The sequence below is a fragment of the Rattus norvegicus genome, chromosome 13, assembly GCF_021556685.1.
Source record: "Rattus norvegicus strain SHRSP/BbbUtx chromosome 13, alternate assembly SHRSP_T2T, whole genome shotgun sequence".
Classification (NCBI taxonomy): Eukaryota; Metazoa; Chordata; class Mammalia; order Rodentia; family Muridae; genus Rattus; species Rattus norvegicus.
The window spans coordinates 59,152,703-59,441,060 of NC_141546.1; the positions used below are offsets into that span (position 1 = coordinate 59,152,703).

The window sequence follows — 288,358 nt, forward strand, 5'->3', positions numbered from 1 at the left end:
TGCATGTTTGTATGCATGCAGGAACACTGCAATTTAACTTACATAGGAGAAAAAGTAATTATTTTTTCAAGGAAATACAGTGCCATACATTTAAACCCGTTGCCAATTACCTGTCTTTACATATCTCTAAGGGCTATGCCCTTAGAGTGTCTCCAGCTGTTTGTTTCTTTGCTTAGTTGCACAGACTTTACCTAGAGACAATGGCTCCTAAAGTCATTTTCAAGGAACTTTAAGACTCCACAAAGTGGATGTTTGATACTCCAGTATATGGGGATGTGGGAATGGTGAACCGTGAGCAGTGAGGATGTGTGTGGGGGGAACACCCTTATAGAGGCAAAGGGAAGCGGGAGAGAAGGCAGGTTGGGATGGGGGATTTGTGGTAGTTAACCTGGAAGAGGAAGATTATTTGACATGTATATGAATGGAATAATTAATAATAATAATAATAATAATAATAATAATAGAGTAAAAGCCAAAAAAAATTAAGGTTTGGCTCCTAGGTGGAATGCACATCATAGCAATGTAGTCTGTGGCTGTCCCTACCCAGATACCAAGATAGGTTATTGGGCTCCAGCTATCAGTACAAAACACCTCACTGTATATAGGTGTAGAACTTTCAAAACCTACTTTTAATAAGGGTTCTTAAATGCTTTAACCTCCCTTCTAGCCCAGCTGAGGTAGTAGAAAAGAAAGGTTATTAGGATTCAGGGGAAGTGGGCCTGTTTAGAAATAGTTCTTTGGAGCAAATCCAATCTGCATTCTCAAGATATCAGCAGTTCAGTTCAGTAGTGTCAGGATGGTGGATGCGAATCAGCAGTGGTGTCATGACCCAGGAGACACAGCCAGTCCTCCATGATAGTGAAGATGAAGAATTAAGACCAATGAAGTTTTGCAAAGCTGTGCAAGCCAACCTTCGCTCTCCATTGAGTCCTATTTATACTCCCTTCCAAATACCACATGTCCTCCCATGGGTCTTGCCTCAGCAAAATAACACTTGAGTTAATCTTAGCAAGCCTCCAAATGAGTCTTTATCAGGTGACATATTTGTACTGGGCCCGCCTGTACAAAGGTAGTAAACATTCCTCTGAGCTGGAAGTGAGGATGATAATGGAAAGATGGAAAGAAGACTCAGAGACAAGATTTAGAAATTGGGAGGGCTGTCCTGCACCTACTGCAGCAGCCCCTCACAGGTCTCTTATCCTTTACAGTGCGACGTGAAACAAAGTCACAAGCCAGCAGAGAAAATGGCTCACGTACATAAGATAGCTAGTCCCATTCGGAGGCCTCCTTGTTTCCTTCACCAAGATTAGTAGAATGTTCGCAATCGAGCCTTGAGCCTCAAGTATATCCCCTCAGCAGACCAGGAAATCTGCCGCAAGAACCTGACATGTTTGACTGCCTGACAGGAAGGCTATCACAGAAACAGGCAAAAAGGGCTCCTGACACATAGGCAGAGAAATCCAATTCACTCTGCCAGTTGCCCTGAGTTAGAGGAAGTGGCAGAAAGCTTCCAGGAGACCACCGGAAGTTTTATGCTTTTTCTATGAAGTCACAACAAACAATGACCAGTAAGGAATGACAAAGTATACTAGCATCATCCCGTGTCACCCACCATCTGTTGGGTAATATTTACATTTCTTGTTAACTTCACATGTTTACTACAGCAAAACATCCTTTCACCTGTGTCTGCTTCGGGAAAACACTCTTTTATGAGTCTGCTTTAGCAAAACATCCTTTCACCTGTGTGCCCCAGCAAACCATCTTTTAACATAACTGACTTTCCAGAGAAACAGAAGATTCCACTTCATCTGTTAATTGTGGAGGCTTTTCTGGATGTTCGGAGGAACCCACAAAGACAGGTATATAGTTGTGTGTACACAGGCCTGCCTGTAGTTGGAGAACTGAGTATCAGCTAACTCCATAAGGACTGGTTGCCTTCCATGAAATAAAACACATGAAAAGACAGTTCCTACTCTTTTCTTCCTTTCTCCCCCTTTACAGATAGACAATGTCAGAAAATAAGAGTGATGTTTTTAACAATTGTGGCCCTTAATCCAAGAAATGTTTCACCAAGCCCAGAGCCATTATGTATAAAGGTTACCACTGACCTGCTGCTTATTTACATATGTTAATAATTCCCAGGAAAAGAATTAGCCTGCACTCCTTTTGCAACTTACTTTTTGGTAGTTAATTCCTCTGATTGTGCTGAAATTTCCAATTTGTCACTGACTTCAGATAAAAGGCTCCAAGCAATGATATCATTCCAGTATGATGGTCTGGAAAAACAATTCTCCCATCAAATGAAGTTTGAGTGATCAGTCTCAAGTGGTCCTATTCTTAGCAGTTCCCAGATTTCTTCAACTTCTTTTTGATACCAATCTTCAAATGAAAATAAACTTAACAGTGTCCAGTCTTCTGGATCAACAGCACCTCTGCTATTAACCAATTGTTAGTGAGATGTTGGGCAACATAGGGAGGGGCTTCCACAGATTTTTCAAATTAAAATTATCACCTACTTCATGCAGAGTTGTTGCCGTTAATCTAGAAAAAGTTCCACCAAACTCAGAGCCATTGTGCATAATGTTGCATGTGACTCACTGTTTACTTAAATACAGGAATAAATCCCAGGAAAAGACATAGCCTGCATTCCCTTTGCAACTTACTTCTTGCTAACAAATTCCTCTGATTCCTCTGGAAGTCCCAATTTATAAAATATGACGTTAATTGTTACCAGAAACATTGAGTTTTCAAGATTCAAAGTGAAGTCCACATTTGATTGATGATTCTGATATTTAGATCATGTCAACCATATCAGATTCCTTTGATAGTAAATCTGTCTGCTACAGTAGCTCCCAAATGTTCAATGGTATGCTATAGAATATGCTATATGCTATAGAATACCTATTTCCCCCAAGCTAAGTCTAGACCAGCTAAATGTACAGCTGGGCCTACCCATCTATCCTGACAGATTCTGAATGCCGGGTCCATGTCACCGGAAAACAAAGTTTAAATAAATCATGCAGAGAGTAACCATATTTCAGACTTCACTTACAGAAATTTTACTTAATAAGTGATGGCAATAGTAAAGGTTATTGAAATTCTATAAATAAAATTTAGTAAGAAATAGTTAACATCGAATTGCTTGGGAAAAAAGTTGTAAAAATAGATTTTGCTCTCAGAAAAGGTTATTGCATATTGGCATAATTAAAATTCTTCTTGGATGTTTCTCCCTGTTGAGTTTAACTTTATAAGCATCCTAGTTTGAAAATGTCTTGGAAAGAATCAGTTTGATATTTTATTCTCTGAACCCTCTTTTCCTCAGAGTGTTTGGGGTCTCTGCCATGATTTTAGCAATGCTAAGTACTAGATTAAAAGACGAGAATTTTGTGAAGTCAGGAAAGTTGTTGGCTTGATTTTAAATTAGTCAGTGTAGAATTGTTTCACTATTAAATTTCATCTCACTTTTTTTCTTTAAAGCTTACTTGAAAGCTAATAACTGTGTATCCATATGATTTAATACTATGCACAGTCCATGTAACTACTATACAATGAATTGGTCTGGCAAGTTAATATGTACATTATCTCCTATACTTACCTATTGTGCTAGGAACATTCAAAATCTAGTCTTTTAGCAATTTGAAGCATAAACTATAATTGCTAATTGTATTTGTTTTAAATTTCTCATCTTTTTATTAATGTGACCTCACACCTCAGATAATTAATTCATAAGAAGATATTCTGTCTCAGGGTTTCAAAGGTTTTAACCCATAACTCTTGGCTCTGTAGCATTTATGGATATCACAGTACAAAACATAATGGAAAGGGTGTGGCCCAAAAATTTCTTAGCACATGGCAGCTGGAAGCAAAGAATTAAGATTTCATGATCTTAGTATCCTCTTCAAGAGGCCAACTCCAAAGCCTTACAAGAACACCCTATTACCTGAATTCCTTCTCAATACACTACATCACCCCAACATTACTACAGGCTTAGGACCAAAATTACAAACATTGACCTTTGTGAAGTGTTGTGATCCTTGCAGCACAGTGGGTTACCAGAAGTGACCATTCTTGTCTCACTGAGAGTTTGGAATTTTTGGCCATCCATTCACTATGCTTAAACCTAGATCCTGGTAACTACCATTAACCTTTCTACATCTGAATGTTTGAATATTTAGGTACTACACACAATTGCGTTGATGTGAGATTTATATTTATGAACCTACTTAATTCACCTACCAAATGCTAATATCCTTTTTAAAGGCTAAGTAGAATTTTATTTCATTTTTGGCAACAATGAAATTGTTTTTCAGATGTCGCGATTGTTCCCACACTTGTCTATTGTGAATAATATGGCAACAAAGATAAAAAGCAGCATGGTAGACCTTGTTTGAGGAATGTAGTAGTAAACTAAATTGAACAAAGATATAAATTTGATTGCAAAATCATTCAAATTATCTAGATAATGTATATATAATACATAATTATGCATATGTTTTATAAATATTTTATAAGTATTTATCAATAGTATACATTTTTACTGTTATTATATAGCATGTATATATATATTATATATGTGTATATATATTATATATGTGTATATATTTCTGTGAGTCCTTGTGTGTATATGTCCATGACTCAGATTTAAAGTGGAAATTTCTGGTTTCTTTAGAAACTCAGTTATGCCTGAGATGTTTTTCTGGAAGCTGTCTTGTGGGAGGATGTTTTGCTGAAGCAAGCACATGAGATGGCATATGATGTTTTGCTGGAAATATGCCTGAGAGGGCTGGTGATGTAATATAAATTTAACCACACAGACAGTGAGAGGAAGCTCTTGCATTGTTATGCCTTGGGATGCTTCGCTGGTCTTCAGTGGTCTTCATTTCATAGAATGATACGAACCAAAGAACTTCCTGTGGTAGTCTGATTGATTCTTGCTGCTTGTGCTGACCCCTGCCAATTCCAACAAATCCCCTGCAATCAGAGCCTTGTTTGATATTTGCTTTTAGCCTGGACTGCTGATATCCTGACAATGTAGATTAAAATTACCCCGAAGAACTGCTTCCCCACACCCCCAAATTTCTATTAACTTTTTTCCTCTGCTACCTCTGGTCAGTGAGCTAGAAAGAGGTTTGAAGCATTTAAGAATTCTAATTAAAGGAGGTTTTGAAAAATCTAAACCTACATAGAAGCACTAGTTTCTATTGCATAAAATAACATTTGTTAGCTACAGATTATAAATTATGTCATAACGATCAAATTAAACCCTATGACTTTCACTGTGAATCAATTTTTCTCACTATGAAACATCAGATTCACTTGGTATATTCTTGGAGTACAGGTAGGACTAAAATATTGGAAAACTAATTTGACGATCACTTAAGAAAAATGAAAATTCTACTTACTAGTCAACAATTCTCCAACTTAGTTAAACATGGTTTGAAGCCTGATAATGTGTCCATATGCTCATTGGTGAAACAAGAAATTTATAATAAACATGAGACATAAAAGATATAACTTTGGAGATCATATGAGTTTGGTTGGCAAAATGAAGCTACGTTTCTCAGGAAGGATCCTAGGAAGGATCCCTTTTTTTTAGAATCAGTTTTTTTAATTTTTTATTAGATATATTTCTTCACTTACATTTCAAATGTTATTCCCTTTCCCTGTTTTCTGATCATAAGCCCCCGTCCCCTCCCCATACATGTATTTCCCCCATACATCCCTCTTACTGCCCCCCCCATATTCTCCTTCCCTAGGGGTCCAACCTTGGCAGGACCAAGGGCTTCCCCTTCCACTGGTGCCCCTACTAGGATATTCATTGCTACCTATTAATTTGGAGCCCTGGGTCAGTCCATGTATAGTCTTTCGGTAGTTTAGTCCCTGGAAGCTCTGGTTGGTTGGCATGGTTGTTTTCTATGGGGTTGCAAGCTGAAGGATCCCTTTCAAAATGAGTTTTCCTTTTCCTCCCTGTAAGAAGCCCACATTTTATATTATGTTAGCTAATTATAAAATCAGCCATGAAATTTAAAAAGAAACTGTCAAAAATTCCTTAAGCTCCAAACTGGTTAATTCCAAAATTTGATGTACATTAAGAGACCCACATCTCCCGCAAGGAATAATACATTACAGGTAAGCTCTAGTATTGTGGCTTGCATAACCATCAGATATCTAATCCTTTCTTCTATGTGGTCCGGAGACCTATTTGTTTTCCCTGTATGACTTCTGCCATTTTGTCTGCTTGGTAATAGTTTTCCTCTTAGATGGAGATACTGTGATGGACCTGTGCACTTCCAGCCTATTCCTCTATGGAAGGTTATTGAGGTTTTTAACCAGATAGTCTTAGCCAATTAGGGCACAAAATTCCTTGCTGGCATATAGCTTATTTCTATAAAGCGAACCTTTGAAAATAAGCTCTTCAGTATAAAAATAACTGGAAATTTGTAGGCAAATATTTGGACCATTCTCCTACTACCGTCACATTTTGTTCTTTAATCAAAATTAATATGGAGGAGAAAGTACCATGGTTGTCATACTGAATATGCTTGGGGCATGGAAGGAAAATACTTTTTCTGCTTTTAACTCATTATATGAGTCTAAACAAGCTTTAAAAATCACCTGCCAATGGTCATTAAGCTAAACTACATTTAAAAGAATTGGCTGAGTGGGAATGTGGGTCGATGTGCCAGGCCTATTCTTTTTTGTAAATACCGTTTAGGATATTTACCAGTTATCTGCATTTAGGAGTGATTAGTTTTTTAAAGCTGCATTGGTTCTTGAAGCTTGCCAAATATTCCTCGTACCGCTTCATTTTGTAAAAAGCTACTTAGCATTCCACCCTTCCATTATGCACACAACGTGAATATGACAAGCGAATTAATGATAATAGATTTCTTAGCTGCACTGTGAGTCAGGAGGAGAAACCCCATCGCAAAGTGGGAAGGGAGTCACCTGGGCTACCTGAAAGCAAAAGGTAGCTGAGTTTTTACACAAAGGTATTTGTTGAATGTTAATGTATAGCTTACCAGAGTTTAGCCAGTTATCCTTCCACTCCCAGCACCACAGCCATCGGCGTTGTCACATAATTGTATGAGTTGACAAGCACACCCTCCTAACTCAGTGTAAACAGTTGATAAGATTGAGTTAATACTGAGATACAATCTGCTCCGATGACTCCACACCTGCCCAGGAATCAAAAAGTCACCAGGAGCGGAATGAAACAAGAAGTTTGCCCGGCCTCACCATGTGCCCGGCCTCACCATGTGCCCGGCCTCACCATGTGCCCGGCCTCACCATGTGCCCGGCCTCACCATGTGTCCGGCCTCACCATGTGTCCTTTTCTCCCTTGTCTCAGGCACCTCAGACAAATCTGATTTATTCGGGTTTACATCTGCATTCTTCAGCATTATTTACATTGGGAAAGTATAATTTGAATGTCACCATCTGTGAAGGAAGATTATTAAACAATAAAGGATTAAGAGATAAACAGCAAAGCCTCGAAGCAATTCACTGAGTCCAAAGTATAAATGCTGCCATTCTGAAAGCTTTGTTTAAGGGCTCCCACACTGTTGTGAGGTGCTGACTGATGCTCGAGAAATAGAGAGAGCAGGATAAAAATATGAAAAATGAATTGTTGTTAGATTACCAAGCATGGTTCATCATGCTTTTCGATTAATTTGGTTCTTTTTTAAACTTTCTGCCCTGCTGATTTGATTTCTTTTTATACTTTAATAGTGTAATTATTATAAATTCTATCTTTTATATGGGAAAATTTGTACCCTCGATAATACTTACAAAGAAGTTGTATCTCCATTTAACATTTATTCTCAGGGTAATGATTGTTCTCTGGCTAATACCTCCCTCCAAATATAATACACATTAAGGCCAGTAATTTTGTTTCATTTCCAATTTCCTTTTCAATGTTAATTTGTCTACCCAGTGATGAGTCTTTAGTTTCAGAGAAGCATTTATTAAAGAAAAAAAATAGCCTCTTTGCATTTAGATATGCATTAGGATATAAGGCAGCAGTTCTGTAGTATCTCGGTATCATCACTAACACATTGAAGAGAGCCAAGCGTTCCTGAGATACTTCAAGATAGGACAGAGTGGGGCATCTTTGAGGTTCAGAAAAGCTATTGACATCGTTTATGAGGAGAGTGTTCTTTGTTATGATCACAATTCCATCCTGATTATCTGAGGAAGCTCAGTAAAAGTAATTTTGTAATGGAAAATTGATTAAAAATCAAACTAAATGAGGAACAACAGCATTAAAAAGCAGCTTGGTAGATGATTACACTTCTGGGTAGAATATCCCTGACATTACTCAGAAAATTAAGTCAAATTTTAGCTAATGGGAATCAACTGATAACTCTAAAATGTCAAAATCACTTTTGAGTCTCCAACCCATAATGTTTACATGGCTTATTAGTCTTATAGGATGATACTGACATTATTAAGACCAGATGTCTCCCACTACTCGGTACTGAAACAGTCTTACTTTGGGTGTGAGAAAGAGCCACTAAGTGGATGCCAGACATAACAAAGAGAATGTTGCTGCAGAACCTCAGCAGTGATGTGTGACTATGCCAGCATGCTGCTCAAAGAAAACATTGATTAAGGAAATGCAGAAAATGGGACCTAGGGCTCTAGACGAAGTTGCCACGCAAATAAGGAGGTACAAATGGGAAGGATGCAAGAAACTAGTACACTAAATAATATTTAGACTTTCTATAATTTGAGCATGAAGGGTATGTCTAATGAAGGGAATGGTTAATATCTTGTAATGGCACAGAGAGTTTTTCAAATTTCATTTAATATTTCTTGAACACTTTAGATACATAGAAAACTAAAGTAATGCATTCCCGTTCTGCTAAAAGTATATAAAAATAAATACGTAATTTATAATTTTTTCTATTAATTTCAGGGAAGGGTTTACTAGGTCTTACGCATAAAAGGTAATCATTATATTGGCTTCTATTTCATGTCCTCTAAAATTTCATTTTCAATATATGAATTTCATATTAAATAAAAATGCCCTATACGTTACAAAGGAGCTAGTGTTTCAAATTTTGTTTCTTGTATCATCTATCCCAGGGAGGGAAGTAGAGAGTACTTGGGTATTATGCTTTAATGCATAATGTTCTAAAGATTAAAGAGGTCATGAATTTGAGAAAGAGGAAAACGGGGTAAATGGAAGGGTTTGAACAGAGTAAAGAAAGAAAGAAATGATGTCATTACATCCAAAATTTTTAAATGAAAGAAAAATACTAAATGAATACAACTTTAATAATTACACATAGTAAAAATTAGTATTATCTTTGCTTTCTATATTCCTAATTGTAGACTAGAGAAGTAGAATCCATCTCTTATTTTTCCAAATAAAACCCCATTAAAATATCTTAACTCTCTTAACAGTTTTATATTTTCATCTTCAATATTATTTTCAAAAAAATTATACTTACATATGTACAATGAGTATTTTCCTAAGATCTTGATGTATCTGATATCAAATGATAGATCATATAGAGGTTCTTGTTATGAAGGTATAAATAAGAATTCTACAAAAGTGTATGAATACATGAACGCCAGATTAACAAAGACGGAATCTATATAGTGCATGAGATGGAGCAGAATGTGCTCTGTATTCTGGGGAGCTAAGAAGCTCAGTACTGCAGTATATAAACGCGCATGTGTAAACTTTTAAATGAGCTCAGACAATGCAGCATCAAGCAATACAGTTGGCTTAAGGAAGAGTTTCAGTTGAATCATCCTGAACTTACTGCCATGAATAGAGTTTTGCTTTTTTTTTTTAAATGGGGCCAAGTTCATTAAAACCGTCTAGCAAGCAGATATCCATTAGTGTCCTATATACTAAACAAAATATAATCATTAATCATTATTTAAACTCAACTTGGAATGAGGTCTTAAAGGAGCATCTATCCGTTCTTACGGATGGTACATTTACATATTTGTAATAACTTCCGTGATAGACAAGCTGTTATCACATACCTACACATCTTAAATGGCTACTGTCCTAAAGACATTAAGTCATACACTGCTTTTATTTGATTAAACACTAAGGGAAAGCCACTTCTTCAATTAAAATCTGCTATGGAAATTCTGTTAGTAGAACAACAAAAATACAGATTTGATCTCTTTGAACTCCACATAGACTGAAATGCAAAACACTTGTCATTCCCCTACAACCCCACTGTGATTATTTGAGGCTTGTTTGTGTCCTATTCACTTGTTGCCTGTGGTTTTAAAATAATGACTGAGAAATTCAGTGGCAGAGTGAGTCTGATAATAATCATGCCTGGTCAATGAGCTGAATTGCAAAAAATATTTTATGTGTTGACAATAACCTAACAGTGCTCCTATGGGCACAACCGGAATTTAGTACACTCGTAGACAAAACACAGTCAGACATTTAATGTTGAGTCATGGAACGAAATGTATAAGATTACTAAAATGTAAATTGCCCAAATCATAATCGAATGTACTTCATATTATCTCAAATATTCTTAGAGTCATACTTTAGCCACAAATATTCAAAACATATTTTATAACCAGTCAATGATTACAGCACTGTTTAGAATCAGGCAAGTATTTTCTAATATACTTGTTAATCTGTGTAAATGCTTAAATGACAATGAAAATCTTGATATTTGTAGTTGGTGAGAAAATTAAATATTGTCATTAATTCAGGATTTTTTTCATAATGTGGTATTATGCAGCCTAGCTCTATCTGAATAAATTTTTTTTTGTGTCAGGCATTTGCTTAGTTTATGAAATTAAATTTATTTTGTCATTGTAATGTTTTTGAAGGCCCTAGGGACAATTTGAGCTACCATTCAGTCATCTATGCAATTTATGGGACTTTGTGTTACCTTTTTTCTTAATGTTTTATTTATTGTTTTATTTTATGTGCATTGGTACTTTGCCTGCATATATGTTCCTATTGGAGAGTTGAAAATACAATTTAAGTTCTATAATCCTAGAGTATTGAAAAGTAAAAATTACATGTTTAAGTTTGCAAGCTGCCTGGCTATATTTTCACTATTATGATTATGCAACTTAATAATAATCTCTTAATTTCACTATTGACATAAACTAAGACATAAAGGTGCTAAATTTCTCTTGAAAATTATTTGGTGAAAGTGAGCTGGGCACAACAACCTAAATTCTTTTTGTTAGCTCTTTTGTTCATGACTGTTTATCAAATAACTTTTCATTTAAACTTTTTGTGTGGGTTGTTTTATATTAATTAACAGTCATCACAATAAACAGTCATTTATTCATTTTTGACTTTTATGATGAAAAATGTTTGGAATTGAATGCAAAACAAAATAAAAAACAAAACAAAAAAAACCCCTCTTTGCTTTGGCATGTATCTTAGCCCAAAACAGCTGAACTAGATGTTTGTCAAACTTGGCAAGGACTAGAGTCTGACAGAGTCATCTCATGCCAGCCTCCATTTGAAATTAAATGTTCTGCCAAAGTTATATGCTACTGAAAACTGGGACTTCACATTAATCTTCCAATCCAATATATACCACCAATAAAAATTCTAATTTAAATAGGTACTATTGTGTTATTATAAAATGGGTATGCTATGTTTTTTAGTACTAGAATTCCCAAGGAAAGTGACACTTGTCAGTTGAGTCATTTGGAAAGGCATTGGTTCTCTCATTTATATTTTATGTTGCTTTATTACTCTCTTCCGAAGTATCGTTCTCTTCCCATGGATATTGTTTTGACCCCATTTCCACATTTAAATTTCATTTTATGAGCGTTTCTCTGTTCATCTGGTTTTTATGTAAATGTTCCAGAAATATCTCTGTATTTCACTTTTCTGAGTAACCCCATACATATACAATTTTATGTTCTTTTCAGTGTAGGTGAAGTTTAAAAAGAATGACGCAAACTTCAACTTTCCATACATCGTACATGGTATATTTCTAAATAATAAAAAGTTTGATCTGTCTATCTGTCTATCTGTCTACCTGTCTACCTGTCATCTCTCTCTCTCTCTCTCTTATCTCTCTCTCTATCTATCTCTCTATCTATCATCTATCTATCTACATACCATTTACCTAATGTATTGGCAGAAAATGCTATCAATAGAGTAGGTTGGTTTTGATTTAAAAACATTGGATATCTAGAATGTGAGGAGATAATTAAGCCATGGTTTCCTGATCCTATTCAGTGCTTCACAATTATGGCCCCTAGCTCATGTTGCCATGTATTTAGTGACATAAGTTGGAGTTTAGTCTTTGTCCCCTTTACTCAAGCCTTTTCACTAATGCAGATCATTAATCAATAATTTTGTCTCTTTTTCAGGCAACCCAGTCCATTCTTCTCTCCTAAATAATTCTGAATTCTTTTTGTTATTGTTTTGTTTTTCAATTTCTACATTTTAAAAATCACAACCTCCATTTGAATAGCCTTTCTCTTCTGAATAACATGTGAATGTCTTTCAAGACTGAGCAGAAGTATTTATGCCAAATATGACATATTTTCTGTCTTTTCCTGGACTTGGTAAAACTTTTAGCCCAAGCATCTGCCATGCCCAGCCTATGGCCCATTTATCCATCCAAGGACAGCCATGAATATAGCCCAACACAAAAGGATAAATTTATTCAAAATATTATGATTCTTTTTTGCTAGTGTTTCATAACTCAGGTGTGAGACATGACATCTGTGCCTCATGACAATGTGCTGTAATATGGTAGATTGAACATGCCTGACTGTTACATTTGCAGCACCTGCTGTAATAGTACAAATCTAGTTTACCCAGGGTGGAAATCTAGCTCAAATCTAGCTACATATATGATGGTTGTTTAGTGTGAGTTTGATGAATGAATAAATGTACAATTATATCATTTCTTTTCCTGTTCTTTATGGTATAATGCTCTGACTATTGTTAACAGGTCTAAGTTCCAAAACTTCATATGACCTTCTGTAAACTTGAAGGAATGGATGCTATTATAGTCAATAATTATGTCAGAAGAGATGTTACTTTATACTTTATAAACTAGTAAGGTTAATTCTAGAGACTGAATTAGACATCTCTAGAGACTGAAAAGCATCTTAGGTAACTGCAAAAGTATCTGCGTCCTGATGAGGACTTCTACTTAGGTCCTAACATGATATACAAGAGAAAGAAGAGACAGAAACATTAAGGAAGCAGAAGAAGCCACATTCACATTCTCATGGCTGCTTTCCCCCTTTACCATTTAGTCCACTCTGGTCCTCCACCCTAGTGACATAATTTCCCTGTAGTAGATTCACTTTTAGTGGTTTTGCCATATCTGAAGAGCAGCATAGCGAAGAACAAAGGCACAAATCCCGTACACCCATCCAAGGAAGATGCATTAATTAAACATAAATCCAACCAAGCAACACTGTTTTAAGAACTTTGCATACATCATTGCACTTTACAAGTGTGTCCCATAATGCATGTGTAATTAGTAATGCTTAGTATTGGAGCAAATATAGTGTTTTTGAAATCCTCTGAAACTCTTCGGCTCTATAAGCAAAAAAATCCACAAGTGATAAGCTAAGGCTGCAAGGCTGTGCCCATAATAGTAGCATGTAGTTATTTTATCCTAAAATCTTCCTGTATTGTGTTCCTATAACTAAAATTATGTCAGTTGACGTAATTTAGATGAGACAAAATATTAAAAAAGCTACCACCATTAAACCTTCCTACTGAGGATGTAGAGCAGTGAGTAGAATATCTGCCTAACAACAGGAAGATCTGAGCATCCTCTCATCAGCACCTAAAACCTTGTCTGATAGGACCGGATACTTCCAGAGGCTGAGGCAGTTAAAAAGAATGAGAAAGATATGATGTGTCATTCTCATTTCCTCTTGCTTTGAAAATTCAAGGCATGACCAGGATATAGCAGACACTGTTTAAAAGAAAAAGAGAGAAAGGAAGAAACAGACATCTCTCTCTCTCTCTCTCTCTCTCTCTCTCTCTCTCTCTCTCACACACACACACACACACACACACACATTCTGACACACTCACAAAGAAAGAGAGAGAGAAAGAAACAGAGAGAGGCTACTTTAAACTTTTACAATAACACATATAATTTTTTTTTGCGTCTTATGATTAACTTTTAAGGCCATGAGACCAGATAGTGTTTAGATGAATTATTTATTCAGCCATCCTTTCCCTTCATTAATTAGCCTTTTTGCTTCCCTTAAATTTTCTTTGTAGATACAGACACAATTGTGTTAAGCCCTTTCTCCTCTCCTCCACTCACTATTTCTTTAAAGTTAAGCTATTAAAACTCTGAGAGAAAGGAAGCTGTTGAAAGCATGAAGTTGGAATCCGCTGCAGTTTAACTTTCTATTTTTATCTTTTCTGAGTTTCAGCAGCTCTTCCTTCCTCTCTTGATGGTTTGAAAGATTGCTTTTTAAGCTAGCTATATCACCACAGTGTATAATAAAACATGTTTGCAGCACTTTTATGACAACAGAATCTCTTCGTGTTTTTCTGGCATTAACAGCCGAGCCCATTACAAGGAAACCCTAGGAGACAAGGTAAAGATGACAAAGGTGATAAACACCTACTTGGGGAATGGAGAAGACACAGCCAATTCCTTTCATTTATAGTGACTGAGGCAGTCCTGGGGACTAAACTGGCTAGAAAAAATAATCTGGTCTCTGGGTTGAAGTGCAAGTAGGACACTTTTTTCTTCATCATGAAAATTTGTACACAGTGTCCATGAAGATTCTTACAGTCTATTGATGGACTGTTCTGACATTATGTTGCCAAATTAATTATCATAACTCAGAAATACATTTTTATAGTAAATTTCTGCTATAAACTCAAGTTAGACTTGCCACATAGGTCAAATAAAAATACATGATACCGTACTAAATTTAATTTCAGATTTAAAAAAAATTATAAGTGTATATGTTTATGTTTATTAGAATAGCTTGTGCCCTGTGCACTATTTATACTAAAAAAAATTTTGTTTAATTTTAAATTTAACTGATGAGACCTTTATGCAAGATTTCTATCAGTGTGTTTATGTAGAATTGATTCCAGTTTTTATGAATATGAACAATGCAGAAGAAGATAGTAATGTAACCCATCTATATGCTCAAATTTCAATTTTATATCTTGATATAATGTTGTAGATGTTTGGCATATTACCTGTAAATTTTGTTCATAAACTGAAAATAAATTAATAGATTTTTTTATGTAGTTCCCTATGAATTATCTATTTAGAGTTCCCAACAGATTATGTAAAGCGACTTTCTATTTACATTAGTTACATAAAATTCAGCATATCCAGGGAACAAGCCCTACTTAAGAAGCTGGTTTTTTTAAGGAGGATACCATCAACAATACCCATAAGGCAACTGAAAGTATATTAAGTCTACTATGATTTACCACTTAAATTTGAAAACCAATTTACTTTGAAATTTTGAATAAATCCAATAACTAGTATGTCATTATTGTAGAATTCAAAACTAATAAATATATTTTGACAATTTTAAGAACTGTTATTTTTAAAGATACTTTACCTTTTATCCAGCCATTAAAAAACTACAAAATAAAGCCAGACCACACAGTAATAGTAATGATGTCTAAAATATTACTTTTGACACTTTTCAGAAATAGTCTCTAACTTGCTTTTTCTAAATTGATTGCGTCTTATCTATACGAACTTTGTATCATTTGTTTCTACTTTTCTGTAACCACTTATTGGATAGTTTGTGAACATAAACCAAAATGGATCGCATTCACAATTAAAGAATGTTCTAGCAATAGTTGTATGCAAAGTTTGTACCATAGCAACCAACCTAAACTAAAAGAGCATCACTCTGGAATCTTTTTATATTAAGCAAGAACTGGAGGTATAGTCTGTGATACTGAAGAGAAGATATTAAATGCTGAGAAATAATATTGGGCAACAGATAACACAATATATAATGTTCATGCATTATATATTGGCCTGCCCAGGCACCTTGAGATGGCACATTCAGTTCACTTGTATCTTTATCAAGTTTTGAACCATAGATCACATGGCCGTGGGGCTCCATAATAAAGGATAAAAGATAGTTCTTGTTGGCTCCAATATTCATACCTTCTTAGAAGCGTCTCTGTCTTTGAAGAACCTGGCTTCTTTACTTTATTTTCCAAATAATCTTGTTGACGAGTGATGATATTACCTTTATAGATTGATCCATCCACCCCAACAGTTGCGTGCTCTTTGACTCATGGAAGTAACCAATGTCCTGAATCAGTCCTGTGCTCATTTTTTAATAGAATGAACAGTACTCTTACTGTTGAAATATTTGGAGAAGAACTCAATGAAAAAAATGATCTTGAGACACCTTGTACATTCTGAATCGTCATTCTGTATTTTTCCTGTAAATTTCTATGTTAAAAAATGCTCTGACAACATTAAATCACTAACAACTTGTTCCACTTTTTTCAGACTGATAAAAAGGAATAATAGTTTAATTCTGATTTAATTGCATTGACTTGTTAACAGATTCTTTTAATTCTATTACTAATTCTTCTCTTTCATTTAGTTTGGACTTAATTATAGTAGAAGTTTTTAAGGGCATTAAAGTATGGATTGTGGGCTAGGGGTCTGGCTTAGTGTTTAATGCACTTGTCACACAAATATGAGGACCACAATTATGATTCTCAAAAAACTACATAAATATTGGATGGGCATGGAGGCCTGCCTGTAATTTCAGCCCTGAAATTACATGGGATAATTGGGCTAGCAAAAGTAGCCATCGTAGTGAACACTGAGTTTAACAAAATCTGCCCCCTTGAAGAAGGTGGAAGAGCTATAGAGGATGATTGCTGACATCATCCTCATAACTGAGCATGCACATACATTATTGTAAGGCAAGCATACCCATCCAAATGTGTGAGTGCACATACACACACATACACATAGAGGTGGAGGAGACAATGTTGGGTAAACCAAATTAGGGAATGAGGTGATGTAAGATGCAGCCAATTGGCTTTTCTAAGAGGTGGAAAATTAAAAAGGACATAAATGATTGTTTCAGGCAATGATCCTGGTAAGATCTCCTCAGATTTTCATTCTGTCTGGATGGTTCCATATGCGTTCTATAGCTGACTGATCCTGAAAAATAAAACTTTGAATCCACCCCTTGCTTCTTCCTATACATACCTCACTTAAATAACGCTAAAGTGTTATTTGAGACTCTTTTTGCACTTACATTTTTAGCTTGTTAATTTTTTAGAGTCTGATGCTTTTGTTTTTAATGATTAATTCAAGATGTATTTACTAAAATCACTATGGCAAGGATTGCTTCCCTTGATAATTCAAATAAATTAATACATTTGAAAAACATTGTATTAGGAAAATTCTTTTATTTCAACTAGAAACAGGCTACCTAAAGCACAGGTCAGTGTGACCGAGGAAATAAAGGACAAATACAATACTACAGAAAAAGTAATTTATTAAGCATGCACTGGCCATAGAGTGTCTAAGGCAAGAAAAAGACAGATGAACCTCGGAGAATTTAGCAAAAGGAAGTAATTTATTGATAAAGTAGACAAATGAGACTAAATGGCCAAATGTGTTGGCTCCATTTCTCAGAGTAATAATATATCAAGTATCAGAATATATACCACATTGCTGCTTGGCACAAACATATGATTGACATCTAATAATTTTGTCATGTAGAGTGTAGCATGCATATCAGTGGTATCTTTTAGGCAAGACAGCAGTTACAACTAAAATGATTGCAGTCATGCCAGGTTGGAAATATACACCTGCCTATAGATAAACAGAATGAATATTGTGATGAGAAATCTTTACATTCGATGCAATTCCCAGCAAAAATTCAACAAAATTATTCACAGAAATAGAAACATAATCTTAACTTCATATGGAAATGCACACACATGTACACACACACACACATGCACACATACACACACAGAATAGCTGAAACAGTATTATAAAAATAGATGAATTCCTGGAGGTATCACGTTCCCAGATTTCAAACTGTACTACAGAGCTATAGGGATAAAAATAGCATGGCATATTTTCTGGTGTGAAGGAAGAGATGATAAACCGTGGAATCAAACCGAAGGCTCAGTCATAATTGTAGACACAGACACCTGCCTTTTAATAAAGAAGAAAAAATACATATGAAGGTAGGACATCTTCAACAAAAGACACTGGTCACACTGGGTGGCTGTATAATAGAAGAATGGAGATAGATCCATATCTACCACCCTGCACAGAACTCACTGCAAATGGATCAAGGACTTCAACATAAGATCAGATACCATTTATCTACAATGGAAAATATTAAAAGACACTTCTGAAGAATGGTGCAAACAGTAGGCTGATCACTCTTATAGTTATTATATACATTTTTATCAGTAGGTATACTTATTATTGGAAGTTATTTAAGAACAAATTACTGACCTTTACTAAAGAAACTATAAATGGAGCCTTTGCAAATCACCATTCTATGTCAACCTCTATGTGATTAATATTTTGAGATTTTACTTATTTTCTGGAGTCTGGCATAATTCAATTAACATACAATGTTTATAACCAACTACACAGATTCAAATGGCAATATAATTCTTTATTAGTTAAATAGTACTCTACTACACGTACTCATCATATTTTCTGTCCATTTCTTAGCTGATGACATGTTGCTTCCATTTCTTCTTGGCTTTTCTGAACAGTGCTGCAATGCACATGACTCTGCAGATACTCTTTGGTACACTAGATTCATGTCTTAGGCAGGCTTTCTTTTCCTGCACAAACATCAGGACCAAGAAGCAAGTTGGGGAGGAAAGGGTTTATTCAGTTTATTTCAGCTGTTCATCACCAAAGGAAGTCAGGACTGGAGCTCAGGTTTGGAAGCAGGAGCTGATGGGGAGGCCATGGAGAGATTTTTACTGACTGGCTTGCTTTCCCTGACTTGCTCAGTTCTCTCTCTTATAGAACCCAAGACTCCCAGCCCAGCGATAGTACAGCCCCCTAATGGGCTGGATCCCCACCCCCCACCCTCACCCCCCACCCCCCATCCCCGCACCCCCGCACCCCGGAACGCCTTGATCACCAGTTGGGAAAATGACTTACAGCTGGGTCTCATAGAAGCATTTCCTCAACTGAGGCTCCTTTCTCTGTGATAACTTCAGCTTGCATCAAATTGACACAAAGTCAGCCAGTAAAATGCATTGCCTGGATCTAGAATCCTCACCTGGCACTTCTTTTTTTTTTACATTTTTTTTTTATTAACTTGAGTATTTCTTATATACATTTCGAGTGTTATTCCCTTTCCCGGTATCCGGGCAAACATCCCCCTCCCCCCTCCCCTTCTTTATGGGTGTTCCCCTCCCAACCCTCCCCCCATTGCCGCCTTCCCCCCACCAGTCTAGTTCACTGGGGGTTCAGTCTTAGCAGGACCCAGGGCTTCCCCTTCCACTGGTGCTCTTACTAGGATATTCATTACTACCTATGAGGTCAGAGTCCAGTGTCAGTCCATGTATAGACTTTAGGTAGTGGCTTAGTTCCTGGAAGCTCTGGTTGCTTGACATTGTTGTACATATGGGGTCTCGAGCCCCTTCAAGCTCTTCCAGTTCTTTCTCTGATTCCTTCAACGGGGGTCCTATTCTCAGTTCAGTGGTTTGCTGCTGGCATTCGCCTCTGTATTTGCTGTATTCTGGCTGTGTCTCTCAGGAGCGATCTACATCCGGCTCCTGTCGGTCTGCACTTCTTTGCTTCATCCATTTTGTCTAATTGGGTAGCTGTATATGTATGGGCCACATGTGGGGCAGGCTCTGAATGGGTGTTCCTTCAGCATCTGTTTTAATCTTTGCCTCTCTCTTCCTTGCCAAGGGTATTCTGGTTCCCCTTTTAAAGAAGGAGTGAAGCATTCACATTTTGATCATCCGTCTTGAGTTTCATTTGTTCTAGGCATCTAGGGTAATTCAAGCATTTGGGCTAATAGCCACTTATCAATGAGTGCATACCATGTATGTCTTTCTGTGATTGGATTAGCTCACTCAGGATGATATTTTGCAGTTCCAACCATTTGCCTACAACTTTCATAAAGTCGTTGTTTTTGATAGCTGAGTAATATTCCATTGTGTAAATGTACCACATTTTCTGTATCCATTCCTCTGTTCAAGGGCATCTGGGTTCTTTCCAGCTTCTGGCTATTATAAATAAGGCTGCAATGAACATAGTGGAGCACGTGTCTTTTTTATATGTTGGGGCATCTTTTGGGTATATGCCCAAGAGAGGTACAGCTGGATCATCAGGCAGTTCAATGTCCAATTTTCTGAGGAACCTCCAGACTGATTTCCAGAATGGTTGTACCAGTATGCAATCCCACCAACAATGGAGGAGTGTTACTCTTTCTCCACATCCTCGCCAGCATCTGCTGTCACCTGAGTTTTTGATCTTAGCCATTCTCACTGGTGTGAGGTGAAATCTCAGGGTTGTTTTGATTTGCATTTCCCTTATGACTAAAGATGTTGAACATTTCTTTAGGTGTTTCTCAGCCATTCGGCATTCCTCAGCTGTGAATTCTTTGTTTAGCTCTGAACCCCATTTTTTAATAGGGTTATTTGTCTCCCTGCGGTCTAACTTCTTGAGTTCTTTGTATATTTTGGATATAAGGCCTCTATCTGTTGTAGGATTGGTAAAGATCTTTTCCCAATCTGTTGGTTGCCGTTTTGTCCTAACCACAGTGTCTTTTGCCTTACAGAAGCTTTGCAGTTTTATGAGATCCCATTTGTCGATTCTTGATCTTAGAGCGTAAGCCATTGGTGTTTTGTTCAGGAAATTTTTTTCAGTGCCCATGTGTTCCAGATGCTCCTAGTTTTTCTTCTATTAGTTTGAGTGTGTCTGGTTTGATGTGGAGGTCCTTGATCCACTTGGACTTAAGCTTTGTACAGGGTGATAAGCATGGATCGATCTGCATTCTTCTACATGTTGACCTCCAGTTGAACCAGCACCAATTGCTGAAAATGCTATCTTTTTTCCATTGGATGGTTTTGGCACCTTTGTCAAAAATCAAGTGCCCATAGCTGTGTGGGTTCATTTCTGGGTCTTCAATTCTATTCCATTGGTCTATCTGCCTGTCTCTGTACCAATACCATGCAGTTTTTATCACTATTGCTCTGTAATACTGCTTGAGTTCAGGGATAGTGATTCCCCCTGAAGTCCTTTTATTGTGGAGGATAGCTTTAGCTATCCTGGGTTTTTTGTTATTCCAGATGAATTTGCAAATTGTTCTGTCTAACTCTTTGAAGAATTGGATTGGTATTTTGATGGGGATTGCATTGAATCTGTAGATTGCTTTTGGTAAAATGGCCATTTTTACTATATTAATCCTGCCAATCCATGAGCATGGGAGATCTTTCCATCTTCTGAGGTCTTCTTCAATTTCCTTCTTCAGTGTCTTGAAGTTCTTATTGTACAGATCTTTTACTTGCTTTGTTAAAGTCACACCGAGGTACTTTATATTATTTGGGTCTATTATGAAGGGTGTCGTTTCCCTAATTTCTTTCTCGGCTTGTTTCTCTTTTGTATAGAGGTAGGCAACTGATTTATTTGAGTTAATTTTGTACCCAGCCACTTTGCTGAAGTTGTTTATCAGCTTTAGTAGTTCTCTGGTGGAACTTTTGGGATCACTTAAATATACTATCACATCAGCTGCAAATAGTGATATTTTGACTTCTTCTTTTCTGATCTGTATCCCCTTGACCTCCTTTTGTTGTCTGATTGCTCTGGCTAGAACTTCAAGAACTATATTGAATAAGTAGGAAGAGAGTGGGCAGCCTTGTCTAGTCCCTGATTTTAGTGGGATTGCTTCAAGTTTCTCCCCATTTAGTTTAATGTTAGCAACTGGTTTGCTGTATATGGCTTTTAATATGTTCAGATATGGGCCTTGAATTCCTATTCTTTCCATGACTTTTATTATGAAGGGGTGTTGAATTTTGTCAAATGCTTTCTCAGCGTCTAATGAAATGATCATGTGGTTTTGTTCTTTCAGTTTGGTTATATAATGGATCACGTTGATGGTTTTCCGTATATTAAAACAACCCTGCATGCCTGGGATGAAGCCTACTTGGTCATGGTGGATGATTGTTCTGATGTGCTCTTGGATTCAGTTTGCCAGAATTTTGTTGAGTATTTTTGCGTCGATATTCATAAGGGAAATTGGTGTGAAGTTCTCTTTCTTTGTTGTTTCTCTGTGTGGTTTAGGTATAAGAGTAATTGTGGCTTCATAGAAGGTATTCGGTAGTGATCCATGTGTTTCAATTTTGTGGAATAGTTTGGATAATATTGGTATGAGGTCTTCTATGAAGGTTTGATAGAATTCTGCACTAAACCCGTCTGGACCTGGGCTCTTTTTGGTTGGGAGACCTTTAATGACTGCTTCTATTTCCTTAGGAGTTATGGGGTTGTTTAACTGGTTTATCTGTTCCTGATATAACTTCGATACCTGGTATCTGTCTAGGAAATTGTCCATTTCCTGAAGATTTTCAAGTTTTGTTGAATATAGGTTTTTATAGTAAGATCTGATGATTTTTTGAATTTCCTCCGAATCTGTTGTTATGTCTCCCTTTTCATTTCTGATTTTGTTAATTTGGACGCACTCTCTGTGTCCTCTCATTAGTCTGGCTAAGGGTTTATCTATCTTGTTGATTTTCTCAAAGAACCAACTTTTGGTTCTGTTGATTCTTTCTATGGTCCTTTTTGTTTCTACTTGGTTTATTTCTGCTCTGAGTTTGATTATTTCCTGCCTTCTACTCCTCCTGGGTGTATTTGCTTCTTTTTGTTCTAGAGCTTTTAGGTGTGCTGTCAAGCTGCTGACATATGCTCTTTCCTGTTTCTTTCTGCAGGCACTCAGCGCTGTGAGTTTTCCTCTTAGCAAGCTTTCATTGTGTCCCATAAGTTTGGGTATGTTGTACCTTCATTTTCATTAAATTCTAAAAAGTTTTTAATTTCTTTCTTTATTTCTTCCTTGACCAGGTTATCATTGAGTAGAGCATTGTTCAATTTACAAGTATATGTGGGCATTCTTCCTTGATTGTTATTGAAGACCAGTTTTAGGCCGTGGTGGTCTGATAGCACGCATGGGATTATTTCTATCTTTCTGTACCTGTTGAGGCCCGTTTTTTGACCAATTATATGGTCAATTTTGGAGAAAGTACCATGAGGAGCTGAGAAGAAGGTATATACTTTTGCTTTAGGATAGAATGTTCTATAAATATCCATTAAGTCCATTTGGCTCATGACTTTTCTTAGTCTGTCTACATCTCTGTTTAATTTCTGTTTCCATGATCTGTCCGTTGATGAGAGTGGGGTGTTGAAATCTCCCACTATTATTGTGTGAGGTGCAATGTGTGTTTTGAGCTTTAGTAAGGTTTCTTTTACATATGTAGGTGCCCTTGTATTTGGGGCATAGATATTTAGGATTGAAAGTTCATCTTGGTGGATTTTTCCTTTGATGAATATGAAGTGTCCTTCCTTATCTTTTTTGATGACTTTTAGTTGAAAATTGATTTTATTTGATATTAGAATGGCTACTCCAGCTTGCTTCTTCTGACCATTTGCTTGGAATTTGTTTTCCAGCCTTTCACTCTGAGGTAATGTCTGTCTTTGTCTCTGAGGTGTGTTTCCTGTAGGCAGCAGAATGCAGGGTCCTCGTTGCGTATCCAGTTTTTTAATCTATGTCTTTTTATTGGGGAGTTGAGGCCATTGATGTTGAGAGATATTAAGGAATAGTGATTATTGCTTCCTGTTATATTCATATTTGGATGTGAGGTTATGTTTGTGTGCTTTCATTCTCTTTGTTTTGTTGCCAAGGCGATTAGTTTCTTGCTTCTTCTAGGGTATAGCTTGCCCCCTTATGTTGGGCTTTACCATTTATTATCCTTTGTAGTGCTGGATTTGTAGAAAGATATTGTGTAAATTTGGTTTTGTCATGGAATATCTTGGTTTCTCCATCTATGTTAATTGAGAGTTTTGCAGGATACAGTAACCTGGGCTGGCATTTGTGTTCTCTTAGGGTCTGTAGGACATCAGTCCAGGATCTTCTGGACTTCATAGTTTCTGGCGAGAAGTCTGGTGTGATTCTGATAGGTCTGCCTTTATATGTTACTTGACCTTTTTCCCTTACTGCTTTTAATATTCTTTCTTTTTTGTGCATTTGGTGTTTTGACTATTATGTGACAGGAGGTGTTTCTTTTCTGGTCCAATATTTGGAGTTCTGTAGGCTTCTTGTATGCCTATAGGTATCTCTTTTTTTAGGTTAGGGAAGTTTTCTTCTATGATTTTGTTGAAGATATTTACTGGTCCTTTGAGCTGGGAGTCTTCAGTCTCTTCTATACCTATTATCTTTAGGTTTGATCTTCTCATTGAGTCCTGGATTTCCTGTATGTTTTGGACCAGTAGCTTTTTCTGCTTTACATTATCTTTGACAGTTGAGTCAATGATTTCTATGGAATCTTCTGCTCCTGAGATTCTCTCTTCCATCTCTTGTATTCTGTTGGTGAAGCTTGTATCTACAGCTCCTTGTCTCTTCTTTTGGTTTTCTATATCCAGGGTTGTTTCCATGTGTTCTTTCTTGATTGCTTCTATTTCCATTTTTAATTCCTTCAACTGTTTGATTGTGTTTTCCTGGAATTCTTTCAGGGATTTTTGTGACTCCTCTCTATGGGCTTCTACTTGTTTATTTATGATTTCCTGGAATTCTTTCAGGAATTTTTGCAATTCCTCTCTGTAGGCTTCTACTTGTTTATTAATGTTTTCCTGTGTTTCTCTAAGGGAGTTCTTCACATCTTTCTTGAAGTCCTCCAGCACCATGATCAAATATGATTTTGAAACTAGATCTTGCTTTTCTGGTGTGTTTGGACATTCCATGTTTGTTTTGGTGGGAGAATTCGGCTCCGATGATGCCATGTAGTCTGGCACTTCTATTTTCTTCTTTTTCTTGTTGAACTAATTCACCCTGCTCTTGATCATGGCTATACTAATTTATATGCTTATCAGTGTAACACAGGGTTACCATTGGTCCATATTCTCCAAAGACACTTTATTCTTTGTCTTTTTTGACAGTAGCTTTTCTTACTGGGATGAGGTATTCTTTCATTGTGGGTTTTATTTAAATATTCTCAATGCTTTGAACACTCCTGAATCTTGTGATTGACAATTTAAATGTGTCTTATATTGGAGAATGATGTTTAGGGCAGTATCCCTTTTCACTGAAGTTATTTTTATTTTATATTATTTTATTTTTGTAGAGTTTTACAAGTTCTTCATATTTTGGAATAAACACCTTTTATATGATATATATTTTCAAATATTTTTTCATTGGTACAGTTGTCTTTTCAAGATATTGGCTAATTACTTTGCTATGGAGAATTTTCCTTTTTCTTGATGCACCCAGTGAATTCTTTCATTTTATTTCCTGACTTTTGGATTTTCCCCAAAAATCTTTAACACATTTCAAATATTTAAAAAAAAATTCATTTTTTTCCTTATACTTAAATTGCTTCACTGAATGCTTGCCTTTAGCTGGGAATTCAAGAGACTGTTTAGCAGTTCAGAATGTTTGTTGTTGGCCCTGAGCAGACCTTGGACATGTGCTCTGCACCTAGTCCCAGAACACCCAGAGGACTCCTTGGTACTTTAACACTTCCAGGATCACAGGTGCTCTAACACTCCCCGGATCACAGTTTGAACCTGTATCCAGAACAGAACTGGGTGGATGGCTCTGTGTCCACTCTTACAATACCTAGAGAGAGCCAGACTACCAGGTACTCAGAAATGCCCAGGATCACAGGATCACAGAGGAAGCTTGACTCCCAGGAGATAGGGCACAACCAGAAGCACTGGAGCTCTGACACTCAAGATCACATTTGAGATTACAACATCTTTCCCAACACCCAGCATACCTGTGACCTGAGGTTAAAACATCTTTCCCAATATCCAGCATACTTGGGACCCCGAGAGGAACCAGGAAACACAAATCCCTACCATCCAGAAGCAAGGGTTCCTTCCAACTTGAACCAGTGACTAGAGAAAACCCATGACTCTGGCTCCCCCCAATCCCCACTCTTGTAACACCCTGAGAAGGCTTCACTCTTAGGAGCTGTGACAGAACAGGATCTCAGGAGCTTGGTCACACCAGGATTTCAGGATTCCAGGGGCAGCTTAACTCCCAGGAGCTCTGACACACCTAGGATCTCAGGATCACAGGATCCCAAAATCACAGGATCACAGAGACAGGTGGACTCTGGGGAGTTCTGACACAACCAGGATCACAGGAGGGATAGGCTCTACTCAGAGACTGCAAGGGCAAGTAAAAACTAAAGATAACCAAAGGATGAGAGGCAAGCTAAAGAACATATGCAACAGAAACCAAGGCTACTTGACATCATCAGAACCTAGTTCTCCGACTACAGTAAGTCTTGGATAACCCATCACACCAGAAATGCAAGATTCAGATTTAACGTCACATGTAATGATCATGAAAGAAGACTTTAGGAAGGATATAAATAACTCCCTTAAGGAAATACAGGAGAGCACAGGTAAACAGGTACCAACTCTAAAGAAGAAACACAAAAATTCTTAAAGATTACAGGAAAACCCAACCAAACAGGTGGAGGAATTGAAGATAACCATCCAGGATTTTAAAATGCAAACAGAAACAATAAAGAAATCACAAAGGGAGCCAACCCTGGAGATAGAAAACCTAGGAAAGAGATCAGGAATCATACATGCAAGCATCATCAACAGAATACATGAGATTGAAGAGAGAATCTCGGGGGCAAAAGATACCATAGAAAACACTGACACAATAGCCAAAGGAATGCAAAAAGCAAAAATCTCCTAACTGAAAACATCCAGGAAATTCAGGACACAATGAGAAGAGCAAACCTAAGGATAATAGGTATAGAAGAGAGCAAAGATTCTCAACTTTGGAATAAACTTTGGAATAAACTTTGTCCAGTAAATATCTTCAAAAAAATTATAGAAGAAAACATTCCTAAAATAAAGAAAGAGATTCCCATGAAAATACAAAGGCACTGTAGAACTCCAAATAGACTCAACCAGAAAAGACATTCATTCCATCTCATCATAATCACAACAACAAACACACAAAACAAGAAAGAATATTAAAAAACACTAAGGGAAAGAAGACAAGTAACATATAAAAGCAGACTTACCAGAAGTATACCAGACTTCTCAACAGAGACTTATAAAAACCGGAAGCTCTTGGGATGATGTCATACAGATCCTAAGAGAACACAAATGCCAGCCCAGGCTACTATATCCACCAAAACCCTCAATTACCATAGACTGAGAAATGAAGATATTCCATGACAAAACCAAGTATATACAATATCTTTCCACAAATCCAGATTTACTAAAGGATAATAGATGGAAAACTCCAACACAAGGAGGGAAACTAGACCCTAAAGAAAGCAAGAAAGTAATCTTTTTTTCAACAAACACAAAAGAAGATAGCCACACAAACATAATTCCATCCCTAACAACAAAAATAACAGGAAGCAACAATCAATTTTCTTTAATATCTCTTAACATCAATGGGCTCAATTTCTCAATAAAAAGATATACACCAACTGCCTGGTTACATATGCTGACCCAGCATTTGCTGCATACAATAAATACACCTGAGTGATAAACACTTTTTCAGAGTAAAAGACTGGACAAAAATTTTCCAAGCAAATGGTATCAAGAAATAAGCTGGAATAGCCATTCTAATAAGGAATAAAATAGACTTTCAAACAAAAGTATCAAAAGTTAAGAAAGAATACTTCATATTCATCAAAGGAAAAATCTACCAAGATTATGCTCCAAAATTCAAGGAAACCCATATTCATAAAAGTAACTCTATGAAAGGGAGCACACAGTTCACCTCACAAAGTAATAGTGGGAGTCTTCAACACACTACTCTCATCAATGGACATATCATGGAAAGAGAAAGTAAACAGAAACTACCAAAATTATGAACCAAATAGATTTAACAACTGTCCATAGAACATTTAATCTAAAATAAAGGAATATACCTTCTTCTCAGCACCACATTGTACCTTCTTCAAAATTGACCATATAATTTGTCACAAAACAGACCTCAACAGATAAAAGAATATTGAAATAATCTCAATCATCCTGTCAACTCAACAAGAACAAAGGCTGGTATTCAATAAAAACAAAAACAACAGAAAGCCCACATAGCATTGGAAACTGAGCTATCAAGGATAACTTGGTCAAGGAAGAAACAAAGAAATTAAGTCGCCTTAGAATTTAATGAAAATGAAGGTACAACATGTCTAAACTTATGGGAACCAATGAAATCAGTGTTAAGAGGAAAACTCATAGCTCTGAGTGCTTCCAAAAAGAAACTGGAGAAAGCATACATTAGGAGCTTGACAGCACACCTAAAAGCTCTAGAACAAAAAGAAGCAAATACACCCAAGAGGAGTAGATGGCAGAAAATAATCAAGCTCAGGGCTGAAATCAACCAAGTAAAACAAAAAGAGTTATACAAAGAATCAACAAAACCAGGATCTGGTTCTTTGAGAAACAAGTTCAACAAGACAGATAAACCTAGCTAGACTAACTAGAGAGCACAGAGAAAGTATCCAAATTAACCAAATGACCAATAAAAAGGGAGACATAACAACAGAAACTGAAATAGTAAAAAAAAAATCAGATCTTATTTCAAAAGACTATTCTCAACAAAACTGGAAGAACTGGGTGAATTTTTTACACAGATACTAGGTACCAAAGTTAAATCAGGATCAAATAAAACATCTAAAAAGTCCTATAACACCTAAAGAAATAGAAGCAGTCATTAAAAGTCTCCCAACCAAAATTAACTCAGGACCACATGGGTGTAGTGTAGAATTCTATCAAACCTTCAAAGAAAGTAGCAATAATGTCTAAACTATTCCACAAAATAGAAACAGAAGGAACACTACCCCAATTCCTTCTATGAAACCACAATTAGGCTTATACCTAAACCACACAAAGACCCAACAAAGAAAGAGAACTTCAGACCAATTTCCCTTATGAATATCAATGGAAAAATACTCAATAAAATTCACCCAAACCAAGTCCAAGAACACATCAAAATGATCACCCATCATGATCAAGTAGGCTTCATCCCAGGGATGCATTAATGGTTCAATATGTGAAAATCCATCAATATAATCCACAACATTAACAAACTCAAAGAAAATAAAAAACACATGATCATCTCATTAGATGCTAAGAAAGCATTTGACAAAATTCAAAAACCCTTCAATGTAGAAGTCTTGACAAAAATCAGTAACTCAAGTTCCGTACCTAAACTTAGTAAAAGCAATCTACTGCAAATGAGTAGCCAACATCAAACTGAATGAACAGAAACTTGAAGCAATTCCACTAAAATCAGAGCCTAAACAAGACTGCCTGCTCTCTTCTTACCTATTCAATATAATACCAAAAGTCCTAGTCAGAGCAATTGAACAACAAATCAAAGAGATGCAAATTGGCAAGGAAGAAGTCAAAATACCATTTTCAGGTGATGTGATAGTATACTTAAGTGACCCCAAAAGTACCACCAGCGAACTACTAAGCCTGATAAATAACTTCAGCAAAGTGGCTGGATATATAATTAACTCAAACAAATTAGTTGCCTTCTTCTACTCAAAGGATAAACAGGCTAAGAGAGAAATTAGGGAAACAACATCCTTCACAATAGTCACAAATAATATAAAATACCATGGTGTGACTCCAACCAAGCAAGTGAAAGATTTGTACAACAAGAACTTCAAGCCTCTGAAGAAAAAAATTGAAGATCTCAGAAGAGGGAAAAAAAATCTTCCATGCTCATGGATTGGCAGGATTAATATAGTAAAAATGGCCATCTTGTTGAAAGCAATCTGCAGATTCAATGCAATCCCCATTAAAATTCCAACTCAATTCTTTGTAGAATTATAAAGAACAATTTGCATATTCATTTGGAAAAGCAAAAACCCCAGGATAACAAAAACCATTCTTAACAGTAAAAGAAGTTCTGGAGGGATCACCATCCCGGACCTCAAGCTTTATTACAGAGTAATCATGATAAAAACTGCATAGTACTGGTACAGAGACAGGGAGTTAGGTCAATAGAATAGAAATGAAGTCCCAGAAATGAACTCCTACAATGGTGGTCACTTGATCTGTGACAAAAGAGCTAAAGCCATCCAGTTGGAAAAAAGACAGCATTTTCAACATATGGTGCTGGTTCAACTGCTTAGCCTGAGGAAGAATGCAAAATCTATCCAATTTTATAGACTGTACAAAGCTCAAATCCAAGTGGATCAAATACCTCCACATAAAACCAGATACAGTGAAACTAATAGAAGAGAAAGTGGGTAAGAGTCTTAAATACCTGGGCACCAGGGGCTATTTCCTGAACAGAATGCTAAAGACTTTTGCTCTAAGACCAACAATTGAAAAATGGGACCTCGTAAAATTGCGAAGGTTCTGTAAGGCAAAGGATACTGTCAATAGGATCAAAGGGCAACCAACAGATTGGGAAAATATCTTTACCAATTGTACTGATGATAAAAGGCTAATATCCAAGATGTACAAAGAACTCAAGAAGTTAGACTCCAGGGAATCAACCCTTTTAAAAATGGGGTACAGAACTAAACAAAGAATCCTCAACTGAGGAATATCGAATGGCTGAGAAATACCTAAAGAAATGTTCAACATCCTTAGTCATCAGGGAAATTCAAATCAAAACTACTCTGAGATTCCACCTCAACACCAGTCAGAATGGCTAAGATCAAAAGCTCAGGTAACACCAGATGCTGGCGAGGATGTGGAGAAAGAGACCCTCCATTGTTGGTGGGATTGCAAACTGGTACAACCACTCTGGAAATCAGTCTGGTGCTTCCTCCGAAAATTGGACATTGTACTACCTTTGTACCCATCCTATACCACTTTTGGACATATACTCAAAAATACTTAATCACATAAAAAGGACACATGTTCCACTATGTTCATAACAGCCTTATTTATAACAGCCAAAATCTGTAAATAAAACCAAATGTTCTTCAAGTGAGGAATGGATACAGAAAATGTGAATTTACACAATTGAGTTCTACTCATCTATTGAAAAAAAATGACTTCATCAAATTCATAGGTAAGTGGAGGGAACTAGAAAATATCATCCTGAGTAGGGTTAACCATTAACAGAAAAACACACATGGTATACACTCACTGATAAATGGATATTAGCCCAAAAGCTAGGAATACCCAAGATTCAATTCACAGACCATATAACACTAAAGAAGAAGAAAGACCTAATTGTGGATACTTCAGTCCTTCTTAGAATGGGGAACTAAATACTCCCAGGAGGAAACATGGAAACAAAGGGTAGAGCAGAGACTGAAGGAAAGGCCCTCCAAAGACTTGCCGTACCTGGGATCCATCTCTTAAACATCCACCAAACCCAGACACTATTTTGGATGCTAAGAAGTGCTGACAGGAGGCTGATGTAGATGTCACCTGAGAGCTATGTCACAGCCTGACAAATATAGAAGTGAATGCCTGCAGCCAACCATTTGATTGAGAACAGGGTCTGTAGTGGAGGAATTATAGAAAAGACTGAAGGAGCTGAAGGGGTTTTCAACCCCATAGGAAGGATGGTAATATCAACCAACCAGACAACCCAGAGCTTTCAGGGACTAAACCGTAGAAGAAAGACTATACATGGAGGGACCCATGGCTCCAGCTGCCTATGTAGCAGAAGATGGCCTTGTTGGGCATTAGTGGGAGGAGAGGGCCAGTGTAGGGGAATGCCAGGGCTGGTATGATGGAGGGGAAGAGCGCTTAGGTGGGAGTGCCCTGATTAGAACAGGGGGAGAAGGGATGCGATAGGTTGTCAGCGGGAAAGCAGGAAAGGGGATAAAGTTTGAAATGTAAATAAAGAAATATCCAATAAAAAAGAATGTTTGTTGTTATTGGAAAGGACCAGAGTTTAATTCCCTGCATCCACATAAGTTGGCTCACATAGGTCTGTAACTTCAGAAACAGTGGAATGGAGACACATTTGGTCTCTTTAGGTATCCATGAGTGCATGAACATGAGCATGCACTTGTGCATGGGCATGCATACAGACACACACACACACACACACACACACACACACATGCACACACATGCACATACACACACTCATAAGTAAACCAATAGATAATATACAGCATTAAAAATATAGCAATGTAGATTAATCTAGTTTCAGCTTATATTGGTTTACTGGTGAGAAATGGGTTTCTAGTTTAATTCTTTATATCAACAAACAATATTACTATTTTTATTTGTTGGAGAAAATTCTTATAGAATTTCTTTAAAATCAATCTTTATTGATATGTGCACTTATTATATGGGTTTGTTCTATTGGTTGATGTAAGTCTTTTTATGCTAATAAAATGATGATTTACTAATAAAATTAGTGCACTTATTGTATGGGTTTGTTCTATTGGTTGATGTAAGTCTCTTTTTATGCTAATAAAATGATGATTTGCTAATAAAATGATGATGTAGTTACTTTGGACTTAGGTGTTTTAATGCCTCCTGCTCTTTTTAGGCTGCCTTCCACATATTTCCCAACATATTTTTATAGTAAGTTTAGGCCAGTTTTCCTAGTGCCATGAAGAATGTTGTAGGTTTTCGATGGGAACTGTCTCGAATCTGCAGATGCCCTTTGAAAGTATTGACATTTTGACAGTCTTATTCCTCTGTGAGCACCTTTGCACTTTTAAAATGTTGGAAACTATTTAATTTCTCTCATCAAGAAGAGTTTTTCTTGTAGAGATTCTTACATCATTGCTTAATTTTATTCCCATTTTATTTTTTAACTGGTGTAACTGGGATGTATATTCATCTGTAGTACTTCAGGCACATCTCCTTTCGCATGTGACATTGCTACTGATTTTGTGTGATGGACTTTGTTACACAGAACTTTACTAAATTTGTTTATTAGTTCTAATACTTTCAGTGTTTGTTTTCCATGTATAAAACAATGCCATATAGAAACAGTGGCAGTTTGACTTTCTTTCCAACATAGGATACATAGATATCTTTCTTTTGCCTGATTATTCAAGTAAAAGTATAAATATTAAGTTGAGAGGTAGTGAAAGTGAGTATAAAAATTAGAAATTTGCGTGAAGAAGATAAAGGCAATCTTGGAGTTGTATAGAAGAGTTTGTAGCAGAAGGACTTGGACATTTCATCTGTGTGAGAGCAGGCATACAGAAAACACATTTCCATCAATTTAGGAATTGATTAATATCAGAGTATAATAGTGATGCTAGTGGGAGAAGTGCGAAAATCGAATGGAAATTAACCAAGTCTTCTCTGTAGTTTCCTTATTATTCACAGTTTGAGTGGTATAAATTTCTGGTTTATAAAAAAATAAAGATTGAAAACAAGCAATAATGATAGTTGTAATCATTACAACAAATATGTATGCACATGTATTCTGACAGTCCAATTGCTAACTGCCCAGACTGGACTGTGCAGGCCCACATTATCAGTGCGAGAAGTGAGTGTAATGCTACTGCCTTAGCAAGGAAGTCTCTGTTTTCTGCCTTCATCTTCTGGAGGCGACTGCACCTCATAAGCCTGCTCCAGAGACCCTTGAGTCGACAGACATACGCAGATCTTGTCATGTAATTTTTTTATTAGATATTTTTTATTTACATTTCAAATGTTATCTCCCTTTCTGGTTTCCTGTCCGTAAACCCCCTGTCCCATCCTCTCTCCCCCTGCTTGTATGAGGGTGCTACTCCACCCACCTACTCACCCCTTACTGCCTCCCTGCCCTAGCCTTCCCCTACAGTGGTACATTGAGCCTTGGCAGGACCAAGGACTTCTCCTCCCACTGGTACTGAACAAGGCCGTCCTCTGCTACATATGAGGCTGGTGCCACATGTCTCTCCATGTATACACTTTGGATGGTAGTTTAGTCCCTGGGAGCTCTGGTTGGTTGGTATTGTTTTCTTTTCTTTTTTTTTTTTTTTGGTTCTTTTTTTTCGGAGCTGGGGACCGAACCCAGGGCCTTGTGCTTCCTAGGTAAGCGCTCTACCACTGAGCTAAATCCCCAGCCCCGGTATTGTTTTCTTCTGCGGTTGCAAAGTCCTTCAGCTCCTTCAATCCTTTCTCTAACTCCTCCACTGGGGACCCTGTTCCCAGTTCAATGGTTGACTGCAAGCATCCACCTCTGTATTTGTTATGCTCTGGCTGAGCCTCTCAGGAGACAGCTGTATTACTTTAAAACTGGCCTTCTAGGTATAATTGCTGGGTCGCAGATATTTCCTGCTTGGAAAAGCCCTTCCCAAATTTGTTGTTGTTGTTGTTGTTTGCTTGTTTTTCTGGTTTTTCATTGGATATTTCATTTATTTACATTTCAAGTGTTATCTTCTTTCCTGTTTTCCCCTCCATAAACCCCATATCACCTGTCCTAGACTTAATGGCTAGTCCAACCCTGCCTCTGCCACACATCCTCGGCCACATCATTTATTGGAGGCCACAGCCCCAGCTCCTCCAGAAACCTTACATGATTGATTGTTGCATTCTATTCGTTCTAAGGCATGGCAGAAAAAGCTTCTTTCTCCTTCATATCTTCTTTCTTTCTGGGACCCAGATATCCCGCCTGTACCTTCTTTCCCCTAGCAATTACCCTCCCCTCACTTCTTTACTGAAAAATCAAGAACCAATTGGGAAAAAGACTTTAATATCAGAACCTCCCATTTCAGTGTATTGTACTAAACTTAACTTGTCTAACATCATGTAGACAGCATCTGACAAGTCTGAGTTCAAAACATATTCTCTATATAAGGTCATGTTGCCTTCTGTAAAATAATTTTTATTATGTGCCCATTTTACTTAATCAAAATCTCATTATTATCATCTCATATTTTTTCAGTAGGAATTTCTTGAACATTTGTTTTCATATTAAGGAGAAAACAATAGTCAAAATTTGTGAAAATAGAACCATGGATTAAGAAATTGCCTCAAATCTATAAATCTGCAGAAATTATGTTTTTGCTAAAGTAATTATTCTCTAAGACAATTAGGGTTATACTTTACTGATTGATTACTGCTCTCAAGAAATCAACATGTTACAGAAAAATGACGTAAAGGAGTGTCACATACAGAAAACTCTGTATGCAAATTTGAATACATATAAACTCTTACTTTTAGGCACAAAATTAAGTAAAAATATAGGACAATCTTTGTCTAGATTTTTACCTCCATAAATTAAAACAATTTATATGATTGTTTACACACACACACACACACACACACACACACACACACACACACACGAATGAAATCTTTTTGCTTCTATCTGAATTGTTTCAGAATAAAGCAAAGTTTTCATGAGTACTAAAGGTTTAATTTGCTTTCAGAAATCTAGATGCGGATTCAAATACCATAACTTTTCTTGATATTCTTGAAACCATTTTTAGATTTATTTATTTTATTTTATGTGTATGACTACTGCATGCACGTGTTTGTATACACATATGTATCTTGTATACCGGCCTGCTGACTATGGAAGTTAGAAGAGGGGACAAATCCTGTAGATCTGGAGTTGTAAATGGTGAGTTACCTAGTGGAGACTGCAAATCGAACTTATAGTGTCTAAAAGAGTACCAAGTACTCTTAACCTTAAAGCTACATCTTCAGCCCTACCACCATATTTTTATAATCCCAGTCTAGATTCCAGAGTTCAGCCTATGTACTTATATTTTTAAATATTGCTCATGAATTGTTTCTGTAGCACTAGATTGGCAGATTTAAACAAATGGGCTCAGAATCATTTATGTCTGAAGCATGTTCTTGGCAAACAAAGGTAAATCAATACTTTGATAGAGTATTTTTGTTAAAATGTATTTTCTTAGTAAAATCTTGACTATTTGCTTTCCTTTGGGGAACATGATCAGGCACTGGGGGTGGGCACAGGAGTGAAACCCGGAAGGCCAGCAGAATAAGTGGAAATATGCAACCTTGGGAGGTGGGAGGACCCTGTAGAATGCACCAGTGGAAATGAGAGACTCTCAGAACTGAAAGGGAGAGACCTTAGATTAAATGCCCAATGGTGGGGAGAGGGTACTTGTAGAATTCACCTCCAGCAGAAAGACAGAGTATCAAGTATAGGGATGGGGTTGCCATTCCACAGTCAAAAACTCTGACCCAGAATAGTTCCTGTCTGGAGGAACAGCAAGAACAAAAGTGGAGAAGAGCTTGAGGGAAAGGATCTTTAGTGACTGACCCAAATTGGGATCCAGATCAAAGGGAGGCTCTAAGGCATGAAACTATTACTGATGCTATGGTGTGTTACAGAGAGAAACATAGCATGGTTTTCCTCTGAGAAGCCCAAGAGGTACTGAGACAGATGCAGATATTTACACCCAACCAATAGACTGACATCAGGGACACCTGTGGATGAACTAGGGAAGGTCTGGAAGAAGGTGAGGAGGCGGTTGACCCCATAGGAAGACCAGCAGTTTCAACTAACCCGGACTCCTGAGGTCTCTCAGACATTGAAGCACCAACCAGGCAGCATACACCAGCTGATATGAGGGCCCTGACATGTGTACAGCAGAGAACTGCCTGATGTGGCTTCAGTGAGACAAGATGCATCTAAACACTGAAGAGACTCAAGGCCCCATGGAATAGCGAATCCTGGTGTGGGGTGTGGAGGATGGGGAAGGGTAGTGGGGTAGAGACATCCTCTTGGAGACAGGAGGTAGAAGAAGAGGGATCAGGAACTGTCAGCCGGAAGACTGGGCAGGGGATAAAGACAGGATTGTAAAAATAAATTAAAGATAAATATTTTAAAATGTTTATGATAAGCAAAAAATTAACATCAAATAAAGTTTTCAAAATTGACTTTAACCTAATATTTTCATCAAATGCGTGTATTTAAACTTCTTGAAGGTTGAAAAAAATGTGTCACAATGAAAGTAATGGCAAAATGTGCCAGAACTGAAACCAATCCCATAAAGGGATCATCTATGGACAGAGTTATTTAAGGTCTGTTTTTATTCAGTATTAACTAATCTTTTGAATAGCTTCAAATGAGAGTAGTGAAAGTATTAAGACAGTACAATGCTAAAAATGTGTTAATTTTCTTGTGCAATTAGCAGAACTCTTTGTCATATTTTCAGAGCAGAGATAATCCCTCCCATAACTGCTTAAACCCATGTCAAAATGTCAACAGAAGCAAGAAATATTTTCTGTAATCGAAGTCTTATATAAATGTTAAACAGGAGCATTAAGCTTGCTAAGAATATGCTACCAGCTCACTCCTGAGAGATTTTGATTAGAGGAAAACTTAAATTACCAAAGTTATTTTATCCCCAACTTAATTTATACAAACTCTTGGGGAAGTGAGCAGACACCCTGCCAGTGGTCAACAATATGGAGGTCAGTGAAAGCCTAGAACAGAAACACGACAGACCTGTTTTCAGTTCTTGGTTGCCTGTAAGTTGAGTGAGCGCCTCCCATACTTTGGGTGGAGTCATGGGGTTTGCAAATATGTCCTACTATTTTATAAATTGCTTTTTTGTTTTCCTATTGTTTCCTTGCCTGTGCTTTTCAGTTCGATGTAGGACCATTTTTTCATTTGTGATCCTGTAGTTGTGTTTTATTGAGAGGCATTGAAAGGGTAGTACCTAGTGCAGTTCAAACTTCCTAAAACATATGAAGACATCCCCATGACATCTCCCAATAACAGGAGAGATACAATCCCAACTGCCCAGTTCTTGTCACCAAAGAAAGCTTCTTGTACTGGAACTGGCCTACTTCCAGCTGAGTTGTTGGGTAAATGGGCCTCACTGAAACACTCAAACAATGCAGGCTGTTGCCAAAGTGATAGATTGCTCCCCACAACCTGAGAGCAAGACTCCTTTGCTGAAGATAACATCAGAGCAAACACTCACACAGCTGTTTCGTGGAGAGATATAGCTGGCATCTCCGAAGATTCTTCCCCACTGTGTTCAGGAATCTTTAGTACAAGATGGTACTTTGAAGCCTATCCTCCCCCCCGCACCCCCCAAAAAAACAGAATGGAAAAGAAAAGAAACACAAACCCAGTCACAAACCCTTTGGCCCACAGTCTATCTTTCCTACACAATATGCTATGGCAAAGGTGGCTTAAAACTTGTTGGAGTAGCTAAACAATGTCTGATTTGAAATGAGACCCACTCCACAAGATGAAAACCACACCTAACACTGCTTGAGTGACCCAGAACCAGAGAGTAGAGAGAGAATTAGGATCAAGCCAAACATTTCTGTTTTTTTTTCTTTTTTAAAATAATGATAAAATGACTCGATTCTTTTTAAAAACAGTAATAATAAAATGACTTCTAATGATATTATTCTATACTTACAAATCAATGCCTTATTCAGTCATTATCAGAGAAGCCTCCTCCTGTAGCAGATGGGAACAAATACCCCCAGCCAGACATTACACAAAGAGAAAGCTCAAAACTTACAGCTCTAAATAGGATTTCTCCATCAATTCCCTCCACTCGGTGCTCAAGGAACCCTGCAGAAGTGAATGCAGAAAATGTCTTAGAGTCAGATGTGATGCAGCACACCAAGAACATAAGGCCTTCTAAATTAATGGAGCAAAGCTCATATGACCTCAGAGACTAAAGCAGCAAACACAGGAACTACAGGACTCTGCACCAGGTCCTCAGCATTACATTATAGCTTTCAGTTTAGTGTTTATTATAGTACATCTGTGTGTTTGGTTAAAGAATTATAAACAAATTGAAAGTGTTAATGATGGCTACGAGGAGTACTGGATTACACTTACAGTAATTGAAGAGAAGATAAGTGTTCTCTCATCACATACAGGCAACTAAGGTAATAGTTTTGTAATTTGATTAGAGTAACCATTTCCAGATGTATATCTTTATAATGTAATCACATTCTACACTGGAGAATATATATTCATTTTGTCCATTAACTGTGCCTCAATGAACCTGGGAGAAAGAGTTCTTGCATGGAGCTGGAAATCTCTGCACAGATTTGTGGACCCCTTTGTATAAACCATTTGATCTTTGTCTTAGCTTCTTTATTGTTAAAATTATGAGAACATTGACCTTATCTTCTGCAGCTTTTGAGAGGAATCGGTAATAATTCACAGCGAAGTTCTCAAAACTGTGGAGTGCTTAAATCATAGGAAGAGATGAATACACACACACACACACACATTACTATATTGCTGTGTGTATACATTTTTGTGTGTATAAGAATGTCATATATTGTGCTGAATATGTGATATGTTTAATGATAAATATGATTGTGATATGTATATACATATATACATAAAGTACATATATATGATGTTTATACTTACAATATGTCCATTGAAGAGTAAAAAGAATTACTGAAAAAATGTCCGTATTTTAGGATGCTTTTATCTCTGGAAAAACAAAAAGCTCAAATTGCTGAGAGAATGAAGCTTTACTATTACACGTAAGAGCCTGTTTGAGGTGAGAGGCTTTGTCCATTCAGTGACTCAGTGATGTCATTCAGATAGGGCTCCATGTTTCCCTTCTGTATGAGCTTTTTCATGTTCTCATTCAGAACAAAAAGAGGACAAAACTGAGAACAAAGAAACCACCCACTCCCTCTCATCACTTTTATCATTACATAACTATTCGTGGATGTTTCTCATGTTTTTCTTTCTTTCCTTCATTCATTTTGTGTCCACTTGATCATATGTTATTCAATCACTGAAAAAATTACAAAACGTAATGAGTTAATCTTTTTCTTTTCCTCAAGTCAAGTAGATAACTAAATCTTCAGAAGTTAAAATGGTGAGATCTAGAAAAGTTACGGTCAGCTAGAAGAAGCATTGGCCCAGGCTAAGTAGCTAGTAATTTCAACTCAATTGTGTTGGTTTTATATTCTCCATGGTTAATTAAAATCCAATAAAATGGCATTAAAACTCCCTTTTCCTGCTACGTCTTGTGAGATTACACAAAATAATACAAAGATTGAAGATTGGGCATTTCATTGTCTAAATACGTGTTCTATCCTATTTTATTATTCCAGGTCCTGGCTGAGTTTTTAAAAATATCCCCGTTCACTTTTGACCACAGCATGATGGTTTGGGGGAATGGTCCAAATTAACTTCTCTATGCTTACCGTGCTGCCATTCAGACCAAGTCATGTTACCATTCTAAGTAATGTGATATATATATATATGCAAGTAAATTTTCACCTCTCTATGAACTCTAATAATGACAGTTGTCTGTAATCTGATTGATCCTGTGTCTGTTTATCACTGAGTGAAAATTTTTGTTCTCATTTTCATACCTTGCTTCTACATTGCATCTTCAGACTTTCACTCCGTTGATCTGTTTTCACCTCCTCATAGGCTTTCATCTTCCTTTGCTTTTCTTACATTCACTATTTCTGCTAGCCCTTACTTTTCTCTAACAGTTACCATTATAGACAAAAACAGAAAATTAGTTCCCTCTGTTTTCTCAACTAACAATCATTTCAAGATAATGTTAAGTGGATAGTGGCTTACAGAAACTAAATATCTAACATGTCCATGTGAGACTGACATTTTCTTACTATGTTACCTCCTGACACTCTTTTCATACATATAATGCATATAATTTGTTAGGCTCCAGGTTGTAATAGGATGACGAAGCATTGAGATAAGGATAAAAGAAAATAAAACTAAGAAGTAATAGCCTAATGACTCATGCTGTAGTCATTTTATGATATGCAAGGCATGTGAAATATAAAATTCTTGCCAAAGAATGATTTGCCATTTCATCTCATGTCCTCAAATCAGGGTCGCCATGCATTTCCATCTTTTCAGAAACCAGGTCATAGATTAAATCTCTTTTCTTTAAGTGCCATTCCTATTGCACCTTTTTCTTCTGCTTTTGCATATGTGAGTATACATATATGTTTGAACAATTTATAGATAGTACTGCTCTTAAAGTGACGTGGACATATGAACGTTTTGGATACAGTATTGTCTCATCGAGTTGTTTTCACATATTTGGTAAGGCAGTATACATAGTCAATATATTTATTTTGTTTCTTAAAAACTTGTGTCTGGTTTATTTCTTCAATATTTTTCTTGCTCCAATCAAGATGTCTATTTATATTTAGTTTTTCTATGTAATCATATACTGATGACCAGAATTTGTTTTGAATTGAATTGTGGAGGCTATCTATCTATTTATTATGTATCTATTGTCTTAAAATATCATGATCTTGATTTCCTTCAACATACATTTATCTTTAGTTCTTGTCATTCCTTTAAAATTACATTTCAAAGAAATTTCACTTTAGCCATCTTTTTAATCTGCCTCCTTGGGAATACCCTGCAACCCATGGATTTTATCCATCATAAAACTATTTTTGACACTATAAAAAAATTATAGCTTCCAGAAGGGATCAATGAGATGCAATAAAATTAAGTTTTTCTGAAATTTTTCTTAAAAAACAGACATGGTCTTCAGTAAAAGACAAATAATGTCTATATTATGACTCCATCTTACTCCATTTCTCATGATACCAAGGAAACAAACAAATTAACAAGGCTGATTAAAGCACAGACAAATAAGGGACCATTGGATAATAGTAATGTATTAATAAAATATTTCAAAATGACAATAAATTAATCCTCTAGCCATTAAAATTGTAGCATTGAATGTAGCTGCCTTATGTCTGGATCTGTATAAAAAAAAACAGAAACAAAGCAAACAAACAAACAAAAAAAACCCAAGTGAACTTTATAATGGACTTTCTCCTTACCTCCTCATAAATAGTCATTTAGTTTTTCATATGTTTACTTTTTAAGATATTCCTTTTCTGGTAAGTGATTTAAAGTACATGTGGGGGTCACTAATATATTTCAGAATTACAAAGTTACTTTAGTGGCTACCAACATCCAAATTTGCAATTGAGAAGATCTCAAATAGACATGGTAGATATTTTGCTTCTGTAAGTCATTATACACTTAACAATATATTAAAATGAATGTCATTAGTTGAGGAAAGGGAGTGAACTAATTTCCAGAAATCCCTCTTTTCATGCATTTTAAGAATAAAGGCAGCAAACACAAACTCTGCATGAGGCTGAAGGTTGAAAAGAAGCTGAAATTCTTGCTTTGGGAAAATTCTCACTTTGATAAAGTGACAGAAAGATGCCTTGGGCCTCAACTTGTCCTTAGTCTGTTCCGTGCTGTCCCTGATGACAGCATGAGCTTGGTCCTCTGTGGGCACTGCATTTGGCAGTTTATGGACAGCTGATACACAGAGACAACAGCTTTATAAGGGTCAGTTTCTCTGGACAAGTCTACCAGCTGTTCTGTCAGTCTCACTTGGGCAGTCAAGCATCCTCAGATTAATAGATTCCCAGCAAGCCTACCTTTATTATTATTTTTTTTTTACTTTTTAGCAGGGTGTTAGTGCACAGCTGTAGCTAGCATAGAACTCACTTGGCCTCAAATTGTCAGAGACTGCCAGATCTCTGCCTCCTGAACGTTGGCATTCGAGGCATGGCATCACACCCACTGTGATTTGGTGTTGATTCTACCTGCTCAAACCTTTACTGTTCGAATTGCTCCTTTATCAGTGAACACTCAGTTTCTACAGTAATTTCCTTTATCAGTGATATTTTTAGAGACTCAATAGTACTGATTTTTCTCTTTCTTAATCATAGAATGTCTTATAATGTGGTAGTTTATGTCCATATAACTTCTCCCACTTCCTATAGCCCTTATAACTTTTTCCTCCTAGTTTTATTTGTTTTTAAACCTACTGAGTCCTTTTAGTGCTATACCTTTGTGTAAGGCTATCTACTGGAACATGAATAGCTTTTCAGAAACCACATTCCTGAAGGAAACTGATCCTACCTTTTCTAGCAGACCACAACTGCCAATAGCCCCTCAGCTAATGATTAAAATTATTAACTTCTCTGTCCACCATGCTGTGATTTTATTTGTCTGGCTTGATCTTTTACAGTTCTTGAGTCTGACATCACAGCCACTGTGAGTTCATGTGTGCAATAGTCCTGCCACCCAGTCACCTCTAGAAAACACTCTTTCACTACAGACATCCAGGGCAAAAAATTTTAATCTCTTTTTCTTCATAACTAACTCTCCTATAATTATTCCTGATTGTTGGTGGAAGAGGCTGTGGTGTCCCATTTATATCTGAGAAGTTCAATGTCTCTTAACCTTTATACAATAGTCAGTTTGTCTCTTTACTAATCCTTGTCTACTATTTAAAAAAAAGCATACTGATGATTGCTGAGAGAAGCATTAATCTAGGGTGCAGCTATAAGACATTACTGAGCAGATTATCACTGTGTCCATTAACAGTATTAGGCTCTCCCCTACGACTACTGATTTAGCCAAACTCCTAGTTTTGGCCTGATTAATGCTATTCAGCCTGAATTACATCTATAGCAGTTCTGGGCACATTTTCAAAGAACAAACTTTCTCAATCATGCTGATTGTCTCTCCATTCATGATAAGCAGAGTATGAATACAACCTACATATCCATTAGCTGATTGATAATACAAACATTTCACATAAACACAATGAAATATTATTTAGCTATAACACAAAATGAATTCAAAAAATTCATTTTGAATTTCTTGGATGGAGCTGGAAATAGTCACTCTGAATGAGGTAACCCTATCAGAAACACAAATGCTGCACACTTTCTTGGATAGCCTTGAAAATGTAGATAGTTTTAATTAAATTGGAATATCTATAGAAGTCAGAAATCTAGTATGGAGGCTGTAAACCGATTTTTCACAATCCATTTTTAATAAGGGTACTTAAATATTTTAACCTTTCTTCTAGTCCACTGTGCAATAGAGGAAGTAGAAAGGAAAGGTTAATAGGGCAAAGGAGGATGTGGACCTGTTTAGAAATAATTCTCTGTAGCAAATACAGTCTGTGTTGTCAGGATATCAGCAATTCAGTTCACATGAATCAGCAGTGGTAGCTTGATACACTTGTAATCCCCATTCATAAATCAGCAATGGCAGTTTGATCCAGAAGAAGCTGCAAGGCTCTTCCAATCAGCTCTAGTCTGCGAAAGTGGCACTAGGCTGCCAGAACACCAGAAATTCTTTGGTGATGTTTCTATCTATGATGTAATGACAAACAATGACCATCCAAGAGTGGCAAGGCAAACCAATGCCACAAACCACCTTCAGGAAGACCCAGTGATGGCCAGCAACTAGAGGTAAGATGAACCAATTCCACAAAGCATAGCCCAGTGTGTGTTGGCTTATATTTATACACTTTCCAAACATCACATGGTCTCTCAAGCATTGACTCTAGCAAATCGTCACATGCCCTATTCCAAAGGTAGCTTCCAGAAAATAATATATATATATATATACATATGTGTATATATTCACAATATCACAATATACACATATATATTTATATAATCACATATACAATGGAATATTATTCAGCTGTACACAAAAATAAAATCATGAGTATAGAAAAATTTTAATGCATGGCTGCTCTGACAAGGGATCATATCCAAAAATTGATCAGGTCTGTGTGATCTGGCTGGAGTGATACTCATGTAACCACTCTGGCTGGATTGATTAAATCTTTATTATATACCTTTAATCTCAAATCATGAAGGCAAAGTTAGTTTATAAAAGATGCAGCCGTGTTTGAAAGTAACATCTAATTGAGGGACACACAAAGTGACAAATCAGAGGAAGAGATTTGACAGAATGAGTTCGAGATAAGATATGCCCAACTGAGTGGAGACAATAGCGGCGGGGGGGGGGAGAGAACATTATTACATTATTACCAGGGTAGTTTTACAAGGACAGGTCACAGATTATGAATATAGAACATGCCAGAGAATAGAAAGAAACTCGAAGATTAGAACAAATTTCCAGAGTTAATTTGAGATCAAGCAGAGCAGTTCTGTGAGAAGCTGAGAGATGCTAATTTGAAATAATCAGCTTAAAGAGGAGTTTGAGTCAGAACAGTGGAGTTCAACCAGACAGCTGAAGTTCAGAAAGAACTAGAAAGTGTGAGTTTATTCATCAGTAAATCTCAGAGCCTGAAAATATTCTAAGTCTAAATGAGATTGTACTGAGGCTAGAAGGTTCAAGCACTAAGCCTAGGCTAGCAAAGGGAGGTAGTAAGCCTCCCAGATGACAATTACATCTTGCAAATAAATTTGCATTTAGATATGAATATTGATGATAAACAGATGGAACTAGAAAAGATTATACTGGATGAGGTACCCCAAATTCAAAAAGACAAAAGACTCATGATCTTTTTTATCTGAGGTTCCTAGCTCAAATCTTCAGATGTGAGCACATATTATGGAGCTAATGCAGAAATCAGAAAAATAAAAGTAAGAATTTCTGGGATAGAAGGATGTGGGAGGAACAGAGAGGAAATAACAAGGTATGAGTAATCTGACCAGAAAAATGGACAGGTTTTAGGCTCTATGTAGGGCAGTCAGGGATATAAATTCAGAAATAAAGGGAGGAAGATAAAATAAGAAGATGTATCTTAATAATCATAGAAAATCACTCTATTAGCATTTCTTCCCAAATAAAACTTTATAATATATGTATGTATAATATACACATATAATTTAAATGAAATTTCTCATCTGTGCTGATAATGTTTCTTCCAAAAGCCAAAGACCATCTAACAAAATCCCAATAGCAACCCCATGAGTCTGGGTTGTCCAAGAAACTTTGAAAGCATTGCATACTATTTCTACTGGAAAACATTGACTCCCAGAGGTGGGGAATAAAAGTTCCTATTACTGAAGACAGGTCAGAAATAGCTCCCAGACTCTTCTTTGCTATAACCGATCTGAATGTCTTATCCCTCGGGACTAGCTTTTATGGTATCAGGATGCTCATGCAATATTCCAAGACAGGGAAAGAAACATTAATCTTACTCATCTAATATGCCTATGAACCCCAATAATAGCTGTCATGCAAGATATCCTTGAAGGAATATATGTGGCATATGTGCCTTAGAGGTATCTAGCAACTCTCTAATTGGAATTAAGAGTCAATAACAAGAGAACAAAGATGCCTGGAACTGGAAAGGTAGACATCTACCTAGATCCAATGAAGCCATGAATCTTGGTATAGAATCTACAACCTTCACTTTCATAAAATACTATAATCACAAAATACATCCTAAATGTTTGTCTTTATGTCACAGGTAACTATAATCTTCACCTTTCATCAGGGTAACTTGACTTTGCAACAGGCAGCGGTCAATACCGAAAGTCACACAGTTAAAGGGCAGAGCTATGAAGCTCAGTCCCAATAGATACCTTTGAAATCAACCACCATACCTAAGGCTCCAGAAACACTACAGGGTAAAGGGTGGAACTATTTTAAGAGCAGAGAACTAGAGAGTTTTCTGGGAGACTGTGTCTCCTAGTAGTCTCATAAGCCACACCCATGAATCTTACCAACAGGACTGCCTACACGTGAGCTGAACAAAGTCAACAATAGGCATGATAAAATAGATGTGTGGAAGTCCATCTCAAACCTCCACAAAGAGTTATAGGAAACTAAGGAAAGGGGAGAGATGGAGAAATACATTTCTCCAGGAAAAAACATAATGTTTGCTTTGTACCAAATGGTTGGCACCCAAAACATATATAAAATGGCATTATTCACACTGAGAGATTATTATGCAGGTATACTTGGTATAATATGTGAAAATGAGAGCATGAATTAGAAGAATAGAAAGTGGTATATTGCAGGGTTAGAAGAGAAAAGAAATGAGGAAATGAATTATAGTATAATCTAGAAAAATTGAATCATTTTAAAACAATAGAAGTGACCAAAAGTTGATCTATTATTCCTAATGAGAAAGCAAATAATAAAAAAAGAGAAATTCAATTTAAATGGGTTACTTTATATCCTAATTAGCATTAATCACATTGCACAGAAAGAATTGAACCTGAAGGACACTGGCACTTGTCACTGTATGAATATAATGAAAAGTAAATTAAGACATCATTAACATTCTAAAACCAAGGTTTATAGTGTTTGTGTCAAAAAGGAATTTTAGGAAGGAATAAAAGTATTCATTTAAGTATGGCAGTTCTTCAGAAAATTGGAAATAGTTCTACCTGAGGACCCAGCTATACCACTACTGGGCATATACCCAAAAGATGCTCCAACATATAACAAGGACACATGCTCCACCATGTTTATAGCAGCCTTATTTATAATAGACAGAAACTGGAAACAGCACAGATGTTCCCCAAAAAAATAATGGATACAGAAAATGTGGTACATTTACACAATGGTGTGCTACAGGTGACAAGTGAGAGGTACAAAGGGTCAGGGAATCGAATAAAAATATGTCTCAGGGGAGATAAAGCACTTGGGCTAGCCACTGGATAATCCCAGATGCCAGGGAAACAAGAGGCTCCCAGAACCCTACAGGGATGATTTTAGCAGAGAAGGGGAGATAGAACCTGTAGAGGCCACCTCCAATAGATAGGCATGGCCCCTGGTCGTGCGATGGGTCTATAAACCCATCTCAACGTTTTTAACCCAGAAATGTTCCTATCCAAAGGAAGAACAGAGACAAAAAATAATGGAGCAAATACTGAGGGAACAGCCATGCCTGAACTGCCCCCCTTGGGCAGATACTAAATCTGACACTGTTGCCATTTGATGAATCCAATGGTAAGTGTTAGGAAATTAGTCTTCTAATTAGGAAGTTAGCATTTAGTCTTCTAATCCGTGGGCATTGTGCTGTCGTTTATTTGATAAATGCTGTAAATTTAACCTTTTCACAATTTTTCATTGATAGCCTTATTTTATGCAATCATTTTAAGCATCCCATCTTTAGGATTTTCATTTTTCATGCATGATTCTCTGACACCAAACATTCTCAAGTTCAAATACAGCCTGAGTCATACAATGAGACAGTCTTTCAAAAAACAAAGTGAAATAGATATATTTTATCATACTAGTAATTTATTTTATACCTTCTAAATTGACAGTTATTTGAAATTCATACATGAAATTTGAGCGTTTCTTAGATTTTCTGAACATCATTATTTTGTGATATACAAAATTTTAAGAATTCCATTTTTTTCTAATATTAGTGTATACTGAGGGTCAGTCCTAGTTAGTCTTCTTTCGTGTTAAGTTCTTCTCGAGGCAACAGAGGGGAAGAGTGTCAGCTGGCATGTATAAGACTTGGACTTGTGGTAAATCTCAATTCTAAGTTACTTTGCTTCTACAAGTGACCTGCCTGAATCCCTTTAAGGCCAGACACTGCAGGCTCTTACATTTAGCCCCTTATCATAAAACAGCAGGGTATTATGTAAAGGATTAATTGCTAGAGCCCTTTTGTTCAAATGCCTCTCACTTGTCAGGTTAGGGTAAGTTTGGAGCAGTAACTTCTATAGAAACGGGAGAATCATGCTCACAGAAGGAAACACTTTTACTCACATAAATTCACATACAGATTCATGCATACACATACATATTTCTGAAACCTCGATTGGAACCAGTTGGACCCAGGTTATATACATTCTCATAATTACATACTTACACACATCCATACTTATACATGCATTTGCAGCAAAAATTCAAGCACTAGTGAAGAAAGAACTCACTCATTCTGGATGAAAAATGAGCTCCAATCTTTATTGCATAAAGAAAGGAAAATCTTCTATACTTTTATTGCTAAATGAATTAAACCCAAGTCTGTAAGAAGAAAACTTTATTTAGTAGGTCTAACAGGGATGCCATCCAAACATGGTATAATAAGTTGCATTAAGAGTAGGCACCTCCCTTATATTAAGGTTGTAATAATAGAACTAATTGATTCTCTGGAATCTACTTCTTGAGTTCTTTGTATAGTTTGTATATTAGCCCTCTATTGGATGTAGGATTGGTAGTGATATTTTTCCAATCTGTTGGTTGCTGTTTTGTCCTTACAGAAGCTTTCCAATTTTATAAGGTCCCATTTGTCAATCCTTGTTTTTAGAGCATAAGCCATTGGTGTGGTTTGTTCAGGAAATTTTTCCCTGTGTCCATGTGTTCGACGCTCTTCCCCATATTTCTTCTATAAGTTTAATTGTGTCTGGTTTGATGTGGATGTCTTTAATCCACTTGGACTTAAGTTTTGTACAGGGTTATAAGAATGGATGGATTTCCATTCTTCTAGATGCTCACCTCCAATTGAACCAGCACCATTTATTGAAAATGCTATCTTTTTTCCATTGGATGGGTTTAGCACCTTTGTCAAAGATCAAGTGACCATAGGTGTGTGGATTAATTTCTGGGTCTTCATTTTTATTCCATCAATCTACCTTCCTTTCTCTGTGCCAAAACCATACAGTTTTTATTACTATTGCTTTGTAATACTGCTTGAGGTCAGGGATGGTGATTCCCCGAGAAGTTATTTTATTGTTGAGAATAGTTTTAGCTATACTGGGTTTTTTGCTTTTCCAAACGAATCTGCAAATTGCTCTTTCTAATTCTATGAAAAATTGAGTTGAAATTTTCATTTGGATTGCATTGTATCTGTAGATTGCTTTTGGCAAGATGGACATTTTTACGAAATTAATCCTGCCAATCAATGAGTGTGAAGATCTTTTCATCTTCTGAGATCTTCTATTTCTTTCCTCAGAAACTTGAAGTTCTTGTCATGCATATCTTTAATTTTTTGATTAGAGTCGCACAAAGGTATTTTATATTATTTGGGGCTATTGTGAAGGGTGTTGTATCCCTAATTGCTTTCTCAGCCTGTTTATCCTTTGAATAGAGGATGGTTACTAATTTGTTTGAGTTAATTTTACATCCAGCAGCAACCTCATTTAGTCCCTGACTTTAGTGGTATTGCTTCAAGTTTCTCTCTATGTAGTTTAATGTTGGCTATTGGCTTTCTGTATATTGATTTTACTATGTTTAGGTATGGACCTTGAATTCCTGATCTTTCCAAGCCTTTTATCATGAAGGGGTGTTGAATTCCAGAGAATCTAATAGTCCTATTAAATAAATGGGGTAGACAGCTAAACAAAAAATTCTTAAATGAGGAATATGGAATTGCTGAGAAGCACCTAAAGAAATGTCCACCATTCTTAGTCATCAGGGAAATGCAAATCAAAACACTCTGAGATATCACCTTACTCCAGTCAGAATGGGTAAGATCAAAACTCAGGTGACGACAGGAGATGCTAGGGAGGATGTGGAGAATTAGGAACAGTCCCTTATTGTTCATGGGATTGTAAGCTGGTACAACCACTCTGGAAATCAGTCTGGTGGTTCCTCAGAAAATTAGGCATAGTGCTACCTTAGCACACAGCTATACCATTCCTATGCATACACCCAAAAGATGCTCCAACATAACAATGACACATGCTCCACTATGTTCATAGCAGCCTTATTTATAATAGCCAGAAGCTGGAAAAAACCCAGATGTCCTTCAACAAAGTAATGGATACAGAAAATGTGGTAATTCTACACAATGGAGTACTATTGAGGTCTTAAAAACAATGACTACATGGAATTCTTAGGCAAATGGATAGAACTGGAAATATCATCTTGGGTAAGGTAACTTAATCCCAAAAGAGCACACATGGTATGCAGTTACAGATAAGTGGATATTAGCCCAAAAGCTTGGAATGCCTAAGAAAAAATTTACAGATCATTTGAAGCCCAGGAAAAAAGAAGACCAAAATGTGGATGCTTCATTACTCTTAGAAGGGAAAATAAAATACTCTTGGGAGGAAATAAAGACAAAGAGTGGAGCAGGGACTGAAGTAAAGGTCATCCAGAGCTGCCCTACCTGGGGATCCATTCCATATAGAGCTACCAATCCCAGTCACTATTAATAATGCCAAGAAATGCTTGCTGACAGGAGCCACCTAAGGGAGTCCCCTGATAGGCTCTGTCAGAGCCCTACTGATATGGATGAAGATGGTTGCTGTTAATCATTGGATTGAAGAAGGAGATCCCAATGGAGGAGTTAGAGAAAAGTTTGAAGGAGCTGAAGGGGTTTGCCACCCTTCTGGTTGCCGAAGCCACCAGAGTCCCCCATTGGATTAAACTACCAACCAATGAGTATACATGGAGGGACCCTTGACTCCAGGTACATAAATAACAAAGGATGTTATTGTCCAGCATCAATAGGAAAAGCACTTGGTTCTGTGAAGGCTCATTTCCCCAATATAGGGTAATGCCAGGGTGTTAAGGCAGGAGTGGGTGGGTAGGATTGGGAGTATACTCATAGAAACAGGGGGTGGAGGAGCAGGTATGTTTAGGGGGAAAGGGGATAAAATTTGAAATGTAAATATATAATATATACAAGAAAAACAAAATTAAAAATATAAATAAATAAATGTCAAAAAAAGAGAGACTGAAATAAGCAACTTAATAGTAAAAAAAGGGTCGCAAAAGTAGGCAAAGAGTCAAAGACAGCCTTTACTCATACTGATAATAGTCCAACAAGAAGAAAAAGCTGCACAACCACAACATATATAGAGAGAGCCTAGGTAAGACCCATGAAGGCTCTATGTTCAGTATCTATGAGCCACTTTGAGGTCAGTTAACTTGAATGTGTGAGTTTTCTTGTGGTGACCTTCACCCCTCTGAAGCCTAACATCCTTTCTCCCCTTCTTTAATAAGATTTCCTAAGCTCCACCCAACGTTTACCATGGGCCTCTTTATCTGTTTCCATCAGTTGCTGGATGAACCATTTCTTGTGATTACTTGGGTAGGCATTAATGTATAAGTATAGCAGAACATATAGGAATAAGAATCATTTGATTGATGGTTTGTTTGTTTGCTTTTGTGAGTGTGTGTGCTCTTTTTGTTTCCTTTGTTTGTTTGTTTGTTTGTTTTTGCCAGTTGTATTTGGTTCTATCCTAGATGACTTGACTATCCAGTATCTGGAACCTGATCTTCCAGGCAGTTCCAGAGGTACGTTTCTTCTCATGACATAGGTCTCAAGCTGGACTAGTCACTGCCCCCCCCCCCACCGTCTCCACCACTTTCTGTGCCACCTTTATCCCAGCGCAGGATGTTGGCAGAACAAATTGAAGGTTAAAGGTTTTCTGACTTGATTGCTAGCCCCATCCTTCCACAGGAAGTGTTACCTTATTACAGTAGATGGTACAGCCACTTTGAGAATCAATTTTTTTTCAGAAAACTGAGCATCTCTATACATAAAGATAAGGTATACTACTCCAGATCATATACCTGAAGGATATATGCTCCTTCCTACTATAAAGACACTTACTTGCTCAACTATATTTATAGCAACTTCATTAGTATTAGTATTAAGCAACATTTATGTTCTTCAGCTGAGAATTGATGTAGAAAATGTGGGACATTTATATAATAAAGTATTAATCAGCTGCTAAAAAATAATAGTATCATGAAAATTACAGGCAAATGGATGGCACTAGAAAAAAAATCATCCTCAGAACCAAAAAGACAAACATGATTTACATTCAATAATGAATGTGTATTGGTTACAAAGTGCAGGTTAATCATGCTACAATCATAGACCCAGAAAAGCTAAGTGACAAGGTGGGCTCAAGTATGTGTGGGGACTTGTGCATGACTCTCACTGGGAAGGGGAAATAGATGTTAGAGGTGGGTTGGAGGCAAGTAGGAATGGGACTAGAAGAGATGACATAGGAGGAGGAAGGAGGAATTATTTTAAATCAGGATATTTTCTCTTGAGTTGTAACATTTGTTGGAGACACAGATAAAGAAAAGGCCATGCAGATGAAAAATCAAGATTGTTTTCTGTAGAAGAACGCAGAACAGAGCATCTTCTGGAACTGGAGTCACTGCTGTTTGTGAGCAACCACATGGTGGCTACGAGCAGGCTGTGAGTTTTCTACGAGAACAAATGTTCTTACCTACTTTGCCCACCTCTTGCTCAGTCATATTCTGGACATCCTTTTCAAGTGTCTAACCAGAAAAATCTCCCTAAACTTCCTTACATGTACCTTCCCACCCTATCAAATATAGATCAGTTTATATGCCTAGTGTCCTGGCCTAGCTTTCTCATTTCAGCCTGCTCCACAATAAAGCTCTAGGATTCTTCAGTATCTGTCCTGACCACCATTAAACATACAGGTCCCTCCTATACCATATATAACCTCTCTATATATAGTCATATAATTATAAAAGCAGATTTGGATGAGGAAAAACTCTTATACACTAGTCCTATGCTTCTGCCCATTCCATTCCACTTAAGCCATTTCCAACTTGTAGGCCCAACTCCCTAGTAACTTCTCCCTTCTGCCCCAATCTGCTCTGCCCATATCATATACAACAAAACAAAACCAAAAAAAAAAAAAACCAAGTCCCTGTGCTCATATTTCATCAGAAACATACAATATAAAAATCAACCAGTGCTATAAACCTAGTAGCTTGTGGACATGTTTGCCAATGAGAATTAGGGTAATGAGCCCCAAAATGTAGAATTTATCATTTATCAAAAAACTTTATCAAAGAATTCCAGGGATTTAAAGAAAGATATAAAAAGAAAATCAGCTTAATGAAATTGAGGAGAAAGAATTTAGGGTAAATAATTGCCTGAATGATGTCCAAGAAAACATAAAGCTGATGGAAATGACTAAGGTAATGGACAACCTAAACCCAGTTGTTAGAAAGAAACAGTGAAGAAGACTCAAGGCGAAAGAAAGAGGGAATGTAAAAACACACAATATATTACTCAGCTATCAAAAACAATGACTTTATGAAATTCGTAGGCAAATAGTTGGAACTGGAAAATATCATCCTGAGTGAGGTAACCCAATCACAGAAAAACACACATGGTATGCACTCATTGATAAGTGGCTATTAGCCCAAATGCTTGAATTACCCTAGATGCCTAGAACAAATGAAACTCAAGACGGATGATCAAAATGTGAATGCTTCACTCCTTCTTTAAAAGGGGAACAAGAATACCCTTGGCAGGGAATAGGGAGGCAAAGATTAAAACAGACACAGAAGGAACACCCATTCAGAGCCTGCCCCACATGTGGCCCATGCATATACAGCCATCCAGTTAGACAAGATGGATGAAGCAAAGAAGTGCAGACTGACAGGAGCCGGATGTAGATCTCTCCAGAGAGACACAGCCAGAATACAGCAAACACAGAGGCGTATGTCAGCAGCAATCCACTGAATTGAGAATAGGACCCCCGTTGAAGGAATCAGAGAAAGAACTGGAAGAGCTTGAAGGGGCTCGAGACCCCATATGTACAACAATGCCAAGCAACCAGAGCTTCCAGGGACTAAGCCACTACCTAAAGACTATACATGGACTGACCCTGGACTCTGACCTCATAGGTAGCAATGAATATCGTAGTAAGAGCACCAGTGGAAGGGGAAGCCCTGGGTCTTGCTAAGACTGAACCCCAGTGAACTAGATTGTTGGGGGGAGGGCGGCACGGGGGGGAGGATGGGGAGGGGAACACCCATAAAGAAGGGGGGAGAGAGGGATGTTTGCCCGGAAACCGGGAAAGGGAATAACACTCGAAATGTATATAAGAAATACTCAAGTTAATAAAAAAAAAAACACACAATATCACACTTAGAAAAGAACATCTTTACACAAAGAAAGAATCAAACAGGAAATTGAAATCAAGACTCAAAAGCAAAGTAGATGAAAATAGAAAATATAAAAAACAAAAAAAAAAAAAAGAGAATACCAGAAAAGTGGGACACCATGAAAAAACCAAACCTTTGGACATGGTTGAGGGAGAAGACTCCTAAGTCAATATATTTATTTAATAAATTCATAGAAGAAAGTGTCTCTAGACCAAGTAAAGGCACCCACACAACTACAAGAAGAATCAAGGCCATCAAATAGTCAAGAAAATTCCCATGACCTATTTTAGTTAAAGTATGAAACATATGGAACAAAAAAGTATATTAAATATTGCAAGAGAAAAGAATTATATACAAAGGAAAGCCTACAGAATAACAGCAAAATTCTCAGTGGAAACTCTGAGAACCAGAAGAGCCTGGAGCAATGTATTCCAAGTCCTAAAAGATCCTGATACTCAGCTTAGACTACACAGTTGAAAGAAAAAGAAAAATTTTCCATTCCATAAACAGCTTAAAATACACATAAAGAAAGAGATGGGAAACAAAACCTAAATAAAATATAAGAAGCAAAAATTGGGCTAAAAGAGCAATTGCTATAGCCAAAAGACTGTGAAAAAGTGCTAAGACACACAGAGGACACAAACATCAAAAACAAGAGCAACACACACAGGCATGTGCACACACAGAAATGAAAAACAAACACCCACACATTTCAGTAATTTTAAATAGCAGTAGTTTCCATTCTCCATTGAAAAGACAGTGGCTGACTGTTCTGATAAAGAAACTAATCTATCTGTTGTCTTTAAGAGCCCCCTGGCACATATAGCACAGAGGTTTGCCTGCTCAGGCCTTAGTGGGAAAGATGTACTTAATCCTCTAGAGACATGAGACCCCTGGAAATGGGAAGGCCTGCTAAATAAAATAAATTTCTTTTTAAAAAGATGCATCTTAACATTAAAGGTAGGCATCACTTTAGAGTAAAAGGATAGATTAAAATCTTCCAATCAACTAGAACCATAAACCAAACAGGTTATTTATCCTAACAAATTACAAAATCGATTCAAGCTAAAAGTAATCAAAAAAGACAGACAAGAACTTTCCACTTAAATTAAGGGAACAGTTAACCAAGAACACATTATGATCTTAAATGTATAGGCACAAACTCAGGGACACCCAATTTCACAAAGAAAGAGAAACTGGATTTAGAATCACACATTATTCTATGAATAGTATGTGGTTTCAGTACCAAGTATTCCAATAGAACATTCACCAGGACAAGAAAAATAGACAAAACCAGACACAAACTTAGAAATATTAAAAGGAATTTTAATTGAGGAATCACCTTCCTCAGATTGGTCTATTGGCATGTCTGCAAGGCATTTTTTTTAATGATGATATATTAGGGTCAAGACCACTATGGGCCGTTCCCCATACTCCCTTGCAGGTTGGTCTGGGCTTTGTAAGCAAGTTATCTGTGCAAACCCTGGAAAGCAGTCCATTTATCAAGTTTCTCCATGGTACTTGCTACAGCTCCTGCCTTTAGATTCCTGCTTTAGCTTCTGTCCTTACTCTCTTCAGTATACAACTGAGCCCTAGAATTGTAAGATGAAATAAATCTTACCATATTTTTGGTTCATTTTGACTATTTATTTAACATTAACAGTAACAAAAAGAAACAGATTAATCACAGTGTCTATTTCCTTGCTGATTTTCCCCATATATTCAGGTTTACTACTTTTGTAACTTTTTTGTCTATGGTTTAACAGATTTCCTCAGTTTCCTTTTCTTGCATTTGTTTATGCCTATTATCTGTGAATTTGAGTTCTTTATTTGGCCCTTGATTTTTTTAAAAAAATAATTCATTTAGTGTCAGTGTAGGGGAGGGGGATTGCCTGTGTGTATGTTCATGTACTACAAACCTGTGGTGGCCTCAGTGGCTTGAAGTGGGAGTTATATTCCATGGAATTCAAGTTCTAGAAGGTTGCAAGCCACTCATGAGTGTGCTGGGAATAGAACTCTGGTCCTCTGTAAAAGCAGCAAGTGTTTTGCTCTCTGCACCAGCTCTATAGCTTTCTTGAAATTTTTATTTAATTTTTGTATTGATTCATTGTGAATTTTAACTATTTACCCCAGTCCACTCATTTTCCTCTCCCTATCTATATATGTGCCCTCCACCCTGGTAATCTCCACTCCTAAAATAAAATAAACAAAGAAACAACAGCAACAACAGAAACAACAAATCTCACCAGGGAAGTAGTGGTGTGTTGAGTTGTGTCGTATAGTATACCCTTCTTGTACATGTTCATTGCAAAGAGTCATTGGACTGGTTTGAGGTCTGTGGTTTCTACTACACTATCAACACTGAATCCTTACTAGGAGTCCTCTTGTATATCCTGTTGTTGACATATGTCATAAAAAAATCTGCAACTTTGGTTCTTTAGGACTTTCAGCCTTCGCATGTTCCAGCAGTTCACAGATGATGGTTTGGTCCAGTTCAAATCTCTGGATATGAGTGAGCCTAGTGGAAGGCTAAGTTTGGTCAAAATACCAGGTTTCCTGCTCCCACACTTAAAGGGCAAGCTGTCTGGCACTGGCCTGTCAAGGGGTGGGGACATCTCTTGCATTCTTATGTCCTAGAGGCCAGCTCTACAGAGCTATACAAAAGAGATGCTCCCTCTATGGAGGGCTTAAGCCAGCTAGGGGTGGAAGCTAGCGCTACAGCACCACCATGGTGAGAGTTGAGGGTAGTACTATGTACCTAGTCTTCAGAAATCAACACGTAGCTCAGCAGAAGACCAGACCAGGGATAAAATCATGGTTTGGTTGTGACATGGACTACAGTCATCAACAGAGATCCCTGTAGCTGTACACATCAATTCAGATATAGGTTCAGGTCTTCTTTGGAAGCAGCATGGGATGAGACATTACCATGACTTCAGGTGGCAGGTCAAGCTTCTCAGATCAGGCTGTTTCTCACCAGTCCCATTTTTTTTCCAGTGCACAAACCATTTTGCTTCTCTTTTGCTCCTGTCTCTCCACCACATACTTGATCATCAGATTGATGCCTGGGCCTCTGGGTATCTTCCACACTTGCTGCAAGATAGTGGGTAGATGGGAGCCTCTGGGTGTCCTCCAATATTTTTTAAGTAGTGTCTTAGGATTTTATAGCTGTGAACAGACACCATGACTACAGATTCAAAGGTTCAGTCCATTATCATCAAGGTGGGAACATGGCAGCATCCAGGCATGCATGGTGCAGGCAGAGCTGAGGGTTCTACATCTTCATCTGAAGGCTGCTATCAGAATATTGGCTTCCAGGCACCTATTACGAAGTTCTTAAAGCCCACACCCACAGTGACACACCTACTCCAACAAGACTACACCTACTTCAACAAGGTCACGCATTCTAATATTGCCCCTCCCTAGGCTGAGCATATGGGAACCATCACAAGTAATATTTTAAATCTTTTCTGGTACCTCTCTTATATAATCTTTATTATTTTATTGGACTTAGAAATTGCTAGTTTATGAAGTTTTTCTAGTGAATGTAACCTCATGATTATTTTAAATGTTTATTTCTTGTGTTTGGAATGTCTGTTTGGTATATGTGCTCTCTGACTTACAGGGTTCCCTACTTTTGGTTAATTTTGTTTTAGTGAATACATGTTATTGTTCCTTTCTGCATTAAATTTTGTTTGGGAGGAGCATTAATAACAGTATTAACTACAGTAAAAACCATGATGCTTTGACAAAGGATTCTGTGTTAGCTGCAGAAGGCACTGTGCTCATCACATGTGCCCTGCTCATCACATCCGCCCTATGGGTCATACAGGCAGGTCTGATTAGGTGATAAGCTTGACTATATCTGCAGTGGCAGACACTGCTATTCAGTGTCACCTGTCTCCTCCTTTGAGTTCTCTTGAAGGGTATTTCAAAGAGAATTACGACTCAGCAAGAATCCTTTGGAGATGACAACAAACTTCTTCTACATCAAGTGCTGCTCAAGCAGGCATGCTTTCAGTTGGCTACTCTCACATCTCTAGAGTCTTAAGATTTCTTTCCTTCTGAGTGCTTCCTAGTTCCAAGGTGCAGTGTGACTACTGGCTAATATTCTGAAGCAACACATCATCTACCACATACCATCCACTACATACTCTGCCACTTGATATATAACTATTCAATTACAGATTAACTTAAGTTAACATATTCTGGTATGTGCTATTTGTTGAAGTGAATGATATTCATTGTGTTACATAGACTGTTCCCATTGAGATATGCCTTACCTAATTATTCCTTGCTCAAACTCCCATTGACTGGTGGTTGTTTAAATGTTTCCTTGGTTTTTGTCTTTTTCAGAATGGTATGTGATAATATGCAGCATTTTAACTCTTTAATTTAGTGATATATAATTCACATCCTAAGTTGACTTTTAATTTTTAATATCTCACTTTTTCCCCACTGCATATTATTCCATTGTTCAGGTATACCACAGATTACTTATCCACTTATCTACTCACAAGAGCCCTTACTGTTCCCAAGCTTTAGCAACATAGAACTTTCCACTTATGAACATATTTTATATTTTCATAAATATTCAGCTCATTTAGATAAATGTTAAAAAGTACAAGTACTGAACAATGCTATGTTTTTTGGTAAAAACTTATAAAACTTATTTTCACAGAGACTATATTGTGTTTTATTTCTACCAGCAATTGATGATAATAATTGCTTTACCTTTCTCTTTATTAGTATTTGGTTGAACAGTGCATTATAAACATGGTAGCACTTATTAGCACAATTTATCTGTTGTTTTAATATGAAATGACCTAGTGGACACAGAATGTTAAAAATACTTTGATTTATGTTTTGGAGAAGCATACATTGTCTCCAGAGATACTAAGACTTCTGGTTATTTTTTGTAATTTTTTTAATAGTTTGGAAGGGATATATTTATTTTATAATTTTTTCTTTTTTTCATCTTTATTAACTTGGGTATTTCTTATTTACATTTCAATTGTTATTCCCTTTCCCTGTTTCTGGGCCAACATCCACCTAACCTCTCCACCTCCCCTTCTCTTTGGATGTTCCTCTCCCCATCCTCCCCCCATTACCGCCCTCCCCCCAACAATCTAGTTCACTGGGGGTTCACTCTTGGCAGGATCAAGGACTTCCCCTTCCACTGGTGCTCTTACTAGGCTATTCATTGCTACCTATGAGGTTGGAGCCCAGGGTCAGTCCATGTATAGTCTTTGGGTAGTGGCTTAGTCCTGGAAGCTCTGGTTGGTTGGCATTGTTGTTAATATGGGGTCTCAAGCCCCTTCAAGCTCTTTTAGTTCTTTCTCTGATTCCTTGAACAGGGGTCCCGTTCTCAGATCAGTGGTAAAATGACGTCATTCATCTATGTATTTGCAGTACTCTGGCTGTGTCTCTCAGGAGAGATCTACATCTGGTTCCTGTCAGCCTGCACTTATTTGTTTCATCCATCTTATTTATTTTGGTGGCTGTATATGTATGGTCCACATGTGGGGCAGGCTCTTAATGAGTGTTCCTTCAGTCTCTGTTCTAAACTTTGCCTCCCTATCCCCTGCCAAGGGTATTCTTGTTCCCCTTTTAAAGAAGGAGTGAAGCATCTGCATTTTGGTCATCCTTCTTGAGTTTCATGTGTTCTGTGTATCTAGGGTAATTTGAGCATTTGGACTAATATTTACTTACCAATGAGTGCATACCATGTGTGTTTTCCTGTGATTGGGTTTCCTCACTCAGGGTGATATTTTCCAGTTCCATCCATTTGCCTATGGATTTCATAAAGTCATTGTTTTTGATAGCTGAGTTGTATTCCATTGTGTAGATGTACCACATTTTCTGTATCCATATATAACATTTCTTATTTTTGTTGAGGCAATGGTTAATAGTTGGCTGTACTCCAATATTTGATGGTAAAGTCCTATTTCTGGGGACATCATATACTTGAGTCCTAACTCTTCCAGAAATCAAGCAGACACTCACTTTGAAACTTGTAACTTCTAGGTAAATTTCATGGAGCTAGAAGTTGCTTTTGACAGTTTTGAAGGAGTAACGTAATTGTTATTCTTATCTAGCTTTTAAATACTGCAAGATTCAATGATAACTGGACTGATAAAACCAATCACTATAAGGTTTAAGACTAAGAATTCACTCATGAGGTGAGTGTCTGGAAAAATCGATGGTCTTAGTATGCAGCTTTGTTGTTGTTGTTTAATTCTTTTTTATTGATTTATTGGATATTTCTTTATTTACATTTCAAATGTTATTCCCTTTCCCAGTTTCCTGTCCATAATCCCTGTACCACTCCCCCTCCCCTCTTCTATAACAGTGTTCCCCTTTCCCTTTCATTGTCCTCCCCTTACTGCCCCCACTGCCAACATTACCTTGCTCTGGGAGTCCAACCTTGGTATGACCAAGGGCTTCTTCTTCCATTGGTGCCCAAGAAGGCCATTGTCTGTTACATATGCAGGTGGTGCCATGGGTTAGTTCATGTATAGTCTTTGGGGAGTCGTTTAGTCACTGGGAGCTCTGGTTGGTTGACATTGTTGTTCTTATGGGGTTGCAAGACCCTTCAGCTCTTTCAATCCTTTCTCTAATTCCTCCAACAGGGGTCCCCATTCTCAGTTCAGTGGTTTGCTGCTAGCGTTCGCCTCAGTATTGACATGCTTTGGCTGGGTCTCTCAGGAGAGATCTATATCCAGTTCCAATCATCATATACTATATACTTCTTAGCTTCATCAATCTTTTCTACTTTTGGTGGATATATATATATATATATATATATATATATATATATATATATATATATATATATCATGTGGGGCAGGCTCTGAATGACCATTCCTTCAGTCTCTGCTCTAAACTTTGCCTCCATATCCCCTCCTATGGATATTTTTGTTCCCCCCTTTAAAAAGAAATGAAGAATCTTCTTAAAAGATCATCCTTCTTCTTGAGCTTCATGTGGTCTATGGATTACATCTTGGGTACTTGGAACTTTTGGGCTAATATTCACTTATCAATGACTGCATATTATGTGTGTTTTTCTGTGATTGGGTTACCTCATTCAGGATGATATTTTCTAGCTCAATCCATTTGCCTATGAATTTCATGAAGTCATTGTTTTTGATTGCCGAAAAGTACTCCATTGAGTAGATATACCACATTTTCTGTATTTATTTCCTCTGTTGAAGATCGTCTGGATTCTTTCCAGGTTCTGGATATTTATAAATAAGGCTGCTATGAATATAGTGGAGCATGTGTCTTTGTTTTATGTCAGAGCTTCTTTTGGGCATAGCACAGGAGGGGTATATCTGGATCCTTAGGTAGTGGGATGTCCTATTTTCTGAGGAACCTCCACACTGATTTCCAGAGTGTTTATACCACTTTTTAATCCCACCAAAAATGGAGGAGTATTCCTCTTTCTCCACATCCTTGCCAGCATCCTTCTTGTAATGAATTTTTTTTTATCTTAGCTATTCTGACTGGTGTGAGACAGAATCTCAGGCTTGTTTTGATTTCATTTCTCTGATGAGTAAGGATGTTAAACATTTCTTTAGGTGCTTCTCAGCCATTTAATTTTTCTCAGCTGAGAATTCTTTGTTTAGCTCTGTGCCCCATTTTTAATAGGGTTATTTGGCTCTTTAAAGTCTAACTTCTTGAGTTCTTTGTATATTTTGGATATTAATCTTTTGTCAGATGTAATATTGGTGAAGATCTTTTCCCAATCTGTTGGTTGCCGTTTTGCCCTAATGACAGTGTCCTTTTTCTTACAGAAGTTTTGCAGTTTTATGAGGTCCCATATGTTGATTCTTGATCTTAAAACATAAGCCATTGGTGTTTTGTTCAAGAAATTTTCCTTATTGTCCATGTTTTCAAGATTCTTCCCGACATTTCTTCTATTAGTTTGAGTGTATCTGGTTTTATGTGGAAGTTCTTGATCCACTTGGACTTTAGCTTTATATAGGGCAATAAGAATGGATCGATTTGCATTCTTCTACATGCTGATCTCCAGTTGAACCAGCACCATTTTTTGAAAATGCTATGTTTTTGCCATTGGATATCTTTAGCTTCTTTGTCAAGGATGAAGTGACCATAGGTGTGTGGGTTGGTTTCTGGATCTTCAATTCCACTGATCTTTCTGCCTGTCTCTGTACAAATACCACACATTTTTTATCACTATTGCCCTATAATACTGCTTGAGATTAGGGATGGTGATTCCCCCAGAAGTTATTTTATTGTTGAGTATAGTTTTGGCTCTCCTGGGTTTTTTGTTATTCCAAATGAATTTGCAAATTGCCTTTTCTATCTCTATAAAGAACTGAGTGGGAATTTTGATGGTGATTACATTGAATCTGTAGATTGCTTTTGGAAAAATGGTGATTTTTATTCCATTAATCCTGCCAATCCATGAACATGGGAGGCCTCTCCATCTTCTGAGATCTTCTTCAATTTCTTTCTTCAGAATCTTAAAGTTCTTGCAATACAGTTCTTTCACTTACTTGGTTAAAGTCACACTGATGTATTTTATATTATTTGGGAAAATTGTGATGGGTACCATTTCCCTATACCCAGCCACTTTGCTGAAATTGTTTATTAGGTTTAGTAGTTCCCTGAAGGAACTTTTGGTGTCACTTAAGTATACTATCATATCATCTGCAAATAGTGTATTTGCTTGTTTTTGTTCCAGGGCTTTTAGGTGTGCTGTCAAACTGCTGATGTATGCTCTCTTCTGTTTCTTTTTGTCGGCACTCAGAGCTATGAGTTTTCCTTTTAGCACTGCGTTCATCGTGTCCTATATGTTTGAGTATGTTGTACCTTCATTTTCATTAAATTCTAAAAAGGTTTGATTTCTTTCTTTATTTCTCCCTTGACCAAGTTAGCATTGAGTAGAGTGTTGTTCAAGTTCCATGTATATGTGGGCATTCTGTCATTATTGTTGATATTGAAGACCAGCCTTAGTCCGTGGTGATTTGATAGGATGTATGGGATTATTTCTATCTTCTGGATCTGTTGAGACAAGTTTTGTGACCAATTACATGGTCAATTTTGGAGAAGGTACCATGGGGTGCTAAGAAGAAGGTATATCCTTTGTTTTAGGATGGAATGCACTATAAATATCTGTTAAGTCCATTTGGTTTATAACTTCTGTTAGTTTCTCTATGTCTCTGTTAATTTCTGTTTCCACAATCTGTCCATTAATGACAATGGGGTGATAAAATTTCCTACTGTTATTGTGTGAGATGTAATGTGTGCTTTGAGCTTTAGTAATGTTTCTTTTATGTATGTAGGTGCCCTTGCATTTGGAGTATAGATATTTAGGACTGAGAGTTTATCTTGGTGGATTTATATATTGATGAATATGAAGTTTACTTCCTGATCTTTTTTGATGACTTTTGGCTGAAAGTTGATTGTATTCGATATTAGAATGGCTACTCCAGCTTGTTTCTTCGAATAATTTGCTTGGAAAGTTGTTTTCCCACCTTTTACTCAGAAGTAGTGTGTCTTTGTCTCTGAAATGTGTTTTGTGTATGCAGCAAAATGCTGGGTCCTCTTTATATTTATAGTCTGTTAGTCTATGGCTTTTTATTGGGTTATTGAGTCCATTGGTATTAAGAAATATTAATAATATTGATTTTTCCTTCCTGTTATTTTCATATTTTAAGGTGGAATTATGTTTGTGTGTCTCTCTTCTTTTGGTTTTCCTGCAAGGAGATTTCTCAGGATTGCTTACACTTCTAAGGGTGGAGCTCTCTCACCCACAGGATTTGGGTGCAGGGAGTTGTTTGACTGGCTCTGTTCAATTCCAGGCACAGACTGGAACTTCAGGTACTTGCTGCTGACTGTTCCTATATTTCTATGTCTAGAGGCACTATTCAATTTCCTCTTGGGCCAGGGATGTGGGTAAAGGTGGGCAGAAGAGGCATTCTGTCCTGCATTCTCAGGATGGTCCCCACTTCTGGATGTTCAGCTCTCTCCCCCATGGTTTTTGGGAGCAGGGAGCTGTGGGAATGGATCAATTCAGTTCCAGGGCACAGGGCCCCTGTCCCAGAAGCCTTCTGTTTTTGTGTGTCCTGAGTCCACCAGTCATGTCACTTGGCACAGAAATGTTGGTCTTACCTCTGCTCTCAAGTGTGTAGGCACTCCTGTTTGTTCAATTCTTTTAAGAGTGTGTTTTATAGGTCAGAGCGTTTTATTTACAATAAAATACATCATATTTTTTGTCACAGATTCAGCAGCTGGTATTATGTTAAGAAAACTTTAACGGGTCTATAGTTTTGCCTGTTGAAGTTAAGCTTCAAATGTATTCCTAGTTAGTATATAAAATGTATAATATTGTGACTAAAGTTATTTTAAAGTTTTTTTCAGGTTTTTCATTGCAAAGATGGGGACAAAATTTGTAAAATCAGAAGAAAATACATCAGGACAGAGGCTTTTAAAGTCATTAATTATTAATAGAACAGAGGCATGAGTCAATGGCAGCTGTGGAGTGGGTAAAAGGTTGTTGAATGTAAGGTATTTTAAATTTAGAGTCAATAGGCTTTTATGGAGAAAATATATGAGATCTGGATAATGAGAACAACCAATAAAATGAAGATTTCAGGCCTGAGAAACTACATGAATAATTACACCATTTAAAATTTAAAAAAAAGAGTACTTGGCAAAGAGTGTTAGGGGTGTTGTCACAGAAATAAAGACCAATGTTGATATATCATTGTTGCAATTCCTAGTTAAGAATCCAAATGGAAACACCAAGTGCCAAATGAGCTGTATGAATTTGGAGATTATGAAATATATCAGGAGGAACATATAAACATGGGAAATAAATGCCTATAGTTGACATTTATATCCCCAGCATTAAAAAAAAAATACCAAGAAGTAATCACAGAGAGAAAAGAAAATAATTTGGTAGGTGGATACATGCCAGCATTTATAGGTTAACTAGGGTTGGTGAATCTCTCAGTGTGTATCTAGAAACAGTTACATAGGAGAAATAAAGATGCTTTCAAGAAGAGAGTAAAAAGTGGTACATTGTATTTAAGACTCAGAAAAACAAAATGAGAATTAAGAATTAGATTTGGAGTATGAGCCATTGGAGTTCAGTTTAGGAAATTTCCTTATGTGCCAAAGAGTTCAAGGCTCTTTCTCACTTTCTCTTATATTAAATTAAGTGTATCTGGTTTTATGTTGAGGTTCTTGATCCACTTGGACTTGAGCTATGTGCAAGGTGACAAAAATGATCTATTTTCATTTTTCTACATACTGAGTGCTGGTTAGACAAGTTCCACTTATTGAAAGTGCTTTCTATTTTCCATTGTTTATTTTTGGACTCTTTGTCAAATATCAAGTGTGCATAAGTGTGTGTTTTATTTCTGGGTCTTCAATTCTATTCCATTGATCAATCTGTCTGTATAAGATCAAGAATTGATAAATAGAACCTCATGAAACTGGAAAGCTTCTGTAAGACAAAGGACATAGTCAATAAGACAAATTGACAACCTATAAATTGGAAAAAATCTTCACTAACCCCACATCTGATAGAGAGCTAATATCCAAAATATATAAAGAACTCAAGAAGCTAAGAACTGAAAATCCAAACAACCCAATCAAAAAATGGGATATAGAACTAAACTGAGTATTTACAACAGAGGAATATGAAATGACTGAGAAGCACCTAAAGAAATACTCAAAGTCCTTAATGATCAGCAAAATACAAATCAAAACGGCCTGGAGATTCCACATTATGCCAACCAGAATGGCTCAGATCAAAAATCTCAGGTGGCAACACATATTGGTGAGGATGTAGAGAAAGAGAAATGTTTCTTCATGCCTGATGGGATTCCAAACTGGTACAACCACTCTGGAAATCAATTTGGAGGTTCCTCAGAAAAATTGGAAATAGGTCTACCTAAAGATCCAACAATACCATTCTTGGGATTATACCTAGAAGATGCCGCACCATTCCACAGGGGCATGTGTTCCACAATGTTCATAGTAGCCTTATTTGTGATAGTCAGAAGCTGGAAAGAACACAGATGTCCCAGCACAGATAAATGTACACAGAAAATATGGTTCATTTCACAAGAGGCAGACACGCCTGGGAAACCAGAAGAGACTACACTGTGCACACATCTCTGACACCAGAGGAAAACACCAAACGCCATCTGGAACCCTGGTGCACGGAGGCTCCCGGAAACGGCGACGCAGATCTTCCTGGTTGCTGCCGCCACAGAGAGCTCGTGGGCAGCACCCCACGAGTGAACTTGAGCCTTGGGACCACAGGTAAGACCAACTTTACTGCTGCAAGTGACCTGACTGCTGAACTCAAGACACAGGCCCACAGGAACAGCTGAAGACCTGTAGAGAGGAAAAACTACATGCCCGAAAGCAGAACACTCTGTCCCCATAACTGGCTGAAAGAAAAGAGGAAAACAGGTCTAGAGCACTCCTGACACACAGGCTTATAAGACGGTCTAGCCACTGTCAGAAATAGCAGAACAAAGTAACACTAGAGATAATCTGATGGCGAGAGGCAAGCACAGGAACCCAAGCAACAGAAACCAAGACTACATGGCACCATCGGAGCCCAATTCTCCCATCAAAACAAACATGGAATATCCAAACACACCAGAAAACCAAGATCTAGTTTCAAAATCATATTTGATCATGATGCTAGAGGACTTCAAGAAAGACGTGAAGAACTCCCTTAGAGAACAAGTAGAAGCCTAAAGAGAGGAATCGCAAAAATCCCTGAAAGAATTCCAGGAAAACATAATTAAACAAGTAGAAGCCCATAGGGAGGAGTCACAAAAATCCCTGAAAGAATTCCAGGAAATCATATAAACAAGTAGAAGCCCATAGAGAGGAGTAACAAAAATCCCTGAAAGAATTCCAGGAAAACACAATCAAACAGTTGAAGGAATTAAAAATGGAAATAGAAGCAATCAAGAAAGAACACATGGAAACAACCCTAGATATAGGAAACCAAAAGAAGAGACAAGGAGCTGTAGATACAAGCTTCACCAACAGAATACAAGAGATGGAAGAGAGAATCTCAGGAGCAGAAGATTCCATAGAAATCATTGACTCAACTGTCAAAGATAATGTAAAGCGGAAAAAGCTACTGGTCCAAAACATACAGGAAATCCAGGACTCAATGAGAAGATCAAACCTAAGGATAATAGGTATAGAAGAGAGTGAAGACTCCCAGCTCAAAGGACCAGTAAATATCTTCAACAAAATCATAGAAGAAAACTTCCCTAACCTAAAAAAAGAGATACCCATATGCATACAAGAAGCCTACAGAACTCCAAATAGATTGGACCAGAAAAGAAACACCTCCCGTCACATAATTGTCAAAACACCAAACGCACAAAATAAAGAAAGAATATTAAAAACAGTAAGGGAAAAAGGTCAAGTAACATATAAAGGCAGACCTATCAGAATCACACCAGACTTTTCACCAGAAACTATGAAAGCCAGAAGATCCTGGACAGATGTCATACAGACCCTAAGAGAACACAAATGCCAGCCCAGGTTACTGTATCCTGCAAAACTCTTAATTAACATGGGGAAACCAAGATATTCCATGACAAAACCAAATTTACACAATATCTTTTTACAAATCCAGCACTACAAAGGATAATAAATGGTAAAGCCCAACATAAGGAGGCAAGCTATACCCTAGAAGAAGTAAGAAACTAATCGACTTGGCAACAAAACAAAGAGAAGAAAAGCACACAAACATAACCTCACATCCAAATATGAATATAACAGGAAGCAATAATCACTATTCCTTAACATCTCTCAACATCAATGGCCTCAACTCCCCAATAAAAAGACATAGATTAACAAACTGGATACACATTGTGTATGAGGACCCTGCATTCTGCTGCCTGCAGGAAACACAACTCAGAGACAAAGACAGACACTACCTCAGAGTGAAAGGCTGGAAAACAACTTTCCAAGCAAATGGTCAGAAGAAGCAAGCTGGAGTAGCCATTCTAATATCAAATAAAATCAATTTCCAACTAAAAGTCATCAAAAAAGATAAGGAAGGACACTTCATATTCATCAAAGGAAACATCCACCAAGATGAACTCTCAATCCTAAATATCTATGCCCCAAATACAAGGGCACCTACATACGTAAAAGAAACCTTACTAATGCTCAAAACACACATTGCACCTCACACACTAATAGTAGGAGACTTCAACACCCCAGTCTCATCAATGGACAGATCATGGAAACAGAAATTAAACAGAGATGTAGAGAGACTAAGAAAAGTCATGAGCCAAATGGACTTAATGGATATTTATAGAACATTCTATCCTAAAGCAAAAGTATATACCTTCTTCTCAGCTTCTCATGGTACTTTCTCCAAAATTGACCATATAATTGGTCAAAAAACGGGCCTCAACAGGTACAGAAAGATAGAAATAATCCCATGTGTGCTATCGGACCACCACCGCCCAAAACTGGTCTTCAATAACAATAAGGGAAGAATGCCCACATATACGTGGAAATTGAACAATGCTCTACTCAATGATAACCTGGTCAAGGAAGAAATAAAGAAAGAAATTAAAGACTTTTTAGAATTTAATGAAAATGAAGGTACAACATACTCAAAATTATGGGACACAATGAAAGCTGTGCTAAGAGGAAAACTCATAGCGCTGAGTGCCTGCAGAAAGAAACAGGAGAGAGCATATGTTAGCAGCTTGACAGCACACCTAAAATCTCTAGAACAAAAAGGAGCAAACACACCCAGGAGGAGTAGAAGGCAGGAAATAATCAAACTCAGAGCTGAAATCAACCAAGTAGAAACAGAAAGGACCATAGAAAGAATCAACAGAACCAAAAGTTGGTTCTTTGAGAAAATCAACAAGATAGATAAACCCTTAGCCAGACTAACGAGAGGACACAGAGAATGTATCCAAATTAACAAAATCAGCAATGAAAAGGGAGACATAACTACAGATTCAGAGGAAATTCAAAAAATCATCAGATCTTACTACAAAAGCCTATATTCAACAAAACTTGAAAATCTGCAGGAAATGGACAATTTCCTAGACAGATACCAGGTACCAAAGTTAAATCAGGAAAAGATAAACCAGTAAAACAACCCCATAACTCCTAAGGAAATAGAAGCAGTCATTAAAGGTCTCCCAACCAAAAAGAGCCCGGGTCCAGACGGGTTTAGTGCAAAATTCTATCAGACCTTCATAGAAGACCTCTTACCAATATTATCCAAATTATTCCACAAAATTGAAACAGATGGAGCACTACCGAATTCCTTCTATGAAGCCACAATTACTCTTATACCTAAACCACACAAAGAAACAACAAAGAAAGAGAACTTCAGATCAATTTCCCTTATGAATACCGACACAAAAATACTCAATAAAATTCTGGGAAACCGAATCCAAGAGCACATCAAAACAATCATCCACCATGATCAAGTAGGCTTCATCCCAGGCATGCAGGGATGGTTTCATATACGGAAAACCATCAACGTGATCCATTATATAAACAAACTGAAAGAACAAAACCACATGATCATTTCATTAGATGCTGAGAAAGCATTTGATAAAATTCAACACCCCTTCATGATAAAAGTCCTGGAAAGAATAGGAATTCAAGGCCCATACCTAAACATAGTAAAAGCCATATACAGCAAACCAGTTGCTAACATTAAACTAAATGGAGAGAAACTTGAAGCAATCCCACTAAAATCAGGGACTAGACAAGGCTGCCCACTCTCTCCCTACTTATTCAATATAGTTCTTGAAGTTCTAGCCAGAGCAATCAGACAGCAAAAGGAGGTCAAGGGGATACAGATCGGAAAAGAAGAAGTCAAAATATCACTATTTGCAGATGATATGATAGTATATTTAAGTGATCCCAAAAGTTCCACCAGAGAACTACTAAAGCTGATAAACAACTTCAGCAAAGTGGCTGGGTATAAAATTAACTCAAATAAATCAGTAGCCTTCCTCTACACAAAAGAGAAACAAGCCAAGAAAGAAATTAGGGAAAAGACACCCTTCATAATAGACCCAAATAATATAAAGTACCTCGGTGTGACTTTAACAAAGCAAGTAAAAGATTTGTACAGTAAGAACTTCAAGCCTCTGTAGAAAGAAATTGAAGAAGACCTCAGGAGATGGAAAGATCTCCCACGCTCATGGATTGGCAGGATTAATATAGTAAAAATGGCCATTTTACCAAAAGCGATCTACAGATTCAATGCAATCCCCATCAAAATACCAATCCAATTCTTCAAAGAGTTAGACAGAACAATTTGCAAATTCATCTGGAATAACAGAAAACCCAGGATAGCTAAAACTATCCTCAACAATAAAAGGACTTCAGGGGGAATCACTATCCCTGAACTCAAGCAGTATTACAGAGCAATAGTGATAAAAACTGCGTGGTATGGTTACAGAGACAGACAGATAGTCCAATGGAACAGAATTGAAGACCCAGAGATGAACCCACACACCTATGGGCACTTGATTGTTGACAAAGGAGCCAAAACCATCAAATGGAAAAAAGATAGCATTTTCAGTAAATGGTGCTGGTTCACCTGGAGGTCAACATGTAGAAGAATGCAGATCGATCCATGCTTATCACCCTGTACAAAGCTTAAGTCCAAGTGGATCAAGGACCTCCACATCAAACCAGATACACTCAAACTAATAGAAGAAAATCTAGGGAAGCATCTGGAACACATGGGCACTGGGAAAAATTTCCTGAACAAAACACCAATGGCTTATGCTCTAAGATCAAGAATCGACAAATGGGATCTCATAAAACTGCAAAGCTTCTGTAAGGCAAAGGACACTGTGGTTAGGACAAATCAGCAACCAACAGATTGGGAAAAGATCTTTACCAATCCTACCACAGATAGAGGCCTTATATCCAAAATATACAAAGAACCCAAGAAGTTAGACCGTAGGGAGACAAATAACCCTATTAAAAAATAGGGTTCAGAGCTAAACAAAGAATTCACAGCTGAGGAATGCCGAATGGCTGAGAAACACCTAAAGAAATGTTCAACATCTTTAGTCATAAGGGAAATGCAAATCAAAACAACCCTGAGATTTCACCTCACACCAGTGACAATGGCTAAGATAAAAAACTCAGGTAACAGCAGATGCTGGCAAGGATGTGGAGGAAGAGGAACACTCCTCCATTTTTGGTGGGATTGTAGACTGGTACAACCATTCTGGAAATCAGTCTGGAGGTTCCTCAGAAAATTGGACATTGAACTGCCTGATGATCCAGCTATACCTCTCTTGGGCATATACCCAAAAGATGCCCCAACATATAAAAAAGACACGTGCTCCACTATGTTCATCGCAGCCTTATTTATAATAGCCAGAAGCTGGAAAGAACCCAGATGCCCTTCAACAGAGGAATGGATACAGATAATGTGGTACATCTGCACAATGGAATATTAATCAGCTATCAAAAACAATGACTTTATGAAATTCGTAGGCAAATGGAACTGGAAAATATCATCCTGAGTGAGGTAACCCAATCACAGAAAAACACACATGGTATGCACTCATTGATAAGTGGCTATTAGCCCAAATGCTTGAATTACTCTAGATGCCTAGAACAAATGAAACTCAAGATAGATGATCAAAATGTGAATGGTTCACTCCTTCTTTAAAAGGGCAACAAGAATACCCTTGGCAGGAAATAGAGAGGCAAAGATTAAAACAGACACAGAAGGAACACCCATTCAGAGCCTGCCCCACATGTGGCCCATGCATATACAGTCATCCAATTAGACAAGATGGATGAAGCAAAGAAGTGCAGGCCGACAGGAGCTGGATGTAGATCTCTCCCGAGAGACACAGCCAGAATACAGCAAACACAGAGGCGTATGTCAGCAGCAAACCACTGAATTGAGAATAGGACCCCCGTTGATGGAATCAGAGAATGAACTGGAAGAGCTTGAAGGGGCTCGAGACCCCATATGTACAACAATGCAAAGCAACCAGAGCTTCCAGGGACTAAGCCACTACCTAAAGACTATGCATGGACTGACCCTGGACTCTGACCTCATAGGTAGCAATAAATATCCTAGTAAGAGCACCAGTGGAAGGGGAAGCCCTGGGTCCTGCTAAGACTGAACCCCCAGTGACCTAGATTGTTGGGGGGAGGGCGGCACGGGGGGAGGATGGGGAGGGGAACGCCCATAAAGAAGGGGAGGATGGAGGGGGATGTTTGCCCGGAAACCGGGAAAGGGAATAACACTCGAAATGTATATAAGAAATACTCAAGTTAATAAAAGAAAAAAATGAAATACTCAAGTAATTAAAAAAAATGAAGACATCCTGGGTTTTGCAGGCAAATGGAAGCAACTAGAAAATATCATCCTGAGACAGGTAACTCAGACCAAAATATAAATGCGTTATATGTTCTCACTAATAAGTATATATTAACCAAGAAAAAAAGTAGAGAATACCAAAGATATAGTTCACAGAACTCAAAAAAAATCTACAAGCTGAAGGGTCTAAGTGAGAACACCTCAGTCCTACTTGGGAGGGAGAAGAAAGTAACAAGAAGGGAGAAGGGAAAGATTGACCTGAGAGTGAAAGTGGACAAGGTTCTGGGGAGAGGAGAACATGATCTATTATTGGGTGGGGAAAAAGGACTGAAGCCCTGAAGGCCAGCAGAAAGAATGGAAACAGGTGACCTCATGAGGATGGAGGTTGGGAGGACGCTCCTGAATGTACCAGAGACCTGGGAAGTAAGAGACTCTGAGAACTCAATGGGGGGGGGGTTAGATGAAATGTCCTATAGTGGGGAGAGGGAACTTATTGAGCCCACCTCCAGCAGAAAGACAGAGCATCAAGTGAGGGTTACTATCCCACAGTCAAAACTGTGACCCATAATTCTTCCTTTCTGAAAGAAATGCAGGGATCAAAATGGAGAAGAGCCTGAAGAAAAGAAGGTCCTGTGACAGGCTCAAAATGGGATCCAGGGGGCTGGGGATTTAGCTCAGTGTTAGAGCGCTTACCTAGGAAGCGCAAGGCCCTGGGTTCGGTCCCCAGCTCCGAAAAAAAAAGAACCAAAAAAAAAATGGGATCCAGATTCAAGGGAGGTCCAAAGACCTGACACCACCATTACTAAGGCTATGGGTACTCACTGCCCCCCAAAAGATCCAAAAAAGCAGCTGAAAGAGTAAGATGCAGACACATGTTCCCAATCAATAAACACAAGCTGCCCACCCCTCTGGATAAAGGGAAAAGCTGGAGGAAGCTGAGGAGGAGGATGACCCTGTAGGAGGACCAGCAGCCTCAATTAACCTGGACCCCTTATATCTCTCAGACACTGAATCACCAACCAGGCAGAATACACTAGCTGATATGAGGTCACCAAGACATGTACAGCAGAGGACTCCTGGGTCTGGGTTCAATCAGAGAAGATGTACCTAACCCTCAAGAGACTGGAAGTATAGAGGTCTGGTGGGTGGGTGGGGTGGGGACATCCTCTGGGAGACAGAGAGGCAGGGAGGATGTGTGCGATAAAATCTGGAGTGTAAAAATAAACACTTTTATATCTCTATATATAAAAATAGAGAATTAGATGTGGGGGCATATTTGGTAGTAATTTTCATGAAACAAATATGGCAGAAGGGGACAAAAACCTGACTGGGATAGATTTAAAGACTTATGGTAGGCAAGCATTTTAAGACATTACCAAAACTCTAGAGAGTTCTGGATTGAGAAATGCTAGAGTTAGTCTTAGTTTAGGGAATAAGTATGCTTAATATTGCTATTGAAAATGCCAAGCAATGAGTTTCTGGGTGGGGAAGCACCCTCTCAGAGGCAAAGGCTAGGATGGATGGGGTGAAAAATTCTTGGAGGTGGGGACAAGGAAGAAGGACAACATTTAAAATGTAAATAAATAAAACAATTAATAATAATAATATAAAAATATTGTAGAAATACAAAAAGAATTCTGAATCAAACTAATGTATTTTGTTAATGTGAACCTGTTTGTATGTTAATAGCACATATGTTAAAATCACAAGCTACAGCCTTTATTTAATTCCTAATCCCATTATTCCAAAACTCACTTCACTCAAATCGTCAATGTGTGAATTTTGTTATCTATTCCATCAAAAAGCCATACTTAGCTTTTGTAGAAGATTGCAGAGAACATCGCCCGTTCCCATGTCTTCTTAATAATCTCTCATCCATGATGCTGAATGCTAATTTTTATTACATATCACTTTTTGGCTAAAAGGTATGGTGAAATGTTTATTGATATATCCCTAACACTTAAGACTCTAAATATTTTAATCCTGTCCTTAAATAATTATATGCGTGTCACCTGGTACTTTCCCTCAGTTATATAATCACATAGGACAAGGCTCATCAAAACATTATCAGTAGTGGCCTTCGTGTTACTCCACCATACAATGCAGTTTTGTGTAGAGCTCTGGACCAAAAAAAATATGGTGTAGTATTTTCATATTTATATTTTCATTCTCACTTTTATTCTGGCCTCCATACCTTCCTACTTTGACTAGAGGATACTAAGAATATTATGCTAATAGTTAAACAGAGAGACACCAGGGACACCTCAGGTAGACACCTTTAAACTCCAAGGATTTTATGAACCAGTTAGAACTCTGAAATGTTCAAACTCCAGGAAAAATGTATGTTCCTCTTTAACATGTTGTGCCAGCAAAGAGAGAGTGAACTCACTACCAAACACTGCAAATTGCTCAATGTGTATGTGTGTGGGGGGGGTCAAATCATCTTTGTTTAGTTCTACCTATGCCTATTTTCATGCATAATAATGGTAGATAATGAAAAAGTTTGTTGATTTAATATTTTAAGTAACCATGTAATCAGTTTCTCCCTTTAAAACAATTATGGAATTTCCAAGTGTTTATTTCATGAAATGTACTTATATCTTGTCCTCTAGTTAACTTCATTATTGTTATTAGGTTCTGTCTCACAAGCTTATAAATTTAACTACAGAAATAATATTCCTCCTTTTGCTTCTCTAAGTTGATGTATAAGTTCAATTTTACCATCAGTGACCTGCTCTGTAAGTGTGGTTACACAAAAGGTGTAATCGGATGTAATAGGAAACTCTTTGAGTTTAGTGAATCTGAAGAATTCTTAGGTGTGAAAATACCAATATTAAAGGGTTCACTTCCAAAATTAGCTTTTAGAAATTTATTATTTAAGTACTTGTACATTTTCAAACTTTAGTTTATGAATAATTTATTTTTGATTTACGTCTTAGTTTTTGAGGTTATAACTACAGTGTCTTCTTCTTTCCTTTCTTCCTTGAAAACCATCACATATAACACTCCTTGAGCTTTTCCAACTATATTGCCTCTTACCATTAACTCTTGCTATATACATATAAGTGTATACATATATATTACTAAATACCTGAGTACCAACTCCTCAGTCTGTATAATGTTATGGGGTTGAACACACTGATTGGTCAGCATGAATATTGTATTGATGGTAAAATAATCCCACTACTTTTGCTAAAGACAGTTATCAGTAAACAATGAGACATATTCTAAATGTAGTGCTAAAATTTGTTACATAATCTAGACATATTTTTACTAGTTGGTAAGTGATTTTGATACTATTTTAACTTTTAACTATATTTAATTGTTATAAAATGTTCTTCTAAACAAATACATATATACTTTAAAAGATATATTTAATTTTATTTGTACTACTCATAAGTAACAAAATAATTCAGTTACCAATATTATCTTAATTTTTAACACTGCATGTATCACCAATATTTTCCCAATATCAAAATTATCGGTGATTTGACAAGATATATAATATCACGAAAATCATAAAAATTCTTCTTTGAAAACTTTAGCTCTCGTTTATATTTATTAAATTCATTTAATGTGCTTAAGTGTGTTAACAGAAAACTTATTTAAAATATAGTCTTTAAATTAGTAGGTATCAAAATGCTTTGCAAATCTTAAGAATAGTATATTGCTGTTTGTAGGGCCAGAGCAATATGATTGACACTGTTTTAATTTTTCACTATACTATAATTGTTACTACATACATAGGCGCTACATTTTTGGACATATAATGTCATATTTATGTCATTCATCAGGAGCAATCCATCTGCCACTGCCAGTTCCTGCCAGTTCTCTATGGTTTGCTAACCAATTCTTGATTATTTCTACGGACCAGTTTATATCTCATATCCTGTTAATAGCTTTCATGATGAATATAGGTCACCATCACAGCTCTGTGTTCTAAAATCTATATTTACATGGATAAAACTTGACTGAGATTTCTTGTACTTCTAAGTATACTTTGAAACATTTTCATATCTTTTCTCTTTAAGTTCCTTCAAATGTTGAAAATACCCACTGGTTTTTCAAGGTGTATCCATGTGTATATGTTTGTGTCTATTAAACATATGAAAATATAAAGTATTTGCTTGTAAATATTTGTTGAAAGATCCTGAAGGCATTTTCCCTAACAAATTATTAATATACAATCTGGAGTTTCAACATTATCTATTTATCATTCTCTTGTATGCCTTATAAATTTGCAAAAGACAAAATATGAAAGATATACATTAGTTAGTGGTATAATGGTTGACATTGAACTAAGATAATTTATTTATGCTTAGGCAGGGTAAAAAGTAGAATCATTTTCTTACAGTATTTATAGCTTGGTTCTTCATGTGCCTTCAAAGAATGTGAGAATTTTGCATATGTCAGCAAGCATCACTGTAGTTGTGTAGAATAATTTCCCTGACTGTCCTTTGTTGTGTTAGTTCTATGAAGCTTTGAAAAATATTGGCAAATTGCTCTTGGAAGACATGGGACATAAAAAATGGCAAATATTCTGTTTCTAACTGTGAGATACGCAGGCACTAAAAAATTCCAGAAAAGCCTAAAACCTTTATTTTGTAATTAATAGTTTAAAGGTGTATATTAATATTTAATATTTCAAGTTTGACCATTATTCACCAACTTGTAACATATTCAGATAAACTTTATGCTGCTTTTACCCCTGAGGCAGGAAGAAACAGAACATCTATCTATCTATCTATCTATCTATCTATCTATCTATCTATCTATCTATCTATCATATATACATACACATACGCAAATACAGATATAGACATCATATATACAGACATATAAATGTACACAAATATACAACAAGTGGAAGCCACTTTTAGTAAATAAAATGCATGGTGTTGGTAGGCTTTAGTGTTGCCGTGAATGTACTTCCTGTTAAATCTTTACATAACTACATCATCACTTTTCTACTGTCTGTGACCAGGCACTGAGCACTTTCCTCTAGATTGGACCAAAAGAGAAATTCCTCCTGTCACATAATAGTTAAAACACCAAATACACAAAACAAAAAAAAAAAAAGAATATTAAAAGCAGTAAGGGAAAAAGGTCAAGTGACATAAAGACAGACCTATAAGAATTACACCAAACTTCTCACCAGAGACTATGAAAGCCAGAAGATCCTGGACAGATGTCATACAGACCCTAAGAGAACACAAATGCCTGCCCAGGTTACTGTATCCAGCAAAACTCTCAATTAACATAGATGGAGAAACCAAGATGCTCCATGACAAAACCAAATTTACACAATATCTTTCTACAAATCCAGCCCTACAAAGAAAAATAGATGGAAAACTCCAACACAAGGAGAGAAACTACACTGTACAGAAAGCAAGAATATAATTTCCTTGCAATAAAACCAAAAGAGAGACAAACATAATTCCACCTTTAACAACGAAAATAACAGGAATCAAAAGAGTCAAAAAGCCTCTCATTTTTGTTTGCTCATGGCTACAACCTGACTGCGGCAGGATTATCTCCAAAAGTATTAAATCCAATCACTTTGTTCCTTCAACATGTGCTTTTCACTGTTTCCTTGAGCCAAAAAAATATATTCAATATTTTTAATGACATTCAAATTAAGCTCTATGATTTAACTCTTAGTACTTGTCATGCAACTGTCTTCATGGTTTTCCCATTATTTAAGTAAAGGCCCATTTTAAACTATGGTATCTCCTAAGTGTTACGTATAGATTTATGTTCTGTGTTATTGTTTGGCCTTCACCAGCTGTAACTGTTTTTCCTCAGTACCAGATACATACAGAGCTCTGGTTCAATATGTACCTGAAAAAAGACATTTGTCATGTGGTTGTTTGTTTTCTGTTTGTTTGAGTTTTTTATTTTTTTAGCATGTTGGTGTTCTCAGCTTAATGGGATCAAATATCTATTACATTTGTCACGGAGTACATATAATGGCATTGTTAATAAAATGGTAAAATTTACCTATATACGCACATGTCTGTTAACCTGCTCTGTGCAACTGGTAATTTCAGGACTGCAGTTGTATTTTGTCTCTCTTCATCCCTTATATCTTAACATTCCTTGCTAAACCAATATACCTCATGCGTGACATGAAAGGAAAATACATTAATTTTTGTATTACTAAGAAACACATAACTTCCAGGGGCAAGCATGAAATTAAAATGAAAGTAAATCTAAGAATGCTCCATTTCTTAAGTTGTGATATTTATACGTGTTCATAAATAAAGAGACTAGAGCTTCAGTATTTCTAACAATTCTGGAAAGGGAAAGACACTTGGATGTGAAGAAAATATACTAGGTTTTCTTTTGTGTTCTCTCACTACAGAACTTATAGAGTGGGCCTTGAATACACACAGAAAGAGGTTATATACGCCCATGATATTTGTGCCACTATTAAATCAGAGGGCACAGCTTTCTAGGCTGCTTGGTATTGTAGCTCACAGCTGGGTAAGTCTGATGATTCTTTTCTCCTCTGGAAGCCTGCATAACAACTTCTAGTAATACTGTCAGGCTAGCCAGTAAGAATGCAGCTTCCTGGTGACTTGCGGCTTGGTTTCTTCATGATCTGTGACTCCAGCATGTGGTCTCTACAGCAATGGGGTAACATCAACTTCTGGAGGAAATCCAAAAGCATTAGCCATAGACCGTAATGTCTGGGACTCTGTGGGACAACATTGGTCAACAACTCTAAAAGAAGTAACCTATTTCTTTCACTGTTAACCTGTAGTGTCTAGCTGGGGTGCTGTTGCTCTGGCATTCACGAACTCCATTTTTACTCTTTGTGTATAAATGTATACATGGATTTTAAGAAGCATCTTCAGTACTAGTTTTCCATGTTACTTATTGAAAAGATTTTCAGTGTCACTATCACTCCTTATATTCCCTCCTCTAACTCTTCTTACAGGCTCTAATCGTAATTTAACCCTTCTTGTTCTACTATTCTGCTTTAACTAGTTATACCAATGATTTCATACAACACGTCCATGCATGCTTCTTGTCATACAAAAATCTGACTTCATGACATAGCCTCTTAAGAATATCAGTAGAGTTTCTGATAGCACTCTATGATATCAATCTTTCTGATAGAAAACTTATAAATCCTGAATATAAGAATAGGAAGTTAATTGCATGTGTGTTACAATGGCATCATATATTTCAAAGCACAGTTCATCTTCCTTTGAGCTGTGCCTAGTTCATGCTGGGCATCCATACCCTAGCCATTTTTACTTCTCATTTATATACTATTTCCTTATCAATTTTCTCAGGTATCTTTATTAGTTATGTGACTGTCTACCAGTCCTCTATTGTTAAGATGTAGTATTCTTCATGGAAGGGAGAAGATATTTTCTGACTCTTGGGATGAAAAATATGTTTAAAGGATAACACATGAAAAATGGGAATGGCATACATTCCTGAGACTCAGTATCAGAAAATAAAACTTTATGTGCAAAGAAACCTTGAAAGTTTTTTTCTTTAACTTAAGACACTTTGGTGCCAAAAATCTTAGTCCCATTAACCAAATTATTCAGAAGACGAATGCCATTGCTCTTCAACTAATTTTTGTTTTCTTTCTTCCTATTACTCATGCCTTCTTTAGAAATTTAGAAGTCACGATATTTTGTCTGTTTTGAGGTCTGCATCTCAAGTGAAAAGTATTAAATCCCTCATGTATGTGAGTCAGAATCCCACAGTCAGGAGGGGCCAAGGACAATTAATGTAGGAGGAGAAGAAAGAAGAATGGCACTGGTGACTTTCACATCCACTCTTGGCATGATGTTTAGAGCAGTTTTCTAGGGAAACATACTGAAGTATGCAAATTAATATCTTAGCTCTTAACATTAATACTTCTTAATTTTGAGATGACAAATGAACATTCTTGTTATCAAATACTGTGTAAACTTGTGCAGCATAGAAACAGTATTAGCTCTGAATTATACTGGACAAATGAATCCCAGATCTAGAACTGTCATATGTACCTTTCATCCATTAGGGAATATAGAGCATATTTCTAAAGTGTCATTAATAGTTGACTTAAGGATATAGACATTTCCATGGGCTTTGTTTCTAGCAACGGCAAGGGACATCACTCAGAATAACATGTCCTCTGCTGAGTGATCAGAGATGAATAATGCAGATGAATGCTTTGCCTCTGCTGACTGCAACTGCAGCTATCCATCTGGACAGGTGAAGAGAGTATATTACATTTGCAATATACCTTCAGCAACTAGTATTTTTATATCACGATATATTTAAAATATCTCTTAAATGTATATATAGCATTATATTTTAATATACTCATATAATTTTTATTTTAAATTTTGGTCGATTCTCCATTTTCATCTTTCATTAACAGGTATTCCCTTCTGCTTGTTTCTTTTGTCTTTCCTTAATGCTTCTTTATTTTCCTGCATCAGGAACGCCTTATGTCATGGCCTTTACTCCTATTACTTATCCCATTGTGCACATATTTAATACATATAGCTCATGATACACAAGTGAGAGGGAATACATGGCTACCTGCTATTTGTTTCCCATGGCTTGCCCAACCTACTTGCTTATTCCTTCTCTCTGTCTCTCTGTCTCTCTCTCTCTCTGTCTCTCTCTCTCTGCCTCTCTCTTTCTTCTTTCTTTTCCATTTTCTTCTTTCCTTTCATTTTTGTGATTTAAAATAGATTTTTTCACAATACTATTCCCTGGTTACCATTAACTTTCACCCCATTCCTCTCAGTACTCCCCAACTCCCCTCCCATCCAGATCCATTTCTGTTTTACTTATTAGAATCAAACACACTTTTAAGAGATATATAATATTTTGTATTGTAATGTGATAGATTAGACTATGGTATTATATAATAAATCAAAACTAACACACCAGAATAAGACAAAACAAATATGACCATCTTGGCAGGGCTGTCACCATCTACAGTGGACTGAGCCCTCCTCATTAATCACTAAATTGGAAAATACTCCATAGGCTGGCCCATAGGCTAATCTATTGGAGACAATTTCTTTATTGGTATCTCTCTTGAGCTACAGTGATCTCTCTCTCTCTCTCTCTCTCTCTCTCTCTCTCTCTCTCTCTCTCTCTCTCTCTGTGTGTGTGTGTGTGTGTGTGTGTGTGTAGGTATTACCTTTGAGTTTTCTTTTTTTTTTTTTTTATTAACTTGAGTATTTCTTATATACATTTCAAGTGTTATTCCATTTCCCGGTTTCCGGGCAAAATCCCCCTCCCCACTCCCCTTCCTTATGGGTGTTCCCCTCCCAACCCTCCCCCCATTGCCGCCCTCCCCCCATAGTCTAGTTCACTGGGGGTTCAGTCTTAGCAGGACCCAGGGCTTCCCCTTCCACTGGTGCTCTTACTAGGATATTCATTGCTACCTATGGGGTCAGAGTCCAGGGTCAGTCCATATATAGTCTTTAGGTAGTGGCTTAGTCCCTGGAAGCTCTGGTTGCTTGACATTGTTGTACTTTTGGGGTCTCGAGCCCCTTCAAGCTCTTCCAGTTCTTTCTCTGATTCCTTCAACGGGGGACCTATTCTCAGCTCAGTGGTTTGCTGCTGGCATTCGCCTCTGTATTTGCTGTATTCTGGCTGTGTCTCTCAGGAGCGATCTACATCCGGCTCCTGTCGGTCTGCACTTCTTTGCTTCATCCATCTTGTCCAATTGGGTGGCTGTATATGTATGGGCCACCTGTGGGGCAGGCTCTGAATGGGTGTTCCTTCAGTCTCTGTTTTAATCTTTGCCTCTCCCTTCCCAGCCAAGGGTATTCTTTTTCCTCATTTAAAGAAGGAGTGAAGCATTCACATTTTGATCATCCGTCTTGAGTTTCGTTTGTTCTAGGGATCTAGGGTAATTCAAGCATTTGGGCTAATAGCCACTTATCAATGAGTGCATACCATGTATGTCTTTCTGTGATTGGGTTAGCTCACTCAGGATGATATTTTCCAGTTCCAACCATTTGCCTACGAATTTCATAGACTCGTTGTTTTTGATAGCTGAGTAATATTCCATTGTGTAGATGTACCACATTTTCTGTATCCATTCCTCTGTTGAAGGGCATCTGGGTTCTTTCCAGGTTCTGGCTATTATAAATAAGGCTGCGATGAACATAGTGGAGCACGTGTCTCTTTTATATGTTGAGGCATCTTTTGGGTATATGCCCAAGAGAGGTATAGCTGGATCCTCAGGCAGTTCAATGTCCAATTTTCTGAGGAACCTCCAGACTGATTTCCAGAATGGTTGTACCAGTCTGCAATCCCACCAACAATGGAGGAGTGTTCCTCTTACTCCACATCCTCGCCAGCATCTGCTGTCACCTGAGTTTTTGATCTTAGCCATTCTCACTGGTGTGAGGTGAAATCTCAGGGTTGTTTTGATTTGCATTTCCCTTATGACTAAAGATGTTGAACATTTCTTTAGGTGTTTCTCAGCCATTCGGCATTCCTCAGCTGTGAATTCTTTGTTTAGCTCTGAACCCCATTTTTTAATAGGGTTATTTGTTTCCCTGTGGTCTAACTTCTTGAGTTCTTTGTATATTTTGGATATAAGGCCTCTATCTGTTGTAGGATTGGTAAAGATCTTTTCCCAATCTGTTGGTTGCCGTTTTGTCCTAACCACCGTGTCCTTTGCCTTACAGAAGCTTTGCAGTTTTATGAGATCCCATTTGTCGATTCTTGATCTTAGAGCATAAGCCATTGGTGTTTTGTTCAGGAAATTTTTTCCAGTGCCCATGTGTTCCAGATGCTTCCCTAGTTTTTCTTCTATTAGTTTGAGTGTGTCTGGTTTGATGTGGAGGTCCTTGATCCACTTGGACTTAAGCTTTGTACAGGGTGATAAGCATGGATCGATCTGCATTCTTCTACATGTTGCCCTCCAGTTGAACCAGCACCATTTGCTGAAAATGCTATCTTTTTTCCATTGGATGGTTTTGGCTCCTTTGTCAAAAATCAAGTGACCATAGGTGTGTGGGTTCATTTCTGGGTCTTCAATTCTATTCCATTGGTCTATCTGTCTGTGTCTGTACCAATACCATGCAGTTTTTATCACTATTGCTCTGTAATACTGCTTGAGTTCAGGGATAGTGATTCCCCCTGAAGTCCTTTTATTGTTGAGGATAGCTTTAGCTATCCTGGGTTTTTTGTTATTCCAGATGAATTTGCAAATTGTTCTGTCTAACTCTTTGAAGAATTGGATTGGTATTTTGATGGGGATTGCATTGAATCTGTAGATTGCTTTTGGTAAAATGGCCATTTTTACTATATTAATCCTGCCAATCCATGAGCATGGGAGATCTTTCCATCTTCTGAGGTCTTCTTCAATTTCTTTCCTCAGTGTCTTGAAGTTCTTATTGTACAGATCTTTTACTTGCTTGGTTAAAGTCACACCGAGGTACTTTATATTATTTGGGTCTATTATGAAGGGTGTCGTTTCCCTAATTTCTTTCTCGGCTTGTTTCTCTTTTGTATAGAGGAAGGCAACTGATTTATTTGAGTTAATTTTATACCCAGCCACTTGCTGAACTTGTTTATCAGCTTTAGTAGTTCTCTGGTGGAACTTTTGGGATCACTTAAATATACTATCATGTCATCTGCAAATAGTGATATTTTGACTTCTTCTTTTCCGATCTGTATCCCCTTGATCTCCTTTTGTTGTCTGATTGCTCTGGCTAGAACTTCAAGAACTATATTGAATAAGTAGGGAGAGAGTGGGCAGCCTTGTCTAGTCCCTGATTTTAGTGGGATTGCTTCGAGTTTCTCTCCATTTAGTTTACTGTTAGCAACTGGTTTGCTGTATATGGCTTTTACTATGTTTAGGTATGGGCCTTGAATTCCTATTCTTTCCAGGACTTTTATCATGAAGGGGTGTTGAATTTTGTCAAATGCTTTCTCAGCATCTAATGAAATGATCATGTGGTTTTGTTCTTTCAGTTTGTTTATATGATGGATCACGTTGATGGTTTTCCGTATATTAAACCATCCCTGCATGCCTGGGATGAAGCCTACTTGATCATGGTGGATGATTGTTTTGATGTGCTCTTGAATTCGGTTTGCCAGAATTTTATTGAGTATTTTTGCGTCGATATTCATAAGGGAAATTGGTCTGAAGTTCTCTTTCTTTGTTGTGTCTTTGTGTGGTTTAGGTATAAGAGTAATTGTGGCTTCGTAGAAGGAATTCGGTAGTGCTCCATCTGTTTCAATTTTGTGGAATAGTTTGGATAATATTGGTATGAGGTCTTCTATGAAGGTTTGATAGAATTCTGCACTAAACCCGTCTGGACCTGGGCTCTTTTTGGTTGGAAGACCTTTAATGACTGCTTCTATTTCCTTAGGAGTTATGGGGTTGTTTAACTGGTTTATCTGTTCCTGATTTAACTTCGATACCTGGTATCTGTCTAGGAAATTGTCCATTTCCTGAAGATTTTCAAATTTTGTTGAATATAGGTTTTTATAGTAAGATCTGATGATTTTTTGAATTTCCTCTGAATCTGTAGTTATGTCTCCCTTTTCATTTCTAATTTTGTTAACTTGGACGCACTCTCTGTGTCCTCTCGTTAGTCTGGCTAAGGGTTTATCTATCTTGTTGATTTTCTCAAAGAACCAACTTTTGGTTCTGTTGATTCTTTCTATGGTCCTTTTTGTTTCTACTTGGTTGATTTCAGCTCTGAGTTTGATTATTTCCTGCCTTCTACTCCTCCTGGGTGTATTTGCTTCTTTTTGTTCTAGAGCTTTTAGGTGTGCTGTCAAGCTGCTGACATATGCTCTTTCCTGTTTCTTTCTGCAGGCACTCAGCGCTATGAGTTTTCCTCTTAGCACAGCTTTCATTGTGTCCCATAAGTTTGGGTATGTTGTATCTTCATTTTCATTAAATTCTAAAAAGTTTTTAATTTCTTTGTTTATTTCTTCCTTGACCAGGTTATCATTGAGTAGAGCATTGTTCAATTTCCACGTATATGTGGGCATTCTTCCCTTATTGTTATTGAAGACCAGTTTTAGGCCGTGGTGGTCCGATAGCATGCATGGGATTATCTCTATCTTTCTGTACCTGTTGAGGCCCGTTTTTTGACCAATTATATGGTCAATTTTGGAGAAAGTACCATGAGGAGCTGAGAAGAAGGTATATCCTTTTGCTTTAGGATAGAATGTTCTATAAATATCCGTTAAGTCCATTTGGCTCATGACTTCTCTTAGTCTGTCGACATCACTGTTTAATTTCTGTTTCCATGATCTGTCCATTGATGAGAGTGGGGTGTTGAAGTCTCCCACTATTATTGTGTGAGGTGCAATGTGTGTTTTGAGCTTTAGTAAGGTTTCTTTTACGTATGTAGGTGCCCTTGTATTTGGGGCAAAATATTTAGGATTGAGAGTTCATCTTGGTGGATTTTTCCTTTGATGAATATGAAGTGTCCTTCCTTATCTTTTTTGATGACTTTTAGTTGGAAATTGATTTTATTTGATATTAGAATGGCTACTCCAGCTTGCTTCTTCTGACCATTTGCTTGGAAAGTTGTTTTCCAGCCTTTCACTCTGAGGTAGTGTCTGTCTTTGTGTCTGAGGTGTGTTTCCTGTAGGCAGCAGAATGCAGGGTCCTCATTGCGTATCCAGTTTGTTAATCTATGTCTTTTTATTGGGGAGTTGAGGCCATTGATATTGAGAGATATTAAGGAATAGTAATTATTGCTTCCCTTTATATTCATATTTGGATGTGAGGTTATGTTTGTGTGCTTTCATTCTCTTTGTTTTGTTGCCAAGACGATTAGTTTCTTGCTTCTTCTAGGGTATAGCTTGCCTCCTTATGTTGGGCTTTACCATTTATTATCCTTTGTAGTGCTGGATTTGTAGAAAGATATTGTGTAAATTTGGTTTTGTCATGGAATATCTTGGTTTCTCCATCAATGTTAATTGAGAGTTTTGCTGGATACAGTAACCTGGGCTGGCATTTGTGTTCTCTTAGGGTCTGTATGACATCAGTCCAGGATCTTCTGGCCTTCATAGTTTCTGGCGAGAAGTCTGGTGTGATTCTGATAGGTCTCCCTTTATATGTTACTTGACCTTTTTCCCTTACTGCTTTTAATATTCTTTCTTTATTTTGTGCGTTTGGTGTTTTGACAATTATGTGACGGGAGGTGTTTCTTTTCTGGTCCAATCTATTTGGAGTTCTGTAGGCTTCTTGTATGTCTATGGGTATCTCTTTTTTTAGGTTAGGGAAGTTTTCTTCTATGATTTTGTTGAAGATATTTACTGGTCCTTTGAGCTGGGAGTCTTCACTCTCTTCTATACCTATTATCCTTAGGTTTGATCTTCTCATTGAGTCCTGGATTACCTGTATGTTTTGGACCAGTAGCTTTTTCCGCTTTACATTATCTTTGACAGTTGAGTCAATGATTTCTATGGAATCTTCTGCTCCTGAGATTCTCTCTTCCATCTCTTGAATTCTGTTGGTGAGGCTTGTATCTACAGCTCCTTGTCTCTTCTTTTGGTTTTCTATATCCAGGGTTGTTTCCATGTGTTCTTTCTTGATTGCTTCTATTTCCATTTTTAATTCCTTCAACTGTTTGATTGTGTTTTCCTGGAATTCTTTCAGGGATTTTTGCAATTCCTCTCTGTAGGCTTTTACTTGTTTATTAATGTTTTCCTGTGCTTCCCTAAGTGTGTTCATGTCTTTCTTGAAGTCCTCCAGCATCATGATCAAATATGATTTTGTAACTAGATCTTGCTTTTCAGGTGTGTTTGGATATTCCATGTTTGTTTTGGTGGGAGAATTGGGCTCCGATGATGGCATGTAGTCTTGGTTTCTGTTGCTTGGGTTCCTGCGCTTGCCTCTCGCCATCAGATTATCTCTAGTGTTACTTTGTTCTGCTATTTCTGACAGTGGCTAGACTGTCCTATAAGCCTGTGTGTCAGGAGTGCTGTAGACCTGTTTTCCTCTCTTTCAGTCAGTTATGGGGACAGAGTGTTCTGCTTTCTGGCGTGTAGTTTTTCCTCTCTACAGGTCTTCAGCTGTTCCTGTGGGCCTGTGTCTTGAGTTCACCAGGCAGCTTTCTTGCAGCAGAAAATTTGGTCTTACCTGTGGTCCCGAGGCTCAGGTTCACTCGTGGGGTGCTGCCCACGGGCTCTCTGCAGCGGCAGCAACCAGGAAGACCTGTGCTGCCCCTTCCGAGAGCTTCAGTGCACCAGGGTTCCAGATGGTCTTTGGCTTTTTCCTCTGGCGTCCGAGATGTGTGTGCAGGGAGCAGTCACTTCTGGTTTCCCAGGCTTGTCTGCCTCTCTGAAGGTTTAGCTCTCCCTCCCACGGGATTTGGGTGCAGAGAACTGTTTATCCGGTCTGTTTCTTTCAGGTTCCGGCGGTGTCTCAGGCACAGGGGTCCTGCCGCTCCTGGGCCCTTCCCCACGGGAGCCCAGAGGCCTTATACAGTTTCCTCTTGGGCCAGGGATGTGGGCAGGGGTGAGCAGAGTTGGTGGTCTCTTCCGCTCTGCAGCCTCAGGAGTGCCCACCTGACCAGGCGGTTGGGTCTCTCTCTCACCGGGTCTGGGAGCAGAGAGCTGCTGCGGGCCGGGATCCGCGGGTGTGGGACTTCCTGTAAACACAGAACGTGCCCGGTCCTAGAGAAATTCTGCTTTCCTGTGTCCCAAGCTCACCAGGCAGCTTTCTTGCAGCAGAAAATTTGGTCTTACCTGTGGTCCCGAGGCTCAGGTTCGCTCGTGGGGTGCTCCCCACGGGCTCTCTGCAGCGGCAGCAACCAGGAAGACCTGTGCCGCCCCTTCCGGGAGCTTCAGTGCACCAGGGTTCCAGATGGTCTTTGGCTTTTTCCTCTGGCGTCCAAGATGTGTGTGCAGGGAGCAGTCACTTCTGGTTTCCCAGGCTTGTCTGCCTCTCTGAAGGTTTAGCTCTCCCTCCCACGGGATTTGGGGGCAGAGAACTGTTTATCCGGTCTGTTTCTTTCAGGTTCCGGCGGTGTCTCAGGGACAGGGGTCCTGCCGCTCCTGGGCCCTCCCCCACGGGAGCCCAGAGGCCTTATACAGTTTCCTCTTGGGCCAGGGATGTGGGCAGGGGTGAGCAGAGTTGGTGGTCTCTTCCGCTCTGCAGCCTCAGGAGTGCCCACCTGACCAGGCGGTTGGGTCTCTCTCTCACTGGGTCTGGGAGCAGAGAGCTGCTGCGGGCCGGGATCCGCGGGTGTGGGACTTCCGGTAAACACAGAACGTGCCCGGTCCTAGAGAAATTCTGCTTTCCTGTGTCCCAAGCTCACCAGGCAGCTTTCTTGCAGCAGAAAATTTGGTCTTACCTGTGGTCCCGAGGCTCAGGTTCGCTCGTGGGGTGCTCCCCATGGGCTCTCTGCAGCGGCAGCAACCAGGAACTACCTTTGAGTTTTCAAAGTTGACCCCACATTTTTCAGTTCAGATACTGTCTCTCATAAACACAAATACAAACATAAGCATAAGTATAAATATAAATAAATATATATAAAGGGAGGAGTGTATGTTTCTCTGTGTGTGTGTTATCTTTTTTTGATTTTTGTTACACAGTCTCTGTCTATCAAGATCTGTTTATTCTACAACTTACTAAGTATGTGTCCTTGGACAGCCTACTAAGTTATCTAATTCAACTGGTTCAGTTTCAAGAATTTTACCCGGAATATTAAGATTACAGGCATGTACCACACCTCACTCCAAATCATGTTTTCAACAAAATAGAAGAAAATAGGAAGGAAATTTTTGAATCTGATGAAATGTAGATGTTAGATACTATCACATATCTTATAGCCATTGTATCATTAAATAAGAGTTTCTTTCTGTCAGTGATAGAAGATCTATGCTATGGGTTTAATTTTAGAAGTTTCAATTCCATTTCCCAACAAGGCTGAAAAAAGAACTATTTTTTATTGTCACTTATAATTCTAATTTTAAGGCCTTAATTGTAGAACAGACAAAGGCCTCATGTGTGATTACATAGTAATTAAAAATAATTACTTAATTAACAATGAAACACAGTGTTTAATGACCATATCAGACAGTACCTGAAATATTAGCTATAGAAAAGATACTTACTCAACAAAAGCATGTGCATAGGGGGACTAATGTGCATACTTCCATTTTGCTTGGACAACTTTGCACTTGGGGATTGTTTCTTAATGCACTCTTATTGGGACAATGTCTAAACTTAAAAATCTGGGACCTACTTTTAAAAATTCAAAGATAATACTTCCCTCGTCTGACATGCACCTTTTTCATTAACTGTGGGGAGTGTATAGGGGTGATCCTACAAAAGTGGGATACAGAGATTGAAGTGACCACTTCCTGTAGCCAGGCAGGACTTCCAGTGGAGGGAGGGGAATATTAACCCACTCACAAAGCCTTCAACCCAAAATTTGCCTTGCCGACATGATGCTCAAGAATAACGATGGAGCAGAGACTGGGTGAACTCTGAACAAATACTGGCCCAACTTGAGCCAATGGAAGACAGCTAACCCCTGACACTATTAATGATATTCTGCTATGCTTACAGATAGGAACCTGGTATAACTGTCTCCGGAGAGACTTTATCCAGAAGCAGATGGAAACAGATGCAGAGACCTATGACCAAATATCAGGGTAGTCTTATGGAAGAGATGGGATAGAATTAAGTGAGCAGGAGGAGTCAAGTACACCACAAGTAGACCTAGAGAATCAACTAATCTGGGATAATGGGGGCTCACAGAGACTGAACCACCAACCAAAACGTATGCAGGGGCTGGACCTAGCTCCCCATATTTGTAGCACATGTGCAGCTTGAGCTTCATATTTTTCCCTTAGCAACTGAAGCAGAGGCTGGCTCTAACTCTGTGGCCTGCCATTGGATCCTGTTCCATCCTGGACCTCCTTGTTGGGCCTCAATGATAGGGAGGTGCTTAACTCCCCTAGGACTAGATATGCCATAGTGGATGTGGAGTGGTACCCAAGGAGAGTAATGCAGGGAGGAAGGATTTGCAAAAGTGGGACTCGGAGGAGAGGAGGGAATGGTGATGTAATTGGGATGTAATATGAATAAAAATTAAATTATGGAAAATATAAGAAGAGAGTACACATTAATGATTAAGTAAAATAAATAACTATGACTATAGCAATATGTGTCCAAATAGATTTTGTGTCCATTTAAACCCTCTACATTTTACTTAATGAAATATTAATTTTATTCAGGTAGTTATGTCTAGATGATTGATTTATCTAAAAGTCTATAAAAGGTGACAGAATTAATATTTAACCAAAACAAGTTCATGTCCCCTGGCTGTTAAATGGGATCCAAGAAAAATGTTAGTCTTAAGGCTAATGATTTCATGTCTGATTGATGTTCCTTTTGACGAAAGTAAAACAAAATGCCCCCTTGCTAAGCTCATATACTCTTCATGTTCTTCAAGATTAATAATGTACTCTGCATGTCAGTTAGAAAGAGTAATTCCATATAAAGTTAATTATAAAAGGAAATTGTTAAACAAGGCCTACACTTTAATTGCCTTTGTGGTTTTGTTTATTTCTTAGTTTTGATATGGAGAACTTAAATGTTAGATAATGATTGTGTGTTCCTCGCTCCCTGTACTCTGGTGAATGCAGCTAAAGAGATTTATGTTAATAACTTCCCTTGAAGATTAATTGCTTCAAGACAGATAGATAGTGCTTTCAAAAATCTCTTTTGTATTCTTATTTTCATTCAGGAGTGAAATATGCTCACATTAACTATTGGTACCTGCTTAAAGATGCAATTTATTGAAATAAAAATGAGCTGGGATGAGGTCACTTTCTTAAAACAAGTGTTATCCCCCCCACTCTTATATTATTTAGTTCACATGTCCATTTAAGACAGCATGAAACATTTGGGGAGGTAACATTTGAATGACAAAAGATATGGTTTTATTTTCAAACCCAGTGAGACATTGCAGGGGTCTCATGGTAGAGGTTGGGGAAGAGACTCTACTTAAAGACATAATGCATTACTCATTTGCTTCCCAGGACACCATTCACTTGACTATATTAAAATTACCTGGATTATAATTTCATATTGGACATTTATAATATTTATAGACAATATTAACTTGTAAACAGTTCCAGATCCAGAAATAAATCCTAAAATCATTTTCTAGAGAGAGATTTCCAATATCACTAGCATTTGGACATTGGTTAAAGCTCTGTCAAGATATGGATAATAGTGTAGTAACTAATTCTTGTACTAAAATCATTCCTCTTCTTTTTTCATATGTGAAGTCACTTATTTTATTTATTAGTTCGTGGTAAGATATATTCATGTGTATTAATAAATTTCCTTGACATAAAAGTGTATACTTAAATTCAGTATATTTTCATTTTTTATCAGTAAGACATGAAAGCACATTAGAATTTTAAAGTAGACTTTATAACTAGTTTAGCTAACAATAGTGGAACTTATATCAAACTCTTAATTAAGTAGTCTTTTAACAATCGTGATTCAATTTCTCTGAAATTTAGATATATAAAGTTTCTGAAATCTCAGTTATAATCAAAACTGTAAAACAACAAAATAAACACTGGTAAGTTTATTGGTGATTTGTAAGCCAAGGTGCTAACTACTGCAAATTAATATCAAGGTAGAAAGTTGGTTTACCCTCAATATTATTTATACAATAGGTCCCTAATATCATAAAGTATCATCAATGATTATTACTTTATAAACATGTATACATATCTTTTTATATATATTACATAATTCTATTTTCTATGTATCTCTATACCTACAGATCTGCTATATATCTATCCATATATATTATTATCTTTACATATCTAATCTATATATGTATATATACATATGTATGTGCATATATAGACCTATACATCTATACCATCTACATTTATATATCTATATCTGTATATCTCTATAACATACATACACACAGAGAGATAAATTCATGATATCATATTCTTGACAATGAGGCAAAGGGCTCATGATTTTTGTGGAAGACTTGTTCTCCCACTCTCCGAATTCTTTAGGTGCCTGAAGTTCCTTGTTTAGGATTAGGCACTGTGAGAATTATTCTTCCGCATTAACATGTGCATTAGTGTTGTCCCTGTTCAGATATAGCTTAGTCAATCATATTGTTGAGGTTTCATAAGTAATAACATTGAATGAAAAGAATCCATGATGTCATAAACTATTGAACTGTTTCTCCATATACATTTTATGATGACTTATTATTACCTTTTGGAAACAGCAGAAATACAGGTATATCAGAAAGATGAGAAAACATTCATAATGTAGAACTTCATACAAAAGGCCAATAGTGGTAGAATTTCAAAAACATAGTGAATGAATATTATCCTTCAGAAATATTTCTAGTAGAATTATGGCACAAAGGCAAACATTACAACACTATTAGTAACAAAGATTCATTACAGAAAAGTATGTGAGAAAAGAACAGGTGAAAATGAAGTTGTTTGTTTTGCAGATGAGGAAGTAATGCTATAATATGTATACTGTAATGTCATAACTATGGTTCAAACCTATTGTATCACTTAAAGTCTCACTAACCTCATCTCTCCACATCATTATTGTGAAGCATTATTTTTACATAATAAAGTAGAAAGAGTTTATCCAAAGTCTACAAATGTCAGACCATGTTTTTCCACCATTGAAAGCCAGTATTTTACTCCTTATTTTCTAAAATTAAAATCATTTTTCCTAGCATTGTCTGTTCCTGATTACGTTGTAAGTTTTGTGCTGTGGATTTGTCTTACTTACTCATTATAATCTATGTTAACATTAAAAACTATCCTAAGATATTCACCACCTTCATTCCTCAAACATCATCTGTTCCTTTCTAGAATATTGTGTCCCACAAGTTTCCCTGGCTGTTTTCTAATCATTCTGTTCAGATTATTAATCACTTTTATTAACTCTATTTGACCTATAATTAGGTCTTGATCTTCACTATTTTGACATTTTTACTCTTTTCCTTCAAAGTGTCCCATAATATTTTCTTGTTCATAACTTCATATATGATACAGTTTCAATATTTTATGAAAAATGTATCTAACTTTATCAGGACACAGAGCCAACATCAAGTGACTTCTTGGCATATAGTGTGTGTTTCCCATGTATTTCACAAATGAAAAAGAAATGACTATTAGTCATCAGTGCATCTTCATGACAGCCAAAAAATACAATTCAAAATAGAAAGGGTTTATTTTGGCTCATCGCCTGAAGGTGTTCCATATACCATAACTTTTTCCAGGCTGTTGCTGGGCTACATGGTAGACAGAAAAGTATGGGAGAAACAGATGGTAGAGAAATACGCTGATTTCAGCATGACATAGATAGAAAGAAAGGAAGAGGCTTAGGAGAAATATATTCCTTGAGCGAATGTTCTCCAATAACCTACTTCATCCAATTAGTCTGAACCTCCTTATGTGTATGACAACTCTCAATAGCTCATTATGCTATGTATTCATTGACATCCAAATACATTGATGAGATTAGGAAACTATGATCAGATAATCTTTAAAAGGCTTATGTCTTCAACATAAGCTTTCAGTGGGTATTTCATATCCAAACCAAAATAACTTGTCAGTAAATTGAAAGTTAGAAACACAGAAAAGAAATAGTGATGTTCAGTGACATCAGGAACCTTTGATGAATCTTTGTTTTCCTGCAGAAGTTGGGTTTTTAATACATTTGCAAAATTATAATTACAAGTCATTCTTTTGTCAGTAACTACCTGGAAATAAGTATAGTTTAACATTAATGTAGTGATATAAGGAGCTTTTGAAACTAACAAAAATTATTCATCTTGTAACAAATGAAGAATATGATAGTTATTTATTATTTTTAATTTGCCTAAAAAAGGTCAATGATTTGATGTTCTTGTAACAGAAATAGGGATATTAATGTGCGAGCCAAACTGGCTTAAACTCATGATCTTTGCAGCTTAGCCTGCCAATTACTGGCTATCACAGCAAGCACATTCTGATTTTTTTAATGTACTAATATTTTCAGCAACTTTAAACTTTTGAAAGCATTAATTTTAGCAATTTTTGTGAGAGTTTAAACTATTTTTTTTTAATTTCAAACCAGGCTGAAAGAGTAAAATAGGTGTGGGAGGAGGAATAGCTAACATAAAGGATTCTTGAAGACCATTTAGAAACCAAATATTTTATGACAGAGAGAGAGAGAGAGAGAGAGAGAGAGAGAGAGAGAGAGAGAGAGAGAGAGAGAGAGAATAGTTGATATTACTCTATTGGATGTGACGCTCCTCCCAGAAACTATAGTGCTGACCAGAAGAGGTGTGCATGGCCCATTCTCCCATGTGCTTTTTCCAGTGAGGGGCACAGTTTAGTTTTATACCTATAGAGTAGTGCATTTTTCAACCTTCATAAAAGAAGCTTCTTTTCAGAAGGATTTATTAGTACTCATAATTGGTCAAAGACTATGAGATGATGGAATGCTCAGCCCTAAATAGAGTACTTTTCATATCCCACTGTCAGGTTCAGGGTTATCATGAAAGCATGGATAAATATACTGTATTAAATAAAAGTAGTGGAGATCTTCCTGGAAATAGTGAGTATTGGATATGATATGACACACACGAAATCCCAGAAACACTGATTGCAACCACAATACGGACATACGACCATGCCAAGCAAATCCATCATGTTTGTAGAAGGGGCCTGAGTCACGCTATTTACTTGAGGACCTATTTGGAAACCAATAGAGGCAGAAAGAAGATATGTCAGTTGTCTTCAGATATGGTCCCTGATAGAATGCCCATGTTCCACTGTTTGACCTTAATACCCATGTCAAGCACAAAAAGTGGACTCACGGGAATAAAAAAATAAATAAAAATAAATAAATAAAGATAAACCCACATGACAGGCTGGAGAAAACCTAGTGTTCAAGAGAACTGGTTGGTCTTGCAGAGGACTTGAGTTAGGTTTTCTGCACCCATTGGTTGCTCACCACTGCTTAAACATCCAATGCTGAGGGATTGGATAACTTCTGACCTCTGTGGGTGCCACTTCCACATATGACTTTACTTGTCCAGACACGCAATATTCACATAAATAAAAATAAAGTATCGAAGCCCAAAGTATTCATGAAATGAAGAAGAAGAGGGAGAAGAGCATTGAACTCTGCATATGGAAGAACTTAGTGGGGAGGTAGTGGGACATTTCTGGTCAACATGCTTTTTCATATGAAATTCTTTTTTTTTTTAGATAGGTTTATTTATTAAGTATACAGCTTTCTGCCTGCATGTATGTTTGCAGGCCAGAAGAGGGCACTAGATCTCAATACAGATGGTTATGAGCCACCATGTGGTTCCTGGGAGTTGAACTCAAGACCCCGGGAAGAGCAACCAGTGCTCTTAGCCTCTGAGCCATCTCTCCAGCCCTGAAATTCTTAAACATCAAAACACTAAAAATATCATGCTTCATTTTGCACACAAAGACCTGTAGTTCCTAACATTTTTAATTGCCTAATTTTTTAAAAATTCCTCTAAGCCATCTAGGAGATAACGGCCAAGGATAGATGCTAATGAAAGAAAGTTGTAGTCTTCAACGGTGTACCCATGTAGGCAGCAGTGAGTCAATCCATGTGTCATATAAGGAAACTAAAACAGAAGAACATGAAAGTGAGATAAGGTGTTGGGAGGAGAAGATATGAGAGGATGACAATTGAAGGTGTAGAGAGTTGAGTATGGCCAGAATGCACTATGTACACCTATGAACTTGTACAATAAAGAAATAATGATTAAAACATGTATTTTTATATTTAAATGAGAATGTGAAAAGCATTTAAAATGCAAAATTGGTTTTAATCATTACTATATTTACTAACTCTACATGTACTTTTAATTTCCTGGAAAGTAATGTTTTTGATGTCTGCTGGTCTTTCACTTTATCTTCCTTCTACTTAAGATTATTGTACCTTATACTCAAAAGTAGGACTGATGTTAATAACTTTTCCCTCACTTTTTCTGTTTAGCTTGAGGTTATGAGTGAAGCAAAAGGCACTGCCAGAATACAGAAAGAGAATCTCTAAATGTGCTTACATGAGATGCATCTTATTTATCTTCATGTTTAATTCTTATGGTCGATGCAACATCTGGCCAGGTAATTCCTTTGTATTTCCTCCATTGTATTATGATAACTTGAAACATTTATAATTGCCTTGCATATTCAAACACAGTTAACTGTCAGGATAAGTTTACTGGACCACAGGTTCAGAGACAGGTTTGGATGAGAATAACCTAAGGGGCTTGTTTGGGTCACAAACTGAGGGAATCCACATGGAGGGTAGATGCTGACAGTTTTTTTTATCAACTTGCTGGAAGTCCAGGTTGTCCTTAAATAGTGAATTTGGAATCAACCTCACATCAAAAGTTGGAATAAATAACTGGTCATTATCAAACCCTCTTACTCAGATTTATTTTTAATCACATTCTATTTGGGGAAGTGTTTTCCTGTTTTTCCATGTGAGGACTCTTTCTTCACATTCATAGTTGGTATGAAGAAATGTGATTCAGGCTGACTTATCTGTATTCAGTTTATATCATCCTGAGACTCCATGAGCTTATGTATTAGTTCTTAGAGAGGCCTTTGTGTTTGTTTGTTTGCTTCTTTGTTTGTTTGATTGATTGTGCTTTTGTATTTCCTACAAAAATAATAGACATTTACAAGAACATGTGTGAGTGATTTCTTTGTAATCTATATCACTTATGAGTAATTTTCCTACTGTAACTGCTCAAGCATTCAATCCAATAGAAAATAGGACTTTTTCAGTTTCAAGTTATATTGGCTAATGTTTATTCTTTCAATATCAAATTTTATGCTAAATTTGATTGCGTGTGTGTGTGTGTGTATGTGTGTATGTATCTGTGCTGATGTATATAAGTATAAATATAGGTGTGTGTGTGTGTGTGTGTGTGTGTGTGTGTGTGTGTGTGTGTATGTGTGTCTTAGTTAGCTTTTCATTGTTGTGAAAAGACACCATGACCAAGGATACTGCTTTTCAGGACATTTAGCTAGGGCTTGCTTACTGGTTCACAGGTTCAGTCCTTTATTATCAAGGCAGGAAGCATGGCAGTGTCTATACAGGCAAGGTGCTGGAGAAGTCAAGCACTCTACAACTTGATCAGAAAAAGTCGATAGGAGAAGAATATATTCCAGCCAGTTAGATAGATGGTCTCTAAGCCCATCCCCAGAGGGATACATTTCCTCCAAACAAGATCAGACATCAATAACCTCCTTATAGTGCCATTCCGTGTGCCAAGCAAATTCAAACCACTACAGCTCATGTGTGAAAGTCTGTGTGAGTATGCACATATGTTAGAGTACATGTGAATGTGTGTGTGTGTGTGTGTGTGTGTGTGTGTGTATCGGTGTATTTTGTGTGCATTTGTTCATGAAATAGGTTCATATTGCTTTCTGTTTGTGGTCTTCCAGGCCTCTCCATTTGTTGGGTTACAGATATGCACCACCATGTTCAGCTTAGTAATGTTCGTTAGCAAGATAATTCTTTTTTTTTTTTCATCTTTATTAACTTGGGTATTTCTTACTTAGATTTCGATTGTTATTCCCTTTCCTGGTTTCCAGGCCAACACCCATCTGCCTCCCCTTCTACATCCCCATTCTCCCCCCATTACCGCCCTCACCCCAACAATCACGATCACTGAGGGTTCAGTCTTGGCAAAACCAAGGGCTTCCCCTTCCACTGGTGCTCTTACTAGGCTATTCATTGCTACCTGTTCCTTAAAAGGGGGTCCCGTTCTCAGTTCAGTGGTTTAATGATGGCATTCACCTATGTATTTGCTGTATTCCGGGTGTGTCTCTCAGGAGAGATATACATCCAGTTCTTGTCAGCCTGTGCTTCTTTGCTTCATCCATCTTATCTAGTTTGGTGGCTGTATATGTATGGGCCACATGTGGGGCAGGCTCTGAATTGGTGTTCCTTCTGCCTCTGTTCTAAACTTTGCCTCCCTATTCCCTGCCAAGGGTATTCTTGTTCCCCTTTTAAAGAAGGAGCGAATCATTCCCATTTTGGTCATCCTTCTTGAGTTTCATGTGTTCTGTGCATCTAGGGTAATTTGAGCATTTGGACTACTATCCACTTATCAATGAGTACATACCATGTGTGTTTTTCTGTGATTGGGTTACTTCACTCAAGATGATATTTTCTAGTTCCATCCATTTGCCTATGAATTTCATAAAGTCATTGTTTTTGATGGCTGAGTAATATTCCATTGTGTAGATGTACCCACAATTTCGGTATCCATTCCTCTGTTGGGGCTCAATCCACCCCACCACCCTTTGTCCTCAGTGACAAAGACAGATACTACCTGATAGTAAAAGGCTGGAAAACAACTTTCCAAGCAAATGGTCCCAAGAAACAAGCAAGAGTAGTCATTCTAATAGCGAATAAAATCGATTTTCAACCAAAAGTCATCAAAAATACATAGGCGAATGCCAGCATTAAACCACTGAACTGAGAACTGGACCCCCGCTGAAGGAATCTTAGAAAGGACTGAAAGAGATTGAAGGGGCTTGAGACCTCATATGAACAAAAATGCCAATCAAGCACAGCTTCCAGGGACTAAGCCACTACCCAAAGACTATACATGGACTGACCCTGGGCTCCAACCTCATAGGTAGCAATGAATAGCCTAGTCAGAGCACCAGTGGAAAGAGAAGTCCTTGATCCTGCCAAGACTGAACCCCCAGTGAACGTGCTTGTTGGGGGGAGGGTGGTAATAGGGGGAGGATGGGGAGAGGAACACCCATGTAGAAGGGGAGGCAGATGGGTGTTGGCCTGGAAAACCGGGAAAGGGAATAACAATCGAAATGCAAGTAAGAAATACCCAAGTTAATAAAGATGAAAAAAAAAAAAAAAAAAGAATGGCTACTCCAACTTGCTTCTTCAGACCATTTGCTTGGAAAGTTGTTTTCCAGACCTTCACTCTGAGTTAGTGTCTGACTTTGTCTCTGAGTTGTGTTTCCTGTAGGCAGCAGAATGCAGGGTCCTCATTGCATATCCAGTTTGTTAATGTGTATCTTTTTATTGGAGAATTGAATCCATTGATGTTGAGAGATACTAAGGAATAGTTTTTGTTGCTTCCTGTTATACTCATATAAGGGTATGAGATTATGTTTGTGTGCTTTTCTTCTCTTTGTTGCCAAGACGATTAGTTTCTTGCTTGTATCTATGGCTCTCTTCCTTTGGTTTTCTATATCCAGGGTTGTCTCCCTTTGTGCTTTCCTTATTGCTTCTATTTCCATTTTTAATTCCTTCACCCGTTTGATTGTGTTTTCCTGGAATTCTTTCAGGGATTTTTGTGATTCCTCTCTATAGGCTTCTACTTGTTTATTTTTGTTTTCTTGCATTTCTCTAAGGGAGTTCTTTATGCCTTTCTTGAAGTCCTCCATCATCATGATCAAATGTGATTTAAAATCAAGATTTTGCTTTTCTGGTGTGTTTGGATATTCAGTGTTTGCTTTGGTGGGAGAATTGAACTCCGATGATGCCATGTAGTCTTGGTTTCTGTTGCTTGGGTTCCTGTGCTTGCGTCTCATCATCAGGTTGTCTCTGGTGTTACCTTGTTCTGCTATTTCTGACAGTGGCTAGACAGTCCTATAGGCCTGTGTGTCAGGAGTGCTGTAGACCTGTTTTCCTCTTTTCTTTCAGTCAGTTATGGGAACAGTGTTCTGCTTTTAGGCACTTTGTGTAGTCTTTCCTGTCTACTGGTCTTCAGCTGTTCCTGTGGGACTGTGTCCTGAGTCCACCAGGCATGTCACTTGGAGCAGAAAAGTTGGTCTTACCTGTGGTCCCATGGCCGAAGTTGCTCCTGGGGGTTGCTTTTGAGCTCTCTGTGAGGGCAGCAACTAGAAAGGCTGGCCCCACCTTTTCCCGGGCCCTGGTGCACTGGGGTCCCAGATGACATTAGGTTTTTTCCTCTGGATTCAGATATTTGTGCAGAGAAATTCTGGCTTCCCAGGTGTGTCTGCCCCTCTGAAGGTTTAGCTCTCCCTCCCACAGGATTTGGGTGCAGGGAGCTATTGACCAAGTCCCTTCAGATCCTGGAGGTGTCTCTTAAGATAATTCTCATTCTGTAGTTCTCACATTCTGAGAGGATTTTTATTGTTTTTTTTTAAGTTTGCTTTTTTTCCTTTGTGAATATAAGACTGTGCCAGATGCTTTCTTCTTTAGCATAGTTGGTGTTCGTAGACATCATAAATACCTTTGTCTTTTAGAATGTGCTAAATTAAACTTATATCAGTACCGAAATAAGTCCTCTCAGAAATACTGTTTTGTTTATACCTTGTCATCTTAGTAGGGTAATTTCCTTATGGATGTTTTTGTGTTTTCTGGAGTGTCTTTTCTGTAGTCCTCAACTCTTCACATACTTGGCAATATTGTCGTTTGATTTTAGTCTTATATTTTTGGTTGTGAGCCTAGCCTTTAACATCTGAGCCATCTCTCCAGCCCTGGTTTTAGTCGTAAAGTAGTGATAGCCTCACATAATAAATTCATAGAAACTTCTGTATCTGATATTTTTAATAAGAGTACAAACAAAATTTGATAATAATTTTATAAAATGTGAAATGGAAGTCTCAATAAAATTAATTTTAGCATGGAAATTTTTGACTCTTAAAATTTTGACTTTAATTTCACTAGTGGTTATAAGATTTTTTGGGTTATTGCACTCGCTTTTGTTGGCATTTGTTGATTTTTGAATACATGATTAATTTCTTCTAACTTTTTGAATTTAAAGACAAGGTTTACTTATATTTTCTTTTAAAACATTCTAGTGTCTACAGTATCTAAGCAAGTTCAGTTCATGACATTAATCATGTTTTCTGTCTTTTAGTTTTATTGTTTTATCTTGCAAGAGGTTTAAAATTGTCATTATTTTTTCCAAGAGCCAGCTTTCAGTTTCACTGATTTTTCAATTTTATTGATGTTATCTCCTATTAATTCATACCTTTGATAACTTTCAATGCATATTTGGTTCTTGGTTAAATCCTTAGATAAAGAATTAGGTTATTGATGTGAACTTTTTTCTGGTATGAGCATCTTGTAATTATCTTCAAATTTAAAAAATGTGTGCCTATCAGGACTTATTTATATCAAATGTTGACAAACTTATTCTATAAAATAGCAAACCACTTTGTACTTAGGCAGTTTTTTTTTTTACATTTCAGTTTGAACCACTGCTGTGTAGTAACAACACTGCCTTTGTTGATAAATTATTAAATGGAAGCATCGTGTTACTTTAAATTTTACACAAATGACAAGAAAAGGATTGCTTGCAAATACCTAAAGGATGGATAGACTGAGATATAATCCTGTATCTGTCTCCATAACTAACTTTAATCATACTATCCCAATGCATGTTTTAAACAAAATACAAAATGCTGCATTTTGAAGGCATACTCCTTAAATAGGTGTTTATTTTTATAATTTTTATTTCAGTTGCTTTAGTTTTTGAGACTAAGTTCTATTACATAATCCAGAAAGCCTGTACTAGGCCAAATTCTTTCTTTAGCCTCCCAGTTGTGAGATTAAAGGCCTATACAATTAGATTGAGTTTTATTGTTCTGATTTAAGGGTAAAATGTAACATGAATTCAGATACTATTTTCATTGTAGTAAATCCTAAGAAACACTTATAACATTTCTGTCAGTTAATGTATTATATTGTGAATGAGAAAATAAAGAACCTAATTGCTATGTCGATAGGGACTGGCACTGAGAAAACCATTTCTATATTTCCAGTATCCAGTATTGGTTCAGTGATTATTGACTAAATAAATCAGCTAATATTCTATTCTTTGGAGGATAGTGACAGAAAAATATCAGGAATAAAATATGAGCACATGGCAGGAAACAGTGTTTATAGAGATGACAAGTTTGGTCTTGTGATGAAAGGCTAAAGTGTAAAAGTAACTTTTATTTTCCAAAGGTAATTGTAGTCTCAGGTAATTGTGTAATAAACTTACCCTTCCTAGGTATTTCTGAAGTCAGGCTGGCTTCAACTTAGCTGTTCTGGTTGGTCCAAACTCCTCTCTAAGCTGGCTGATTCCACCTGGCTTTTCTCAGCTTCTCAGTGAATTGCTCTGCTTGGCCTCATACGAACTTTGGTAATTTGTTTTACTTCTCTGGCTCCTTCTCATTCTCTGGTTTATTCTGACTTCATTTATGCCTAACTTATTCTATCTACAAGTCTCTAAAACTTTCCAATGAAACTACCACACAGAAACACCACCTCTCTTCCCTTCTTTCACAGTTTTTAAGTAGACTCTCTATGCTGTTCTCATGAGACTGTTATATTCTATCTCTCATTTTGTCAAATCTTTCCCTGATTAATCATTTTGTCTGCCTTTCAATTGGATTTCACTTTCAAAAATGGCTACTTCCTCCTTTAAACCAATCTTACTTACATTGTTTGGGATTAAAGGTATGTACTAAAGGTATGTCTATATTATAGCAAGAGAGATTAGAGATGTGTGTAATATTTGCATTCCAACTGATCACACAGACTTAGAAGGTCTTTCGACGTGATCCCTTGCCAAAATAACCATGAATCTAAATTAAAATCGACCTACACTGAAGATTCACAGTGCCTATGTAGAACCTGTTTTAAAATTTGAAGATAATTTTTGGAGAAAGTTGATATTACATTTGGTAAATAATACTGGCTAGAAAATGAACATTTATACCATTGAAATTAAAAAGCAGGATAAATCCAGGTTCATGTTCCACTAAAGTACAGCTTTTAAGCCTTTACCAAACTGATTAATTTGGGCTCCTGTAACTTCATAAAATTAGGAACAAGTGTTTAATTTGAAGTTGTTAGCTATCCTTCTTATTCCTGAGAACCACTCCTTTAATTTATCATGAACTGTAACTCTATTTTGTTGTAAGCAAGTATTTAAAACTTCACCTCTAAAAGAAATGCCCTCTATTTATTTATTAATTCTTTAATATATTTGTGTTATGTCTATTAGTAATATGGGTGTTTTAAAGAAAATATCCCCCCAGAGGTTCATATATTTGAATATGCTGTCCTCAATTGTCAGAACTCTTTGGAAAGGATTAGAAGGCAGGGCCTTGTTGAAAGAAATGTCAATAATCAGGGTGGATTTTGTGGTTTCAAAGACTATGGCATTCTCTTTCCCTCCCTCTCTGCCTCCTAATTTCTGATTAGGATATCAGCTCCTAGCCATTCCTATTGCCATACCTTTGGTGCATCATTATGGACTCCAATGATTTTCTAAAATCATGGCTAATTACTCTATAAATTTCTTAGATCATGGTTTTTTTCACAGAAGTAAAAATGTAGCTAAGATTGTAGCTGGAAAAAGAAAGTAGGGTATTACTATGAGAACCATGGCAATGTCCTCGTTTTTGTTTTGTTTTTATTTTTTGAGTGGGATGTAAAACACTTTGAGACTTTGGACTAGGAAAATCATTTAATAATGTATACAGGGATTAATGTGGCCTCCTACTTCTGAGAACAGAGTGGATTATAAAAGCAAATCTTAATAAGAGTCAGAAGAAAAACAATAAACTAGGCTAGAGATCATTGTTGTGATATCTTGTCTAAAGAATGTGGATTATTCCTGCTCTTTTCCTAAAATTTACCTGGGGCTATATAAAAAAATGTCAGGACTAATTTCTTTGGTAGAGGAGATTTTAATACAATCTAATATTGATTCTATTAACTTGGTATTAGTAATCACTCCTATGCAGTTCTAAAGGATAAAAAGCAATAAAAGCGAAAAGAAATTAAAAAAAAACAAATCTAACCATAGAGTTTGAGGAAATAAGAGCACCAGATAATATAATGTTGGAGCAAGGGTTTGCTTATGCTGAAAATTTTGAGAAGACTGAAGAGTGTTCTGATGTAAAATGGAATAAAAAAAAGTGTACCATGAATGCAGGACCCCAGCCTGCCAAAATTCCAACTTGTAAATAGGAAAGGCCATAAGAATGTCCTGCTCCTAAAAGAAAAAATAAAGTCTCTGTAGATGTGATTCAAGCTGCCAGGATCTCTGCAGAGTAGGCAGTCACTTCGCATTGCAGTCCATGTGGTATTGGCTTTAGAGTCATAGTGGATACAATAATAAACCAGAATGGAAATCTTTTACCATGATTAATGGGAGCTGTTGAAACAAGGCATGTGGCAGATAGTCCCTGAGTGGAGTCACAAGAAGCCATTATATGAAGTTGCAACCTGGAATGAAACGTCCTGGCAGCCAGTTGAATTTTGAGATAACAGAGCCATTAGACAATCAACCAAGGAGCACTGCAGATAAGAAGTTAAAACATCTGAAGAAACAAGCTGGAGTAGATATTTAATATCAAATAAAATTGACTTTCAAATAAAAGTAATCGAAACAGATAAGGAAGGACACTTCATATTCATCAAAGAAAAAATTCACCATGAACTCTCAATCCTGAATATCTGTGTTCCAAATGCAAGGGCATCTACATTCAAAAGAGGAAAAAAAAACCTTAATAAACTTAAAGCACACATTGTACATCACACAATAATAGTGGGAGATCTCAACACACTCACATCAATGGACAGATAATGCAAACAGAAACTAAACAGAGACACAGAGAACTAACAGAAGTTATGAGCCAAATGGATTTAACAGATATCTATAGAACATTTCATCCTAAAACAAGATACCTTCTTCTTAGGACTTTATGATACCTTCTCCAAAATTGAGCACATAATTGGTCACAAACAAAGCCTCAACAGATAGAGGAAGATTGAAACAAACCCATGCTTCCTATTAGAGTACCACGGAGTAAGGCTGGTATTAATAACAACAAAAACAACAGAAAGCCCACATACACATGGAAGCTGAATGATGCTCTACTCAATGGTAACATGACCAAGGAAGAAATAAGGCAAAAAATTAAAGATTTCTTAGAATGTAATGAAAATGAAGTCACAACATACCCAAACTTATGGGACACATAAGTTATGAAGAAAACTCATAGCTCTGAGTGTCTGCAAAAAGAAACCGGAGAGAGCATTAACTAACAGCTTGACAGCACGCTTAAAAGCACTAGGAAAAAAAAGAAGCAAATGCACCCAAGAGGAGTAGATAGCAGGAAATAATCAAACTCAAGACTGAAATCAATCAAGTAGAAACAAAAAGAAGTAAATAAAGAATGAAAAAAAAACAGAAAAAAAAAAACAAAACAAAACAAAATCCCAGGAGCTGGTTCTTTGAGAAAATCATAAGATCAATAAACCTTTAGCCAGACTAACCAGAGAACACAGAGTATCCAAATTAAAAAGAAATCAGAAATGAAGAGGGAATCATAACAACAGAATCTGAGAACACTTAAAATATCATCAGATCCTATTACAAAAGCCTATATTCAAGAAACCATGAAAATCTGGATGAACTGGACAGTTTTCTAGAAGATACCAGGTACCATGTTAAATCAGGATCAGATAAACCATCTAAACAGTGCCATAAACCCTGAAAAAATAGAAGCAGTTATTAAAAGTCTCCCTCTTCCCAAAAAAAGCTCAGGACCAGACGGGTTTAGTGAAGAATTATATCAGAACATCATACAAGAACTAATCTAATACTATCCAAACTATTCCACAAAATAGAAACAGAAGGAGCACTACCAAATTCCTTCTATGAAACCACAATTATGCTTATACCTAAACCACACAAAGACCCTACAAGGAAAGAGAACTTCAGAACAATTTCCCTTATAAATATCTATGCAAACATACTCAATAGAATTCTTGAAAACCAAATCCAAAAACACATCAAAATGATCCTCCATCATGATCAAGTAGGCTTCATCGCAGGGATGCAGGGATGGTTCAATATATGGAAATTCATCAACATAATCCACTATGTAAACAAAATCAAAGGGGGAAAAACATGATCATCTCATTAGATGCTGAGAAAACATTTGACAAAATTCAATACCCCTTCATGTTAAAAACCTTGGAAAGCTTAGGAATTCAAGGTCCATACTTAAATATAGTAAAAGCAATATACAACAAACCAGTAGCCAGCATCAAAATAAATGGAGAGAAACTTGAAGCAATCCCACCTAAATGAAGGACTAGACAAGTCTGCCCACTCTCTCCCTATTTATTCAATATAGTACTTGAAGTCCTAGCCAGAGCATCCAGACAACAAAAGGAGGTCAAAGGGATACAAATGGTTGAGGAAGAAGTCAAAATATCTCTACTTGCAAATAATACAATAATATATAGGTGACTCAAAAGTTCTACCATAGAATTTCGAAACCTGATAAATTCTGCCAAGTGGCTGGATATAAAACTAATTCAAAAATCAGTAGCTTTCCTCTACTCAAAGTATAAACTGGCTGAGAGAGAAATTAGGGAAATGACACCCTTCACACTGGTCACAAATAATATAAAATACCTCCTTCTAACTCTAACTAATTAAGTGAAAGATCTGTATGACAAGAACTTTATGGCTCTGAAGAAAGAAATTGAAGATCTCAGAAGATGGAAAGACCTCCCATGCTCATGGATTGGCAGGATTAGTATAGTAAAAATGGCCATTTTGCCAAAAGCAATCTACAGATTGAATGTAATCCCCATCAAAATTCCAACTCAATTAATCATAGAGTTAGAGCAATTTGCAAATTCATTTGGAATAAGAAAAACCCAGGATAGTAAAAACTCTCTTCAATAATAAAAGAACTACTGGGGGAAAATCACCATCCATCAATCAAGTAGAAACAAGTTATACTCAGTATAACCTCAAGTTATACTACAGAACAATAATGATAAAACCTGTATGGTTTCAGTACGGAGCCAGGCAGTTAGATCCATGAAATAGAATTGAAGACCCAAAGTGAACCCACACACCTATGGTCACTTGATCTTTGACAAAGGAGCAAAAACCATCCAATGGAAAAAAGATAGCATTTTCAACAAATGGTTCCAGTTCAACTGGAGGTCAGTGTGCAGAAAAATGAAAATAGATCCATTCTTATAGCCCTGTACAATGCTCAAGACCAAGTGGATCAAAGACCTCTACATAAAACCAGATACACTCAAACTAGTAGAAGAAAAAGTTTGGAAGAACCTTGAACACATGGGCACTGAGGAAATTTTCCTGAACAGAACACCAATGGCTTATGTTCAAAGATCAAGAATTGACAAATAGGACCTCATAAAACTGCAAAGCTTCTGTAAGGCAAAGGACACTGTCATTAGGATAAAATGGCAATCAACGCATAGCGAAAAGATCTTTATCAATTCCAGATTGAATTTATGCCTAATATCCAATATACACAAAGAACTTAAGAAGTTAGACTCCAGAGAATTAAATAACCCTATTAAAAATGGGTTATAGAGTTAAACAAAGAATTGTCAACTGAGGACTATCAAATGACTGAGAAGTACCTAAAGAAATGTTCAACATCCTTAGTCATAAGGGAAATGCAAATCAAAACCACCCTGAGATTCTACCTCACACCAGTCAGACTGGCTAAGATAAAAAAAAAAAAACTCAGATGACAAGAGATGCTTGGGAGGATGTGGAGAAAGAGTAACACCCCTTCATTGTTGGTGGAATTGCAAACTGATACAACCACTTTGGAAATCCCACAAACCAGTCTGGAGGTCCCACAAAAATTTGGACATAGTACTCCCTAAGGACTCAGCTATACCATTCCTGGGTATACCCAAGAAACACACCAACATATATCAAGGACATATACTCCACTCTGTTTATAGTTGCCTTATTTATAATAGTCGGAAGCTGGAAAGAACCAAGATGTCCCTCAACAGAGTCATGGATACAGAAAATGTGGAACATTTACAAAATGTAGTACTACTCAGCCATGAAAAACAATGATTTCATGAAGTTCATAGGCCAATGGATGTTACTAGAAAATATCATCCTGACTGAGGTAACCCAATCACAATAATTAATAATAATAATAATAATAATAATAATAATTTTAATTATAATAAAATAAAAACAAAACACATACGCACATGATATGCACTCACTGATAAGTGGATATTAGCTCAAAAGCTCAGATTACACACAATACAATCCACAGACCACTGATGCTCAAGAAGATAGATAAGTGCTGTGCAGATGCTTCAGTCCTTAGAATGGGGGAACAAAAAATATTCCTAGGAGGAAATACAGAGATAAAGTTTAGAGCAGAAACTGAAGGCATGGCCATTTAGAGACTGCGCCACCTGGGTATCCTACCTGTACACATATAGCCACCAATCCCAGACAATATTGCTGATGCCAAGAAGTGCATGGTGACTGGAACATGATATAGCTGTCTCCTGAGAGGCTTTGCCAAAGCATAACTAATACCGAGATGGATGCTGGCAGCCAACATTTGAACTGAGAACAGGATCCCCATTGCAGGAGTTAGAAAAAGGACTGAAGAAGTTGAAGGGGTTTGCAACCCCATAAGAACAACATTACTAACCAACCAAATCCACTATCCAAAGAGTGCACATGGACAGACCCATGGCTCCAGGTGCAGATTATGGCCTTGTTGGGCACCAATGGAAGGAGAAGCCTTTAGTCCTGCCCAGTCCCAGGGTAAAGGAATGGGTGGGTGGGGAGGCTGGAAGAGGTGGGTGGATGAAATGGGAAACACCTTCATAGAAGAAGGGGGAAGGGGGAATTGATAGGGGGTTTATTGATGGGTAAAGGGAAAATGGGATAACATTTGGAATGTAAATAAAAAATATCCATTAAAAACCCCCAAGAAGGAGAAATGTGTTTCAGGAAAGAAAGCTAAAGGAAGAAATCATCTAAGCAATCTGACAACAGAATTGGAGCTATAGGATTTGGAATTTTCCCTGAGGGTTCAGTCTTGATTTTGACCAATATTTCCTCCCTTTGACTTCATTCTTCTCTTTTAGAATGTTAATGCTAATTTTATGTTGTGAAGTATGTGATTTTGTCTTTGACTTTGAATTTACAGGGATTGCTTTAAGTATCAGAAGAGAATTTGAAGTTTGGACTTCAAACCAAATTTAAACCGTGAAATACTATGGCGAACTTTGGCATTTGACTTAATATATTTTGTATTATGATATGGCCATTATGCTATGAAATCCAGGGTATAGGATCTGGTGTTTGAATGAGAATAGCCTCTATGGGCTCATACATGTAAATATTTGATCCCTAGTTGATGGACTATTTGGAAAAGATTGGGAGGTATAACTTGGTTTGAGAAAGTGTGTCACTAGTGATATGCGTTGAGGTTTCAAAAGATTCTTCATTCTCCATATTCATTTGCTTCATGTTGGTGGAATGAGAAGTGAAGTCTCAGCTGGTTTTGTCGCCGTGCCTTAGCTCTGCTCTCATGGAGTCTAACCCTCTGTAATCATAAGCCAACTAAACCATTTCCTTTATAAGTCTCTTGGGTCATGGTGTTATGTCACTGCAATCAAAAAGTAACTAAGACAGTGCTGGAGAGCTGAAATTTCTCAGTGTTATTTAATTTACACACATAGTTTAATGTAGTAATTCTTAGGAAAGCAGAATGGCAAGTATAGCACTTTAGCTCTTGTTTTAACTCAAATGAAAATTAAAATGTTATCCTCTGAAAAGCAGTATTATAAACTGAGTATTTGGTAATTACTGGAGGCCAAATTTGCAAGCTAAAAGTGTATAAATATGCACTAATATCTCATGAAACAGAAAAGCTAAAGTGAAATTTTCAAATACTGCTTTGTAGTATGACGATATATGTGATAGTATTAAGCTTCTTAAAAAGAAACAAATAGGGGCTGGAGAGATGACTCAGTGGCTAAGAGCACTGAATGCATTTCCACAGATCCTGAGTTCAATTCCCAGCAACCACGTGGTGGCTCACAACCATCTGTAATGGGATCTGATGCCCTCTTCTGAGCTATTTGAAGACAGCTACATTGTACTCATATACATTAAATAAATAATACAAAATTTTGAAAAAGAAAAAATATTAATAGGTTCTAGGTCATTTTATTCATTTGTTTCATTTATTTCATTCAAATTTCATATAATCAAATGATATGAGAACATTTTAAAAATCATTAGTATCAGAAAATGAAATATATTTTTTTCAATTTTATTTAACCTAAGGAACACATGATATATCTTTCTTATTGGATCAAGACTATTTGATGACATTTAAAATTGTAGATATTAACAATTGAAACATCAAGCTGAGTTTTCAAATTTTCATGACTATTAATATAGCAGTAGATTGGCACTAAACATGAATGGCATTGTAGAATATTTATTTTGTTAAAAGAAATAGACAATTTATTTACTTGATGGAATGTAAAGATGAAATAAAAATACCTGGGGGGAATTTCTGTGTTTAAACTCAAATCATAAACAGAAATACACTAATGTATTTTTCTATTAAAAATGCTATTACAATTACATGGAGTTGTAGAAATTGTCTGCATGTATATATTAGATTATAGCAGAACACATATTTTCTGAAATGCTTCTTCCAATAACAAAGCATTTAAATGAAAGTCCAATTTTGGTTAGCTCAATTCAATCTTTATCAATAATATCAAATCTATGGGACAATATAAGAAATCCACCTAGTCAGTAGTTACGTTTTTTGCTAAATAATGCTGTCAATTTATTTCCATCAATTTAATGATCTGAATTAAATTTGACATCATTCTTTATATTTTCTCCTACATATTATAGCTGCCATTTAAAACAGGCTGATATAATCAATCAAAAATGAAAAGCCATTTTTTTTCAGCTCAGCTCTCTGCTTTTCTGCAGGCAGATGCATATATTCAGGTTGTAAATGGTGGGTGTACTTTCTCTGACAATATTGTTTTTTAGTATTTCAGCCAATAAAGAGATGATTAAAATCTACACTTCAGTGGAATGCTGTTTTATAGGTAGCCTTGAACAAGAGGACACAAGCTAAGCCCATTTAGTAACAGAAAGCAGAAATAAGGAGGCTGTTTTTATATCCATAGATTAGCCTGCCTTCAGGTCTGACCAGAGAAGTTTCTTTTTTCAGAGGGAAATGCAGGCTCACTGGTGCTCAGCATGCAATATTTTAATAGATGTTCCTGTGTAGGTAGCAATATAAAGGGGTGAATGGTGTTTCTCTTCCATCTCAGTTGAGATTACCTTCCAGAATTAATTCTCAAAGCCACCAGCATAGTGAGAGACGTGTTTAGCCCTTTATGCAAATTAACTGACCTGGAGAAAAACTATGAAGTATTATTTCTTCCTCTTTTAATCCTATAAAATCCTATATGTTTACCTTCTTCCCTTTTTAATATTCCTCATGCTCCTACTATGCCCACACTATTTTTTTTTATTAACTTGAGTATTTCTTATATACATTTCGAGTGTTATTCCCTTTCCCGGTATCCGGGCAAACATCCCCCTCCCCCCTCCTCTTCCTTATGGGTGTTCCCCTCCCGACCCTCCCCCCATTGCCGCCCTTCCCCCACCAGTCTAGTTCACTATTTTTTTAGAGAACAAAATGCTTCTTAGAGACTATTCACATCCAGTTTAAAAAAGAAATGCTGAAGAAAATATTGTCCTGATAAAATATTTAACAACAAAAACTACCTACAAATATCTAATATTTGTGAAGTCACAGTCTATAGGCTAGATTGGTGCTAATAATTTCAAATCCCACAAAAGGACTCCAACATATTTACAAAGGGTGTTCAAACAACACTTGGATTCCACACAGCCTCTAGCTGGCTCTCTGCTGCACATACCTGATTCCAGAGCTTCTTTGAAGTTGCTCTGTATAACCTTTGACATCTGTGGATCTGACATGGATGCCCCTGGAGGATCAACTATGCGACCCTCCTACCCAGCTACAAAGTAACAAAGTAAAAAACAGCATCAGTCTTCTCACTCGTTTTCTGTTTGAATTTCTATTCTTGCTTCTCACTTTGTCTGAACTGAAGGCTTGGGTTTTGATGACATCATCCTCAGTCATCCCAAGTTGTTCAGTGTCTTCCCTTCACTATACTCATATATTTTTAATTATATATTTTACATGTTTATTAACTATAAAAATGATTAAAATAAAGTAAAATAGTTAATATGAACCTGGCAAAGTTTATGAAACATTAATTTCACTTATTAGGAAGGGATTACTATATCAAATAATGTGGGTAATGGAGTTCAGTAATCACAGTGTATAACACAAAACTTTAGAAGGTGTATAATTTCATACTTCAATTCTTAGTCTATAAGATCTGCACTTGTTATATTTTTTTGTATTAGAAATTGTATTCCTTACATCATTTTTTCTTTTTTCAATAATGTAATTAGTTTTCAGCATATATAAGTAGAAGTTTAAATAGTGTGTTCTCCTCTTCAACCTTCAAAGCCAGCTTAGATTACATGAGACATCCTTAAAAATACAAATAAGGAAAAGAAGGAAGGAAAGAAAAAAATGAAGGATGAAAGAAAGAAGGAACGAATAAAGGAAAAAGGAAGGAAGGAGGGCCGGCAGACAGACATATTTGCTCCCATACAGTATTTCACTTCTTAATTTATCCATTTCTCTGCATTTTCATGTATACATATATGAAATATACAGTATCTTCTAAAGTGAGTGCACATTTAGATTCCTTGTATTTACTGAGCATATAATCTTTTTCAGTGGATAGTGCTTTTCCTTGGTAATAAAACTTTTACTTTTCAAAGGGCTAATTTTGAAATTATATTAGAGTTTTCATTTTCACCATTAAAAAATTAAATTTGCGTTATTTCTCCCTTTTGTTTCCTTTATTTCAATTCTAATCTAATAACCTATTTATTTACATTTTTCTTATATATGTTTTGTTTATGTGCATGAACGTATGGTATTTCTTTTTGTGTTTACCCAGTACAGCTGTTGAAAATCAGAGGACAATCTCTAACATTAGCTGTTTCCTTTCACACTATGTGAGACATGATCTCCATTGTTACTACATAGGAAATGGCCCCTTCTCTGGGAGCTTTTAGTCATTCTTGTGTCTTTGCGTTCTACTTCTCTCTATATATGGCCTTTGGAATTAGAGATACTCAGGTTACTATTCCTGGCTTTATATTGGTTCTAGGGGTTCAAACATACATCCTAATACTTGTGTAGCAATACTTTTAGGTACTGAGCCATTTCTTCAGCCCTCCCATCTTCTTTCTTTGAACTGGAAAGGTTCATATGTTTACATAGGTTGTGACTGGTGTTTTATAAACATTTAAATAACTCTACATTTAATGTGTCTTTAAATCTCTGTCTCATTTCTTCATTCTTGGAATTTTTGTTTTAAGTAAGAGGCATTATTACCTAATTTTTACAGTGTACGAATTCATATCATAAATTCTGGTAAAATGCTTCAAATTTTCTTTTTAGTATTTCCTTACCTTCTCACTGAACAATTCAATAAATTAAGATCTTTCTAATTCTACACAAAATTGAAGACCTTATCCCAACATCTCAAAATTGAAAATGTAAATGTCAAAAAATAAATTACAGCCCTTTATCACTGAGGATATACCAAATTTATGTGATTTCATACTTCATTCATTTTATTTCATTGATTTTTAGTATCAATGTTTCTTTTGCTTGTGTTATTTTGTCTCATTTTGTTTTCATAGTTGTCTTCAACTCTCTCTCTGCAACCCAAGCAGGTCTTATACTTGAGACCTGCTTGTTTTGCCTTCTGTGAGCAGCTGGGGGTCACACCAATCACACCAATCACACCCATCACATCTATCATACCCATTATACCCACCATACCTACTATGCCCATCATACTCATCCCATCCATTACACCTATCATATGCATTGCACCCATCATTCCTATCATACTTATACCCATCACACCCATCACACACATCACACTCATCATACCCATAGTACCCACAACACCCATCATTATCATGATACCCATAATACCCATCACACTCATCAAACCTATCACACACATCATAACTGTTAAACCCATCATGCTCAACATACCCATCATACCCATCACACCGATCACACCTATCACACCCACCACACCCATCATACCCAACATTCCTCAACATTGCATCTTCTCAGACAAACATTTTGAGGCATATTATTTGGAGCTGTCTTTAAATAGTGATGATAACATTCATTTTATTATTAATTCCATTTCAAACTACTTGAAGTGATCATACCTGTAGAAAACACCAATTAAACTGTATAAACTTACAATTCAGTAGCTTTAAAAAACAACTTTGAATATAAACTAGTAGGTACTGTTGGAAGGACCTAATACCTTAGAATTAACCTGGACCCCCAAGATCTATCAGACACTGGACCACCAACCAGGCAGCACACAGCAGCTGATAAGAGGCCCCAAACACAGATATAGCAGAGGACTACTGGGTCTGGTTCAGTCAGAGAAGACGCACCTAACCCTCAAGAGCCTGGAGAACCCAGGGAGTTTAGAGGTCTGGTGGGGTGAGCGGGTGGAGACATCCTCATAGAGATTTCAAAAAAGAAAATATTTTATGGAAATTTCATGCTAAATTTTTCTTTAGAGAAGAAATAAAATATTCATTTTGTCCTACATCATCTACTTGAATCACACATTTTCACTGCTGTGACATCTTCATTTGGTACTGTATCTAAATCTTTAGCAATTAATACTTTGTGTTATTTTGTTTTGTATGGGTTTCTTTTTAAGTTTTCCTATTTTTCCTTTCTTTTTAAAACATATAACAACCAAGTTGTTTTAATTTTTCAGTATTAGCTTTTTTGTTTAGACTAATTCATTTAAGAATCCCTCTTCAACATCTTCAAAGTAACTAGTTTTTTTCCAGCTAAGGTTAATCTATTTTTCATTCCATGCAATTAAGGGTTTTGTTTTTTTGTTTTTTTTGAACTTCAGCTATGTTACTTTTAAATTTTGTAAACTGTCTATAGTTCTTATTCAGAACATTCTTTTGCAAAGTCTGAGTCCATCCTACCTAAATATCAGTTGCACTTTTCAATTCATTTGGCAGGCTCTTGTATGCTGAAAGGTTTTTTTTTTTTTAATCCATTTTTTAGATTGCATCTTCTTTGTTAGCTAATAGTAACAATGATTAAGTGTAATGAAAGGTACAAATGTATGGTGGAAGGTAGAATCATGTTCTGCACATAGTTACCCAGTGAACTTGAGGTACTAACCTACATATCTTGTCCTTATAAAGTAGATGTGGGCTCACAACATATTTTACTATTCTCTTAGGAGAACATTAAACTATTTGTGTCAGTGAACGATCTCAAGTGAACTGTCATTTATATCTTTTGAGAGAGAGAAAATTCAGTGTTCTTCCATGGAGTTGCACAGAGACGATCAACCTTAGCAGGGTAGGTCTTATGTTAAGGTTCAGTTGACCGATATTTATGGATTCCGCACTTTTGTGTGTGTGCCTGTGTGTGTGTGTGTGTGTGTGTGTGTGTGTGTGCGCGTGCTCGTGCGCACGCGCGTTTTTACTTTGTTACATTTTGGTGGGGGTTTTGTTCTTTGATTTCTTCTTGCATGGTGTTTCATTTTCTTTGTTTTGGAAGGGGTTTGTATTTGTATTTTTTTTATTGTGCGTAATTTTTGAGAAAGCTTGACATTGGGTAAGTACGAAATATGAATTTCTGAAAGTACTTATGGAAGGGAAGAATAAAATTAAACTTAAAATTTGTTTAAAGAATATAAATAAATGAATAAATAAATCATTTACAAATTTTCGATATAAAAAGACTAGGTTAAATATTCCAAACAATTAAAATATTTCTATATGGAAGGATAAATATTTGTCTAGAAAAATTGACTTGTATTTCTATTTATCATTGTATCAAAACTTCATCAGAATGCAATTATTATTCATGATATAATTTAACAACATTCAAACCATTCATGGTCTCAAAGTGACAATACCATCTTCTATTATTAAATTATTGTAATCAGTGTTGTAACTTTTAATTGCTTACTCATGAATGCAGAAGATATTTGAAAAGCTACACTGCCACATGTACTTTATCATTTTAATTAATCGCATTGTCTTTTAAATTAAATCAACTCTTGCTATTTTTGATGCTTTAGCACCCATAAGAATCTAGAGTTTGTTAACATGACACAATATTTTCATCAGACATTACCAATTATGAATATGAAAAAGGAGAAAATCTTTCAGTGGAAGCTATAACATCTGTCTAAGAATGATAGTTTATTTTTATGCAGGTGTTTGCAAGATTACATACTTTATAATTTTAGTAACTTAATGTAGTGCTTGAAACGATGTGCATTATATTACAGAGATTTATTTGTAAACATTTTCATTATAAAAGGAAATCATTAAGATGTTTATTATAAAAATATGAATTTCTGTAATTCTCCATTTCCTGTTTACTATATTGCTGCTTAGATATTTCTGTGGATTTCTTTTCTTTTGATAGTGACAAGCTTTTCAATATTTCATGAGTTTTATAATTGTTATTTAGTGTTTAGTTTTTTACTGTCTGTTTAGTATCTTGATTTCTCTAATATTCTTGATCCAGAGTAGTCTAGATTTTTCTATATGTCTTGTTGAAAACATTGGATTTAGAGAGTTAAATTTTCTTCCCTCTTAGCTCAGTTTGACATTTTTCAACATCCTGAGTCTTAAACTCAAACTTCTGAATATATTCTTATATTGGAAAAGTGCATTCATACAATACTGGAATCCCTGTCATTCAGTAGATGGCTTTACGGGATCCATTTTTACAATAACGGAATATAGCTATGACAGAGGAATTAAAGAAAGGATTGATGCACCATAAATTGATTACAATTAATCCTGTTCCTTTATTCCCAAAAGAATAGCTTATTCACACATAACAAGCTCCTAATAACTGCGGACAATTGTTTTCAGTAAATTCTATACTTCATTTGTTATGTAGACTCCATGATGTTCTGAATAGTACAAAATAAAATTTTGCAGACATAGGCTTCTGGCAGCAATTTTGAAATGCTATTTATCTATCACCTCTGCCCTAACAATAGCATCATGCTGTTTCTTTTATATCCAAATCCAGTTTTACCAGAAAGAACATACATTTTTAAGTTCTCCTTCTCTTTTTCAACCTCTGTACTCCTGTAAGCCTTTGTACTACTGCCTGAACTCTAGCTGCTAAAGATTATTATTGTTTTCCTGGGTATCTTTTTCCCTATGGAATATTCAGAAGTCCTTTCTGGAGGAAGGTACAATCCCTCTGGCACACTGCTTATGGAAGTGGTTCTTCAGTCATTTTGAACTGAGTTGTCTCTTTAGGATTATTTTGTGGTAGCAGATGGTCTTCTGAAGGACAGCTTTCCCTGAGTTTGCCTTTTGTACTAGCATGCATGTCTATTATGACAAGCTTCTTTGAGAGTATTTTATCCTGAATCAGTGTCTACCATCCCCTAGCATATATATGCAATGTGTTTATTAAGATAAAGTTTCTACTCCTTATATTGTAATAATCATGCAATGATAAAACTAGGTGAAATTGGGGAAAAGGCTTGAATCCAAATGGTAGGTACTCCATGACAGTGTTAAGTGCTGTTAAGTGTATTCCAAACGTTGTTCAATCTGAAACAACATATGTCTCAACACAAACTTAATCTTCATTCTTTCATAGGGGAGTCTTCTGTATTAGCAGGCTTTAGTAATCAATGTACTAGAAGGTCTGCTTTGTCTCATGTGAAAAATATATAATATTTTAATGTGCAGTCATCCATATGACAGGTTAACTTCATTGTCCTCCCTCATGTGGAAGACACAATTCCTTGCCCACAAGACAAACAGTGATATGTATGTACACACACACACACACACACACACACACACACATATATATATTCTTCAATGTACCACTTACCTTTTAAACTTGCCGTTACTGTGCTCTACCCAGCTCCATTTTTTTCTTGCTTCACTGATGGAATAATAATGGATATGAATAATGATTCAAAGAGCTTCAATTTATAAACAGAAACATAGATAGCATAGTCTTGCATATTAATTCCCTTATTAGAAATAAGATATATAATTAATATGTATCTGAAATACAGAAATACTATTTGCTCAGTCTGTATAATGTTATTTATGTCAATCTTTCTGGAATGATCATAAGGTATTGCATTGCCTATTGATATGCTCTTCCACAGGGAAGACTTATTTCTTCTACTCACAGAGTTTCTTAGTTGCTTATCTTTCATTGTACACACCTGAGGCCTCTAGGGCTTTCTCTAGTCCACATCAGTACATCTATAGTGCTGCCCATTCAACTCATGTTTTATCTGCCTTGTTGGTGAGACTCTATGGATGCAACTTCTGATATTCTTTTTTTTTTAATTAACTTGAGTATTTCTTATTTACATTTCGAGTGTTATTCCCTTTCCCGGTTTCCGGACAAACATCCCCCTAATCCCTCCCCCTCCCCTTCTTTATGGGTGTTCCCCTCTCCATCCTCCCCCAATTGCCGCCCTCCCCCCAACAATCTAGTTCACTGGGGGTTCAGTCTTAGCAGGACCCAGGGCTTCCCCTTCCACTGATGCTCTTACTAGGATATTCTGATATTCTTAAGGCAAACAATCACACAAATTCCCTGATTTTCTACCTCTTAAAACCCTTCCCGTCCCCTGTTCAGCAGTGATCTTTGAGCCCTAATAGTGGAACAGAGATGTAGTCACTGGAACTGGGCTCCACAACATTGCAATTAGATTAACTATTAAAACCACCATTTTCTAAGTATCTGGTGTCTGATGTTACCATTGTTTATAACAGGTCGGTTTAATGTGTATGACAGAGCCATAAATTTTAAAAAGAATGAGTAATACACAGATATGTTTCCAGATACCATATTGCTACTTGTTTTAGATCTACGATTTGCTGCTCATCATGAGATTCTGATAAAAATATTCACAATTATATAAACAGACAAAATAGTTGTCTCTTCCATAATGACATTTACATTTGACATACACTTCTATATGATTTCAAAAGAAATAGAATACTACAAATATCCTTAATACAAAATCAGAATTTAATAATGAAGGTGTACTTAAGTCATACTTTAAAAATACTTGAAAATATGTAAAATAATATGGTATCTTTGCTTTTAATTTATTTTTTCTTGTTTGTCTTCTTAATTGGTCATTTTCTTTATTTGCCATTCAAATGTTGCCCCTCTTCCAGGTTTCCCTTCCACAAACCCCCTCACCCCACCCCCATTCCCTTTGTCTCTAAGAAGATTCTGCCCCACTCACCCACTCACTTCCAACTCCTTGATCTACCATCCCCTACCCTGGGGCATTAAGCCTCCACAGAACCAAAGCAACCCTCCCTCCCCCACGGATTCTAAATAAGGCAATTCTCTGTTACATATGTGGCTGGGTCCCTGTACCCATCCATGTATGGTCTTTGGTTGGTAGTTTAGTCCCTTCGAGCTCTGGGGTGTAACGGTTAGGTGATATTGTTCTTCTACCTGTGGAGGTTTCGATTTCCTTCAGCTCCTTTGGTCCTTCCTTTAACACTTCCTTTGGAGTTCTAATTCATTTCAATAGTAGGCTGTATCTACATTTGTATTAGTCAGATGCTGGCAGAACCTCTCAGGACACAGCTATGTCATGCTCCTGGCAGCAAGAACTTAGCGTCGGCAATTGTCTGGGTTTGGTGTATGCAGATGGTATAGATCCCTAGATGAGGCAGTCTCTGGATGGCCTTTCCTTCAGTTTCTGCTCCATTTTTTATCTCTGTTTCCTTTCGATAGGAACAATTTTGTGTTAAAAATTTTGAGATGGGTTGGGAGTGGTTTGATCCATCCCTCAAATTGAGGTCGTGCCTATCTAAAGGAAGTGGACTCTTCAGGTTCTATATCCCCTTTGTTGAGTATTTCAGCTAATGTAATCCCCGTTGGGTCCTGGTAATCTCTCGCTTCCCTGGCATCTGAGAATTTCTAGTAGCTCCACACACCCCCTTCACCCCCACACTGTTACATATTTTTACTCACTTTCCTGATACTCTCGACTTCTGTCTCTTCCCATATCTGATCCTCCTCTCCCTTTCTCTATCTCTCCTCTCTTCCTCGAGGTCCCTCCCTCCACCTACCAAGATTTTGTTCCCACTTCTAAGTAGGATTGAAGCATGCACACTCTGGTCTTCCTTTTTGTAAAGCTTCATATGCTCTATGAATTATACACTGGGTATTCTGAACTGTTTTGTTAATATTCAATTATTACTCAATACATAACATGTTTGTCTGTGTTAACTCACTTAGGATGATATTCTCTAGTTTCATCTATTTATGCCTACAAATTTCATGAAGTCGTTGTTTTTAATAGATGATTAGTACGCCATTGTGTAGATGTACCATATTTTCTGTATCCATTCTTTTCTTGAGGGACATCTTGGTTGTTTTGAGCTTCTGGCTATTATAAATAAGGTGGCTATGCACATAATGGAACACGGGGCATTGTTATATGTTTGAGCTTCAATTGGATATAGGCTTAATAGTGGTATAACTGGGTCTTCAGGTATAACTTTTGTCAGTTTTTTCAGGAATCACCAGATTTTTCTTCCAATGCATTTTTCATTGATCTACCTGTCTGTCTCTGGCAATACTGTGCAGTTTTTATCACTAGTGCTCAGTAGTAAAGTTTGAAGTCAGGGATGGTGATTCTACCAGAACTTCTTTTATTGTTGAGAATAATTTTTGCTGTCCTGAGTTTTTTTTTTTTTTGTTATTCCAGATTTGCTCATACCTCAGAATTTGAGATTTGCTCTTTCTATCTCTGTGAAGAGTTGATTTGGAATCTTGATGGGGACTGCACTGATTCTGTAGATTGCTTATGGTAAGTTGCCCATTTTTACTATGTAATCTTGCCAATCCATAAGCATGAGAGATCTTTCAATCTTCTGATGTTTTCTTCAATTTCTTTCTTCAGTGACTTGAAGTTCTTGACGTACATATCCTTCGCGTTCTTGGCTAGAATCACACTAAGATATTTTATAGTATTTGTGACTATTGTGAAGGATGTTGTTTCCCTAATTTCTTTCTCAGCCTCTTTGTCCTGTGTAGAGTGTTGATTCTATATCCAGCCACTTTGCTGAAGTTGTAAAAGTTCTCTGGTAGAATTTTTGAAATTGCTTTTGTATACTGTCTTATCATTTGCAAGTAGTGATTCATTGACTTCTTTCCAATTTGTACCCCTTGACCTCCTTTGGTTGTCTATTTGCTCTGGCTAGAATTTTGAGTACTGTATTCAATAAATAGTGAGAAAGTTGGCAGCCTTGTCTTGTCCCTGATTTTATGGGATTGCTTCAAATTTCTCTCTATTTAGTTTGATGTTGTCCATTGGCTTGCTGTATATTGCTTTTATTGTGTTTAGGTATGTGCCTTGAATTCCTCTTCCTTTCATGACTTTTAACATGAAGATGGTCATGTGTTTTTTTATTGAGTTTGTTTATATAGTGGATTACATTGATGAATTTCCAAATATTGAAACATCCCTGAAACTCTTAGATGAAGCCTATTGATCATGATGAATGCTTGTTTTGATGTATTCTTGGATTTGGTTTGTAAGAATTTAATTGGGTACTTTTGCATAGATATTCATGAGAGAAATTGGTCTGAAGTTTGTTATTTTTCGGGGGGTCTATGTGTGGTTTAGGTATCACTGTAACTGTGGCTTCATAGAACAAATTAGATAAACTTCCTTTTGTTACTGATTTGTGGAGTAGTTTGAAAAGTATTGGTATTAGGTCTTTGAGGGTCTGATAGAATTCTGCATGAAAAGCATTTGGCTCTGTGCTTTTTTTGATTAGGAGAATATAATGACGGCTTCTATTCCCTTAGGGGTTGTAAGACTGATTAGCTGGGACTGCTAATAGTTTATTTGATCCTGATTCAACTTTCTCCCCTGGTATCTGTCTAATCAATTATTCATTCCATATAGATCTTCCAGTTTTGTTGATTACAGTCTTTTGCAATAGTATCTGATGATTATATTTTAATTTCCTCAGTTTCTCTTCTTCTGTCTCTCTTTTCATTTTTGATTTTGACACTGTATTTGTGCCTTCTAGTGAACGTAACTAAGGGTTTATCTATCTTGTTGACTTTCTCAAAAACCCAGCTCCTGGTTTTGTTCATTTGTTGTATAGTTCTCTTTGTTTCTACTTGGTTGATTTCAGCCCTGAGTTTGATTATTTCCTGCAGTTTATTCCTCTTGAGTATATTTGCTCTTTTGTTTTTGTTTTTGTTCTAGAGCTTTCAGATGTGCTGTTAAGTTTCTAGTGTAGGATCTCTCCAATTTCATTAAGAAGGCACACCAGGCTATGAGTTTTCTTCTTAGCTCATTGTGTCCCTTAAGTTTGGGTGAGCTGTACTTTCATTTTCATTACGTTCTAAAAATCTTTAATTTCTTTATTTCTTCCCTGACCAAGTTGTCATTGAGTAGAGAGTTGTTCATATTCCATGAGCATGTGGGCTTTCTGTTGTTTTTGCTTTATTGAAGACCAGCCTTAATTTGTGGTGATCTGATAGAATTCATGGGACTAATTCATTCTCCTTGTATCTGTTGAGGCTCATTTTGTTTCTCATTACATGTTCAGTTTTGGAGAGAGTAAAATGAGGTGGTGAGAAGAAGGTATATTATTTTGTTTTATGGTGAAATATTCTGCACATATCTGTTAAAACCATTTTGTTCAAACTTCTCTTTAGTTTCAGTTTCTATGATGTGTTCATGGGTGGTAGCAGGGTGGTGAAGTCTCCCACTATGATTGTGTGAGTTTCAATGTGTTGTTTGAACTCTTGTCACATATCTTTGACAAATGTGGATGTCCTTGCATTTGGGGTATAGAAATTCAGAATTGAGACTTTCTCTTAGAAGATTTTTCCTTTGATGAATTTGATGTGTCCTTCCCTAGCAGCACTTTTAGATAACTTTTGGTTTAAAGTCTAATTTTTTTCTTTTTTGGGGGGGAATTGCTACTTGTTCATTTTTGGGACCATTTGCTGGTAAAACATTTTCCAGCTTTTTACCCTGAGGTAGTTTGTCTTTGCCACTGAGGAATATTTCCTTTATGTAGCAAAATACTGAGTTCTATTTATGTATCCCATCTGTTAGCGAATGTAAATTTATTGGGAAATTGAGTCCATTGCTGTTGAGATCTATTAAAGTTCAGTGACTGTTGCTTCCTGCTATTTTGTTGTTAGAGATAGAATTATGTTGGAGTGGTAATTTTCTTTTGGGTTTGTTGTGAGAAGATTAAGTTCTTTGTTCTTCTTGAGTGTAGTTTCCACCCTTGTGCTGCATTTTCCCTTTTATTATCCTCTGTAGAGCTGGTTTAATGGAAATATTTTTTAAATTTGGTTTTTGTCGTGCATTATCTTGGTTTCTCCATCTATGTTAATTCTGAGTTTGGTTGGGTATAGTAATCTGGGCTGGCATTTGTGTTCTTTTATTGGTCTGCATGACATCTACCCAGGATCTCCAGGCTTTTAGAGTTTATCTTGAGGAATTCTGATAGGTCTCCATTTTTATGTTACTTGACAGTTTTCTCTACCTCTTTTAATATTCTTTCTTTGTTCTCTGCATTTGGTGTTTTGATTATTATGTGATAGGAGGATTTTTTTCTCATTCAATGTATTCGGCATTCTGTAGATATCTTGTATGTTTATGGGCATCCCTTTTTTTTAGGTTATGGATGTTTTCTTCTCTGATTTTACTGAAGACATATACTGGCTCTTTGAATTGTCAGCTTTTGCTCTCTACTATACCTATTATTCTTAGATTTAGTCTTTTCATTGTGCCCTGAATTTCTTGGATGTTTTGGGTTAGGAGCTTTTTGCACTTAGTATATTCTTTGAATCTTCTGTCACTGTCTTCCAAGGTATCTTCTCAGACTGAGAGTCTCTTTTCTATCATTTGTATTCTTTTAGTGATGCTTTCATCTATGATTCCAGATCTCTTTCCTAATTTTACATCACCAGGTTTGTCTCCCTTTGTGATTTCTTTATTGTTTCTATTACCACTTTTAGATCTTGGATGGTTTTGTTCAATTCCTTCCCTTCTTTGATTGTGCTTTTCTATATTTCTTTAAGGGTTTCATTTGTTTTCTCTTTAAGGGCTTCTACATGTTTACTTGTCTTCTACTGTATTTCTTTAAAGGAGTTATTTATGTCCTCCTTAAGGCCTCTATCATCTTCATGTGATGAAATTTTAGATCAGTTTCTTGCTTTTCAGTTGTGTTAATGTATCCAGGGCTTGCTGTGTTGGGAGAACTGTGTTTTGCTATTATAAGTAGCATTGGTTGCCATTGCTTATGTTCTTGCATTTGCCTCCCATCATTAGGGTATCTCTGGTGTTAACTGCTTTACTGTCTCTGACTTGAGCCTGTTCTTCCTGTGAGCCTGATTATGTTGGACTTCCTTGGGTCAGGTTGTCTCTGGGTATGGGAGGGGCTCTGGATAGTCTGATCCATAAGCCTGGCTGTGTCAGAACTCCTGGGAGTTCGAGATCTTTCTGGGTGTGGGTAGGGTGTTGGTGGGGGCTACAGCATGGGATCTGTTCCTGGGCATAGATGTGAACTGGAAAACTACTTATTCTTAAAAATAACTATTTGTTCACTAATATTAATTTATTAAATGACATTTGGGGATATTACCTACTTCAATAAATTAGGTAATATTTGAAAATATGTCCACTTTGCTTTGACTTTGACACATACAAATAAATATAGTCCATACCAGTAAAAGAAAATGGAGGTGTCATGAAGCTGTGATATTTCAGAAGCAATTAACTTCCAGGAATGTTTGTTTTCATGAAAAAATGAAAAAAAATCATATTGTTTTAAAGGAAACACAGAACTCAAGTTCATGTCTCAACATTTATTTAATTGGAATAATATTCTTTTGCTAAATTCTTTTTTAAAAAAGATTTATTTATTTATTATATATAAGTACATTGTAGCTGTCTTCACACCCACCAGAAGAGGGCATCAGAACTCATTATAGATCGTTGTGAGCCACAACGACCACGTTGTGGTCGCTGGGATTTTGAATTCGGGACCTCTGGAAGAGCAGTCAGTGCCCTTAGCCGCTGAGCCATCTCTCCAGCCCCTTTTGTTAAATTCTAAAGTTTAGTTTTGCTGAATTGTTTACACCAGGAAGGGTAGAATAATTCAAAATGTCCATTTGCCCTCACAAATTAAAGGATGATGAAGTTAATAACTTGCAGAAAATTAAAAGGTATAATGCCCTAGCTACTCAGAATATCTTCAATAATATTCATACCGGTTAAAAATTTAGTAAAAATGACTTTATTTCCAAATAATAGATCTAATTATATGTCCTATTTTAATATGACCCTTCTTTTTCAATCATTTTACCTCTTCTATGCTTTCTCTATATCCAGTGTCAATTTTTGTCAACTTGAAAGCAATCTTTACTCATTCACTCAGATTACTGTACCTTGGGATTCTGACTTTAAAAGAAGATGAACTGAGAAGAGTATCAGTTTTGATCTCCTATCTATTTTGTTTGTTTCTGAAGATGAAGTTATTTAAGGCACAGAAGACTGGGACAACTTTCATAATCACACCTTGATTTTCAGCTTCAGTTTGTGTGAGAACTAGACTAAGTTCAATCCACCCCTCCACACCTAGTCACATTCTTGGTATGGGATGTTGTGGCCGGGAAAGTGGGAAAACCAATCTATCCACATGGAATTGAAAAATTTGGGTTTTTTTTTCTAAAATAAACTAGATTTTTCACTCTCTGAAACATTACTTACAAGAATTGAGATATATACGTAGTTGTTCAGCGTTCATGGTCACACTTTGATTTCTATAATGTATGTCACTCTACATGTCATTTAATAGTAAGTATATCTTAATAATAGTCTATAGCATGATTATTTGATATTACTCAGTAAAACTATCAAGTTTCTAAATACATTAAATAAGGAATGAGAAAATCCAAGCAACTTGTTTTTTAAAAATAGAGTGAATAAATTTTGTTTTATACAACTGTTAAGATAAAAAAATACCAAGATATAGAAAAATATAACATTTCTAACATTAGCTTAACAACATCCAAAAATATATGCATGAGTCAACCCACTTAGATAGTTTATAATGCAAGACAACAATGCATATTACATTTGTTCATATGGAAGTTATATGTAATAATTTCCACAGAGTGAAGAATAAATAAATGAGAATGCTCTAAAATATTTGCATAATTTTGAAACAGAATAACAATGAGTTTAAGCTAATTTTCAGTTTCAAAATTGTACCCATGTTTCACTGTCTCTGATGTTCTCTCATAGAATATTGAAATAGGCTTAAGATTAAAGAAAATTTAATTCAAAATAATTTCATAAACAGACATTAGAAAGTGATTCATCAGCCATATGTATTTTAGTATTTTCCCAAACATGCTTGGCAGAATAATCACAAAAGTAAGAAAAAACTAGCTGCAGTGCATTTACTGTTATTTGAAACACAGCACTGAAGATGAAGTTATTTACAGCACAGAAGACTGGGACAGCTTTCATAATGGCACCTTGATTTTTCTGACTTGGATATTTTATGCTGATGTGGTAGAATAGTGCACAGAAATAATTGAATAGGGAACCCTTTTTGGCTAAATATTTCATAGGGCTTTCAAACATCATAATGGGGAATGTACCATGGAAGGCTTGGCGTTATATCCCAACAAATTAAATTAGAGAAAGACAGGAAATTGGGTTATTCTAATTTTGGAGCGCTGAACCTTAATGACCTACTTTTGCCACGAAATCTGATACCATACAGGTTCTACAGGATCTTCTAATAGCACTACCAGCTGGAGAAGACACATTCAGAGCTGGACTGTTTCAGTTCTTAATCATTCCAACTCTTTTTTTTTAATTGGATTTTTATTTACATTTCAAACGTTGTCTCCATATCACCTCCTGTGGATATTTTTGTTCCCCCTTCTTTTTTTTTCTTTATTAACTTGAATATTTCTTATTTACATTTCGATTATTATTTCCTTTCCTGGTTTCCGGGCCAACATCGCACTCACCCCTCCCCCTTTTATAGGGGTGTTCCCCTCCCCATCCTTCCCCCACTACCGCCCCCCCCCCCCGACAAACACGTTCACTGGGGGTTCAGTCTTAGCAGGACTAAGGGCTTCCCCTTCCACTGGTGCTCTTACTAGGATATTCATTGCTACCTATGAGGTCAGAGTCCAGGGTCAGTCCATGTATAGTCTTTGTGTAGTGGCTTAGTCACTGGAAGCTCTGGTTGCTTGGCATTGTTGTTCATATGGGGTCTGGAACCCCTTCAAGCTCTTCCAGTTCTTTCTCTGATTCCTTCAACGGGGGTCCCATTCTCAGTTCAGTGTTTTGTTGCTGGCATTCGCCTCCGTATTTGCTGTATTCTGGCTGTGTCTCTCAGGAGAGATCTACATCCAGTTCCTGTCGGCCTGTACTTCTTTGCTTCATCCATCTTGTTTAATTGGGTGGCTGTATATGTATGGGCCACATGTGGGGCAGGCTCTGAATGGGTGTTCCTTCTGTGTCTGTTTTAATCTTTGCCTCCCTATTCCCTGCCAAGGGTATTCTTGTTCCCCCTTTAAAGAAGGAGTGAAGCATTCGCATTTTGATCATCTGTCTTGAGTTTCGTGTGTTCTCCGCATTTAGGATAATTCAAGCATTTGGGCTAATAGCCACTTATCAATAAGTGCATACCATGTGTGTTTTTCTGTGATTGGGTTTCCTCACACAGGATGATATTTTCCAGTTCCCTCCATTTGCCAATGAATTTCATAAAGTCATTGTTTTTGATAGCTGAGTAATATTCCATTGTGTAGATGTACCACATTTTCTGTATCCATTCCTCTGTTGAGGCCATCTGGGTTCTTTCCAGCTTTTGGCTATTATAAATAAGGCTGCTATGAACATAGTGGAGCACGTGTCTGTTTCACATCTAGAAGAACAGCAGATATAATCTAAAATTGTATTGTATTATTACAATTTTCTTTTATCAATACTAGATATTTAATAATCATTGCTCATCTATTTCACAAAGTCCTTTGATTACAGGTCAGTTATTTTGGTGCTTGGAAATAGGATTTGTTTTTGATATTGACAAAATGCAAAAGAGGACTGACCACAGGCTGCTTAACCCCCGTTGCTGCATATACAATGCAATCACTATATATAAGGTTCAGAAAATTTTATGTGAGAGAAAGTGGAAAGATTGTAAGAGTCAGAAGACCAGTATTCCTGCTACTAGATGGGCTCTTTTAGTCATACCAGGAAAGCTGTACCTTTGAAATCTCAATATTATTTTTGCCGAGTAGCACCCTAATAATGCCAAAACCAGTGGATATCAATGTGGATGGAGAAATTTTACTAATATGCAACCCTATATGAATAGCTGAGAGAGAATCAGGTTTTGCTGGACACAAGCTCCTGATGGGTTATTAAATACCAAGTGGTTAGCCATGAATACATGTATATGTAATATTTTATTTGTCTAAATAAAATTATGTCAGTTTTTCATAGTCTTTTTTGAAATTCTCCAAAATATAGATAAATTAAAAGAAAATTAAATCTCTTTTCAACCCAGAAATCTCCCTAAAATTATTAGAGAAACAAAATAGTTTTCACTTTATCATTGAATAAGTATTAAAAGGTTATGTGATTTATATCCCAGGTAATCCAATTAACTTATTTCTCTGTAAGAACAAAATTATTTTTAATAATGAACATATGACACCTATTCTGGTTTGCAAATGGTTACGGGTCTTTGGATAATGCACCCAATCAGCAGCAACTATGACACATAATCTCTGTTAGTGTTACTTTGTAGTGGGAGAGAATGACCATCTGTGTTTGCTAATTGATGTTACCCATGGGGGGAAAGAAAATGAACTTCTAATGTGGTTTTGGAAAGGAGGTGGGACGAAAGTGCTTAGCCTCCTTTTTAGATGCTATGCTAGTAGAGACCCTATGAGATGGGAGGCTATTTTAAGTTATTGTTATATTTTAAGGGAATGGTTATTCCAGTCCTTGCCATAGAATACAATTGTATCGAAAGGCTGACAAACATCTTACTTAACCTCAAAAAGTTATTGAAATTAGTGTGGAAATATATTGATATTAATTTTAAAAATAAATAGAACCTGTGCACATATTTCAAAGAGACATATAACCTATAATCTACACCCAAAAAAGAAAACCTCCCCTCACTTTCAATGGTTGCTTACTTACTTTATTGATTTGTATTTATGCTCAGAATTCCATTCTATGTGGATATGCTAAATACCATCTTATTTTTAGACTAAATTTATGCACTTTATACTGTTAACCTAACCAACTAACCAGCACAATATACCCCAACTGCCCCACTTTAAGGTTGCTTCTCTAAACTCTTTAAAATCAATAAGATTGTTAGAAAGGATACTTAAAGGAATGATAAGTGAATGCATTCTGCATTGTGTTCAAGGCCAGCACTAAACGATGGAACTCTACCACGTACTGTAAGCCACGTTTGGGGACATCATATGCCCCAGGGAGAACCTACTACTGCTATTTGCTAAATGGGCACAGCATTGACCCTTTGCATAAACTTTTCTTTATGCCCAAAAATTGGTACAGCTCTCATCCTTCATCAGAAAACCTTTTCATTGCAGCAGGCACTGACAAGTACAGCAGTTGGCCTCTAGTAAAAGTTCAGAGAGTGTAGAGTTCTCATTGTCAAAAATGAATTCGGTATCAGTCCTCCTCTCAATGTCTTGGGAAACATCCTTGAAGAGGGGTTATACCTCTTGTACGAGTTTGGAAATACTGTGACACGACACTGTTGTTTGTATATTTCAGAGCTACTGTGTTCATGAACACAATGGCTGTTACAACTCCCTGCCCCAAACCTGTATAAGGTCAAGTCATTAAAGATTCTAGCATTGTTCACAATAGAATACATGAACCCAAATGCCCTCTACATAGCTATTGGCAGTAATGGCTTTGGTGGTAGGGAATGTGTGTTTTCTTTTCAGGTGACCACAGGTAAGTGGTTTCTGTTAAACTGGATGTCTTTATACAAAAGAATATATAGACAGCTCTAATCATTTCTGTTTGCTGATTTGTGTGTGTGTGTGTGTGTGTGTGTGTGTGTGTGTGTTTGTTTGTTTGTTTGTCTGTTTTTTTTGAAACATGCTTTTTCTGTGTAGCCCTGGCTATCCTGAAACTAACTCTGTGGAGCTCAAGGTCAGACATTGGCCTTCTTCGGTATCCCGACTGCTGGGAAGAAGAGGATGAAGAACAGAAGTTTTGGAGTCTGGAGAGATAGATAACATAGCTTTTAAGGTAACTTGCTATTCTTGCAGAGGACGAGATGTCAATTCAAAGCACCCGCAGTGCAGTTCACAAGCACTTCTAATTTTGGTTTTATTTGATTTGCCACTCTCCTGTGGCTGCCATGAGCACCAGGCAGACATGTGGTGCACACACATATGTGTAGGTAGACACTCATATCCATAAAGTTTCGAATAACTAAATAAATCCTTAAGCAAAAAGCAAGTCAAAAATGGAAGGAGAGATTGGAAAGAATAGCAAAAGGTTGAGGTGGGAGGGAAATATGAAGAAAAAAATGACCAATTTAATCAAAATATTTGTATATAGATATGGAATCTCAATATGTACATAAGTAAAATAAAAGCTTAAAAAGGGAACAGTGTTCCTTGTCTCATCATAAATATATTAACAAATTTATCTCAATTTGTAGAATGTTGTAGCATCCTAGTTTTAATTCATAGAATATAATTGACTAACCCATCTATTTTTGTGTTCCTCAGTTATTAATTTTCATTGAATAATAGAAGAACTTTCCAACTTGCTTGGTTTTCTCCACTTATCATGTCCTACTGGATGATTTCCTTTTGATAGCAAAAGACATAGTCTTTTACTCCCTTGGCCCTAGAGCTGTCTATTTCTTCAAGGTGCCTCTTAGATTTTAACAGAGACCTGCTTAAAGAAGTCAATAACTGGGTACTAAATTTACTTAATGATGTTGACATATCACCATTCTCTGTCTTCTGGCAACACATCAAGAATTTTTTTGATATTTGGAGCATATATATTTCTATATACATCTATTTTGAAGCAAATTAATTCATACTATCATCTCTAGTTCCACTCCAGGAAAAGGTACCTTTTCATCTCCACCATTTCTGCATGTAAAACTTTGTTCTGATTGTGATTAATTATATCTTTTTATTCTGTATCAAGTCAATTATATGATAAGACTTTCTTCATTTAGCCAAATCTCCAATCAATACTACCACCAGCAACATGTTCTACTTCAGTTCCTTATCATGAAAAATCCTTATTCAGTCTGGATCACTGTCAACCATTGCTTGTCCTCAAAGTTATCTCAAGTTTAAAAACAAGTGCTAGGCTATTTCTTTCAATGGAATTTCTCACCCCACACAAGTTCGTGAGCCATATTTACTAATTGAAGTTCTTAACTTTCAAAGAAAGTAAAATTCAAATAGTAAGAAAAAGTTAGTACTTCCTTATACCTTTTACATCCAAGTACATTAAATGCACACACACACACACACACACACACACACACACACACATACACCTGTACTTTTTTTTTACTTAATTTAGTGTACTAAGAGTCTTCAAAAATTATCAAACAGAATTCTTTACTAGGAAGACTTATAACATGCTTGTTTATGTTCAGAAGTATGGTCTATTGCAGAGAAATGTTAGATGCTGCAGAAGCTCATTAAATACTCAGCACTCAGGGCTTATAGTGGGCGAGAGTCAGTGGAAATCTCTGTCTGGATCATATAACATTCCTGACACAGGGAAAACAGGAGTTCAGCCTAAAATCATCCTGTGTGTACAGACCACTTAGCAACAGTAAGCCGCCCATCATTTGGGAGTATAAAAGAGAGACTGTCATATCCAAATTCTGCTAATGGCTGACCTTTCACAGTAATTTTAAAGTAACCTTTGAACATGTTTTATATTTGTATTGAAATATTTAATTGATTTAAATATACCAAATTATTGGAACAACTGTTCTATCATTGTATTTCTACTCTTAATACTTGTTTATCATTAATAGATTATTTATAAAGTACCATTCTTTTTAAGCCCATCTTGAATTAGCTGTTCAGTTCCCCGTATTTTGGTGCTTATTATGAGTGTCAAAGTTTGAATTTGCAAGCAATTCTGTTGGTACTGAAAGGTGCTTATTTCTGACAATGCTTTCAGTAAACTGGTGCAATAGATGGTCTTTGAGAGTTTTTCCTTTAAATTTAGATAATGACTATAACAACAGTGGCATAATTCATATATTTAGTACTGATATTTGTTGCATATTAATGAAACTCTTATCTACTGTACTGGGCTAATTCTTGCCATATTTATAACTCAACTCCTTTCAGTACTGGTGACTTAAATATTCAGCTCAGATTATTTCTACTGTGTGACACCCTTCAAATGTAATCTGCTACAGAATAACATCTTCCTTTGTTTCTCTAATAGAGTGAGAATGATCTCTGTTGTTTTATAACTCACTTCAGCACTTTGAAAAATGGTGTATTAGTCATCGTTTTCTAAAGAAAAAAGAACATATGGAAAGGATATTTATTCATTCTATAAATATATGGAGATTTATTAGAATGACCTACAGGTTGTGGTACAGCCAGTACAATTGCTATGTAACCAAAGAAAATCCAGGAATGAAGTAGTTTTTCAGACCATGAGGCTGGATATCTCAGCTCGTCTTAAATATATGCAAGAATCTCAAAAGAGCAAGCTTCCTTTTTATGCATCTTATACTTAGGCTGTTAGCAAAAGAGTTAGTACAGAATAAAGGTGTACATACACACCTCAATAGATACAGATTAAAAATAGTTCTTTCCACTTCTTGTTATTTAATTAAGAAAAAAAATCATCTCAGGTGTACCTAGTCGGTGGGTTTTATTTATTCCACATGTAGTCAAGTTGACAAAGAAGAGCCATTACAGGTCTACTCCTCAGCATAACACGAAATCACATTGCCTCATGTCATGCTTAATTTCCAAATAAAAATAATACCCAGGTCATCATTAAGCCTAACATCATAAAACTATCCCTTAAACCATGGCAAAGATGTTATAAATTTGAGAATAGTTGGCAATGTCCCTTGACAGTCTGATGGTATCTCAAAACTTAAATATGATTAAACACTGATTTTCTTAATTGATGTAATATAAATGATAAAAATAAAGAAAAGAAAGCAAATATATTCATCAACACATTCTTAACAAACTATAACAGAAACACTCATATCAATTATAAAAGGCTTCCATTTTGCCTTTCCAACAATAATCACCCTTACTCCACTTATCAAGGAACCAATGTGAGAATTCTGCCAAGTTTTAAATACATCAATACCTAATGTACATTCTTGAACTGGGGAAATAATAAGATGAGTTTGGAGAAGCACTGGACTCATTGTGAGTCAGACTACAGATAAATTTTCATTAATCCCTGACCTCCATAAGCTTCTACTTTAACTGGAGGGCCCCAATATTTTTGGGATCCCCTGAAATCAGTGTCCATTCAGAACCAAGATTTATTAGACTTTGGAAAGTCTAAATGTTTCATCTCCTCTGGGTGTAGAATTACCCTTGAAAAATGATGAAAAATGATTTCCTCTGAGAAATGACTGGAAAAATGCGAATGGTGTAACTCTCAGCAATTTTATTAAGGTCCTTTGTCTGAGGAAGCTGGTCATCCCTTTGGTTAAACTTTTCTGCAAATTGGATCAAATCTGGTAACTGGTTCATGGGCTAAGATTCCCTCTTGCCGTAATCCAATGTAGCCTTTCTTTCATTTGTTTTAGAAGTTTTCAGCTTATACAGATCAATGATGTAATAGGCTTCTTGCCTATATCATATATGGAAACTTGGATTTGCCATTACCAAACATCCTTATGCCACCATGAAAATCACTTTTCCTGTTGTATCATAGGTTAGGCTTTGGGCATTGCTTTGTCTATGCTGTCCATTATAACTGATCACTTTGCCTTTGGCGATTCATTGCTACCATCTAATCCTGCTACTTTGGGGTCCTGTTGGAGGGCCCTGCTGCTGAAGGCTGCAGTCCGTCATGTCTGGAGAGCATTCTGAATCAGGTGCAAAATGGAGACTTCCATCTCCCAGCAGTGCTTCTTAGTCTCTGCATGACCTTTTTTGAAAGAATTCCCTGAGAAAGGATGCCTGGCTTATCTTAGGTATGAGCTTTAGCACAGATACCTGATAAATGCTTTTTCCCTGATGCCCATATGATAATTAGGTGCTGGCTCTCCCCTGGACTAAGGACTATGCTGCCTAATGCAAAAGAAGAATACTGTAAACACCTATCAGGCAGTCCCCTAGCTACTGACCTCTGCCTATATATTCCCCTCACCCTGGAAATACAATTGAGCTGCCTTTCTGAAGCTGGTCCTAAGTAGTATGCCATTCCACCGTACACATAGGCCATCTCAACCCTCTCTTCCACTCTGCACCTTTTGCCTCTGTTAGCTGGTTGCCAATGACACCCAGGGACAAGTGGAAAACCACAGGATCTAATTATTCCATTGCCTTTAATTCATTAAACTGAGCAACAACATCTCCAAATCTAACATACATTGCTTTGCTTGTGATGCCTGTTAAAATAACTAAGAATAGTTTGATTTTTGGCCTCTGCTATTTCTGGCCATTATGGAGTCAGCAGTAATGAACATGATTAGACAAGTATCTCTGTGATAGGATGGAAGAATCCTTTGGGAATATCCCTCAGAAGTGAACAGTTGGATCTTGTGCTGTAGAAGTCTCCAGCTTCCTGAGGAAGTGGATGTCTACATGATCCTCTGGAAGTGGATGTCTACAACTTGCACTCTTACTAGCGATGGATGAGCATTTATCCTTACGCCATCTTCTTACCAGCATGAAATGTCAATTGTTTTATTAATCTTGTTCATTCTGAGTGGTATAAAGATGAAGTTGCGAATTGTTTTGTTTTACATTTCTCTGATGATTAAGCATGTTGAAGTTTTCTTTAAGTGCTTCTTGGCCATTTGAATTTTCTCTATTGAGAATTCTCTTTATAGATCTATACTCCATTATTAATTAGGTTATTTGTATTCTTGATGTCCTGTTTCTTTTCAAATTATTTATGTACTTTAGATACTACCCTTCTATTAGATATGCAGTTGGAAAAGATCTTTTTTCTTTTTTTTTAGCCTGAAGCTTTATCTGAACAATGGTGCCTTTGTCATAAAGAAGCTTTCCACTTTTATGAATTCTCAGTTACTAATTTTTGTTCTGACTTCACATGCTATTGATTTTCTGTTCAGAGTCTTTTCTGGTGCCAGTGAGTTCAAAATATTTCTCATTTTCTCTTCTATTGGGTTCAGTGTATCCAGCCTTCTGTTGACATCATCATTCAATTTGGAAATAAAATGTTTAAGGGGTGTTAAGTATGGACATCTTTGGATTATCCCATATATGACCTGCCAGTTTAACCAACACCATTTGTTTAGAATGGCCTCTTCTTACCAGTGTGTATTGCTTGCTTCCATACATGTATTCAATTATTTCTGTGTCCTTGATTATATTTCATTTTCTTTGTTTCTTTTCTACTTTACAGCATTTCATTTTTCTATTTCTATTAATTAATTGATTTTTTTGTCCTGACTGCAGTTTTTCCTTCTTCCTTCCCTCCCAGTCTTTCTCCTCCTTCTCTCAATCGATTCCTACTCCATTTTTCTTCATAAAATGGGGAGTCTCTCATGGCTTATTTCTTTTTTATTGCTTCTAATTTCAGTAGAAATTTTGAGAGTTTCTCTCCAGTTAAGGTTATGTTGGCTATAAGATTGATCTGAATTGTTTTATTATATTGAAAAATGTCACTTTGCATGTATGCTATCTCCAAATCTTCCCTCATGAAGTAGTGTTCTTAATCTAATAAGAAGATCATATATTTTTCTTTCAGTCTTTATTTTAAAGTAGATTATACTTAACAATTTACATATGCTAAGTCATCACTGCATCTCCAGGTTGAAGCCTATTAACTCATGGTAGATTGATATATTTTTAGATTTGGTTTGCAAGTATTTTGTTGAGAATTTCTGCATCTATGCTCATAAAAAATTGGCCTGTAATTTTTTTGTTGTTGTTATGTCTTCTCATATAGTTTAGGTATCAGAATAACTAGTATTCTTTCTGTTCAATGCTTTTTGATGAGTATTGGTGCTAACTCTCCTTTGAATGTCTAATAGAACTCTGCAATATATAATCTGGGCCTGTGTTGCACCTTGCTACTAAGGACTATCATGTCCATTATGTTGGGACAGCTTTCCTGAGTTCAGGGCAAAATGGAGGACTCCCTTTTCTTAGTGGAGCTTTATCTTCCTTGCCTGTTCTAGGGAGCCCCATCCCACATTCTACCTGGGGAATATCATGGAATCCCCAGAGAAATTACAGGTTCAACTTCCTCCAATGCTTCTCCATTCAAATGAAATATTTCCAATACCTTCAGCCTCAGCCAATGACTCCAATGACGCTAAGAAGAACCCATTATGACTGTGCATGGTTCATATATACAGCTCTGGTTCACCCCAAGAAAAGTGTATACAAACAAGCCCACCCCGAATAAAGGTATACACACAAACTAAAATAATCTCAGAGTGTTGTTTCATTGGATATCCTAAGATAAGGTCTTTTCTCTCACCTTGCCCCAGCCTTGACTCCTACCCTGACCAATATCCTGCAGACCCCATCCATTCTGGATTCTACTTCATCTTTCCTGCCGTGTGGATATACCACACACTCTAAGGAAAGACATGGATCTCAGAAATCAGCTCTGTTTCATCCTCCCCCATTTGTTGAGCAGAAGCATCTGTACTCCACAAGGGAAGAAGCTAAAAATGGAACTACAACCCTGAGCTTGCTCTGTCTCTCTGTCTCCCTGTCTCTCTCTTGCTCTCTCTCTTTCTCTCTTTCCTTATTTACTTTGATTAGAGATTTTTAATTATTACTTCTACTTTACTAAGTGTTTAAAGTATTTTAAATTGAGTTATCAGACTCAATTTAACTTTGCTATATGGTGTGTGTTAAACACATTACTATTACTACCCACCCCCATTTCCCCTTTAATTTCTTTTCTTTAATTCTTTCAGTTTGGTGTCCTACAGGTTTTTAAATTTTTCCCTTATGATTTCTTGCTGTGTATACACATTATTCCCTCTTTTCAGAGCTAATTTTGTTAATTTGTATATTTTTATTTTTAAAATTAATTTGGATTTGGTTTTTCAATATAATTGATTTTTTTCAATGAACTATATCCTTCATTCATTATCATCATCATCATCGTTTTGTAGTCATCATTGCTGTCATCACTGTCCTTGTCGTCGTCATCATCATCATCATCATCATCATCATCATTACCATTTGTTTTTATTTTATTGATTTGAGTCATGACATTGGTTATTTCTTTATATCTATCTTTTTGGGTGTTTTTTTATTTTTGTTGTGGTTGTTGTTGTTCTGGAGCTTTCAGGCATGTTGCTAATTTATCAATATGAAATGTGTCTAATTTTTTTATGTAACCACTTAGTGCTGTAAACTTTCCTCTTACTACTGCATTCATTGTGTCCCATAAATTTGGGTATGTTTTGTTTCCATGTTTATTTGACTCTAGAAAATACTTAATTTCTTCATTTCTGTTTTATCCACTTTTCATTCAGTATAGAGTTGCTTGCTCAGTTTTCTTGAGTTTGAAAGAATTTTGTTTTCATATGCAGATTTAATCTGTGGTAGTCTAATAAGGTGCAGGGGGTTATTTGAATATGTTTTCCTTGAATGCTATGCATGAGTTACTTGAGACATGTAACTGGTCAGTCAATAATTGTTTGAACCCTCTACATTCTCCAGCATTTATTTTCAACTGTTTCCTCAAAATCATAGGATGCTGATTGTGAATTCTGTCAATGTAGTTTTTTTTAAGGTTTTTGGTTCCACACCTTTTATATAAACTGAGGACCTAATTCCACTGATGTATATTTTTCATATATTGAAATTAAACTGAAAATGCACCATTCTTGATGTATTTTTCTTCATCTACTTTAACAAGCCACAATTTAAAAAGAAAAGAACCTATGCCAGGCTTAGATGTTATTTTTTCATAATTGCAACGACACAAATGATATTTAAGAAGGAATTCACATATGTAGTGGCTTGAATGGAAATGCCCCTGCATTGGCTGAAGGATTTGAAGCCAGTTTGTGGTGCTCGTTGGCTTATGGGACTTTTAGGAGTCCGTTTCCTAGAGAAAGCACATCACCTGTGCTTTGAGAATTTATGTCATTGCTTTACTTCTAGTTTGCTGTTCCCATTGCAGGTCTGTAATTGGAGATGTGATGTCAGCTTTCTGCTCTGATTATCTACTGCAAAACCTACTTCACCATTGGGCAGTTTCTCTTTGAATTCATAAATTACGATGAATTCCTCTCTAAGCCAATTTTGACCATAGTATTTTTGTCATAGAAATGAACAGTAACAACAGAATGAGAGTAAACTCTCTATTCTGAGTCATTAAAATGCTAATGTATTTAACAACCATGATACAACAATTAATGAAAGTCAAGCATTGTATTCTCTCTATAAAAGTAATATGATAATTACAATCAACATGGGAAGTATTGCTAGATATGCTTCCGTGTAGGCAAATTCAGAGATTATGAATTAGAAATTCGAGGGGAACTTTGAAGAGTCCAACATCTCTCAATGTGGTAGAGAAGATCTAAGGAAAGGAACATAGGATCTGGAGTAAGGCCATTGATCCTCCACATTCTGCATGTTACTGTGGTCTGGAAATAAGTATATTTTTATTAACATATGTCAGATTTAGTATTGTGTTTAAAATGTGAAAATTAACATGGCTACTTCTAAAACTAAATCTTAAAAAGTTAGATGTTTATTTGGTGTTTAATTATCATTAAAGAGAAAAAAATCACAAGCAAAACAGACTAGCAGGTTTAATCCTGTAGTTGCTATTGAAATCCCTGTGAAATATCTTTGTCAAAAACCTTTGGAGCTTATATATAGAATGTGAAAGTTAAATGTTTTTGTTGTTTATTTTGTAGTGAACATTTAAAAATTCAATTTAACCACAATTATTTATTTGATAAGTCAGGTTAAAATTCAGTAAGAAAAGACATCCAAAGCCCTGGCAAAAATCAAACCAAGATGAAAACACTAAAACTGTATCTGAAGGAAGAGGAAAAGCCAGGTACAATGTGAAAACATCCGGATATGCTAATCATGTTTTTCTAGTCTGTGCAGCCACTTAACATATCCACAAATGGGAATAACAAGATTAGTAGCACCAAATCAAATTTTGATTGACTTTCAACATAGGAGCAAGCATACTCTAATTTTCACTGTAAATACAATTTGAACAATACAGCAGAGGTAACATAAATCCATTTCAATAGCATTGCTTCATGACGAACAATGCCATGTACTCTAATGACGTTTCTGGAGTGACATAATTATGTCTTAAATTTGTCAGTGATTATATATTTTCATACAAACTCGTAATACATAGAACATGGCCGCCATTAAGGGAAAAGCTGTCCTCAAAGGATAATTTTTTTTAATCCTGTTTATTGTTATATTTTTCTTTTTGTTTGTTATACATATTTTCATATATTTGTGTGCAGTTTTGCCTAGAATAAGTGTATTAAATGATTTTCACTAAATTTTGGAGCATTTCTTAGACATATAATATATATATATATATATACACATATAATATTAGATCAAAGTTAAGGTTGATTTATTACTTTCTTTCTTTTTATGAGTACTGTTTGAAACAGAGCTCTCTTAATTTAGGCAATCATACCTTAAGGAAGCTGATTAGATAATTAGGTAAAGTCATAAAGGTCTGAGAAGTAATTATGGTCTAAAGCATAGTTTTTTCTCAAAGAGCATTACGGTTTCCACAGGACAACTGAATACTGTCATACAAAGCAAAGAGGGTTAATAAAATGTGAATATACATTCAACATGTCATAAAGTGACCCTTGTGAGAATGGTTCAGTAATTAGGCTGTGGGAACGGAATGAATGGAGCGTTAGTTCTTTTCTTATTGGGAGCAAAGAGGTTGCCGATATTTTTAGCTACTCCAGTTCAAGCTTTATTATCAAATTGATGTATAAGAACATTAAAATTGTCATTAGATGATAAGCTTGAGTCTTGTGGTATATTTGCTATGTAATACTGTAAGAATGAATAGTTTAATTAGACATATCTCTGCTATTTTGATGTCAAATTTAAAGTATCATATGAACTAGGTAATAGAATGAGATATTTCCTTTAAAATATTCATTGAGAATCATAGTGTACCTGTGTACATTAAATTGCAAACTATGTTTTATCTCATTAAATCTTAAATTTAAAGTAGTTATTTGTAGATGGAAACATTTGATAATGTTTTCTATGATAATTGCCACAAAGAGAGTCAGAGCAATGGATACACATGCAGGCTTTCAGATACTCAGTAACAGACAGCTCTGTTAGTTCATTTTCTCAAATGATACTTTCTGTACTTACCTGGATATAGTGGTTCTCAGGGTTTTGTGTGATAAACAGACTTCTTTTCTGATGCCCTCTCTTATGCTTGTCATTGCCTTTTTTATTTAAGGAGAATTTTCATATCCCTATTATGTACCTAAATGAAATAGTAAGATTATAGTTCAGCTTAAAGTCACTAAAAATGAGAGTTCATCCTATCTACTTTTGAAGTAGAATACTCTCTGTTCCATTTTCAATACATTAATGACTCATAAATAAATTGAAAATATTGTTTCTATGAGAATTAAGAGGAAATATCTGATAATTTATATAGGACTTAGCAACAGAATAATTCATAAGTGATGGATTTATAGGGCATTTGCAAACAGTATAACATTTAATAGGTCATATCATTAGTCTAATATTCCAGAAGAATTTGTTTACTTGAATACAATGATTACAGAAGTGAATCTTTACTCTGTCTTATTGATATTTTCTTAGTATATGCCTCCTATAAGTTTTATTTATTTTGAGAGTTAGTACTGAAAGATTATTTTAAAGATTGGAGTTTACCTAATGTCATCTCATCTAAATTGAGTACAGGAGGGCAAAATTATTCAAAACTTATGTATATTTTTAGTGCAAAAATTAATTCTATTCATAGGATAGTATGAATTATTTAATATATATATTTCAACATTCAAAATGTGAATTTCTGAAAATATTTATCACATACTTACAATTGAAAAAGCTTTCATCTAGCATTTTTGAAATAGAAATTACATTATCATTTTTTATTGAAAATATTTTTATACAGCAATTTGACTCTGAGTTACTTTTTCCTAACCAACTCAAATGTTCCACACCTCTGCAGCTAGCAGAGTGCAAACTTACACTCTCATTAGAAAACAAACTGATAAAACAATCTGTGAACAAAGAAATTGAAGTAGATCTCAGAAGATGGAAAGATCTCACATGCACATGGATTGGCAGGATTAACATAGTGAAAATGGACATCTTATCAAAAGCAATCAATAGATTCAATGCAATCCCATCAAAATTCCAATTCGACTATTCAACAGAGAAACAAAGAGCAATTCTTAAATTTATCTGCAATATCAAATTCCAGGAGAGCCAAAACTATTCTCAACAAAAAAGGAACTGCTGGGAGGTATTACTATCCCTGACCTCAAGCTATACTATAGAGAAATGATTATAAAGTACATGGTATTGATAAATAGACAAACAGGTAGATCATGGAATAGAACTATGACCCAGAGTTAAACCCATATACTTATAGTCACTTGTTCTTTGCTAAAACCTTCTGGTGGAAAAAAGACAGCATCTTAATAAATGATGCTATTCTTAACTGGTGGTCTGTATGTAGGAGAGTACAAGTTGATCCTTTTTTATCACCTTGTACACTGCTCAAGTACAAGTGAGTCAAGGACTTCCCCATAAAACCAGATAAACTGAAACTAATAGAAGAGAAATTGGGAACAAACCTCAAACACATCAGCACAGGAGAAAAACTCCTGAACAAAACACCAATGGCTCAGGCTATAAAATCAACAATTGACAAATATGACCTCATAAAATTGAAAAGCTTCTGTAAGGCAAAGAACACCATCAATAGGACAAAATGGCAACCTACAGATTGGGAAATGATCTTTGCCAACTCTGCATTAAATATAGACCTAATATCCAAAATACACAAAGAATACAAGAAGTTAGACAACAGAGAATCAAATAATCCTATTAGAAATGGGGTAGAGAGCTAAATAGAAAATTTGCAACAGAAGAATTATGAATGGCCAAAAAAACACCTAAAGAAATGATCAACATCCTTAGTCAGCAAGGAAATAAAAATCAAAATGACTCTGAGATTCTACCTCACACCAATCAGAATGGCTAAGAACAAAATCTCAGATGGCAGCACGCATATGCTGGTGAGGATATAGAAAAAGAGGAACACTTCTCCATTGCAAACTGGTACAATCCCTCTGGAAAGCAATCTGTCAGTTCCTCAGAAAATTGCAAATCATTATAATTGAAGACCCAGCTCTACCATTATTGGGCATGTTCCCAAAAGAAACACCACCACACCACAAGAATACTTGCTTTACTATGTTCATAGCAGCCTTATTTGTAATAGCCAGAAACTGGAAACAACCAAGATGTCCTTCAACTGAAGAGTGGATACAGAGAACATGGTTCATTTACCTAATGGAATATAATTCAGATATTAAAAACAAGGAAATCATGAATTTTTCAAGCAAATTGCTTGATCTTGAAAATACCGTCCTTAGTGAGGTAACTAAGACCCAAAAGAACATGCATGGTATGTACTCACTGATAAGTAAATATAGCTCAGAAGTACAAAGTATCTAGGATACAACCTACAGATTGTCAAAAATATAACAAGCAGAAAGACCCAAGTGAGGAGGCTTGAATCCCATGTAGAAGAGGGAAGGAAATAATCACTGGAGGTAGAGGGAGGGAGGGACCTGAGTGGCAAAAGAGACAAAGAGAGAAGGAACTGTGTGGCAGAGAACACAAGGAGGAAAAAAGGAAGAGAATCAGATGTGGAGGGCAAGGACAGGAGAGAAGTCCAGAGGATCAAGAGAATGGAAGGAAATAAGCAGCCTTGGGGAGTGGGAGGTGGGGGAACCCTCTAGAAAGTGCCAGACACCTGGAAGGTGAGACATTCTCATGACTTATTGGGGGTGACCTATCTCTAATAGATAGATAGGTCAAAGGAACTTATCTCTAATAGATAGACAGACCCTTAATGGAGTGACAGGGCTACTAACCCACAGTCAAAATTTCTGACTCAGAATTTTTCCTGTCTTAAAGAACTTTAAGTACAAAAATGGAGAAGAGACTGAAGAAACAGTAGTTCAATGACTGGCTCAACTTGGAATCCATCTCAGAGGCATGGAGAGAACACCAAGGCCTGACACCATTATCCATGCTATGATGTGCTTACAGATGGGACCCTGGCATGGTTGTAAACTGAGTGGCCTAACAGTACCTGACTGAGACAGAAGCAGATACTTAACACCCAGTCAACCTTTGGACCGAAGTCAAGGACTGCTAGGGTTGAATTAGGGAAGGACTGAAGAAGCTGAAAGGGAGAGCGACCCTATAGGAAGGTCAACATTCTCAACTAACCCAGACCCTAGGGATCTCCCAAGACTGAGCCACGATACGAAGATACATGGGTTGGTCCAAAGCCCATTGCACAGATGTAGCAGAGGTCTGCTTGATCAGGCCTCATCCATAATCCAGAAGATACCTTCAATTGGTAAGTGCTTGCACTATCATTTGTTATAGCAGTCCTAATGTGTAACAATATCAGAGCACGGCTCTATTTGTTTCAACGTCAGTCTTGTTGCTTACTACTTATCTCCCTTGTCTCCCTGACTCTGCTAACCACTATATCTCAATTTTAAGAGTTTATTTAGTCCACGAAAAAAGTGAGGTCATGTGTTTTATGTCTTCCTGTGTTGGGCTTGTTTCACTTAACAAAAACCTGCAGGAATATCATTTAAACAAATAGTTAATTTTTTTTGAAAGTGGGATTGATTCAGATATTCAGAAAAAGTTTGTTAAACAGACCATAAATATGAGAGCACAGCCATTGATTTCTGTGTACCAGATCAGAAAGTGAAATTATATAATATGAATGGAATTTGCTTTATTTTAATAATTTTTACTTAAGCAGGTTATAACATATCGGATCTTATAAAGGGGGAATAAAGTAAAACTTTAAATAAGGTATATGTTGTTATATTTCAGTTTATTTTTAGTTCTCCAAAATACAATTTTCATTCTTATAAGAAATTGAATATATAAACCTAAAGAGTTTCTATTAATATTTTATGACTTAATAAGAATGGTGGACTAGATAATATTGTTTCATAGTGCTTATTAACTTTAAGTTTTGAAACAATAATATTTAGGGGATAGCATAATTCCTAAGAAAGAAAACTGATACAATCACATAAATCAAAGTGAATATTTCAAAGATTTATACTTAAACTGCAAGATAAATAGAAATAAATAAAAATTAGTTATGATAACAAAACTTACAGTTCAGCTTTCTTTTTTTTTTTTTTTTTTTTTTTTGAGCTGGGGACTGAACCCAGGGCCTTGCGCTTGCTAGGCAAGTGCTCTACCACTGAGCTAAATCCCCAACTCCACAGTTCAGCTTTCTATTCTTTGTGCACTCATCATATCGCATGGATATTTATGTAAACGTTTTGACTCTTTCATGTACAGGAGGAAATTTTTTAATAAAATGTATCAAATGTAAATACATAATATTAAATTTAAAAGGTAACATACAGCCTGTAATACAATACAGCATTTTCAGACATATGTTCTTACCTGAAGTTTCTGCAGCTAAACTCCGTACAAAAGAAACAGAATCAAACAAAACTTCAACTGCCATTTATGATGTAAGAATCACTATTTAATACACTCAGGGACTCAGCAAAATAGTTTTATGCACAGAACAGATGCAGTATTACCCCATGTGGGCTACTGGATCTATTTATAGAGAGGCCAAATGTCACAAGTAAGTTTTCTGAATGCATATTCATTGTGTCAGAATGACTGAGAATATTATGGAAAATATCTTGTCAGATTGCTTGTGAAATGTGAGCACACATGCATTTCAAATGGAAATATAGTCTTGGAAGATATCAGCAAAATTGGTGACTATATTGGAGACAGAAACATTAGCACATGAAATGAAACATCAGACCCATAACCAATACTTAACGTTTCATGACTTCAAAGCTTCTTGTTAGCTAGAATATTGCACATTTGATAGCTTTCTTTTAGTTATTTTAGACAGGAGAAGTAATTAAAAGAAGAAAAATTCAAATATTCATCCTAGACAATATTTCTAATTTAATTACTAGCTCTAAATTCATAGTGAAGTCAAAGTTGGGGAGGAAAAGCCTCCTAACTCCAGGTTGGAGCTTTGAGCAGGGATGGAAAATGTCAAATTGGAAAATATACCTATAATTATTGCTATAATTTAGAATCCATTTTATAAAATACGTAGGAAAAGATATGTTCTTAAGCAATAGATGGAAACAACTCTCGAAACTGCTGAAATGTAAGGCCTGTTAATAAATATACGACAAGTAAAGCGCTTACCTAGGAAGCGGAAGGCCCTGGGTTTGGTCCCCAGCTCCGAAAAAAAGAACCAAAAAAATAAATAAATAAATATAGGACAAATTAATGTTTTAGAAGTTCAAATAATACACTACTTCATAAGTACTATACAAATAAGTTTTGATAAACAGAAAAAAAAATGAAGACGTCCTAGCTGAGGAGGAAGAGAGGAATCATAACTTCTCATGAGACACTTATACTGTGGCAACAGCAATTATGTTGTATTTAAAGTTTAAATAGAATAAATATAATTAGTTTTGACCCTGTCTTGTGAACTATTTTAATGAAAGCACAACAGGGGTAGGTACTGTAGACTTCATAGATACTAGGATTTTGAACCATAATATAAACTTGGGACTCTGGCTACAGAATCAGCTCTTTTTAATGATTCAATATTTCACTTAATTTTAGTTGTGTACATGTTTGTTCATGTGTGTGTGCTTGTGTGTATGTATGTATGCATGTATGTATGTGTTTGTAGGTGTCTCTACAAGTTATAGGTGCCTTTAATGGGCAGAAGAGGGCATCAGAAGAGGGCATGAAATCCTCTAGAGCTAGAGTTTTAAGGCCGGTCATTTAGAGGATAAGGGTACTTGGAACTGAACTTTGGTCCTCTGTGAGATCATTATAAATATATGCTCTTCAGTCCCTTCAGTCTGTTCCTAATCACTATAATATACTGTTTTAAAAACAACAGACAATCAGAGCAGTATGATAAGTAGTAGCAATACATGTATTCATGAATTAGCAAGCTAGTAAATGAATGCATATTAATTCAGTTATGTGTTGCAAGCTGACAATAGACTGCTGCCCACTGCATCCCTTGAACTAGGCAAAAAAAGTGATTCTCTAGTTGTTCTATGGATGTTCATATCACATTTTTTTAATTATAACCTTGGTAAAATCTGCTTCAATAGCAAGAAAACAAAAAGCTGAAGACTTGTGACAAAGACAACGAAGATGGCCTTCCAGGCTCCATCTGCATGCAGAGCTGGGGCTGCACCACAGCTCAGGGACTCAAAACTTGCAAAGAGAGAACTGGTCACCCAGGAGTGTTCTCCCTCTTAAGCTGATAGCACATAGGTTGGACCCCCATATCCTTTGACTGTCTAAGGAGAGACCCTCCCAGAGCACATGGAGGCATAGGAGCCAAAGGGCTGTATAGGACAGGAACCTTTTAGTTTCCATTGGCACCCAAGGCTGGGGCTGTCCCACAGCTCTTTGACTCAAAACCTGTCATGAGAGAGCTAGTCTGCCAGGTGCACTGTCATTCCAAAGGTCCCAGGCTCATAGTCTCACTGGCCCATAGGAGGGGCAAGCACCAGTCAGAGACAGCAAGGCCAACTAACATGAGAGATAACCATATGGCAATAGGCAAGCACAAAAACCTAAGCAACAGGAACCAAGAAAACTTGGCATCATCTCCCACCACAGCAAATACTGGATAGCCCAACACACCTAAAAAGCAAGATTTGGATTTAAAATCACATCTCATGATGATGATAAGAGGACTTTAAGAAGGACATAAATAACTCCATTAAAGAAATACAGGAGAACACAGGTAAACAAGCAGAAGCCCTTAAAGACAAAACACAAAAATGTCTTAAAGATTTACAGGAAAACACAACCAAACAGAAGAGGGAATTGAACAAAAACACAGACCTATAAGGATCACACCAGACTTCTCAACAGAGACTATAAAACCTAGAAGATCCTGGACAGATGCCTTAAAGATCACAAGAGAACACAAATGCCAGCCCAGGCTACTATATCCAGCAAAACTCCATTGCCATAGATGGAGAAACCAAGATATTTCATGACAAAATAAAATTTACACAATATCTTTCTGTAAATCCAGTCCTACAAAGGATAATAGATGGAAAATTCCAGCACATGGAGGGAAACTGCACCCTAGAAAAAGCAAGAAATCCAAGAATTTTTGCAACAAACCCAAAAGAAGATAGCTAGACAAACATAATTCTACTTCAAACAAGAAAAATAACACGATATTTCTTAAATTACTTAACATTAATGGACTCAATTCCCCTGTAAAAAGATAACATTAATGGACTCAATTCCCCCGTAAAAAGACATAGACTAACGGACTGGATAGGTATACAGGACTCAGCATTTTGATTCATACAGTAAATGGACCATGGTGACTAAGACAGATACTACCTAGGAGTAAAAGGCTGGGAAAAATTTTTTCAGGCAAATGGTAGCAAGAAACAAGCAACAGTAGCCATTCTAATATCAAATTAAAATCAACTTTCAACCAAAAGTTATTTTAAAAAAAGACAAGGAAAGACACTTCATACTCATCAAAGGAAAAATATACCAAAATGAAGTCTCAATTCTGAACATATATGCCCCAAATGAAAGCCACATTCATAAACAAAACTATACTGAAGATCAAAGCATGCATTACACAACACACAATAATATTAGGAGAGTTCAACATATTACGCTCATCAGTGGACAGATCTTGGAAACAAACTAAACAGAGACATAGTGAAACTAACAGAAATTATGAACCAATTGGATTAAAGAGACACCTATAGAGCATTTCATCCTAAAACGAAAGAATATACCTTCTGATCACCTCAGGTGACCTTCTCAAAAATTGATCATATAATTAGTCACAAAATAGACTTCAATAGATACAAGAAGATTGAAATAATCCCATGGATCCTATCAGATCACCATGAACTAAGGCTGATTCAATAACCACAAAAACAACAGAAAGCCCACATACACATACAATGCTCTACTCAATGATAATTTGGACAAGGAAGAAATAAAGAAAGAAATTAAAGACTTTTTAGAATTTAATGAAAATTAAGGCACAAAGTACCCAAACTTATGGCATACAATGAAAGCAGTACTAAGAGGAAAACTAAGAGCTCTGAGTTCCTCAGAAAGATATTGGAGAGTGCATGCACTAACAGCTTGACAGAACATCTGAAAGCTCTAGAAGAAAAATAAAGCAAAATTATCCAGGAAATAATGAAACTCAAGGCTAAAATCAACCAGGTGAAAGTAAAAAGAACTGGACAAACCAACAAAAGCAGGGGCTGGTTTTTTTTTTTTTTTTTTTGAGAAAATCAACAAAATAGATAAACCCTAGCCAGCCTAACCAGAAAGCAGAGAGACAGTATCCCAGTTAACAAATTACCAATAAAAAGAAGACATAACAGCAGAAACTGAGGCAATTCAAAAAGTTATCAATTCCTACTACAAAAGCCTATTCTCAAAAAAACCTGGAAAATCTGGAAGAAATGGACAATTTTCTAGCCAGATACTATGTACCAAAGTTAAATCTGGATCAGATAAACCATCTAACCAGTCCCATAACCCTAAAGAAATAGAAACAGTCATTAAAATCCTCCCAACCAAACCAAAAAAAAAAAAAAAAGTCCATGACCAAATGGGTTTAGTGCAGAATTCTGTAAGGCCTTCAAAGAAAAACTAATACCAATACTCTTCAAACTATTCCACAAAATAGAAACAGAAGGAACACTGCACAATTTGTTCTTTGAAGCCACAATTATACTTTTACCTAAACTGAAAAAAGATCCTACAATGAATGAGAAGTTCAGACTAAGTTCCCTCATGAATATCGACACAAAAATACTTAATAAAATTCTCACAAACCGAATCCAAGAACACATCAGCAAAAGCATTCACCATGATCAAGTAGGCTTCATCACAGGAATACAAGAATGGTTCAATATAGGAAAATCCATCAACATAATTCACTATATAAACAAACTAAAGGAAAAAAACCTAATTTCATTAGATGCTGAGAAAGCATTTGACAAAACTCCACACCAATTCACAGTAAAAGCCTTGGCAAGATCAAGAATTCAAGGACTATACCTAAACATAGTAAAAGCAATAAATAGCAAACCAGTAACTAACCAATATCAAATGGAATGGAGAGAAACTTGAAGCAATCCCACTAAAATCAGGGTCAAGAAAAGGCTGCCCACTCTCTCCCCATTTATTCAATATAGTACCCGAAGTCCTAGCCAGAGTAACTAGAGAACAAAAAGAGATCAAAGAAATACAAATTGGAAAGGAAGAAGTCAAAATATCACTATTTGCAGATGATATGATAACATGTAAATGACCCCAAAATTTCACCAGAGAACTCCTGATAAACAACTTCAGTAAAGTAGCAGGATAGACAATTTAACTCAAACAAATCAGTAACCTTCCTCTGCTCAAAGGATAAACAGGCTGAGAAAGAAATTAGGGAAATGCAACCTTCACAGTAGCCACAAATAATATAAAATTCCTTGATGTGACTCTAACCATGCAAGTGAAAGATATGTACAATAAGAACTTCATGTATCTGAAGGAAGAAATTGAAGAAGGAGTCAGAAGATGGAAAGATCTACCATGCTCATGGATTGGAAAGATTAAGGTACTAAAAATGGCCATGTTGCTGAAAACAATCTACATATTCAATGCAATCCTCCTCAAAATTCCAAATCAATTCTTCATAGAATTAGAAAGAAAAATTTGAAAAATTCATTTGGAAAAGCAAAAATCTGAGGATAGGGGAAACTATTCTGCACAATATCAGATTTCTGGGGGAATCACCATCCATTAATTACCTCAGGTTGTATTACAGAGTATTCATGATAAAAACCGCAGAGTATTGATTCAGAGACAGGCAGGTAGATCAGTGGGATAGAATTGAAGACCCAGAAATGAACCCAAACACCTACAGTCACTTGATCTTTGACAAAGAAGCTAAAACTATACAATGGAAAAAAAAGACATCACTTTCAACAAATGGTGTTGGATATACTGGAGGTCAGTACATGTAGAAGAAAGCAAATTGACCTATTCTTATCTCCCTGTACAAAGCTCAAGTCCAAATGAATCAAAGACCTCCACATAAAACCAGAAATACTGAAATTTATAGAAAAGAAAGTGAGGAAGAGCCTTGAACATATGGGCACTGAAATTTCCTGACCAAAACACCAACGACTTATGCTCTAAGATCAAGAATAGACAAATTGGACCTTGTAAAACTGGTCTTGTAAAGTTTCTGTAAGACAACGGGCACTGCCAATAAGACAAAAACAGCAACCAACAGATTGGGGAAAGGTCTTTACCAATCCTACATCTGATAGAGGGCTGATATCTAATATGCACAATGAACTTAAGTAGTTAGAGTCCAGAGAATCAAATAATCAAAAAAACAGGGGTACAGAGATAAGCAAACAATTCTCAACTGAGGAATACAACTGTCTGAGAAGTATCTAAAGAAATGTTCAAAATTCTTAATCACCAGAGAAATGCAATTCAAAACAACCCTGAGGTAACACCTCACCCAGTCAGAATGGCTCAGTCAGACCAAAACATAGTTCAGAGCGGATGCTGGTGAGGATGAGAAATAGAAATTCTCCTCCATTATTTTTTAGGATTGCAAGCTGGTAAACCACTCTGTAAATCAGTGTGATGGTTTCTCATATAATTGAACATAGCACTACCTCTGTTCTATTCTATAACACTCCTGGGCATATACCCATAAGATGCTGCAACATATAATGCAGACACATGCTCCACTATATTCATAGTAGCCTTATTTATAATAGCCAGAAGCTGTAAAGAACCCAGATATCCTTCAACAGAGGAATGGATACAGAAAATGTGGTTCATTTACACAGTGGAGGTATTGAAATACAAAATACTCAGGTATTGAAAACAATGGCCAAATGAAATTTTTAGGCAAATGGATGGAACTAGAAAATATCCTGAGTGAGGTAACCCAGTCACAAAAGAACACACATGGTATACACTCACTGATAAGTGGATAGTAGCCCAAAAGTGTGGAATACTTAAGAAAAATTCACAGATTATATGAAGCTCAAGAAGAAGTAAGGCCAAAATATGGATGTTTCATTCCTTCTTTGAAGGGAGAACAAAATACTCATGGGAGGAAATACAGGGTCAAAGAGTGGAGCAGAGACTGGAGAAAATGTCATCCAGAGACTGCCACACCTCGCGATCCCATACGCAGCCACCAAAACCAGTCACTATTGCTGATGCCAAGAAGTGGTTGCTGACAGGAGCCTGATATGCGTGTCTCCTGAGAGGCTCTGCCAGCATCCTACTGATACCAATGGGGATGGTTGCAGCTAACCATTGGCCTGAACAAGGGGACCCCAATGGAGGAGTTAGAGAAAAGACTGAAGGAGCAGAGGGGTTTGCAACACCATAGGAAGAACAATATCAACCTACAGTTTCTCCCACAGACTAAACCACCAGCCAATAATTACACTTGGAGGGATCCATGACTCCAGTCAGCGATATATGTAGCAGAGAGAATGGCATTGTTCAGCATCAATAAGAGGAAAATTCCTTGGTTCTTTGAAGGCTCATTTAGGTGGGAGTGGGTATGTAGGAATGAGAGCATTCTCATAGATGCCCAGGAAGGGGGAGAGGGAGTTTGAGGAAAGGGGATAACATTCAAAATGTAAATACATAAAATATCCAAGAAAAGTAAAATTTAGAAAAAAAAAACAAGGAAGATGAAAAACGGATGGCTTTTTATTTATTTTGTGCATTTAGTATATTTGATTTTGACTACAAATGTACACGTTCTGTGAATTATTCTGTTGTATTGGCTTGAATGTGGTGGCAAATAGTAATTGGAAGTGAGTATAGGAAAAACAAATAGTAACAGATGGCCACCAGTAGGCGTAGATCCATATTGTTATTATTTAGTGAGTGGCATTAACTGTCTGGCTCCTCATACAGCCTACCCATACTAGTGAAAGAATAAATAATATGGACAATTCATACTTAGATTTTCTGCTGCGGGTTCATTTGGCATTGGGTTATTTAGAGCATAGTATGGTAATTAGACACTGTTACTGAAACCCACTAAAGTGCTCCATTGAATCCCTCCTCACTTCCCTACTAACTTTTTGACAGGACAAGTCTTGTACTAGCTCAGAGCTGGCAATGGCAACTGCTGTGAGTTCATGACTGCAGGGCCTGTGTCATGTATGGAACATAGTATTCCAGTATCCTCACTGTTTCCTGGCTCTTACTTTATTCCTTCTACTCCTTCTGTAATAAACTCTGAGCGTCAGTGGAGGTGGGATATATATCTTTTTTCATAGCTGACTCTTCAACCACCATATTGTCTCAGTACTTTGAGTTTTCAAGCAACTCCCTCTTTGCCTCTGAATATGGTAAAGGTCATATTCTCTGCTTAAGGGTTGGGGTAGCATTTGTCTAAGGGTATAAGAACAGATGTTTAGAAGGCAATTTGACACCATGCCAATCTCAGGGAACAATATAAGATGCTCACTAAGGCCATTTAGGACTGTCACAGACGTAGAATTTGCAATTTTAAAATTAGCGTTTGGAAGGGCATGGTAGTATATGCCTTTCATCTAACTACTCAAGAAGCATAGACAGGAATATTTTGGGGGAGTTTAAAACCACCGTGGCCTACAGGGCAAACTTCATGGTTAATTAGTCTACATAAACTATAACATATCTATGAAATTACTCAAATTATGCCAATTTATTATCATTTAGAAATAATTAAAGAAGTTTCTATAGTCACACACATGCACACAAATGCACACCCATACACACATATTCACAAACACATTTATATGCATGTAACAACAATTAGTGAACCAAAAGACCATCAATTTGAAAGAAAGCAAGAGGAGTGTATGGAAGGTTTTAGAGGGAGGAAAGGGAAGAGGGAAATAATGTAAGTATAAAAATATTAGAGTGCATTTAACAAAATTCATAAATTTCAGTCTTACTGAACTATATGGAATTATGCACATATAGAAATTGTTACATTGCAATTTCCTTTGACTTTCTATTACATAAAATTATTTAAAAGAGATTTATTCACTGTGACAGTACTGGTGGATGGGTTAAAGAAATCCATTGACTCTTCAGCCTACCGAAAGTTCATTTTAGTGGGCCACAATGTGAGATTTAATTTAAGTATGTGGCTAAGCAACACTGGCTAAATTAGGGTCAAGGCTGTCATTGGCTTTCTCCTGTCTGTCCTTCACTGAGATCTACAACTCGTCATGACCTTCTCGATTCTTTTCTTTGTTCTCCCAAATTTACTTCATCCAATATTTTAGTTTTGAAAACCTCATGTACAACCTCTACATCCAAATTTCTCCCACCCCCATCTCCCTCCAGCATCTCCAGTGTCCCATTCTCAAATCATGATCTTTTCTTGAATTACTATTGTTACATGCACACACAGACACATGCACTCATAAACACATAAACACACATATACACAAACACATACATGCACATTTATTCACACAGTCTACTGGTCAGTATAGTATTGGCTTTGTGTATATGATCTCAAGGTAGCTTCTAGGAATTGAACCATCATTACAAGAAGCCTTCATTTGAAGAGACCTTTTTTTTTCTATCACTAGTCATTGACTATTTGTAGCTCCTTATTCTGAAAGAAACATGTAAAATTAGTTTGTTGTTGCCTGTCAACTGATGTTATCTTTATGGGGTCTTCAAGAAACCATATTTATGGGGTTTCAAAGGTACATTTTCCTTGCCATGGATAAGGTAAACTACAAGTATGTGTCATAATCTTCTGGCTGCAATAATCTTTTTGCCCCAAGCGTCCTAAGGTTTTTGAACCTTAAGTATAGGGGTTATGTTACAGATACAATCAGTTGGGTTAGACAGTCTACTGTCTTTAACTGCTATGGATTTTTACATTTATATTTTTTATAATTATTTAGGATACAGCTAGAAATTATATTGGTTTAGAAAATGGCAACAGTAGGTACTCATTTTAGGTCTATGACATCTATAGCCATTGGAATTGGATCAGGCATGAAATTCCACTCATTAGATGAGCCTTAGATCCCATTTCACCTCTCTTTGTTGCTCCACATGTAAAAATATGACTATTGGACCATTGTAGATAGTTTGCTGTTTATTCCTTGTGATTCACAGACTTTACAGCCGTGTAGGTATGACTAAAGAGTATTCACTTGTATTGGCAGCTTAATTTTGCTGCTTTTGATTTTTAGTGTTCAGCGCTGTCTATCCAGGAACTCACTTTACATACCAAGCTGGTTCCAAACATTCAGAAGCACACCTGACTCTAACTCTTGAATACTTGGATTAGAACTGTGAGCCTTCATGCCTGTCAGGTTGAATAGCCCCCCTGGATATGATGAAACACAGTCCTTGAAGGAGAGACTTCCAGGTTAGTTATAACTTGATTTTTTTTCCCCAGGCACTACATTTGAATTGCATAATGTCATCAGCATTATTTTCATGTTCTGGAATTAATCAAGATTATTATCAATAGCTTATATTTTCCCAGAGATTTTTATATTTCTTAGATGAACATTCACCTAAGAGTTGACCTCTTAGGAAAACATTCAAGTTACTTTCACATTTTTCTCAGTACATTTCATTTATCCAAAATGAAATGTAGACATTTTGCTCATAGCCTACCCCCCATGTCATTGTCTCTCTGCTTTTCTTTTTGTCTCTCTGTCACTCTGTGTATCTCTGTCTCTGTTTTTCTCTCTCATTCACACAGGTATATACACATATCCAGCTGCAAGACTGTATTAAATTGTTCTTTTTTTGAGTCTTCCATTTTATTTTCTGCTACCCATCACATTGCAATGTCTTGAGAGTCCCTTTGGACAAAAGCCAAGTTTATGATTTTGTTTATAAGCAAAGAGCAGTAAATAATTTTTAAAATGAAATACTTTAAAAGGAATGAAGTAATTATCAACCTGCTGAATAAGGAAGCAATTCATATTATCTGAGACCACAAAGGTCTTTAGAAACAATGAATAACAAGCCTAATTGCCACTGAAGTCATTAGAAAACACATTAGTATGTTTATTTGGGCTTATTTAACAACAAAATACAATAACAGGGAGATTTATGTGTAATGAGAGGTTCCCATTTATATATAATGTGCCTCTTGGTTCCAGATCCATTATGTCTCCTTTGTTCTTCAAATGTGAGTCTCATAGTTGCTGTCTCTAAATTCTAACTTTTATAGCTTGTGAGTTTCTTATTCCATTGTACTTTTGCTTAGAAATGGCATAAGAAGAACATTATAAATTAATGTCAAATTTCAATTAGTGGCTGAGTTGTTCCATAACAACTCAGTTCAGTTGCTCTGAAGACGTGAGTTAAATAACAAGAATGCTAGTGTTACCTACTACTTGTATCAACACAATCCATCAAACGTTTTCTTGTTATTGTAATTATGCTAAATAATTTCTGTGGACTAATTCAATTAATCCATTTCTGAAGAGTAGAAAAGTTGTGGCTGTTATTTCTACTTTGCAATAGATCAAACTTAGGCCAAAAGGTATAACTAATTTGTGAAGTTCACTTGGTGGCCATACTACATGTTTGAGACTCAAATATTGCTCTCCAACCTCATAATGGCATTCAAAGTAATTATGCTACTTCTTCAAGACATTTAATTCTCTCCTTCATTATTTCCTCCACCAGAAAATCTGTCTTGGCAACGCATTTCAAAGACAGTTGGCTGAGGTACAATTTAATATATATATATATATATATATATATATATATATATATATATGCATGTTTTTAGTTTTTATAGCATTGACTGGCCTGTAATTAATTTCCTTGTTTATTAAAGTAAAAATAATTTAGCTCTCATTCTTGACAATAACACTAGGCTACCACATTAAGTTTTGCAGTTTGGCAGGATAGTAGATCAAATATATAGTACTTACTCTGTAAAGTCAAGGTTGAGTTGGCAAATGAATAATTTTGTTCCAGAATATACAAGTATTAGCTATTAGTAGCCAACTACCTCTATGCCTTATATATTCAATATATGTCAACTCTCATTCCCTTTAACCTAATTGCTCTTGTATATAGTCAACTAATATTTTGTAAGCCTCAGTATAACCGGTCAAAGATTTGACTAATTTCTACCATATTAATCTTTAACATTTCTTTTATTTTTAAATAAAATATAATTGAATCATTTCCTCCTTCCCTCTGAACCTCTTCCTATGTTACCCCCAGTTATTTTCAAGTCCATAGAATTATGTTCATTGTTTATCATTGTTACATGTAAATGAATTAATAGATATTTATATTGTATCTATATATGAACAAATTTATAACTACAACCTAAGGAGTTTATTTACAGTCTGTTGTATGTATGTGGTTTAAGTTTTAATGGCTGGTATTGGATAAATAATTGGATTCATTTATCAAGAAGATTAATGCTTCCCCTTTACATAGCTTTTAACTGTCTATTACAAGTGCCCATGTGTTCGAGATGCTTCCCCACTTTTTTTTTCTATTAGTTTGAGTGTATCTGGTTTGATGTGGAGGTCCTTGATCCACTTGGACTTAAGCTTTGTACAGGGTGATAAGCATGGAGCAATCTGCTTCTTCTACATGTTGACCTCCAGTTGAGCCAGCACCATTTCCTGAAAATGCTATCTTTTTTCCATTGGATGGTTTCAGAATGCCAGCAGCAAACCAAAGAACTGAGAACGGGACCCCTGTTGAAGGAATGAGAGAAAGGACTGTAAGAGCTTGAAGGGGCGCGAGACCCCATATGAACAACAATGCCAAGCAACCAGAGCTTCCAGGAACTGAGCCACTACCCAAAGACTATACATGGACTGACCCTCCAACGTCATAGGTAGCAATGAATAGCCTAGTAAGAGCACCAGTGGAAGGTGAAGCCGTTGGTCCTGCCAAGACTGAACCTCCCAGTGAACATGATTGTTGGGGGGAGGTCGGTAATGGGAGGAGAATGGGGAGGGGAACACCAATATAGAAGGGGAGGAGGAAGGGTTGGCCCAGAAACTGAGAAGGGGAATAACAATCGAAATATAAATAAGAAATACTCAAGTTAAAAAAGATTGAAAAAAAACTGTCTATTATCCTTTATCACCAGGGGTGGGATGCCATAAAATTTCTCCCATCCATGTTGACATGTTAGTTGGTGTTCTCATTGTTTGGATCTTATTTACCTTAGCCATATTGTTGCTATTCTATGGGTATAACTGCCCTGTCATTTCTAGGAGACCACACTTGCAGGAGAGTTTCTAACCTTTAGGTCCTTACCATCTTTCTGCCTATGCTTCTAAGATAGTCCCTGAGTCTTGACCTTAAGACATCTAGTTGTATAAACAATGTATCAGTTGGATCTGTGCACCGCTCAGTAAGTTGTCCTCTTTATTTTGACCAGTTTTACATTTTTTGTAATGTTCTCCATTTGCTATTAGAACAACTTTTGTTCACAAGAAGTGAGAATTATACTATAGTTATCATCTTTATTTTTTAATTAGTTTTAAAGCCTCCAGGTCTCATCTTAATCTAGGAATCATTTCTGACTTTCTATTATGTTTTGAATATACCCCAGTATTGTTAATTGATAATTTTTATAAAGTCATCCTTCTAAATATGTCATGGGTCTTCCTGATTACAGCATTTTCTGTTCCATTATCAAGGCTCACACTGCCCATTGTTTGAGTTTCTCCAATAATGTGCTTACGTTTCCTTCTCCACTCAATTTTCTACTCTGCAACTGAAACATAGAACTCTCATATTTCCAACAGTTCCGCCAGCCTGAGTTATTTTATGAATGAAATTGCAAACATTTAACATTGTTCAATACTTTTTCAGTCTTTCATATTCGTTTCTTCATTCTCTGTGTTCATCTTTTATCATTCTCTATCACATCTCAAGTAGGCAATGAAAAGCAGTAGCTGGGAACATAGGGGTTCCTGGTGAAAACTACTCCACTTCTTAGCTATGTCATATGGCTAAGGACATAATCCCTTTGTCCCATGAACATAAAGATGATGGGAAAGATGGTGTGATGATTATGCAAATCATATATACCGAGTAATGCTGATTCACATACTGAGTAACAGTATAAAGCACATAATCAAGATATTCCTTATATATGTTCTAAAGCCCTGTCTTTGATTCTATAAACATGTTTACATATTCCACTATGAACTTTTCATGTCCCAAATATCACTTTAAAGTACACTATAGCTAAATTAGGGTTTTAGTAGAGATATTACTACTTCAGAAGAGATTTGGCTTACTATCAAATAAAAAATTGGATAGTTCTCAGAAGAGTCTTAAAGTCCCATGTAAACTGCTCTATCATGGATCACCTGACATAGTGACTAACCACTGCTCATTTTATGTTTTTATACCATCAGTCACTTATGTTCTTTGATGTTGGAGACTATGACTTATTTCCATGTACCAATATTTCAAGAGAAGTTCTTTGCAGAAGGAACTAGTCTATCAATTTTCTCCTCAAATTAATCTAAAATGGAGTTCAAGTCAATGGAAGGTACCAGGACTATGAAAATTAATTTCATATGAAAGACTGTATTGAAATCATCCTTTATTACCATTGTGCAATGTTATATTCTACCAGAGTAGAACTGGTCAACATGTATGATGTCACTATCCATTGACACATATTCACTCCAGGATTAAAATACAATAAAGGCGATTCTGAGTATCAATGCTCTAGACAAGAGGAAAATAGAAACATAATGGATGACTTAACTTTTACTCTGGAAATTCTGCCCCTCTGACACATATTTTTTTTTATTTAAGACCTAGGTATTTCAATAATTTTAATATTTCCTTGAGATCAAAAAATATTCAACTGTATGTTAATGAGACCCAAACCAGGGTTAAAATAGTCTGCTTTGAATAATTTGCTTTTTTGAGAAATCATTATAAACCATATTGTTGTGCATTGTAAAGGTGGTGATTGATAGATAGGTAGGCAGATAAATAGAAAGACAGACAGATAGATAGATGATAGATAGATAGATAGATAGATAGATAGACAGACAGACATATACATACATACATACATACATACTTACATATATACATACATAGACTGGTAGATAGGTAGATAAGTGAACAGGCTTACATGCATGTGAATATATATATATGAAATTAACCATGAATGTGTGACAGTCTATTACTTGAAAAGTCAATATGTGGTGTCGTGTTCAATGGTTTTTAAATCCAAAAGAAAATCGTTTGCCACACAGAGATGTTTCTAATTTCTTTGAATTATATTTGGCGCACTGACCTCATTGTGTTTTAAAATAAAAAAGCAAAGCAGTATTTTTCAGCAAAAATTTATTATTTTCTGAGTATTAGGCCCATAATGTGCATATGAAATTGATTTTGTAGACGAAAAGAGGTGCATGTTTATATTCAAGGTTAATGTCTCCTTTCCCCTTCCATTCCTTTCTTTTAAAGTAAAATCAATATTAGTCATTGTCAGTCAGCTATATCCTCAACTCTGACACATTTACTACCATGCTTTATACTTTCCTCTGTAATTTTCCTACATTTTTTTTATTATTTCAAACATTGCATCCACTCATTCAGCAGCAAACACAATCATTGACTTGTGCTAAATTCAGTACTAAGTATGATGTTAGAATTGTGAAAAAGATGATACAATCTCTGGACTTTTGTGATATATAAATGAAATGGTGAGATGAGTGTTAGACACATATTTAAATAACAGAGTGCGATGGCAAACTGAATTTTAAAAAGGTAAAGAAATGAAGCTGGGCAATATAATTTTTAGGATGGAAAAGCCTTTGAACTTTGCATCGGATTTAAGTATTTCTGCTCAGATCCTTATCTCAATCTCGTGTCCTTCAGAACTCCATGCTGTGGGATATCTTTGTTTGCCCCAGCAAGCACCTCCTGATTATTGTATGACGATAAAGAAAAAAATTATAGCATTTTTTAAAAAATATCTCCTTATATAACAGATTTTATAAAGTGTTCATGACAATTTGTTTCCAACAGTTGAAATAGGGCATTCAATTAAATATTTTAGATATTTTCTTTGCATTCATATTTGGAGGTTATTGAAATTAGAGAATTGTGGGAAAACATAACTCAAGAGCCGTAAGAAGACACTTGATATTTTCTCAATTAAATCCTCCTTTATTTCTATAACAATGACTTCAAATGCCAGTGGTAAACATGCATACCAGCAATATTTGGACAGTATTATTTGAAAGGCTACAGTCAAATAAAAACTGTGACTTTTTAAGATGTACTTTTCTTGCATTGTCTGTTTAAATTCAATAGTTTGCATTCCTGAGTGTTCTGAACATTGGGTGAATCAGGTCTGGTTTATACCAACAGAATTAATTTAAATATAGAACATCTCTTGAACCCATGAAGCATTTCATTAATGACTTCTAAATAACAGTTAGATTAACAGGCCAACACTTAATTACTGTCTCCGTTTTAATCAGGCAAGCAATTCTAACACAAACTGACAAGGCATTTATTTAGGAAGCTACTTACTTTAAACAGTCACTGACAGTTTCAAAGATTTTCTTTTAAGCCTCTGAAATGTGGGTTAGAGATGAAAAACAAGCAACAGATCTGAATAATAATTTGAAATAACCTAGTTTCGGTTATTTACCAAATGATAAATATCCATTGTAATTTTAAGATGTTTCAGATAATGATTAAAATAGTTATTGCAGAATAATTTTTTTCCTTGAAGGAAATTCTACCTGATCATGGGTCTAAAGAAGTGATCCGTAATTTATAAGTTGACCACAACCAAAGCTACCTCACAGTTCTTTTAACTTTTCTGCAAGTGAGTAACTAGTATATTAGTGTATGTAGTGGTTTGAATAACAATGAGCCTCATAGGCTCATATGTTTGAATGTTTGTTTACCAGGGAGCCACACTCTGAGGCAGGAGTGGGTAGGTGGGTTGGGGAGCACCCTCATAGAGGTAGGGGGAGGGGAAGGCAGGAAGGATGGGAGTTTGTGGAAGGGAAACTGAAAAAGGGATAACATTTGAAATGAAAATAAATAAAATAACCAATAAAACATGACCAAAAAAGGAAAGGAAGAAAGAAAGAAGGAAGGAAGGAAAGAAAGAAAGAAGAAAAGAAAGAAAGAAAAAGAGAAAGAAAGAAAGGAAAAGAGTAGGAGGTGAAACCTACTTGAGTTGTTGTGGCCTTATTGGAAGAAGTGTGTCATGGTCTGGGCTTTGAGTTTTCAAACCCATCTCTCTCTCTCTCTCTCTCTCTCTCTCTCTCTCTCTCTCTCTCTCTCCTTCCCTCCCTCCATCTCTCTGTTTCTGCTTATGAATCAAGATGTAGCTCAAAACCTTCTCCAGTAACCTGCCTGGCTGCCTGTTTGCCATAATGGCTGCCACTATGATAATGGATTAAACATCAAGAAATGTAAGCATGCCCCTAATTTAATGCTTTTTTTAAAATAAGAGTTGCCTTTGTCGTGTTGTATTTTCTGAAAATTAGAGCATTTGCTAAGGCAAAAGTTGATAACAGCAGTGGAGTAGTGCTGAGACATACTAAACCATGACATTTAGAGGTATGCAGAAGACTTTGAAATTTTGTACTTAGAAAAGTGGTTGGGTGCTTTAAGACCAGTTTAATGTGCCATACTAGTAGGAACATGGACGGCAGTGTGGGATGCAATTTGAACTGTAGCAGCCTAGTTCACAAAGCTTCAGACCTGAAGAATATCAGTAAGTATCCAGAGACCATTCTTCTGGGATTTTGTCAAAGAAAGAGACTGTTTCTATCCTTGTCCTAAAAATCTGCTTGAGGTTAAATTGAAAAGCTTTGGATTAATGACATTGGTAGAGAAGATTTCAAGACATCCCACTATGGACTGTATCCTGTGTTTATTAGCGGTCAATCTTATTCAGATCTACAGGAAAAAGAATCAACTGGACCAAGGAGAAGTAAAAAAATGTACAGTGTTAAGAGCAAAGAAGTACTAGGAAATATAACATTAAAGCCAAGACCTGGGCTTAAGGAGATAAAAAGAAAATAAAGAGCAGCTTAAGCAGTGAAGGAGACCATCAAAAACAGAAAGCTAATGTAAATGTATTTGAAGGAGGGGTTAACTTTAAACCCCAGTAAGCACCAGAACTTGGCAGCTTAGGCCATGGAATTCTGCCTTTAGAATAAAAAACAAACAACAAACAAACAAGAAATAGTTGGTAGAATCTTCCTCCATGGCTAAGGAAAACAAATGAAACCAGACATGTGTCAGATGTCCCTGAATGGGAGGCCCAGAGAGGCCGTTCTGTGAAGCTGTAAGGATGAAGCTGAATTGTGCCCTGAAATACAGGGGAGAAGGGTCACAATATACTGGCTAAGTAAAGATGAAGTCCACGTGTAGGATAGCCCAAATGAGAAAAGTATGTTGTGGTCAACAGCTGAAGGTAATGGAAGAACGGTAGCATTCTGACATCAGACACACAGAGGCAGAATTTGGAGTTTGTCCTGGGCAATTAAGTTAATTCAGAAGAGAATTTAAACTTTGGACTTTCTGTGTCGCAACTGTGAAGGTCTATCAGGATTTTTAGAAATCATACTAGATGTTATTTATTCTGTGGTATGGCTTAAGCCTATAGGGGTATGGGGGTGGAATGTGGCGGGTTGTATAAGATGACCCTGTAGGCCTTATTTACTTGGGTATGTGGTGTAAACGGAGTGGTATTATTAGAAAGGATTAGGAGGTATGGCCTTATTGAAGTAGATATGGCCTTGTTGGAGACCACTGGGTGTGGTCTTCGAGATTTCTATTCTCCCAGACCTAGTCTCTCCTTCTCTCTCTCCCTTCCTCTCCCCCTCTCTCCTTCCCTCCATTTACCCCTTCCTCTCTCCCTCTTCCCCTCCTTCCCTTCCTCCCATCCTCCATGTCTGTGATTCAGAATTTAGCTCTCAACTTTTCCTTGCTATGATGATAATGGACTAAACCTTGGAAACTGTAAACCTCATTTAAATGCTTTCTTTCATAGGAATTGCCTTGGTCATTGTGTCTTTAGAGAAAAATAGCACAGTGACTAAGACATTGAATGAGCTCAGTTTCTGAGGCAGGATCTACACTAGCCAAGATTGAAAAAAGAAATGGCTGAAAAACTGAGTATCAATAACAGATGCGATTGCTATAAAGATGACATTTCTTCCTACGAGTAATCCTGACAAAATATCAAATTATTACTATCCAGAAATTCCAGTTATACAATTTGAATTTCTGTACTAATTACCTGAATATCTGTTACTTATTAACAAATAACAGGATTTGACTATATCATTTGATATATGCTTGACTCTTTCCACAAATAAGATCCTTTCACAGAGTAATAAGTTTCTAAATTTTTCATGCAATATTTTCTAATAGTGATTAGGATCTTTCCAGATACTAACTCTTGAGAGCATTAAAAAGTAAAATACACATTTATAAAATGAATGGAATTGACAACTATACTGTGTATGGATAGTATCTCAAATAATTATTCTGTTTTGAAGATAGTCTAAGATTAAGATTTGCCTTTCAAAGTGCGATGCCAGATTCATTTAACACAATCTATTTATTCAGCAAAAATGGGTGTCATTTTAAGCCACTACCTAAGGACTATACATGGACTGACCCTGGACTCTGACCTCATTGGTAGCAATGAATATTCTAGTAAGATCACCAGTGGAAGGGGAAGCCCTTGGTCCTGCTAAGACTGAACCCCCAGTGAACATGATTGTTGGGGGGAGGGCGGCAATGGGGGGAGGATGGGGAGGGGAACACCCATAAAGAAGGGGAGGGGGAGGGATTAGGGGGATATTTGCCCGGAAACCGGGAAAGGGAATAACACTCTAAATGTAAATAAGAAACACTCAAGTTAATAAAAAAAAAAGTGGGTGTCATTTTATACTTCTCCAATGAGGTCCCAGGAGTGAGGATTTATTTACATTGGACTCTATGAGGCAAACCAGGAGAATGACCATTATCAAAGGAAGTGTACATTTTGTTGGTCTTTAACAGTAGTAGTGGGGCTCCTGCTGTTGAATTCCATATCTTATTAATTCCACTGGTGATTCCTCTGTGTCATAGCTCTCAGACAGTAGTCATTTGCAGACTCACTACATAAATTCAAGTTTCTTTCATCCCAATAAAGGTTTTGCGAGCTGCCTCATATTTGATGTTATTTTATACTTCTACCCTTAAGAGTATGTTTGATTCTTTCTGTGAAAAATCCTGAGTGAAATCTTCATAACTTATATTTTATAACTAATTGAAATGCATGTGGGGTAAGATATAAATGATACTATTAAATCAGACAGTCTGTTCCTTTATTGTGTGCTTGTATCTTGTATGCTGTATTGTGTAAACCAGATAAATAGAAGTGGGCACCATCCTGCCCATCTGGAAGTCCACATGCTGAGATCATTGTGATGATCATGTGGTGATCAATATAGTCCTGTCAAGCAGCAGAAATTCTCTTCCCTTTATCATACGTCATCGCACCTGGAGTTGAACAAGTGTCCAGCTCACTTTTTAGATTTGTGCTAATAAATGATTATCTTAAATGTGGCAAAATGGAAAATATCTTGCCATGACATTATGTCCCTCACTACCCTGGTTTCAGGTAGCTCTGCAGGTATTGCAGTAAACCCCCTGGAACCCAAGTTACAAACGCGGTTACTGATATTGTCTCCAATACCAGTTATCTTTTCCAACAACATTAGCACCATCATGATAACACACCCAATTTCCTGAGCACATTAAGAGTAGAATGATGAGTACATAGCACCAGGTAATAAGGAGGAAATTGTAGAGTAATTTTAAAACAATAATAAAATTGAGTGAATTTGTTCTACCCATTATTATCACTATGTGATAGCATTTCCAAATACGGTTGGTGTGTAAAATATTTTAATAGACTATACTCTAATTATTTTAGTTGTTGCTATTGTTTTAATATAGTCTATATTTAGTTTAGGTTCAGCTCTCGTTTATGAATTTTTCTTAATAAACTTTTTAATGTGTATGGAGGATCATTTCCACTACTAGTCATGAATCATTCCCTTTTAAACCTTTCTACATCTTTTCATTTCAAGAGAAAGTTTATAATAGGTTAGTGTTGTTAGAAACTTTTTTGTGATCTTCTCACTACTGTATTCTATTTAGGAAATAATGACTTTATGTAAAAAAATTGAAATAATATGTTAAACAACTATGTTTATATGCATATGTGACAATTATGTGCATTTATATGATTAATCCTCCAAGCAATTTCACTCCGTGAGTGTAGTAAAACTATAATCGAAGTGTGTAACAGTCTACCTGATTTACTGTTTTCATTCTTTTCTTTCAACTTCCTCCAAAATTTCTTTCAATTTATACTGACTTAACTCCCTCTACAAAACAGATGTTGGACATTCATATTGCCAGTAATTGTTTTCCTATATAATATTAATTTGAAGAGTTTGCACTCCAAAGGCATTGCTTAACTCACAGAGCTGATGCTTCTGATACAATGTCCTTTGAGTTTCTGTTTGTATCAATATGAATACCCATTGAAAAGTTCCATGAATCTTATACAGGACTTAAAACTTTCTTTTTAAATCAAATTCTGAATTAAATATGTATCATTTTAGTTACTGCCTCATATGCATCATCAAATGTTTATCTCTATTTTTATCATTCTGGTGCTGAAGAGAGATCCATTTCACAGGAGCTTTCTACCTACCTAGCTTACTCAAGAAGCTCTGTGTGGTGCAGATGACTCTTTGTAATGATGATTGGCCTGTGTGACCTGGTTTTCCATACCACTGAAGTGTACAATACACACTCTTCCAAGACTTAAATTCTCCTTCAGCAGACATTCAACCCCTCCCTTTTAAATCATATTCTGATCTGAAGATCTTCATTAGTGCTTTGAGAAAATTGTAGTTACATTTCATAAATTCCACCCAATTTTCTTTCTACCTTTCTTCAAGTGCTACTGTGTATTGGTCTCCATTTAGGCTGATGGTTTTGCCTGTGCATAAATCATAACCCTGTCTGTAGCTAGTCCAATAAATTGCCCTTCTCAGTTACCTATCATATTTGATTTCCTGGCCAAATCGTGGTCATCATAATCTCTTCTATTACAGGAAAGATACATAGATGTATCAGTTTGCATGTGATTGAACTTGGTAGTGGCTGCCAAATTCATATACATAAAATGATATGGCATGGTTGTTAGAATTAGAAATGGCTCTCACCTCTTACCAATATAAAAATTTCGCACTTGATGGGGAATTTAGACATATGAACCCTTCTTTTTTGAAATGCTATCACCAGTTCTCTCTATAAATCAGTCAGTCTCATCATTGTGTATAAAGTCACCTTACTATGAACTCACAGATGTGTATCATCAGTTGGAAAATGTACTATCAATTCTAGTCTCAGCAGGCAATTTCTTATCTTTGCTTGAGTAGTGAATAGAATAGGAAGCAAATGTAGCCATAACTAAAATCTTGCCATTTTACACTGCAGTCTATTTCAACAATCCCAATTTCAATAAATTATAATCTTATACTATGGAGTGTTAAAGCTACAAACATTTAGTGCATTTACATTTTTCAATGTCCAAACTTTGTCAAATGGAATTTCCTATGAGTTATACCTCCAAATTGTCCCCAGTATTATTTTGTGTGTGTGCATGTGTCTGTGTGTATGTGCTGTGTATTCAATTGAGTGTGAGATTCTCAGCCACATCTGTACACATGTAAGGGGTAGGGAAAGTTATTGGGTGTCATTCTCCATTGCTTTGTGCTTTATTGCCTTGAGGTATGTTTTGTTCACTGAACTGGAAAGTTACCATTCTGATTAGACTGGTTACTTAGAAGTTCTATGGGTTTGTCTGTCTCTGTATCCTTCCCCTAATGCTTAGGTTACAGACATGTACAGTCATGCCCAATTTATCAAGGGATTATGGTGATGTGGTCTCAGATCCTCTTACTTACAGCTAGCAAGTATCATTATCCACTGAACCATCTTCCAACCCTTCACTCCTCGTATTTTGAAATTCTCTTTCTACAAACTGTTCTTTCTATTTTTCTTCTTCTTCCTATAAGTCCCATTATGGTGTTAATGTAGGAGGTAAAGTCCAATGTTTTGACATATGTATTAAGCCATGACCACTGACACATTCAAAACATTAGTGAATTTTCATTGCAGTAATGGAAACACCCATGTGTTTTTCCTGAATAATAACCCTGTCCCCAATTGAGTGCTTTTGTATTTGTTACTATGTCTATCACTATCACTCATACTTCTCTCATAAGCATTTGTAAGACTACAGAATGTCATGCATTTCATTCATAATAATGTGCCCTTTTTGTTTCACTAGCCACACCTCCCAGTCTTTCCAACATGGTTGTTGCTTCATTAATCCTGTTGTACATCTGTGTGGTAGGCATAATATTATTTTTATCTTATTTGTTCTAGAAAGAGCTGTGAGATTTTAGACAGACTTTGCTAGAAACAATTGTAAGGTGTGACAAATCTACTATGAATACATACCAACAAATAGTGTGGAAAGGTGTACTTGTACATGTGGCTAAGTTTTCAATAAAAAGTACTGTGGTCTAAAAATGACTTAATTTTTTTAATGTTCAAATTATATTTTCATAGATAAAGTACCATTTGAAACTGAAGTGAAATCAAGTTTGAAATTCTGTAAAATAATTGCTATATATGCTCAATTTCCTGTTTATATTTTAGTTAGTTTTTCTGGACCTGTGCATTTTGGTTTTTGTTGTCATTGTGGTGGTGGTGGTGGTGGAGGTGGTGGTGGTGGTGATTTGTATTTTCATGTAACTAACTAAAGCTGTTGTCCGTAGAGTGTGATGCCTAGCTTAGTGACATCAGTGTCCCTTGAGAATATGCTGTGCATGCAAAGACTATGTCCTTACCACAAACTTACTTTAGCAATCTAAGGAAAGAATAAGCCACATTTAACATGCATTCTTGTAACTCCCACCCAGCTAAAGTGAGGGAATCATCATTGCAGCAAAAGTATGAAGACATGACCTCTGCTAACCACAGCTGTACTGATTTTCTTCTCTGCTAACTTTGAGAGTAAGATAGAGGAAGCATTGTCTACAATCATATGATTAATAACGTCTGTTTTTTAAGATTCTTTTGCACTACACTGACTATTCTGTAACAAATTTTTATGGTACATTGCTCCCTTGATATCACATTCAACAGCCTAGCATTCTAGCATTATAAGCGATCCTGGGATGCTAAATGCATTTTTCAGCCACTGAATTGTATGTCACATAACTTGTTTGCTTAATGAGAAACAGGTGGCTCGTTTTCAATTGCTACCATTTATTCTTTTGACATAAACTTGTTTTCCTTACTTTTTCATGGCTCTTTAATTTTCTTATTATAATATTACTACATCTGAAGGTATAACTAGAAATTTCAAGAATGGTTTTACATTTTTGTACATCTGTAGTGAAAGTATTTTAATGCCACTGAGATTTTCTCAAGGAGAAACAGTTATGGGTAAAGATAGAGGAGGAATATATGATGGATACTAAGATAAACTAGATCCAAAGAACTTCTTTAAGATAATTGTTTTAAACCAAAAGTAGAAAAAGAATATGACTTGCAATGAAATTGTGATCTGTATACGTACACTGATGAAGTAAAAAGGAATGATTTTATACAAACAGGTTGAAGATTCAAAATAGCTAGTTTAAAATGAATAGTCACTAACAAGTCAAGTCGTAATTCGTCCTACTGGATAGAATAAGTCTATTAATAAGACAATCATGAAATGTCTCTAAGATGATGGAAATAAAGCAAATTTTAGATATTAGTAGTTTGGATGGACATTGATACTATATGCAACTGAAGATGGAGCAGCAATCATATCATGCCAATGTAATTGCTTAGAGTGAAAAGAGACTTTATTTCTTCCTTACATGCTTTTATGATTCTTAGATAATGGCAATATCCTACATAAGTCTTCAAGAAAAATAGCTTTAATTTATCCAGAAACACTCATTTAAGATTCTGTATGCTGATCTAAATGAAATTAATAACCATCATCTAATACCAATAGTTCGTATAATACATATAGAAATGATTTTAGATATTATTTTTAAGTTTCTCTACTTAATTTCTGGAAAATTCTACATGAAAATCAAATGAGTTTACGTCATATCTTTCCTAAGGAAGAAAATGTGTCGTTGCCATTATTTTATATTCTATTATAAAAGTGTAAAGAAATAAAAATACCAAACTGTAAGTACTTAAGTATGCTTAATGCCTTGGTGGTGGTGGTAATGCTGGGTTGTTTGTGTGGTGTGTGTGTGTGTGTGTGTGTGTGTGTGTGTGTGTGTGTGTGTGTGTCTGTGTGTGTTTCATTCTAAGAATTTTTAAATGTGTGTTTTTGAAATTGAATTTTGAGTTTATTTTCTGGCAATGACAAATAACACATATTTGAAGTATCTAACAAAGGTATAGACATCTTTAAAGAAATTTACTTATTAAATGTTACTCTTGGTAAAGAATCTTAGCTTTCTGGCCTAGGACAATTTTATATGAAATTGAATATAGGATCAGTAAAGAGTTCTTCATTGTTTATTAGAATTCATAATAACTTGCACTTTAGAGTGTGAACAGATGCATGCATATCTTAATAATACCCATTATCTCCCAGCGTCTAATACTTAGAATGAATGGGACACATGTAACTACATCAACAGCTTGCAAGATATCAAAGAGACATCATTCTATACTTTCAGATTCATGGAAGGTATAGGAGGACATGTCCAATGCAAAAACGTGGACAGAGAATACCTTAAGCAGGAAGTCAGTTGAGTTATAAACATTAATTGAAATAAACATAAATTGACTAAGAATGCAGTCTTTATTACTGTAAATATTTGCTTGAAGTAATGGGAATTGTTAAAGAACTGCTAAATAAAGAACTATTCATATTTAAGTAAATTTTATTATCATAAATTTTCTATTTTTCTCTCATATATCATATCCTGACTGCAGTATTTCCTCCCTCTTGCCTCCCAGTCCATCTTCCCTACCTCCTCTGTGCTTCTTCCATCCACTTCTCCATTTTTCTCTGAGGACTGTGGGCTGCCAGCTTCCGGCACCGAGTCCCTCAGGCAGGGTCAAGGGTGGGCTCCCTCTCATGGCTTTGGTCTCAAGCTGGACCAGTCGTTGTTTGCCTATTCCCAAACTTTCTGTGTCACTTTTACCAGAATAAATTATATAGTCAGGACAAATTATAAGTCAAAGTTTAGTGGCTGGGTAGATATCCCAATTCCTCCATAGGAAATATTACCTGGTTACAGGAGATGTCTGGTTCAGCCTCCAAGTTTCCTATTACCAGGACTTGTTTTAATTAATCATTTTATTTGTTTACAATTCAAATTTTATCCCCCTTCCTGGTTATTTCTCCACAAACCAGGACTTTTATCTAAGTTTACCCTCATGGATTCTTGATTTTACATTGCAAAACTGGTTCTGCCTGGTCCTAGAGATTTCTCACAATTCCAGTTGTCTCTCTAGTAACCTTTTCCTCTATCCACCACCTACCTGATTCCTTCTTTTTCTATCTTCACAGGGTTTCAGTAAAACTGTTACCTTCTATATTTCCATCCCAGAGAGATTCCTGTATTCTGCCCTTGAGCCCTGTGTGTTACTTAGCCTCTCTAGGTCTATGGATTATAGCATGGTTATCCATTACTTTGCAGCTAATATCTACTTATTACATATGCTTGCTTTTCTGTGTCTGGGTTACCTTACTTAGGAAAAAAAATTTTCTAGTCCCATCCATTTGGCTGCAAATTTAATGATGTTCTTTAATTCGTTAACAGAGGAGTAATATTCCATTGTGTAAATATACCACATTCTCTTTATTCACTATTTGGTTGAGAGATGACAATATTGTTTCCAGTTTCTGTCTATTAAGAATAAAGCTGCTATGAACACAGTTGATCATGTGTCCTTATGATATGATGGAATGTCCCTTGGGTATTATGCTCTGGAGGGGTATTACTGGATCTTGATTGATTCCTAATTTCCTGGGACACTGACATATTTATTTCTAAGCTGACTGTACAGTTGGCCCTCCCACCAGCAATGGAAGAATGTTTACCTTGTTCCAAATTCTTTACAGCATGAGAAGTCACTGGTGGTTTGTATTTCCCTAATGTATAAGGATACTGACCATTTTTTAAAAAGTGTTTGTAGTTCCACTGGAGATTCCTCTATTGAGGATTTTCCATCTAGTTTTTTGAGTCCTTCATTTATTTTGGATATTGTCCCTCTGTCAGGTGTGGAGTTGCAAAAAATTCCTTTCCCATTCTGTAGGCTGCCAGTTGTCCTACTGATGATGTCCTGTGCCTTAAAGGAGCTTGTAAGTTTTTTGAGATCCCATTTATTAATTGTTGGTCTTAGCACCTTCAGCCTAGGTGTTCTGTTTAGGAAATTGTCTCCCATGCCAATGCATTCAAGAATATTTCCATTTACTCATCTTTCAGGTTCATTTTTATCTGGTTTTATGTTGAGGTCTTTGATCCATTTGACCTTGAGTTTGTGCAGGGTGATACATATAGGTCTATTTGCATTCTTCTACATGCAGACATCCAGTTAGAATAGCACCATTTGCTGAAGAGGCTTTCTTTTTTCCTATTGAATAATTTTGGCGTCTTTGTCAAAAATCAAGTATCCATGGGTCTGTGAATTTACCTCTAGGTCTTCGGTTTGATTCCATTAAGCATTCTGTCTGTTTTTATACCAATACCATGTTGTTTTTATTATTATAGCAGTGTAGTAGACCTTGAAATGATGGATTATGATACCTTTAGAGATTCTTTTATTGTACCAGAGTGTTTTAGCTGTTCAGGGTTTTTGTTTTTCCATATGAGATTGAGTATTGTTCTTTCAAGGTCCATAAATCATTTTGTTGGAATTGTGATGAGAATTAGCATATAATAATGATTTAATATGAAAGTCATGACCAGATACTCACCAATGGATATATGAAAGTATTAATAGGACATTTTTGAAGATAGACATTAATGAAAAAATAAAACATAAGAAAAAGAAGTCGTTTAGTACATTGAAATTAATTCTCCATTTGTTGATATAATAGTAGATAACTGGGATGAAATTTACTTGCCATGGAATCACAGTTAATATTCAGATGAACCAATTGGATTGAAAGAGTAACTCCTCATATATTACCATGTTTTGCCTATTGAAATTTTTCTGCTTCATTATTTACCCATCTTTTAGTGTGCTTATTTACTTTTTAAATGTCTGTTCTTTTACTTGTTTATATATTTTAGATAATAGTTTTGTGAGATGTTTTCTTGATACAGATCTTTTTCTATGTTGTAGCCGGCTACATTGTCAAAATGACAGTGTCCTTTGACTCACAAAAGATTTTTAGTTTCACAAAGTTCCATGTATTAATTGATGATTTTAGTGTTTGTGCTATCAGTGTCCTATTCAGAAAGTCTTTTCCTGTGCTAGTGAGTTCAAGGTTGTCCCCTACCTTTTATGCAATCAGATTCAGGGTATTATGTCATAGTTTGTGGTTTCTGATTCATTTGGGACTGAAATTTTACCTCTACCACTCTGTGGAATATATAAAATGTTCTACAGAAATATATACTCCTATATGGTCACTGCTGCTCCATTCATAATAAGCAGAAATTTGGAACAACCTAGATGTCCATGAACTAATGAATGCATAAGGAAGATGTGTTACACAAAGGTGACACAAGGGATTATTTATTTATCTGTTAAAAGAAATGAAATATGAAATTGCTAGTAAATCAAAAGATTGTGTTGAGTGAGGTAATGTCATGAGTTGACCTGTGCAAACACAAAACACAATAAAAAAATTTTCTTTTAAATATTTGTGTTAGAAGTGGTTGAGCTCATAAAGTTTTTCAAGAGTTGACTATAGGAATATTGAAACAGTACCATCATATAGAAATTCACAAATTGAAAAGGAAATAATTAATAGTGTAGCAATATACATTTATCACATAAAGCCAAAATATGACAATTACAAAAAGACAGAGCACAACACATGTCAAACATTTTAAAATTTGAGTTCATAAAATGAGAAATAGAATGGAGTACAGGTAACTGGGAGTTATTAGTTAATAGTTAGGAAGCTAATGTAGGAGGTATAAGTGAGCCCTCCAGATTTGTGGTACATATGTACAGTATAGTAAGCCTTAAAAAATTTTAAAGTGCACTGTTAAATTGTTTCTTCGCCACCAAAAGATAACACATTTTAAAATAGAAATTTTAATGAGATATTTCTCATTGTGTTGTTTGGAAATGTTTTAAAAGTACATCAGCCATTCTTTAGTAGTATCTGCAAAATGAAAATGATGATATTATATAATAGTATAAGAGAATAAAACTTGGAGATACAACAATCTTAGCTATGTATAATATAAAGAGCAACAAATACTGGTTTGTGTTTATACTGTTGATGTTATTCTTATCAGAGTTCAAATCATTGTCTTATAAACTTTAATATCATTGAAATTAAAATGTCAGTGTCTATGAAGATGGCTTAGTCAAAAAGTATCTGCTAAAGCATTGACCACACTAGGATGATGAACTGAAAGTGGGTGCCCAGTAGCCACATAACGATGGCACACACCTTTAATGCCTCCAGCATTCAGGAGGCAGAAACAGGTGAAGCTTTGAGTTTCAGGTCAACCTGGTGGACAGAGCTAGTTACAGGACATCCAGGGCTTTACATAGAAAAACTCTGTCTTGGAAACAAAAACAAAGCAAACACAAATAAACATTTAAAAAAACTGCATAATAGCATGATAGTAATGGGAAGGGATGGGAACAAAGGTAGATCCTTAGAGCTCATTGGTTGACTAGCCTTATCTGAATGAATAAGCTGCAGGGTCTCAGAAAGTAAACTGAGAAGCAATTATGGAAGACATTGATATTGAACTCTAGCCTCCACACTCATGAAGACATACATAAATTCCTATGTGGATCTGCATGAATGCATTTGCACCTCTCCTCCTTCCCCTCCCTCTCCCCACATATAAGTAATGAAATTGTAATTTGTCATTTACTTCATTCTAGTGAATGTCGTATGTATGTGTGTGTATTCAACTCGAATTAATGATAATATTTTATTTTCACTTTGTTCATTCTATATTTTCTTTCTATTTATGTGTATGTGCACAGACATATGCTTTACATATAACAGTATGTGTGTGGAGGTTAGAGTCTTGGGGAGTTAATTCTCTGTAGTTGAGAGTTTTAGGTATTGAATTCAAGTTGTCAAGATTGTGTTCCAAACACTTTACTCGATAAGTTATTATAGATATCATGTCTTATTTGAGATCACAAATATTTTCAATTTTCTTGTCTTGGTCTCTTTTATGAATCTCTCAAAATGCAATTTTCTGCTTTAGAGGTAGCAATTAGAATTAAGCTATATATTTAAGTCAAGAGCAAACCACTGAACTGAGAATAGGACCCCCGTTGAAGGAATCAGAGAAAGAACTGGAAGATCTTGAAGGGGCTCGAGACCCCATATGTACAACAATGCTAAGCAACCAGAGCTTCCAGGGACTAAGCCACTACCTAAAGACTATACATGGACTGACCCTGGACTCTGACCTCATAGGTAGCAATGAATATCCTAGTAAGAGCACCAGTGGAAGGGGAAGCCCTGGGTCCTGCTAAGACTGAACCCCCAGTGAACTAGACTGGTGGGGGGGGCGGCAATGGGGGGAGGGTCGGGAGGGGAACACCCATAAGGAAGGGGAGGGGGGAGGGGGATGTTTGCCCGGATACCAGGAAAGGGAATAACACTCGAAATGTATATAAGAAATACTCAAGTTAATAAAAAAAAAAAGAAAACATGATTTCTTTTATTAATAAAACTGTTAAAATGGCATCCAAAATCAGCTCAAATATGTTTGGTTGGTTTATTTGTTTGTTTGTTTTTGTTTTTGTTTTTTTATAAGTAAAGTTTTATTGGTATACAGGTCCAGGTAGAGCTGATTTTATGTCGTTGGTATTTTTTATTGGATATATTTCTTTATTTACATTTCAAATGTTATTCACTATCCTGGTTTCCTGTCCATAACCCTCCTATCCCCTCCGCCTCCCCATAAGGGTGTTCCCTCCATCCACCCCCCATTACTACCACTCCCCTGACATTCACCTGAACTGGGGGTCCAACCTTGGCAGGACCAAGGGCTTCCCCTTCCACTGGTGCCCCAACAAGGCTATTCTCTGCTACATATGCAGTTGGAGCCATGGGTCAGTCCATGTATAGTCTGTTGGTAGTGGTTTAGTCCCTGGATGCTCTGATTGTTGGCATTTTTGTCCTTATGGGTTTGTAAGCCCCTTCAGCTCTTTTAATCTGTCCTCTAATTCCCCCACAGGAGGTCCTTTCCTCAGTTCAGTGGTTTGCTGCTAGCATTCACCTCTGTTTTTGACATGCTCTGGTTGTGTCTCTCAGGAGACATCTATATTCAATACTACATCTGATAGAGAGCTAATATCTAAAATGTTTGATTGTTTTAACCCAGAATGAAAAGAGGCACAATTTATTCTGCAACTGATATTGGCAGCTACATTTATGATGTCTTTTATTGCTTATAGCAGTTATTTTTTAATGGCCATGCAAATTTTCCTAACTTTCTAACTAGAATTTGATTAGAATGCCTTGAAACCATATGCCAGGGGAAACGGGGATAAAACCCTGTTATTTAAAGACCAGTGTCTGGTTTTTGGAGTGCTCTAATGTAGGGTTAGTGGGTCCTACATCCCCTCCTCCACAGTGCACTACCACTGAAGGTGTGACAGAAAAGTGACTTGCACTTATCCCAGTCTGTCTCTGGGCTGGTGTCTGGCTGTAGGAATCTTCCCAACCTCCGACACTCTGGGGTGAGGAAGCACAGTCTGCAAGATGGGACACAGCTGGAGCAGAATACAGGATCCTTGGCTTGTGGGGAGGCAAGGGCTCTTGGGCATTCAGGCACTGCTGGAAGCTGTGGAAGAGCTAAGAACAAAATAGGTGACCATGGGCTGGATCTAGTCAAGGATGAGAGGGAAAAGTGGAGGGAGCTAGAGCTGGTCCCTTGGGGAGAGAATCCTTGGCTTAATGGTTGATGACTTGAGGCTGGGTCTTGGTCTTAGCTTTGGCTGGGAGCACAGAAAGGCCTTCTTCAGAGATTAGATAGCTCTGTAGGTGAAGGCCTTCTCCACAGCTCCCTATGGCATATCCTGATGAAAAGAGGCAGTTCATAGTTTTAAGGCATTTATTGTCATGGCTGAAAGTGAATGAGTAAAACTGTACCCTACTTCTCAGGGTGGGCCTGAGATTAAATACCTTTTGAAGGGAGGAGTGTCTGGGATGGAAAGTTCATTGGTTAAGCCTCCAGGCCTTTTTGGTTTCTTAATAGTATTTATTTCCTGAATATTTTTATGTATTTACATTTCAAATGTTATCCCATTTCTCCCACTCCCATACCCCCTCGGGGCTCCCCCGGCTTCTATGATGATGCTTCCACTCACCCACTTCAACCTCAATGCCCTGGCATTCCCCTACATTGAGATAAAGAGCCTTCACAGGACCAAACTTTTCCTCCTATTGATTCCAGCCAATGCCTTCCTCGGCTATATATGTTTCTGGAGTCATGAGTCCCTCCATGTGTACTAATTGATTGGTGGTTTATTCTCTGGTGGGGCACTGGCGGGGTCTGGTTAGTTAATATTGTTATTCTTCCTATGGTGTTGCAAACCCCTTCAGCTCCTTCAGTCTTTTATGTAACTCCTCTATTGGGGTCCCCTAGTTCAGTCCAATGGTTAGAAGCAATTATCCTCATCTGTTTCAGTAGGGCTCTGGTAGAGCCTCTCAGGAGATACCCATATCTGGGTCCTGTCAGCAAGCACTTCTTTGCATCAGGAATAGTGACTGGGTTTGGTGACTGCATATGGGATGGATTCCCAGATGGGGCAGTCTCTGGATGACCTTTTCTTCAGTCCCTGCTCCACTCTTTGTCCCTGTATTTCCTCCTGCGAGTATTTTGTTCTTCCTTCTAAGAAGGAATGAAGCATCCATATATTGATCTTCCTTCCTCTTGGGCTTCATATGATCTGTGAATTTTTCTTAGATATTCCAAGCTTTTGGGTTTATATCCATTTATCAGTGAGTGCATACTATGTGTGTTCATTTGTGACTCACTCTGGATGATAATTTCTAGTTCCATCCATTTGCCTAAGAATTTCATGTAGTCATTTTTTTTCATAGCTGATTAGTACTCCATTGTGTAAATGTACCACATTTTCTGAATTCATTTCTGTTGAGAGACATCTGGGTTCTTTCCAGCTTCTGGCTATTATAAATAAGGCTGCTATAAATATATTGGAGCATGTGTCCCTGTTGTATGTTGGAGTACCTTTTGGGTATGTGGCCAGGAATGGTATAGAATGGTTACACAGGTAACACTATGCCCAATTTTCTGAGGAACCTACAGATTGATTTCCAGAGTGGTTGTACCAGCTTGCCATTCTACCAACAATGGAGGAGTGCTCCTCTTTCTCCACATATTGCCAGCTTCTACTGTCACCTGAGTTTTTCATATTAGCCACTGCGACTGGTGTGAGGTGATATCTCAGGATTGTTTTGATTTGCATTTCCCTGATGAACATTTCTTTCTTTCTTTCTTTCTTTCTTTCTTTCTTTCTTTGGATTTTTTTTTACCATTTTATTTTTTTTCCTTTTCTTTTCTTTTCTTTTCTTCTTTTTTTTTTTTTTTTTTTTTTTTTTGGAGCTGGGGACCGAACCCAGGGCTTTGTACTTGCTAGGCAAGAGCTCTACCACTGAGCTAAATCCTCAACCCCCTTTTTTTTTTACCATTTTAAATGTTATTCCCTTTCATGTTTTCTGGTCCATAAGCCCCCTATCCCATTCCCCCTCCCTCTTCTTCTATGAGGATGTTCCCCATCCCCAACCAACCGCTATCACAGCGTGACATTCCCCTACATTGGTAGGTCCAGCTTTCTCAGGACCAAGGGTTTTTCTTCTCATTGGTGCCCAGCAAGGTCATCCTCTGCTACATATGCAGCTGGAGCCATGTATCTGTCCATGTGTACTAAACATTTCTTTAGGTGCTTCTCAGCCATTTGGAATTCCTCAGTTGTGAATTCTTTGTTTAATTCTCATTATAATGGAGATCTGTCTTGAGACTATGTGACTACAGGTCACATCCTCTATCTGTGGAGGGTTATAGAGCATTACCCTTATGTAACTGATTGCCACAAATCTATGGAGGGCTGTGACTAGTGACAAGGTCCTGGTGCAGGGGCGTCAGGGAAATGCCTATCATTTCGTCATGGTCATTGAGTTTCTAGCCTTAGCTCAACCAGAAACCAGGCTGCTTTTCAAGGTCCCATACTCTAATAAAAATGTTTAGGTTAGAACAACAGAAATTAGCAGGTTGCAAATGCCTATCATCATCGCAGCCTTAAGGAATTAAAATCATTCTGAGCTACAGTGAATTCAAATCCAACCTAGCCTAAACAAAAAGACCCTGGCGAAATTTTTAAAGAAAATTTAGAAAAGAAAGAAGGAAGGAAAGAAGGAAGGAAAGAAGGGAGGGAGGGAAAAAGGAAGGAAAGAAGGGAGGGAAGGAGGGAGGGAAGAAGGAGGGAGGAAAGGAGGAATGCATGGAAGAAGGGTGGGAGGGAGAAAGAGAAAGAAGAAAAAAGGTGGTGGGGGAGAAAGAAAGAGAAGAAAGAACCCAGGCTGGCAGATAGACAGACAAGCAGACAGAGAGATAGGTAGCTGGCAGACAAGCAGCAGGCAGACAGGCAGACAGGCAGCAGGCAGACAGGCAGACAGGCTGACAGACAGGCAGACAGGCTGACAGACAGGCAGACATACAGGCAGACATACAAACAGATAGGAAGACAGACAGACAGACAGACAGACAGACAGGCAGACAGGCAGGCAGACAGGCAAACAAACAGGCAAATATTTTCAAATAGTCTTCCTCTTTCTCTCTCCAGACTTCAACTTAAAACACACACCATGAGTGAAGTAAGAACACTTTTATATTATTAAGTGTTATAAAGTATTACTTTCCCATCTTTATACCAAATGCATTTTGCACTAAGTCTGTCTGCTGTACAGGACACTCTATGGCATCTGAGCTCATGAGGAGCCTATATTATTATGTCTATGTGTCTGTAGTCATAGCTGGAGTTATATACATCCAGTCACCTCTAGTTATGCACTCTCTAGAATTCTGTGCTTGTGTGGCTTAGTATGTTTGGCTTATCATTCCTCTTTTGGTTGGTATTTAAGATAGTACATCTGATTCACATCTTAGTGTATACTGCCCTTTGAGATAGCAGAGTGAAATAATAATTTCTCATAAAGTATAAGCACTTGCTTTTGCTCTGATAATTATATTTGTTTAATATGTTATACCATTAATATTTGAGTAGGAATTATTAAACATATATATATAGTCTAATAGTGTTTAGCATCACCTCATTTCAAAGTTTTTCCAATAAACATTTTATTAATGAAACATTGAATGATATAAAATATGGCATTGAGTAAGCTAGGTAATTGTTCTACTTCATTATGTCACTCAACACCAGAACACTCTGAGTTGATAAATATAAAACTAATAATTAATGACACTACTCAGAGACTCTAACATATTATGTGCTTACATATGAATAACAATATGCAGAAACTAGTGATAACAATTATTTAACCTTATTATTTCCATTTCACAAATATATGATTATGTTTGGAGCTATAATTCTCTAACATAAGGCTTTTTTATGTCATTAGATTTGGTTAACTTGAATGTCATAAGGCACAATAATTCTAGACATTATTCTATTTAAGAAATACAAATTCAAATTAAAGCTAAGTTGGAGAGGAAAGAATTGTGTATCTAAATGGATATTCCACTTTTAGTATATAGGATCGTGGATTCAAATAATTTTACAAATCCTGAAAAGCGTGTTTAAAATATTTTTAAGTAAAAACCTTCATAGTTTATTCTTCATTGTAGATATGGCATCTGCTGCTGAGAGAAATTAGGATCCATCCTGTTAGATTCCTAATAAAACTTAAAAACTTACTTTTCCTGTAGTAGCATTGTATTCTTTTTCTAGCTATCTATATATGTCATGGGGACACTTAAAGCATGTCTTAGCAGTTCTAAGGTTGCTTACCCCTGATTCCCTATAATCGAAGCTGTTTAGTCTTCACACGGAAATGAATCAGTATTTAGGATGTTTCTATATCATGACAGCAAGATTAGTTCAAAAATGAAAAATTCAGACAATCAACCAGCTGTTTCATACACAAAATGCCAAACAGCTGGTTCTTCTGACTTGTTTTTCTCAGTAACTTGATTGAAACAGCAGGGTTGATTGTGTTGTGCAAATATAGCCTCAGAGCAGGAAAATTAGGGAGTAAAAAATCTTGACTTTATTGTTGACTTTTAAAACCCCAGTTTCAGAGTTTCTAAAGCTATAGAGTCAGCTACTTGAACAGACTGCTTTCCACTGTGTTCACCGTTGACTCAGAAAAATGTTTACAAAAGAACTCTGGAACTGCGAGATGATTTTAATCACCACAGTTATTACCATTTTTGTTCCTCGGTGACCTTCAAAGCATGCCTTTTCCCAAGTCTAGACAAATGTACTAAGGATTGCTTAGACCTTCATTAAAATCCCTTTCCACATACTCACCAATGCTATGTCCCAAGGGACAGCCTTTTACTAGATAAATATTTGCACAGTGAAGTGGATGGCAAATACAGACTATTTTGTTCTCCCAGATGAATGAGAGCTATCAGCTGAGGCCATAGAGGCATTGAGCTTATGTTACTGGCATCTTTGATAGCATGCTTGTGCTGCTTGCTGCTATGGGTTACTTACATGTCTTAACCATACCACTTGAGAGATATTGAAGGTATTAAAATGATAATTGGTATATTCATAACAAAAGTCAACAGGCTGTCAGCTATCAACAGGAAGGCTGTAATGGGATAATGGGAAGAGCAAACAACATACAGATGGGGAAGAAATAAAAATATGAAGAAAATGAGAACTATTAAGAGAAAGATCTGTAACAAAAAAAATCAGAAATATTCTTCAATGAATACCAGTGAAAACTCTAGGCAGAGGTACTCCTTTTACAAATATTGGTTTTGTGTGTGTGTTGTGTGTATATTAGTCTATTGAATTTTCACTATGAGAAGAACAACGTTGACATCATATACCAATTAAATGTGTGACCTTCCTCAAGGAGAGGCTTAATTACCAAGATTTATAATCATCTTTTGCTCATCAAGATGAAATCTAAAAATAAACTCTCTACACCTACAAGTAGGAATGAGAGAAAGAAGGAAGGCAAAGAAAAAGAAAATGAAAAAAAAAGAAATGTGATAGAAGGAAAGGGAGAGAGAAAGGGAACTTAATTACAGGTACCTTTTTCTCTGCTTTCCATACTTTAAATTTCTTCAAGCTTTCCTGCTGTGAAGGCAACCATTGTTCTCCAGGGAGCTAATTATACTAAGAAGCTTGCCTTCCTGGTGGGCTCTAATAAGCACAGTTCATCCTAGAACTTTACCAGTGTGTGTCAAAGACCCACAACTGTGTAGGGCTGATGCTAGGGGCAAACTAGAGAAAGCTCTGTAATGGAGCTGCAGTAAACACACACTCCATTACCAGGACACGAGTGAAATAGTACACAGACCTCAGGAACAGGAAGTATGGTTTCATTAATGCTGAACCATAGGGGTCAAAGAACTAATGAAAGGGCTAAGGGGATAATGATCCTACCTATGATAAACACTGTTTACCATGTAGTCCTGAACACACTTCTGTGTTAGGAGGAGTCGCATAGAGGGGACTGCATTAGCCATCTGCTCACTGCACTAGTAGCCATTTTTTTTTTTTTTTTTGCTTTCCTCCTTACATAAAACAGTGACCTAAAAGACAGTGAAAAAGGCAAACAGTGCCATACTGGAAGAAATTAAGAAAGAACAAAAAAGGAATAAAATAGCAGCAGCATATAAACATATTTGCCTTTAAGTTTGCAATTATAGCCTTCTCCCTTCATTTCTTAAGTGTTCATTTGAGTCAATTTCTCAAAGATGTGATCCATGAATGTGGATTAGGTTCTCACTGTACCTAATACATATCTAAAATAATGAGTAATGTTATTTAAATGAATATTGTTGTTAGAGTCTTTGAAGTCCTTGGATGAAACAAAATGCATAACACAGACAACACTCAGTGGCCTGATATTTTATTATAGATTCTTAAGCTCTTAGCTTATATTATAAACTTATGTTGTGATTACTTTAGTCTTTGGGACAAAACAGTATCAGTAATTATGTTTATTGTCTTGGTAAATAAAGAAAATGGCCAAAAATAATTTTTAAAGCCAACCATTTTCTAATAGGAACTCAAAACTTTTCTTCTTAACCAAATCTATGACTATACTTTTTATTTTTTTAATGAAAACTGACTGACTTTAACTGATAAATATGCATTATAATAAAACAACAAACGAAACAACCTTTTTCAGTCTTTTAGCAGTAAATACCAGAGAAGAAGAATGCTAAACTTTATAACTAGCACACAAAGGACCAAGATTGCACGGCTCCCCTTCTATAAGAGTCTTGCTATGCTTAGCTGTGAACCACACAGAAGATTACCGCCTTGCCTATACAAACACATCCGTGCTTCATAGGAAGATTCTTTGAAATTTTCCACTGGTGATTCCAAGAGCAGGCTTCATAATGACCTTATGGAAACAGCCCGGTTTTCAACACATCCCTGTTGCTTCAATTGAACAAGGTTGGCCAGCCGTAACAAATAGCACAGCAGTCCTTCTTTTCTGGTGTCCAATTCAAATCCATTCATCCCACTTGGGAGAAAAGCTGTGATTTCGTCGCAGGATTTATAGCATGAAAGCAGATGTACTGCTCAAAGTCCGTGGAACTGACAACAAAAATATCCCCACAATGTTTAGAGACTAAAGCTAACTCTGTAAAATGAAATCGATGCTATATAGACTGTCATTAAAAAAAAGGGAACAACCTGTTACAGGAGCAAAAGCGACAACACAAACAAATGTAAAGAAAAGCAAATCTACAAAGGAATATCACAAAATAAGCATAAATATAAAAATCAGCTACCTAATACATATATATATATATTTGTCTCCTGCTAAGATTCTCTTTCAAATTATAGTAAAGGACTGATAAATATGCATTATAATAAAACATATGCGGATAAAAATATGTGGATTACTAGAAATTCTACTTTGAGTTTCATTCTTTCTTTTTCTTCCTTCTTGTTTTACTTCCTTTCTTTCTTTCTTTCTTTCTTTCTTTCTTTCTTTCTTTCTTTCTTTCTTTCTTCTGTTCTTTCTTTTTTTAGCTTAAGGAAACATTGTTCAATAGTCTGATGCTTGTCCACAGCTTACAGAGGTTATAGTCATGAGCATAAATATTCAACAGTTTCATATAAAATATTTCAATAGCAATTTTTAGCCATAAGTGTTGAATAAATTATATAACACGGAGAGTACTTAACCAAAAAACAAACTCAGCTTACCAGTAAAGGGCACTTAATGCTATTTCAGAGAACCAAGCTTCAGTTCTCAGCACCACCCATGGCAGTTCATAACTATGTTCTGTTCAGTTCGTCACTCCAGTTCTATCTCCTGATGTGGTGCACGGATATGCATGAAGGCAAAAGAATCCATAGCTTATTTTCTTAAACACTTTTTATAAACTGATTTTGTCAAACATGTGTGTGATCTAAGTATTCTGAAAAAAAAATTGAAGTGAGGCAGGCTAAACTACAATATATACTCAGTGCAGTGGGAAGCATGCAGTGGCTATGACATTGACAAAAGTCTACCTATAAGAAGCATTTTTATGACATATGTTTTCAGTTTCATATAGGTTTTGAAGAATGTCTATAATTTCCATTTACTAGTATACATGTTACATATGTACAAGCTTATTATATATGGATATTCATCCTACAAGAGCCTTATCAAACAGTGCACATTGTGCAAAAGGTCTCAGCCCATAGACACTTAAGTCAATTACATTCATTCTTCTGGTTGAATTGCTGTTAGTGAAAGAATTATTGTTGCTATTGGGTTGTGCTCATGGATGGTCTTTTACTATAGAGACTGTGTGATGTCTAACACAATTCATGTTGTGTTTTAATATAGGGTGCATATTACATATTTTAACCACATAAAGGAAAACTAAAGAAAAAAGTCCAAGATCAAAATGTCAGCTATGAAAATAATCAAGAACACCTCATTACATGTGCTGGAAAACTTCCTGGGAACTCAAATAAAACTCTGTGTCACACAGAAATCACTTCTGTAATATTTTCCTAAGATATTGCTGCAGACCCTTTGTGATGCTACTGACAATTAGTAGTTGTCTGCAGAATGTGTGCCCCATGGCTGAAAGTTGATGAGTTTTTTTTTTTACCCAGGAGGAAAATCACTCTGACTCCTCACAATAGCTTTGTGCCTTCAAATCCTAGGGAAAAACTCTCAACCTGCTTAATAGCTTTACTGGATGTCACAATGGAGACTCTGTCTTCCAATCTGATTTAGTTTCACAAGTGAAAGCAAAGGAAGATACTTCTGTGGGGCAGGAGAGAAAAGGCAAGAATGAATCTGGAAAAGAGTAATTACTGTTCACATCCTTAGTCCTCGCCTTTTGGGGTTCAGGAAGACAGACTGGGCTAGAAGTAACATAACCAGCCATAGAAACAAAATCAAAACCAAACAGAAAGCAAGCAAAACACCAAATTAACATCTTATGATAGTGATTCTGAATGTTTACAAAAGAAACCTGACATGTTCATGAACTAAATGGAGATGGCATTAAAACAAACAAGTGGACAAAACAGATGGATCATGGCCTGACTGTAGGGTTTTACATGCCCATCTCTAATTCTTGCCTATGGAGTAGCTAATGTTGTCAATGCATGCTGTTACCCTGCTTCTAAACCTTATTTTCCTTACATGGCAAAAGATATTAAGAACCAATAGTAGGAGACAAAAATCACCCTGTCTACAACAGATGAATGGGAAAAGGTCTTTATTTATATAGATCTCTGTTATTACAGCATTTGATAATATAATAATGGCTTTTAGGGTTTAATTTATCCCATTATAATGTTCTCATGTTTATTTAGTTGTTTATTTCTTTGTTTATTCGACTTGTGTGTATGCATGAATGGGAGAATGATTGTCTTGAATATGTGTAGATGTCACCAGACAACTTTTAGGATTCCGTCCTCTGTTTCAACCTTGAGGTCCCTGCGAATCAAACAAGCTCAGGTTTCTTGCCTTTCTGGGTTTTTGTGTGATTTCTTAGTCACCTACAAATGATTATTCTTATTGGTGTTTTTAGAATATATTGAGAAAATTAAAGTGTACAGAAATTGAAAAGTAGAAATACAACAGATATTCTCAAATGATTTCCATCTATACCCAGACTCTTCTCTAAGAAAACTTCTAAGAAGATCTCTAAGTTTATAAACTTTATATTTATCATTCTTGGCTTTAAATTTTTCTGTAAGAAGAATTTACTTTTTAGAAAAACTCAAAACAAGCTTTATTACCTCCAGAAATTATTGAGCTGCAAGTGAGCTGGTCCTCAAAAACCACTCTTCTTTGGTGTCTAACAGGCATGATACAAGTCTTTACCCTCATGGAAGTCATTCTAACTCGATACAGTAAAACTGTGTGTAGACCGCAACTGAAAGTCATGTTGTAAGGCATGAATCTACATAGAAAAATGTAGTCACTCTGGAATATTACAAATTAACATGATGGGAGAAGACCTTTCTGTGCCACCACATTAATAAAAATAGAGTTGGCCTGTAAACTATAATTAATTATCCTAATGTAGTTTTATAAAACCTGCCCAATTAGTTGATTCTCTTCTGTTCTGTCCTGTCCTCCCCTCTCCCCTTATCCCTCCTCTCCCCTCCTCTCTTCTCTCTTTTTTTTCTCTCTTTCCCTTTCCTCTTCTCTCCTATTCCCTTTCCCCTCCTCTTTCCTCCTCTCTCTAATCTCATCTTTCCTCCCCTCTCCTCTTTTCTCTTCTCTTCTTCATTCCTTCCCCCACCTGTTCTCCCCTCCCACACCTTCTCCTTCCATCCCCCCTACCCACCTCTATGTAATAATTTTCTTTCAAATATTTAACATTAAATCCTTAAAGGAGATAGTTTCTCTTTAAGTTGTTCCACTCTTCTCTTTAAATTTAATACTTATGCAAATTTCTGTGAGTATTATTAGATATCTGGCAGAGAAGGCAACACTTTTTTTTGATTGATTTAGTACAGTCGTGAAGTTTATTCAAATTCTCCTCTATTTTAGAGAATTATGGAAGCTAAGGCAGGGTACTTCTCTTTGCTCCCAGCAGTAAAAACGGACCTGGTAATAATTATTATGAAGCCCTCTTTATAATGGGGGGAATCATAACTGTTAGGTGACCAGGCAGTATTCTACCAGAAGTATCTATTTGTGGTTAAATTTAAGAGAGACTTTGTGTGTGTGTGTTTGTTTGTATGTGTGTGTGTGTGTTTGTGTGTGTGTGTGTGTGTGTGTGTGTATCTGCACTTGTCTATAGCTGCATGTATTTTGTGAGCATTCAAAGGATAAGGTGTTGGGTGTCTTCCTCTACCTATCTCCATGTTGTTCCTTTGTACAAGTTCTCTAATTGTACCTAAAGTTTGCAAAACTTTGACAAGGCTAGTAGCCAACAATTCAAGAGCATTCATCCCACTCCAGTCCCCATAGTGCTAGGGTTAAGGGTGTGGCTATTTTCAGATGGGTGCTGGGGCCTGAGCTCTTGTTTCTGTGCTAGCTTAGAAAGTGTTACTAAAAGCTGGATTGTCCCTCAACCCTAAGACTTAGTCGACAATTAGTGTGTTAATAGAGAAACAAAGTTTTAAGAATAGTGTATTATTTCTGGAGCAAGGCATCTGCTCTCCTTATATGTCTACATTGGCCTTCACTGTAAACAAAAGACAGAGTGCATCTTTCTTTATATTTGAAGATGATCAATCTGCACGTTAAACTGCAACACGTGTTCCATTTGACATTTCTGACACTCTGCACTTTTTGATCTCTAGATGACAGATATAGATTGTCCTTTTGTCTTGGTTTGCCTCTATGCCTAGATACAATATGATATCTTGCCTAGAAATCTATGCCAATTAAAACACAATGTTAAAGAATAAATAGTTAATAATTAAGCAGATTATTTTACATCTTCTTCCATATGATATGTGTCATCTCAATTTGCAATTGAATAAATTTTAACTATAAGGTTAGAGTTTTTCCCAATATTTAATAGCAAAAGTTATCTTTGCTTCACTTTCTACTTTACTAGTAATAGTTTGGATCAAGGAATGTGTGGTAATTCCCCAAGGTTTCCACACAAGAAACTCAAAGAATTATCCTTCAACAAGAAACTGAAAGACAAGAGAGAATTTTGACAAAAAAATGAATAAATAAAATATATAGTTTGTTTGTAAATTATATCTCAATAAAATTGGCAAGAAAAAAAATCTTGGATTTTCAGAATATGCTCTATAATGAATCTTTACAGAAAGGAGTTGAGAACAAATTCTGGAATATTTTACTTTGATTTTCCATAATGATGAGAAAAAATTGTCTTAACGTACGTAGGTTGATAGAGACTCAGATGAAAGTGATCCTACGGTAGAAGGTGAGACAAACGAGAAGAGAAAAGCTAAACCCTAAGTGACGGAGCGTTTGTAACTTTGAGACTTTACACTGAGAAATAAAATGTGACTCTGTGCTATATTGCCTAACATACATCCTTTCTAGAATGGGAATCTGAGAGAGATGGTAGTAGGCATTATTATTGTCTGTTTGATGAATTAGAGGTAGAATTTGATTTGAGGAGGAAAGAAAAATACTGAGCAGTGTCTTTAGAATGTCACTCATGAAGACAAGTAGCGGGACCTCTCAGGAACTGTAAATGCCAAAAAAAGATGCAAATAAATATTAGTCTTAAGTTTGGCATCCACTCTTATAAATCTTTCTTTCACTTTACAGAGCAGAAACAGTGCACCAAGAGAAGGTAAGCCTTAAGCACTGGTATCTAAGTGCTTTTTATATAATTTATATTTTCAATTCACTTTGAGATTTTATATAAATATGTACTGCAGCACAATTTAAACTTTCTGCATTGCTTATGTTGCTTTTTGTTATGCTAATAACATCTTCTAATTTCATCAAAACTTCTTCTATATACTATAAAATCAGAACTGTATTTTTAAGTAGAATATGCTCTTATTGTAAATAGTCTCCTGGTATTTGCTGTGTATGGCTTTTTGCTTTCCAACTCGAAGATCTAGATTTCCCTACTTCGTAAAACGGAAGACTAAAAGGTTTATCACAATTTTGAACAATCTGTCTCATGATATAATGAGTACGATATATTGTCTAAATGCATTCCACTTGCAGTAAGAAGAAATATTTTGTTGCAAAATGAAATAAATGACTCTCCCGAATGGCGTTTTGTGGATTACACTGCATTATATTACTCCGCAAGAACCAGGGTTAATCTGCTTTAGATGAACTTCTGAATCCATCAATGATGCTAATAAATCCGATTTTCTTTGTAATTCTCTCAATAAACACTGGTAAATTATTATTTACTTTAAAAATTATGTTGACTCAAAGTATTTTTTTTTCTCTTTTTAGAGGCTAACCACTAAAACCTTCAATAATCAATAACACGAATATCTGACTTTTAGGGAAAAACTATAATGGGTGTCTTTTGCTTTTCAGTCTTTTTCTGATATCGAATTTATTGATCTGTTTGGAAGAACAGAATATGAAAATAGTCATGTCAATTGTTTAGTATTTGAAATAGAGAACTAATAATCTAAAATGTCTGCAAAAAGATCATTTCTGTTTAGTCGCACAGATTGGAAATGTCAATTTTTGTGTTTTAAAAGGTCTAAATTAAACCAAAATTAAACAGTAAACAGATGCTACTTATAAAAAAATGAACACAAGTATTATAACTTCAAAAATGTAAAAGAAATTCTATGTATGTACATATGGATGTATGTATGTATTTATTTACTGTATGTGAGTAAACTGTCACTCTCATTAGACACACCAGAAAAAAAGAATAGGATTCTATTACAGATGGCTGCAAGCTACCATGTGGCTGCTGGGTAATAAACTCAGCACCTCTCAAAGAGCAGTTAGTGCTTTTAAGCTCTGAGCTATCTCTCTGGCGTATAAAGGAAATGTTTACAATTATATCCAAACATTTGAAAGTTTCATTGAAGCACATTTTTTTTCAAATAAATCTAAAACTTGTTTAAAATCTATCAGATTTTTGTTGTTAAACTATCATGTGCCCTTTATTTTATCATATGGTTTCATAGTGATTAAGATAAAAAACATAAATATTTTAGTCTTCAAATTAAAATTACTAAATACAAACCTGTTTACTGTTTAAGACACAAAAATGACAAAAAATCATTACTTTCACTGTAAGGAAGAGGAGACTCTGTCTCTTTATCTCTGTTTCTTTGTTTTTCTGTGTTTGTGTGTATGTATGGTGTGTGTGTGTTGTATGTCATGTGTGTATGTGTGCATGTGTGCATGTATGTATGTGTGTGTTATGTGTCATGTGTGTATGTGTGCATGTGTGCATGTATGTATGTGTGTGTTATGTGTCATGTGTGTATGTGTGCATGTGTGCATGCATGTAATGCATATATGTATGTGTGTGTATGTGTGTGTGTATGTGTGCATGTGCATGTATGTATTTGTATAGACATGTGCCACATTGCAATTTTAGAGATCAGATGAATTTCTGGATTCACTTCTTTTCTTCACTTTTTGTAAACCTGTGTGTCAAATTTCGATGGAAAGCTCTGTTTGCCAGGATCAGTGTCAAGTGTCTTTACCATAAGAGCAATGTTACTGGCACAAACAAGCCTCCTTTCATGAATCAATATTCCTTTATTAATCTCTGCCAACTATAAACAAGCTATGGTGTTTTTATGTGACCTATAGACTAGGAAATAACTTTAAATTATCATATGCTTAATTCAATTCAATTCAATTAAAATTTAAAATGATTGATTTAATAATAATGCATAATTCAGATTTCAATGGTTATATATAAAACCTCATTATAAAACAATATAAGTCATTTTCACATTAACTATATGTATTTTCCTCTCATGGCAACAATATATATTGTTTAAAAATATATTAAAAAGATTAAATGGCTTGTAAAATGTAAAGTAAATACTATTCTGTCCTTTATAAAAATATTTTTCAGACACTGGTCTTTACTTAATTTGCAAATGATACCTGGCTTAGAATTAAAGAACATGTTGAAGAGGAAATAAATGCTGCTTAAAAACGACAAGGAATAATATACAAATGGTATTCCTGCAGACCAGAAAAAAATCCAAAATTCTAGATACCATTTTTCCTAGCTTTTCTTAGAGATAATGATGATTTAATTGAAAGAATTAGTCACCAAACCACATAGTATGCTGTTTCAGTGGCTGATTTAATGTATGCAAAGATGGGGAGAAGGGTTAGGTCAGTTAGCGGACTGCTTGCTGTACGACTGTGAGGAGCTAAAACTGGATCTGCCACCACCATGTTTTTAAAAACTGGGTGTCATGAAACATTTCGGTAACCTGAGCACAAGGGCAGTAAAAAGATCCTGGGCGTGGGCATTGGCCAGTGACTCCAGTTGAGTCAGTGACCTCCAAGTTTAGTGAGAGACCATCCCTTTAAAAAGTAACTAGAGAATGACTGAGAAAGACTTTGGCTGTCATCTCTATTCTCCACACACAGGGGTTCATCTATAAGTACACATGTGTGTGAACACATAGACACAATAAAGCACAAAACAAAAGAAGAAAGATGGCGAAAGTAAAAAATGAATATCAGAATGTAGAGTTCTGTAGATAGATAAAGAAGAGTCCAACATCAATAAATACATATTTTCAAAGGTCATCAAAATTATAGAAATTGCTCACAAATATGAAAATTGATAGAAATCCACTACTACCCTAAAGCAAGATGTTACTCTGTGTGACAGTTTATATATTCTCGGGTGCAGGGAGTGGTACTATTAGAGTCTGTGGCCTATTGGAGTATGCATGGTCTTCTTGGAGTATGTGTGTCTCTGTGAATGTGAGGTTTAAGACCCACGCCCTAGCTCCCTGGAAGCAAGTTTTCTGCTCAGAGTCTTCAGATGAAGATTTGGAACTCTCAGCTCCTCCTGCTCCACGCCTGCCTGAGTGATGCCATGTTCTTACCTTGATGAAAATGGACTGAACCTCGGAACCTGTAAGGAAGCCCCCATTAAATGTTGTCCATATAAGAGTTGCCTTGGTCATGGTGTTTATTCACAGCAGTAAAACCCTAAGTCTCCTGTGAATAATCTCTCTGGCATTGTACTCTGTAGGGCAATGTAAATTAGTCAAAATTACATGCATTTTGAAATTCATGGTTGAGGAAGAAATTCATGGTGGGGCAGAAATCAGCTAAATTTTTTTTAATAAAATTAATGTAGAATAAGAACAAAGAAAACTATACCTAGATATGTCTTTATCAACATGCCAAGGGTACACTCCAAGAGAAAATACTAAAATTATCCAGAGAAAATGAATATATCACATTCTGTAGAGAAAATAAAAAGGGTAAGGCGAAAAGCATTTCTTTATTGAAATGTTGAATGCCAGAAGGACATAGATAGCTAGATAGATGATATGTGTGTATGTGTGTGTGTGTGTGTGTGTAATTTATATAATATATATATATATATATATATATATAAAATCTACCTATGATTTTCTATCATCAAGGAACTATCTCATTATTAGTTCTAATGATATAGCTCAGTCGGTCTTAGATCAAGCTTTAACATACACACACAACACACACACACACACACATACACACAAACAAGTAAATAAATAAATAAACAAATGTAGGGAAATGTGTTATTAATAAAGCAAAGCTTATTTTTTGATATAGAGTAAATGAAAATGTACTTGTAAGTTAAATTAACAGCGTATCATCATTATACACTATCAGGGCAAGATTTTGGAAACTAGTAGCATAATTGCTTTATTTTTGAAAATGTAGCAACTTGAGCATAAAGATCCTGAGTTTTGAGGAGATCTAAGTGTACTTAGTTATCTTATTTTTCTTATTAAAATGTATTTTATTTTCTATTTCCAATGTTGATTTTACAGAATTAAAAGCAGAAAGTATTGACCTTTGCTACTAATAGGGAGACCAGAAGAACACAGGTCAGAGTATACAACTGAAAGAAATCCAAAGGGAGTGGCCTGAGCGGCCCCTGTTCACTCGCAGGCCCAGCACATTCAACGAATCTTTGTAATTTTTCTGAAGAAATATGGCCATCAGGCTTTAGGATTTAGAAGCCAAAATATGACTTAGCAATTTCAAACCTTGATTTTTTTTTTTTTTCCGGAGCTGGGGACCGAACCCAGGGCCTTGCGCTTCCTAGGCAAGCGCTCTAACCACTGAGCTAAATCCCCAACCCCTCAAACCTTGAATTTAAAGTAGTGTCTATGTATTAGAAATTTGAGTCGGTATTACAACTGACAAATGGTATCAGGGCATGACTCATACTGAACGGTTTTAATCCTGTGTTTTGCTGATCTTTCCTACTATTTACTTGTCTGTCTCAGGAACTATTCTTAAAATAAGTGCTTTCTGCAACTATACATATATTAAATATCCTATTTTAATAGTTTTATAGGTTTATTATGTGAAGCTACATAGTAATATTGTGAGGTAACTCTAGTAATATGTATAAATCAATACAGTGAGTTATAGGAAGTACTATGCTGTAATTTTTAAGTAATGAATCTGAATTCAATAATTAATTGTGTAAATGCTATGAAATGTTAGACTGACTCAGCCCACTCAGTCAGTCAACAGGGTTTCGTGGGAGGGAGGAAGGATTAAGAGACAATTAGACAACATTATAATATGACTTCAGCAAGTGCTGAAGAGGGTTTAATTTTTTCCAGTCTGCTTTTGTATCATTCTAGGTGCAGGCAAAGAATACAGTCAAGTCTAAGGCATAAACAAAGTAGACAAGGAGCAAAGGTTTGATGGACCTATCAAGATGATCTAGGTCTTGATCCAACTTTCTTGTTCTGGCCCAAGGTCAAATCCTTGAAGCAGCACCGAGAGCTCTCTACATTAGACTTATACACTAAAATATGTTTTTATTTAAGATTTGTTCCAATTTCTCTATCTATATTATTTGGATTAGGCATATCTGAAGGTAAAGGTTAATTTAAGAAGTATATAGTCTGATAAAGTGTTTCATCCAATTATTAATATATTTGACTTTTTTATCTGTAACATAATGATAATAAATATATCCTGCCTAAATATAGGGGCTGTTTTAAAAATAAAATTATTTTTCAAGTGGGAAAATACATATAAACATATAATCATTGTTTTACAAAATATAGTACTGAAGAAGTTTGTTGGCAGTTAAGAATATTTGTAACTCTCCCAGAGGACTATAGTTGAGTTCGCCGTGGCTATGTAGCGGCTCATAAAATCCTTTTATTTGAGGCATGCTTCCTGCCTTTGCTGGGAAGAATAGAAACAAGTAATCATGGGTTTTCAAAGTAATATTGTGTCACCAAAAATACCTAGAAGATAAACCACTTCTAATGGACATTACTATGGTTTATTTTGTGACATGAAAATATGTGCAGTGGGAACAGGGCACTGGAGGTTCAGTTATGGGAACCTATTCCATGGATAGAAGCATTAATTGGGAACTCGATTTGACTGTATGACCTCCCGAAGCACTTTCTTCTGTTATAGGCCTGAGATTTGGTTTCTTAGGGAATGATACTCCAGCTGCTTTAGGGAATGATATGTGAGGCATATATGATGGTGGTTGTGATCTATTTGCTGCTTCTGTCTGTTGGATACTTTCTCTTAACGTTTTTGTTTCTCCATGCTACATACATAATAAACTCATTTCTATAATACTAAAATTCTAGCAATAATTGTAGATTGTACAGAAAAGAATGATTTTCTGGGTAATATAAAAGTGATTAGTATTTAGACATAGGAAAATAAGAAGTTATTGATGATAACTTTGTCTTGAAAAATGGAAAATGTGGCATTGCTAAGGGGTTACTTAATATCATTAAAAAAGCAAACAAACAAAAAACCAAGCCAAAAAGGAAAAAAAGAAAAAAGAAAACTTAAAGAAAGAAAAAACCCAAAATACTGTAGGACTAATGTGCTTTCTTCTTTGTTAACAAAAAATAATTGAGAAAAATTAACTGAAAATAATAAATTTTATGACTAGTATACTTGTTCAACTAGGAATTCAATAGAAGTATTTGCAGTTTATCTTTAAATCTGCAGAAAATCTGAAAACATTAGTGATCCAGCTGATGACTTTCAGTGTTTCATATCTGTAGTGTGTTTCATACCATTTTATTATGGTTTCATTAACTGCTGTGACCCTATCAGAGTAATCTTATCAGACAGATTACCTTAAGTACCCTGAAGACCTAATAGGCACAAGCATATGTCCAGCTAGAGTCCTCAGAGGATCTCTCTCTCTCTCTCTCTCTCTCTCTCTCTCTCTCTCTCTCTCTCTCTTTCACACACACACACACACACACACAAACACGCACACACATATGACACACACATATCACACATGCATATATACACATATATGTTTGTTTATATGTATATGTGTTGTATATGTGTTTGAGACTATTTTTGAAGGTCTGAGGGCATCTTGAGGGAGTAGTTTCTCTCTTTTTACTATGTAGAAATTGAACTCCTCAATTAAGCTTGGTGGCACTTGTTTTTCCTACTAAGCAATCTCACTGGCTCTAAGAAAAACTTGTAAGATTATTTTCTAAAAGGATAAGCAACTTCTTATCCTCCTTATCCTCACTGTGATCTACAGATAGCTTATCTTGGTCTTAAAGAGTAAAATCTCAACCTATGACACATGATTCTAGTCCACTGGGTGCTACATTTCCCATACTAAACTAATAAATTATCATCATTTTGATTTTTATAGCTCAATCACCTATGGAATGTCCTTGGCCTAACTCAGCACAGTAATCTAAAACTTGACACTCAAAGAGCCCATTGACAGTGCTGCCTTTGATTCTATAAGGATGGAAAATGGAGCATTTTCAGAAGTTTGGTTGTTGCCCCTTTACCTGCCCTTTACAATTTCTGGGCCACATTCCTGGAGCCAGTGTTTGGAAACCACACACCTGAAAAGGACATCTATAAAGGGGGCTCCTATAGTAAATACAACTTGTATCAGACCTGTAACTATAAAAATGACACAGGTAAACAGAGAGGCGCCATCAGGATGAGTGTCTGCAGAGGAAATAGGAATTCTACCCATTCAGAATAGGCAGAAACCTCTGAGGAGTGATCAGAACTTGAGAAGGAAATGTGAGAACATAATCGGAGGACCTTTATCTCTAGAGTTTAGGTGGGATTACGGGGGTTGGGTAATAAAGCTTTAATAAACAGGAGGTATTACAGGCAGGCAGACTCTTCACGTGGCAACCTCTTCAAAGTCCAGAGAATGCAACAATGCTGCAGAGTAAAGAAATCTCACTAAGGGACCCATTCAGCGTTAAAGCTTCATATTCCATCATGGACTCAAGGTAACAGAAGGACAAACTGACAATATTTCTATCTAAAAAGGAATGAATACTGAATGAGCTATGACTGGCCTTTGCTCTGTTCTGTTTATGTGGAAGAATATGAAAAGTAATAAAGAGTTTTCTGTTTCAAAAAAAAGTGTCAATAAATAATACAACTGAAGTTAATAAAGGAGGTAAAAGGTTACTCTTTCTCTTCTTACTGCCTCCTTTCTCCCAAATTACTAACCTCCTTGTTCACACACACACACACACACACACACACACACACACACACACACACAGGCACACACACTTGTGCACAAGTGTACACGTGTTCTACTCTTGTGACAACTGAGTAACCATCCCTTAGCAGGCATTAAATGAGTGTAGCTCTTCATCTAGGTCATGGCCTTGTAAAATTTTCCTCATACTCTTCATCATGGCAATCACTTGTTATTGCGAAGGTCATATTTAGGCAACCATGTTTTTGAGATTTTATGAGTATAGCTTTGCTGTCATGTATAGAAGACAATAAGTTGCATCCCTGATTCTTACATTATTTTTTTGTAGTGATTTTTGCATATTAGGTGTAGGAGTTGTGCTGTAGATGGAGCAGTTGGGGCTGGATAATTATGATTTGTTGTTCATTTGGGGCAGTAGAGTGCTTAAGTAATGGTCTTCATCTGTTATAAAAAGAAGTTTTTGTTGTTGTTGTTGTTGTGGGGCCTGACCTACTCTTCTTATCCAGGGATTTCAGTATCTAAAATGCAATTTTGAATTGTATTGATTTAGCAAATTTGAAGTATATTTTTTCAGGGTCCATGACATCATTATCCACAGGTAGTTTGTGAGCTTTGCAGTACCTGGCATGAGTTCCTTCCTTTTGAGTCATCCATAAATCCAATTAGATGGCTCTTGGTTAACTCCAAATATAAGTGCCACTATTGTACTCTTGGGGATATCTTGCTGTGCTGTTCACTGCTGAGGTTCACAGCCTCTGCAGCTTGAAATACTATTGATTGCTTTTCTCCCTTGACATGTTGTATAACATCTTCAGATACTATGAGAGTTAATCCTTAGGGAGTAGGCTTCTAGGTCAATTCAAGCCCTAGTCCTCCAAGTCCTTTATCCCAAAGTCTATGTGCCTTTTGCAATAATGTCTTACCTTCAAATCTGGTAAACCAGTAAGGAGATTTAAATATTCTTAATAATATTTTTCTAGTTTCTGCCACTTGTTACATCTCTTGACAAAACCCATATTATTCCATTTTAATACATAAATCCTCATATTTTCTTAAAATATTTTGGTGGTTAATATTTTTGTTTATATATACACACAGAGACATATATATACACATATATTATGATAAAATTTACTTTTAATTAAATATTAAAATCCCAAAACATTAAAAATTGTGGAAATTTAAATAAAATATTACTGAGCAGAACAATATTTCACTTAGATTATATAATTTAATGCTACAATATACAAGATGCTACAACAATTATAATGCAGAGCTGAGAGGACAGCTAAGCCCACAAATTTTTTTCTACAAAGCCCTATGACCTGATTTTGATTCATTTTAATAAGACACAGATGACTTATGACTTCCCCATATGTGTCATGGCATACATGGGCATTTGTACAAATTATATAAATATTTATTAATTCAAAGACTTAGATTATTAAACAAAAACATTGATACAACATTTTATTCAAGTATATTACATTTTGACTGATGTACTAATCAGAATATTCCAATTAAAGTGTTTTTAATGAATCTAATATAGTTTCTATTGTGCAATTGACAAGTAGAGCTACCTGAGAATTGAAAGAAACCATCTTTGAAAATAAAAGTGAGAAATATTCCATTCTCTTGGTGGTAATACAAACTAACATGCTACTAGGTAATGTGAAAAAAATTGCAGCAAAACAAATAGCTAATTTTGATCAATATAAGTAATTACCAGAGACCTAGCACATGCATTATAAGTATAATATTATGTATACATGGTTCTTCCCATGATGATCACACTTATAATCACATTGTTAAAACCTTGCTAACCTGGGCATACACCCAAAAGAAGCTCCAACATATAACAAGGACACATGCTCCAATATGTCCACAGTGGCCTTATTTATAATAGCCAGAATCTGAAAAGAATCCAGATGTATAACAGAGGAATGGATACAAAAATTGTGGCGCATCTACACAGTGGAATATTACTGAACTATTAAAAACAATGACTACATAAAGTTCTTAGGCAAATGGATTGACTAGAAAATATCATCCTGAGTGAGGTAACCCAATCACAGAAAAGCACACATGGTATGCATTCGCTGATAAGTGGATATCAGCCCCAAAGCTTGGAATACTTAAGAAAAAATTCACAGATCATATGAAACCCAAGAAGAAGGAAGACCAATATGCAGATGCTTCATTCCTTCTTAGAAGGAAGAACAAAATACTCACAGGAGGAAATACAGGGACAAAGAGTGAAGCAGGAACTGAAGAAAAGATCATCCAGAGACTGCCCCACTTGGGTATACATCCCACATGCAGCCACCAAATGTAGTCACTATTGCTGATGCCAAGAAGTGCTTGCTGACAGGAGCCAGATATGGGTGTCTCCTGAGAGGCTGTACTAGAGCCCTACTACAGATTAGGATGATTGCACCTAACCATTGGACTGAACAAGGGGACCGCAATGAAAAAGTTAGAGAAAAGATTGAAGGAGAGGTGAAGGGGTTTGCAACACCATAGTAAGAACAATATCAACCAACCAGACCCCACCAGAGGTCCCAGGGACTAAACCCTCAAACAATGAGTACACATGGAGGGATCCATGACTTCAGTCCCATATGTAGCAGAGGATGGCATTGTCCAGCATCAATAGGAAGAAAAGCCTCATTTATCCAATGTAGGGTAATGCCAAGGCATTGAAGTTGGAGTGGGTGGGTAAAAGTAGGAGCATTCCCATATAAGCAGGGGAGGGTAGACGTGGTATTGGAGGGGGGAAGGGGATAACATTTGAAATGTAAATACATAAAATATACAAGAAAATAAAATTTAAAAAATCCTGATGAACATCTGTTTACAAATGTATTGTTGATTAAATCAATTGTAAATATTTATGGAGGTCTATTAAAAGTCACATACCTTTGAAGACACTTATGAAGCTTTATATTTACTAAATTAGAAAATAATAATGAAATATTTTATATTAATTTACTGAACAGATTAGCTACTTTATAAACACAAACACAGTACCTCAGAGCTATTTTACCACAATACATATTAAGGGATAATGATTGCTTTTTTATACTTTTAGGTATTTCTAGAATTTCATTTTATATCATTACTTCTCACTTGTACACTCCAGAAAAGATACTTCTTTAAATTATAGATCTATTGAAACACTAAATACTTGAATTTTCACAACAGGTGTTTTGATTGTTTCTATGATGTTTCATGTACTCCTTCCACATTAAATGCTGTGGAACAGAATAAATCATATGGTATTTCTCAGAAAAAGAAATAAAAAAGACAAGGCTTGTTACAATGGCTCAGCACTTGAAATAATAGAACTCAGAAGACCAAGTTAATCCTGAATCTAAAGAAAATAAATTGAAAGTATCTTGTCAGTATCTGGGTCACAACTGTGTTATTCAGAGAAGAAGAATAATTACACGGAAACTGAAAAACAGGTGAAGAACTTTCTTGATCTGTTAAAGCAAAGGGAACTAGTAGTTGATGTGGTTTTGGTTGGTATGCAACTAGAAACTGTTACATGATAAAATAATTTGAATTGAAAAGTAGTATTTGACTAGAAAGAGAGTCGCATATGTTGATGTCTGGTATCTTGAGAAAAATCAGGCTTGATGAATCTCTGGTGACTGATAACCATTCACTTTCCCCTTTTACCTTGCTGTGATTGGTACCCGGCTTCCTGTTACAGGGGCATGCACATCACTTTCCTTGCCTGTATTCAGTGATTCCTTCCTATTATCCAGACTGCTGAGCACTGTCCTCAAAACACACCCCTGTTTGACTGTCTGTGGGACTCTAGTCTAAGAAGATTCTTTTGATTTATTTGTGTACAGTTCCCAAAAATTTTCTCATTTGTATCATATCTGTACCACTTGTTGCCACCTTTACTTTCCTTAATATATATTTATGACTTAACATATTATTTATGACTTATGCTCTCCTTACAACAGTGGTTTAAATTAAAAAAAACAGGTGGGGAGTTTATAGTTTTATGTTAATTCAGCCTCTTTTGAGGTAAAAAATCTATTGTACACATTTATCACATATTTCTAAACCTGATAAGATAATTCATGGACAATTAATTACAGAAGTTATAATATGTGTTGTTTTCAGGCACCAACTTTGTGAATTTTAGTTTGGCTCTTATGTACTTATGTAATTTTACAGGTAAATCTTGCTTAATTTTAAGTATATATGTATCTTTAATACAGTGTGTGAATTTTTATGAGGTTAATTGATCATTTGTGAGAGTGAAATATTCAGAATTTTCTAGTGCATCACAGAAGAAATGGTAGATAATAAACAAATGCTTCAAGTTTTAATCTCTTCATTTAAGTTTTTATAAATATTATATCTCAAGAAGGAACAAGGTTTTTTTTTTTCCAAGTTGGGGATCTTGAGCATTTCAGGTTACTGTAATATCTCTTACAAATAAGGACCTGTTTGTGAAATATATGGCAGTAACTACTATACAAGTTTCACATTCAAAACAGTCAAGATATCTGTTTTCATAAAATGATTTAAAAATACTTTTTTGTATCCTAAAACAATGGTATCAGCTTCTTTTTGGGTCAAATCTTGCTGAAACTCCTGTAATGTCTAAGTATTTAAATTTTAGTGCTACATTTTAGTGACTTAAAATAGCTCCGAAGATACCACCACCAAAGGACGTAATTTATTTGTTTTCAGAGAACAATATGAATATTTGAATTTTAACAACTAGACGAGGGTGTTTATTGAGAATTACACAAATATATTAGGTCCACTTTTTAGATCCTACTCATCATCAAGTGGGAGACCAATTAAGCAATAGTCCAATCTAGTCTGTTGGTGTGCTCTCAAATGCCCATAGGGAATAATCTTATGTGAATATCACTGCAATTTCTAGGATGGAAGTAATTACAGAAGGATGAATTTTTAATATTGAAGATCAAATAAAAGAAGCATATTTCACCTATAACTTTAGACAGCACACACATAAAGATTCCTTTAGAGAAAGCTATGATTATATAAGACTTCAGATATTTTCTCAAAGTTTGCCAGTTGACCTGAAGTTCAATTTAATTACAAGTTGTTACAAGTAATATCAAGTATAAAGAAACATATTTCAATTACAAATCTGTTATATTAATTAGTTGATCCCTGTTTATCTAGAGATGTGTCACTTTTCAAAGTGAATAAGGAAAGTTCAAACTAAAATTGCAAAAAAAAATAGAATGAAAATCATTAATATTTTTAGATCTTATCTTGGATAACTAAACTACATTATGCAATTTCAAAATACAATACTATTTTAGGAAGTGTTTTTAAATGGTCATCAGTGAATTTGCTAAATTATCATAATTAAAGAACTGATTAAGCCCTATAATAATATTCTCAGCTCTAAAATGGAAAATTAAAATAAATTCTTATACACCTAAGAGAAAAAATGTCTACATATACTAATTATATAATTTTGACCATACCAACATTAGATTGTTAAATTAATATGAAAGACTATCTGATTACTGCCAATTTTAACTGGATGATACATTTTATTCTGTAAAGATATGAGTTAACTGACATTAAATTATAACAGTATCATATTATTAATTGACATCAAGCAATTAGTTCTAAATAGTTTTACCATACCAAAATATACAAGTATTATTGCTACTTGACTTTAAAACTTGACCCATTATATGTGCTCATTAAATATTTTATTTATTAGCAATAATCTTAAAGTTCTACATGTAGAAATATGCTTGTATTGCAGAGTAGTAATAAAATACCAAATATGCAAATAATTTAAAATATCTTGGTGTAACTCCAACCAAGCAAGTGAAAAAACTGTATGACAGAAACTACAAATCACTGAAGAAAGAAATCAAAGAAGACTTCAGAAGATGGAAAGCTCTCCTATGCAGGTCTGAATAACAGTGAAAATTTCCATCTGTCTTTAATATACCTCAATACCAATGTGCTCAATTCCCCTATATAATTGTTCCTTTATAAAAGAAATTCAGACAAAAATGGAGCAGAGACTGCAGGAAAACACAACTAGTGCCTGCCCCAGCTTGACACCCATTTCACTGATGGGCATCAACTCCTGACATCATTACTGATGCCATGTTGTGCTTGCAGACAGGAGCCTAGCATGACTGTCCTCTGAGAGGCTCTACCTGTACCTCACTGAGACAGTTGCAGATGTACAGCCAACCATAGGACGAGGTCAGGGACTTCTATGGAAGAGTTAGCAGAAGGACTGCAGGAATCGAAGGGGATGGTAAGCCCATAGAGGCCAACACTGACAACTAACATGGACTCCTGGGAGCTCCCAGAGACTAAGCGATCAACAAAAGAGCACAAACGGGCTAGTCTAAAGACCCTCAAACATATATATATATATATATATATATATATATATATATATATATATATATATATATAGACTGCCTTGTATGGCCTCAGTAGGAGTGGATACACCTAATCCTGTAAAGATTTGATGAGCCAAGGAAGAGAGATGCCCGAAGGAAGAAAGATGCCCCACTGGAGGACACCTCAGAGGCAAAGGGGAGAGGGAGGGGGAAAGATCTGAAGGAGGAGGGCCCTGGGAGAGCGGCAAAATTTGGATGTAAATAAATAAATACATAAATTCCAAATATGAATAGAGAACCCTGAGAACATACCTTTAAGGCTTAGGAATAGTTCACCAAATTCTTGCCATAGAGTAATACTGTGTATCAATTAAGTTCTATGCTATGTGTAAACATTAATGTGTGTATATTTTATTTAGAGAAAATGTGATTTTTTCTGATGGAATTTGTTTGGGGCAAGCCCAGCTTATTATCAAAATACCTTCTCCTTGTGCCTTCTCTGTGCTACCCATGTCAAGGAACGTATTCTTTTCATATTTGACCATATTTTGTAATTTGCTATTTGGATGATTTATAGGCTAGTACTAGTTTTGTAGCTTCTGAAAGTTGTATTTTCAGTTTTGATATAACATAGGGAAAGAATTAAGCTGTGCTTCTTCTGGAACACTAGAATGACCAGCATGCTGGATAAACCAAGGATTGCAGTAGTGTTATACACAGGCTGACCATAACTAAAAATCTTTCTAATTAGACTTAAGACCTACTCAACAAAACAAAAACCATGCCTTGTACTGGGAAACTAGCCAACAATTCAAGGATAGGGAAGTCATGGAACTATAATAAGAATCCACAATTGCTGCTTTATTAAAATAACATATTCTATAACCATATTCTAAATATTTGTCTTCTAATCATAAATAAGCATATTCCTCACACTTTATCAAGAATATTTCTCTTTGTAACAGATAAAGTCCATTAAAAAAACAAAAATAAAAAAATACATGACTGATGAATTAGACAGTTGTGAAGTCCAGTGCCAATGGATAGATGTACAAAAACTTCCCATACCTAAGGCTTGAGAAACATTGTACAAGATGGCCCAAAACAGTTCTAAGAGCCAGAGGATCAGAGAGAGTGTGTCTTCTGGTAGTATCAGAAGCTATACACATAAATTTTCACCAACATGTCTGCTTAACCATGATCTGAACAAGAACAACAATAGACATGACAAACTGTATGGGCGAAATTTCAGGAGAGCCCTTACCTTTCACAAGCATCTACAGGCAGCTATAGAGTGTTAAGAGTAAAGAAATACTATTTTCCAGGGGAGAACACCCCAATTACTATCCAATACCAAATGACAGAACTGAAAACCTATGTCCAGGTAACATTACTCAGAATGAAGTGGCCATAATTATAATAAATAGACACATACACATGAATTTATGCTCGCCATAACTAATGAAAAAAAGAGGCCATGAATCTGAAAGAGAGCCAGGTGTTAGATACAGAGGCAGGAAAGAGAAGAGAGTATTCCAGAATACACCTTTACTCCTTTAAATCTGCCTTTAATTTTATGTGTTTGTTCAGAGCATTGAGAAAAATAACTTTATCAGAGGAAGGTGAGTAGTGCCTGATAGAGAAGTACATGAGATGCCATTCAGCTTTTACTTTGGCAAAGAATTTAACTACATATTTCCTGTCCTGAGAGCTTGAATAAGAATGACTGAAGAAGCAATGCCTAATTTGCTTAGCAGGAGGAATTTCAGGGCAAGATCATCATTCAGGCCCTATTCATATCTGAAGTGTAGGAGAGCAACAAGTGCGGAAAGGGGAGAAGAAAACCATGATGTCTGATGAGGAGGAGTGCACAAGCTAAACATTGCAACAACAACACAAAAAAAGACTATAAATGCTAAGAAACTGCAACTGCTAAAGAGAAATTTCATTTCACAAAGATAGTAGGAAAGGTGGCCTGAAGTCTAGACTCTACCTATAAAAGGTTCTATCTTGTGAAAAAAAGAAACACATTTTTGGTGGATTGGGATTGGTTATATGGGCTGTCACAGACGCTTTCTTTGTCCCTCTTCACCAACTTTGAGCCTGCAGTCATCGATACAACTGCAAAACTATCATCCTTGCCCTTTAAAATCAGTGGGAACATGGATCATGGACTTTCACATGGTTTCTGGGAACAGCACAGACCACAGCCATCCACAAGGTCTGCAGCATCAGCACGAAAAAAAAAAAGTGACAGCTTAGACAGAAAGCCAACTAAGAGAACATTTAGACATTGTGTTAAGGGTGCTGAGGTGTAGCTCTCCACAGTTGATGGCTTTGGGCTTGGGTGCACGTTGGGAAGGACACGATTTTCATTAAGGGATTGGCCACCATGAGTTTGACTAAGTTCCAATGCGTGCATGGGCAACAATAATTACACTATTTTTCCCTTAATTTTGGGAGGGACCTGGGGAAGTCAAAAGGGTACATGATGTGAAATTTCCAAATAATTAATAAAAAAATGTTATGTTCAAAAATTTCAGATTTATTTCAAAGGAGAAAGTCTGAACTCTTGTTTGAAAGCATGTGTAGTTAAATGAATTTATTGATGTCATTTTTTCAACATTTGCTCAATTCTTATATTTCAGTCTTGCTGCTGTATCTACTGTTGGGATCTTTGATATTACAACTTTAAGTTTTAGGCTCCTCAAAGTACTCTTTTGATAATAATGTTTACTGAATGGATGAATGTTTTGATAGCTGATTGCTTGTCTTCAGATTTCTCTGTTCACTCTAATACACCTATCAAGATATTATTGAAATTTATTGCCTTAAGGTGATACAATGCTCAAGTGAAAGAAAACCAGTATAATGTTATAAAAGCATAACTGAAGCTTGGATGGTCTTTAACATTTAGGTCATACACAAGGTAATTTTAAATTGCTGTGTAAACATTGCTACATAACTGGAACATTCCCTCTAGAGATAAGAGGATAGTTTAGAAATTTTGGTTATTTTCTGTATAGTATGCTGTTTGGTTTTGAATGTTTAAAATTAAAAGAAAATTAAAATAAAACATAGAAAGTAAAGACAATTAAAAGACACAGAAGTGGAACATAAGCCATAAGGTTAAGGAAAATTCTGAAACTTACAAGATGCAATCTGCCTTTCTTTATTCTTTTTATTAATTGATATTTTTATTTACATTTCTAATTTTATTCCCTTTCCCGGTTTCTGGGCCATAAGCCCCCTATCCCATCCCCTCGCCTTTCTTCTATAAGGGTGTTCCCCCTTTCCAACCACCCTCCCTTCCCGCCTCCCCACCCTGACATTCCCCTACACTGGGGTGGGGGGTCCACCCTTGGCAGGACCAAGGGCTTCTCCTCCCATTGGTGCCCAACAAGGCCATCCTCTGCTACATAAGGGGCTGGAGCCATGGGCATGTCCATGGGTACTGTTTGGGTAGTGGTTTAGTCTCTGGGAGCTCTGATTGATTGGTATTGTTCTTATGGGGTTGCAAGCCCTTTAAACTTCTTCAATCCTTTCTATAACTCCCAGTGGGGACCCTGCTGCTAGCATTCCCCTCATTTTTGTCATGCTCTGGCTGAGCCTCTCAGAAGACAGCTATATCAGGCTCCTGTCAGCATTCACTTTTTGGCTTCATCAATATTGTCTAGTTTTGGTGTTACATATACATACACACACACACACAAACACACACACACACATATATATATATACACATATTTATGTATACATATATATATACATACATATATATATATGCTCCAAACTTTGTCTCCAGATCTCCTCTTATGAATATTTTTGCCTGCCCCCCCCTTTAAGAAGGACTGAAGCATCCAAATTTTGGTCATTCTTCTTGAACTCCATGGGTCCATGGACTGTGTCTTAGGTAATTCGAGCTTTGGGGCTAATATCCACTTATCAATGAGTGCATACCATGTGTGTTTTTCTGTGATTGGGTTACCTCACTCAGGATGATATTTTCTAGTTCCATCCATTTGCCTATGAATTTCATGAAGTCATTTTTTTGATAGCTGAGTAGTACTCCATTGTGTAGATGTACCACATTTTCTGTATCCATTCCTCTGTTGAAGAGCATCTGGGTTATCTCCAGCTTCTGGCTATTATAAATAAGGCTGCTATGAACATAGTGGAGCATGTGTTTTCGTTATATGTTGGGGGATCTTTTGGGTATATGCCCAGGAATGTTAGAGTTGGGTCTTCAGGTAGTGCAATGTCCAATTTTTTGAGAATCCTCCAGACTTATTTCCAGAGTGGTTGTACCAGTCTGCAATCCCACCAATAATGAAGGAGTGTTCCTCTTTCTTCACATCCTTGCCAGCATCTGTCAATGTACCTTATGTTCCTTAGGTTATATAGGTGTCAACAGTCACTACTATATCTAAGTGCAAACTCTAGGGATGATGTTTACAAGAGTTATCACTCATGCAGTGGTAGACTTGTGTGTGTGTGTGTGTGTGTGAGATATGGTTGTTTTCATTCAACTGCATCCCCGAAGTACCTTTTTACCAATACTCTATAAATAATGTCCACAAATATATTAGTTCACTAATATAGACTTGGGAAGAATTTTTTTTGATTTGTTATTGGTGTCTAGCTGATGTGAATAGAAAATTTTCATGTCTCAACAACAAAAAAAACATACAACATATATTGAGATTGACACATTGTAACATGCTTGACAGAAAAAAATTACGAATATAACCTTTATATGTATTAGAAACATGTAATACATTCTAGCTCAAAGTTTGACTTTTTTTTTTTTTGGTTTCTGGAAACAGACATATAAGGGCCCTAACTTTTGCTAATAACTGTAGTTGAAAGAGTCAAAAGTATACAAACATATAAAGCAGTTGCTTTATGACTTTAATTCTACTCTCAGACCAAAACTAGGTAAATTAACACCAGCTACAAAAATGTACATAGAACTTTTAATTCCATAATAGCCTGACAACTTAAGAGGAAATGTTTATAGCTGTTTTCTGTATTTTTCATGTCAAAACACTTCTCAACTTAAATAATACATTTGTATTATGTACATATACATTTGAATATTATACACATGAATTTTATGCATATGATATATGACATTACACATATTCACCCCTTTAAAAGCCAGAGTTTTGACAGTCCTTGTACTTGATGTTGAAATCATTCACAGTGTTTTTATGTATTGTGTATAGAAATCTCTATTGTGATAGCTTTTTTTATTAAGTTGGTGGCATCTTACAATTCTTCTATTACAAAGTCAAATGATTTGCTATTGATTTCACTTTGAATGTGAAGTAATGATATTGTGTTGGCAGACTATGATGAACATAAATCCAAGTGTTGCCCTAGGGTTTATTCTCACACTAAACCATTTTCTCATGTAGCCAATATGAGATATTTTTGAAAATTAAATAATTTTGAAATATTCATGTTGTCTTCTTGTTCTCAGTAAGCAGAGAATTTTCAATGTGCTGTCTTTTTCTTTTTTCTTTTTCTTGGATATTTTATTTATGTATTTACATTTCCAAGGATATTCCTTTTTCCCTCTCTCCCAAGCTCCCTCCCCTTCCCCCCTCCCCTTACTTCTTTGAGGATGCTCTACCACCCACTCAGCACCCTGTCATTCCCCTACACTGGGGAAAGAAGCCTTCATAGGACCAAGGGCTTCTCCTCCTATTGATGCAGACAATGCCATCCTCTGCTACATATATGGCTGGAGCCATGGATCCCTCCATGTGTACTCTTTGGTTGACTGTTTTCTTGTTTAAAGCTAGAACTTACTATGTAAACCAAACTGACCTGAGTGATCCTCTGCCTTAGTCTCTCAAATGCTCATGATAAGAACCACCAAGCTCAGCAAACTGTTGATAATTATTCAAATTTTTAGTATTATTTCAAGGAAAATTACTTTATAACTTTCTTAGTCCAAGGACAACTTTTTTTAATGTGTCAGAAAGTCAAATTTAGATAGAATTTGAATACTGGAATATGAGTTTATACATGTATTAAAATATTTTATAAACTATATATAAATGTACATACATTTTAATTTGTCAACAATTAATTTCTGTATGTACAGGGTTTAGAAGAAAGAGTTACAGAAGTGAAAGATATCGAAAGATAAAGAACAAAAAATGGGCACATTAAAATCAACTGTAAAATCTGTGAAACTAACCTGAGGATTGGGCTTAACTGATTTATTCATAGCTACTTACTATTATGTTATGTTTTGCTCCTATGCATACTCTCAACATCTTTGTGTCTCTACAGTTTCAGACTGTTTTCAATATAATATTGAAAACTATCTTATGTATCACACTTCCTTAGGAGAGAACAATGATTTTATAAAAATATTATTTAGTATTATTCTTAAGAAAATAACTTGGAGGGATCTATTTTGATATGAAAAATGATATGTGTAAATAAAATGCTTTTTTTTCCAAAATGAAAATATCATTTCTTGTGTAAGGTCAGAAAAACTTAAAAATGATTAAGAAGCCTATATCAAGCAGTTTAAATGAATTTTACTTGATAGGAGACCAAATAATTTATAGTAATGGTTTAGTGATAAAAGTATCAGAGAGAAAAAAGAAAGGCATGCTATTACACTAAAACTATCACCATAAATCTTTTTGTCCTTAGCAACAATGTTTGAAAGTGTAGCTTATTTGGTAAATAGAAAATTAACTGCTTATATCAAAAAGGAATATCGAAAGAAACATATAGAAATGAAGGCAATTCTGGTTCTTTACCTCTTCCTATCAGATTCTCTTTAAATAATAGTTTCTTGATAAATCTCAGGAATGTTATGATTAAATAATATTTGCTGTTCTGTGTATGTGGATGATTCAATACTGTAAGACTTCCTCAGACATTTAAGCTTTACAGAATGATCTTGAAGCACTATAATATATAGCAAGAAACATGAAGAACATTTTAATCAAAGAACAGAGAAATAATTCTTCCTATCATCTCACTTATTCATGGATGAATTCTAAAGATCAAAATTAAAGGTTTTGGGGAGTTAGATATATATTTGTGTGAATTCTTCTTTATTGTTATTGTCATTGTATTTCTTTTTATTATGCTATAAATATCTTAGTTCTCAAACAGATGGAGGAAAGGATTCTCCTGAAATAAAGGGAGGAATAAAGCACATTTTGCATTCTGTGAAAATTTCCAAAAGGACTATTCGATGTAACATCCCATAACTTAGTAAGTATAAGTGATCTGGATTTCTGGTACTTAACTTGGCAGTGCTTCCTGAATTTCTTACCAGTATTTTAAGCCAAAGACTGTCTGCCTCTATGGATCCCCATAGACCTAACTTTGTCATCCATTGCAATGGGTCAAAGAGAAGAAAAGTGGTAAAAGACATCAGCAAATGCAGTCTTACAAGACAAAGGCTTCGTTTGGCTTACTAATAGTTAAAGCTTGAAGCTCCTTTTTATATCACACCTGTAGTGAATAATACATGACTTCTTGCTGTTGCTTATCTCGCTGACTCCATACACTTTTTCAGTCCTGAATTTCTTGCCTATGAAATGCTGCTCTTTAGAGTGGACTAGGAAGTGTAAAATCAGTTAGCATAACCAAGACATTTCCCTTCAGACATGACCACAAGACAACTTTATCCAAGCAATTTCTCACTGAGATTTTCAGGTGATTTTAAGTTATTTCAAATTAATAACTAAACTAACCAACACAAGTGGCAAAGGCAGCAGAAAAGAGATTTAGCCAAATGGTTATATAGGAAAGATGAGATTAAGGAACTTGATGATGCAAAATGTATTTTCAAAGAGCTCAAGACTTTGAGATTGTATAGAAACCAACAGGAAGATGTGGTTCACACAGACAGCTAAAAGAGAATGCGACTGTCAGGCCACTGGTCTAATTGGTCGATCATTTTCTCCCTTTTGATTCTACACAAAGTCTCCAAAGAATTTGTTATTGTAGGAATCATGAATAGGAATGTTAATACTCTCATGTAATAATTATTATATCTGTTCTTGATTGCATCCTAATCCCAAAGAGCCACTGTCTTCATTGCAAATATGAGAATCTGTAGGGTTATCTCTTATAAAATTTTTCTTGTTGCCTGTGTATAATTTTGATTCCTTGTCATAAACACATTAGAGAATCAGTCCTGTTATTCCTAGAATAAAAAGAAAGTACTGTGGAGAGTGACTTAGGAAAAAGCAAGTTAGTTAATAGGCAACATTTTATCCAGGGTCTCAAGGTCCCTTTCAATCTTCTAGAACAAAAACAGAGTGTGAATAACTTGAGTATTTTTCTAACAAAATTGCTGTTTCCAACATTTCATGTAGTAAGTGCATACCATTCTTAGTAGGATATTTTTAAATCAGGGTATTGACTTTATTGACTATTGTTTGTGTGTATAAGTAGTGCATATATATATATATATATATATATATATATATATATATATATATATAAAATCTGTGTGCATATGTATGTGTATGATGTGTTTGAATGTAAGCCCAGCAAGAGAGTGGAGATCAAGGATAATTGAAGGCAAGTAATTTCAGGTGGCAGTCATTAGTATCTACCTTGTTTAAAGGAGGATCTCTCTATTGCACAGCATATCCAGGGTGACTATTCCACAAACTTCTGGAGATGCTGTTGTATCTGCCTCTCCAATTCTGCCATAGTATCACAGGAATTGCAGATATAGGTTACCCCGTTGGCCGTTTATAGGTTCTGGGCATTTGAATTTAGGTCTTCATACATGCATAGGAAGCACTTTACTAATTAACCATTTTCTAGACTATAACTATACACTTTTAAAACAATGATTTTAATGGGAAATACAATTAAATGTAGATTAAATTATGTGATAAGACAACAGACACTTCAGAATGCAGAGTCTCCACCTGAGATTATCTCAATGTCTGGAAAATATGGCAGTGCTTAAATCTGATTTAAATGGAAAACATTAATTCCCAAAAATCTAATACATGAAAAACAGCATTAAGTATAAAATTGTCATGAGTATACTAATCAAGAAATAAAAGCCAAAGGATTGAGAACTTTGAAGATTAGATGGAATTTTTTAGAGTATAAATCGTCACTTTGAACCTAGAAGACGACCTGGTATAAAAGCGACTTTTGTTCACCGGATGTACTTGTCATCCCCGAGGCTTACTGCTGAATAAGCTCATCCTTTCTAGTTCTTTCTGAACTCTGTCTGGTTGACTCAACATAGCTGCTTGGACTCATAATCCTTAACAATCTGCCCGATTCAAATTGGCTTATCTCAATTTGAATTAACCCACTCAATTTTAATCTCCTGACTCCTTCTTATTCTCTGCTCTCGACTGCCCCTATAGATCTAAACTGCATGAACTGTACAAACTGAGCAGAACTCATGAATGAACTCACATGCTTTCAGCTGAACTTCATTGAATTGAACTGACTCAACTCTAATGCATTAAGCTCAACAGATTCCATTTCCGTTCTATCCCTCAATGTTTCTTTAAGTAGCCTCCTTCTTGTCTGTTCTCTTGAGAGTTGGACATATTCTATCTCTGACTCATTCAATCAAAATTTTCTCTGATTCATTTCTTTTCTTGCCCTTCAATTGTTTGTGATCAAAAGTAAGTCCTAAGTATAAATGTATATTCCAGCAAGATGGATAAAAGTTATGTGTGATACCTTCTTGGGATAAAATTCCTCTGCAATTTGGTCTTATCGAAGGACTCAATGCTTTATGTACACTTGTATAAATTTGAACACTCCTTTTGTCTGAGATTCTCCTTTGCGATGTATGAAGAAAAATCTCTTAATTTTTTGTCAGTCCAATTTTATTTGTCGTTTTATAGTTTAAGTTTTCATGGTCTTTGTGAAAATTTTCTATAACTAAAATTGTGTGAGGGAAGATATTTCTAATTGTTATATTATTTCATAACATATATGAGGTTGGATTGTGTTTACTATTTTTCATATTTTAGCTTTTGGTTTTAAGTGAAATGTATCATATAGTAAAAGTACATTTGAGAAATATATAGCCAATATAAAAGTGACAATTATAAGAAATCTCTACATCAAAAACTGTCTGGATAACTTATTTTTATGCCTAAATCTCTAATGAGCCTTCACTTAGCCTTAATATTAAAAAATCTTTCACTAACAATTTTTTCATTTCAGTTCATCCACAGTTTCTGTTATATTTTATGCTCTAAGCAAAGACAAAATATTAACTGTGTGCTTAAAGAATTCAACTTGAGAAATGACTGCTAAAAATCACAATTACATGGATTATGATCTTTTAGATGGCTACAGGTTCAGTAAAATTTACGAGTGATATAATGGGTCTGTTAAAATGTCTAACACGATCCCTGCCTGCAGCAGCTCTCTGCTCCCAAACCCCATGGGAGAGAGACCTCACCGCCTGGACAGGTGGGCACTCCTGAGGTTGCAGAGCGGAAGAGACCACCAACACTGCCCACCCATGCCCACATCCCTGGCCCAAGAGATAACTGTATATGGCCTCTGGGTTCCCGTAGAGGAGGACCCAGGAGTAGCAGGTCTGCTGCATCTGAGACACCACCAGAATCTGAAGGGGCCGACCTGATAAACAGTTCTCTGCACCGAAATCCCGTGGGAGGGAGAGCTAAACCATCAGAGAGGCAGACACGCCTGGGAAACCAGAAGAGACTGCACTCTGCACACATTACTGATTCCAGAGGAAAACACCAAAGGCCATCTGGAACCCTGGTGCACTGAAGCTCCCGGAAAGGGGGGCGCAGATCTTCCTGGTGGCTGCCGCTGCAGAGAGCCCGTGGGTAGCACCCCACGAGCGAACTTGAGCCTCGGGACCACAGGTAAGACCAACTTTTCTGCTGCAAGCCACCTGCCTGGTGAACTCAAGACACAGGCCCACAGGAACAGCTGAAGACCTGTAGATAGGAAAAACTACATGCCCAAAAGCAGAACACTCTGTCCCCCATAACTGGCTGAAAGAAAACAGGAAAACAGGTCTACAGTACTCCTGAAACACAGGCTTATAGGACAGTCTAGCCACTGTCAGAAATAGCAGAACAAAGTAACACTAGAGATAATCTGATGGTGAGAGGCAAGCGCAGGAACCCAAGCAACAGAAACCAAGATTACATGGCATCATTGGAGCCCAATTCTCCCACCAAAGCAAACACGGAATATCCAAACACACCAGAAAAGCAAGAGCTAGTTTCAAAATAATATTTGATCATGATGCTGGAGGACTTCAAGAAACACGTGAAGAACACCCTTAGAGAAACACAGGAAAATATAAATAAGCAAGTAGAAGCCTACAGAGAGGAATCACAAAAATCCCTGAAAGAATTACGGGAAAAGACAATCAAACAGTTGAAGGAATTAAAAATGGAAATAGAAGCAATGAAGAAAAAACACATGGAAACAACCCTGGATATAGAAAACCAAGAGAAGAGACAAGGAGCCACATATACGAGCTTCACCAACAGAATACAAGAGATGGAAGAAAGAATCTCAGGATAGAAGATTCCATAGAAATCAACGACTCAACTGTCAAAGATAATGTAAAGCAGAAAAAGCTACTGGACCAAAACATACAGGAAATCCAGGACTCAATGAGAAGATCAAACCTAAGGATAATAGGTATAGAAGAGAATGAAGACTCCCAACTCAAAGGACCAGTAAATATCTTCAACAAAATCAGAGAAGAAAAGTTTCCTAACCTAAAGAAAGAGATATCCATAAGCATACAAGAAGCCTACAGAACTCCAAATAGATTGGACCAGAAAAGAAACACCTCCCGTCACATAATAGTCAAAACACAAAACGCACAAAATAAAGAAAGAATATTAAAAGCAGTAAGGGGAAAATGTCAAGTAACATATAAAGGCAGACCTATCAGAATCTCACCAGACTTTTCGCCAGAAACTATGAAAGCCAGAAGATGCTGGACAGATGTCATACAGACCCGAAGAGAACACAAATGCCAACCCAGGTTACTGTATCCTGCAAAACTCTCAATTAACATAGATGGAGAAACCAAGATATTCCATGACAAAACCAAATTTACACAATATCTTTCTACAAATCCAGCACTACAAAGGATAATAAAGGGTAAAGCCCAACATAAGGAGGCAAGCTATACCCTAGAAGAAGCAAGAAACTAATCGTCTTGGCAACAAAACAAAGAGACTGAAAGCACACAAACATAACCTCACATCTAAATATGAATATGACGGGAAGCAATAATCACTATTCCTTAATATCTCTCAATATCAATGGCCTCAACTCCCCAATAAAAAGACATAGATTAACAAACTGGATACGCAAGGAGGACCCTGCATTCTGCTGCCTACAGGAAACACACCTCAGAGACAAAGACAGACACTACCTCAGAGTGAAAGGCTGGAAAAAAACTTTCCAAGCAAATGGCCGGAAGAAGCAAGCTAGAGTAGCCATTCTAATATCAAATAAAATCAATTTTCAACTATAATTCATCAAAAAAGATAAGGAAGGACACTTCATATTCATCAAAGAAAAAATCCACCAAGATGAACTCTCAATCCTAAATATCTATGCCCCAAATACAAGGGCACCTATATACGTAAAAGAAACCTTACTAAAGCTCAAAACACACATTGCACCTCACACAATAATAGTAGGAGATTTCAACACCCCACTCTCATCAATGGACAGATCATGGAAACAGAAATTAAACAGAGATGTAGAGAGACTAAGAGAAGTCATGAGCCAAATGGACTTAACAGATATTTATGGAACATTCTATCCTAAAGCAAAAGGATATACCTTCTTCTCAGCTCCTCATGGTACGTTCTCCAAAATTGACCATATAATTGGTCAAAAAACGGGCCTCAACAGGTACAGAAAGATAGAAATAATCCCATGCGTGCTATCAGACCACCACGGCCTAAAGCTGGTCTTCAATAACAATAAGGGAAGAATGCCCACATATATGTGGAAATTGAACAATACTCTACTCAATCATAACCTTCTCAAGGAAGAAATAAAGAAAGAAATTAAAGACTTTTTAGAATTTAATGAAAATTAAGGTACAACATACCCAAACTTATGGGACACAATAAAAGCTGTGCTAAGAGGAAAGCTCATAGCTCTGAGTGCCTGCAGAAAGAAACAGGAAAGAGCATATGTCAGCAACTTGACAGCACACAGAAAAACTCTAGAACAAAAAGAAGCAAATACACCCAGGAGGAGTAGAAGGCAGGAAATAATCAAACTCAGAGCGGAAATCAACCAAGCAGAAACAAAAAGGACCATAGAAAGAGTCAACAGAACCAAAAGTTGGTTCTTTGAGAAAATCAACAAGATAAATAAACCCTTAGTCAGACTAAAGAGAGGACACAGAGAGTGCGTCCAAATTAACAAAATCAGAAATGAAAAGGGAGACATAACTACAGATTCAGAGGAAATTCAAAAAATCATCAGATCTTACTATAGAAGCCTATATTCAACAAAACTTGAAAATCTTCAGGAAATGGACAATTTCCTAGACAGATACCAGGTACCAAAGTTAAATCAGGAACAGATAAACCAGTTAAACAACCCCATAACTCCTAAGGAAATAGAAGCAGTCATTAAAGGTCTCCCAACCAAAAAGAGCCCACGTCCAGATGGGTTTAGTGCAGAATTCTATCAGACCTTCATAGAAGACCTCTTACCAATATTATCCGAACTATTCCACAAAATTGAAACAGATGGAGCCCTACCGAATTCCTTCTACGAAGCCACAATTACTCTTATACCTAAACCACACAAAGACACAACAAAGAAAGAGAACTTCAGACCAATTTCCCTTATGAATATCGATGCAAAAATACTCAATAAAATTCTGGCAAACCGAATCCAAGAGCACATCAAAACAATCATCCACCATGATCATGTAGGTTTCATCCCAGGCATTCAGGGATTGTTAGTATATGGAAAACCATCAACGTGATCCATCATATAAACAAACTGAAAGAACAAAACCACATGATCATTTCATTAGATGCTGAGAAAGCATTTGACAAAATTCAACACCCCTTCATGATAAAAGTCCTGGAAAGAATAGGAATTCAAGGCCCATACCTAAACATAGTAAAAGCCATATACAGCAAACCAGTTGCTAACATTAACCTAAAAGGAGAGAAACTTGAAGCAATCCCACTAACATCAGGGACTAGACAAGGCTGCCCACTCTCTCCCTATTTATTCAGTATAGTTCTTGAAGTTCTAGCCAGAGCAATCAGACAACAAAAGGAGGTCAAGGGAATACAGATCAGAAAAGAAGAAGTCAAAATATCACTATTTGCAGATGATAAGATAGTATATTGAAGTGATCCCAAAAGTTCCACCAGAGAACTACTAAAGCTCATAAACAACTTCAGCCAAGTGGCTGGGTATAAAATTAACTCAAATAAATCAGTAGCCTTCCTGTACACAAAAGAGAAACAAGCAGAGAAAGAAATTAGGGAAATGACACCCTTCATAATAGACCCAAATAATATAAAGTACCTCGGTGTGACTTTAACCAAGCAAGTAAAAGATCTGTACAATAAGATCTTCAAGACTGTGAAGGCAGAAATTGAAGAAGATCTCAGAAGATGGAAAGATCTCCCATGCTCATGGATTAGCAGGATTAATATAGTAAAAGTGGCCATTTTACCAAAAGCGATCAACAGATTCAATCCAATCCCCATCAAAATACCAATCCATTTCTTCAAAGAGTTAGACAGAACAATTTGCCAATTCATCTGGAATAACAGAAAACCCAGGATAGCTAAAACTATCCTCAACAATAAAAGGACTTCAGGGGGAATCACTATCCCTGAACTCAAGCCGTATTACAGAGCAATAGTGATAAACACTGCATGGTATTGGTACAGAGACAGACAGATAGACCAATAGAACAGAATTGAAGACCCAGAAATGAACCGACACACCTATGGGCACTTGATTTTTGACAAAGAAGCCAAAACTATCAAACGGAAAAAAGATAACATTTTCAGCAAATGGTGCTGGGTCAACTGGAGGTCATCATGTAGAAGAATGCAGATCGATCCATGCTTATCACCCTGTACAAAGCTTAAGTCCAAGTGGATCAAGGACCTCCACATCAAACCAGATACACTCAAACTTATAGAAGAAAAACTAGGGCAGCATCTCGAACACATGGGCACTGGAAAAAATTTCCTGAACAAAACAGCAATGGCTTATGCTCTGAGATCAAGAATCGACAAATGGGATCTCATAAAACTGCAAAGCTTCTGTAAGGCAAAGGACACTGTGGTTAGGACAAAACGGCAACCAACAGATTGGGAAAAGATCTTTACCAATCCTACAACAGATAGAGGGCTTTTATCCAAAATATACAAAGAACTCAAGAAGTTAATCCGCAGGGAGACAAATAACCCAATTAAAAAATGGGGTTCAGAGCTAAACAAAGAATTGACAGCTGAGGAATGCCGAATGGCTGAGAAACACCTAAAGAAATGTTCAACATCTTTAGTCATAAGGGAGATGCAAATCAAAACCACCCTGAGATTTCACCTCACACCAGTGAGAATGGCTAAGATCAAAAACTCAGGGGACAGCAAATGCTGGCGAGGATGTGGAGAAAGAGGAACACTCCTCCATTGTTGGTGGGATTGCAGACTGGTACAACCATTCTGGAAATCAATCTCGCAGTTCCTCAGAAAATTGGACATTGAACTGCCTGAGGATCCTGCTATACCACTCTTGGGCATATACCCAAAAGATGCCCCAACATATAAAAAAGACACGTGCTCCACTATGTTCATCGCAGCCTTATTTATAATAGCCAGAAGCTGGAAAGAACCCAGATGCCCTTCAACAGAGGAATGGATACAAAAAACGTGGTACATCTACACAATGGAATATTACTCAGCTATCAAAAACAATGACTTTATGAAATTCGTAGGCAAATGTTTGGAACTGGAAAATATCTTCCTGAGTGAGCTAACCCAATCACAGAAAAACACACATGGTATGCACTCATTGATAAGTGGCTATTAGCCGAAATGCTTGAATTACCCTCGATGCCTAGAACAAATGAAACTCAAGACGGATGATCAAAATGTGAATGCTTCACTCCTTCTTTAAAAGGGGAATAAAAATACCCTTGGCAGGGAATAGAGAGGAAAAGATTAAAACAGACACAGAAGGAACACCCATTCAGAGCCTGCCCCACATGTGGCCCATACATATACAGCCATCCAATTAGACAAGATGGGTGAAGCAAAGAAGGGCAGGCTGACAGGAACCGGATTTAGATATTTCCTGAGAGACACAGCCAGAATACAGCAAATACAGAGGCAAATGCCAGCAGCAAACCACTGAACTGACAATAGGACCCCATTGAAGGAATCAGAAAAAGAACTGGAAGAGCTCGAAGGGGCTCGAGACCCCTTATGAACAACAATACCAAGCAACCAGAGCTTCCAGGTACTAAGCCACTACCTAAAGACTATACATGGACTGACCCTGGACTCTCACCTCATAGGAAGCAATGAATATCCTAGTAAGAGCACCAGTGGGATGGGAAGCCCTGGGTCCTGCTAAGACTGAACCCCCAGTGAACTAAATTGTTGGGGGGAGGGCAGCAATGGGGGGAGGATGGGGAGGGGAACACCCATAAAAAAGGGGAGGGGGAGGGATTAGGGGGATGTTTGCCCCGAAACCGGGAAAGGGAATAACACTCGAAATGTAAATAAGAAATACTCAAGTTAATAAAGAAAAAAAATGTCTAACACAATTGTTACTCTTATAATAAAAGCATGTTTAGCAGAGAGAACAATAAATTATATCCTGATCTGTACTGGCTAAAAATGATATGAACTTTGGTTTGACATTAAAATCTGTATTTTGAAATGAGTGTTAATTAATATGCAATCCTATGTTTATTGATATATAGAAGTTATAACTTTGTTTTATTGCTCACATCTAGCAATTTCTATCCAAGTGCTATACTGATGCATGAAGAAAGATGTTAGGATATATAGAAATTCATGTTTGATTCAATAAATCACACACACACACACACACACACACACAAACACCAAAATAAAAAACAAAAACAACTATGTTGTTTCTACACCTGTGAAATGAGCCAGTTTAATCCAGATTAGATTTTATTAGATGCAGGTTATTGGTAATCTACTCTTGGGCAAGTTCACTGAGCCCAGGAAAGTCACCATGGGGAGAGGACTCTGAAGGGAGAAAGAGACATACCAATGGCAGGCAAAGAGAGACAGGAGGAGAAGGAGGAAGAAGAGAAGAAAGGGGAGGAGAGGGAGAAGAGGAAGAGAGAGAGAGAGAGAGAGAGAGAGAGAGAGAGAGAGAGAGAGACAGAGACAGAGACAGAGACAGAGACAGACAGAAACAGAGACAGAGACAGAGAGACAGAGACAGAGACAGGGACAGAGACAGGGACAGAGACAGAGAACAAAATGGCTCAGTGGCTCAATTATATTGGGAAGAGCTTCTGCAGGAAGGGTAGTCCAGCACATGGGCTTGAGATTCTAGTCTTGTGGAAAGGGTGTGACAGGTAGAGACTGAGGTTTACTAGGATAACCTGGAAGCCAGGTCTGCTTTGGCATGTAAAATAAGCACCTCAGCTGCTTGTCTAGGGTCTTAAATCAAATAACACTCTTTACTATTCTATTGAATGAATTAAATATTCTTGTGATCTTGTGTACACTGTGATTATCAATTTAGACTGTTTATTGTAATATAACAAAGATGAATGTGTGCATAGTTAAGGGATGAGTTAAAATGACTACTGTTTTTTATTTATCATTTTTAAATTGAAGAAAGATTTGTTTTAATACAATAGAGCCTGATTATGGTTTTCCTTTCATCAACTCCTTCTAGATTCACCTAGAATTCACCACTTCACCACCAACCCAGAAACACACCAAGCTGCCCTGAGAAGCCCATTATTTCAGGAGGATCTTCAGTTTTCTGTCACCTCTGTGCCCAGCATCATTCCACCTGCAACTCTTGAACCATACAGCCCAAGGTTACCCATTAGAGGGCTACCACACCAGAATTTGAAGGTTCACCTTCCCTTTAATACTAACTACAACAACATCGAGGGACCAAAACCATCCGGATGGCCAAAGGTCCTTAGAAGAACACAATCAACAAAAGCCAGGACAATATGACACCTCCAGAGGATAGCTACCCCACTATAGCTAGCCCTGGATATCCTAACGTACGTAACTGAAGCACAAGAAAAATGACCTTAAATCCAATCTCATAAAATGATAGAGGCCTTGAAAAAGGAAATAAAGAAATCACATAAAGACACAGGAAAATATAATAAAATAGGTAAAGGTCTTTTAAAAAATAAACAAATAAGTCTCCCAAAGATGAACAGGAAAATGCAATTAAAAAGTACACATGGAGCTACCTATGGCTCCAGCTGCAAATGTAGCAGAGGATGGCTTTGTCAGGCATCAATAGGAGTTGAGGCCCTTGGTCCTGTGAAGGCTAGATGCCCCAGTGAAGGGGAATGCCAGAGCAGGAAGGTGGGAGTAGGTGGGTGGGTGGGGATCACCCTTATATAAGCAGAGGAGAGAGGATGGGATTTGTTTGTGGAGGGAAAACCAGGAAAGGGAATAACATTCAAAAGGTAAATAATAAAATATCCAATAAAATTTGAAGAAAATAAATATCACTGTGCAAAATCTCAAGTGGAAATAGAAGCAATAAATCAAACACAAAGGGAGGAAATCCTGGAAATGGAAAACCTAGAGAAGAGAACAGGAGAGCAGAAAGTATCACAACATTATACAGGAGATTGTAGAGCGATCCTCAGCCACAGAAGATATAATTGATACATCAGGCAAAGAAAATGTTAAATCTAAACAAAAGATTGTTAACAGAAAACATCCAGGAAATCTGGGATACCATGAGAAGACCTAACCTATAAATAATAGCTATAAAAGGAGGTGAAGAATTCAAGGTCCAAGGCCCAGAAAACATTTTCAACAAAATCATATAAGAAAACTTTGCCAACCTAAAGAAACTGATGTCTACACAAGAAGTTTCTAGGACATAAATTAGACTAGACCACAAAAGAAAATCCTCTTGCCACCTAAAAATCGAAATACAAAATCTACAGAACAACAACAACAACAAAAGAATATTAAAAGAATATTAAATTATAAATGCAAAAAGAAGGATGACCAAAGTGTAAAAGCTTCAGTCCTTCTAAGAAGAGGGAACAAAAATATTCACAGAAGGAAATACGGAGACAGAATTTGGAGCAGAGACTGAAGGAAAGGCCATCCAGAGACTGCCCTACCTGGGGATCTTACCTATAAACAGCCACCAAACCTGGATAATATTGCTGATGCCAAGAAGAGCAAGCTGACAGGACCCTGATATAGCCATCACAGGACCCTAATATAGCTGTATCCTGTGAGGCTCTGCCACAGCATGACAAATACAGAGGCAGATGCTGGCAGCCAACGGTTGAACTGAAAATGGGGTCTCCAATGGAGGAGTTAGAAAAAGAATTGAAGATTCTGAAAGGGTTTGCAGCCCCATAAGAACAACGATACCAACCAAGAAGAACTCCCAGGGACGAAACCACCATACAAAGAGGATGGACAGACCCAGGATCCAGCTGCATATGTAGCAGAAGATGGCTTAGTTGGGCATCAATGGGAGGAGAAGGAGCTCCAGTGGAAGGGAATGTCAGGGCAGGGAGACGGGAAAGGGTGGGTGGGTGAGTGGGTGCAGGAACACCCTCATGGAAGCAGGGGGTATGGGGGATGGGATAGGCGGATTATGGATGGAAAACTGGGAAAGGGGATAATATTTGAAATGTAAATTTGAAAAATCTAAAAATAAGAGAGGAGGAGGAAGAGGAGGAGGAGGAGAAGGAGAAGAAAGAAAGAAAGAAAGAAGAAGAAGAAGAAGAAGAAGAAGAAGAAGAAGAAGAAGAAGAAGAAGAAGAAGAAGAGGAAGAGGAAGAGGTGGAGGAGGAGGAGGAGGAGGAAGAGAAAGAGGAGGAGGAAGAGGAAGAGGAAGAGGAAGAGGAAGCGGAAGCAGAAGCAGAAGCAGAAGCAGAAGCAGTAGCCACCACATCCTGGGCCTGGGGTCTAGCAGGAACCCAGCTGAGCTATAGAGACATCAACCCACCCATAAAACTTTCAAACACAAGTTTATCCTGTCTACAGGAAATCAAGCACATGACATTGAGCAGAGACTGAGACATGGCCAACCAATAACTGACCCAACCTGATCAACTAACCTGGACACTTGGGGATCTCAGAGACTGAACCACCAACCAAAGAACACCTATGGACTAACCCTAGGCCTCCTTGTAGATTTGTAGTATATGTGCAGCACCTTGGTCTTCCTGTGGTTTCCAAACAACTAGAGTAGAGTCTATCCCAAAACTATTGTGTGTATTTATGTGGGATATGTTCTAGCTAGGATGCCTTGTGTGACCTCACAGAGACCTCAAGTACCAGGGCCAAGGCGTGTCCAGGGGTATCCACACCTAATCAGAGGAGAAGGGGTGGTGGGGTGAAAGAAATATTGTGAAAGGGGTGATCTGGAAGGGAATAGTGAGTACGATGTAAAGTGAAGAAGTACAAATGTAAATACGTAAATTAAATCAACATATTAATAAATTAAATAATACAACATTACTCAATTCACAAAGAACAAACATCATCATCATCATCATCATCATCATCTTTCTTGTTGTTATTGTCATAATAGATAAAATAAACAAACCAGAATAGGACAAAGAAAACAATAAGACAGAAAGAAAGAAAGAAAGAAAGAAAGAAAGAAAGAAAGAAAGAAAGAAAGAAAGAAAGAAAGCAAATAAGAAAGGAAGGAAACCTAAGAAATAGCACAACAATATTTAAGAAAACATATGAGAAGGGGGGGAGGGAGGAAGGGAGGGAGAGAGAGAGAGAGAACCCATGAAAACAAAATCAGAAAACCTAATATATAAACAAAATATCATTTAGTTTGAAAAATTGCTCAGACAAAGCATGATGAGTCAACTGTCTCCCACATCCTACAAAATACCATGGAGTTCCATGAGTGCTGGCCACCTACTTTTAGTCATGGAGCCTGCCCTTGAATGTGGTTCCTATATCTGTTCAAAGTCTTTTGGGAAAAATTAGTTTAGTTTGTTTGATTTTTTTGTTGTTATTTGTTTTCCTTTGAGAACATTTATCAATTAGGGACAGCATTTGCATTGAGATGGGGACTAGTGTTCATTTCCTGTTTTGCACTGAGACCCCCATCTGTCTTAGACTTGTGCAAGTAATATGCAAGCTGCTAGTTTCTGTGAGGTTTTGTGTGCCACTACTGTTGTGACTAGCTAGTCTTGTTTCCTTGGTGTCTTCCATCCCTTTGGGTCTTGTAATCTTTCTGCCCCTTCCTCCTCAGAGTTCTCTGAGTCCTGAGGGAGTATTTATGTAGACATCACATTTAGGATTGAATAGTACAAGGTCTTTTATTCTCTGATTATTGTCCATTTCGGGGTGTCTGAACTTATTGAAGAGTGTTTTTCTGTAAGCTACCCTTAAAGTAAAATAAAATAGAATGTATACATGGTCTCTTGCTTGCCCAAGGATACAACAGATTAGATAAGAATGCAGATAGAGAAGAAATTCAATGATAGATCCTTTGGACTGCAGAGGGGATTTAGAGGAGAGACACTAAAAATACATTTAGAAACATGATTTAGTATTTACTGTTAAATTACACTGATAATTCTGTTTGAATTTTATAAATGAGAATGAATTATTATTTTATAGCCTAATCAACATGTTTCTAACTTTATTTATATTTGAAATATATTCATGTATATAATGGCTTTTTTAAGTATGTACTTTTGTTTGCTTTTATTTACATTCAAGGAATATATTATCATTCTTGTTTTTCATTACATATGCATGTAAAACTTGTCATATATAATCAGTATCATAGTATCAATCTATTTGATGATACTGATAAAAGTTGATTATTTAAAATCATGATTTTAAATATCTCATTTAAAATTAGATGGATAGAGTATAAACCAGTCAAAACATACTTTAACATAACAATGCTATTTTAAAAATTATATGATATAAAACTTACATATACATTAATATTAGTTGTTTCTTCAATTTCCTTCGATTTTGACAAATTAGCATGATGGAATAGTGGGCTTATATGATAATGTTGTAGAAGTTACAATCTCAAAACGTTTGTATACCCTATTCTTGTTTCATCAGCATGTAAACAGGAGAGAGTTACAGCTATACACTCCCACTGCCATAAACAAACTTCTCTAATGCTTTTCCATAACCATGAACTATACATGTTCAACCTAAGAGCTCAAATTTGCCAGTCATCCTGTAGGTTGAGCCTTATGACATATTTGGTGGCAACAACAAGTACCTAACACAGAAGCTTGGTACCATTTCTGGCGCTATAGTTTTGATAAGCCCAGGCACAAGGCCTTTAGAACTCTCTTGTGAGAGAGAATTTGGAGATTTCTGGGCTAGAGAGCCTCGGAATCTTATAGTCAAATCTCAATGGGTATTCTGGTATGAGTACAGAAGACCAAATGCTAAGAGAAATGCACCCAGTAAAGGCTGAGCTACTAAAGTATCAGTGAATACTGAAGATTCGTCATGGTGGACTACCCTCCATTTGTATTACAATATTCTGGTAAACAATATCACTAAACCTAGCCATGACCTAAAGATTTGAGTGACACTAAATTAAAAAGTAATCACTAAAATTTATCTTAGAGAAAGTGTCAAGATAGCATAAGATCTAGACTGTGGCAAGGTTAGTACTCATTGCTCATAGATTTATGGTGACACAGAAAATAAAGAACGTTTAGTTTGGTGAAGAGAAAGAATGAGGTGGATTAAGATATATACTAGGAAGGTGCTAAAATATAAAAGAAATTGTTGGCCCAGGAGCGGCAGGACACCTGCCTGAGACACCGCCGGAACCTGAAAGAAACAGACCGGATAAACAGTTCTCTGCACCCAAATCCCGTGGGAGGGAGAGCTAAACCTTCAGAGAGGCAGACAAGCCTGGGAAACCAGAAGAGGCTGCTCCCTGCACACACATCTCGGACGCCAGAGGAAAAAGCCAAAGACCATCTGGAACCCTGGTGCACTGAAGCTCCCGGAAGGGGCGGCACAGGTCTTCCTGGTTGCTGCCGCTGCAGAGAGCCCCTGGACAGCACCCCACGAGCAAACCTGAGCCTCGGGACCACAGGTAAGACCAAATTTTCTGCTGCAAGCCACCTGCCTGGTGAACTCAAGACACAGGCCCACAGGAACAGCTGAAGACCTGTAGAGAGGAAAAACTACACGCCCGAAAGCAGAACACTCTGTCCCCATAACTGACTGAAAGAGAGGAAAACAGGTCTACAGCACTCCTGACACACAGGCTTATAGGACAGTCTAGCTCTAGCCACTGTCAGAAATAGCAGAACAAAGTAACACTAGAGATAATCTGATGGTGAGAGGCAAGCGCAGGAACCCAAGCAACAGAAACCAAGACTACATGCCATCATCGGAGCCCAATTCTCCCACCAAAACAAACATGGAATATCCAAACACACCAGAAAAGCAAGATCTAGTTTCAAAATCATATTTGATCATGATGCTGGAGGACTTCAAGAAAGACATGAACACACTTAGGGAAACACAGGAAAACATTAATAAACAAGTAGAAGCCTACAGAGAGGAATCGCAAAAATCCCTGAAAGAATTCCAGGAAAACACAATCAAACAGTTGAAGGAATTAAAAATGGAAATAGAAGCAATCAAGAAAGAACACATGGAAACAACCCTGGATATAGAAAACCAAAAGAAGAGACAAGGAGCTGTAGATACAAGCTTCACCAACAGAATACAAGAGATGGAAGAGAGAATCTCAGGAGCAGAAGATTCCATAGAAATCATTTACTCAACTGTCAAAGATAATGTAAAGCGGAAAAAGCTACTGGTCCAAAACATACAGGAAATCCAGGACTCAATGAGAAGATCAAACCTAAGGATAATAGGTATAGAAGAGAGTGAAGACTCCCAGCTCAAAGGACTAGTAAATATCTTCAACCAAATCATAGAAGAAAACTTCCCTAACCTAAAAAAAGAGATACCCATAGACATACAAGAAGCCTACAGAACTCCAAATAGATTGGACCAGAAAAGAAACACCTCCCGTCACATAATTGTCAAAACACCGAACGCACAAAATAAAGAAAGAATATTAAAAGCAGTAAGGGAAAAAGGTCAAGTAACATATAAAGGGAGACCTATCAGAATCACACCAGACTTCTCGCCAGAAACTATGAAGGCCAGAGAATCCTGGACTGATGTCATACAGACCCTAAGAGAACACAAATGCCAGCCCAGGTTACTGTATCCAGCAAAACTCTCAATTAACATTGATGGAGAAACCAAGATATTCCATGACAAAACCAAATTTACACAATATCTTTCTACAAATCCAGCACTACAAAGGATAATAAATGGTAAAGCCCAACATAAGGAGGCAAGCTATACCCTAGAAGAAGCAAGAAACTAATCGTCTTGGCAACAAAACAAAGAGAATGAAAGCACACAAACATAACCTCACATCCAAATATGAATATAAAGGGAAACAATAATCACTATTCCTTAATATCTCTCAATATCAATGGCCTCAACTCCCCAATAAAAAGACATAGATTAACAAACTGGATACGCAACGAGGACCCTGCATTCTGCTGCCTACAGGAAACACACCTCAGAGACAAAGACAGACACTACCTCAGAGTGAAAGGCTGGAAAACAACTTTCCAAGCAAATGGTCAGAAGAAGCAAGCTGGAGTAGCCATTCTAATATCAAATAAAATCAATTTTCAACTAAAAGTCATCAAAAAAGATAAGGAAGGACACTTCATATTCATCAAAGGAAAAATCCACCAAGATGAACTCTCAATCCTAAATATCTATGCCCCAAATACAAGGGCACCTACATATGTAAAAGAAACCTTACTAAATCTCAAAACACACATTGCACCTCACACAATAATAGTGGGAGATTTCAACACCCCACTCTCACCAATGGACAGATCATGGAAACAGAAATAAAACAGTGATGTCCACAGACTAAGAGAAGTCATGAGCCAAATGGACTTAACGGATATTTATAGAAAATTCTATCCTAAAGCAAAAGGATATACCTTCTTCTCAGCTCCTCATGGTACTTTCTCCAAAATTGACCATATAATTGGTCAAAAAACGGGCCTCAACAGGTACAGAAAGATAGAAATAATCCCATGCGTGCTATCGGACCACCACGCCCTAAAACTGGTCTTCAATAACAATAAGGGAAGAATGCCCACATATACGTGGAAATTGAACAATGCTCTACTCAATGATAACCTGGTCAAGGAAGAAATAAAGAAAGAAATTAAAAACTTTTTAGAATTTAATGAAAATGAAGATACAACATACTCAAACTTATGGGACACAATGAAAGCTGTGCTAAGGGGAAAACTCATAGCGCTGAGTGCCTGCAGAAAGAAACAGGAAAGAGCATATGTCAGCAGCTTGACAGCACACCTAAAAGCTCTAGAACAAAAAGAAGCAAATACACCCAGGAGGAGTAAAAGGCAGGAAATAATCAAACTCAGAGCTGAAATCAACCAAGTAGAAACAAAAAGGACCATAGAAAGAATCAACAGAACCAAAAGTTGGTTCTTTGAGAAAATCAACAAGATAGATAAACCCTTAGCCAGACTAACGAGAGGACACAGAGAGTGTGTCCAAATTAACAAAATCAGAAATGAAAAGGGAGACATAACTACAGATTCGGAGGAAATTCAAAAAATCATCAGATCTTACTATAAAAACCTATATTCAACAAAATTTGAAAATCTTCAGGAAATGGACAATTTCCTAGACAGATACCAGGTATCGAAGTTAAATCAGGAACAGATAAACCAGTTAAACAACCCCATAACTCCTAAGGAAATAGAAGCAGTCATTAAAGGTCTCCCAACCAAAAAGAGCCCAGGTCCAGACGGGTTTAGTGCAGAATTCTATCAAACCTTCATAGAAGACCTCGTACCAATATTATCCAAACTATTCCACAAAATTGAAACAGATGGAGCCCTACCGAATTCCTTCTACGAAGCCACAATTACTCTTATACCTAAACCACACAAAGACACAACAAAGAAAGAGAACTTCAGACCAATTTCCCTTATGAATATCGACGCAAAAATACTCAATAAAATTCTGGCAAACCGAATTCAAGAGCACATCAAAACAATCATCCACCATGATCAAGTAGGCTTCATCCCAGGCATGCAGGGATGGTTTAATATACGGAAAACCATCAACGTGATCCATCATATAAACAAACTGAAAGAACAGAACCACATGATCATTTCATTAGATGCTGAGAAAGCATTTGACAAAATTCAACACCCCTTCATGATAAAAGTCCTGGAAAGAATAGGAATTCAAGGCCCATACCTAAACATGGTAAAAGCCGTATACAGCAAACCAGTTGCTAACATTAAACTAAATGGAGAGAAACTTGAAGCAATCCCACTAAAATCAGGGACTAGACAAGGCTGCCCACTCTCTCCCTACTTATTCAATATAGTTCTTGAAGTTCTAGCCAGAGCAATCAGACAACAAAAGGAGATCAAAGGGATACAGATCGGAAAAGAAGAGGTCAAAATATCACTATTTGCACATGACATGATAGTACATTTAAGTGATCCCAAAAGTTCCACCAGAGAACTACTAAAGCTGATAAACAACTTCAGCAAAGTGGCTGGGTATAAAATTAACTCAAATAAATCAGTTGCCTTCCTCTATACAAAAGAGAAACAAGCCGAGAAAGAAATTAGGGAAACGACACCCTTCATAATAGACCCAAATAATATAAAGTACCTCGGTGTGACTTTAACCAAGCAAGTAAAAGATCTGTACAATAAGAACTTCAAGACACTGAGGAAAGAAATTGAAGAAGACCTCAGAAGATGGAAAGATCTCCCATGCTCATGGATTGGCAGGATTAATATAGTAAAAATGGCCATTTTACCAAAAGCAATCTACAGATTCAATGCAATCCCCATCAAAATACCAATCCAATTCTTCAAAGAGTTAGACAGAACAATTTGCAAATTCACCTGGAATAACAAAAAACCCAGGATAGCTAAAGCTATCCTCAACAATAAAAGGACTTCAGGGGGAATCACTATCCCTGAACTCAAGCAGTATTACAGAGCAATAGTGATAAAAACTGCATGGTATTGGTACAGAGACAGACAGATAGACCAATGGAATAGAATTGAAGACCCAGAAATGAACCCACACACCTATGGTCACTTGATTTTTGACAAAGGAGCCAAAACCATCCAATGGAAAAAAGATAGCATTTTCAGCAAATGGTGCTGGTTCCACTGGAGGGCAACATGTAGAAGAATGCAGATCGATCCATGCTTATCACCCTGTACAAAGCTTAAGTCCAAGTGGATCAAGGACCTCCACATCAAACCAGACACACTCAAACTAATAGAAGAAAAACTAGGGAAACATCTGGAACACATGGGCACTGGAAAAAATTTCCTGAACGAAACACCAATGGCTTATGCTCTAAGATCAAGAATCGACAAATGGGATCTCATAAAACTGCAAAGCTTCTGTAAGGCAAAGGACACTGTGGTTAGGACAAAACGGCAACCAACAGATTGGGAAAAGATCTTTACCAATCCTACAACAGATAGAGGCCTTATATCCAAAATATAGAAAGAACTCAAGAAGTTAGACCGCAGGGAAACAAATAACCCTATTAAAAAATGGGGTTCAGAGCTAAACAAAGAATTCACAGCTGAGGAATGCCGAATGGCTGTGAAACACCTAAAGAAATGTTCAACATCTTTAGTCATAAGGGAAATGCAAATCAAAACAACCCTGAGATTTCACCTCACACCAGTGCGATTGGCTAAGATCAAAAACTCAGGTGACAGCAGATGCTGGCGAGAATGTAGAGAAAGAGGAACACTCCTCCATTGTTGGTGGGATTGCAGACTGGTAAAACCATTCTGGAAATCAGTCTGGAGGTTCCTCAGAAAATTGGACATTGAACTGCCTGAGGATCCAGCTATACCTCTCTTGGGCATATACCCAAAAGATGCCTCAACATATAAAAGAGACATGTGCTCCACTATGTTCATAGCAGCCTTATTTATAATAGCCAGAAAATGGAAAGAACCCAGATGCCCTTCAACAGAGGAATGGATACAGAAAATGTAGTACATCTACACAATGGAATATTACTCAGCTATCAAAAACAACGAGTTTATGAAATTCGTAGGCAAATGGTTGGAACTGGAAAATATCATCCTGAGTGAGCTAACCCAATCACAGAAAGACATACATGGTATGCACTCATTGATAAGTGGCTATTAGCCCAAATGCTTGAATTACCCTAGATCCCTAGAACAAACGAAACTCAAGACGGATGATCAAAATGTGAATGCTTCACTCCTTCTTTAAATGAGTTTAAAGAATACCCTTTGCAGGGAAGGGAGAGGCAAAGATTAAAACAGAGACTTAAGGAACACCCATTCAGAGCCTGCCCCACATGTGGCCCATACATATACAGCCACCCAATTAGACAAGATGGATGAAGCAAAGAAGTGCAGACTGACAGGAGCCAGATGTAGATCGCTCCTGAGAGACACAGCCAGAATACAGCAAATACAGAGGCGAATGCCAGCAGCAAACCACTGAACTGAGAATAGGTCCCCTATTGAAGGAATCAGAGAAAGAACTGGAAGAGCTTGAAGGGGCTCGAGACCCCAAAAGTACAACAATGCCAAGCAACCAGAGCTTCCAGGGACTAAGCCACTACCTAAAGACTATACATGGACTGACCCTGGACTCTGACCCCATAGGTAGCAATGAATATCCTAGTAAGAGCACCAGTGGAATGGGAAGCCCTGGGTCCTGCTAAGACTGAACCCCCAGTGAACTAGTCTATGGGGGGAGGGCGGCAATGGGGGGAGGGGTTGGGAGGGGAACACCCATAAGGAAGGGGAGGGGGGAGGGGGATGTTTGCCCGGAAAACGGGAAAGGGAATAACACTCGAAATGTATATAAGAAATACTCAAGTTAATAAAAAAAAAAAAAAGAAAAAAGAAAAAAGGAAAAAAAAAGAAAAAAAACATATGAGAAGGGGAATAACCTTCTACAGAGGACACCAATAGCTCAGAAAATAATAGCAAGAAATGATAAACTGCATTGCATCAAATTACAAGGTTTCTGTATAATAAAAGAAACAATTAGAGTAAAGGGATAGTGTACAGAATTTGAAGAAATCTTTGCAAGTATCTATCCAGTCAAGGGTGAATATATAAATAACTCAAAAAATTAAGTACCAACTAAGAAAACAATGCAATCAATAAAAAGGCAAATTAAATGAACAAACATTTTCCAAAGATATACAAATAGATAGTAAATACATTTAAAAAGTCCCATCACCAAGAATGAAATCATATTATTTATAGAAAAATATGGGATGGGAAATGACCTTCTAGCAGGACATCAATAGTTCAAAAAATAATAGCAAGATACGCTATTAAGATCATCATGCTATGGCACACAAGCATCTTGACCCACTGGGGAGACCTAGCCATGTAATTGTTCCCCAAATGTCATCCTCTTTAATTTTCTAATCATTCTCTTTCCAAGTCCATTGAGACAAACCATTAGCTACAGCCCCAAGAATCAGTAAACAGTCACACATCTGGCCATTACTCCTTCCAAGCAAAATGTACAACCATGTTCCTGCTCAAAATTCTGCCCACTATGAAGATTTTCGTCCACTAAGGTCCTTCACACACAGTTGTTCCAGAAGGAGGCTATAATACTTGAGCTGTCTACTTCTAGGTTGTGCCTGAAAAGAGTACAGAGTTATCTGTAAAAAAGGCTGCAACTCAATACGAGCCGCTGCCCAGTGCCATGTGAAGGAACAAAGTGGGCTTCGCTTTTCTTTTCTCTTCCAGTTTTAATGTTATGTAATGTATTTAAATCCTTATTCAAATAAAGCTTGTTTTCAGAAATAAAAAATAAAAAAAAGAAATTGTTAAAGATATTAATACCATTTTTAAAGCACATGCACTAAGATAATGAGGGAGGTTTGGAATACTCCACAATTTACCAGCATATATTAATTTGAACAGAGATTGTTGCAAGCAAAGATAAAATTTTCAGAGTAACTTTTTGCAAAAATGGCTACATTGGGAAGCATTTTCCCAAGATAAACTTAGAAGGAAAATATGGGCCACAGAATCTGTGCTCCCAGTTTTCTAGGAACAAGCTCACAGCATAATATATGTCACAGTCCATACAAGGTTGGGTCTTCAGGCATGAAGTCTACAGCAGTGAATGAGCCAATCAAGCTTACAGCAAGGTTCTAAAATATGACAGAAGCCAAAGCATATGCACCAGTGTTGGATTAAATGTCTGCAGCAGGACATGGAATTATAAAGGTTGTACTAAGGTTTCAATGGACATCTTAGGATAGTGAACATGTAAGAAACATGGGTATTAATTTAGGAAAACTGAAACAAGGACAGATTACTTAAGAAGAGGCTATCACAGTCATCAGGTGGATGGAGATACAGGTTTCTGGTATAAATGATGCCTTCACAATTCAAATATGGAGGTTCTTGTTTACTGTTTGTTTGGATGTGTTTTTGTTGGTCTTCACTTGCTATTTTCCAATTCTTCCCAATCGAATGGAATATATGTCCTGTGTTAATTTATTTGAAAGTATACAATTGGCTTTTGATTTAGACAGGAATTAACAGTTAAGTCAATGCTTAGTGTCTCAGAATATGTCTTATTTTCAAATAATGTTGGGATCTAACACTGTAGGGAATTTTAAACTTGGACCAGTTATGTTTTGTCTCATGAGCTACATATGCACCTTTGGAGGACAGTAGTGTATGTATGGTTTATATATACAATGATTTCACAAAATCATGTCTTTCCATACTTGGAAATTGCTGATGTAATTTTGGGAAGCTCTGGACCCTTTTATAAGAATGGGATAGCTAGATAATATGTCACTGCCATAGACACCATGAATTTTAAAGACTGTCTTTGATTTCTATTTCTACATGGCTCCTAGAGACAAATTCAAGAAACCTATTGCTCTTACTTCCACATGCAAAAGCTATTTTTACTGCTGTAACTTAAACATGAACTGTCCTGTAAATAAATGAAACAATGTAACTCTTCTATTTCGAAGGAAAAAAGAAGGATATATAAATCCTGTGGATGGCTTCTAAAAGCACCTAAATAGGGAGATTTTTGATTAAGCACACACACACACACACACACACACACACACACACACACACACACTCACACACACACACACACACACACATATACTTTTTATTTGAGTGAGAATGACCCCCATAAGCTCCTATATTTGAATTCTTAGTGACCAGTTAACTGGAACTATTTTGGCAGTATTAAGAGTTGTAACCTTTTTGGATGAGGAGGTCAGTCACTAGAAGTTGGCTTTAAGGTTCAAAAGCTCATACCATATCTCCATATGTAATCTCTCTCTCTCTCTCTCTCTCTCTCTCTCTCTCTCTCTCTCTCACCTCTTCTGTCTGTTATCTGCAGATCAGGATGTAAAACCCTCAACTTCTTCTCTAGCATCATATATGAGAGTAGGATACTATATTGCCAGTCATGTATAATGAATTAATATTATAAATTTAAATATTTTCTTTTATAAGAGTTGCCTTGGTCAAGTTGTATTGTCATAGCAATAGAACAACAACTAATAAAGTACTGGGATATGGGGAAAGAGCTTACCTGTTAAATTCTTGCCACTAACCTTGATAATTGAGTTTAATCTCCAGAATGAACATGGTAAAGGGTGGAAAGAGAGAACTTCCAAAATGTTGTCCTCTAGTCACTGCAAAATAAAGCAAAGCACACTCATATTTAAACATAGACATATTTACATATGTGTAAATGTTTGTACATATGTACATATATATATGTAAAGAAATATTATACAAATACCCAATGTGAAGAGGACCGTGATATAATAATGATAATCAGTGATATCCATTAGGGTTTAATAATATGTGAAGCAAAAGAAAGGATATCTGAATACTGACTTTCTTTGAATTCTTTCCAATATGTATTGCTCTGAATACTAAATGAGGAAGGTGTGTGCTATTTTTATCTTTAGGGAGGTTGTTTAACTTTGCTTATGAGATGTGTTGGTGTTTCCTACTTTATTCTTTGTTTTAACACTCACAATAAAATATAATTGAAATTTACTCCCTGAAGCAGAAAAGAAGCCCTGTGTTGTGTTTTTATCATTTATGGTAAATGTTTCTTTAAATCTTATTTAAATAGATGAAACTTCTAGAAAAATCTAAAAGAAAAATATAAATATTAGGCCCAAATTAAAGTCTCAAAATATGTACCCATATTTGTAATGGTTTATAACAAATCTTCCTAAATATGATTGTCAACTATCAAAAGGGAACAATTTAAGTGTAGAATAGAATAATCTTGTCACATGACTGAGAAAACATTTCTCAGTGAATTTAGTGGAAAACAGGTACTTATCATCGAAACTTCACTCATTTTATTATCAACAAGAAAATACATGAAGCACTAAAAATATTAGGGATCAACACCCAATTTTTATAATAGCAGTTTTAAGCAATGACACAACTTTGTACATAGAAATTAATGAAAACATCTATTCTATTGAATAAGCTTTTTGGGTGTCTAGCTTTGTCCATAATTCGATCTTGCCAATATGGATAAAGTGACAGTTAAGATTACTAGTAAGTTTGATGCAGCATACATCTTACTTTCAAATGCTTGTAACTACCCACTTTACATCTATTTGTACAGGAGTTTTTAATATGTACCTTGATTGTCTTTCTTATTTTTAAGGTTTATTTTATTTCATTTTATGTGTATAAGTTATTATTACATACTTTTTGTGTATCACATGCATGAAGTACCCTGTGAGGCCAGAACAGGATGATAGATCCCCTGAAACTTGAGTTACCCCTGGTTGTGAGCTTTTATATGGGGGCTGGGAATGGCTGTTCTTGAAGAGCAGTCTATATTCTTAACTGCTGAGCCACTTCTGTAGTCTGAGTAAAGAGTAGGCACATAGAGAAGAGTGACTTTGAGATCTTTCTAATTTTTCATTTTGTTCAGCACATATAATAATGCAGACATTCAATAGATTAATAATAAATATACATGAAAAACAAAAGGAAATAGAAGGAACACTACCTAATTCATTCTATGAAGCCACAATTATTCTGATACCTAAACCACACAAGGACCCAACCAAAGAAGAGAACTTCAGACTAATCTTCCTTATGAATATCGATGCAAAAATACTCAACAACATTCTTTTAACCCAAATCCAAGAAACACATCAAAAACATCATTAACCACAATCAAGTAGGCTTCATCCCAGAGATGCAAGGTTGGTTTAATGTATGAAAATCCATTAATGTAATCCACAATATAAACAAACTCAAGGAAAAAGTCACATGATCTTTTCCTTAGATGCATAAAAAGCATTTGACAAAATTCATTTGTCTAAAGCTGACCACTAGAGATTATATTACCCTTGCCTTGCATGGGAGGAGTTCATTCCTAAAGGAAACTTAGTCTCCCCCTGAAGACTAATCATTGACCATGTGTACATCCTCACCTAGGGGTGGGGCCTTGTAAAATTTCATGGGTTCATATTTTCAAACAACACACTAATGGTGTCATTATATTGCTCTTATTCTGAATGGTGAGATTTTACATGTACTTTTTTTGCCATTTCTTTCTGATCCCCTCTCCCATTAACCGACTGTTTTTGTTACTTTTGTTTTGTTTTACAATCAAGTCATTGTTCCCCAAGCCCCAGCACAGTTCCTCATCCATTCCTCCTTCCATTTGTCCTCAAGGGGATGCTCCCTCCTCCCAGGCCTCCCTAACCTTGGGGCCTCAAGTCTCTTCAGGGTTAAGCAAGTCTTCTTCTACTAAGCCAGACCAGGCAGTCCTCTGCTCTCTATGTGTCCGGGGCCTAGGAACAGCTTGTCTATGCTGCCTGATTGGTGACTTGGTGTCTGAGAGATCTTAACTTTGATTTTCAGTGTGTTTTGAAAACACAGCAATTAAAATTTAAACAAGAGGTTAAATGAAAAGTATCTGAGAAAAACAAAAGGCAAGTTCATACAGGAATAAATTCTGAGATTTGCAGTGACTGAATTTCAGTTTTGGGAAACAAAGATAATTATTAGAGGAACTGGTCCTTGTTTCCCTGCTGCCACCCCAAAAATACATTAAAATGTAGACATTGAGATTCACTGAAGGTGACATGTTAAATAGGCCCTAGTTAGCTGAGTCTCAGCTTACAAACGTGCAAGATGGATATATAACTTTAACTCATCAGCACACCAGGGCATTTAGTGTAATGAAATTGAATGGACTGACTTACAATGCTTATACATATAAGAAAAGACACATACCTGAGTTCCTCCCCACCAGAGGAAGAAAGTGTCATAAATACTGAAGGCACAAGTAAAGACGTAGAAGCAAATGAAATAAATATTTTATCTTTTCAAAACTTTACTATTCATTAAAATTTTTAACCCTTTGAATTAATTAGTGTTGTCATACATAGGTGTGAGGCCATTTGGTCACTCACTGGGGAAGGGCAGCTTATCTGAGGACACTCTCAGGAAAGTGAATCTTTTCTCCAATAGTCATTACCTAATGTCTGCTCAGATAGGACTAGCATTTGGCAGTCATTCTGCATGAATACTGTCATTTTTGACTGGCTTGACCTTGGGCACCTTTGTGCAGGTATCTACAACTGCAGTGAGTTTATGTGTGCAGCAGCCATGTCCCATCCAGAAGACATTTTGCAGCATTCCTGCAACGTGCCTCCCATCTTTTGGATCTTGATTACTTTCTGCCTTTTCTTTAATGGTTCCCCACAACTTAGCCAAAGGCCACTTGGTAAACCTGTCCCACCTATAGCTGTGCATTCAGGAGTGCCTGTTTTCAGTATTTTTGAAGAGTTACGAATCTCAGGATTAGCAAGTACTCAACTGTAAAGCAAACTTCTGACCAAGGTTGAGAACAGTGCAGATCTATCTATATAAACATAAACTCTAAGAAAGCAGTTTATAGCGGTACGATATTGAAAAAGGACAACAGAAGATCCCACCCTTCGGGCCTTTGGCCATGTCTGCCACATCGACAATGCATCTTGTCCTTTGGACAAGGTCTCAAATCCAAACGAGGAAGCGACTGGCTCCAATAATAAACAACCTTCTCCCATGGCACCAGTGATTGCACAGTAGTCCCTGCATATACCAGTCAGCATGCAGTGCTCGGTGAGACCATTGTTGTCAGGCATGATCAGAAGCTTATGCTGTGCAGTGTTCCATTCTAAAACACAAGGCAGGAAAGCAATCCTAAAAGGAGACAGTTCAAACCCGGGTCAAAGAAGTCCATAAAGCAGGATTCAAGAGCATAGTTTCTGAGCATCATACAAAGATAAACATAAATTCCTTTGTATATTTAATTCCAAAAGTGACAAAGTCAAACAACAACAACAACAACAACACAAACAACAAAAACAGCAACCTGTACATTTACAACTTTCAAGCTAAGAACGCAAATTGGAGAAAAGCATCCTGTTCTTGAGTGAGTAATATTCTACTCTTAAATGACAACTTATTTCTTAGCAGAGCAACCTCTGCGTGCTATGGCCTCATCCATGCACCACAGAAAAGAATGAGAATGTTGCAGGCATGCTGGTGAACGAGCTATAGGGAGCAATGTCAGAGTAGATACTCAGCCTCATGCTCTTCACATCTGGCTGTCTGAATGCATAGTCCTGTCTATACTATATATCACAAAACATTAGGAAAAATATTAATTTCACTATTGATTGTTTAAAACTTGTGCTATAAATTAAACATAAATGTTTTATATAAATAGAAGTTAATATATGAATTTTTGTTATAATTAATTAACTCAAGATTCTAGACTTTTTTTTTTTCTTTTCTTTTTTTCAAGCTGGGGACCGAACCCAGGGCCTTGCCAGGGCCTTGTGTTTGCTAGGCAAGCGCTCTACCACTGAGCTAAATCCCCAACCCCGATTCTAGACTTTTTAAAGGACCCTATTCAGCAACAAAAACCACAAAAATAGTTTGACGGTATCACATGGCAGTTAAGAGTTCAGGCTAGAGACAAAGAGAAAAGGTTTGACAGCTCTCACTTCCTAGGCTTCTCTGGAGTTTATTTGACCTTTGGTAGTTACTTGTAAAGGTTAAGAAACTCTTCTTCAAAGGCAGGATGATTCTGAGGCAAAAGAAAAGCAATCATATAAACACCCAAGCCAAACTCTCTTTAGTGCTCCATGAGTATTTGTTAGAATAATTTTTATGTCAAATCTGACCCTTCCTTCAATGTAATTCAGGTTGTCTACCAGAACCAAGGTTTTCCTTTGAAGGCTATTGAGTGTATCTGCTCTCCTGTGGTGACACTTGGTATTTGTTATCCTTCACAGACATTATTTTTCATGGCAAGAACTAAAATTAGGCAAGTTATTTATGTGATGATTAAAACAATCTAAGTACAAACACATCTTAAAATCAGTAACTCTGGAACATGAAGAAAGTTTGGAAGATACTTTTTTATCCTTATGTTGGCTGTCACATATGAACTTTCTTTTCAAGTCATTTGATGGCCATAAGTGAGAAAACAAACCAGTAAAAGTTAATTCATATACCAGCTTGACGACTTCCCAACTCTTGTGAACAGTATTAGATTTTCAGTATACTGGAGTTTTAACTGGGTCAAAAATATGATAATATGAATTTCATAGGCCTCATGACATTATGTTTTCTGTTCGTACGGTTCAAATCATTGTGCAGGGAAACTTTTAAGGGCAGCATTAAATGAGGTTATGAATTATTTACAAGCCTTTACAAGAGAGTTACACACTTTAATTTCCATCAATGGTGTATCACATTGCTGGGAGATTCATAATTGTGAATGCTTGCCAGACTAAAGAAGTGAGAGCCTGTATAGGCTTTAGCCTGATCTAAAAGCCATAGTAGCAGTGAAAATGATCGGAAATGTTTTAAGAAACTTGTTCTTCTATATGATTTGACTTTGAAGTATAAATAGCTATTTATTACTTAATTCCCTTCCAGCTAAGAATATAAGTGTGGTATATAAGAGTATAGGAATAGAATTAGCAGATTATTAATCCTGAAAAGAGAAATAATTTGACCACTATATAGCATAAATAAGATATAGTATGGTTATGACTCAATTTATTTATATAAAATTAAAGTTTGAGGGTTATCAGCTTTATGTTAATAGTTTATAAGTTAATCATTTATTGACATTTGAAGTATAAACAGGTAAAGTGTTTATTTTTGTAATATCTAATTCTCTCTCTATATATTTTTTTTTCTTAAGTAAATATACAAGTGAAGAAATAAAGACAAAATAATTGTACAAGGTCAATTCAGATGCAAATCATTCTCACTCTCCCAGCAATGTCTCAGAGACTCCCTTCCCCTGCTGTGCTGTTCTTCTGTTTCTTCACCATTGTATGGTCTCTTCCTACTTTCTTAGGCTCAATACTTATCCCTCTTCCACAGTCCTCATTGAGTTTCTCCTTTTTTGGTTAACATTAAAATCTCCTCTTTTTTTTCCTCCTCCTCCTCCTCCTTCTCCTCCTCTTCTTCCTTCTCCTCTTCTCACTGCCCCCCTCTATTTCTCTCTGTGTGCTTGTCTATATGTGATGGGTTTGAGGATCACTATTTTATTGATAAGAATTTAAAAGCTATATGTATTATATTACTTTTATATACTAAATTTATGTAAGAATATTGTACTCAGGATTGGATTTCTTTTTTGAGATGAAATTTTCTGTGAAGTCAGAAATGATTGCATGGAATAGTTACTAAATGTGCTTGTGAGAAAGTAAAAGAGAAAGGGACAAGGAAAGGCAGTATGATCAGGGGGAAAAGTTCCCCCAACGTTCTTATTTCTGTTTCTGTGTATAACTTGGTAAAATTAATACATAAATGATTTTAAGAACTCTACTACTATACTTAGATGGTTTAGTTGTATGACAAAAGAGGCGTTTTCAGGTAAATAAAGCTACTTTGATTTGGATTTAGTCAAATAGAAGATTACCTAGAGTGGTTCAGACCTATTTATATGAACCCCCCAAAAAAGACACAGGAAGATTAAAGGCATCAGAGAAGAGATGAAATCTATGAACTTTGAAAACACAGTATACCACATTGTCAAGAGAGACCCCCGTGGCAGGAGGAGTGATAGCCTCCTTGGAAGCCCATTCTTTATACTCACATCTACCAGAACCCAAATTGTGAATTGTGCTTGAGGTGGAAGAGGGCTTAAATACTCCAGACACAAATTATGCCCAATAATCTCTTCATTCTGGTGATTGCTAAGCAAAAGATTCAGTCGTTTCTGCCTGACCTTTGACATAGAACCTGGGGGATAATACATGCATACCATTGAGCTTTGGCTGTTAACATAAGTGGTATGTTATTAAGGACTACACCACTATAGTCAAATGAGCATATGTTAAATTTGCCTGAATTATGGACTGAACACAAATGGAGAACCCATCTTTTTTGCAGGTCTGTATTTCTCTGTTTCTTCTTTGGATTACTGAAAGCATCAGTCACATTTCGTTAATTATCTGCTACCATAGCTTCCTGCTTCATTCACAGGCAACAACTCTTTTATGGTGGAATATTTGAGTAAAATGAGATTTTCGAAATACTATATCGTATTCCTTATATGTTCCCCTCATTCTTTATAGATGACTGGAATGCTCCTTGCTACAGATACTTATTCTTATATTTTTTTCTTGACTTAATATATTTTAGTCTGTCAATGATTCTCTTATTTTCTTCATTGTTTCCTGCAGAGTACCACTTCCAACTCCTTTCCCTAGAGTCTATATGTTGATGCTCTCAGCTTCTGTGTGATTTAAGGGAAAATAGGGTCATGAGAGAGTTGAGTAAACAGAGGGCAAAGAAAGTTGCACTGATCTGATCAAACTGGTACCCTTAGTAGAAGATACAAAGAGAATTCACTCTTTCTCACATGAAGGTACTGCAGAAATAGAAGTCTATTGCCTTAACATATTTCCCTAACCAGAAAATGATTATCCCTGTACTTTGATCTTATAATCTATTGTCTAGATCTATAATTATTTTTTTGTTGCTTAAATCATCCATCTTGGAGTATGTGCTATAGCAGTATGAACTGAATAATATTTCCATCTACATAAAATTTTAACTGCTTAGTTTATTTCTTAAATGTTCTCTTTTACTCTACAACTTCCACTAAAATCTGCAGTATCACTTGTTTTAGTGTTTGTCTATAATGTACAATAGGATATTATTAATTATATAATTATGAAATGTATAGGCTGAACTAGCATTGTAGCAGTTCCTCCTTATTTTAGGTAACCGTTCAAGTTTCTTCATGCCCGTCTGAATGGTATGTGATCTTATGTTCACGGCTTCTGGAATTACTGAAGTGAAATATTTAAAAGGAAATATTTGAGGTACTACTAATGACCGATAACTAAAGCCACAGGAGGTCAAACTATGTGTAAAGGAGGATGATTATCCACAAAACAAATATACCAGATCCTTTAATTAGCTGACAGATTGCAAAGTATGTCAAGCAAAATTTTAAAAAGCATTGAGGCTTACAGGCAGCAATTATACAGAGAACCCTATCATCGGAAACACAGTTGTTTTGAGTTTATGAACTTTGACTTATTATCAGAAGTCAGTCATGAGCTAAATTATATTAGCTTGTAATTGCCCAGGCTTCTTCAATGAAATCATAGTTCCTTCAAGGACTCTGTCATTATGACAAGTTTTATATCAATGGTATAATGTCTAATAACATGAAATAGCAATGGATTATGATTATGTGTATTTTATTTCTTAATAGTGTGATACAATTTGGTTTATCAGAAATATACAAAAATATGATTTAAGTGTTTTCATGTATTGCTTGTCAGTGCATAGCCAAATAATTATAAGCCATAGCAGATTTCCTGGATTCGCTGTCATAAAGAAATCATCTTTAATTTATTTTTGGCCTAGAGATTCCATGAGAAAAATGTTTTTGAGTATGATTGTTTGCCTGTGGTATGAATCCTTAAACCTCTAAAGCAGAACTTGGAAAATCTTTCCAAGTTTCATAGCATTTTGAACAGTAGTAGATACCCTAGATACTGAAAAAAATGTATCCTTTTCTAAACTTTCAAAATAAAAAGAGAGATGCAAAATGGATAAGGATTTGTCCAGAATCAATCCTGGAGAGATTTCTCTTTCAAAGGCAATTTGCTTCTTTAAGTTGAAGTAACATGATGGTACGTGCCACATGAGATTGTCAGTGGTGTCTCCATGGACCACTACTGAAACACACATGATCCTAATGGCATGACCTGGATTTCCAGCTTACCAGAACTATTAGAATTGTCTAACAATACTTAACACAGTACATTGAATTCAGAATAAAATGCCATTGTTTGAAAGTTGAGCATGCTTTACTGATAAAAAGGCACATTATGTGTTTTTAGTAAATACAATTAACATTTCACATTTACAACTACAATTATTTATTTACATAAACCACATTGTGGAAACAATTGTTCTCACACGTTATTTTTATAATTTTGTTCTATATGATACCCATAGCTGATAAACGTAATATGGATCATGGATCATATGGTCCAAGTAAACATGGGTCATAAGACATGTATTCTGAATCACATGGGGGACAAATTGGGGCACAAAATTCAGGCAAAGGAAAGAACTTTCAGAACAATAGCCTGGTAACACAAACATTATGGCCAATCACTGATAAACGTGGTGTCATGAAAACAAAAAATATTCCTACAACAAAGGGCACCAATATGGGAATGAAAATGCAGCCTACAGCATGGAAAAATTTCTTTGCCTGCTTTACATATGACAGATGATTAGTGTTATAATATAACAAACACAAATGTGGATGCTCGCAGCCAACTATTGAACTGAACATGGAGATCCCAATGGAGGATTTAGGAAAAGGATTAACAGAGCTGAAGGGGTTGGCAATCCCATAGGAAGAACAACAATATCAACTAACCAGACCTACAGAGCTTCTAGGGAGTAAACCACCAACCAAAGAGTACACATGGAGGGACCCCTGGCTCCAGATGCATATGTAGCAGAGGATGACATCAATAAAAGGAGAGGCCCTTGGTCTTGTGAAGGCTCAATCCCCCAGTGTAGGGAAATGGCAGGGTGGTGAGGTGGGAATCAGTGGGTGAGTGGGTGGGCATCTTTGCAGAAGCAAGGAGATGCGGGACAGGATAGGGAGTATACAGAGGGGAAACCGGGAAGGGAGATAACGTTTGAAATGTAAATAAATAAAATATCCCATAAAAATATCAATTATATAGAACAATTCAAATATCTAATAAACCGGAAATAAAAATGAAGCAAGTAAATTAGCAGAAAAATAAAAGAACTTTAAAAAATACAATTAAAACTACTTTGATGTTTTGTGGTTGTTGTGTTTCCCTCCAAGGTGATTATTTTGATCTCATAAAATCATTTCATCAAAGGCATTAATACAATACCGACAAAACCATAAACCCTCTTTGTTGTTTTATTCCCTTTTAGTGAACCAATTTAGAAAAAAAATTCACAATTTTGTGGTTTGTCATTTATTTGCATAATATATCCTTTTACTGTACTAATGGATCGAATTTTTTCATTTTTTTCAATTTTATTATTTTATTTATTTTCATTCCAGTCATTGTCCCCTCGCCCATCAGTCTCCCCTCCCATAGTTCTTCATCCTATTTCTCCTTTGAGATCTAATCTTGGCACAGTCAGAATGGCTTGTGAGAAGGAGGTGGAAAGAAGGAAGAGGAGGAAGAGGAGGAGGAGGAAAACAAGAAGGAGACGAAGACAGAGACAGAGACAGGGAGTCGGAAACGGGAAGATGGAGACAGAGGCCGAGGCAGAGATGGAGGTGGAGGCAGAGGAGGAGGAGGAGGAGAAACATATGGTGTCATGGATATGGAGAAAGCGACATGTATTCAGTCCTACTGTGTTGAAAATGATGGAGCCTTTATAGTAGCAGTGTGGAATTTGCTTAAAAACATTCATATATATATATATATATATATATATATATATATATATATATATATATGTGTGTGTGTGTGTGTGTGTGTGTGTGTGTGTGTGTATTATGTCATCTAACTGAACTAGCTTTGAGAATACACAGAAGGACTATATCCTTCTACAAAGGTGTTTGATAATACATGTTAATTTTTGGCTGTATTGACAATAGGCAGATAACTCTGCAGATATCTAACAACTGTTGATGTTGATGTTAAAATCCATACACTGGAATAAAATACAGTACAATTACATAACAGAATTTCATTCATCTGGAAAAAATGTGACGTTGTCATCTGCAAGTAAACTTGTAGAATTCAAAAATATTTTACTGCGAACAGCAAGCACTTCACGTGAATCTGTAAATATATGTGTTTAAATTGGAATACAACAGAAGTCAGGAAACAAAGGCGCTATGGCAGGGCTTTAAATGGTAGAGAGGGAGAATAATAGTGATATGAATGATTAATGGTCAAGAATGTAAGAAAGATAACTAAATGGAGCTGGAAATAGGAGGCCAGTATAGAGGATATATATTCAGGAATAACTAATGCCACCTATGTAGGTATGGAGTTACCCCAATGGCAAGTGAATAATAACTCAACTAGATATTATAGGATATCAAATAAAAGGCTCAGTGCCAAGAGTGTGTTATCTACTTTGGAGTTGTGACCAGTGGGGTTTCATATATCCCAAAATATTATTGGATTTGGCTATTTACATTTGCTATGTCCCAGAACATATAGCAAGATTTTAGTGCTGAGTATACCACATGGTGTATGCTATGGAATATTGTCAAATCAAGCTGGTGAATTTTCATGGGACTCAAGGTGCTATGCCCATTGCTGGGGGAGAAGATTACCCAGAAGTCTTGACTGTTTGTGAATATAATGAGGTACAACCAAGATGGCCTGTCAAAATATACACACTGGCTCAATAGTAGTGTGAATGTCATAGGGTTAACCAGCCACTATGTGATTGGGTGAGAAGCCAGCTTCAAAAGATGTAATTCATGCCTTAAAGGGTTAAAGGATTTAAAAACCTCTGATAAGGGAGAAGGCCACTACTGATTTCCTCAATGGACATAATACCAAACGGACTCCTAATTGTCTATTATCATGCCCATAAATTACAATATCTCTCAACCCTCACCAGAGAAGCTTCTTTTTTTCAGTAGCTACCATGTTCAACCTGGTCAACATATATAGAATACAGGACTCTTGAGTGTTTGATTTTAAATTGAACATAAGATATTCCCTTTCCAAGGCTTATAGATCATGGTATAAGAAGGGGTATAATATTTTATAGCCAGAATACAATAGATAGTCAAATGAATGGTGTTTCCAGACACAACCACCAGTTCTATATATGAGTCAAAGTAGTTGTAATAGAATTGACAACGCCTGTGCAAAACCAAGAAAGAGAAAACCCTTGCATGGGAAGGAAAAATGGTCACAAGTCCCACCCAAAGTTGATGAACTATGGAATTGGTGACTGTTGGAGTTCAGAAAGTCAGCTTTCTCCAAGGACATAGTCCCCGAATGACTACTCAGACTTTGGTGGATGGCCCTGGACACATGCACACACTGGAAGTACTAATTCTATTGCAGGTTAAAATGCAATAAAACTGGGAGTCAACACTGTGAGGGTATCAAGAAGGAATTGGAGGAGAGGGAATGGATGGCAGACTTGATTCAAATGCATTGTATGCTTCTAAGAAATTCCCCAAGAAAATTGAGGTTAAAACAATAACATTACTAGAAATGAAGTAGATTCAATACGACTCGTGTTTTAAAAGGAAGCAAATGCATGCAAATAAAATGAACATACCACATATGTATTTAAGTTTAACTATAGTGATATTTATTTTATTGTTGTTGAACTCAGGTATACAGCATTGATTAGTCTGGGGCATCCCCAAGACCAAAGTACTGGAATTAGGCTAGAATCTCCTTGCAGTGTCATCACATGAGAGAAGAAAAAAAATAACCACAAAACCAAAGAACACAAGAAAGTAAATATACTCCACCATCATCTTTGCAGGTAATTAATCTACATATGAGAAAGATTCCTACACAGCCAAAACATTCATATTGGGATTGTCTCCAAAACACAGATATGAGGAAAATATTTATATCATAATATTGATGTATACTTTCAGGTATTAAATTTGAAAAACTGAATGATATTAAATAGTTTCTGTATGTAGTATTTAGAAACATTTGTTTAGGAGTTTCAATGAACCCCCTTCAAATTTTGGGGATTGAGCCTTAATGTAATTGTGAGGGTGTGTCTCTAAAAGGCTATAAGAATAAGAGCATTTGTCCTCTTAACTTTGATGGACAATATTATAAAAGGTTTGTATAGCATGAAAGAATCTTGCTCATCTGACTCATATAACATAAGAAGATAATGTTTATCTTATCTTCAGGATGTGAAAGCAAGATACCATTTGGAAAGCAGTGACAATTTTTATCAGACAATAAATATGCAGTGTCCTGAATTGGACTTTCTAGCATTCAGATATGTGAGAAAATAAATTTGTATTATTCAAAATTATTCATCTGTGGGATCTTATCACAATATTTAATCTGATTACTAGATAGTTTTTTTCAATTGTTAACTTCAAAATAATTTCTACTGAATTGTAGACTTAATTTCTGTTTGCTTTAAAGTTTACTTTCAATGTTTAATCCTGACTATTTATACTCTAAAATGTATTTTAGAAGTTGTTTGTTTGTTAAGCGTTGAATTGCCATTGAACATTAAAGTGGAGATACTTAGTAGTCCATGGGTAAAACATTTGCATTTGGAGAGGTGCTCATTGATGTCTAAGAATTGTAAGACAACTGCTGGCAAAAGATCCCAGCACAAAGTGAAGAAGTGGCATCGTAAAGATCAATACGTTTTAGACTATTTAGCTAGCTGGCACTTAGCTACATGTCATTGTGGGGTGAAGTGGCTGATGTGGGTGGGACGAGCATGCTGGTGTGAAATGGGAAAGAGCTCATAGGCTAGAACATATAATTTCAGAAAACACTTTTATGCTTTATCTCAATAGGAACATGGCTCTGGCATAAACTGGTTCCAACACATTACATTTTCTACTCTTCTATACAAAGACCTATACTATTTGTAGGTTAGAAAATTGGGGAGTGGGTGGGTGGGTAGATGAGCACCCTTATAGAAGTAGGGGGTGGGAGGATGGATGGGTGTTTCCAGAGCGGAAACTGGGAATGGGAGTAACATTTGAAATATAAATAAATAGAATTTCCAATTAAAAATAAAAGAAAATAGGGCTGAAAGATTCTTAAGGTCACATGTTTTTAAGGTATTCACGAGTAAGCATGCCTGTAGTAGCAGCTTGTTTTTGGCCGGAGAAGAAAGGCTGCACTTTAAAGTCAGCCTGGGCCACATGGCAAGATCCTCATTTGTAAACAGGAAGAAAAGCAGTATAATTTTTAAACATGTATCTTTCTTTGTACACTTCAACAGAAGACAACTTTCCCTTATTTTATGCATTTATACATTATTTTTACATTTACATTAATATTATATTACATTTATCAGGGAAGAGGGCATGAGGCACTTAAAGTTGACTTGTCATACAAGTGTATTCAGCAAGTGCAAGAAGTTAAAATAAACTGGTGATAAACGAAAGCCACATACAGGAAATTTATCATTTCCTAGCCGTCTCCTTGCCCAGGCTGATAAATGGCATTGTTTGTGCATTGGAGGCCCTTTTCAAAATGATAAACTTTTTGAAACGAACCCAATTCCATGATAAAGAGATTTGGGCAGGAATGAGAAGCAGTTGCCTAGTTAGAGTGCTGTGCTGCAATGTTTGATGAATGAAAAGCAACTCTGCTGTGGCAGGGTGCCAGGATGTAGAAGCATAAATGCTCTTGGCTGAAGTAAAGTGTAGTTGATCTGACATCCTGAGAATACTGTGTGTTCCAATATGGCAAGCAGACCTTAGGAAGCCATAACAAAGCTGTGGATTTGTTTGTTTTTTATTTGCGCGAGCACTTATGCTATACTGATGCCATTTGGAATAACTTCGTTAGAAAAGCAATCAGCAGATGCTGAAGTAGAATGAAAGAGTGGAAGATTAACACCTTCCCTCCCTGCCTTCAGTCTCTGCAACTCACTGCATCAACCTGGCAATATGGAAAAAGGTCCAGAGGAGCCTAGTGTAGATGTGGTGCATTGCTAGGGATACAAGTTGGGCACACAGGAGAAAACATTCAAAATAGTAACTCGGTTGAAATACATGTACCAATGAATCACATATTCTTTCTCTGTCTGTCTCTCTCTCTCATTATCTCTTTCTCTCTCATTCACACACGCACTCACTCACACATACACACACATTCCTGAACATGTGTACACAATTTTTGGAAAATATTTTAAATATGAGGTTTATTTTTGTAAAATTTCATAATAAATTACCTCGTATGTCTTTCCTTGGCATTTTTTTCAAATGTTATTTTTTTATGCCTCTCAGTCTTACTTCGCCTTTATCTGAGCGTTTTTATGTATTTAAATTTTCTCCTGAGAAATAAGTCTGTCCAGTTCTTCTTCTTCCTCCTCCTCCTTCTGCTCCTCTTCCTCTTCCTCCTCCTCCTCCTCCTTCTTCTTCTATTTCTTCTTTTTGTAACATAACCCCTGCTTTTAGGCTGAAGCAGGTATATTTTTTCCCAATCTGATTTTATACCATTTTAACAACATGTAAATACTAAGGTCAGTTCTAGGATAAGGTACAAACAAAGCAATAAATAAAATCCCATGATCACTGTTTCTAGGGGTTTATCAGTATAACCAAGCTATCTGGAGCCTGCATTCCTATACTAGCACAAAGTCAAATTCTTTTTCTATTGAGTATTTTATGTATTTACATTTCAAATGTTATCCCCTTTCCCGGTGAACCCTCTTCCATGCCCGCTCCCCCTGCTTCTATGAGGATGCTCCCCCTCCCACCCACTCACTGCCACCTCACTGTCCTGGCATTCTACACTGGAAAAATGAGCCTTCACAAGACCAAGGGTTTCTCTTCCTATTGATGCCAGACAATGTCATCCTTTCCTACATAAGCAACTGGAGTCCTGTGTCCCTACATGTGTACTCTTTGTTTGTTGGTTTAGTCCTGGTTTAGCTCTGGGGGATCTGGTTGATTGATATTGTTGTCTTGCAAGCTCTTTCAGCTCCAGAGAACCAAATAATCCCATTAAAATGGGGTATATAGTTAAAAAAATTCACAACTGAGGAATACTGAGTGGCTGAAAAGTACCTAAAGAAATGTTCAACATCATTAGTCATCAGGGAAATGTCAACCAAAAAACCCTGAGATTCTACCTCACACCAGTCAGAATGGCAAAGATAAAAACTCAGGTGACAGCAGATGCTGGCTAGGATGTGGAGAAAGAGGAACACTCCTCCATTGTTGGTGGGATTGCAAACTGGTATAAGCACTATGGAAATGAGTCTGAAAGTCCCTCACAAAATTGGACATAGTACTACCTGTGTGCCCATTCTATACTACTCCTGGACATATAATCAAAAGATGTTCCAACATATAACAAGGACACATACGCCATTAAGTTCATAGCAGCCTTATTTATAATAGCCAGAGGGTTTTTAGCAGGAGTCCCAAACCCGCGGATCCCTGCCCACAGAAGCTCTCTGCTCCCAAACCCCATGGGAGAGAGCCCTCACCACCTGGACAGGTGGGAACTCCTGAGACTGCAGAGCAGAAGAGACCACCAACACTGCCCACCCCTGCCCACATCCCTGGCCCAAGAGGAAACTGTATACGGCCTCTGGGTTCCCTTGGATAAGGGCACAGCAGCAGCGCTTCCCCTGCATCTTAGACACCTCCAGAACCTGAAGGGACCGACCAGATAATCAGTTCTCTGCACCCAAATCCCGTGAGAGGGAGAGCTAAACCTTCAGAGAGGAAGACACACCTGGGAAACCAGAAGAGACTGCACTCTGCACACATTACTGATTCCAGAGGAAAACACCAAATGCAATCTGGAACCCTGGTGCACAGAAGCTCCCGGAAAGGACAACATAGATCTTCCTGGTTGCTGCCCCGATGGAGAGCTCATAAGCAACACCCCACGAACAAACTTGAGCCTCGGGACCACAGGTAAGACCAACTTTTCTGCTGCAAGCCACCTGCCTGGTGAACTCAAGACACAGGCCCACAGGAACAGCTGAAGAACTTTAGATAGGAAAAACTACACGCCCAAAAGCAGAGCACTCTGTTCCCATAACTGGCTGAAAGAAAACAGGAAAACAGGTCTACAGCACCCCTGACACACAGGCTTATAGGACAGTTTAGACACTGTCAGAAATAGAAGAACAAAGTAACACTAGAGATAATCTGATGGCGAGAAGCAAGTGCAGGAATCCAAGCAACAGAAACCAAGACTACATGGCATCATCGAAGCCCAATTCTCCCACCAAAGCAAACACGGAATATCCAAACACACCAGAAAAGCAAGATCTACTTTCAAAATCATATTTGATCATGATGCTGGAGGACTTCAAGAAAGACGTGAAGAACTCCCTTAGAGAAACACAGGAAAACATTAATAAACAAGTAGAAGCCGACAGAGAGGAATTGAAAAATCCCTGAAAGAATTCCAGGAAAACATATATAAACAAGTAGAAGCCCATAGAGAGGAGTCACAAAAATCCCTGAAAGAATTCCATTAAAACACAATCAAACAGTTGAAGGAATTAAAATGGAAAGAGAAGCAATCAAGAAAGAACACATGGAAACAACCCTGGATATAGAAAGGCAAGAGAAGAGACAAGGAGCCACAGATATGAGCTTCACCAACAGAATACAAGAGATGGAAGAGAGAATCTCACGAGCAGAAGATTCCATAGAAATCATCGACTCAACTGTCAAAGATAATGTAAAGCGGAAAAAGCTACTGGTCCAAAACATACAGGAAATCCAGAAGTCAATGAGAAGATCAAACCTAAGGATAATAGGTATAGAAGAGAGTGAAGACTCCCAGCTCAAAGGACCAGTAAATATCTTCAACAAAATCATAGAAGAAAACTTCCCTAACCTAAAGAAAGAGATATCCATAAGCATACAGGAAGCCTACAGAACTCCAATAGATTGGACCAGAAAAGAAAGGAGGAGTCCCGTCACATGACAGTCAAAACCACCAAACGCACAAAATAAAGAAAGAATATTAAAAGCAGTAAAAAAAAAAAAAAAGGTCAAGTAACATATAAAGGCAGACCTATCAGAATCTCACCAGACTTTTCGCCAGAAACTATGAAGGCCAGAAGATCCTAGATAGAAGTCATACAGACCCTAAGAGAACACAAATGCCAGCCCAGGTTACTGTATCCTGCAAATATCTAAATTAACATAGATGGAGAAAGCAAGATATTCCATGACAAAACCAAATTTACACAATATCTTTCTACAAATCCAGCACTACAATGGATAATAAATGGTAAACATAAGGAGGCAAGCTATACCCTAGAAGAAGCAAGAAACTAATCGTCTTGGTAACAAAACAAAGAGAAGAAAAGCACACAAACATAACCTCATATCCAAATATGAATATAACAGGAAGCAATAATCACTATTCCTTAATATCTCTCAACATCAATGGCCTCAACTCCCCAATTAAAAGACATAGATAAGAAACTGGATACGCAATGAGGACCCTGCATTCTGCTGCCTACAGGAAACACACCTCAGAGACAAAGACAGACACTACCTCAGAGTGAAAGGCTGGAAAACAACTTTCCAAGCAAATGGTCGGAAGAAACAAGCTGGAGTAGCCATTCTAATATCAAATAAAATCAATTTTCAACTAAAAGTCATCAAAAAAGATAAGGAAGGACACTTCATATTCATCAAAGGAAACAATCCACCAAGATGAACTCTCAATCCTAAATATCTATGCCCCAAATACAAGGGCAACTACATACGTAAAAGAAACCTTACTAAAGCTCAAAACACACATTGCACCTCACACAATAATAGTAGGAGACTTCAACACCCCACTCTCATCAATGGACAGATCATGGAAACAGAAATTAAACAGAGACATAGACAGACTAAGAGAAGTCATGAGCCAAATGAATTTAACAGATATTTATAGAACATTCTATCCTAAAGCAAAAGGATATACCTTCTTCTCAGCTCCTCATGGTACTTTCTCCAAAATTGACCATATAATTGGTCAAAAAACGGGCCTCAACAGGTAAAGAAAGATAGAAATAATCCCATACATGCTATCAGACCACCATTGCCTAAAGCTGGTCTTCAATAGCAATAAGGGAAGAACGCCCACATATACGTGGAAATTGAACAATACTATACTCCATGAGGAACTGGTAAAGGAAGAAATAAAGAAAGCAATTAAAGATTTTTTAGAATTTAATGAAAATGAAGGTACAACATACTCAAACTTATGGGACACAATGAAAGCTGTGCTAAGAGGAAAACTCATAGCTCTGAGTGCCTGGAGAAAGAAACAAGAAAGAGCATATGTCACCGGCTTGACAGAACACCTTAAAGCTCTAGAACAAAAAGAAGCAAATACACCCAGGAGGAGTAGAAGGCAGGAAATAATCAAACACAGAGCTGAAATCAACCAAGTAGAAACAAAAAGGAACATAGAAAGAATCAACAGAACCAAAAGCTGGTTCTTTGAGAAAATCAACAAGATAGATAAACCCTTAGCCAGAGTAACAAGAGGACAAAGAGAGTGTGTCCAAATTAACAAAATCAGAAATGAAAAGGGAGACATAACTACAGATTCAGAAGAAATTCAAAAAATCACCAGATCTTACTATAAAAGCCTATATTCAAAAAAACTTGAAAGTCTGCAGGAAATGGACAATTTCCTAGACAGATACCAGGTACTGAAATTAAATCAGGAACAGATAAACCAGTTAAACAACCCCATAACTCCTAAGGTAATAGAAGCAGTCATTAAAGGTCTCCCAACCAAAAAGAGCCCAGGTCCAGACGGGCTTAGTGCAGAATTCTATCAAACCTTCATAGAAGACCTCATACCAATATTATCCAAACTATTCCACAAAATTGAAACAGATGGAGCACTACCGAATTCCTTCTATGAAGCCACAATTACTCTTATACCTAAACCACACAAAGACCCAACAAAGAAAGAGAACTTCAGATCAATTTCCCTTATGAATATCGATGCAAAAATACTCAATAAAATTCTGGCAAACCTAATCCAAGAGCACATCAAAACAATCATCCACCATGATCAAGTAAGTTCCTTCCCAGGCATGCAGGGATAGTTTAATATACAGAAAACCATATACGTGATCCATTATATAAACGAACTGAAAAAACAAAACCACATGATCATCTCATTAGATGCTGAGAAAGCATTTGACAAAATTCAACACCCCTTCATGATAAAAGTCCTGGAAAGAATAGGAATTCAAGGCCCATACCTATACATATTAAAAGTCATATACAGCAAATCAGTTGCTAACATTAAACTAAATGGAGAGAAACTTGAAGCAATCCCACTAAAATCAGGGACTAGACAAGGCTGCCCACTCTCTCCCTACTTATTCAATATAGTTCTTGAAGTTCTAGCCAGAGCAATCAGACAACAAAAGGAGGTCAAGGGGATACAGATCAGAAAAGAAGAGGTCAAAATATCACTATTTGCAGATGATATGATAGTATATTTAAGTGATCCCAAAAGTTCCACTAGAGAACTACTAAAGCTGATAAACAACTTCAGCAAAGTGGCTGGGTATAAAATTAACTCAAATAAATCAGTAGCCTTCCTCTACACAAAAGAGAAACAAGCCAAGATAGAAATTAGGGAAATGACACCCTTCATAATAGACCCAAATAATATAAAGTACCTCGGTGTGACTTTAACCAAGCAAGTAAAAGATCTGTACAATAAGAACTTCAAGACTCTGAAGGAAGAAATTGAAGAAGACCTCAGAAGATGGAAAGATCTCCCATGCTCATGGATTGGCAGGATTAATATAGTAAAGATGGCCATTTTACCAAAAGTGATCTACAGATTCAATGCAATCCCCATCAAAATACCAATCCATTTCTTCATAGAGTTAGACAGAACAATTTGCAAATTCATCTGGAATAACAAAAAACCCAGGATAGCTAAAACTATCCTCAACAATAAAAGGACTTCAGGGGGAATCACTATCCCTGAACTCAAGCAGTATTACAGAGCAATAGTGATAAAAACTGCATGGTATTGGTACAGAGACAGACAGATAGACAAATGGGAACAGAATTGAAGACCCAGAAATGAACCCACACACCTATGGGCACTTGATTTTTGACAAAGGAGCCAAAACCATGATATGGAAAAAAGATAGCATTTTCAGCAAATGGTGCTGGTTCAACTGGAGGTCAACATGTAGAAGAATGCAGATCGATCCATGCTTATCACCCTGTACAAAGCTTAAGTCCAAGTGTATCAAGGACCTCCAGATCAAACCAGATACACTTAAACTAATAGAAGAAAAACTAGGGCAGCATCTCGAACACATCGGCACTGGAACAAATTTCCTGAACAAAACACCAATGGCCTATGCTCTAAGATCAAGAATCCACAAATGGGATCTCATAAAACTGCAAAGCTTCTGTAAGGCAAAGGACACTGTGGTTACAACAAAACGCCAACCAACAGATTGGGAAAAGATCTTTACCAATCCTACAACAGATAGAGGCCTTATATCCAAAATATACAAAGAACTCAAGAAGTTAGATGCAGAGAGACAAGTAACCCTATTAAAAATGGGGTTCAGAGCTAAACAAAGAATTGACAGCTGAGGAATGCCAAATGGCTGAGAAACACCTAAAGAAATGTTCAACACCTTTAGTCATAAGGGAAATGCAAATCAAAACAATCCTGAGATTTCACCTCACACCAGTGAGAATGGCTAAGATCAAAAACTCAGGGGACAGGAGATGCTGGCGAGGATGTGGAGAAAGAGGAACACTCCTCCATTGTTGGTGGGATTGCAGACTGGTACAACCATTCTGTTAATCAGTCTGGAGGTTCTTCAGAAAATTGGACATTGAACTCCCTGAGGATCCAGCTATACCACTCTTGGGCATATACCCAAAAGATGCCCCAACATATAAAAAAGACACGTGCTCCACTCTGTTCATAGCAGCCTTATTTATAATAGCCGGAAGCTGGAAAGAACCCAGATGCTCTTCAACAGAGGAATGGATACAGAAAATGTGGTACATCTACACAATGGAATATTACTCAGCTATCAAAAACAATGACCTTATGAAATTCGTAGGCAAATGGTTGGAACTGGAAAATATCTTCCTGAGTGAGCTAACCCAATCACAGAAAAACACACATGGTATGCACTCATTGATATGTGGCTATTAGCCCAAATGCTTGAATTACCCTAGATGCCTAGAACAAATGAAACTCAAGACGGATGATCAAAATGTGAATGCTTCACTCCTTCTTTAAAAGGGGAACAAGAATACCCTTGGCAGGGAATAGAGAGACAAAGATTAAAACAGACACAGAAGGAACACCCATTCAGAGCCTGCCCCACATGTGGCCCATACATATACAGCCATTCAATTAGACAAGATGGATGAAGCAAAGTAGTTCAGGCAGACAGGAGCCGGATGTAGATCTCTCCTGAGAGACACAGCAAATACAGAGGCGAATGCCAGCAGCAAACCACTGAACTGAGAATAGGACCCCCGTTGAAGGAATCAGAGAAAGAACTGGAAGAGCTCGAAGTGGCTCGAGACCCCTTATAAACAACAATGCCAAGCAACCAGAGCTTCCAGGGACTAAGCCACTACCTAAAGACTATTCTAAAGACCCTGGACTTGACCTCGTAGGACGCAATGAATATCCTAGTAAGAGCACCAGTGGAAGGGGAAGCCCTTGGTCCTGGTAAGACTGAAAGCCCAGTGAACTAGATTGTTGAGGGGAGGGCGGCAATAGGGGGAGGGTGGGGAGGGAAACACCCATAACGAAGGGGAGGGGGAGGGATTAGGGGGATTTTTGCCCTGAAACCGGGAAAGGAAATAACACTCGAAATGTAAATAAGAAATACTCAAGTTAATAAAAAAAATGAATACAAAAAAATATGTAATAGCCAGAAACTGGAAAGAACCGAGATTTCCTTCAACAGAGGAATGGATACAGAAAATGTGGTACATTTACATAATGGAGTAATACTCAGTTATTAAAAACAATGACTTCATAAAATTCTTATTTCACAGAAAAGGATATTAGCTCAAAATCTTGGAATCCCCAAGAAACAATTCACAGATCATATGAAGCTGGAGAAGAAGGAAATCCAAAATGTGGATATTTGAGTCCTTCATAAAAGGGGGAACAAAATACTCACAGGAGGAAATACAAGGTCAGAGAGTGGAGTAGGGATTGAAGAAAAGGTCATCCAGAGACTGTCCCACCTGGGGATCCATCCCAAATGCATATACCAAACCCAGTTACTGTTGCTGATGCCAAGAACTCCTTGTTGACAGAAAACTGATATAGCTGTCTCCTTAGAGGCTTTGCCAGAGCATGACAATACAGAGGCAGAGGCTTGCAGCTAGCCATCGAACTGAGCATGGGGAGCCCAGTGGAGGAGTTAGAGAAGAGACTAAAGGAGATAACCAGGTCTTCTTACAGAGTAACTATGCATTCCTGGATTCCCTAAATGTATGCTATTTAAAGTCAGACGTGAAAAGATTAGATTTAACACTTGTACTTATTTACCAACACTTTGTTTCTGCATTTTGTTTTTTCATAGCGTATGGGCATGCAAAATCATCCTCAGTAGTTTTCCAAGAAATATAAAACTAATGCTTAACCCTCTGCTTTATTATATATTGAACACTGCAATTATTATTGATGAATTAGGAGCCCATCTAAAGAGTAATGACTTTAAAAACCCCATTCTATGGATACTGTGGGTCCTTTCTGAAAATACAAACAGAGGCAAATTTGTTGATAAATGCATTTCCTGGAATATTTAAATAATACACATCAGCATAAAGCATAGGCTAATGAAACCTATTACTTCTAGGCATGAAATAATATTTTAAAGTAAACAATATAATAAGAAAATGACTTTTTATACAGCATAGATTTTTCTGAGACTGAATAAATAAAAATGTGTTTCCTGTTGTTTTAGGCTATTTTCATTTCAAAATAATAGTTATTAATAAACTGAAATAAATGTTATGATGAATTGCCACAGGGAATGGAGTGTAAGAAATACGAAAACCAAAATCTTAATTGAGGAATACATAAACAGAAAACAGGTGTAGCACGGAAAGCAGGCATGTATATAATCATCATTTTAATGAGTGTCTGAATCCTTACTCTATTACAAAGAGCTACTGAAACATTTTAAATTATAATAATTTGTATCTTCTCAGATATTGCTTCATGTATTCCTTGAATGGATGAACCAGCTCTTACTGGATTGTTTTATTTATTTATTTAGCTACTGAGGTGAATTTAATTACACATGAATTTTCAGAATAAACAATAAAGAAAGCCTAAAGGAAATTAGCATGCTGGTACCTCTATACTCCTCCACTTTATCATCCTCCATGTTTTCCTCCTGGGTGCTATCCTCCCCCATTCACTCCTCTCTCATGATATCCAGTCCTATGCCTGGAGTACCATTTTTCCTTTTCTCATTATATTATCTTATTTATCATTGCCCATCTGCAACATTTAAACTATTCAATACTTCATTTACCCCAAAGCTTATTTTAAAATACCCCTCCTCATAAAATTATCCTATCCTTCCATTAAATGTGACTTTTGTTCCTTTTTCTCCATCTTTTAACATGCTACCAGAAAATTGGCTTACATTTACTTCTGTTTTTTTTTCCCAATAAGGGAATAGCATGTATTATAGATATAAGAGAGACATGTATTTGTGCATAACTGTTAACAATCCAGTACGAAGTCTATTGATCTACCTATCTACTACCTGTGTGTCTATTATTTCACTGCCTAGAAAATGTTGATGATGTATGCTAGACATTATTTTAGGTTTTCATGCAATTTTAATGTGTGCGTTTGTGTGTGTGTGTGTGTGTGTGTGTGTGTGTGTGTGTGTGTGTGTTTGTGTGTGATAGAATTTCTGTCTGGACAGAGGATATTGCCACATGGATTTACTGGCTAGTAAGTAAATGATAGGGAGCCATTTGCTTTTTTGCCAACTCTCAGATTACAAGTAAATGACACAATGTCTGCTTTTCTTCTTTTTATTAATATAGTTACCAGGAATTGATCTACTGTCCACTCACAAAATAAGCACTTAGAATTACTCTATCTCTCCTGTTCAATATAGTATTTTAAATTAGCTATATTATTCTCAATTTTCAGATAAAATTAGGACACAAAAACCCCAACTTCTATCTCACTAAAATTTGTATGTACACATGCTATAAAGATATACACATATGTGGTTACTTACTATGTGTTAAAATGTATGGCATCTATGCATCACAGCTAGGCACTTTATTTCTTTGTTTCTAAATTTATGCTTGTAACTACGCCTGAAATAGAGTAACTTATGGCTGTTTATGACTGTTATTTTGCCAAATATTCTATTTCTTTGTTCAGGACTACATACACTACCCAGAGAACGTTGCTGTTAATTAAACTCTAATTTGTAAGATATTTGGTAACTTTGTATCTTGATTTCATAGTAACTTATTCCTACTGTTGTTATTTCACAAAAGTAAAACCAGGAGAGGATAATTAACATACAAAAGCAAGGACAGAATATTGTGGAAAACCAGAGGCTAGTGCCCATGCACATAACACAAGGAAGCCGGTTTCCCTTTTTTTTTTTTTCTCTAATTATGCTTCCTCAGTCTTACCTGAATCTTAGAATGTTGATTGGAAAACACTTTGTGAGATATAAGGAGATCACATTATTAAAGGACTTAACACTAGCATTTACTAGGGTTTTCTTCTTAAAATGGACACATTCTATAAGAAATTTCTTCATGTTGTTGTTTTAAAAGTCATGCTTATAAATAAAATGGAATTAAATAAATTCTCTGCTTTTTCTCCATTCAGTATCTTTGCTTCAACACCTCACATGCACACTCTGAAGTTCATAGGCATGTTCTTTTTATTTTTGTATGTACATATGCATTTATTTCGGTTTATGTTTTTATATATGTGTGCACACATATAGTAATGCAGACTGATGAATCGATTTTTACTGTTTGTATTTTTACTGATCAGCTTTGATCACTCAGCACTAGACAACCAATGAAGAAGACTCATTCCTGGGGGAAGGTAATTTTGATCCCTGCAGTTATTGGTTGCCTGGAGTTCTTTATCTAGAGTAAGAAGTCCTGTGAAAGTGATTTCTTAATTATGAAAAAATGGCCCACTTTCACTATTTCTCATTATTATTTAATATCATAAGTTCCTGACCTAAATTCTTAACGTGAACTTTTATTATATAAATATCACAGGTGAATTATTTTTGTTTGTTTATTCTATTAAATTTTGGTAATGGCATACTAACATTCATTCATAAATTATTTGTAAAGGCTTTAGAAATTTCCCATATCCAAAAAGGGGACAATTATGGATGGTTTTGAGGCATTTTCTAAAAGTTACTTATAAATACAAAGAGGAGATCTGACCTATAAACAGTAGCACTACTAACAGTAGGAGAAGGAATGAAGGAAATCTGTGATTTATTCCAATATTACATGTTAAGAAGGAGAGCACCAGCCTCCTAATGTCAAGTTTCATTATTGTTGAGTATACGAGATAAAAGACAGAGTAACCAGCAGAGATTGGATCATCTTTCTTCTGACATAACAAGTAAGAAAAGATTCCTGAGTTTTGACAGTCACCTGTGCCTGGAGAGCAGAGAGGAGAAGTCTAGGACTGTGAAAGTGGGAACACTGAATGAGCATGCAGTAGATAATGCTAAGTCCCTATCTTTCCAGTAAGGAATCTTGGTAGAGGTGTGTAAAGAAAGATGGGCTGTCCTGGGAAAGAGGCCCCTGTTGAAAAGAAGTACTTGAGCAAATGAGTGAGTCCTGTTTTATTTGTTTGTTTCTTTGTCTCTGACAAAAATCTCATAAAACATCTTAAAGGAGAAAGGTTCGTTTGTCTAATAATTTCAGTCATTTCAGCTGATGGTCAGTTGTCATTCTTGTGAGCCTTGGGGGAGTTGAAATGATTATGATGGTGCAGTATGCAGAAGACAGTGTTTTGACTACAAATCCCTTGGAAGCATATATACACACAGGTACTGATGGACAGCCCAAACATGAGATAAACCCATCAAAACTATACTGGCTGGCTGTGACACAGTGATTCCCTTAAGGGCCCACACTTCACTCTTTTCCATCTGTCAATAAGATTCCAAGAATAGATGAATATATTGATTACCTTACAGCCACTAGACATATTTTCCTGACATCTGTCCCTTGAACATTGTGTTAGGAGCCAGGCCTTCAAGTCAAGAGTCTTGGGGATTCTTTCATATAAAAACACAGCAGCTAGGATTAAGATATACTTCTACGCATGGCTGGCCAAGGGGACTCCAGCTCATGACAGCAACTCTCAGTGCAATACATTGGCTATTCATCAGTGTCTAAACTGTGAAAACCACTTTCAGTGTGACCCCTGCCAAGCAATTTCTTTGTCACTACTAGAATCTTTGATTGCACATGTGTGCACGCCTGAGTGTGTGTGTTAACTTGGTTGCTAAAGGTTATCCAGATAGTAGGTCAAACATCTCCATATTTGTCTAACTAGATTTCAGGAAAGTATTTTTTATTTGAGTCAGTCAATTGTGTAATAACGAATATTATTTCCAGTGTAAGTGGACATCTCCATTCCATTTCAGGATGATTAGAGCACAGAATTATAGAACATAAAATTTGTTCTCTGCTTGAACAAACTATCTTTCTTGATTCTGCTCGCTGCTCGCCTTGACACTCAGACTTGTCTTCTTACGTCATCTGTTGTTCAGTAGATTGGGCATGAGATTGAACTGGTTTGTCTATTTCTTTGATTTATCAGCTTTTGGGTTCATGTGAGCTAATATCACTTATTGCCCTCTTCCTGTTGAGTCTACTTTTTGGAAGGAGCCCGAATAAAGTAATTCAATTTGGCCAAGCCTACAGGACAGATTGTTCCAAGATTTTCATCAGAATGAGGTCTCACAATTATGTACAAGGGGACTTTGGGACTAGGCATTGCATCTCTGGCTTATGGTTTAGAAAGGAACATGCATTTGTATCTGTGTCGTGGACTCGAGCACACACTCTGAACTGTAACTTCAGCCATACAGTTTGCTGATAAGTCAGGAACTTGTTGTCAGATGCCTATTTTACTGACCATACATAATTGGCACTTCAGAGTTAACACCCTTACTCTTACTCTCTCACACTGAAGTGTGAAATCTATAAATTTAAGGACCATTTCCCTCACATTTAGCAACATTCTTGGCTGTTCAGGAATTTAATAGGTCTTGAATGAAAGAAAACAGAAGGGGGACTACTCAAATGTCACATGGAGAACGTCTCAAAATCAATCTAGTGTCAAGACAGAGTGCCAAAATCCAGTGTCAAAATAAATTGACTTTCTAGTTAAAATGACCCCAAATGTTTAATTATATGATTGTTAAATAGGTTTTGCTTAATATTCACCTAAATTTAAAATGTTGAGGACTAAAATTGAATATTATCAGTGCTGTAGTTGATAATGCATCTAGCAACAAGATACGGTTTTCTTACTGCTTCCTCAGGATGCTTCATTTCTAACAGTAGTTTTCTATTTAACTACCATTCCTCTTTTTTTCCCCTCCATCTTTATTAACTTGGGTATTTCTTATTTACATTTCAATTGTTATTCCCTTTCCCGGTTTCCAGGTCAATATCCCCCTAACCCCTCCCCCTCCCCTTCTATATAGGTGTTCCCCTCCCCACTCTCCCTAACCTGGCTGATCCCAGCCCACAGCTCCCCGCTCCCAAACCCCTTGGGAGAGAGAGCTCAGACAGGTGGGCACTCCTGAGACTGCAGGGCAGGAGAGACCTCCAGTACTGCTGACCCCTGTCCACATCCCTAGCCCAAGAGGAAACTGTATAGGGCCCCTGGGAACAGGAAGATAGGGACACTCAATCCTGTGGTCCAGACACTGCCCGGATCTGAAGGGACCTGATCAAACAGCTCCCTGCACCCAAATCCCTTAGGACAGAGAGCTAGACCTTCAGAGGGACAGACATGCCTGGGAAGCCAGAGGAGACTACTCTCTGCCCACATTTCTGACTCTAGAGGAAAATGCCTAGAGCCATATGGGCCCTCTGTGCACAGGGTCCCAAGTGAAGGCAGGGCAGGCCCTTCTGGTTGCTGCCCTCATGGAGAACTGACACCTGGCTCTGAGAAGTGACTCCAGGCTTGAGACCAGAGGTAAGACCAACTTTTCTGCTTCAAGTGACCTGCCAGGTGGACTCAGGACACATGCCCACAGGAACACCTGAAGACCAGTAAACAGGAACGACTTCAGGCCTTAAAGCAGAACAGTCTGGTCCCATAACTGGCTGAAAAGGAACAGGAAAACAGGTCTACAGCACTCCTGAAACACAGGCCTATAGGAAAGTCTAACCATTGTCAGAAGTAGCAGAACAAGGTAACACCAGAGACAACATGATGGCAAGAGGCAAGCGCAGGAACCCAAGCAACAGAAACCAAGACTACATGGCATCATCGTAACCCAATTCTCCCACCAAAGCAAACACTGAATATCCAAACACACCAGAAAAAGAGGATCTAGATTTAAAATCACATTTGATCATGATGATTGAGGACTTCAAGAAAGACATAAAGAACTCCCTTAAAGAAATGCAGGAAAACACAAATAAACAAGCAGAAGCCTATAGAGAGGAAATGCCAAAATCCCTGAAAGAATTCCAGGAAAGCACAATCAAACAGGTGAAGGAATTAAAAATGGAAATAGACGCAGTAAAGAACGCACAAAGGGAGACAACCCTGGATATAGAAAACCAAAGGAAGAGACAAGGAGCAATAGATGCATCACCAACAGAATGCAAGAGATAGAAGAGAGAATCTCAGGAGCAGAAGATTCCATAGAAATCATCGACACAGCTGTCAAAGATAATGTAAAACTGAAAAAGATCCTGGCCCAAACCATACAGGAAATCCAGGACAAAATGAGAAGACCAAACCTAAGGATAATAGGTATAGAAGAGAGTGAAGACTCCCAAATCAAAGGACCAGTAAATATCTTCAACAAAATCATTAGAAGAAAACTTCCCTAACATAAAGAAAGAGATGCCCATACACATACAAGAAGCCTACAGAACCCCAAATAGATTGGACCAGAAAAAAAAATCCTCCCGTCACATAATAGTCAAAACAACAAATGTACAAACAAAGAAATAATATTAAAAGCAGTAAGGGAAAAAGTCAAGTAACATAGAAAGGCAGACCTATCAAAATTACACCAAACTTCTTACCAGAGACTATGAAAGCCAGAAGATCCTGGACAGAAGTCATACAGACCCTAAGAGAACACAAATGCCAGCCCAGGTTACTGTATCCAGCAAAACTCTCAATTAACATAGATGCAAAAACCAAGATATTCCATGACGAAACCAAATTTACACAATATCTTTCTACAAATCCAGCCCTACAAAGGATAATAAAGGGTAAAGCCCAACACAAGGAGGCAAGCTACACCTTAGAAAAAGTAAGAAACTAATCATTTTGCAACAAAACAAAGGGAAGAAAAGCACACAAACATAATCTCACATCCAAACACGAATATAACAGGAAGCAACAATCACTATTCCTTAATATCTCTCAACATGAATGGGCTCAATTCCCCAATAAAAAGACACAGATTAACAAGCTGGTTACGCAACGAGGACCCAACATTTTGCTGCCTACAGGAAACTACCACTCCTCTTAAATGACTATGTTTTTATATCAGTAGAAGAACAACTTTATATAGGCTTGGACAATGTGCATAAATATATGTTTATGTGTTTATATGTGTGAGGGTGCACATGAATGTGTTCATACATGCTTATGGAAGTGAGAGGTTGATATCAGGAATCCGCATCGATTGCTCTTCTCCCTTATTTTGTGAGGCAAGTTTTTAGTATTGAACCTAGAGCTTTCCTAAACTGAGAGTTTGATCAGATAGCTTGCCCAATGGCTTCCCTGTGTTTATTTCTGTGGCTACAGTTACAGGTGGTCTACCATACCTGATTGACATCTGGTTCAGTCCTGGCAATCCAAAAACTGGTCCTCTTGCTTATGCTGCAAGTGCTCAAACAACTAAACATCTCCCCATTGCAAATAATACAGTTTCTCGTAACAGATACTATTTCCCTGAAGGCAATTCTTCAGTAATTATGAAAGTTTAAGTGTGCCTTTTTGATCCTTCAATTGTATTTCAAGCTTGACTTGCAAAATCAGAAACTGAATGATGAGGTATGCATTCTATACTAACACTTAAATAAAAACAAACAGCTTATGTGTGGCATGTATAAATTAATGACTATTTAGAAAATGCATAACCTCCCATGCCAGAGCTTTACCAATACAGATGAGGATGCTTGCAGCTAACCATCATACTGAGCACCGGGACTCCAATGGAGAAGTTAGAGAAAGGACTGAAGGAGCTGAATTGGTTTGTAAATCCACAGGAAGAACAACAACACCAACCAACCAGACACCCCAAGGCTCCAAGGGACTAAACCACCAACCAAAGAGCTCCAAGGGACTAAACCACCAACCAAAGAGCTCCCAGGGACTAAACCACCAACCAAAGAGTACACATGAAGGGACAAATGGCTCAAGCCATATATGGAGCAGAGAATGGTATTGTCTGGAATCAATAGGAGAAGTCTCTGGTCCTGTGAAGTTCATTTCGCCACTGTAGGGGAATATGAGCGCAGTGAGGTGGGAGTGGGTGGGTGTGAGGGGAGCATCCTCATAGAAGCAAGGAGAGGGGTTGAGTGAGGGGGAAACTGGGAAACGGAATAACATTTTGAAATGTAAATACATAAAATACCCAATTAACAAAAAACACATAACTGAATGCAAATCATGTTCTTCATGTTTTGTTTTCCCATAATATCAATGCATTGTTTTGAATACCCCCCACAGCTCAAGTTAATGTCTATAGTAATCTTATTGTTTTATTTCTTTTAAAAGTTTCTAATTCTAACAAAAAGAATAACAAAAGTTAAGGAGCACTTGATCTTTAAAATGATGTTCCAAGTAAATGTAGACACATAAAGCAAACTGCATTTATGTTGCCACTTCTGTTGTCTTCTTGGTTCCTGGTCCATATTTAGGAGCAGTAATGTGGTGTGTGCTCTGTAATGAAGGTTCATTGACTGAGTACTCCTTTCTGCTGTGCACCTACATCAATAGTTTACATATTCTTTACCAGTTTTCAATTAGTGACAATTTTCTTAACAATACATTATTGTATAGAGGTATGCAGGCTACAAAGCTCATTTACATGATGTTTTAACTTATTTTATATTGATTGGTTTTATTAGCAGCTGAACACATTAAGGATGAGACAAGTTCTTGTCTGCACTGTCCAATATGATCTTGGACAAATAATAGACTCCCAATAAACACTCTGTCAAGTGCATTGATGAAATTATGAATGAATAAATGAAGTCTCTATACATTTAAATATTCAAATGTCATTTTGTTAAAATATAATAGCGTGTAATGCCTCATCCATGAAATTGTATATAAAAACTTTCACGGTGATGGTGTGGAAAGAACAATAAAAACTTTATAGGGCTGTATGCCACCTGCAGTTTGTTTTGTTTCATTTTAAAAAATCATTTGCAAATTAAAGACATTATTCATGGGCTACAAAGTATGCAAGCCTGATAAAAGGTATGTCCTAGAGAAAATATTATATTTAAATTTAGTGCCTTACTCTATGATCTTGTGAGAGGGCTAGATCTCTAGAGGGATGATGCCAAAGAACAGACATTTTTCATGGAATGACAAGCTTTTAACACATTAAGGAACTGTAGTAATACTAGATTTACCAGACTTATGTTGGCTGGCTGACTGTGGGGAATAACAACTGAAGGAACAACCTAGTAGCATTAGCTCGACCTTGATATTGATTTTATTAGATAACCCAACATTACACAAGTCCTTAAAAGCTTCATTTTGCCGCACAAATGGTTTTGATTTTAATGGACCTTTCATTCATCTTCCCATGAGTGACTCCATCAGAAACCATGGTGGCTGGGACCATGGTCTGCTGATTTAAGGCTCCTAAATACTTGTAGATATAATTTTGTATCTTTTCTCTCAAAGGCTGTACCACACTGCGAAGAGAAAAAAAAGAAACTAATCAAGATGTGCTCTCTGCCACTGTGAGTCTACCCAGCGTTATAGCACTGGATAAAGTGAAAATGCCTAGACCGGGCAATTAAAATCCAGCAATATATTCTAGTCAAAGGCTACGTGGAAATGAAAGATAAGCCATTATGTTTTTGGAACCACGGATCATAATTCTATGTTTTAAAGTCATCGGGTTGCTGTATTTTATCTACTTCAAAAGTTATTTAGCATGCCTCTTGTATTAATGGTGTTTTGGGCTGCTCTTTGTAATGGTCCTTGCAGAGGACTGTTGACAGAGGGCTCTTGACTCAAAATCAGAAACTGATTGGTAGCAATTGTTTGCTGTGCAATTTGTCAAGAAAGCATGCCGAAGAGTAAAATTGCAACAATCATTTACATCGGTTTCAGAGAATTTATGTGTCTTATTATCAAAAAATTCCTTGGGGAAAACACTCTTTCTAAGTCTTTGAGACCTTATTTCATAATTACACTGGAAGTTAATTGAATTTAATATTGTAAATCCCAATGAAATGGCTGATAAGGCCAAAATAACAAATATTTTAAGTTCTTAAAAAAACACACCACATCTCCTTGAGTAGTTTTTAACCTTGTTTCAAGAACATTTGCTAAGACTTTAATATCATTTCATATTTCAAATATCTTATTGCAGTGAAAAAATGACATATATATTCTGCCCTGTAAAAAATAGGCCATGTTATTTATATTTTAACCTGTATTACAAAAATGTTCTTCTTATTTTTTGTTTGGTTTTGAAACCAAGCTTTTCTGTGCAGTCTAGAAAAAAATTCAAATTGTAATCCTCTAGCCTCAGCTCTCTGAGTGTGAGGGTTATTTTACTTTGACTAGCATTCATAGAAACTGTGGGGAGAGGTGGCCCCTGGGACACATCGATATGCTGCATTGACTACTTCTGGTTTCTAACACTCTTAGTGTTCTACAGGGTGGACACAACAGCACCCAGACCATGTTGAGAAGCAAAACACTGAATATCAGCAGTTCCATTTTCATGAAAATTCATTGTCACCGCTGAGGTATTTATTACTCAACAAACAGTGTGTGTTCCTATTAAAGCCTTAAATTAAAGGATTTTTGCAAGGGCCGTTGGATTTGGGGTTCAAAAACAACACTGAGAAGAACTGACCTTTTGTGTAAGAGATTTATTATAGTGGTACTTAATGCTCCAGAAAAAAAATTATGACTCAATTCTGAGTAATATTGATCCTCACAGCTGTGTGTGTGTGTGTGTGCAAGTCTCTCTGTCTCTGTCTCTGTCTCTGTCTCTCTCTCTGTCTCTCTCTGTGTGTGTGTGTGTGTGTGTGCAAGTCTCTCTTTCTCTGTCTCTGTCTCTGTCTCTCTGTCTCTGTCTCTCTCTCTCTGTGTGTGTGTGTGTGTGTGTGTGTGTGTGTGTGTGTGTGTGTGTGTGATCTTTTCTTACAGATCTGGAATAATCAGAGGATCACTAGGTCTGAGTAGCTCATATCATAAACCTAAAACTTTAAAGTGAGTTGTTCCGTAAGCTTCCCCAAATAATCTACCCTAACACAAATAATACACCCTCAGTCTCCACTAGAAACTCAAGTCAAAATTATGAAAAAGACATTTGACAGATTGTTTGACTCTTGATTTCCTGGTGTTCAGAGAAGCACATTGTCTTACAAAATTTTTGGATTACACATTTCCATGCTATCTTTCAGTCTTCACACTTTTTCTTTTTGATGCTGGTAATGGAATTGGTTATAGACTAAATAATTATCAGTCTTTACAATGTTTTAAAAATGATGACCTTTACTGCATAAACACTAACTTTTTATCATTTCTACTAAACTGTTAAAGGATAGGTTGTATTTTCACAAGAAGAGAACTTAGAAAAATAAGAAAATTTCAAGTTTCATAGTTGCCAAATTTATATGCTATGTCTTTTTGACATGGTATCAAAATTTATCCTCTTAGCCAGGTGTTGGTGGTCCACAACTTTAATCCTAGCATTTGGGAGGCAAAGGCAGGATGATTTGTGAATTGCTGACCAGCCTGGTCTACAGAATAAGTCCCAGAACACCCAGCCCTACAAGGAGAAAGCCTGTCTAGAAAAAGAAAAAAAAAGAAAGAAAATGCTACACCCCCTCAAAAGCAGTAGTGGTTTGCCTCTGTGTGTTGGAGTTTTCCTTCTATTATCATTTGTAGGGCTGTATTTGTGGAAGATATTGTGTAAATTTGGTTTTGTCATGGAATATCTTCATTTCTCCATCTATGCTAACTGAGAGTAGTGCTGAATATAGTAGCCTGAGCTGGCATTTGTGTTCTCTTAGGGTCAGAATGACATCTGCCCAGGACCTTCTGGCTTTTAGACTCTGTTGAGAAGTCTGGTGTAATTTTGATAGGTCTGCATTTATACGTTACTTGACCGTTTTCCCTTACCACATTTAATATTCTTCCTTTATTCTGTACATTTGGTGTTTTGATTATTATGTGACTAGAGAAAGTTCTTTTCTGGTCCACTCTATTTGGAGTTCAGTAGGCTTCTTGTATAAGGCATCACTTTATTTAGGTTAGGGAAGAATTTTTATGTAATTTTGTTGAAAATGTTTGCTAGCCCTTTGAGTTGGGAATCTTTGCTATCTTCTACAACTATTATTCTTAAATTTGGTTTTTTCATTGTGTCCCGGATTTCTTGCATGTTTTGACTTGGGAGCTTTTGCATTTTACATTTTCTTTAACTGTTGTGTCAGTGTCTTCTATGGTATCTTCTATGCCTGAGACTCTCTCTTCTATCTCTTTTATTCTGTTAGTGATCCTTACACCTATGACTCCTTGTCTCTTTTCTAGGTTTTCCATCTATAGGTTTGTCCTTTGTGATTCATATATTGTTTCTATTTCCATTTTTATATCCTAGACAGTTTTGTTCAATTCCTTCCCCTGTTTGGTTATTTTTTTCCTGTTTTTTCTTTTTAAGGAATTTGTGTTTCCTCTTTAAGGGCATCTTCCTGTTTACCTGTGCTCTCCTATATTTCTTTACGGGAGTTATTTATGACCTTCGTTGAGTCTTCTATCATCATCATGATATGGGATTTTAGATCAGAGTTTTGTTTTTCAGGTGTGTTTGGGTATGCAAGGCTTGCTGTGGTGGGAGGATGGGTTCTGATAACATTGAGTAGCTTATTCATTCATTCATTCATTCATTCATTTATTTATTTATTTATTTATTTATTTATTTATTTATTTATTTATTTTTACACTCCAGAGTTTATTTGCCTCCCAGGCCACACCCTCCTGACAGTTCTACATCCTATACTCCCTCCCCACGCCCCATGTCACCATAAGATGTCCCCACCCCACACTCCATCCACCACACCAGACCTCTAAACTTCCTGGGGCCCCCAATCTCTTGAGGGTTAGGTGCATCTTCTTTGACTGAACCCAGACCCAGGTGTCCTCTGCTGTACATATGTTGGAGGTCTCATCTCCTATGGTTTATGCTGCCTGTTTGGTGATCCACTGTCTGAGAGATCTCAGGGGTCCAGGTTAATTGAGACTGCTGGTCCTCCTAGAGGGTTGCCCTCCTCCTCAGCTTTCTCCAGCTCTTCCTTAATTCAACCATAGGGGTTAGCAGTTTCTGTTCATTGGTGGGGTGCACATATCTGCATCTAACTCTTTCAGCTGCTTGTTGGGTCCTTTGGTGGGCAGATGTTTTTCTGATTGCCTCTTGTCATCTGGTTAGCTCTGGGGTTACCTGGTCTTGCTATTTCTCACTGGAGTCTGTTCTTACTCTGAGCCTGGCTGTGTTAGAACTCTTTGGGTCTCATTCTGTCAGGTTGGATAGGAGTGGGGATGACATAGGATCCACTGCCAGACATAGATGTAAACTAGAAGGATGGTGTGTCCCTGGCTGAGCGGTGGTTATTGCTTCCTCTGAGTCCTTTGTAGGTCACAGTGAGGCCAGGTATTGGGAAAGTAGTAGTGAACTCTCCTGTGAGCCTAGGTGTCAGAACTCCTGAGGGTCAATCTGTCTGTTCAATTTGTTTTTAATTACCTCCCCATGAAATCTAACTTTTTTTTACTTGAAAAGTTGCAAGTTTTCTGCTATTCCCTGGTAGCACAGTATCACAATAAGCTCCCCATTCCTCTGACTCTTTCCATTTTTTTCTACCACCTCTTCTGCAGTGATCCCTGAGCCTCAGGTTCAGGAGTTATTTTGTAAATATAACGTCTGGAACAAGGCTCAACACCTCTTCACTATAATTGGTTGCCTCAACAATACAACTTAAACATGATCTGAACAATGAGAACATTCAAGAGATGCTACCATGGACGAGGGAGCCCAAGAAGCCTTGGTCCTACACAAAGAATTACAGGCAAGTAAATAATTATGAGACCAGATAAATGCCCTTCTACAGAGGAAAGCACATCAACTGGCTATCTGAAATGATATAGTCAGTCCTGGAAACATACGTACATGTAAGACACAGACTGAGCAGGTTATATTTAGGGATATATATATATATATATATATATATATATATATATATATATATATATATGCATGGCACAACAGTTGATGAAAAAGAAAGACCATGTATTTAAAAGAAAGCAAGGAAAGGTACATGGATGGTATGAAAGGAAACAAAAATTATGAAATTATATTTCCAAAATAGACAAATCTAAAGAGTTTCATACTTAAAATGTATTTCTATCAAAATATTTTGATTTCTTCATTTTTGATAGTTTTCTCTTTGATGAGTTTACACACACTCACCATATATATGGTGTGTATGTATGTGTGTATATGTATGTGTGTATATATATATATATATATATACATATATATATATATATATGACTTAGTTTCTCCAACTTCTCTTATCTTCCTCCCATTCTTACCAATACCCATTTTCCCTTCCACCCCCTTACCCAGCTTCATGACATTTGATTTCCTTTTGTGACCAAGTTTGGATCTACTTTAACCAGTCCACCTATATGAATACTGGTTTAGAACTATCCATTAAAGCATGGTATGTTCAATAGTGGATACACCACAGAAGTAATGTCTCCTCCTAGTAGACTCTATCATTAGGAAATAATTGATTAACTAAATATACATAATATGAAATTGTATTCTAAATTTTAGTATTTTGTCATTTTACTAAATACAGTTATGTAAATTTACTAAATATAGTTAACTTTACTAAGTTAACTAAATTGTTAAACTAAATTTGCTAAATTTAGTTGCACACATACTTTATATCAAAAACAAAATAGATATTTAGTATTGCTCTTATGTACATACATTTAAGTTTGACTATTTGAAGCAGAATGACATATCAGGATGCATGTCCTGAGAGACACCTGGCTCTAATTCTCTCATTCTGAGAAGCTTTTGCTTGCCTGTAGCACTTCATCTAGCAATGAGACCTTGTAAATTTCTCCATTTCTACTAGTATGTTCTCTTCATGTAGATCATGTTTATGTGACAGATGCTGAGATTTCCTTGGTGAAACTCTCCTGTCGTATATATGAGCTACAATATTGCACCAGAAATCCTTGTCGTCTGGTTCTTGCCGTGTATCCACACCTGCTTCTGAGATCTTCTCTAAACTTTTAAGTTTAGTCGTTCTTTACATTTTTGATCTCCTTTAAGTCCTCCATGAGATCCAGCTGTAAAGTACTTTCTCAATTAGTAGTCAATGGAGGAGGGCCCAGCCCTGTGTGTCTCATGCCATCACTGGACTGGTGGTCTTGGATTCTATAAACAAACAAACAAACAAACAAACAAACAAAACAGGTTGAGCAAGCCAAGTGAAGCAAGGCAATAAGCAGCACGCTACATGTCCTCTACATCAGCCCTTATTTCCAGATTCCTGTCCTGCTTTAGTTCCTGTCCTGACTTTCTTTGGTGATAAACAGTTATGAAAATGTATAAACTGAATAAAACCCATTCCTCCCCAATATGCTTATTGGTCCTGGTGTTTTTATTGCAACAATAAAATCCTAAGCCATAGGCTTTCTGCAAAAATCTCCATGTGTTCCAGAAAGTAGGTTCATTGATGAAGGAAGTTCCACACTGATGTGCATAGGTCAACATGTCTGGACTTTCACACCGAAGCCAGGATCTGAATTTGGTGTTTGCATTTCAAGTACTATTATTAACTGAGCCATCTCTCATTCTAAGAAATTATTTTACTGGGGAAGGAAGTAAGCATAGGATTTTTCAAGAGGAAATAGCTACTTTTTATTTTTAATTTACACTATTTTCATTTTAGTTCATTATAGTTTTCATCTTTGTTCTGATGTATTAATATTTTATTTTCACATATCAACCTTAAGCATTTTCATGTATTTTTGTTTCTAGTAAATAATCCACTTTATCATTTGATGTTTTATGTACTTACATTAGAATGTATGTTTTGAGTGATTTTGGTGCTCTCCTAACCAGGTAGAGTCATCATATACAAGGCATTATTCTTTTTCTTTAATTCTAATGCTAGAGGCTGATAACCACAGCCCAGTGAAAGCTCGTTATGATGTAAGTTTTGTTTGTTTTTGTCTTAGTTTAAATCCTTAAAGTATAATTTGTGTTGTTTGGATCTTAGATTTGTGGCTTTCCATTGGTGCATAGATTACCTACTTGGAATCACACTCTTAAACAAGTGTGGATTTATTCGAATCCAATTTTATAATGGCTACTTTTTTTTCATATTTGATAGCAGCTTTTTTATTGGTTACAAAACCTAAGCCCATATACAAAATTAGGAACACGTTTAGATGCCTCTTTCGAAAGAACATTTTGGTCTTTTTTTAAACTGAGGTTAAAAAAATAGAAACAATGCAATTTTAAAACACTGTTTTGAAAACTTAAAAGTGCAGCAATACACTCAGTTTCCTTTATCTACGAAGTGGTGCGATTCCAATTCAAACCGGTATGGTCACAGCAAACCGGATCAAGCAGATGCAGGGTCTGCACTACTACTCGATGTTAACGTTACTCAAAGGTTAGTGTGCACTTAGGACGCAAGAGGAAATAGGAATCATCACAGTAGAGGCCCAATTTTAATCTCAATGTGTACAAATTTTAAAAGGTAACTGTCAGTTAAGTAGGTAGAGTCGAGAAGAAAGTAAACTGTAAGGGGGACAATTCACAATATCAAGAAGATTTTGACTTTAAGGGTTCCACCAAAGTGTGTGACCTTAATTCATTCTGACTTTGTTACTCCTGCTTTTAGTGAACAACTACACAGTTTCAAAATTTAGACAAGTGTTTGAACAGGATGCAGTTACCGTATGAAGCTGTAACTCAAAATTTGGGTAAAGAAAAAAAGGCACAATGAACTTCAACTCAATAATGACTACTTTTTAAAACAACAACTAAGATTACTTGTGTTTGCTAGAGTGTGAAAATGTTTTCTTTTCTCAAGTTTCTTTATATTTTTGCTTCTATCAAAACTCACTTCTGTATTTTTTACTTTTAGTATCAAATTTTTTTAAAATAAATTTATATTGACTATATTTGGAAAAAATTCTTTGTTCATGTTACCCACATTATGCTCATTTGCTGTTAATGCTCTTCATTTTCTTAAAGAATTAATGAATCAATATCAGTAAATTAATCAACTGACTAATGAATGAATCGGTATCAGTAAATCTTTGTTCATCAATATTTAAACTCTATTCAATTATGCTAGTTTTACCTAATACATTTGACTACCTAGGGTTCATCTAGGAGAGCACAGGAAAATTAACATTCCTAGAGTTTTCTTGACTTTGGTAGTTTCATAGTACACTTTAGAAATATTTTAAGATGTTTGCAGATGACATGAAGGGTTAATGATAGGGTAAAGGTGAGATCACAAAATGTTATAAATTTCATATCTCAGATTAATAATTTTTATACAGAAATGAAGCTTCAACTTGTGCAAACAACACTAGCAATTGCTCTGCAAAAATCCTATTGTTGGACTTTCAATTAGTAATGAAAGTTATGAGATTAGCTTGAATTTGTGTATACATGAATTCTATGCCTTATGCCACAAAAGCTGTTGTACCTTTAATGATGTCATGTATTGATATCACTGAACATGAAGGAATTGAACTCATGCTGGAATAGTAGCATTTCCGATTCTGACTTGTGTTCTTGGTCCTGGAAGTTACTATGGAAAGTTCCAGAGAAGAAATATTCAGCTGCTAACATGTGACCATGCGACAACTGTAACCTACCTGAAAGATACAATGAAACAATCATGGCATTGATGTTGGAAGTAACTAACCAATTAGTGATTGCATTTAAGAGTCAAAGAGATGAAGTGCAACACAGACCTTGCACTGATAAAATGGGCAAGAATCTCAGACTAATTAGCTAATGGACCCTCACAGAAAACTTACTATTACTATGTTAAAGGGACATAGCAATAAAATAACATTTTCCTCTATCCATAGAAAAAAGTGTCAGTCAACTATCATTAGAGAAGCTCCTTCTTCAGTAGATTAGAATGAACAAAGAGCCAGGTCTTCGTGGATAATGGTCCGAGATAAAGAAATGTTGGAGTAGGCTTAATGAGATGCAATTATCAAACTTCCTTGCTCAAGGTTCAGGGATCTATTTTAAGACAAGACAGAAAGTTTGGAAGGGCCAGATATGGTTAATGTCTCCAAAGACAGAGTTTCCTTGTGGTACAGCAAGGTTGATATGCTGTTAAAAGAGAAGCACAAATTCAAAGGAGATAACATCCCATGGAGAAATGTAAATTAAACAAAGCCTCATCACTACCCAAGAAGTCATTTGAAACTGATACCTTGTGCAAAAAAGAAAGTCAGTGTTTCCTAAAGGAGTGACACTGAATATATTATCAGAACTCCAGGATAGGCAGTATGCCCAGCTATAGAGGCTTAGGTCAAATCAGATTCAGTGTACCTTTATGCTTTGTGTGTATCTGTATCTATATCTATATCTATATCTGTATCTGTATCTATATCTATATCTATATCATGTATCTATATGATATATATATGTATACATATGTATATATATATAGAGAGAGAGTATACAAAGTACACTTGTATTTTTAATCATAGTAAATGATTTTGACATTTGTTATTTCATTTTTTGTGGGTTTTTATTTTGACTTTTGATTCAAGTATCCTATATCTATTGGTTTCATAATTCAGTTCAAATCATTTCTCAACAACTTGAGAGAATGGACTTGATTTCTGATTGCTCCTTTTCTGTGATGATTATTTTCCTTGAACTATTTTAACTGATTTGCTCTTCTTACTACTCAGTGTAAATGAAGTAAGTTTGACTTCCTAAGTCTTAAGGAAAATATTTATAGCATTATGTACTCTTACTTTCATGTGAAAGTGTTTGAGAATCATAATAACAAGAAATATTTGTGAATGTGAGATGTCTAGTATAAAAATGAGTAGATAAAACCATAAAAGTACTCGTTGGATTTTAGTTGAGCTTCCCCAAATTTTGTGCAAATGAGAGTCAAATCTATCACAAATTCAACAATGCAATTGCGTTCTTTGAGTTCACTGAATTGTTTTTAACTCTGTGTGTTTAAAGTATATTAGTTTCTTTTCCGATTGTAATGAACTACCTCAAAAAATTAATGAATATTTTTTTAGCTCACAGTTTGAAGGTACAATGTTACCATCCATCATGACAGGGAAATCAGGGTGTTAGTAGCTTCTGGGAGCGTGCCACATTGAGACCCCTGTAAAGTACAGAGAACAATGTGCTAACTTGTTCAGCTTACTTCTTCCTCTTTCAGTACAATCTTCTATCCTCTTACAAGGAAGATGGTCTCCCAAAGAGCATGCAGATAAGCACGTCTACATTCTGTCCATTAAAACTGCCATTATGCTCCATGTTATTCTGCTTGTGATTTACATGTAAGTGCACCTGCAATGCAGTTTACAGTGGAGTCAGTTCTTTCTGCCATATGGGTTCCAGGAACTGAGCTGAAATTCTCTTGCTTGTGTGGAAAGTGCCTTTACCCACTGGGACATCTCCGTCTCCATCATAATATTATGTATATTAGAGAGATGCAGTATTTTGTAGAAATACATACAAGGTTAAATTAAGGGTAACAATGATATACAACTGCAGTGAGGACACAGAAATAATGTATTCATTATGCTCGTGAGATACAGCATCTCCCACTTTCATGATTTACTCATAGTGTGCACTCAAACAATATGATTTGTGGGCTAGCTTTCAGAATTTTTAATTGCAAAATGGTAGTATAATAAGAACAAAATTATATGAACAAATAAATACTACGATTATTTCCTTTTATATTTTGAAAAATATACTTTTTCAAAATTCTGCTTTAATTTATAACTTCATATAACTTGAACATATACATACTTTGCCTTACCAGAAATTACATGTTTTTTAAAAATTTTTAAGTATTTGAAACTCCATTTAGTATTTGAGAACCTGAACCCTATAACCGTACCAACCTATGTCTGTATTAGAGATAGAATTTCTTAAAGAAAAAGCTTATTGAGAGACTAGAGAGATATCTCAATGGTTAACAGCATTTCTAGCTCTTCCAAAAGACCCGAGTTTGGTTGCAGCACTCCATATGGGATCCTCATAATCGCATGTAATTCTGTATACAGGAAATTGAATATTCTATTCTGGACTCTATAAGCAGGCACTGGCATATATGTCTCACATGCAAACATACAAACACACATAAGAACATATACTTAAAGGTGAATATAGTAAGCTTTCTGTGTATTTACTTTTATTAATATGAATATCCACACTAAAAGGAAAGTTATAGAAACTGTAGCAGGTAAGCATTGGTCAATGACTAGAAGAAAGGGAGAAGAAAGGAAGCAGCCATTTCCATAAAACAAGAGGGTTCTCTGGCATCTTCATCCTCCTCTTTACAGCATCTTCAATAAGTTAGGCTTCCACCAAAGTGCATGGATGACCCAAGCAAAATATCTTGGAAGCGGCATACCTTTATACACCCAGAATTTTTTGAAAGCACAACTGCAGGTAAAATAGTTGCAATGAAACACCCAAGATATAACAATATTTCTATAAATTCTCAAATAAAATAAAAATTAGGATGCAAAAATTATAGTATTCTCTTAAATAGAAACCATCTTGCTAAAAATCATGATAAGATTTAGTCCCTCTAAAAAGTATTTGTGAATTACCATAGGAAAATACATCAATGTATGTAACAGAACTTTGGCTTAAATCTCCAACCAACTGTGAACCCATGAGAAACTTCATCATGTTCTTGTTTTTCCCTAATTCCAGATGAACTCCAATTAACTACTGGAATAATATTTTTCTTTCCAAATTATTTTCTGCATTCTCGCAAATTTATAAATATATACAATAAATCATGACTGTTTCCCCATGCAAGTCACCTTCTAAACTCACTTAAGTATCTTCTGATTACGCCCTCTCCCAAGGTCATGCTTTTTAAAAAAAAATTTTTTTTGATAAACTACTGCGAACAGTTAATGCTGTCCATCTGTGCATGGGTGTGGAATGAAGCAGGAAGTCTGCAGATTTTAACACCTTCGAAACAAGAATCTGTAAACATCTACACAACAGAAAACTAAGGGAAAAAGTGGAAGCAATGAAGATGACACAACAGCCTATGAGAAAGAAAGTGTGGGAAAATGAGAGTGCTTTGAGGAAAATTGATAGTATCAGTTTACTAGTAAGAAAGATACATATAAAATTGCATTAAAAATGTAGTTTGTAGTAAATTTATTTTTGTGCTGTTTTTTGCCTATAGCAAGGCAGTTATTCCCATAATACATAAACACTTACAAGAAGACTCTGCAATTTCAACTTCATTATGTGGATAATTTTCTGAGCCTCCATTAAGAAAAAGACAAGGTATTATCCACACATCTATCTGAAAATAGAATTGTCTCCAATATACAATGAATTCTTAAACCTCTGTAATTGGCAAAACATGAAAATAATAGTCAAAATTTTTGAGTTGACATTTTACTAAGATAACTTTATAAAAATCCATAATATTATCAAATATTATTCACCATGGAAATTCACTGACTTGTTGGAGTGGGTGTGGCCTTGAAGGAATGTGCCACTGAGTATGGGTTTTGAGGTTTCAAATGCTCAAGCCAGGCCCAGTGTCTGTCTCTCTCTCATTCTTCCTGCTGCCTACTCATCCAGATGTGGACTTCTGAGTTCCTTCTCAAGTATGACGTTTTCCTTTGTGCCACCATGCTTCCCTCATGATGATAGTGGACTAAACCTCTGAGCCTGTAAATCAGCCTCTGTGAAATGTTTTCCTTTATAATTGTTTCATAGTCATGGTGTATCTTCACATTGGTAGAAACCCTAACTCAGACAGTAGTTTAGATGTGATGTGCACTTGGTAACATTTTTTCTGCTTTTCAGAAATGAATGGCAATAATAACAATAATCTTCCCCCATTAATTCTCTTTGATTAAACCAAACTAGAATTTCTATTGATTTTATATTTGGATTTATTATGTTTTAGTTTTGTCTGCATGTATATGCTTATGTAAATATTATTTTTAGATAATATAGGTTTTACAATGTCACATATTAACAAATTATATCATATGTTATGATATTAAAATTTAGATAGAATATTGTATGACTTAATGATAAAAGAATACTTAAAGAAATAAAAATATGTATTATTTCATTATCATAAACATATTGTAATACATAGAATATTGTAAAATATAATAGGTAAAAAAATCTCCTAACCTTCCTCCTTTACTCCATGCTATAGAAAATTTTAGGATTTTCACTATGCAGATCATAGATCTTATTCATGTATGTAGTGCCCTAAAGAAGCTCAGAAGAATATTATTTAAAACCAGCCGCCATGATGTATCTGTGATTGTGGCAGCATTTCCTCCAAAATGTCTAATTTGTAGGTTATTGTTACCTATTGAACATTTGGTTCCTTTGCTCTTGATTGTTCAGTCTTGTGTTGTTTTATTTTTGTTTGTTTGCTTACTTGCTCGATTTTGTTTTGGACTTGATCTGTGAGCCATAATATCTCATTTTGAAAGTAAGCACAGACAGATGTTTACCTGACATTTTGGGAACTCAGGAACTTAATTAAGTCAAAGAAGAAACCCATATTTCTCAGCCTTGAGTAAAAATGTCATTAACCAGGAGATGATGATGAGGAACATGCCCAAGGTTGCAGGGACATTTACCGATACTCAAAAGGGTGAGCCATTGCTCTGTGTCACAGATCTGCAGTCATATAGGGCTAATGAGATACACTTACATATACTTCCTGGTGTTAAATTGACTTGATATTATCTATACATAATTTTCTACCCCTTTAGGTAACATTAATGCCAGTTTTCTACAAGGAGAAGATGAAAATATAAATTTTGAACTCTGTAATATGTTGAATTGTATACCTTGAATTTTAGTATTAAATACTTTTAATTGCTAAATAACAAATGAAGAAATTTATCTTCCAGAAAAAAAAACATATGGATTTTTTAAAAATAATAGTAGCAGTAAAATTGTAATGATCCCAAATTCCATGTACCTGTGCACTGTAGGAAATGCTAATATTCATCATGCTAGAAAAAAAACGAAGAACTTAATAAAATAAGATCATTCTCAGGGTTATACAAAGTGATCTAGAACACAGGAACTGGCAAACATTCAAAAATACATTTCAAAAGCACTCAAACAATAACGGAACCAGCAATGAGTAAATTGATAATAGCATTTTATGGAGTACATCTATTTTGTACTTGTTGGATTTGATTGCAAAGTACACTGTGCATTGTGGTTTTATTGAGATAATGGTCTTTAGATTTATTTTTGTATGTCATTTTTGTATCTTATTATTAGGATGGTGATATTCTCATAAGATATAACTAGAATTCTTTCTCCTTTGTTATATTAAAGATATAAGCATCTAATTATATAATTTATTCTATAAACATTAAGTAGAATTCACCAGTTAAACTATATGGGGCTTATTTATTTTATTTTCCAACATTATAGCCTGAAGCCAGATACAATGTAATAAAATAAGGACTATGGAACTTACAATCTGGTGGCAGAAAACCAAGGGTCTGTCAGCCCAAACTTTCTGGCCTCTGGCAGATAACTGATAAAAGAAAGAACCTGTAGACACTAAGTGGAATTCTCAAAATACTACATTATTCTGCTTTAAAAGATATACTACCCAATCTAATTACCATGTTGCGTCTGTCACTTAATGAAAATTTTAGCATGTCAACCTGGATGTTATGACTTACATCTGTAATCCTAGACTTTGGGAATTTAAGCCAGGGACATTTTGAGGTTGAGGTGGACAGTAGATCTGTAATGGTTCAAGTACAGCCTCAGCTACATACTGACATATTTCTTTCTCTCTCTCCTCCAATAGATTAAATTATCCTGGGTACCATTTTTAGCACATGAGTTGAATCTTTACTCATTGTTTTAAAGTATTTATTTTTGGGTAAGTGGATATTTTGCTCGAATCTCTATTTTTACACGACATGGGTGTCTGGTGCTTCTGAACACAAAGAGACGCTGTTAGAGCCCCTGGAACTGCAATGAGGGTTATGAGGCACCATTCAGGTGCTGAACAGCTACAGTTCTCTTGAGTGCTGAACCATTCTCTAAGCCTCTCTCATTATTTTCTTAGTTATTCACAAAAGTACTCACTGAAAGATAGAGTTTTAAATTAGTTCAAAACTCAGCAAGAAGATCTGACTCAGGAAGACAGACTGTTAAAAATTCAGGAGAACTGGTTCAGAGACACTGGACCCTCCCGCTTATCACTGGACTGAGTAAATGAGTAATGGGTTTTGTTCTGCCCCTGTGATGTTTGTTCAAATCCCCTTTGTGCCCTCCAGACAATGTGTCCTGCAGAGAATATTCCAGGAAACTGGCTGCCAAGCCTAACCAGATGTGTTTCAGATGCAGATGCCTCGTCAACTCTGACAAACATTTACCCTAAAGGACAATCAGGATCTGTTCTCAGGAGAATGCTTGACCTTTCCCCTCATTTAAACCCTAGAGTCTTAAGAACAATTCTGTGACTTTGAGAGTTTCCCCTTGTGACATTTTTGATATTTCCTTTTGACATCCCCCCATCTCCTGGAGCTTGTGACTTCTTCCTTTAAAAAGCCCTTCTCCCAGCAACTCGGGGTCGACACCTCTGTCTCCTGCATGGGATACGTGTTGACCCGGAGATCTCCATAATAGATCTCTGTAATAAATCTCGCCTTTGCTTATTACATCCAAAATGGTCTCTCTGTGTCTGGGGTCCGCGACTTCACGAGACTTGAGTAAGGGTCTCTCTTCGGGGATCTTTCACTCACCACATCACCTGCTAGTTCTACATATGGTTTTAGTGACTTCTATGGTATTTCACTATTTTACATTACTACTAATACATGTGCAAAACTTCTTCCTAATCATCATTTCTCATCCGATTGTTATTATTGTGTTTTTGTTAGAAGCTATTTTAATGGTTCTGCAAACTTAAATCCCATTGTGTTTGGATTTTCATTTCACTAGTGATTCCATGAGGTGAAACACGTTTTCACATAGTTACTTCTCATTAGTTTCTCTGCTTCTCTTAGACAAAAGACTAATCAGATCTTTGTTAAAAAAATTCTTCTCTCATAAAATTTGTTGAATCTATTCAGACTCTATTATTTCCATGCTTTCTCCATACTTGCTCTTTACCCCAGATCTACTCGCCCTCTGTTTTCCTTCAGAAGAAAATCATACCTCCCTGGGAACCAAACATGTTATAACAAGATACAGTAAGGCAGACAAAAGCCCCCTTTTCCTCCTTTTTATCACCTTTGAAAGAATACATCACATTGAAGCCCTGGTGATCCTCAAACTTGCTATGTATACCAGGCAGATTCAAAATTTTAGAAACAGGGTCAATTCTCCCACCTCTATCTGACTCTGAATACTGCACTTGGAAGCATTCATTTCCACCTTTACCTCTCTGTCCATTATTAAAAATTTGATTGCCCATATACAAGAGCAATTACAATTTACACAGAAATATACTTTAAAACATGATATGGACATGGAAGTTTAAGAAGAAACAAGATGATTAAATTAATACAGTAATACTCATGCAAAATAGAATAGTACTCTGAGTGTCCTACTGTTATGAAGAGACATTATGAATATGGCAGTACTTTTAAGAAAGCATTTACCTAGGACTGGCTTACAGTTTCAGAGTATTAGTACATTTTCATCTTAAAAGGGGGCATGGTGGCAAACAGGCAGACATGGGATTGGAGAAGTACTTGAGTATTCTTTTTCCTGATCCACAGGCAGCAGGAATGGAGAAACACTGGATCTGTGTTGAGCTTTTCAAACTTCAAAGATTGTTCATAGTGGTACATTTTCTTCATCAAGGCCCGACCTATTACAAAAAGGAAACACCTCCTTAATTCAACTTCAGTAGTGCTATGCCCTGACAATGAATCAGTAAATATATGGCTCTGTGGGAGCCAGTATTATTGAAAACATCACAGTGAGTCAAACCTATCCACTTAGAAAAGGTAGAACATCAATTCTATTTAAAAGTGAATATGACAGTTTAAGAAACATGTAGATAAAAGTCAAGATATTTTGTTATGTCAAACACAAAACAAATAAGAAATACCAATTTGATGTAAAAATTATACAAACATTATGCATCTTTAAGGTTTGGAAAATAATAATAATAATAATAACAATAACAATAACAATAATAATAATCACCACAAATTGCAAAATTCACAATAGTTCTCAGGGTTGTCAAGATGAACAGGTAAGGGTGCTTAAATTTATACCTGATGGCCTGAGTTTGATACCTGGGACCATATCCTGGAAATAGAGAACAGAATCCTAAAATATTTCCTCTTATCTCTACTCGTTCAAACATGCACACACACACACACACACACACACACACACACACACACATATCCCCAAATATACATGCAAAAATGTAAAACAAAAACTCATGCATATAAAATGTATTATATTATATATGTTTTTAAAAAATATATATGATAGAATGACAATATTATTACCAAGAGGTTATATTTTTGCTGAAAAGTTAAGGTATATTTTTGTAGTTTTCTTCCTGCAATATAAATGCTTTTTGATGTATTGAAATATGAATATATTCAAAATATAGAAGTAACCTATATAAGATATGCATAAGAAAGCAAGCAAGAGTAACTGGATCAGTCATTGTAATTTATTACTTTGTCTTTAGTTTATAATTCACTAAAACCAGTCTTTTAGCTCCCAATTAATTAACAAAAAGAAATAAGTGAAAACAGCTTTCCTAAGTGTTATAAAATCAGGAGACCATTCATGTACTAAGCTCCTCAGACAATAGAGTCCTTTGTGAATGTTCAGTGTTTGCTAACACATATTCTGGACAATGCATCCATGTATTCATGTAAGGCATCCATATAAAATGATTTTTGATTTCTATTCATGAAAACACTTAATATGACAAAATGACAATATGACAATATGACATTTTAACAAAATAAGAAATAAAGTCATTGTGTATTGTAATAACTCTTGAAGTAATTTGTTAAGTAACAGCATGTATGCAGAAAATGATGAAGTTATACTTTTCATTAGATTTCTTCCTGCAGAAAAGTATTTTTGGCTGACAACTTGTCAGACATAGCTTCTTAAGTGAAGGTAGTTATTTATAGTTGGTTGCTTCTTTCTAGGGGTTCCACTTTGTTTTTTTTCTAACACTACAGTCCAATTTAGTGACCTGTTAGCTACCTAAATGTTAAGTAGCCATAATGGCAAAGGACTTAAAACTGTTTCCGAAGCGCTGGCTTATGGAGGGCAGCAAGCACTCTGCAGGATTCAACTGAATGAGGGTACAGTTAATAAACTAAACGCTTCTCTAAAAGGAATGTCTCTTTCATAACGAATGTGTGACAAATAACTATTCCCACACCTCTTCCACAGTCCATTATGAACATTATAGCTTTAGTTTGATTTCTATGAGTTTATCCATGGAGGAATAAAGAGCCTGACTGCACCATTTAATAGCTCTTCTTTAACCAAAGTTATTGCTAATGAGAGGCACAAGATGAGACATTCCCAAAACAACTAAAAGTTGTTCATCATAATTTATGGGCACTTGCTGGAATGCATGTGTTGTTATCTCTCTTTTGGAGTGTGTAGTCCTCTTGTAAGAGATTATAGTTATAGACTCTGAGTGACAGGTGAGGTATTTGATTCTAGATATTCCTACCCTCACTTTTGAGCCTCTCTTTAACTCACTCAGGCTGAACAGTCTCTTTTTCTTGCTTTTTATATTTGACCACCACCTCAGTTCTATAGAAAAGGAAGAGCATGCTTTTAGTTTTCTCATTAAAAACTCTACTTTAGTTGCTGTCAATTTTGAGAAGTGTCTCTAAGGAAGCATAGCAAGAAATATGTAATATCTTTAGTCTTCTCATTTTTGTGCCATTATATCTATACTGTCATGTTCAATTATAGAGTAATTAGCATCATTGCTTCAGAATTACAAAATATGATGTATCAGTGTACACAAAATAGCAAAAAGCATGTCTTCAAGTTTGTACATTGTTAGTATATCTTATTACTCATCCAACACCAAAAGTGATATATTAAACTGAGCATGCAAATCCTACACTTATTTTCGTAAGTAAATATAATTTAAGACTTTGGATTTATTGTATTATTTATTTCTCTCTTCTAATCTATGACAAAAATATAAATTTAAAATAGAATAATTATATAATTACAATGGGCCAGTATATTTTATTATTATTATTATTATTATTATTGTTATCTCAATCACAATAATTTTAATCTAAAATTATTAGTGTTATTTATGATAATTGTGTCTGGTACTCTATTTTCATCTTCTATTATTATGTATACTTTATTTTGATTCTTCTTATGGCTTATCCTTCTTACCTGTTCAGTCTTAACTATTTAACTACATCTGTATTTTTTAGTTTCTTTCCTAGATAACTCATCTTATGATTGCCAGTAATAGTTGCGATGATAAAACAATTACAATTTAATTTATTGAATACATGAACAGCTTTGCCTAATATCTATGAAAGTAATATATATATATACATATATATATATATAAAGACAAAGTATACAGAATACAAATGTATAGCTCATTTGATACTGTAGAGACAACATAAAAACCTACCAGAAATGTTTTCATGTTCTCACCCACTTCTCATCCTCTTTC

The 288,358-nt window shown here is 36.5% G+C and overlaps 2 long non-coding RNA genes across 2 annotated transcripts in view; one reads left to right on the forward strand and one right to left on the reverse strand.

Annotated features, from left to right (window-relative positions):
• Positions 1 to 1,501, reverse strand: part of LOC108352644 (uncharacterized) — a 3,914-nt gene extending 2,413 nt beyond the window's left edge. Inside the window, exon 1 of the long non-coding RNA XR_015635526.1 lies at positions 1,258 to 1,501. This is a non-coding gene — a long non-coding RNA (uncharacterized LOC108352644). The remainder of the gene's footprint in view (positions 1 to 1,257) is intronic.
• Positions 1,502 to 14,445: 12,944 nt separating this feature from the next.
• LOC108352547 (uncharacterized) lies at positions 14,446 to 223,452 on the forward strand. Its single transcript, XR_015635527.1, has 6 exons — positions 14,446 to 14,553; positions 97,074 to 97,201; positions 121,851 to 121,952; positions 131,324 to 131,459; positions 189,993 to 190,017; positions 222,198 to 223,452. It is a non-coding gene; the product is annotated as an uncharacterized LOC108352547 (long non-coding RNA).
• Positions 223,453 to 288,358: the final 64,906 nt, after the last annotated feature.